This window comes from Cryptomeria japonica, chromosome 6, assembly GCF_030272615.1.
Source record: "Cryptomeria japonica chromosome 6, Sugi_1.0, whole genome shotgun sequence".
Lineage (NCBI taxonomy): Eukaryota > Viridiplantae > Streptophyta > Pinopsida > Cupressales > Cupressaceae > Cryptomeria > Cryptomeria japonica.
This window is the reverse complement of record NC_081410.1, coordinates 371,273,088-371,561,445: the sequence shown is the minus strand read 5'-3', so window position 1 is coordinate 371,561,445 and position 288,358 is coordinate 371,273,088. Positions and strand designations below refer to the sequence as shown.

The 288,358-nt window shown below is 38.4% G+C and overlaps 1 protein-coding gene across 3 annotated transcripts; it reads left to right on the top strand.

Moving 5' to 3' along the window:
- The first annotated feature begins 69,470 nt into the window (after positions 1-69,470).
- On the top strand, positions 69,471-267,168 carry LOC131072196 (uncharacterized). 3 transcript variants are annotated; one of them, XM_059207363.1, is made up of 14 exons: positions 69,474-69,851; positions 69,999-70,206; positions 70,416-70,559; positions 70,699-70,725; positions 108,640-108,727; positions 146,438-146,481; positions 146,620-146,718; positions 242,821-242,878; positions 243,217-243,284; positions 243,463-243,564; positions 265,759-265,824; positions 266,232-266,353; positions 266,482-266,653; positions 266,790-267,168. In XM_059207363.1, exons 2-14 carry the CDS (start codon positions 70,093-70,095, stop codon positions 266,856-266,858), a joined length of 1,173 nt encoding a protein of 390 aa, XP_059063346.1. In that variant the 5' UTR covers positions 69,474-69,851; positions 69,999-70,092; the 3' UTR covers positions 266,859-267,168. The 3 variants fall into 3 exon arrangements, with proteins under 3 accessions (XP_059063348.1, XP_059063346.1, XP_059063347.1); XM_059207364.1 differs by having other exon boundaries at positions 69,475-69,851; positions 243,232-243,284; XM_059207365.1 differs by lacking the exons at positions 70,416-70,559; positions 70,699-70,725 and having other exon boundaries at positions 69,471-69,851.
- Positions 267,169-288,358: the final 21,190 nt, after the last annotated feature.

Sequence of the window (288,358 nt, the reverse complement as noted above, 5' to 3'; positions counted from 1 at the left end):
ATAGAGATCCAAACCCTATTGGACATGTGATGGTATAATTTGTGTGATTTCATTTGATTTGCATTGTCTTAGGTAATCTTCATATATTATGATGGATCTTTATTGTTGTTAGGCTAGGGTTTTGTGGTTGAATCTATTCATTCTTTCAATATTGTTGTTTCCATTTTTACCATAAACAAAACCCGTTCCCAAAAATCTAGGAGAGAAGCTAAAGAGGCTCAATGTTGGTATGATGGATATGTTGCATTGGTTTTGTCATTGATGTCAACACTTATCAACACTTATCCTTCTGGAGATCTTTGGTTATGTTCACTGGTATTTGCTTCACCGGCAGGTTATATGACTTGTTATCATCTGGAGATCACTTGGTTATGTCAAAGACATAGTTTGGACACTAGGTTATGGACTCGCATGTGCTGTCTATTCCAGATTAGCATGGCACGTTATGCAGATGGTTTAATCAATTAATATTGTTGTTGAGCCGACATGATGCATCGCACCTTGACTTACTTGTAATAGATTTTATTGTATTATTCTTAGTAAGCCGACCTACACATTTGGTCTTAGGTTTTGGTATATATGTAAGATCTCAATTGTGAGATTCATATGGAGGTGAGATATAATAAGGTATTATAAGGTTGTGATATTCGATATATGTGAATATAAGTAGAGCTACTCACGCAAACATCATTTGAAGATTCAAGGAAGGTTTGAAGGAGACAATCAGAGCTTAATCGGTACTGAATCCATCATTGGAGATGCTACTTTGAGTAGTACATTATCATTGGATTTAATCATCCAATTGTAGTCAGTGTGACTCCTATTTTGTGATTGAGCAGTGAGCTCTAGGTAGTTGGCCTTTTTGCATGTGCAGACCCCATTTGTAAACACATACTATCTGTAGTAGTATCATCTGATTGTGGGTAAGGTTTCCCACTGTGGTTTTTTTCCTTATAGGGTTTCCATGTACAAATCTTTGTGTTATGTGTTGTGGATGTTGTTTCCTTTTCTGTTTCATGCATTAAGTTTCACCGGTATTAATATTAACTGTTAATCTGCTTACCGACATCAAGTTTGGTTTACCGGCATTAAGTATGAAGTTTGGTTAAGTTGTATTTGGGTTGAAATTATTAGACAACTTATTCACCCCCACCCACCCTCTCAGCTGCCTCCGGGTCCTAACAATTGGTATCAGAGCCAAGTCCTCTTTTTGCAAAATTTTAACAACTTGAGGAGATTCTATGGCAACTAACTATTTCAGGAAGGACGGTCTGAAGCTTGATGGAACTAACTATGGTATATGGAAGATCAAAATGGAGACTCATCTGAATTGCATTGGAGGAGACATATGGGATGTTACACAGAATGGTTATGTTGGTCCTACACCGAATCAACCTAATCCACCTACATTGGGTAAGGATCAAGAGAATGATTGCAAAGCAAGAGAAGCACTTTTGAGCGCCTTGTCAGATCAGCAAATACTGGGATTATCAGACAGATATATTGCTAAAGCTATTTGGGACAAATTGGAAACATTGAATGAAGGAGATACCACTGCCAAAATTGCAAAACTGGAATGCTTCCGAGTTAGGTATGAAAATTTGAAAATGGAATAAGAAGACAACTATCAGCACCCCAGACACCTCAGCAAAATGGAGTTGTGGAAAGGAAGAATAAAACTATCCTGGATGTAACTAGAAGCATGATATCATAAGTAAATGTACCTCATGTGTATTGGAGAGAAGTAGTGAATACAATGGTTTACACTTTCAACAGAGTTCACATCAAAGGTGAAACCAGTAAGACACCCTATGAACTATGGTTTGGTAATATTCCTACTCTTAAGTACTTCAGAATATTTGGAAGCAAATGTTACATTAGGAGAGATGAGTATATTGGTAAATTTGATCTTAGAAGTGATGAAGGAATATTTCTTGGGTATTCATCTAAAAGCAAAGCATATAGATGTTTTAATAAGAGATTGGAGAAAATCATTAGAGTGCAGATGTGAAGATTGATGAACACTTTAGAAGAAATTCAAGGTCTATGGATTCTGAACTGGCAATTGAGATAATCACAAATGAACCTATACAAAGAGCACCAGTACATAATGTTGATCCAGTCACACTGGCATCATTAGAGAACTCCACAATGACTGAAGAAACAACAACAAGTGAACACACCCAGGTCTGTAAGATTGAATCACTCTGAAAGTCAGATAATTGGGAATAAGTATCAAGGGGTTATGACAAGAGGAAGACTGGAAAATGAAAGGTATGTTTAATTTCTCAAATTGAACCAGCATCTGTCATTGAGGCATGTAAAGATAAACATTGGATGAAGGCTATGGAAGATGAATTGGAACAAATTGAAAAGAACAATACATGGACATTGGTTCCCTGGCCTAAAAATAAAAATGTAATTGGAACTAAATGGGTATTCAGAAATAAACTTAATGAAGATGGTAAGGTAATCAGAAACAAAGAAAGACTAGTGTGTAAGGGATATTCACAGAAAGAGGGAATTGATTACAATGAAACCTTTGCACCGGTAGCTAGAATTGAGGCAGACAGATTATTTCTTGCATTTGCAGCACACACAAAACTATAAAGTTTATCAAATGGATGTTAAATGTGCATTTCTGAATGGTGATCTTGAAGAGGAAGTTTACATTGAACAGCCTGATGGATTTTCATTAACAAATGATAAATATATGGTTTGCAGGTTAAGGAAAGCTTTATATGGATTGAAGCAAGCTCCTAGAGCTTGGTATGCTAGATTGGACAAATATCTTATGAAACTTGGTTACACTAAAGGTAATGCTGACAACAACTTATATTTTAAAGTGACTAATGAAGACATTTTGGTTATTGAAGTTTTTGTTGATGACATCATGTTTGGAGGAGAAGATGGATTGTGTAAAGACTTCTGTAACAAGATGCGGGAAGAATTTGAAATGTCTATGATTGGGGAGATAAAATTCTTTTTAGGATTGCAGATTTCATAGACTAACAAAGTTATATTTTTATGTCAATCAAAGTATTTGAAGGAATTACTGAAGAAATTTGGTATGGAAAACTCTAAACTTGTAAGTACTCCTATGAATACAACTGATAAACAATCATTGAAGGATGATTCAGCTCCCGTTAATCCGACAAGATACAAATCTATGATTGGAGGTTTACTGTATTTGACACAAACAAGACCTGATATAATGAATGCAGTGTGTATTGTTTCAAGATTTCAGAGTAATCCTAGAGAAAATCATGAATCAACAGTAAAAAGGATTTTCTGGTATTTACAAGGCACAACAAATCTTGGTTTATGGTATCCTAAAGATGAAAATTTTGATTTATGTGCATACACCGATGCTAATTCGGCAGGAGATGTAGATGATAGAAAGAGCACCACCGGCGGGGCATTCTTTCTTGGTAGCAGATTGATTTATGGTTGAGCAAGAAATAGAGTTGTACATCATTATCAACAGCAGAATCAGAATATGTTGCAGCAGCAACCAATTGTACTCAGGTATTATGGATTAAACAAATGTTGAAGGACATAAAGGTAAAATGCAAAGAACCTATAATCATCTATTGTGACAATTCAGCAGCAATTGATATATCTAAGAATCCTGTATTTCACTCTAAAACTAAACATGTTTCTATCAAATACAATTTTTTGAAAGAGAATGTTGAAGCAAAAGAAGTGAGATTGGTTTATGTGAATACTAAAGAGTAGATTGCAGACATCTTTACTAAGCCTTTGCCTAAGGAAACTTTTGAATATCTCAGAGAGAAGCTTGGGGTCATACCCTCATCGGTAGAGACTAAGATAGTTGATGCTTGTCATCAAACCGACAGAATTTACAGAGAAACCTTTTTCCGGCTTTGATGGAGGAGAGCTACTTCTCAGGGGGACTAGTTGGATAAGTTGGTATTTTGGTTCTATGAATTGGTTTTATCTAGTATTTGTATTGCTTTGGCATTTGATGTCAAAGGGGGGGAGATATCTATGGAAAAACACATTATCCTTTGGGGAGATATTATTCATTGGGGGAGAGATTTTTACTCTCTGCATTTGTATTTTGATTTATGGTATTGATCTATTCTGGAGATTGTTGGTTTTTGGTTTTTGGCATTTTTGCTTTGGCACTTAGATGGTTTTTCCATCTTGTGTTGCCATCAATGCCAAAGGGGGAGATTGTTGGTATTATGGATATTTTGCATTGGTTTTGTCATTGATGTCAATACTTATCAACACTTATCCTTCTGGAGATCTTTGGTTATGTTCACCGGCAAGTTCAGTGACTTATGCACAGTCACCAGTATTTGGTTCACCAATAGGTTATATTGTTCACCAACACTGAGAATGACTTGTTATAATCTGGAGATCACTTGGTTATGTCGAAGACATGGTTTGGACACTTGGTTTTGATGATTTGTTTATTTGTCTAATCGGGTTGACATATTTGTTGTTACCAGCGAATTGGTCTAGGTTATGGATCGGTATGCGTTATCTATTCTAGATCACCACGACACGTTATGGAGATGGTTTAATCAATTAATATTGTTGTTGAGCCAACATTATGCATCACATCTTGACTTACTTATAATAGATTTTATTGTATTATTCTTAGTAAGTCGGCCTACACATTTGGTCTTAGGTTTTGGTATATATGTAAAATCTCAATTGTGAGATTCATATGGAGGTGAGATGTAATAAGGTATTATAAGGTTGTGATATTTGGTATATGCAAATATAAGCAGAGCTACTCATGCAGACATCATTTGAATATTCAAGGAAGGTTTGAAGGAGACAATTAGAGCTTAACCGGTACCGAATCCAGCATTGGAAATGCTACTTTGAGTAGTACATTATCATTGGATTTAATCATCCAATTGTAGTCAGTGTGACTCCTATTTTGTGATTGAGCAGTGAGCTCTAGGCAGCTGGCCTTTCTGCATGTACAGACCCCATTTGTAAACACATACTATCTGCAGTAGTATCATTTGATTGTGGGTAAGGTTTCCCACCGTGGTTTTTTTCCTTACATGGTTTCCACATTCAAATCGTTGTGTTATGTGTTATGGATGTTGTTTCCTTTTATGTTTCATGCATTAAGTTTCACCAGTATTAATATTAACTGTTAATCTGCTTACCATCATCAAGTTTGGTTTACCGGTATTAAGTATCAAGTTTGGTTAAGTTGTATTTGGGTTGAAATTATTAGACAACTAATTCACCCCCCCCTCTCAGTTGCCTCCGATTCCTAACACTCAAGAGTCTGAAAACATGAGTGGCTATGAGTATGACAATGATATATTTTTCAATTCTGATCATACCACATTACCTGACATGGACATATATAGAAACATTCAGAATGTTGAGAACATGGATAATACAAACAACAATGATACACACAATGACAATGTGGACAACATTTCAGTACATTCAGTAGAAGTGGAAGAGTCTATTATGGATCCCCATTTTAATAGATTGATTGAGGAAATCATGAGAAGAGATAGACAATATTTCTTACAAGTGATGGCACAAAGTGGAGCTAAGATACCTCATGATTTTGACATGTCCCAAATAGTGGAAAATCAACCTATGCAAGAAACTTAACTCAGCATGGATCAAAGGAGACCTAATAGTGGAGGTACTAGAGGACCATGTTTTGTGCCCAAGTCACCATCATCCTTGTTTCAAAAACCTAAGGTCCCAAATACACATGTTCAAGCTTATGATACTCATGAAAGAGCATCTCATGAACAACTCTGTCTACGTGGACCATTACGAAAATCTTATGCAAATAAATACACTCAATTGCATACCAATGCTAAGGACCAACCTCCAAAATAATTGGATATCCAGAGGCATGCTCAAAATTTGGACATAAGAAAACCTCGTGTCAAATTTGGGGGCACTACACAAGAACAAACTCATGACATGCCTGTAAAATATGATATGCATGGACAAAGCAGATATTCCATTCCTCATTATGACCCTATATCAAGTGGTTCCTACACACAGTATCATTATAGACCTCCTCCATATGAACATGTTTACAATCAATACCATCCATATATGCAATATCCTCCTCCTCCACCCGGTGGCTTAAGCATGGGATATGGTCCAAGAAGTTGGTCTCCACCCAAAAACAATTTGGAACAGCCAATAAAGGACTTACAAAAGAAGATGGAGGACGTAAATAAACCAAAGCCAGCTTACACAATGAGAGATATATGTCCCTATCCATTTGATAAAATCATTCCAATGCCTCCTTTCCCTACACATTTTGTAACACCAAAGTTTGATAAGTACAGAGGAAAAGAAGACCCTAAGGAACATATAAGACAATTTTTCACAGCTTGCATTGAGGTAGCAGCAGAAGAAACATACTTGATGAGATTGTTCCCACAAAGGTTAGGTGATCAAGCTATGGAATGGTTCTCCCAACTTCCACCTGGAATTAAGTCATGGGGTGATCTAGCAGAAGCTTTCATACAACATTTCTCATATAACATAGAGACAGATATATCAGTTACCACTTTATGCAACACCAAATAGAAAGATGGGGAGTCATTTTCATCATTCTTACAAAGATGGAAGAATTTAGCCAGTAGATGCTCTTGCGAAATACCACAAAAATAAATGGTAGAGATGTTTACACAGAATGTCAACAGAGAAATTGGTTATGACTTGAGGAAAGCTTGTTTGTCCACCTTTAAGGATGTCATTGAGAAAGGCTTAGCAACAGAGAAGGTCTTAATTGAGTGAGGAGTCATCAAGGCATTCAAAGAAAAGAAAGAATATTTTAAAGGAAAAGACAAGCCACAATTTTGGAACAAGAACAAGAACACAATAAATGATGGCGTTGTTGATTCTAACATAGTGAGACCAAAAATCATTCTTTCAAGATCAAGTTCTTCTACAAACAACCAAGTAAATACTCAACCAACTTCAAAACCATGAAGCAAATACACCCCATTGGGAGAACCACTTGAGTCAGCTTTTAGGAAGCTAGTGGCAAACAAGATAATAACAATTCTAGACAATCCTCCATATGAGCCGAAATTCAAACCAAATTGGTGGAATGACGATGAGTATTGTGAATATCATAAGAGCAAGGGACATATAACAGGAAGTTGTCATCTCTTGAAGAACATTATAAAGGATCTTATTGATAGAGGCGACATTGAGATTGAAGGACATACATCTAATCAAGAACATGAGATGTTTAAGGAACCATTCCCTAAACATGACAAGGGAAAAGCCAAAGCCACAAATGAGCAAGCCAACTATACCAAAGTGTCCTATAACGATGATTCAACCGTTAATCACATTTTGATGGACAACTATGTTTCTACTATTATCATAAAGGACAAAATGCCTGAAATTTCTACCCAAAGAGCCAAAGTTATCCTAAAAGGCATTGGACCCTCTTCTAAATCTACCTCCGAATGTAATATCACAACTCGTCGAGGTAAGGTCACCCTGCAAGGTGCTCTAGCTAAAACCATTGCTTCCTCAGTAGCCAAAACTGAGTACAACCTAGTACAACAGTTAGGGAAGATGCCCGCACTTATCTCCATCCTTGAGCTTTTACACATATCCCCCGCACATAATGCCATCCTTGATAAAACTTTGAGAGAAACCTCTGTCCCCACTAATCTGAACGTGGACTAGTTTCAAGCCATGGTGGGATACCTTTCCATTCCACATTCCCTTACATTCACCAAAGATAGTGATGCATTCGTAAGACAAACACATAATGCACCTTTACACATTGAAGCCTTCCTACACAAACATTGAATAAAACGAGTTCTGATAGATGGAGGAGCTGGTCTCAATATATGTACATTGAATACTCTTAAGCAATTGGGATATTCTGAAAAAAGTTTTGAATGCTATAAACAAAATTACCATCAAGGCATATGATGACAAAGAATGCTCATCCAAGGGCACAATCACTTTACCTCTCAAAGTTGGGCCAGTCACAAAGGATGTGGTTTATCAAGTCCTTGATGTAGATCTCACATACAACATATTGCTAGGATGCCCATGGATTCATGAAATGAAAGTTGTTCCCTCAACATATCATCGATGTATCAAGTTCCCACACAATGGAGTTGAAGTGACTGTCAAAGGCGATCCAAATCTATTCATATATTGCAACAACCTACGGTCAAGATCAGAAATAACAATTCCAATCAATCGAAAAGCTATTTCTTCATCGGCATATGTGGATCCAAAATCCTTGAAAACTTCTACATCAGAGCAAGCAGAGCTCAAAGAAAAATTCAAGATTAAAGACATGGGATGTGGTGCGTATATCTTTCATGTTGATCAAGTCCCACAATCTCCTAAGACATTTAGTTGATAGGAAAATTCTATAAAAAATTTGTAAGGAAATAGTTGTGAACCACCTAGTGTTATGGCTACTAAGTCTGAATGTAAATCTCCTCTAGTCGTGCAAGCAACTCTTGATATCAATAGTCCTAAGAGTGGCTCCAATGAAGAATTTATTGAATGTACCCCCAACCCTCTTGAGACCTCACATAGCTTTACCATTTCATCTAGTCATTCCACTTCCACTTCACTCCTAGACTTGGATCAACAAGAATTACAAAATTCCTTACTCATTGGGGATAAAAATTAAGCTTTGAGAAGAAAAATCTAAAATTAAAAACTTAAGAAAAGGCATTTAGTCCAAATCAAAATCAAAAGCTATTGGACTCTACAAAAGTCAATGTCAAGGATAAAAATCCTATGAAAGAAAAAGAACAAGAATTGATCTCCCCTAATATCAAAATAACTAGGGACAAAAGTTCTACAATTTCAAGTAAAAAAGCATACTTGTTGATCCTAAGTCTCTATCATGCTATCCTACTTTCACTTATTTTTGCAATCATAAGCCTTCATAACTCATCCACTTGTTCTACATATCCTTCCCCTTCTGGTGATACATCAAGGACCTTTAATGGAGCTTCCTTGAAGGACTCTGTTGTCAAGGATGCCCAAACTTCTTTAGGTGACACACATATGTGCCTATGTAGTTCACACACTAGTAATTCTATCTCAGTTCCTTTATCAAGGAAGACAATCACTTGAGCTACATATCATTCAATCCAAGAATGACGCAGCTACAATCATAAGATAAAGCCTCACACATTAGAGGTGGGTGACTTAGTTCTCAGAGAAAATCCTAAAAATCAGCAAGACAGAGAGAAGAAAGGCAAGTTCGACCCAAATTGGCTTGGTCCCTATGTCATCACAGTGGTCTATGGATTAGGTGCATATCATCTTTTGACACCAGAGGGAGAACCTTTGGAAGATTTGATAAAAAACATGCACCTTCACAGGTTTACACATAGCTCTTCAAAATATCCTAATTCAAAAATACAAAAAAACAAATTCAAAAAATACAAAAAAATCATAAAAAAAAAATCGTTACTTGGTAAAAACCTGGCAAACAGGCGCCTTGTGACACAAAAAAAAATTAAAAAATTGAAAAATGTAAAGAGAAATAAATTCGTCCAACGGTGAAAAACACTTTGGTGGCGCCCTGGGCAAGTACCATGGTGAAAATCGGGTTACCAACACCATGTGTAGAGACATTGCTCCTCCCTCCTTTAGGATTCAATCTCATCCTTTCACTTTGCACACACTCACAGCCTATCCATTCATAATAAACTTACCCATTTCCCCTCATGGCTTGTTATTTATCTACCCAAGATTGGTTAGCCATTCATAATAAACCTCCATTTTCACCCCTTTCCATCCATAATAAATCAGCTCTTATATGTGGCTAAGGCAAATCCTAAGTCTAGTGATGGGTATGGAACTACGAGCATCACACGTTTCGAGGAGTACAGTTTCTTCCAATTTTCTTCAGTCTATCTATGCATAATCCACAATAAAGCAACACTTGCATCGCTGATGCGCAATAAAGTTTTATCTTCTCCGCAATAAAGTATCAGTTTCATGGATTCAGTCAGTTTTAGATGATACACAAGCAACAACGGGCTTCAAACAAATCAATATTCCAATAGACTCAGACAATATTATGGTTCAGTGCTATCTATACTTTTGTGAATGAAAACATTGTGACCACAATCAAATAGAGTTATCCAAGTGATAAGAGACACTAAATTTGAGGACTACAGTGGATGTTTGTGTCGATTCTTGGTTTTCTTTTTATTTTATCTTTTAGTGACATGTCTTTTAGCTTTTTTGGGATGTCTCTGACTAGATATTTTATCTCCAGGATGTCTTTGACTAGAAAGGCAAGGATGGGGTATCATCACCTATTTTTCTTTATTGTTTGTGGATTGTCTCTTAGTAATGCTATGACTTGTCCAAGGATATGAGGACATTGTGATTCTAGTATGAACTAGGGCATTCCTTGTTTGCAACTATCTGATCTCCATGCAAATAGGTACAATGAATTTCTGGGTCAAACATATACCTCGATTGTCATAGCCCATTTGTCATAATAAATCTCAATGATGATAAAGCACAAGCAGCTCTTTCACTTCCATATCTTCTATATTTCATCCCCCTTTCTTGATTGACCTTCATCGTCTTTCTTGAGTCTGTGTAGCCCACTATCACATGACTGAGTATAGTGACACGCCAAAAATATTTGAATTTCATGTAGTTTGCACCTGCATTACCACATATTAGCATTTCATACATACATATAGATATCACAATTGCATCACATTCTGCACACAACACATGTTAGCACATCATGCAAATCATCATGTACATTATCATATTCATCTGCATTTCATCCATTCACATTTGCATTTGCATAACATATAAAACATAAAAGAACAAAATTATATTGCATTTCATCATGTACATATTTGCATCCATATCATAAGCATCATAGAACAAACATCACATAGGTACACATGAATATAGTTATCGCAAGGATGAATCATCTCATATGTATATATCTCAAAATCATAAGTGTCATGATACAATAATGTTAAAATACATATGGCTACAAAATCACCCAAAGGTGTCTACATCGTCATACAAAAATGGTACAAAACTGATACATAAGGAGCCCTCTAAGGCTATGATGATCTCTCTCCCTCAGAGCCAGCTGGCCTCGATGGAGTCTAAGCCCTAGAAGTCCCTGCCCCAGGATCATCTCTCCTGCCCCTCTATCTGGTGGTGGTGGAGGACCCATAACCCCACCACTAGACGCCTCTCTCTTGTCTCTCCCTTGAGTGGTCGTCGTAGTCTGTGATGGTCTCCGAAAGCTCCTAGACCGTTGATCTGGTGGCACAACTCCATAGTACAAGTCTCTCTAGTAGGCTATCTCCTCCCCTACCCGCAAAACATAGGCATATCTGGCTCAGGTGTCCTCTATTGCCTTCCTGCCTATCCTAAGTGTTGTCTCAGCCTCCATATAGTGCTGAATAGCCTGATCTCACTCCCGCTTAGTGTCCCTTAGTTGTCTTCTGAGCCTGGCCCCATCCCTCTCTAGATACTAGATCTCATCTATCTATCCCTGATAGATCTCTCTCAAGGATAGTAGCTCATCCTTCTCCTCTCCTCCCTCCTCCCCCTGTCCCTGTGGTTGTCCCTGTCCCTGTCCTTGTACCTATCTGGGAACTTGTGTTGCTAGCACCTATAAAGGCAATCCACCTCTGCCCCTAACTATGTGAGCTTGTCTCTCCTCTCCTCCCTCTCTCCTATGAGCTACCCTCCTCTCTGTCACTACACCTCTCTTCTGTCATTGGCATCTGCCTCCACCATCCCCACTATAATCACCGCCATCTCCACCATCACCCTCTATCGGCTCCCTTGGATCCATCATCCATGGAAATGGATGCTCTGCCCAATATGCACTGTACTTTGCATCCATCCATGCATCTTCCACATCTTCCCAAATATCCCAAGGCATGGGAACCATCTCTAGTATTTGTGTCAATGCCTGATCATAAGACAGTAATGGACCTAAATGAGCCTGATCTCTCACTGTCTATGCATACATCCCTGAACCCCATGGCATCCACTGTATCTTGCCAAACTGCCTGCATACTCTATCAATCAACTGTCGCTCAATCACATATGGTGTCCTCCCAATCAGATACCTACTCCTGAACACATATGGCAGATCCACTGCATCATCCTCGCAATCTAGATAAGGCCTTCATACCACACTGTCTACCTCATCTATCACTTGGTGCCAATACTCTAGCCTCCCAATCTGTGGCTAAGAAGTAATCATATCATACATATGCACATAAATGTGCCCATGTCCCCTGCCTCTAAAGTGTATCGATCGTGTCACTGGAAGATGCTCATATGCCCATGCCTGTAGTAATGTCACTTCGCACCCCAATCTTGTTGATCCATGATATACAAATTGATGCAGCTCATAATACAAGTGTGTCAGCAAACACGGCCCCATGCAAACCTGGTGTGCTCTGTCACCGATGTCTCCAATAGCCTCCCCCATCCCATAGCCAACCCGCGTGTCACCCTATCCGGACATAGGAACCCATTGATCACTCCTGCCAGCACCGCTAGTAGTGCTAATCTTGTCACTGTCATGGTGTCCCAAGCCACGTGTCCTGCCCTCATCTCTAGTCTTGGATCCTGGAACACTCGTCTCACTGCATCTCAATCTCCCTCTCGATCGTAAGGAACCAACTCCCCATTGATCGGTATCCGCAATATCCTATACACATCCTCTAAGGTGACTATCATCTCACCCATCAATAAATGAAAAGTGCATATCTCTGAGTGCCATCTCTCGGCTAATGTAGTCAGCAATCCCATGTTTGCCCAAAAATCAGGCATATACATAATGTATCGCAAGCCCATAGCCTCAATTGTGACTCTATCCTCAAATGTCAGCTCTACTCATAGCCCCTGAGTTGAAGGAAATCTCTCTCATGACTCCAGCATCGGTAGGTCCTCTTGTAGTCAACCAAATCAATTGTGTCAATCCTAGTAGTACTCCCTGTTCATCACAAAGTGTTGCTCTTTTATCCTAGTGCTTATATCTATCATATGGCACTCTATCCTAGTAGCATTCCTTTTTCATCACAAAGTGTTGTTTTGATCCTATCTTTTAGGGAACCTACTTGAGTAGCTTATCCAATTGGCAACGTATGTTCTATCATAGAATTGTCAATTTCAGCATAATCCAATTGACAACGTATGTTCTATCATAAAATTATCAATGTCTATGGTACTCCCTGTCCATCACAAAGTGCCTTGCTCTATCCTATCCTAGGCCCTCTTCTTGAGTAGTTTCCTAATTGGCAACGTATGTTCTACCACAGAATTGTCAATCCTAGCCCTATATGCTATCCTAGTCTTCCCTAGAGGACCCGCTTGAGTGTATCCTCTCAGCAGCTTATCCAATCGACAACGTATGTCTATCACAGAACTATCGATTCGACCTTGAAGATATAAACGTGCATTCATGACACAAACGCGCTTACATACTTCATAGACGTTTATGCATTTTATAGATGCACCTGAAACACACAGATGTGCCTCTGTTCTGCACAGATGCACCTGTCCTGCATAGACGTGTCTACACTTTGCAAACACGCTTGCATTGGACATAGATGCTTTTTCAAACATAGACGCAACTACACTTGACATAGACGCGCCTGGCACCAATGCAAACGTGCCTTCCCATATTTTGACCCACTTGACATTTTTTAGACCTACCTAATGCGCATTTATTACCCTACCTAACATGCATTTATGACAATAATTAATGCAAAAAGGTACAAGGAGGTTTTATGGTAGTCACTGGCTCTCCTGCATCTGCTGGCCTTTGATATCGGTGAACGTGATCGAATCTATGCACCAATGCCATTGTTGTTGACAACTGATTGCTCTCTGCTCTCTCTGCACTCTGATCTCTTAGGTGTGTGGATGGCAATGAGGATGTTTTCCCTCATAGTATATCTTATAGACTACCCTAGCCCTAGTCTCCCATGTCAGTCTTCTTTATCCTGTGACTGTCACTCTATCCTATCTTGTCAGTTCTTTCTAGACTTTATTTCTTATCGAGAGATTGTTTGTGATCTTTTCAACCAAATTCATCCAATCTCTTGAGGGGGCATATCATTCCCGTCATGGGGCAACTTTGTATTAGTTTATCTTATCTTCTTTGAAACAATGTGACAAGCTGCATTGTCTCAAAGAGGGGCAAAATGTAGACACCTAAAATTGTCTTGTTTAATTAAATAAATATTTTTATCTATTTAATTATTTAAGCCTAATTCTTCTATTAATTAAATAAATATTTAATTAATTCATTCATTCATTCATCCTCTTCTAAGCGTTTTCTCATTTAAATAAATACATTTATTTATTTAAATTGTCCTTTATCTAAATTAAATAAATACTTTTATTAATTTAATTGATCCCACTTCCTCTATTAATTAATTAAATCTTTATTTATTTAATTAATTCATTAGCCTTTTCTACCTATGACACATGTCATTCATCTCTTAATTCCTACACTACCTACCCTCTTATTATTTTCTTATTTCCTCTACCTACCCTCTAATCCTAGCCGACTATCTATCTTTTACACCTCTTAATCTTATCCCTCCATTTCTTACATTGTCTTCTATATAAGAGGATGCTTCTCTCATTATCAACCCTAATCATTCTATTCAGCCCCCAAGCATTCTAGCATTCAAACTTTCATATACAATCTAGCTATCAACCACATTTCTTTCTTTGTTGAGCTCTTGTGCACAAAAAAAATCTGAGAGCAAATATATCAAGCAAGATCAATGGAGATTCAAACCCTAGTGGATATGTGATGGTATAATATTTGTGATTTTGTTGATTTGCATTGTCTTAGGTAATCTTCATATATTATGGTGGATCTTTGTTGTTGTTAGGATAGGGTTTTGTGGTTGAATTCATTTAGTCTTTCAATATTGTTGTTTCCATTTTTACCATAAACAAGTGGTTTTATTATCTTAATTAATAAAACCCTAATTTTTCCTTACCAACACACTACCAAACTAGTTTACATATACATCATTCCTAGAACAGCCACCCTATCATACATCATGTCCTATGGATATTTCTTTCCTAGAATGGAAATCCTATCATGTCCTACAGATACATTTTTACTACAAAAGACATCTTATGAAACATCATTTTAATTAAAACACACAACTTGGAGAGAAGATCTAAATGATTGATGACTTTCTTGGTCCAGTGAGTCTTATCTTTTATTTTGATTTATCTTGAATCATGTTTCTATGGTACTCAAGGATATCCACAAGTGATTAGAGTTGTCAGGATGGATCATGTTTTTTCATTTTATTGTTGTTTGTGGTTTTCCTTGTCACTCCTTAAAAATTGTATGTGATTTATCTAGGTTCTATCACATCTAGATGCTTGCATCCACTTTCCATAATAAGCTCAATGTTGATATAACAAAAGAGTTCATCACTCTTAATCATCTCTCATCTTTCATATCCACTCTCATGATCCATAACCACTTCTATGGTCATTGATTTCACATTGATTTACCATATGCCCTTCATCACCTCTTTCATTTTCTTCTAGCCTTATCCCCATCTTTCATTTTGAGAGAACACATGTGTTTACCTTGGCCACATGTCCTCTCAAGATGACATCATCCTACTAACTATTCATCCTTGCTTGTCCATCCGATGACTAAGGCATCATGCTTCTATTCCTTTTCCCTTTCCTACCCACTATGTTTTAATCTTGTTTGAAACAATGTGATCAACTGCATTTCTTGAAAGAGGGGCAAAATGTAGAGACCTAAAATTATCCTTGCCTAATTAAATACATATTTTTATTTATTTAAATTACCTTTTTACCAAATTAAATAAATATTTTATTTATTTAATTTATGTGGCACCCCTCTATTAATTAAATAAGTTCTTAAATTTATTTAGCTTTCCCCCCTCATTTATCTTATCCACTCCTTTTATTTTATCATTTCCTCTACCTACCCTTCTATCTCAGCTGGCCATATTTTATCCCACCCCTAATTGTATCCCTTGATTTTTAGGTTTCTCTCTATAAAACAAGTTTCCTCCTCTCATTTTCCATATAGTAACCTTGGAGCATATATACATTCTATTGATTTGTCTTTAGCCTACATCACCACAACCACATCCATTCATAAATTGAGCTCTTGTGCAAGCATACAAATTTGAGAGCAAAATATCAAAAGCAAGATTAATGGAGATAACAGAACAATGAAGATCAAACACATATGAATGTGTGAATGGTATCATTTGATTTATTTCATGATTTTTCATATTTTATGGTTCTTCATTGTGTTGTGTTGGATTTCATTGTAGATTTAGGATTTTTGTGGTTGAATCTTGCTAGGATTTACAATAATTGAGAAATTTAAATTCGATATAAACACTATGTTATTTTGTTCAATTTTTCAATCACTTTAGCACTAAAGAGTTTTTGTGCTACTAATAGATCGATGTACTAATTGGGCAATCGAGGATTGAAGACACATTTTAAAAAGTACTAACAAATTTTTTGCATGAATCCTTGTGTGTCTATAATTTTTTGGGCTAGAAAACATTTCAATTTTTAAGGGAATTGATGATTGTCTTTTATATCTGGTGCGCTTGCACTTTTTTTGGGTGCACTTGAATAGTTATACACATATTCTTTCCCCTTGTTTTCATAGATCTTAAGTGTAAGAGAAACATAAAATGACTCCCATTTTATTTTTGGTAGGAGGCCTACCTATGGATTTCATCACCTCAAGCAAGCAATCTCCAATAGGCTATATAAAGGGACAAGAGAAAAAGTTATAATCCAAACTAGGCATATGCCTGGCGACTAATTCTATATGTTCCCTGGTGATGCAAGACACATTGGGTGAGGACTTAGGTTTCATTGTGAAAGCATCAAGCACATACTAGGTCTCCACGTTCTATTTGTTTAGGCATCGGTGTTCTTGGAGACCTTACTATGAGTCATTATTTATTCTAGAAGTCAGCCTCTAGAATTGGTTGTTGGTGCAAAGGATGTGAATCATACCCAAGTTACTCCACATGCACTCCTCTAAGTGATATAGGAATCTTGGGGCTTTGGCGTACCTCTCGTGTACTTATGCCTCCATAAGAGAGAGAGGGAGAGAATGTAAATCTTTTATACGTTTGGATCTCTATCTATTCACTTCTTGTCTATGTTGAGTTGGGGCCTAATCAAGCAGTATCTTACTCTTGAAAACTAGGTTGTAGTTTCTTTTTATTATCTTCTTATCAATGTGTTAGTCTAGTGAAAAAAAAAAATGGGCTAATCTAGGCTCGCAGATGAAACTCTAAGTATTAGAGTTAGTATTAGTGTCAATAACCAATATGTCTACTATGTTTTCTGATTGTTTGAAAAATCACAACTGGTTAAAATTTAATCAAAAGACCTAAAAACAAAACATACAAACTAAAATGCATATGATAAAATTGCAACACAATTGTTGATTAACCCATTGTATCTAGCTTGTTGGCACCGCAATTAATATTTCATTTTATATTAAGAGGTTTGATAGTTTAGTCTAACCTTTCTAGTTTCTAAAACTAAACATATTGTCTAAGGTTTTCAAATCCCTTAGGGGAATTAACCTTAAGAAACTACAACACATTTGACTAAAAAACTTAGTGATTCCAAAATCATAGCAAGTTCTTCAGTTTGGATCCAGATCAGACTTTTGAGATACTTGTGACTATTAAGACCTTTGAGACTTTCCTTTGCATTTTATTTAGAGGTCATATTCTTTATAGTTATGTATTTTAGGATTGATTTAGTCAGCCTTTATTCCTCAAATTACATTTAGCTCAATTTGCATTCTCAATTCACAATATAGGTTGTCATTCATCATTTAACTTGCATAATTTAAACCAATCATAAGCTTCTTAGTCCTAAGATTGGATTCAAACAATTTTGGAGACTTAAGAAACAAATCTTGGATTAATAGCAAAGTCCTTGTTAGAAAACTTTGGACCTTATCAATCCTCTTATATCTTTTTCACCGATAGTCAAATCCATAGCTCATCAGTCTAGTAAAAGGCAAGACTTTATTAATTTTGCCATCATCATCAGTTTGATATTTGAGGCCTATATTTTCCTAGTAGACTTAGGTGTGCATCCATAGTTTTTTTTTAAATTTTTTTCAAAATCTAAAATAAAATCCAAAAAAATAGGGCTGCATTTTCATTGCTTAAGTTGTATTTTCATTCTTAAAATTCAAAAACCTCAAAAACATAGTGTAGCTTGCTTGAATTACCATAAGGTCATAGCATCTCAGTTTTAGTGTCATATTTAGAATTCACTAAATCAACATTAGGCAAGTCTTGAAGTCTCATATGGTTGACATGCAATCCTATTCCAAAAGGATACAACTCCTTGAATCTTACACAATCATCACACGAGCACAAGCCAAAAATAAACAAATGGACCCTAAAATTGACCTTATGATCAATCGAACTAGTACAATACACTTCGGGTCATCCTTGGAGTCACATAATACACCCCAAATTAAAGCTACCTTGAAACCATTAAACAACAAATTTTTCTTAACAAACATCAACAACAACACATGAAGATGGAGATACATTTTTGTCATTGTTGGCATTAGGTTGTCATTGATGTCAACTGGTTTGGCATGGTCACCAGTGAGTAAGTAGTGGTGATCGGTATGGGTGAATTAAGACATGATGATGTTAATCCATATGTGTGTAAACAGATATAAAGGTATGTTACCGGTACAAATGAAATGCATCATTGACTGGTAAAGAAGGACCACTGGCAAGGCAAAGCAAGCAAGCAAAGAAGAACTGATTGATGTGAACCAGTATACACAGAGAAGTGTAATGCTACTAGTAAATGGACTTAGTAGATGGACCATCATGTTGGATGGAAGACCAAGTTGATCCACCGACAGAGAAGAGGTCAGCAAGTATGAAGGTCCACCAGTGAAGCTAGGTTATACCGGTAAGGTGAGTTGAACCGGTAGTTAGTCTTGGTCGGTGAAGTATATATAACTGACATAGAAAACTGAGCATAGGTGGATGTTGACAAGGATGAAAGGTGGAAACAAGGTGGAGAGCACGCAGAGGTTGGTGAAGTATTCATCAATGTAGTAATTTACAAGCAGGACGACTTTAATGAAGAACCCACAAATCATGGGAGGATGGCAGAAAGTTGCGGCTCGAGGAAGACAAGGTGGCAAGATGATTGAACTAACCTTGCAAGAAAATCTAATCTTTGTACCTGCTTGATGAAGGAAACAACTGAGCCATTAATGGCGATTGACAAAGACACGCATAAAAGAATGTCATAGACATCCTAAAATAGAAAACGCACATCGCAAAGCAAGGAGATGGCAGTGTTGTTTAGTGTGATATAGATCACCATTCTAGAAAATCAAATCAGATCAAATCTAATACAGATCGAGTTGGTGAAAGAAAAACCTAACATGACACTATTTAAATGTTGCTCTTGGCAGGAGCCCTCACAGATAAATACGTGAACTCGAGACTGAAATGGATTGATGCTAGATGAGAGGTGTGAGAGAGAAGAGAGCCTGAGCAAGAAGAAAGACTATCTGTCTTAGAGTTGTTTCTCAGAGGGTTACAATGTGTGTTAGCAGGCTGAACCGGTGAGAGGGTCTAACCAGTAGAGACCGAATAATCGGTAAACTGTTAAAGTCTTAATAGTCAAGCATACCGGTAAGGAGTGATTGGTTAGGAAGGCATCCAAGAGTGACATTGTGAAGTGTGAGGCTTAGAGAGAGAGAAGAAAGGGTGGGAGTAACCGGTGAGTGATCAAAGAGAGTAATCTAATAACCGACAGTGTGAGAACCACTGAATAAGAGGGGGTTGTTAACTGGTGGAAATCCATTGATCAGGTGTTATGAAACTCATTTGCAACTAGGTTCTATCACTGTATCAAACTTATATTTCATTATATTACACTGATTTGGTTCTTGGTGTAGGGGTTGGTGCTCCTTGGGTTGGTTCCCTAAATCAGTAGGGGTTGGTGCTCCTTGGGTTGGTGCCCTAAACTATTGTAATCTGATTATTTCATTGTGAGGCTGGATTGGAGCAGTAGACTCCAGTTGCATTTCTCACCGAGGTTTTTCCCATATTGGATTTTCCTCATACATTTGGTGTTGTAGGATATGCATTAGTGTGTTTGCCTCTTTTGATATCCATTCGTATCTTATCGGTTTAATTGTTTAGTGTTTAGGTTGATAACCGGTATTTCAAGCTTAGTTTAAAAAGAAAAGTTTTCAAGAACCACTGATTCACCCCCCTCTCAGTGGTACATTGTGTTCAACAATTGGTATCAGAGCCTAGGTTCTTGATTGATTAAATATTTCTCTAGCTTGGGTAGATTCTGGTCAAAGAACACAATGGCAAGAAATGAGTTTGCCTCCTCAAAAGGCCCCATGTTTCATGGATCTAACTATGCCTTTTGGAGAAGAAGAATGGAGACATAGGTTTCCTCTCTTGGTTTTGATGGGTGGATGTTTGCCAAGAATGGGTCTACTGTCCCTAGTGTTCATCCCACTGATCCAGATGCTAAGAAGGAGTATGAGAATAATGCAAAGGCTAAACATGCTATCTTAAGCGGGTTGTTTGATAATGAGTTTGTCAAGGTCATGCACTATGTATCCGCCAAGAAGAGTTGGGATAAATTGCATAGATTATTTGAAGGAGATGCCAAAGTCAAAGAGGGAAAGCTATAATCACTAAGAGGTCAATTGGAAGGCATCAAGATGAAAGATGAAGAAAAGATTGCAGACTACCTTCACATAGTAGATGAAACTATGAACACTATCAAAGGACTTGGAGAAGAAATTGTTCATGAAATCATTGTAAAAAGGTACTTAGATCTCTCACATCTAAGTATGATACTAAGGTTTCTGCCATAGAGGAAGCCAAGGATCTGAAGACCTTCATAATGGATGAGCTATTTGGCTCTCTAACAACTTGTGAAATGAGGAAAACTGGTGAAGCATCAAGGAAAGAGGCAACATTCAACTCCACCAAAAAGGACAAGGAAGAGGTTGCTCATAAAGGATCCAGTGAAGACTCGGATGCAGAGGTAGCAAATTTTTTTAGAAAGCTCTAGAGAGGATCCGCCAAGTATAAAGGAAAGTTACCACTCAAATGCTTCAACTGTGGTAAAGTTGGACACTTTGCTGTAAAATGTCCTTATAATGAAACCAAACACAAAGAAAGGAATATCTATCGGCAAGGAAGAAGAGGCTACCAGAAGCAGAACAACATATATACTATTGAGGATGATGCCACTGATAAAGAAAGTGCATCAAAATATGACTACCATGAGAATGAAATAAAAGGTAATCTCTTTATGGCACTAGATGAACCCGTTGATGAAGATGAGAAAGAAGAAGATATTGAAGCCGAAGTGGATCTAGAAGGTAAGCTCATAAGTGATATTAAGGAGCTAATTAAAACAAGAAGAGAACTCAAGAAGGTCAAGCTTGTTGCAGTAGAAGAACAAGATCACTTGAAGCAATCTCTGGATCAGTCCAATCAAGTTATCTCTGACTTGAAACTCCAGTTGGAAGAAGCCAAGAGGATATGTAAAGTTACATCCTCTGATCTATTAAAGAAGGAAAAGGAGTATCAATTTCTCGAAGCAGAAATAGTGAAGCTCAAAAAAGAGCTTGAAAAGAGTAAGGATGAACTGAAAGTCAAAAGCAAATATAAGGGTAGCACAAAAGCCTTGGACAAGATGTTGACCAAATAGAAGCAATCTAAAGATATCGGTGGCTTGGGTTTTGAAGAAGGACAAAGTTCAAACAACAAAGATACATCTGGTAAGGAGATACAGTTTACCTCTTCAATTGAAGGTGAAGAGAAGAAAACATTCACAGTAAGCAAGGATACCGGTAAGAAGACTTATTGAGAAGCTGTTAGAAACTGCCACACAAATTGGTATACACAATCAATGAAGCAGAGGCCACATTCAATGTACCAAAATGCAGATCTGAGAAGAAATGCAAGGTTTGATCATGAAGGATTCATGAGAGGTAGCAGAATGAAAGGAAGACCCCTGGTGAGATAGACGTTTGCAAGACCAAGGCAACCTAGCCGGTATGTTCCAAACTTTCATCATTATTGTTACCGATGTAACAAATTTGGACATAGGTTAGCTAATTGTAGATTAACAAATAAGCCCACTATGAGTTATGAAAGTAGAAATTCATTTAATGCACTTTGGCATATGAATGTTGTTTGTTATCAGTGCAATGGATTTGGTCATAGGAGTTTTGAATGTAGGAAGAGTAAACTGGTGTCCTACAATAGTTTCAAAGATTCATCTTTCAATGTAAATGTGAAATGCTATAACTGTGAAGAGTTTTGACATATAGAAAAGCTTTGTAAGAATAGGAAAATCAAGTAGAAGAGGATAGATCCTGATTAGGAACCAACAGTCAAACCAGAGCAAAAAATTGCAGCTAATAAGAAGAAGGAAACTCAACCGGTTTGGGTTGAGAAAGAAAAGGACAAAGCATAATCAAGTCTGATAGTGCAGACTGCCCTACATGTTGAAAGAAGAAATCTATGGGTTGTAGATAGTGGTTGTTCCAACCATATGACCGGTGATAAAAAGAAATTTATCAAACTTGAAGACTAGAATGGTGGCTCGGTAAGGTTTGGAGACAACTCATCTATCAAGATAAAGGGAAAAGGTACTCTAAATATTGATGGCAAAATAAAAACACATGATGTGTATTATGTGGAAAGCCTGAAGCACAATTTACTGAGTGTGAGTCAGATGTGTGACAAAGGTTACAAATTCACCCTTGATTCTACAGGTTGCCAGATAAAGAAGGAGAGTATCAGTCAGGTTGTAGCTGAAGGTAAGAGGAGAGATGGTAATGTATACAATCTGAAAGAATGTTTTGAATCCCAATGCATGTTGGAACAAGTGGATGAAAGTTGGTTGTGGCACAATAGATTAGGCCACATAAATTTTGATAGCCTAGTGCCATTAAGCAAAAAGGGCTGTGTAAGAAATATACCACCCATCATCAAATCGGTAAGCACCTTTTGTGATGAATGTGTGAAAGGAAAGCAGACTAAGGTGAGTTTCAAGACAAAATAACACAACACTTCAAGACCACTTGAACTAGTGCATACATATCTATTTGGTCTGACTAGGACAAGAGCTCTTGTTGGTGAAAGATAATTTATGCTCTTGATTGATGACTATTCAAGAATGACATGGGTCACTTTCCTACAAGATAAATCACAAGCATTTGATAGATTCAAGATCTTTCAGAAGATGGTAGAGAAGGACAGTGGGTGCAAACTGAAATGCCTAAGATCAGACTAGGGTGGAGAGTTTACATCAAATGAGTTTCAAGATTACTGTGAAAGACATGGAATCAAAAGGCAATACTCAGCCCCTAGGACACCACAACAAAATGGTGTGGTAGAAAGAAAGAACAAGACAGTCAAGGAGATGGCCAGAACCATGTTAAATGAGGCAAGTTCATCGAATATGTATTGGAAGGAAGCGGTTCATACTACTACATATAACTTGAACCGGGTTCAACTAAGAACAAACAATAGAATGCTACCTTGTGAGTTGTGGTATGACTGGAAACCATCAGTCAAGTACTTCAAGGTATTCTGAAGCAAGTGTTTTATCAAGAGAGATATGGATGGTTTAGGTAGTTTTGATTCCAGGAGTGATCAAGGGATCTTCCTTGGTTACTCAACTAATAGTAAGGCCTATAAATGCTACAATAAAAGATGAAGAAGAGTCATTGAGAGAGTGTGTGTAAGAGTTGATGAGGATATGCACCAAGGAAGACAAACACAAGTGAATCAGTATGATGATTTCGGTGATGAAGGTGAAGAAGATCAGTCAGACAATGAACCGGAAGAAGCATCCAAAAGGGTCCCTAATCGGTATGTGTAGATAAACCATCCAGAAGAGAAGAATTTAGGTAATAAGAGTGATGGTGTGCAGACTAGGAGAAGACTTGCCCGGAATGATGAACAAGTCAATTTCTACCTCATGATTGAAGTAGAACCTAAAACATTCAATGAGGCCAACAAAATTCAGAAATGGATGGATGCCATGAAAGAAGAGCTGCAGCAGATTGAGAAGAACAAGACTTGGGAATTAGTCCCTAGACCGGAAGACAAGAACATCATTGGCACCAAATGGGTCTACCGAAATAAGATGAATGAAGAAGGTAAAATTGTTAGGCATAAAGCTAGACTTGTGTGCAAAGGTTACTCTCAAGTAGAGGGAATTGATTTTGAAGAAACATTTGCACTGGTAGCTAGATTAGAAGCAATTAGAATGTTTCTAGGTTTTTCAGTCTACAAGGGTTATAAGGTATATCAAATGGATGTAAAATCTGCCTCCTTAATAGAAATTTGGAAAAGGAAGTGTACATGGAGCAACCGGAAGGGTTTTTGTTACATGATGATGAAACCTTTGTGTGTCGGTTGAAGAAAGACCTTTATGGTTTAAAGTAGGCTCATAGAGCATGGTATTCAAGGCTAGATTAGTATCTAAAGGAGAAAGGATTCAAAAAGGGGAGTGCTGACAACAATCTATACATCAAGGTAGATGGAAATCACATGATCATTATGGTTGTGTATTTAGATGACATCATTTTTGGAGCCAACAAGGACACTCTTTGTAAAGATTTTATTGATCACATGCAGTCAAAATTTGAGATGTCAATGCTTGGAGAATTGACATACTTCCTTAGTTTGCAGATATCACAGCTAGATAAGGGAATTTTTATCTTAAAAATAAAGTATGCAAAGGATATGTTCAAGAAGTTTCAAATGGAGGACTGCAAACTGGTGAGTACCCCCATGGTGACTGGAAGAAAATTAAGCAAGAATGATGAATCATCGGTGGTGGATCAGACATTGTATAGATCCATGATAGGTAGCTTATTGTATCTTACTGCTTCTAGACTGGATATAGTGCAGACATTGTGTATGGTGGCTTGATTTCAAGCAGCACCTAAGCAGTCACATATGAACGATGTAAGCAGATTTTTTAGGTACATGTAAGGGACAATCAATTATACATTATGGTACCCTAAGCAAGGTGAATTGATCTTGGAAGCATATACTGATGTTGATTGGGCAGGTTGCATTGATGAGCGGAAGAGCAAAAGTGGTGATGCATTCTTCCTAGGTGACCGGTTGGTCTCATGGTATAGCAAGAAGTAGGATTTAGTCTCCCTATCAACTGTTGAAGCAGAATACATTGTTGTTTCTACATGCTACTCTCATGTGCTTTGGATGAAGAAAACCCTCAAAGACATACAGGTGGACATCTCTGATCCTATTCCCATCTGGTGTGACAATTCAAGTGCCATAAACATATCAAAGAACTTGATGATGCATTCAAGGACACAGCATATAGCCATCAAGTGTCATTTTCTCAAAGAGAAGGTTGAAAGACAGGAAGTAAATATGGAATACATCCCTACTAGAGAACAAGTGGCTGACATATTCACCAAACCATTACCGGTAAGCACTTTTGAGTACTTAAGACTCAAGTGGGGAGTTGTATCACCTGCCTCATACACTTAAGTTTGTAAGGAGATATATGGTTCAAGGGGAGTTCATAGCGGCATCTATATCTCTTGAACCACATGTTGATCATAGGGAAAGTTTAGGGTTGTATGTCTCAGTACCGACTATAATCACTAAGAGAAGATTTGACTAAGGGGGAGATAAGTATGAATCAAAGGGGGAGAATGAAGTACCCTGACCATTTGTCATTGTGTCAAAGGGGGATAAATCTACCAGTTTGAATTATTGCAGTGAGTTGACATCAATGCCAAAGGGGGAGATTGTTGGCATTGTTGGCATTAGGTTATCATTGATGTCAACTAGTTTGGCATGGTCACTGGTGAGTAAGTAGTAGTGACTGGTATGGGTGAAGTAAGACATGATGATGCCAATCCATATGTGTGTAAGCAGACATAAAGCTATGTTACCTGTACATATGAAATGCATCATTGACAGGTAAAGCAGGACCACCGACAAGGCAAAACAAGTAAGCAAAGAAGAACTGAAGGATGTGAATCGGTATACACAAAGAAGTGTAATGCTACCAGTAAATGGACTTAGTAGATGAACCAGGATATTTGATGGAAGGCCAAGTTGATCCACCAATAGAGAAGAGGTTAGCAGGTATGAAGGTCCATCGGTGAAGCTAGGTTATATCGGTAAGCTGAGTTGAGTTGATAGCTATTCTTGGTCGATGAAGGATGTCTAACAGACATAGCAAACTGAGCATAGGTGGATGTTGACAAGGATGATAGGTGGAAACTAGGTGGCGAGCACGTAGAGGTCGGTGAAGTATTCATCGACGTAGTAGTTTACAAGTCAGATGAATTTAATGAAGAAACCACAAATCATGGGAGGATAGAAGAATGTTACGGCTCGAGGAAGATAAGGTGGCAAGATGATTGAACTGACCTTGCAAGAAGATCTGATCTTTGTATCCGCTTGTCGAAGGAAACAACCAAGCCATTAATGGCGATTGACAGAGAAATGTATAAAAGCATGTCATAGACATCCTAAAATAGAAAACGCACATCAAAAAGCGAGGAGATGGTGGTGTTGTTTGGTGTGATGCAGATCACCATTCTAGAAAAGAAAGTCAGATCAAATCTAATACGGATCGAGTTGGTAAAAGAAAAACCTAACACGATACCATTTGAATGCTTATCTTGGAGGGAACCCTCACAGATAAATAGGTGAACTCGAGACTGAAATGGATTTATGCTAGATGTGAGGTATGAGAGAGAAGAGAGTCTGAACAAGAAGAAAGACTATCAACCTTAGAGTTATTTCTTAGAGAGTTACAGTGTGTGTTAGCAGGCTGAACCGGTGAGAGGGTCTAACCGGTAGAAACAGAGTAACCGGTAAACTGTTACAGTCTTAATAGTCAAGCATACCGATAAGGAGTGATTGGTTAGGAAGGCATCCAAGAGTGACACTGTGAAGTGTGAGGTTTAGAGAGAGAGAGAAGAAAGGGTGGAAGTAACCGGTGAGTGATCATAGAGAGTAATTTGATAACCGGCAGTGTGAGAACCAATGAATAAGAGGGGGTTATTAACCAATAGAAATCCATTGATCAGGTGTTGCATACCTCATTTGCAATTAGGTGTTATCACTATATCAAAATTGTATTTCATTATATTACACGGAGTTGGTGCTTGGTGTAGGGGTTGGTGTTCCTTGGGTTGGTGCCCTAAATCAGTAAGGGTTGGTGCTCCTTGGGTTGGTGCCCTAAATTATTGTAATCTGATTGTTTTATTGTGAGGTTGGATTGAAGCAGTAGACTCCAGCTGCATTTCTCTCTGAGGTTTTTCCCATGTTGGGTTTTCCTCGTACATCTGGTGTTGTGGGTTATGCATTAGTGTGTTTGCCTCTTTTGATATCCACTCTTATCTTATCGGTTTGATTGTTTAGTGTTTAGGTTGATAATCGGTATTCCAAGCTTGGTTTAAAAAGAAACATTTTCAAGAATCATTGATTCACCCCCCTCTTAGTGGTACATTATGTTCAACATACATGCACTTAGGGGAACCCAATGAATCAACTTTGAAGAAGCTAATCTAGTCCAATGCTATTACTCTCCCAAAAATAAAACACTATGAACCATGACACCTTCAAACCATCATGGTGGAAGGACCTTGGCTTTTGTGAATACCATAGGACCAAAGGACATAAACTCCAAATTGCATAATATTCAAGAACATCATTCAACACCTTAGCGGTTAAGGTGGCATTACTATTGAAGGTCATCCCAATAATTCACCTAATGAGGAATTAGACATATTATAGGATACTTTTTTGAAGCATGAATAAAATCATCCACCTATGTCTAGCAATAGCTCACTCCAAATAATTTCTTGGATGTTTGGGTGAATGCCTTAATGATATATGTAAGATGTATTGGAGAGATATGTTGTCATTGCTTTCAACATATTTTCTCCATTTGGTGTTGTGTTGCAGCAAAGTTCAATTAGTTGGTTTATGTTGTATATTGATGTTCAGTGCTTGCAGATTAAAGGGTTTGTAGAGTAATATCTCTAGTTGATTCAGCATGAGTGTCAGGGGTCCACATGAAGATTTGAGTGAGTTATGAGTATATATGTTGTGGCCATTTTTTGTTGTTGTTTAGTGATGCCAGTGTTCGGTATTTTGATCTTTATTGCTCCACATTATAATATCTTGATCTACGGATTTGGGATTATGTTTGGAATGTTGATTTGTGTTCTCAATTTAGGTGGTTCAAGGTTAGGAGCTTGGCAAGTGATTTTTCCAAGTTGACAGTCAATTCAGTTGATGTTCTTGAAGTTTGGTATGGTGATAACGATGATTCTAGTAATTTAAGTGGGTGTGAATTTTGCTGCGGTAATTCATGATGCTTGTGGATGTTTCTAGATCATGTTTTATTTTTGTTGGTGGTCTGCATTAATCAATGAGCGTTTTATTGATGATTTTCCTTGATCTAGTGGTATTCTTCATGTTCTTGGTTGATATGGTGATTGTAGCATGTTGCGAATGTTTGATGCATAGTTCTTGGAGGTGTTTCATATTCAAGGTGGTGATTTAGGTCCATGCTATGTCTTAGCCAACATTGTTTTGGTCTGCATGTGATATTTGTAGCGTGTATGATTATATTTTTATAATTAGGAGATACATATTGAGCCAATCTTGATTATACTGGTTCAAGGTTGATGACATGTATAAATAAATGTAAAATCTTTTTAATTGGCTATGTTGTGGATATGTGTGGAATGTGTGAATAATGTATTAATCATTCGAAAGTAGAGAATAAGTATGGAGAAGTAAGTGAGAGATATTTTGTGCTTAACCAAAACTATAACCAAGCATAAAGGATGTTATTCCTTAGTTCATGATTTTCTAAAAGTGATCTGAATCTATTTGTAAGGCAGTGAACCTTCCTAGGGTTGTTTCCCTTTGTTATTTTTTAGCAATGAGCTCTAGGCAGTGTGCCTGAATGCATATGCATACTCCATCATAATATTCCATATACTTCTAACGGGGTATCATCATATTGTGGGTAGGTTCCCACTGCGGTTTTTTCCTTGAACGGGTTTTCCACGTCAATTTTTTGTGTGTTATGTGTGTTCATGTTGTGTTGATTGATTTATGCTTTCACTGTTAATTATCAGATCTTAAATTAAGTAAGTTGCTATAAAATTTGGTGACAACTGATTCACACCCCCCCCTCTCAATTGTCTTCCCTATTTTCATCAAAATTAACACCAATGACACATCTACCTCAGGTGATTTCAATATAGGCTATCTAGAAGAAATTGGCCCATAAGTAGCCTCCATATCTCCCACCATTCCTCCATCCCCTAAAGATTCATAAAAATGATCCAAGCCATCTACATTGAATAATACATCTAATGATGATGCCTTTTGATTTTTCCCCAAAGGACTATCTACAATAGAAATTCATGGTAATCCATTTATTTATACAACTCCCTTATACAATTCAAAAATTCTAGATCCAATGCCACCATATGCTCCATTCTCAATCAAGCCCACTTCAAAGAGTCTCATTCAAAATTTATTCTTATCATGCCAATGTTAGATCCTTCATAGAATCCCCCATACATATCTAAACTCATATCTCATCATTAGAAATATCCATGTGAATAGGATAACCCAAAGTATGAAGAAACTATTTCTAAAGTAAATCAAGATCAAGATACCAAAAATTTCCATTCCCATCCAATTTTTTACCAAGATCCCATCTCTCAAGAGTCTTATGATGGTCCCCTCATCCCATTTTATTCCATATAATATGATCCTTTCCCATCTTATGAGAAAAGTATATTTCCAAGTCTCATTCATAATCCACTTCCTGAGCAAGATCATGATGTCCCTTCTATCCTTTCTAACAATCCCAGTAAAAATAAAGAGCAAAGCACAAATTCTAATGACCCTCTTCCAATTCAAGGTAAAAGTGTAGCTTCATCTCCATGTCATGATCATAATCCTCCTTAAGTTCCCATCACCCCTATCCAAGCTATTCATGAACCCTTTACATATAAAATTGGTTCCTCCACTTTCATCCAATCCAATTTACTCCATGATATTATCGTTCCTTCCATACCACAACCACATCAAAATGGACTCTTATCTTGGTTCAAAATAAATCATTGTCCCATTAATAATTTTTTTTTTCAAAACAAGCATTATTAAGGAAAAGGATTAGGAATCCATGAACAAAGTATATTAGAACCCCTTCATGTCAAATAAAATCCCAATTATAATAGTCTTGGCTACACAACTCACTCTCAAAATGTTGGTATCCCTACTAAATCCCACATCCCTCCATCTACATCCAAACATGCATATTCCCCTTCATCATTTCCATCCATCTTAGGTCCTGATACCCAAAAACCAAACCTTTCATCCCTTCCATCTAGCTTAGGTCCTTATATCCTTCCACTCACTATCCATGTCTCTCCTAGCTCATAATATAGTAGCCTAGTCATAGATCAAGATCAACAAAGGCACACATCCTTGAGAACCTTCAAACCATCCATATACATGAACTCATCCAAAAGACCTCCATATCATTCCTATCCACCTATGAATCCTATTACTCTTGAAAACGAAAAATTCACATACATCAAAAGATCAACATGCCCCATCTAAAAGACATGTAAAAGAAAATTAAAATATGATCTAAAATAAGAAGGACGCCAAATCCCATCAAGCAAAAAGAAACATCAGAAACTATGTGGATTCATAAGTACCTCATAAAAGAAATGTATTCCAAAGAACCACAAAGAAAAATATATCAAACCATGTGGATTCCTAAGTTTCTCAGAGACATACTGCATCCTAAAGAAAAATCAAAATTGGCATCCAAACTTGTTATTCCAAAAACTTCCTCCATTCCTCCATCTAAACATCACCCACCTTACAAATATATTTTGGGTCCCTATTTCCCAAAATCCACTACCATAAATCCTCCATCAATTCCTTCATCCTTTTTGAGTCCTTACATCCTAGAATCCCCAACAAATTCTCCATCATAATATCAAAATCCAAAATATTCTTGTCCTTTATCACTTCACCACCCCTCAAGGTGTGTGTCAACACTGATTTTGACAACATCTCCATCCACTCATACAAAAATCTTCCAACTTCCCAATCATTATCTAGCATATATTTTCTATCCTCCCTCCCATCCAATACTTTGCATAAATCCTTACGCCATTCCATCTTATCACCCATCTCATCTTCCTTTACCATCACCCTACCAATATCTTTGAACATAACTTCAATACCCATGGTCCATTGTCACATATATTTCACGGGTACCATCCAAAGAATGAGACACTTCAATCCCTGGACCATTTTCTTCGAAAGAAACAAGAAAAAAAAGAAGTAAAGAGAAATAATTCATCCAATGGTGAAAACCACTTCTTGTGGCATTTTGTACAAGTAACATAATGAAAACCTAGAAAATAGGTGTCAATATAATCCATCATCCTCTTGCACTCTACACTTGGGGAATAGTTTCATCCACACTATCCTACCTACCACGTCCTCCACTATCCATCACCTTATCTGCATCCATCTTTCCTTTCCACATTTGATCTTGACAAGGCTAAGGATCCCCAAGAATCATGCATCCTATCTACTTCACCTTATCCACACCCTTAATTCCATATCCCTTATCTTATACATTTCTTGCTCCCATTATCCATTATAACCTTTGATGTTGTTTATTCTATCTATTTATTGTTTCCATCCTGTCCAAATTCGTCCCTTGATCTTGATCAAAACTAAGGATATAAAATAAAAACATGTTTTCATAAACCTCTTGACATGTACGTTCTCATGGACCACATATCTTTCAATGCACAATGCCATCACCTTGCATTTCCATGTCTAGTCCCTCATCTTGGATAAACTTGTTATCCCATTGTGAGATGTTCTTTGAAACCAAATCAGCTCTGATTCCATAATAGGTCACCTCCATCTTTCATCTATCCATTTCCATCCCATTAGTTCATTCATCGACTTATAATGTTCTATGCCTTGCTAGACATTGGTGAAAAATACATACATCTTTCTTGAGAAAAAATCCTAACATATTTCTTTCACCTCAACTTGTCAAACAAACATCTTTCAAAAAACCAAAACCAAAATAAAAAAATCTAAAAACTCCAAAAAAATGAAAAAATATCTAATCCAAAAAATTCCAAAAAAGAAGCTCATTAATTAAAACTAGTGTTATTATTAAAAATCTAGAAAATATCAAAAATCCAAAAACATCAAAAAGTTCTAAAAAAGAAAAAAAAACATTGAAAATTGTCTTGAAATAATTATATAACCCTAAAAGGGCTAAAAACATCCAATAACCTTGTAAAAACCCTAAAAATTAGAAAAATAATAAAAAACACAAAAACAATCCATCATTCAATTTAAAAAATCATGCAATCATCAAACAAACTATCAAGCTAGCCAAAAACCTAATTGATCAACTACTTATCAATTTAAACATCCTTATCAAACATTGTTCCTTTACAAATACATCGTTCCTAATACAAGCACTCTATCAAATATCTTGCCCTAATGGATACATCTTTCCTACGATAGGCATCCTATCAAACAATCTTCCTATCAAGAAACATATATCTTTGGGGAGAAGATCTAAATGGTCTTTGACTCGTTTGGTCTAGTGAGTCTTATATTTTGATGTGATTTATCTTTACATCATATTTCTTTGCTACTCGAGGATATCCACAAGTGATTAGAGGAGTGAGGATGAACCGTGATTTTTATCTTTGATATTTGTTTGAAGTTTGTTTGGAATATATTGTTGGGTCAACGACATTCCTTGTGTGTGATTAGGATTCTATTGAGCATAATAAAATATCTTATGCAAGTTAAAGATCATCTAATGCTTTCTTACATTAGGATTAACATTCTTTGTGGTTATTTCCTCACATACTCCAATAGGGATCTATTGTCACTAGTATTAGTGAAGACATTCCTTGTTTGTAATGTGTCTATATACTCAAAGATATTCTCATCACCTTGGTCTTTCCATACCTTGGTGCAAATATATCCATTTGTCATATAATAAGGCCCAATGGTGATATTGTTGTATGCTAGTGAAGGCACAATACAAGCTCAAGACTAGTCTATCAATCAATCTCATGCTATCTATTTTATTGGATTAATCAAACTTTTCATATGATATTGGTCAACCTTTTTCTACCATCAACTAACATTCTACACTTCTCACTACCCACTCTTATGTTTCATCATCTTCATCTTTCATTTAACATTCCTCTTCTTCTTTGAGAGATCATTTATGTATTTAATGCACAAACAATTTCTTAAGGGGCATCCAACCTCTATCTATCGACATGTTGGGGCATTATCATCACTTTTTTCTTGAAACAATGTTACTTGGAACATTGTCTCAAAGAGGGGAAAAATGTAGACACCTAAAATTGCTCTAATACCTACAAACATCAATTTTACTAATGTTCCTCTTAATTATTTAATTAATCTAACTTTACTTTCCTATTCTAAGTTCAAAAATCAAAATTTCCCTCTCTTTTCATAGTTAAATACTTTTTAATTATTTAACTATCTTATTTTCCTCTAATATTAATTAAATAATTTTATTATTTAATTAATCCCTTCTTATCTCCTTTAATTAAATAAAATTTCTTATTCAATTAAATATTTTTTCCTATCAATTTCTCACAATTAAATAATTATTCCAAATTATTTAATTTACTAATTATGTCCTCAAAATTAAATAAATTATGGGGTTTAAACCCACAAAGCAATTGTTGTTGCAAAGTGTAGTGTTAATACTGTGTCCTCAGTTTGCTTCTCACTCAAGCTAGTGTTTGTTGGAGTTAGAGAATGATAGTTGGCAATTGATAGAAGAATGCAGGTTAGCGGATGGATGATGACAAAAGGAGGATGGAGACTACTCGACTGTGACAAAAAAGGGTGTGAGGATTGCCCACAACACAAGGAACCAGAGGATGAAGATCAGAAGATGGAACTATGGGTGGAGAGGGGATACCACATTAGAAATACGGAAAAAAGAGATTAGAGAGAGGTGGTAAGGCCTCACATTTCAAGGAGGACATGGCTAGTGAAGGAATGATAGGTAGAGGAGATAATAAGGACAATAAGACAGATAGGAAGGAAGGTTGTAGAAAGAGGAGAATGAGGAGAGGAGGCCAAAAAAGAAGAGAACAAAGAGAGGAGGATGGAGAAGAAGGTTCAGAGGGAGGAAAAAGAGGAAGAGGAGAATGGAGAAGGAATATGCTGAGAGGGAGGAAGGGAGAAGGTGGACAAAGAGGGAGTAAAGAAGAAAAACCTGATCTTAGAGATGAGGTTTCGTGTTGTGGCCCCACTGGTTTATAGCTCTAGTCAAAAGCATTCACCAATCAAAATAAAATAATTTTTTAATTTATTTAATTGTTCACCTTTCTCAAAAATCAATTTTCTCTAAAAATAAATAAAAAAATATTTTATTTATTTCTCCTAATGCACACGTTTAAATGTTTTTTATCATTTAAATGGCTAATTAAGTATTTGGTTGCATATCTCTAACTTTCACTTACTTCCACTTAAACTCTAAATCGATTTTCCTAACAAATTAAGCAAATAAGTCATCATCAACTAATTATGTCTATCTCCATCATGCATCCAGTCCTACATTGTAATTATCTTAACCAAATTGTTTCAACAATCCTCAATTGTTGATCATTTTGTTCATCTTTAGATTTTAATTGTCAAGCGATATCATGGAATATATAAAAGAAAACCTTTCTCATTCATCAACAACCACAATCTTTGATCTTTTGTACCATTATTATTTTGACCAAGTGCTACAATTATGAGAGCCAAGGTTCATACAACACAAAAGGGAGAAGCATAATGGAAAAATCTTGCAAGGATTCAACATGGGTTTGCATTTTTTTTTGGTAAGTGCTATCAAGATGCGGATAGCACCCTATATTGAAACTGAAAAAGTTCATTACATAGAAGATAATGCCAGTCGTACAAAACATAGGACCAATCGGCATAATTGACATTTACATATAGATCACATCTACCTAATAATTTATGTTAATGGCATGTAATACAATGGCAACATGTTCACCAATGTTGGTGACATTAGTAGTAGAATAATCTGAAAGCCACCACTCCGAAGCGTTGGTAAGTCTGCGAAATGGGGACAAGTCACTATTATGAACAACACACCTGAACACTTCCCACGCATTCTCTCTGAATATCAACTTTCTTTCCCACTCAACCGTTTGTTCTTGCAGCCTCTAAAAGTAGCAATCCGCAGCCTCATTCTGGGATTCCTCACCAGAACTCACCTGTGAGTCTTCCTCCAAGGGATCCGATGGAAGATGATCTTCCACGTTGAAGTATGTTCTTAGGATGCTCACCCGCACATCCACCAGGAGACTTAGAATGCCATCCACAATGGAATCTCCCACAATGAGCTTGATGAGGCCATCTACAAGCTCAACCAGCACCTCTCAGGATTCTATAATGTCAACTAAAGGGAGGAGCACAGCTTCATACACCCTACTGTCACACCAGTGCCTGTCGTTGGTAAGGGTGACCTCGATCAAACCTCGAATAGCCTCATATATGTGTTCCTCTCTGTTGAAAAGGCTACAGATTTTCACCTCTAGGCATTCCTCACAGTTAACACACGAGATGTGTCCAAAATACACCATACTCAGACAAAATTCCTTCAAAAAGAGCTCTGAGTTTGGTTGCCCATCATTCATCCAGGGATCCCCTTAAATAGAAATAGCCAATCTCTATATTGTATCTACATCCTGAGCGAGTTTTTATTGAAATTTGTATGGGAGATGCGTTTAAATCTGCATCACCAAATTGAGAATGCAGTCCCAACACTGTCATCGAGCCATCACAATCCATTCTAGAAGAGGACATTGGGAGGCTACTGATAGGCAAGGAGTGGTTTGTGTTATCACTTCATATCTTGCCACTGATCCTCACTAAGGACACATTTCTCCTCTTTTCGGTCAAGAGCTCTGCCCTCGATCTGAATCGATCAGATCTCTGACCAATTTGGTGTTGGCAATATTGCATTATAACAGACAATGAAAGATTGTTGGCATTTCATAAGGATATTGAGAAGGTTGTTGATGATTATGGATATAACTGATTAAGGATGTTTACTGTCTTGATATTATTATTTTGTCATTGATGTCAAGAAATTGATTTTTTAATTCAGGATGATGTTGCCATATCTTGAGAAGTATGATTTGAAGAATATAACGATGTCGGTAAAAGACATAGGAAAGAATATGATGAATAACAGGATGAATAAGGTATTCAATGGGCAACTATTACCGAGTCAGACAATGATGAGACCATGATGTTTAGATTGTTTTAACATCATACATATGTTGTAAAATGTAAAGGTTAATACTATACTATGTTATCAAGCAAAGAACCTAGTCGGTAAACCCTAAGGAACCTAGTCAGTAAACCTTAAGGTTATCGCTATCGGTTAATGAAGGTAGAATGTCTACCAAGTGAAGTTTAGTATTTACCGAGTTGTTACCGAGTTGTAACCGAGCTATAACAGAATGCATTAAATGGTTGCATGTGTTATTTAATGAAGGAAGCTGATGAGTTGCAACTGATTGAATGATTGGTATGTTGTTAATATAGTTTGTTAATGAATCTAAGGCAATAGAAAGTCAGCATGAAGATCTACAACACATATTGAACTGCAATACCTTGGCACAAGTTCCAAGAAATATATGCAAGTTCCTAGGCGGGGGTAAAACATTTTCAGATCGAAAGATGCATCGAACCTGGACAAGATCGAAGATCTGATGGCTATGATTGATCATGGGAAATGTGATCAAGGAGATTAAGCGGTTACCTAATTGTTTATAAATAGGTAATTGTTGATAAACAATGCATGCGGGCAAGTGTATGCACAGGGATGCTACATAGTGATTACCGAGCATAGAAGCTTGAAGACATGTTTGAATAACAGAGTATAGAAGTCCAGCAGATAGACAAGATTAGTTCTATGTCTAGATTGTATTGAACAAATAAGAATCTGCTTTAGCATTTTAGATGTGAAGTTGGAGATAGATTTTATTACTATTGTTTTGTGAAAGTGACAGAAAATCTCTTAACCGAGTGGGCTTAACAGTCTTATTTGTAAAACCCTCTAGCAAGGTGACATTCTGATTGAGTGTTTGAAATCCTTTAACAAGGTCACTTCTAACAAGGTGAAGATCCTAACAGATCTAAGGGAAATCCCTTAACCGGGTCACATCTAGCAATGTGTTTGTAATCTTTAACAGGATTTTCTTTTAACCAAGCATACTCTAGAAGAGTATATTTCTTAGTGGGTCCGAAATCCCACAGTGGTTTTTCCCTATTTGGGTTTCCACGTTAAATCTGGTGTTATGAGGTTTATGATGTTTATATGCTTTTTGAGTTTGCATGTTTAACAGTTTTGGTTATATTACTGAAATATATGTTACCAAGGTTGAATCTGATGTTTTTATGGAAGATTAAGTTTGTATGATTCACCCCCCCCTCATCTTGTTGGCTATTGGATCTATACTTACATTTAGTATTAGAACTATCATTTGGGGGTCGTCGAACTATCAAAATCTTTTGATTGCACTTGTTCATCAATACCACGATTAGCAAGCGCATCAGCTATCCTATTCCCTTCTATGAAAACGTGCTTAATTTCATATGTCCCGATCGAGCTCAGAAGCATGTTTATGCACGGGATCCATTGGCATAGGCTTTTGTTTTCAAATTTTGACTTCATGATCTCATTAATCATAATCAGTGAATCACCTTCAATAGTTATATTTGATAGGTTGTTGGCAATGCATAGGTTTAGTCCTGCTATAAGAGCAAGAATTTCTGCCATATTGTTGGTTGCCAGCCCGATTGATCCATAAGTACTAACAATCAGTTCCCCCTTGGCATTTTGTACCACCACACCATATCCTGAGATACCTGGGTTGCCTCTTCATGCTCCATCAAAATTTAATTTGAGCCACCCATGGGTTGGGGCTTTCCATCTAACATGTTTTCTGTCGGTCCTTTTCTTCAGGGGTATAGATCCATTTTTGTGTTCCTTCAGTATCCTGTACTTTTCAATAGTTTTATCCCATAAGTTATAATATCTGCACTGAGTTTTGTGTTTGTCGTTGATCACCTCTTCAATTGCCATCTTAATATTTTCGATGAGCTTTTCTATTGGAAGTTGAGAGTCTTTAAAAATTCTCCTATTCCTCTCTTTCCAGATATGCCACGCTATCAGAGAGGGACCAACAAGCCATATATCACTCTATTTTGATTTCTGGTATGTCGGTCATGATATTAGGAAATCTAGTAGTGATTCATTTCTTACTATGGTGAAGTTGATTTTATCAAAGAACCATCTCTAGCATGCATCTGCGATCAGGCACGTATACATCAAGTGATTGGTAGTTTCCTCCGTATTTTTCCACATGATGCACCAGTCGGGTCCTAAAATCCCAATATGTTTTAGTCTCTCCCCAGTTAGGATTCAGTTATGGAGAGATATCCAAAGAAAAGCACAAGCTTTCAGAAGGAGTTTCTTGTCCCAGCAAAGCATATGAGGCCATGTCAATGTGGTGCCACTCTCTCTCTGGGCAAGGTATCCCAAATTAACCTTGTATTCTCTAGATTTAGATCCACACCAGAATATACTGTCATCCACATTGGATATAGGGATATGTCTAGACCTTAGAATGCTTTGCAGGAGATCGCAAAGAAATGGATTCCCTATGTTTACTTGCTTCCATCTTCTGATAGAACCATTTTGAGGATCCACCTCGAAATAATCGCATACATACTCCCCATATTGGGACTCGACCATTTGAATCCATGTCGGGTCCTTAATAATATCACAGATTGCCACCTCGCCATTCCAAGAATCATACCAGAATTTTACAGTGCGCCCATCCCCAATCTGCCATGAGATGTGTTCTATGATTATGTGCCTAGATTTCCATAAAAATTTCCAGGTGGCAGATCCCTTGGTCATGTTTATTACAATTAAAATTTTGTTAGGCTCATCAGAATCCAAGTACTTCTTTCTGAAAATTGTGCACCAAAGCTTTTAGGGTTCACAATACATTTTCCACACAAGTTTGGCACCTAGCGCCAAGTTCTGCAATTCCATCTTGCGGAGTCTAGCTCCACCTGACTTCTTCAAAAGGCACATTATTTCCCAGTTGATAAGCGGGATTCTTTTGGCATCCTTAGCCCCATCCCATATGAATTTCCTCAATAGATTGTCCAACTTTCTTGCAGAATTCTAAGGCATCTTGAAACATGACATGTTGTATATGGGGATGGTGGATAAAACTGCTCGAACCATGGTCAAACGCCCTGCCTATGACAGCCACCGGTTCTTCCATGACTATGCTTTGGCTTCGCATGATTGATGGACGTCCTCCCAAATCTAGGTTTGTCAACATCCTTTGTCGATTCTAATGCCAAGGTATTTTAGTGGAAATTCTGCAATCTTAATTCCCATGAGCCCTGATATTCATGATTGGGTCTGTCGATTGGTGTTATAGAAGAAGAGCTAGGATTTGTCTTTATTCATGATCTACCTTGAGCATTCTGAATATTGTTCAATTGTTTCCAATATAGCCTTTTCTTCGGACAAGGTGGCTTCTCCAAAAATCATAGTGTCATTGTTGAATTGTGTATGAGTGATATTGTCCAGCTGATCATGGATCCGAATACCCCTCCATACACCACTCGCATGCCTTTTCTGAATCAGATTCCCTAATACCTCTACCATTAGTACAAACAGGGCATGAGACAAGGGATCGCCCTGCCTTAAGCCATTCGATGCTGGAAAGAAACCACATACATTGCCATTCACCAAGATTGAGAACTTTACCATGGAGATACATTGTTTGATACATTCGATCCATGTAGAAGGAAATCCAAATCATTCTAGAATGCAAATAAGAAAATTCCATAGGACTCGATCATAGGCCTTTTCTACATCCAATTTTATAGCCATCCCATTCAATTTCTCTTTGTGCATTGAGTGAATTACCTTGGATACCGAGATGATGTTGTCTGAGATTTCTCTACCTGGAGTGAAACCATTTTGGTTTTTTGATATAAGCTTTGATAGTAGTTTCTTTAGTCTCTCTGCCATATCCTTCGCAATAATTTTATAAATTGTGTTGCACAAGGATATTGGTTTTTAATCCTTCATTGATGTGCAATTTGATTTCTTCGAAATGAGTGCAATCAAAGTGTGGTTGATTTCATTGATAAATTTCTTCTTTTTGTGGAATTCATCCACAATCGTCCAAATGTCATATCCCAGGAAATCCCAACATTTCTGTATAAACTCAGCATTGATCCCATCGGGTCCAGGAGCCTTATGCAGGTGTAGGGTGAAGGCAACCAACTTAACTTCTTCCAATGAATAGGGAGCAACAAGAATTTGTCGGTCCACATCTGGAATAAAAGTATTTATAACCTCATTGACTAGTGGGAAATCAGATCCTTGGGGTCCTTGTGGATCACCCAAAATTTTCCTAAAGTGTTCTTCTGCAACCTATTCAATCTCCTTGTCCATGCACACCCGATTTCCATTGCTATCCAGTACGGAACATATCCTGTTGGCATTTCTTCTAGTTTTGACTGATGCGTGGAAGAAAGATGTGTTTAGATCTCCCTTGGCAATCCAATTTTCACGTGATTTCTCCTTCCAGTAAATCTCCTCACAAGTTAGAATCTCTGCATACTATTTTTTAGTAGTTTTTCATGTTCAAACTTCGTGTTGGTCATACCATTGGCTATAACCTGATTATTTAATTCTTCCATTGCAGCCTCAATTCTAAGCTTCTCAGAAAAAAAAAATTTGAAGGTGTATTTGTTCCATTCTTTTAGTTTCCCTTTCACAAATTGCATACGTTTGGTGAACCTATAACTAGGTGAGCCAATAAAAATGTTACTTTCAGTCCACCAGTCTCTGAGATGGTCCAGTAGAGAAGAATCCTGCCACCACATATTGAGGAATTTTAAATAACTTTTCCTATCAGCTTGTTCATGGGAGATTGAGGGTGTGATGGGGAAGTGGTCCGAGCCGCTTTCTAGTTCAATTATGGTTTCCATGGCATGACTGCTCATCATCCACCATTCCCCCACAAAAAACCTGTCTAGACGTTCTGATATATTTGAGAAGTTAAGCCTCTGGTTGTTCTAAGTGAACTTTTCGTTCTTTGGAATGATGTCGATGAGTCTACAATTGTCCACGAATAGCCTAAAATCCTCAATGACTTTGGTAGGCTTTCTTATCCCACCAGCCTTATCATTTAGATCCAATATGGCGTTGAAGTCTCCAGCCATAATGACCTTCCCTAAATCATTTATCTTAGCCTGTATGGTGATTTCATTCCATATCCTTAGCTTATCCTCAGTCCTGATAGGACCATAAATGTTGAAGAGAGGAAAGAATAGGTTTGACTTCTTACATTTGATGGATCAAGCCATCCAGAAATCGTTGGATGCAATTAACCCAACCTCCATGTTGTTCGAATTCCACAGGATCCCAAGACCCCCCACAAAACCATTTGCATCTTGGAATAGGCCATCCCATTTGCAGCAGAACTTTTTGAACTCATCCACCTTTTCACCTTGTATTTTTGTCTCTTGAAGTAGGATTACATCAGGGTTCATCTTAGTTAAAGCTCTTTTGACCAAGCGTCTTTTGTCAGGGGTGGAAAGTCCCCTGACATTCCATGAGGAGATCTTCATTGTTCTCCAAGGGAGGCCTTTCCTCCCTTGGATACTTTCAAGTAGTTCAAGACACTAACCAAACCTTTCTCCCCAGCTCTCTTCTCTCTAATAGTTTTATGGCTCTTTCGTCCCTTAATACCTTTACATATGTCCAATAGTATGTTCGCTGATTGACTGATACATCTTGGGTCAAGGTTCCCCAAGTCATCTAAATTTTTGTTGCAGTTGGATGGGAGTGAGGATTCGGATCTTGCCACAGAGATACCATCTTCCGAATTGGCCACCTCATGTGTTTGAGGTTGTGTCATATTGTGTTCTGAATTTGGTTCATTATTAGGTGCCACCTTTTCACAGGGATTAGGCAACACAATCGTATTTTCCACCTGTTGTGTTAGGCAATATTTTATCGAATTAGGGTATTCCAATTGGAGCGTCTCTTCAGCCTTGTTTCTGTCTTTTTCTTTCTAGACTCGTTTCAGATTTCTGTTATTTTTGTTATGCGCTTTCCTTACATAAAATCCGCATCTCTCAATGGTATGGAAATGACAACCACATCTCTTGCATGTGGAAATCTCATTTTCAACTTTGATCTCTCTCGCCAAATTCCTTCCATGGTAATTATATTTATATTTGCGGGAATCTGTTTAACGGCTACAAGATTTAGTCTTGCATGTGTATATAGGTCAGCGCCAATATACCTTTGTCGATTTCCAAGAGGGTACCCATTGTTCGGCCAATATCTTCCAGGCTACTATCACTCCAATACTCTGTGGGAAGGTTGTAAAGCCGGATCCACACTGGCTTCTCATAAATCGCAAGTGGGGTGGGGCCGAAGTTTGGTGCCCATGACTGAATGTATAATGGATGTTTGTTCATAAACCAATTTTGCGATTGAAGGATGTGAGCCCTTTCTTCCACTTCTGCAAATACCGCGACAAAAAAACCTTTCGAAAGGAATTTGATTACCACATGGTTTCCCCAATTGTTGTCGACCCAGATCCTGACGTCCTTTCTTGGCAGTTTAGGTCCAACAAATCTGGCGATGATGGTATGTTTTTTAAATATGAGTCTGTATTCTTCAATTATTTTCGAGAGATCAATACCATCAACATGATCAAATTGTTTTGAATGCTCGGGTTTTCCTGCTTCACAATCCCTTGGGTAGTGGTTCTGAGATGTATCCGCGAGATTCTCCCTTTTTCCAGCTTCATTGATGTAATCCCAGTCAACTTCGAGGACCTTACACTTCACCACTCCAGGTTGCACCACTGATCTGGTTTCAGGGACGTCCTTGCTCACACCATCCCACCTTCATGAGGACTCGCCAACCACCTTCAGGCCTTCACACTTTTGCTGCAAAAATTCACGCTCCATCTACTCATGGGGTTTGCATTTTATTTATGAAATTAATAACTTGTTGAATTTTTTTGCATTCTTCTAAATCCATTGTGATCTGAGAATTTAGTAGTAGATTTGAGTTTGTGGTCACTTGTGTGATCTATTACATGTTTCCCAAATTTTTAGTTATACAAAAACAACTCCATATGCAAAGAGAACAACTCAAAGGCTAGATCAAAGAGCTCTAATAGATTGTACATAAAAACTTGCTCCATTTGCAAGGGTTACCAACCACAATAAAAGCACTAAAAAAAATTCAGACCCCCACCACACTATTAAATGTAGACGCAACCATGATTTGGATTGAGGGTCAAGTTGCATTGAGGCAATATGCCAGGAGTAGCTAGGAGAAGAGCTAGAAATAACTAAAGACAAGTTACTCTAGATTCCGACCCAAATTTTTTTTATTTTGAGGAGAAGACATCATTTTAAAAGGGGGAATGATGTTGGTAGGAAAAGGACTAGGAGTAGAGTTGACTTAGGCTACCACATATGGTTTGCATAGAAATAAGCCCTATAGCTTACTTTAGGATTAATATCCCATCTTGGGAATTGTATATAATAGCATTGTAAATGATATTAGGAACATAGATAAAAAGAGGTAGATGATAGATGTGTAGGAGATATAGAGATTAAGATTCAAAACTATAATACATTTTGGAGATTGATGATATAATTTAATGATGGTTTTGTTGGCCTAGTTCAATGTGTGATGAATATGCTTTATAGTTTATTAAGGCATGAATGAATTATTGTTTTGATTTCTTCTACATTTGCCAATTTCCTTTGTTGTGCCCTCTAGGGTATAAAGACTAGACAATAAGATATATTTTGGGTACATATCTCTAGACTGTAGTTTCCAAATAACTCTTGCTAACACCCTTGAACTAGAAACAAAAAATATTTCTCAAATCCTCTTTTTGATTGTGAGTTATATTTTGTAGAGGTTAGTGATCTTGTAGCTCTTCCCAAATTGAAAAAATATTAGGATTTGGTTAGCTCTATTGGGTCTTCTACCTTGAAAAAAAGTCCAACAATTGGCATTGGATTCTATAAAGGATAGAGCTAAAAGAATAAAAAATTGTAATGCCCCCAAAGACCTCCCAACTACTGCTAGAGGATCCTCCCAAGGAAATTACCACTGTTTTAGAATCTAGTAAGATTATGTTGGATAGGTTTAACACATTAATCTTTAGGTCTACCCTTGAACTGGCCAAGATTGAAATTTTGCGAGACTAAGTAGTACAAATTCGCCCTGGTCCTTTGAATTTTCCTCCATCGAAAGCTAAACATGTTTGTTAGTGTTGACTTTGTTGAAATTTCCAAGTACAACTCTTGTGCCCATCCCTAATCATAGATAGAAAGGAAATAGGGTTGTGGATAGGTTTTGGCTCAAGTCAAACCCTGGTTTTGAAATTAACCTGGAATGAAATAAAACAAATACTGAAATAAATGCTAAGAAGATATAACTCAGATCTGCAATTGTTGATGATGATGCAATGCTCTTTGAATGTAATCATAAATGTTGAATGTAATGGCATGACAAACACATGATCATGAAAAACCCTAATCACACACACATGCTTGCATGAAGATTGATGTAACTTTTCTCCACAATGTGTGAAGGATTAAATGTAGCCTTGAATCTCTAAAAATTCTTGATGATGAATGCTTCATGGATGCATTCATTATGGATAGATAACAGATAGTCTTGTTAAATTTGTGTGATGTTTTCATTGATGTCAAACCCTATGATCCGGCTAGGACCAGATGTAGCATGTTGAGTGGCAGTGGAAGTCAAGTATGTATGTAATGTTGAGTAGCAGTGGAAGATAGGTATGTATTTGATATTGAGAATTGGGGGATGTACGATTTATAGGAGTAGTTTCCAGAAGATCATTTGTTTCAAAATCTAGTGTTTTGCTAATCATGTTTGATATTTTCCCTTTGTATCAAGTGTTGGTATTAGTTGTGATAGTTGAATTGCTACTTAGATGTTAGTATTGCAGGATGATCTATGAATCATATGCTTTGGAATACGACATTCGTATCTTGAAGATGGAAGTTGTTTTGCTTGGAATTTTTGTTTATGGGTCCAACAAACCTCTATTTTTGGCTTAGTAATTGAAGTGCGTGTTCTAGTAATTAAGAAAGAAGCGTATAGAAGACCAGTGAAGGCTGACTTGGTTATCGTGTTTTGGTCAAGACATATTTGAGTAGCATGTTGATATTATCTTGGTGTATGTGCTTACCAATGTGTGTGTGTGTGTGTGTACATATGTACATATATGTACATATGTGTGTGTGTGTGTGTGTGTGTGTGTGTGTGTGTGTGTGTGTGTGTGTGTGTGTGTGTGTGTGTGTGTGTGTGTGTGTGTGTGTGTGTGTGTGTGTGTATGCATGAAGTGTGTAAGTGACAGAGTAGTGGCATGCAAGGTGAGAGAGATAGAGAAACAAAATGTATGCGAGAAATATGTAGTGTGAATAGTAGAAGTGTGATGTGTGTAAGAGCCAAGATGTGTGTAGGCATAGAAAGTGTGAAAGTAGAGTTGCAGTAATTCCTTACCGGATCTATTGTAGGTATTTATGAGCAGTGTTGCAATAATCCCTTAACAGATTAGTTGCAAGCAGTTGGATTAACAGATTGAAGACTATGTTGTAATAATCCCTTACCAAATTTGTTGCAAGTAGTTGTGTTAGCAGGTTGAAGACAGTGTTGCAGAGATCCCTCACTGGATCTATTGTAAGTTGTTCTAATATCTGAGCTTATCTTGGAATTGACCTCGTGCATTTAGAGATGCAATTTTTTTCAGTTCACTTTTTTCTATTGTAGTGAGCATTTCAGTAGTAAGCCATATTGTAATCAAGCAATGAGTTGTATTGTAATTAGGCAATGAGCCATCCAACAATGAGACACCCCTTTTGTAAACTCCATATAACTAGTTATATTATCTTGAGAGCTAACCCTCTTTGTGGTTTTTCCCATTTGGGTTTTCCACGTATAAAATTTTTGGTGTCTATCTTGTGATTATTTTTTTAGCATTTGTTGTTCCATGTTGATGAGATCAATTGCTAAGGTTAAAATCAGTGAAATTTTTTATTATTGTGGGAATACTAATTCACCCCCCCTCTTAGTATTCTAGTCCATTCAACCATTCAAAAAGTCTTAGATATAAAATGAATTGCTAGGATGTCTTTATATATGGTTCCCTAGGTATGTTATCGATTAGGCCAACCTCCAATAGTCAAGCATAGCCATGGGGAGTGGAATCCATCGAGGAGATAGAGAGCCTACCCCTTTTTTAATTGGGGCTTGTTTAAGGGGGACTAGGGAATTTTGGGGTGCCCTGGTTTAGAACAAGGTGCTTAATGCCCTAGTCCTCCAGTAAAGAGGACTTGCTAATTAGTAAATAGAGAAGGGACCTCCAAGATGGGTACCACTCAATGTTGTTCATGACATCAGGGGTTAGAAAAGGAGCCAAAATAGACCTAGAGTGGGGATGGAGATGGGAGACACTAAATTAGGAGTACAAACATGAGGTGTAGATTAGAAAGATGAGAGAGGATCAATTAGGGGCGAGATCACAAGGAGATAAGACATAATTTATTTCAAGGAACCAAGCCCCAATATTAGGATCTTAACTCACACAATCATATGCAAGGACACACAAAACAAGACAAAGACAAGAAATCCAAATAAAGACAAAAGAAAAACAACTCAAGGGTTTATTACTAAAAACCAAAAAGGCTCCAAGTCAACTAGTTGAAGAGACCTCAATAATCAAACGTCTCAGCCACTAATATCCTTCTTGAAATGCTATCACAAGAACATAAGTGATCACATAAAAAGAGCAAGAGCATGCATCAAATGATGAAGCATGATCCAAAAATATCAAATCTATGAGCTCATGGGGAGGAGAAAGGGGAGACATGGATGCCACGGGATAGCAAGCCACATTATGTTAGGTGATCCATGAGAAGAAGAGAGAGGTTGTGGAATCGACATACTAGCAAGCTGTGTTATGCTAGGTGACCCACACGAACATGAATATTTATGAGACAACAAGTTGTATTATGTTGTGTGATTCATGTAAAATGGAGAGTTAGAATAGTATAGAAAGTTGTGTTATGCTAGTTCCACTCTTTGGAAAAGGAACAACTAAATGGTCTAGCAAGATATGTTATGCCAGTCAACTCACCAAACTGCATATGTTGTTGTCTGAATTATGAGTTAAGCATCTTGTATAAGACTTGCTAGTCTAGTTTTGAGCATGAAACAACATGTATAAGACATGAAGTAAAAAAAAAATTGTTTGGTTTCAAGCATGAAGCATCTCGTATAAGACTTGTTGATCTAGTTTTGAGAATGAACACCTCATATAAGACATATAAAAGGTTGTGTTTGGTTTCGAGCATGAAGCATCTCGTATAAGACTTGTTGGTTTGGTTTTGAAAATGAACACCCCATACAAGACATGCAAAATAAAAAATAATATAATAAAAAATATAGTACGAAGAGGGTGATATCCAATGCCCCCCCTTAAGATGTCAACATAGTCCTATGTTGATGTCTTAAGGAATCTATAAATAAGTATACACACCTTCAACACCAAGGAGATATCCTTTTAGGCAACAATGTTCATAAATCCAAGCTAAAGAGGCATTACTCTTATAAGAAAGGACAAGATAGTTGAAAAATAGATATCTTGCAACAAGTGCAAAGGAAATCCTTCTGAGGAGAAGAGATCTTTGCTCAAAGATATCTACCTCCAAAGGGATATTTTTGAACAAAAATAACATCATCGACCAAAATAAAGGAAGGAGAACAAGAATTCATACCTTCTCCCTATTACTAGAAAAAAGGGATTCTTGATGAAGGATGGCACACTTTTGGCTCAAAGTGAGGGGTTTGTTTATAACAGATATAGATTGCCAAGTGAAAAAGAGGTTGCACAAAAGGATACACACCTCTTGCATAAGAGAGAATCCTTGAGAAAACAAGCCACTTCACACAAGGAATAACATCATATCATAAGTAAACACCATGCCACAAAGGAAAAGTAGATCCTTAGAAAGGATAGGAAAGATCAATGCCCCCAAACATAGGGACAAAGAGAAGGACTACACAACCTCCAAAGAGAGATGATACATTAGAAGATGTAGCACTTCAAGAAAAGAAAGGTCCTAAGAAAGGAACACACATCTACTCATATGAAGGACTATTCAATGCGAGAAAATACATAAAATTATGCAAGATACAAGTCAAAAGAAGAGGTAGTCTTCAAAAAGGGAGAGATAATTGAATATATCATCCTTTTTTTCCAAGAGAGGAGACAATGAAGGAATATGTTGCTGCCCCAAGTATGATTGGTATTGAAAAAGCACCACTACTCATGAAAAAGAGCCCCCAATAAATTTAACTACTAGTGTCATAGGGTGATGAGCAACATGATAGGGTGAATGGAGTGCTAAGGCACTATCTCTTCACCAAGAAAAAATGCAAAATCAGTTGTAACAACTATACGATCTTTGATCATATTGGTCTTGAACAAATTCTTTAAAAGCTTTACAGTTTCCAAGAGTGTGAAAAAGACAATGTTTATCATGTTCTTTATTCTTGTTGTTATATTTGATGACAGGAAAAACAACATTCTTATCGTACTTCAATCTCCGAAATATTCTTGTAGCTAACTTCTCTTGATTATCAATAAGGGTAGGTCTTGTCTCTTGATATGTAGGACATGGTGTGATAGAAGGAGAAGGTTTATCTTATATGATTTTGATAGTTCAATTATCAATGAGGTATTTTATTCCCTTTTAAAAATCAAGACAATCATTGGCATGATGATCATTAGTTTGATGATATGAGCAAAAAGGATTGTTCGAGGAAGGAGCACCTTTATATGGATGATAGGGTAAAAGCACAAAGTTGTGTCACACTTTTATAAAGGAAATGGCCAATTAAATTGAATCAATAGAAAGTGAAATATATGTTTTGAATTTTGAAATGATGTAAACTAATAAAATGTATATTTTTATGTATTTTATATTTGTAATTTAAAAAAAAAAATTAAAAAAATATTTCAATATACTTTCTTATAAAGTAAACACTATAATTTAGTTGTTGATAAAATACTGAAATTGAAGTTACACAAGGCATCACACTTTATATAGTAAATTTTACCTTTTTTCCTTCAATTGTTTTGTGTATATTGATAACTTGAAACTTTTGTGCATGGATATATTTTTTACTATTTTTTATGTATATATATTTTTCAATAAATTAAAAAATTTGCATGTACTGAAATATAAGTCTTTCCATTTGGGGTCACCTTTTTTATTAATTATGTATCCAAATTAGAAAAGAATTATATCATCCTAATATAGGCTCTTTTCTCTAGTGCGTCATTTTTTTTCAAAAAATTTAAATAAATTTTAGTATTTTTCCTTTAAAAGATAATCAACCTTATATTTTAGTGTTAATGACCTACTTTAAATGAAAATAAAATATAAAATATAAAAATTAATTAAACTATTAAAAGATATATATTTTTGGAAAATTCACTTATAGATCTATAAAAGTGTATTTTTACATTTAAAAAAAAAAATGTTATTTATAAGAGTAGGAGTTGTTGAAACATTGAGATTTAAAAAAAATATATAGTTTTGGTAATTAGACCCAAAGTGGTTTAAAATATACATTAGTAGACAATTTCAATTGGAAAAGTTGTGGACCATATATAAGATAGCTATAATGAATCTCAATAGACCATATGTTTGACTAAAAATTAATTTTTAGTTAGAATTACTTAAATTCACTTGCACTAATAAGTTGACCTAAAACGTAACACAATTTTGTGCTTTTACCCAATAATTTCTATTTCTTGCAAGATACTACTTAAAGACTTGAATTTTAAGGAGATCATCCATAGGTGAATGATGAGGATGTCCTAGTCCTTCTATGCTAGCTTGTGAATGAGGGTTTATAGGGACCTTAATTCCTTGTTCATATTTTCCAGGTCCTTGCTCACTATACTCCTATAAGATTGTTTCAATTGTGAAGAAGAAGGGCCATTATCATGAATTCCTTTAAAAATTGTAGCGTAAGGGAACATGGAGGGATCAAAGGGAGAATTAGATGAAAAATGAATATCCTTTTTTAGGGAGATTCTCCTTTTAATCACCATTATTCATGTCCTCTTTGATAGGTTGGGAAGGAGGGTCCCTATCATCTAGGGCTTCATATTTTGTTAATGTTATGTGAGGAGATAGATCGTGATTAAAATGCATAACATCATCTTCTCTGCAAATATGTTGGTGATTAGGATAAGCTCTATTAGAATAAGGAGGATCTAAAGAGATTGATAAACCAACGTTTTGATATTTCCCCCCTTGCACTAGAGTATGCATATGAGAAGAGGATGGTGTCATGTTGTCCTTAAATGCTTGCTCTCCATTAGAGAGATCATCTATAGGAGTATTCACTCTTTCCTTATTTACATTAGATACCCTAAGAGAGGTACAAGTGTTAGCTTGTTAAATATCATCTCTAGGATTATCATTGTTTATGAAAGATTTTGTGTGATCTACACATGTAATGCATGTTCTTAAAAATGTCATCATGAAACTACATATAACATTAATAAAAGCTTTGAGAGATGATTTGCAAGTAGTAAATATCTTTGAAACCCTAAAAATGCAATATGCAAAATTACTATGAATGAAAATAAGTAATGTAAAATGAAAGAAGCCATTATCCAACACATGATTGTGATAAATATAACTGAAAAACAATGTAATCATATGTGAAATAGCAAAAAAATCAGATTTGGTAAATTCTATTATAAAACAAATCAAATTTGAAAATACAAGTGAAAAATTATGCAACCCATAAGTCAATTCTATAAGAATAAATTAGGGTTTTTATGAAATTAACCATTAAATTTATGTAATTCAATATGATCTATGAGTGCAAAATTTATTGTTTAAATTCCTACATATCATATTTGAGGCCATAAATTTGAAATAAGCATGCAAGGAGTCAGGCTCACCAAAATGTAATGGTTGTAAATTTGGAATTATGGTTTCAACAAATAAAAACACTAACTAGCCAAATTAACGATACTTTGAAAGAAGGGGGTAAATCTAATAGATTTAGCCACAATTTGATTAGAAAAGGGGTTGAGTATACTAATCAGAATTACCAATTTCATGGGGGTGTGGGTCTCCTTATTTCTTAGTTGAAAATTGAATGATAATTGTGAAATTAGGGCAAAAGTATGAATAATTGAAGTCAAATTTCAAAAATAGACTACTCCAGATATCCCACAGAGCTACAAAATGAGATCCAGGAAAAATAAGATATTTAGAACCTATTCCTAGAAGTTTGGCCTAATTTTTTGGGACCTTGTAGTATAGATTCGCCCTGGTCCTACGAATTTTCCTTTGTCCAAAGTTAAACTTGTTTGTCATTGTCGACAGTGCCAGAATTCCCTAGTACAACTCTTGAGTCTATTCCTACATGCAAAAAGAAAGGAAATAGGGTTGTGGATAAGGGTTTTCCTTAGGTCAAATCTTAGCTTTGGAATTAACCTTGAATAAAATAATGCAAATATTGAAATAAATGCTAAGGAGATCCACCTTAGATTTGCAATTGTTGATGATGATGCAATGCTCTTTGAATTTAATTATGAATGTTGAATGTAATAGCATGACAAACAGATGAACATGAAAAACCTTAATCACACACACATACTTGCATGAAGGTTGATGCAACTTTCCTCCACAATGCTTGAAGGATGAAATGCAGTCTTGAATATTTGAAAAAGATTGATGAGGAATGCTTCATGGATGCATGAATATTATGGGTAGATAATTGATGGAGTCTTAGATCTACAAGGAATTGATAGGATGTCATTATAAAGGGTTCCCTAGGTAAGTTATCGATTAAGTCGACCTCTAATTATCAAATATAGCCACGAGACTAGAATCCATCAAGAAAATAGAGAACTTGCCCCATTTGAAATTGGTGCCTATTTAAGAGAGACTAGGGCGTTTTGGGGCGCCTTGTTCCAAACCTAGGCAATCCACCCCCTAGTCCTCCAGCAAACAGGACTTGTTGATCAACAAATAGAGAAGGGACCTCCAAGATGGGGCCCACTCAATGGTGTTCATGACATTAGGGGTTGGAAAAGGAGCTAAGACACACCTAGAGAGGGGATGGAGATAGGACATGCTAAACTAGGATCACAAACATGAGGTGTAAATTGGACCGGTTATAATTTACAACACTACCAGAAGAAATAATCCCCAAATATTTTGATAGGTTGTATAAAAACTAGAAACCCTTCCCTTCCTCTTGAGTTATGGTTTTGAACATTGCCAGCTAGAATGTTAACGGTCTCGAATCTCCTAATAGAAAATATCTTGTTAAGGTTTTTTGTAGAGATAGACCCAAATTGAATTTTCTTTTCCTTCAAGAAATTAAAGTGATTGGGTTTTAGAAGGAACATGTTTTCAATTTTTTTTGGAACAAGTCAAAAAAACTTCTCTAGCCAACATAAGAAAGGTAAAGGTGGGGTTACTATTTTGGTCAATCCTAAATGTTGTGATGTTATTGTCAAATGGGGTATATCCCCATGCAATAGACTTGTGTGGATTACTCTTGAGGAAAATTTTGTATATCCTCTCTCTATGCTTTAAATGCCTACAAAGAAAGATGTGGATTATGACTTTAAATATCTTATAATCTCCCCAGGATCGCTTGGTTGATTATTGGAGTCTTTAACATGGTTGAATACAAGGAGGAAAAGAGTGGAAATAAAGAATTGAAATAAAAAGGTAATGAGTTATTATATTGGTTCATAATTAAGAGGTACTTATTCCTTATTGACCGCATAAAAAATATTAAAGCATACGCTAAGGGAATCTAGTTCAACTATTGTAATAACTAGACATAGGGTAAACTAATTTACCTCAAACTTTCTCTTTTGGCAAAGGTGATAAGGATATAATGGTTTTAGTAACACATATAGCCATGCCAAATCACTCTCCTATTGAAGTTAGTTTCAACATTGATATTTGGGTCAAACAATTAGTTTTAGGCCTCATTCATAGTTCAAGTTGAATAACTCACTTTTTAAATGACATAACTTGTCTAGATGGTATTAAAATTGTTACCAAAATTTCAAAATTGATAAATTTTAATCTCCGAGCTGTCCAGAGGTGGGGAAATCTTGTTTCCATGTGGAATAAATTATTTAATTTGGTTTTGAAGAAGAAATCCCTAGATAGGAAAAGGTTAGAACTCTTTTGCAAAATAAACTACTTGATTGTGAGAGTCATATTCAATTGAACCCAGGAAAAATGCCTTTTGAAACTAAGATAATTAGAACCAAAATTATTTTCAGGAAGATTTAGAATTAAAAATACTAAGGGGATAAAATTAGGCCAAAATGAATTGGCTAATGGAGGGGTATAAAGGCTCTAAATACCTTGTTAACCTTGTCAAGTAGAAATAGAATACAAAGAGAATTGGGCTAGTGAAACACAAGGGTACCTCCTCTAACAATCCTCAGTTCATGAAGGGGACCTTCTTCTCCTTTTACCAAACCTTGTTCTTGTTTGAAGATTCCTCTAAGGCTAGCGAAGCTAGAGCTTTTTGTCAGAAAATTGTTCCTAAGAAAATTTCTCAAACTAATACCACCCTTTTATAAAAGGATATTACTCTTGATGAAATTAAAGATATCATTTTCTCCATTTATATTGGTAAGTCCCCTAGATGTGATGGATTACCTATTAAATCCTACAAATACAACATTGATTAGATTGCAGTTTAACTGCTGGAACTATATTCAAAGGCCTTTTAGTGTGGTTCCCTGGGGGGTAGTATAAATAAAGGTCTTATATAATGTCGTTTGAATTGAGGGAGGTTTTTTATTGGCTTGAAAATTATTAGAATGTTGATTGGCCTCTATCAAAATGGTCCAAAAGTTTTCAACTTGTTTGGACTAGGTCTATTGAATCAAAGAAAGCCCGTTTTAGATGGTTGTTTAGTCTAAAATAAACTTGCTTTTAATTTTGATTTGCAATCCTTGGGAATTTCTACTAATTATTTTTGTCTTTGTGACTAAGTTGTGATATTTCAACATTGATTTTTTGAATGTAAATTTGGTTTTTATTTCTTGGAAATTTCTTAGATTGGGATAAGAAAGATGGACTTTCTTAGTTTGAAAATTTAGCTAGCTATGTTAATGGATTTAAGGCCGATCTTGTATATTTTGGATTGTTTTTACCAATTAAGTTATATGATTCGTTTGGAAAAAGAGAAAAGAAGAGATTATTCAATGCAAAGGAAGGAGCCTTAGTGAGTTTCATTGACCTATCTTTATGGTGCTTTTTAGGTCTCAACTTTCATGGATATCCCTAGAGACCACTTTATGATATTGCTTGAAGCTTGGGTTTGATGATCATCTATAAAAATGAGATAAAAATGCATATTTCTTTCCTTAGGGAAGGAACAATATCAACAGGCTAAAGATTCTTAACTAGTACATGCACAATTATAACACCCCAATGCCAATGTAGAACAAAGGGATATAAGTAGGTACTATAAGAATCAAGTATGAACCATAGTCAAAGTTGTTGATTCAGGAGATGACATAGTTCCTCCCATAGGAACTTATGTTAATGACTATTGTGAGATGGACAACAATTCTAAATGTTGCTAGGAGTAGATGGCTTTGGATATGTTCTAAACTTATGACTGTGAATATTGAGACATGATCAACAATGTTAAAGGGTGTTGGGAGTAGTGGGCTTTGGATATGTGTTGTAAACAACAATATATATTAAAATCTAATATATAGCTAAACACGGTTCTCTGATATTTATTTGATACTCTTTGAGCTCTAGTTGCTTATATTATAAATCCTTTTTGCAGATGATAGCTAAGATAAAAAAAAATATGGGAGAAGGGAAGAGATCTTCATTGGCGCAAAAGGTTTTTGAAAGCATATTAAATGATGTTGCAAGTTTTTCAATGGTAGTTGAATGTCCCAATGTTTTCCTATAATACATAAAAGCATACAACTTGAAAACAAGATAAATCAAGACTACAAATGATAAATTAGTGGTAAAACTTGATGTCATTTCTCTTAGAATCATTTTCAGGTTGCCTATTAGAGACTAATTTATAGAAATAAATAAAGAAAATTTGAACAATGTTTACCAAAAGTATAAATCAATGCCTCAATCCTATAGCAAGGAATTGGCTAATAACACCCAAAGGAGGTAAATATCAACTACCAAGGGTGTTTCATAGTTCTCTTTTGTTTAATATGTTTCCAACATGGTTCTCCTCCTTAAGAAGTTGATGGGAAGAAAAAATTAAGACAATTTTGAAAATTGGATGTATTTATTTATCACCATAATATATGCAGGAAACAAATTCATTGATTGGGGAGGCATTGTTAGTGATAACTTGCATAATCAACTAACCCAATTTGAGTCAAACTAGTATTTTTACATGTCTTCCTATCTTTTTTATGCGATTGAAAGAATAAAAATTTGGTTGAGTCTCAATACGAGTGGAATGTATAACAACATGACTGAAATCTATAATTTTTTATTTGTAATTTCAACTAAAATTATAAAAATATTCTAAGGGTGAATGATTATTTTACCATGTTAATAGTGAGAGAGTTTCAAAGAAATACTATACGTAGTATCTCCAAAGGCAACAAATCTTATCAAGCTTTATAGAAGTTATTTTATCTAATTTTGGAGGTTCACCTATATATGAGTCAAAGGCTTTGATGGGTATCCATATATGTCGTTGATATGTAGATGAAAATCTTGTTATAATTGAACTCTGTAAGTAGATTAGCAAGGTTACCAAGAGATGTAGAGAAAATAGGAAAAACGATATTTGTTTTCCTATCATCCTCGATCACTATAACTAAAAATCTTCTTTTGATGCTCAATATATTGAGTAGTTAGTAGTAAAATTGAGTTTATATTGCTACACTATGGGGTTTCACTTTGATGAAAAAGTGTATGCTAGAGACAATCTAAATCTCGATGTATGTTATTGTCATTTCCCAAAGATTGAAGATTTATGGGAAGATTATGAGGCTGAATTTGAAGGAGGGATTTTGTGAGGCCCACTATTGAATAGATCACGAATCTAGTCTAGGTTAGGATATTATTGGGATTGAAGATGACAAGTTAGACTTGATTGATTGGTGAATACTAAGAGGGGTGGGGGGGTGAATTAGTATGCCAAAAATCAATGTACTTAAACACTTTGCTAGACTAACAGTAAACCGGTAAAACAATTTAGCAGACAAACCGGTTAGCACACATGCAAACCAAATAGAAAATAATGCATTCACCCACAGAAGCAAAAACACCATAACACACGAGATTTTGATGTGGAAACCCAAATGGGAAAAACCACAGTGAGATGGAACTCACAAGTAACTATCTGCAGAATAGGAACCAGACCGGTTAAGGTTAGACCAGTTAAGGTCATACAATGTTCTTTATCATAACAAATCCTGTTAGGAATCTCAATCTCTGTTAGGAGATAAGTCTGATTAAAGACTACCTTGCTAGAGGATTTTAGATCCATAGATGTGAACCACCTTGTTAGAGGATTTACAACAGGCTTTTGGGCCTACCCGGTTAAGGGCTTCAGACTTGTCGAAGATGTGAGTAATCAACAAGTGAGTGATCTAGCTAATAGCACAGATTGCTTGGTTAGATCCTTGATAGCTCATTCCTAATGCATTCCAGCATTACTTCAGTCTTCTACACATTCATACTCTCTCTAACTCATCAACCACCTTAAACCCTAGCAACAACCTAAAACCCTAGACATGATGTCCTTTTAAAGGAATCTGATTTCATGTCGGTCCAATAGGATTACAATACAATTTCCTAGGTTCAATGCATCTAGACATATTCTGTAACATGACACAAAAAGCACCATTGAAGTGTCGGCGCCGTCAAACAATCGGTGGATGGTAACTCATCACAAAATGTCGGTTGGTAACTCATCACAGAGTATTATCGGTTCATACAAAATACCAGTTTAAGCAAAATACCGGTTGCCGGTTTGACAAAATGAAGATTGGGAAATATGTGTTCTACCGCTTTGATCCTTCGTACCGCTTGAGATCCTTGAACCACTTGGGGTCTACATACTGCTTCAGATTGATAATCACTTTCTGCAAAACACCAATAGTCTAAGGACTATAATGCATCATACCGGTTGGAACAAGTACTGGTTGAGCTTTAAATAATACATACAAAAGTGATCTCAATGCAAGTGTGTGTCCATCAATGACAATCACAACATAATCATCAAAGATGCCAACAATCTCCCCCTTTGGCATTGATGGCAACACTTAGGAAATTTTGACATCTAAGTGTTTTACAACAAAAATATGCCATAATCAAAATTACTCCCCCTAAGCATATACACTATCCCTTTTGCAGAAAATACAATGTATACTACTTCTGAACATAAATAACATGAAAGTATACATCAAAACATTCAAAATTTATACTTCTTCCCCTTTGCCAACAATGACAGCAAAATATTACAGACCAACCCCTGTTTCATTACTATTAAAAGAATAAGAGTTTATGACAATAAAGAATAAAACTTGTCAAAGACTGATTTGAAGTCCTGCAAAAATTGTTTCATAGATAAGGACTCAAGTAGGGAGGTAGCCACTTCTTTCTCTGTCTGCATCTGGGAGACTTTCTCTTCCATGGCGTCAATTGTGCTCATCTCTTGAGTCACCGTTAAGGCATCCAGATTGAGACAACAATTCTGAAGTATCTGCAAGCGTGGGAGTAGAACCAATTGGAGAACTACAAATCTCGAGTCCGGTTGCTAATTTCCAACTCTATTTTGGCAGACTAGATATGAAACCGGTGAACGGTTTGCCCATAAGCTGTAAAAGAGTCATACGACAGCTTGAAGGTGCTCACATATAGCTGCAAGTCAGTTTGTAGCTTTTGCTTCTGTACAAGTACATCATCACAGAAGAGATGGGGTTGGCAAATCTTACTCAGTAGTAGATTCCCCTCATCCAGAGCATTCCTTATGTCTTTTTGTGCTTTTTGCAGATCAGGTCGGAGCTCATTTAGCTTCTTCACCAGGGCAATGTTGAGAGCTTTTTGATGCTCTTTCTTGGCATTTGCCTCTGCTACCTCTTCTAGGCTTTGCACCTGATCATCTACTATGGTGCATAGGAGCTTCAATTTTGCCAAAGATGAATCAGTATTGGGGAGGTTTGTGCTGGGTAATAGACTGGTAAGAGTGTCCACCACAACTTGGATCACATCTTGCTCCTTCTTCCTCCTTAACACTTCAAGGCATTCTTGAGCAACCTTAATGCTCTGTAGCAGCTCCATTTTGTTGGTAGACTGGAGGTCAATAGGACTGGTGAGGTTAGCTGGTTTGGCTTGATTGTCGGTTGCCTTTGGAGTCTCCAACTGAGTGCTTTTTATCGCTTCTTCTTTCTCTGTAGCTCTTAATTTTTCTTCTTTTGTCTTTTTCTTTTCCTCTTCTTTCCTCTGCTTCTCTTCTTCTTCATCCTTTTTCTTCTGCTCCTCTTCCTGATGTTTCTTCTCCTCTTCCTTCTTCCTCTTCTGCTCTTCATCCTTCTTCTTTACCTCTTCTTTCTTTCTCTTCTCTTCTTCTCCTCTATCTTTTTCCTCTTCTCCTCTTCATCCTTCTTCTTCTTCTCCTCTTCCTTTTTGTTCTTCTCCTCTTCATCCTTCTTCTTCTTCTCCTCTTCCTTTTTCTTCTTCTCCTCTTCATCCTTCTTTTTCTCCTTCTTCACTTCCTTTCTCTTCTCCTCTTCTTTATCCTCCTCTGCTTTCTTCTTTTCCGCTTGCTTCTTTGCTTCCTCATTTTTGTCCTCTGCTTCCTTTTGCTTATCTACCTGTTCTGCCTGCTTCTCCTATTCTGTTGCTTCTAATGGTGTACCCTAAGCAACATCCTCTACATCCAGAGCATCGACATCCGGGTTTCCTTCATTATCAAACACTTCATCCAGTTTTGTTATTATCGGTTCTTGCTCAGCCTTCTTGTTGGATTCAGCCACTTGATGCATCTTAAGAGCTTCTAGAGCAAGAGTATGCGTATTCTTGAGCACTTCTTGACCCTTTCCTTCCAGTAACAGGAGTCTTCTTCTTCTCATGAAGAAGAGGCCTTTGTATTTATTCATAACTTCAAACAGTTCTGAATTTGATACATCAGGAAAATGTTGAGCAAAATTTTTCTCTCATTTCTCGTTCCTTTTCTATGGATTTGTGCCATTTATTGTCGAAGGAATTATACAAAGAATCTGGTGTCTCAGATCTAATTTCTGAAGGCGATTGGTCATTAACACATAAATACTTAATGATTTCTTGTTCAACTGCTTCTTTTTCATCATCATTGAAATCATCAAAACAATCAATCAAATCATTCAACACTTTTCTCCTAATATTTTTGATAGTTCTTTGACAATGTGTCAAAGGTTTGTAGGAAGAAATGTCAATATTTACCAGTGCCGATGATGCCGATTGATTCTTTGTCCTTTTCTTTGCTTGTCTAGTCTTCTTGGGTTTTTCCTCAGACACAGTTTCTTCTGAGTCCGGTGAGTTATTCCTTATCTTCCTCTTTCTCTCGAAGACTTTGGCAGGTGCCACTTTCAGTTTCTTCTTTGCAGGTGATCGCTTGGTCACTTTGGGACTGGTTGCAGTAACCGGTCCTGATGTTGAAGGCACTTCCTTTCTTTTCTTTTCAGGAGGTTCTACAACCGGTGCAACCCTTTCCAGATAGGTGCCGGTTCTCTTTGCCTTGGGATCTAGGGGTGAGGCAATTAGGGTAGAAGCATACCCGTCCAACATATCATACATCACCTCATAGCCCATAGGCTCTACTTCTTCCTGTCTGGGCTCAACGGCCTCCATTATGCATTCATCCACATTGATGATAAAGCAAATGTCCTCTTCATATTTCTTGACAATGTCACCAAATATCCTTATCCTTTGGCTCATGTTGCGCTTGAACTCATCAAAGTACTTGTTAAGAACTTCAGGGTAACCGGTTCCAACTGCTTGCAGGCTCTCTTTGATCTGCTTGGTAACTGGTTTGTCGACAGACTACTGAATATCTCCAACTCCTAGGAAATAACCTTGAAAGTAGAAGAATAACCCTACTAGTAGTTGTCCAAACTTGAATCTTAGTTCATTATCCTGTTTGATTGACTTAAGATTCAACATAAGTTGTCTTTGTATACAGGTGCATAGGTCAAATGATGCATCTTCTTTAATCATTCGGTAAGCTGCATTTACCACTGCAGCAGATACAAAGTTAATTCTGTTGGCAGAGAATGTCCGGTAGCCTATCACCATGCAGGCATACTTGACCAGATCATCCTTGATTGAGTTGATGGTCATGCCACGTGAGTCGCTCACTGAACCGGTGAGCTTGGACATTTCAGTCTTGCTAACCTTCCTTAGGGCTAGCACTTCCCCTGTATTGCAGAAATTGGTGACGACATGAATAGCTTGCGGTGTGATATCATGTGTCCGCTCTAGGTACACCTTGTCACCATGAACTCTTCTTAGAATGATTCTAATGTGGTCATCTGTGAAATCCTCTAGGAAGTAAACCGCATTGTGAAGCTTTTTCTTCTCCAAGATGCTATACTCTGATTTGATCTTTTTATCCTTCCCACATAATAGACCTAACTGAGAATGGATCACAAGAGACCCTAGGTCTTCGATCTTGTAGTCTATGTAATCTGAAATCCCTTCTTCTACTATAACCCCAGCCAGTACTTGAGACAAGGCATTATATTTCGATTTTCTTTGAATGAAATCCATAGAATCGACAGTTGCACTAGAACTATCATGAGATGCGGAAGCCATGACAAAATAGAAAACTCGAGAAGTACCTTTCAAAAATTAGGAATTTAGGGCTTGCAAATTCCACTTCGCCTTCCACTTCGTCGGTTGTTGAATCACCGCTTTGAGTTCTTCTTTTGACCGTTTGAAATTTGCTTCTGAATCTTCTTCAAGGTTTCGAGATTTCTTTGAATCGCAACACAAATCACTTTTTCTTCACTCTGCACTTGAAAAACTTCTTCGCTCGAAAAATGATAGTGAGAAATGATTTGAAATTTCCTTTTAAACATATTCCTCACCTACCGTAATAAATGCTCCACCATTAGGGTGTAAATCCTAATTTGCCTGTTACCGTTTCCGGTCTTCTACCAAATGACAGGTATCACATATCGGTTAAGGTCTTTTACCAGTGTAAACCGGGGGTTCGTAGTGTTTCACCGTTTGCTCCCCCTAAGCTTTTCTGATGCTTAGTTTGCCAGTTCCGATATTTCCACACTAGGTGCAGAAACCGATTCTTCTTGCAACACTGTTGGTTTCTTCTTCCAGGTTTTGTTCATATCCACTTGAACAGTGTCAATATCAATCTTTCCTTTTGGAGTGACCGATATGTCATCTGATATGTTCTTTCTTGATCTGCAGAATCTGGCAATGTGACCCGGTTTGTTGCAATGATATCAAACCATTCCAGGTGCTCTCCAAGGTCCATTATTCATGTTGTCATTCTTCCTCCTGCATGTTGCAGTAGTGTGACCATGATCATGACAGATCAAACAGTTTTCTCTCCATCCGGTTGCTGCTTGATAGCCATCGCTTCTTGACTGATGATTGAAGGCATTAAATTGGTTGTGATTCTGGTTCACAAAAGGTTCCGGACCAACTCCTTGAGTCCTCTAAGGATATATTCCAGTGTTGTTCATAACAGACCTGCATTCAGATGCTCTATGCCCAAACTTGTTGCATGCATAACAGTTACCATTGAATCTATAGGATCTAGGCTTATCATTTAGAAAATAAGGAAAATTATTGTAAGCCTTACTCCTACACACATTGGCAATATGTCCTTCTTTAAGACAGTTAAAGCAAATAGGTTTAAACTTTTGCTTACCTTTATCCTTTGATGCCGGTTGTTTCTTTGATGCTCCAACATTTGTACCAGAGGTCTCACCTTCCTCATGACCGGAATAACCAAGTCCATCAGTATTCTTGACAGGTTTGACAGATTCAAGCTTTTGCTCTAGCTTAACAGTACTCTTGTTGAACTTAGCAAGTATTTTCTTTGACTCAGAGAGTTCTTTGGAAATAGCAGCATTTGTTTCCATCAGGTTTTCATTCTCAGAGATGGCAATGTTCAGTTCTCCTTGCACGTCTTCCTTTTCCACTTTGCTCGCATGGAGTTGAGCAGTTAGGGCACTGATCTCTTGCTTCAGCTTGGAGTTTTCATGATCTTTGTCTTTGACCAGATCTTCAGCTTTCCTCCGGTTCTCAAGCTCTCGACACATTCGAATAGTCAGTCCTTCCAATTCTTTTCTCAGGTTGGAATTGGATTCATTCAACTTTTCTACTTCTTTAATCAAGGCTTCCATGTCTGCTTCATCAGAAGAACTATTTTGAGATAGCTCCATCAGCTTTTTAGCATGTTCTCTCCTCTTTGATTGAGATGCCTTATATTTGACCATAAGATCATCATAGGCTTGCTCAGACTGAGTGAGCCGATGAGTAAGTTCCCTCAATGTGTATTCCCCCATATCTCTTTCCAAGTGGTTAAACTTATAGAAAGGTAGGCTCTGATACCAATTGATGAATACTAAGGAGGGGGGGGTGAATTAGTATACCAAAAATCAATGTACTTAAACACTTTGCTAGACTAACAGTAAACTGGTAAAACAGTTTAGCAGACAAACCGGTTAGCACACATGCAAACCAAATAGCAAATAATGCATTCACCCACAGAAGCATAAACACCATAACACAAGAGATTTTGACGTGGAAACCCAAATGGGAAAAACCATAGTGAGATGGAACTCACAAGTAACTATCTGCAGAATAGGAACCAGACCGGTTAAGGTCATACAATGTTCTTTACTAGAACATATCCTGTTAGGAATCTCAATCTCTGTTAGGAGATAAGTCCGATTAAAGACTACCTTGCTAGAGGATTTTAGATCCATAGATGTGAACCACCTTGTTAGAGGATTTACAACAGGCTTTTGGGCCTACCTGGTTAAGGGCTTCAGACTTGTCGAAGATGTGAGTAATCAACAAGTGAGTGATCTAGCTAATAGCACAGATTGCTTGGTTAGATCCTTGATATCTCCTTCCTAATGCATTCCAGCATTACTTCAGTCTTCTACACATTCATACTCTCTCTAACTCATCAACCACCTTAAACCCTAGCAACAACCTAAAACCCTAGACATGATGTCCTTTTAAAGGAATCTGATTTCATGTCGGTCCAATAGGATTACCATACAATTTCCTAGGTTCAATGCATCTAGACATATTCTATAACATGACACAAAAAGCACCGTTGAAGTGTCGGCACCGTCAAACAATCGGTGGATGGTAACTCATCACAGAGTATTACCGGTTCATACAAAATACCGATTTAAGCAAAATACCGGTTGTCGGTTTGACAAAATGAAGACTGGGAAATATGTGTTCTGCCGCTTTGATCCTTCGTACCGCTTGAGATCCTTGAACCGCTTGGGGTCTACATACCGCTTCAGATCGGTAATCACTTTCTGCAAAACACCAATAGTCTAAGGACTATAATGCATCATACTGGTTGGAACAAGTACCGGTTGAGCTTTAACTAATACATACAAAAGTGATTTCAATGCAAGTGTGTGTCCATCAATGACAATCACAACATAATCATAAAAAATGCCAACAATCCTTAGGGGATGAATGATCTAGGTGAGAGAACAAACCACATTATCAAGAGGTGAGAAGAATGGATAAGGAATATCATTGAAGTTACAACCACCAAATCTATGAAAAAAAATAATTCTTCAAAGAAGATGGGTGACATTCAAAAAGGTTCTTCTTACACCATTTCTCAAGCTTGTGTTTTAGTTTCCAATCCTTAGAAAAATGTTCAGGGAGGTGGTGATGATAAATACTCGAACAAGAGAAACAACTTTGTAGGCACATATGAAATTGACTAAAAAATAAGAAAGATAAGATCAAAACTAAAGGAGAAGTCATTAAATGAAATTCAAGAAGGAGTTGAAGAAAAAGAGTACATAAATCTTTATAATTTTCCCAATGATGAAGAGCTAATTCCCTCTATTTCATCTTCTATTCTTATTTTATTGTCTTCTCGTGATAAGCCTCATTCTTCTCTTAAAATACAACCTCCATCTTTACCAATTGGTGATGCACTTCCCAATGCGGCTCATTTCCCATTTGTTCCTAATCCTTCTATAATACTTGAGCCATCATCTCTAAATATCCTAAGTTTTTTACAAGTTATTGGTTCTTCTTGGCTACAACATAGCTTTTTTAATAAAATAAGACTTATCTAGCTAGTTGCTCCTCAATTTGAAATAGTTGCTAATTTGATCCAATTTTTTTTGAAGCCTAAGAAAATCAAGGTTACTATAAGGTTGATAGTTAATACTTCATCTAGGAATATGTGTGTTGAATTATCTTAGCCCATATTAGAGAAAAATGTGGACAAAGTTAATGAAACTGATTTTGATGTCACTGATGTGAATCTTGGGCCTCCAACACATGAAGGTAATTTTCAAAACTTTCAGGTGTCTACAACTAAGTTGATATAGATAATAGAGAAAGAGAAGCATACAAAGGATCAATTCAAGAAAAAAATATAGGTCTTGAAATCTTATCTTAGGTCTATTATGGACACATCCACTTTACCTTTAGATACAACCCCTACCTCTATTGTTTCTATTTTTGAGGGAATCATTGAGAAGGAAGTTATAGTGAGTGTTCGTAAATATCAATCATATGGAAAATTAACTCAAAAATGGGTGGATAAAATGAAAACATATGCTTTAGATTTCATTGGAAAAGCTAAAGAAGTTTATGAAAATGCAAATGTTAAGAAAGAGGAAATTGTGAAGGAGTTAAGGAATATAAAGGAAGAAGAGTCAGTTTGGCATGAAATTTTGAAAGACCTCCAAGAGATGCCCAAGATGGATATTAATATCTTAGTTGTTGAGAATATTTTCTCGAGTATAGAAGAAAACCAATTTGATATGTGGTTTTAAAGTGTAGAATGGAAGTTGGCAACTATTAATCAAATTTTGATAAAACAAGAGAAACTTTTGGCAACTTGTTAACAGATAAAAATGAAGGTTCAAGATGATCTCTTTTCAATCAACATAGATAGATTAGTAAAAGATGAAATTCAAAACATGGATGTCCAAACTATTAAGAGGAGCTTGTAAAACACGATCAATGCAAAATTGTTTAATAAATAGGTTTTCAATGCAGAGGTGATGAAGAGGTTGAGTGGCATCTCTGTCACTCTTAATATGTGTAGTGGTCATCTATCCATCTATTGTTAGAATTTAGAAGATATTCACAAAAGTCACGGTACCAGGAAGCTAAGGATCATTAATGTAATTATCCCTAGAAATAAGCTCTTGGTGCAAGTCATTAAATTATTTAAGACAGAGAAAAATATTCTTTTCATCAGAGGCAAGGTGTAGCACAAAGGACTTCTCTAGAGAGAATCATTGAAGATGGTACAAATAAAAGAAAATGAGCTTCTCAATGAATTTAATTGTATAATTTTCTTCTTGTATTTCAAATTCACAAGTCACGACTTTTGTTAGTCCAAGTTATAGGCAGGGACTAATGTTTTTAGTTTGCTAAATGCATATTAGTTGCTTCTCGAAAACCACATTAATAGGGAAATAAACTATTTTTCCCCGGTTTGGAGCATTTGGATTTTCTACATTCAATTTTATGCAATTTTTCCTTTAATCTGTTTCATCTATAGTATTTTTCCTAGTGGTCTTTTCAATTTTCTAATTAAAAATTGGAGGAAATAATTTCCTGGCAAATGGGCAATGAGCAAGGAATAATTTATTGCATTTCTTAATGCTTGGTTTATAGGTTTTTTTTGGTGGATAGCTAGCGTCTACGTTACCATAAATGAGTTTCCTTGTGAACAATCGTTTCTAAGTCATCTTGGCCCGTTTCAATCTGCTATACAAAGTCTGATAAAAAAGCTAAAAGACATAAAGATTATTAATGAATAGCGTTATATACATGGGAATAAATTGTAGTGGAGTGAAATAAAATACTAATTGCATGCATGAATTTGGTTTATACTTTGCTAGAGAAATACTAAAAATTATTTAGTAGTTTTATAAAATAAAAAATATAATATATTATTAAAATATAATATATTGTTAAAATAATTTATAATATAAATTTAAATAAGATAAGATCAACATGATTTACTATAAATTATTTATAAATAAGATAATTAAATTAAAATATTTTTTTATATCAATGACTTTTTTAGAATGTTTTAATTGCATTTTTTGTTTCTTATTTCTCGTAACATAGGCTAGCATTCTCTAAAGCACTTGAATATTAGCACTTATTCTGTTCCTTTTCCTTTTGTTATGGTTGCAGATAATACTATCTAAGATTCTAACTTAATAGGAGCATGCTTAACATGGACAAAGGTTGTTGCTTAGTTATTTGATTCAATCATGCTATTTGTGGATTCTTGTTCTTTTGTTTAGTTTTGTTCATTTAAGTATAATTGAATATTATGAATCTTGCCAAAACGTTTTTGAACAATCCAACCACTAGATATTCATGTAACTGTTTAATTTACTCTTGGTTTGCTATTACCATGTGATAATTGTGCTCTTATTTTTCTGATGCCATATAATATAGATAGATGTTTCATTCATCAATATTGCACCATTTTTTATGACTCTAGTGCTACTTTTCTACCTCGTGGAGCATGCTATCACTATTTGATCATTCAATCTTTAGCTTTACAATCCTTGCAACAAGTAGGGACTCCAACTGCATTACAACTCTTATTTTTTATGTTATCTTTTGTAAAAAGTGACTTTTATCTCATAGGTTAAAAAATAAGCTTTGTTTGTGTAAAAGTTGAGAGATTTATAACTTCAGTGAAACTTATTTTATTTTTTGGAAAATGTAAAGGTGGTACTTGGGTCGTTACAAATTATTTATGAAGTAGTTATCGAGAGAAAGCTTATATATATGATCCTTTAATCATTGTAAAGGGTTTTTATTTTTTTTCACAAATTTTGCATAAGGGATTTAAGAATTGTGTATTTCACCAAAGTAGTGGAAAATAGTTTTTGAGGTGTTTTCTGTATGTTACTATTGACTTTTTGTGTGTTATGTGTTAATGACGACCTCCATTATTTCAAATCTTGTTTGTGAAATTGCATAGTTAGTCTTCAATAAGTTTTATTTTGAAAACATATTCACTTCTTTGTAGCTTTATTTAAATGTGTTAATGTTCAAAATTTGCATTCATCATAGAGCTGTTATGCATAGTCTTCAATCTTTATGTTGTATTTGGTCCAATTTTCAATAAGTTTGGCAAACCCATAATAACATTTGTACATTTGTTGTTGGGGGCACTTTACCATTTTAGTTACTATTTTTTTTAAAGAATTTCTCTAGGTATATTTTGGTTAAAAGTATACCTAGAAACCCCAAATAATATCATATGAGGAAGTCGCTCCTCACAAACACAAAGGAAGATGACAATTTCATAAGTAATCTCTCCAATTGTTGTAGCGTTTTGCAACTCTCTGTTGGGTGAGTCATATTAAATTTTAAAGTGACAAATCTATTTACCAATAGGTTCTAAACTAATAGTTATTTATAAACTCTTGCAAAACAATATGTAATGAATGCATCATATACTATTCTAAAAAAGTTAACTTGGAATAAACTACAAAAGGATGATGCAAAGACCTAGTGTGAAGCAAGGGTTTCAAAACTTGTTGACAAAGATACAATGCAATCTAAATATTATGATGTCATAGAGGGACAAGAGTGATTTTGAAAGAAGTGATTATATTGGAACGATATCTCTATGTGTACGGTAAGATGATGCATAGATATCATGCATGATCATAATAACTTGAAGGTGATGTCCTTTTACACCTTACATATAATATGATTTTTTTTGTCCAAAAATCAACATATAACAACTAATAAAAAGAGAGCTAGCTTTCAAGAATAAATATTATCATAAAATTGACTAAAAAATAAAAGCTAATAATAGAAAATTTATAAATATAAGAAGATGAGTGTAATTCTATTTCACAAGTCAAATATCAAATGAAGTAAATAAAAATACCTATTAATCAAAATATTTGTTAAAGTCAATGAGCCCTTGGTTTGTTGGTGAAGTGGTTCTTAATGAGCCCACGTATGATCTAGTCTTGTTGAGTGCAAGACTCCAACATTATAAGGGATCATGCCTCTATAAATTTGGCATAACATATATCCTGAATGAATGAACGCTTTTAATAACATCTACGAGGCCAAATAGCCTATGAGACCCACGGGTAGCTTAACTCTTAGATATAGAGATTTCAACTTAAAGACTCATGCTTCTTATGAATGAATGAAAGATTTTAGTGACGTCCACAAGACTAAACAGTCTATGGGACCAAGATGAACACTCCTAAATTATCTTCAGATTCCTTTCAATATCTGATCTCCTACTACTGATTTTGACAAGAAGGCTCACTATCTGGTTAATCTTGTCTTCCTAAAATAATTGGTGTATGGTGTCAACTTTTAAACTATGCTTGTACTAGGTATGAATATCTTCATAGGCAGAGCATTCCATTATGTAGTGCCATTCCGTTTCCACTAGCCCCTTGTTGCAAAACGTGCAAACTCTTTCTTCCCAAGTTTCCTAGGGTATTTTCCACCTACCAGTCTCACATCTAAGATGATGTAACCCCGTCCTTAGTTGTGCAACCAACAACCTCGCTTTTCCTTTGATAGCTGCCCCTAATTTTTCACCATGGTCCTTTGCTGGGTTAAATTCTTTGATGTAATATGCTTTTTTTCGCCCAATCTGATTTGTCCATATGACAGTCCGAAATTTTTCGATCACTTAAAATTTTACTAAAAACGAAGAACTTCAAAACAGATATTTATTAAAGACGAAGCACTTAAAAAGAAGCCCCATAGATTAACATAAAATAAATAATGGCAAGTGCTTTATCTCCAATGCAATGTAAACGTGGAGAGAGGTGTTTAATGAGTCCTCAAAAATTGGGTGTGGGAAATGCAGGCTGCTTCGGTGTTGTGATGGCGTGCAATGAATATGAAAAGCTTTAGCCAACTGTCCCCTCTCTCTTGCATCAGCTTTGTAACACAAGAAGTTAACTAAGATTCTTTGCTTTTGAATACTGGCCGTCGGATGCATCTGAATGTGTTCACTAGTTGTTCCCATAGGACGGGAGAAACTATGCAGTCTGGGAATTTAATCTATGTTTTCACAAATTAGACCGCCGCTCAGCACGTTCCAAATCTGTCTTTTTATTGAACGTAAAACACAGCTGGAACGTAGATGTGTTTCATGAATCCAAGTTGAATTTTGTGGTGCGTCTGTGGAGTTCATTTGGGATTGCAATATTTCTCTTCTTTTACTTATGTGGAATTTTTAATTCAATTTTCCTAATATGTGATCTCATTTGGGACTCAAGGTTTACCATACATGCTAATTCTGTTTTTTTTCTTTCTTTTTAGTGAATAATTCACACTGCTCTGAGATCTATTACTGGGAAAGCATTTCTATGTACATGAGTTAGATTTTAGGTAGAATTGGTTACCAACGTCAAGAATGGCTTTGATATCTCAGTCTGCCTTTCGAGCGAACTTGTGTCAATGTGGACAGAAAGAGATTCGTATAGGGTCGAAGCAGAGTTCTTGGGCACACACACTTGCATTTAATAACGTAAGTGTGTACAACAGTTATTCAATTTTTTAAATAGATTTGTTCATTGTAGCTCTCCTTATACTTTTTTATCCCTTTGGGCTATCCTCTCTGTGGAATTATGTTGTGGTTTGTGAATGGGCAATAATTAGATTGTTTAAGCAAAATTATATTTGTTAACGAAATACCATGTTCTCTGTCTCACAATGCTTTTTTATTCTGTACTCTAGCCTTCAAGTTTAACATGTTCTCGTCTTAAACCCAAACACATCCAACCTTATAAGATTAAGAAGATTCGTTCACCAATACGTATGACGTTGGTTGATGACAAACCTCGATTGAGCCAGAAAACATCTCCTCCTGCAGGAGTCTTGGTACGTTACTCTGTACCATAACAAACATTAGTTGCTTAGGTATGAGGCGTATTCTTTGTTTCTGGCAATTTTAGATTGTAGAATGGCTTCAGATAATTTCAAACCTTCCCTAATAGCCATTTTATGTGTTCCCTTGCAGGCTTATGATCTTGTACAAGGAGCACTGGTAAACCAATATATTTACATTCATTTCATTTTATTGTTTTTTTAACTTTTTCATGTCTATGACTAGGTTTACTTGCTTTTCCATTTTGTCTTGTGGATTTGTAGCAGCAAGAAAATATTTTTTTCATTCCTATTTGAAGGCAAATTACAATTGTATTAATAGTTGCGTCAATAATAATTCAGCGCCTTGGGATTGTACTCTGTTCACTTCTTTTGCTGGAATTTGTTGATAATTTTGAGGAAAGTCATCTAGCACTGTATAGAAAGTTTATATATATGTATCAAGGAGACATATCCTCCAGGGGTGGGGGATATGGTCCAATCCTTTTCTAAGGTGATGGGAATTCGGAGATGGCTGGGAACTGTAGTTGATCGAATCATTTTTGCAGCAGATGCTATGTGATATCAGGATATTTTGTAGCCATTTGTCCTCAACTTTTGTTGGTTTACATAGAGTTTAGGTGGCAGCTGCTCCTCCGTAGAATATGATTTGGAAAGGGAACTTTTTGCTTTTTATTGTTAAGCATGCTTATACCAAGAAATTATCTAATGCATATCTGTAAGGAAACTAAAACCCATGAGCAAACTGAAAACCCACAAGTTTGAATAAACAGTTAACAACAAATTTTAAGATAGGGCAACATAATGGTCTATGGATCTAGGCAATGTCTCACATACTTGCAATGACCACGTATGGAGGTGCAAGAGAGCTTAGGAAGTGGTCTCATGTAGGGGTTTACAGTTTCTATTTTCAAGGAGCGGGCTGCCCTATGAAAAACCTAACAAAAACAAGACATTTTGGAATCTTTACCTAAAAATTCACAGTGGCAAATTTTTTCAAAGAAATTTTTGAGGGGGTGTAAAAAATGAGGGCGTAAATTTTTTTCACTGCCACTCTTATTTTTTAGGAGACATTATTGTCAATTGCTAAGAGTTAATTGATCGATTTTGTTAAGAACTTCTAATTTAATCCAAAAGCAATAATTTTAGATAATATCACCAGAAAAATTGCAGCAAGGCCTAAAATATTATCTGCCATGGGACTACTGTGACTACTAGTCACTCCTGAAATTACCTTGCAACACCTGCTAAGGATTTGAGGAAACCCCCTCCCATAGGAACATTGCTTTAGGCAATCTTTCCATCAAGAGGGGCACCTGAAATTTGTCGTCAGCCACTGCTGAGTAAAACATGGAGCTATTTGCAGTAAAATGCTCACATTAGCACCCCACTCTTGAACAGATGCTGGAAGTTTTCTTCTAAAAAAGTGGTTGCTTTGCATTCTAAGGAAGAGATTTTGTCTAATCCTGTATGACTTATTGATGTTTCCTATGTGGCAACATGCAAGAGTCCACCTGTAGAGGATAAATAGGAGCTGTAGCCTCCACATAGAATCACATGGTGTTCAATAATGAATCTCAAATGTGCTTGGAAGTAGTAAGATGGTGGCCATTGTATTTAAAAAACTTGGACTCAGCTAAAATCCAGTAGCCCAAAATTTTCGACATTCATATTCAGCAGGAAACTCAACAAATCAATTTAATTATACAAATACACAAAATAAACTTAAATAATGTATGAGAATCATGAGAGACTCTGGTCATGATCGACACACAATCAATGGTTTGTGGACTTTAACAAGTTTGCTAGTACGGTTCAATCAGTGATCCTTGAAAGCTTGATCAAGGATTTCAGACAACAACATTGAGTTTATCTTGCTATGAGGTGTTGTCTTGCTTGTTTGCTTCATTGCATATAGATGCTCTGCACTTAGGACCTTGGGCACGCTACTGCAATATGTGAACCTTTGCTCAAACAAATGCACAAGATTGGTAGGGTCTACTAATGTATTTCTTGAACTCGCTTGGGCCTGACATTTGGCAAGACATTGCATCACTTCTACTTGACACATATCAAGATCTTGCTTCTACATGTTACTAGAAACCTTGTCAAGATCTAACATAGGTTTGGAGGATCAAAGAAAATCCTAAGTCAAAATGCAGTAAATAGCACATCTACCCTGCAATCTTGAGGTTTAAAACTTGGTAAGCAACTGTCAAACTGAATATCTGGAAAGGAAAGGCCTATGGATTATTCTTCTAATAACCTCCAATATTCCAATAATTCTAAGGACTTAGGTTAAAACCCTTCAATTGGGTGATTAAGCTTAGATGTGATACCAATTACTCTAGTTGTGCAATAGTTTGATGGCCAGTTAATTGGTCAAAACACTTGATTGTGTGATTGGACTTACAATAGGTTACTGACTAAGCCATTCCATGAACACGTGATGAAGTGTTCAACTTGCTTCAACTACCCTATGTTAGATTTAGGTTCATAAGTAATGGATCCAGTAGTGGAAAGCTTTGATAGCTGATTACATGGTCGAACATTTTGATTGTATGTAATATCGCCATTTTTAGCAAAAGCGATTTGTGCACAATTAGCCTTGTTTCCAAGCTCTTTAGGAGGCTAATTGGTGTGCTTTGGGGAACTCCAAAGTTCTTGGAGTGTACAGGTTAGCATTGCAGGGTTTTTGTTTCTAGCAATGAGCTCAGTTGACAGTATAGAGCGTTATGATACTCTCAGAAGTGTTTTTTTGACGTTTGGGGTGTTCTCCAAACTTCTTGGAGAGAACGTCTATTTTTAGCGGATAGGCTTTTATTGTGGACTTGCCAGTCCACAAAATGCCAGCAAACTTGTCTCACTGTGAAACAGCTTAATTGTCGATGTAAATTATTTTCATATGCTGCTAAACCATTTTTCAATCATTTTTTTTTTGGTCACCCATTTTTTTGCATTTTCAGGAGTAATGAAAATGGTTGTTGCCAAAACACACTCCGTTTTTAATTAGTCACTAGTTTTTCACATTTTAGTTATTCTTGTACAACTTTCATTATACCCATAACGTTTAATAGTCTTGTTAGTCTACTTTATAATATTATTTGTGCATTAATTTTATTATTTTCACTAGGTGTGAGAACGGTGGAGACATGCAATAAAATAAAATTGGGGCTATGTAGGGTGCGGACTTAATTCTGCCTATTCATTTTTATTTAAAGTCCATATTCTTCTCGGACTCCCAGCTTGGATATACTTTTAGAAAACAAAAATTATGGATTCATTTATATTTATGCTTTCATGAGATATCCCTTGCTAAATCTGATTGAGTTTTTTTTAATTATATGCTCAAGGAATATTGTCAAACACTTGTCATGAAACCTCTAATTTGCTGTCATTTGTTTCAGACTGATTTTGCTTGCTTGAAATGGTTTCAAATGATGTTCAAATGCTTGTAAATTATCGCTACAATGTCTAAGCAAAGAACTAGATGCAAATGCAACTTCTTTTTGTCTTTTCAAATGCATATATAAGGAATTCTTCATGTAAATGTGTACCTACAGTCAACTGTCATTTTCACAAACACTTGGCATGCAAACTACTATCACCTTGAATATGGATATATTATCAAATAACTGGCCTGCAACTAATTCCTCCTTTATCATATGCAATCGCCAAATACAATAGAACATGTAGTTGCCAAGTCTATAGGTTTACATCCATGAATCAATTACAATGTTAGGTCTGATATTAAAAAGACATCTACAGCAGCAATTCCCTAATGAAGACATATGATCAATGCATTAAGGAATATGCATTAAAACCTGGTATGAAGTGCATATATGAATTGCAGATTAATGGCAGACCTGATCAGCACTGTCCAACAATTTTGAGATCCACTCAATGAAGAATCACACCTCCCATTGCAAATTCGCACCAGCCCTAAGTAGTACGGCTGGGCAAAGAAGATTGTACAGCAAAAATGCAGCTGCCAATGTCCACAATCTCGGGCGTCTTTATGCTATTATCTATTAAGAACCTTCCCCTCTTCTAATCCACTGAAAACTGATGAATTACTAGCATATTTGAAGCACAATTAGAGCTCCTATGTGAAGCCCTCCTGTAGACCAAATTCAGAAGATATTTCACTCCCTCAAATGGTCGCACACTGAAGATTATCCGTTCTCCAATGGCTGCTTGCACGCTGAAAACCCTGGCTTTCGCTTGCAGAGAGAAATTCATGAAGACAAAATACAATAATAATGCCTTACTTCAATTTCCTAAGCAATTTATATATTATCCATGAAGGGGGTCGAATTTCTCCTAAAAAGCACAATTTTAACTCATTAAACATCTTTAATGTTGGCTAAAACTTAATTTCACCCCCTTGGCGTAGGCATCTCACTTAAATAATAAATTGGCCCCTTTTTAATGATGCATTGACCCCTTCTTTATGAAATATTAATAACTTTATAATATAACATTAAATGCCTTATTATAATTAATTATTAATAAAATGTTCACTTTATTAATAATTAAATAATCATAACTCCCCAAATAATCATTATTTCTCAATTTTGTCTGCACCTGGGAGTTAACCATTTTATCCTTTGTACGTGCAACTGCCTTACTAAAAATAGAAAGGGTCCCCCTCTATGTAACTTTGACGTACTATATATAGTAAGTAATGCATACGTAGTCCTGGAGACCTCAAATGAAAGCCAAAACTGCTAATCACTGAACACTAGAGATGATACGAGCCTTAGAAGACCCTCTAACCATCCTCATTAGCCTACGAGGGTCAGAATAATAGGCAAATCATCTAAAATCCATGTCTGCTAAAATGGGGACATTATAGTTCACCCCTCTTGAAATTACTTGTCCCCAAGCAATCTCGTCTGCAAATAAACTCCTCCACTTGAAGTGAAGACCTGTGCAATGTCCTTGCTGTCACCAAACATCTCCCGTAACACTGGCACATCAAGCTGATCTTGCTGAATCAACTCATCCTCACCATCAGGTGTCACTGGAGTAAGAGTCTCGAGTGGAAGCAACTCATAATACTAATCTTGGTTGCTGCCAAACTTGGCACAAGATATGCCGTCATTCAAACTGCTCATCACACGTGTCACTAAACCACGCATCTGAAATAAATCATGTACATGAGGATCAAATGTGAAGCTGTATGCACTCCTCACCATGTACACTGTTGAAAACTCCTTTGCGAGTCCTGTCTGAAATCCCAATGCACTGCGAGGATCCCAAACGCTACAATCATTGCTCATCTCAGGACTAGGATTGTGAGAGTGATCAACATCTATCTCGAAGAGTGGATTATCACATGACCAAGTAGCGTCTATGTCAAACAAGGGATTGTTCACAAATTGAACAACACCTCCATGTTGATCCAAATCATACCATTCTGAATCCCTAGAGTCATGAGCAAACGAGAACCCCTCCTGAATGATCTCATGCTTTGTCTTCTTGCTCTCCTCTCTACAAAGAGAGATAGAATGCAAGCTCCCATCTGCAATTCCCCTCAACACATAAGTCCTGTTATTCATTTCAAATTTCATTTCCAATTTAGGTACGTTGAGGGTAAATATTCCAATGCCTTGGAACCATTTCATGCCCAAGACTACATCCACTGCATCCATATTGACCACATAAAAATCAGCTTGTAGCTCATAATCATTCAGCTGTAAGGTGAGATTACCTATCCGTTTGGTGCACATGAGGGTATATCCATCTGCAACTCTAACTCAAAATCCATTGAAATCCTCTCTCTACAATCTGCATCTGGCCACAAAACTATGTGTTGCTCTAGTGTTAAGCAAAGCAATGCAATGCTGCCCACTAACTGATCCTTTGAATCGGAAAGTAACCTCATCCTACTCGTATGCGAATAATGCCATAGGAGATAAATTCCCATCAGGGTCTAACTCCGTCGAAGCTTTTCCACCCCGATCATCCCCTGAATCAGCTTGCTGATCTGAGATTTCAGCATTTGATTCCTCATAATAAACCCACATTACGCGATTTGCCTTGCCCTTAGGCCTCAAAGGGCAGTCAAGCTCTCTGCTGTAAGGTTCCTTGCACCAAAAGCATAGTTTCTTCTTTCTTAACTCCTCTCGTGTCTCCTCATCCACCATGGTCGCTGATTTCTTTTTCTTATCGGCAAATTGTTGAGGATTCTCATTGTTGGTGGAAGGAACATCTTTATGTAAGCTCTTGCTTTTTGGGGTTGCAAGTTCCATGCTCCTAGCTTTCCTCATGGCCTCCTGCAGTGATGGTGGGTCAAAAGCTTCAACCCAACCTCTCAAAGGTTCTAGAAGACCCTTAGTGAACAACACGATCAATCTCTGCTCAGAGATATTAGTGACCATGACAAATAATCCCTGAAAATATCCAATGTAGCTCTCTAAGCTCCCAACTTGCTTAAGCTGAGCAAGCTCTCTGAAATGTGATTCTGGATCCTTTTTATCAAAACGTTCAACCAACCGGTCAACAAACTCCTGATATGAAGTGATGAGGTTATGCTGCAAGGTGATCATTCCATTATGCCACCTGTTGTTCTCAAATTTTGATTTCCCTTCTATCCTTCTGGTAAAAATCAAGTAACTCTATTTGCATATGAAGAGATCAGAGAAATAGAACTCAAAAATAACATATAACAAGGTTTTGGAACCTTCTACACTTTGAACTTATCCAAAGTTCAGGTGGGTACACCTTCTTTGAATATTTTCACACTTTAAAATTGAGATCCATAGTAAACCAGTGTCAAAAAACCCATGGATTTCATCACCTCAATGAAACTGAAACATTAAAAGAAAACTTGTGTCCATTTTCAGTATTGATCTTCAAGAAAGGTAAAAAGAATCCCACAACTGAATACTAGTGCCTTATTTCGAGCTACAGAGTCACCCAAATCAAGTTAGAATTCCAAAACTGAATAATCCCATACATTTCACCACCTCGGCCTTAGCTAACCCCACACATGCCTGACATATATATGAGTTTTATCCTCTAAAAACTAAAACCGTTCATCAAATTCAAAGTAAGCAAACGATTGATTTACTGATAGAGATATTTCAAGCATATTTAATTCCTCTCCCTTGAAAAGAAAAGCTAGAAACATATCCATATGACCGCCTTACAATCCATGCACAATCAAATAACCCTAGATTATTCAAATGAAACTAGTAAATTAACGAGTGCACACCAGAAGACAATACAGATTTAAGCCTGAAAAGTGTTGATCTGCATCTTTATATTCATTTTGAAAATTTAATCTTACATGATTTAGAGTATTCTCTGATAACTAGAAAAACCCCGATATATTTCTGCAGAGTTTCTTTACAAAATTTCTTGTGTTCTCCTTTTCATTAGTCCTGGTATCCATTTATAACATTATGGATGCATACAAGCTTCGGACATTTCTAAGAAAAATTTGTTACAAACTGCAATTTCCTCCAAGAAATAGTTACAAGTCCTTTTCAATATCAACGACCTCTTCAACTTGCTGTCCCGCTGCAACATCTTCTAACTGTTCTGGAAGTTCTTTTTGTCCGGCATATTTGTCCTTCCATTCCTGGAACACGTCATCATTCGGCCAAGAAAAGCTAACAATCTTCTTCTTCATCCCTTCTAGCCTTTTCCAAGTGACCCTTAACTGCCCAATCTCTATTTCTATGAAACCATAATGTGACTTTACCTTTTCAATCTCCTCAATTGTCTTGACAAATAAGGACGTGTCATCAGTGTTGATGATTTCATTGACTCTTTGGGACAAGTTGTGGTCCAACTCTTCCAGCCATGTCTTCTCCTCTTTTAACTGATTCAGACCAACAAAACCCCCGGGAAACAACTCATACTTGTGATTAGAATATTCTTTCCTGTATAATTGGGCTTTTCTCTTCACACCTGCCCTTTCTTCTGAGAGTATATTCATTTCTTTTATGAATTCACAAGTGGATCTGAGACTGTCATTTGCCTCTGCATCTGCATGAGATGAACACATAAGCTCTAACTCCTTTCCCCTAGGCATCCACTTATTCAGAATCGGTTCCAAAATGGTCTCATCTTCTCTTAATTCAGTCAAAATATTCAGAATCCTCTTCATAGAAATATGTACGACAGAGGCCCTAACTGAATCAACAAATTTCAAAATTGTAGCCTTTTACCTTTTCCTCATATTTACTTGCAAACAGGGCTTGAGCCTGTTTCAACTTTTCCAACTCATGTTGAATAGTTTCAGCTGGTTGGAAACCAGAAGGTCTAGGAGAAGGGGGATATTCTATGATAGGACTTGTAGGTGGAGGTCTTGCTGGAGAAGAAGCTATCATTAGAGTAGAGGACTCACCTTGATGGTGCTATCCTGCCATCTGACTCTGAAGTCTAGCAATGATGCTATCTCGATTAGCTATTCCTTCTTTGGCCTCATTATAAGCCTTTAAGATTGTTTCCAATTTCAGTTGGAGATCAGCTTTTTCCTTTGCCTCCTTTTTTGCCACTGCTACACTGAATTTTGCAATTTCTAAAACTATGCTAGCAGCTTCTACCACCCCTGTATCTTGGACTCTTTTCACAATCATACCTCCTAGGAAACTAGAATTTGAGGCATCTTTCCTTCTTCTATTTTCATCCTTTTTCAATGACCACATGACTAAAGTAGCATTACCTTTGCTAAATGTCACTCCTTCCATAGGCTTGGTTTCTTTCCTAACCGCTTCAAGTACCAAAGCATCAGCTATATCCCACTCAGGGAGGATTAAAACACCAGCCTTTGATACCATCTCTCTTCCCTTTTCAGGAGTAATGGCCTTGAATTCTTCAATCATTTCTTGTTTTACCTCTTCCTCCACCAGAGTTACATCTTTGTGAGGCTGCTCATTCTTTCTTTTTTCACATCTTGCTTTAAACTGTTCAATGTTTTGTTTCCATACAAATTGCATGAAGGCCCCTGTTGTAACAAAGTTACTATCAGCCAAGAACTCCTCACTGGCTTGCTTGACAGTTGGGTCTAGCCCTTTACCTTTGAACTCACCTTCAGTCAAGTTCATCTCAGCGCTAGGTGGCTCTTCTAGCATCCCCTCTTGTGTTTCCTCATATGTGTAGGCAATCTCCCCGAGACTCCCTAACTGTAACAACTGTTCGGCCACCGCCTGCTCATCTCCTATGTGGATAGGGGATTGAGATGGACTATACAGAGGCTCATTGGTTTGCACTTCCTTCCCCATTCTTTGCCTTTTAGGGGAGTCTTGGATGTCAATGACATCTTCAATTGCTCTTTTCCCCTTTGAAGTAGAAGGCTCACCAGTCATTGGTATCTTCACACTGTATTTTGATTTCTTGTGCATTACATAATCACCCGGTGGGATGGCCTTAGCAAAGGCAGGCTTAGCCAGAACCAGTCTAACCCTGTCAGGATCATCTCCCATTATAACTTGTCTCTTTTCCTTCAAAGTTTGCATGAGGTCTTCAAAATAAAGAATTAAAAATTTGATTTTTTCTTCAAAGGGATTAAAACTAGAAAGAGGGTCATAACTACTATCAAATTGATGAATGAAATCAAGAGCCCTTTTGTATGCCACCCACTTCTCTTTCCTCAATTTTTGTTCATCCAAATTGAATTCATTCCTAATCAGATCTTTAGGGAAATGAAATTGGTGCGGCCTACCTTTACATACTGCTCTCTTTTTAAACATGCCATTGAAAAAATCTTCAGGGTCTGCAAATCTTGAAACTGTAGTAGACAACCTATATGGTTTAAAAAATTCTTCAAAACACTTCCAGCCACCTTTGGTGATCACAAAATGATGAGCCATGGTAACAGTTGGGAAAATAGTCCCATTACCCCTATTTGTCAGCTCTGCCTCTTGCACACTTCCAATTTGCCTTAAGACTTCTGCAATCCCTATCTTCAATGGGACTTGATAAGGCAAAAAATATGGAGTACCTCTGAAACCATAAACTCTGAAAACTATAGAAACAGGGTACAAATACATATCACCCCAATTATGAACAATTTTAATACCTTCAGCAAACTCTTTAGGCTTGAGGAACTCCAAAAGAGCCTTTGGGATCCTAGGGTTTTCTGCGCACAAGAGAAACCTGATTTTAGATGCAAAGCATCTATCAAACTTTAGGTAACTGGCGTCTTCTCTATCCCAGGACAAAATGGTGCTCCATAATTGCACTGGCATCTCTTCACCATCTTTTTTCTTTATCAGTTCCATTTCACTAGCAAAATAATTAGCACCTTTAAATAAAAACATATGCATGAGAAGGGAGTACCATCCAAAAGGCTTATCCACCTTACCATTTTTTATGCCTACTAGCCCTTCATGAATTGCATCAGTGAGGTAAGGCGCATAGTCAAATGTTACTACCAGAGAGGGGTTCAAAATCTGTGCTATCATCAGCATATAATGAGTTGGCATGTTTTTCTAAGCATTTTCTCCAAAAATCTGACAAAGTGACCAATACATGCCCTTAGCCCTTAGAGTAAACAAATTCAGGGAGAAAGGTTCCATGGTACTGGGGCCTACAATAGTTAACCCTCCTATCTTGACAAAAAACTCTTTCAGTGGGCCACTCCTAAGGTGATCCCTTTGCATATTGTAGACTTGTGCAAGTGTCTCAAAGTTGATAGGCTCTAGATAATTAGACACTTCACTGAGCTTGAAAACCTTGCTGAACTCATCATCATTGATCTCAATTAAGGCTGCTCCTTTTATATTTCTGATACATTTGGCTATAGGGTCATAATTTTGTGCAATCAGGGTCAACAAATCTACATCCATGAAGACGCCGGGGACTACGAGCTTTCCCACATCCAATTCCCATATACTATTTAATGGGGCAAGGGAATGTCTCTGACCAAAACCTACCTTGAAAAGTCCTAGACCTGACATCCTTATCTGTGGATCCCTTAACCAATTGCCTTTATCATATAGACCGTCTCCAATTCTTAAACGAGGGTTTTTTGGTACCAATTCTTTAGCTTTGGCCGCGACATTGATAGACATAGTTAGTTGTTCCAGGAAGTCATCACATATGTTCCTATCTTGGTAATTTACCTTCCTTGTGAAATCCCTTCTTGGCGCCATCTCGTTAATACAATTATACCAATTGAGAGTTAAACAAAACTCTAACGAAGCAATTCACACAGTAACACCGATTTTCAGACTGCAATTAGCAAGAAAAAACACAAAAACCTGTTACTCGCCTGAAGAAAATCGCTCTGCATCAGCTCCTCTAAAAATTTTGTTCATCAAAACTGATTAACCCAAGTACACCTGCAATTGATCTATGAAGTAGCCAATTCAATCTATGAAGAACCTCAGGGCTTGGACAACATGACAAGGATATGAATCCTTCTACTCTTCAGGCTCTGCAAAACCTAGGCGGGTATACCTTTGATGCTTAAAATTAAACCTATTACACACCTATGACAGCATCAACAAAGCAGATAGATCTCACAAGGCTTAACAACTAGGAGGTTACTGTAGATGGGCTAGATCCACATTGACATCTCAACTAAGTTGAAGCATGAGATGGATGAAACATTCCCACAGAACATAAAATAAAGGTAGATATTCTGATTTTCGATTTTAAATCTCCGAAGAAACCCCAAAATCTGCAAGATCAGTGCCTTATCCAAAAGGGCAATAGAGTCATACATCAAACTGAAAATGAAAACCTTTATTGCAAATCCAATTTATTAAGAAAGATATCCCTGTATTAATGCCTGACATTAATACATTCTAAACTCAGACAGAGGATTATACATATCCAGACATTATCCTGAATCCAAAATGATTGCTCATAGAATTTAAACTCTTCCTTGAAGAGTACCTGAAAACAACCCTTACACTCCCACTTTGAGAGGACAAACCCAAACTCCCTTGAAGACTGGATTTATTGAAAACAGAGAATGCTTAGAGACAATCCAATAAACTGTATATATGCCTTACATATACATGACCTGCAACAAAAACATTTACAGCAAGAAGATACTTTATTACTAAAAGAAAAGCACTGCCCTGTACAATCTTAAAGAGAACTCAGAATTGGAAGCCATGAAATCTGGAGCACTTCCTCCAAAATTCTGGAATCCTTACAATTGAGAAGAAATGAGAATAAGGAGAGGGAAAAAGATCAGATTTGCATAACACACTGCCAAGTGTCCCTTTTTCATAACTGCAAGAATATCTCCTCTTCTTCCCATGGAAACTACTCTCGAAATATCCCATATTTGTTAAAACAAACTTCGTAATTGCATTCCTCATCTCGAGAGCTTTCCGACGACATATAATACTTGATATTTCAGGCAACAACGAGCCTCTGGGCAAATTAATTCTCAATATGTGCACATCATTTAAATTTTTGAATTTTTTAATATAGTTTGCACTATATCATTTAATTTTGATTTTTCTCTCATTTTTGGCCTGATGCCCTGCCACGTGGCAGCCTCCGATTGGCTGATGGGGTCCACTGGGCGCCACCTCGGATGACACCTCATCAATCCGCCACGTGTCCGCCTCGTCATTGCCATTGGGCTACTTGCTTGTTGCCACCTCATCACCTCCTGTTTGCCACATCACCGGGACCCGCGAGCTGGACCTCCACCTGGACCTGCCACCTGTGCGCCATGTCATCTTTCGCTGTTTCGTAGGGTTTAATCGGCGTGCATCTTCGGGCTCTGAAATCACGCGTGCCGTCGGATCATCTTGAATCTGCAGGGTCTTTAACACTGTTTTTTTTGCCTGAGCGCGAAGGGTATTCTTCAAGCATCTTCCCTTCGCGAATCAACGCGCACCGTAGATCTCTGGCAACTTGCTCAATCTTTAACTCGCCTCTTCTCTGCAAAACTCGCCTGCCTCGGGATCCGTGCCTGCGTGGGGTCCACTTGGTCGCCACTTGTCAGCCTCCTTAGTCGCCTCAGGAAGCGCGCCCGCGCGCATGGTTTCCACTTGGGCGCTCAACCAGCACCATTCGTCAAAAGCCTTTGAGGCTTTCACACTATACTTTAGTGTAGCTTTACTTTTAAATGTCAAATATTCCCATTCCCCAGTGAATGTGGGATAATGTCATTTTGCCTGGCAATGTATTTTCTTAAGGTTTTGAGACCTGCTTGTAAGTTTCAATGGCGCCTTTGCTACATTTTCATTTGATTGAAAGTTATTTTAATGCCCTTGTCCATTCCATCCACGCAGGGAGGATCTGGGCTCTAATCCACTTGGAGTTTTAATGGCCACACCATTCTACAGGGAGGACATTGGTAGATGGCATGGAGTTTGGCACACACCTGCCAAATTTATTTGTATTAGAAAATTTCTTTGCTCTTCTCAATCACCTCCAGCATGCCATACAAGGGGATTGCTGCTAGTTGCAATTTGTTTGAATTTTAACACCTTGCTTCATGCCCTCCTCACTCTCCACGCAGGGGCTGCCAAATAGCTACACCTGCAACTTGCATTTGCATAAGAGTTTCTGAATGGCCCTTCAACTCAATTCCATGTTCTACGTAGGGAGGAGGATGCTGGAGATCATGGAATTTGGTTACACACCTGCCAAAGAGTTTGCTTGAAGTTTCTGCTGCTGCTGTAAAACCACGCACACAACAATATTTGGCATTATGGCTGCCAATTACATTTGCAGAAAGTTTAAATGGTGGCCCATGCCATACATGGGAGGAGGTTTGCTGATAGAAACACAATGGGGAGGAGGAAATGCATATGCCAATATGTATTTGCTTGAAACAGTTTCTAAATGTCTGCTTAAATACCACGTCTGCAGCCACACCACACTCAACAACATCCACAGCAGAAAGAGGGGGAAAATTTTAAGACATGCTAATGGCATTTGCTTAAAAGATTTAAAGGGCTGCAATTGCTAAAAATTTCAAATAAAAACTTCAACGCCTCTTTTCAACCTCCAATCTGGCGTTTCACCAGCCAATTGAATTTGTTGTTTAAAAAATTAAAATGCATTTTCATTGTTGACTCCCACAACAGAGGGGACATTGGCAAAGTTACATGGACTTGGGTCTGCACATACCAATCTGCAATTCATTGAAGTTCTAATGCCTTTTCTAAAACCATTTCACTCCACGCAGGGAGGATTCAACATGCACCAATTGCATATGCTTGAAATTTTAATGGCCTCCTCTGTCTGCAGCCACATCTTCCTGCCAATTGAGTTACCTGAAGGATTCTTTTTATTTGAAACCTCAATATTAGGACACTGGACCTCAATGTCAAAGCTTATTTCCCTCTTGGTTTTGGAAGATGCATGCTTTTCTTTTTTACCATTTCGCCATTAAAATTAATGCACGGGCATGAGCCAGGTCGGGCCCCAAAGTGGGTCCGACTAAATTTTTTTTCGTTTTCATGCAACTGACCTCTAAAATACCTCACGAACCTTAAACATACCTCTGGAAACGATTGGCACCATTTTCGGATCATCATACTGAGTTTTGCAACTTTCAGGCGCTTACGCCACATTTTCGCATTTAATCGCGAAGACCTAATTTTCAAACAAGTCAAAACACCTTTTGGGACTTTGCCATCTGATAGGTGTGTACTCTGATATACAAGCATGAACTCTACCAAGCGGTTTTTCAAAACGAATCCCGAGCGAAGAGATATTAATGGTAAAAAATGACCAATTGGCTTTGTCGGCATTGCGGACCTGATGAAGTCAATGCACAGGCAACTCATGAGGCCTTTCTTAAAAATATCAAACGATCTCCGCAGACCCTCAAATTTGAGGCATAGGTACCTTGAAGTACATATCAAATCTTTGAATAATCATTTCGACCAAAAGTCTGACTAAGTGCAAATGGTGCGCTCATGAAAATGGCTACTTTAACTGATACGGCAATGAAAGTACGAAACACTGAAACAGATGGCTTAAGAAACCCTTTTGAAAACTGATCAAACGGATTGGCAGGAGCTTGAAATTTGAAACATAGCTTGCCATTTATACCAACAATAGCCCGAAACAAACATTCTGACATAACACCCACCGAGGCAACTTTTACACTTATGCAAAAACAGGGCTCCGACTAGCTGTTGAAACAGGAACTTGTCAAACAACACAAACTGCAAACGGATTGAACTTGTAAACTGAGCAAATGGATTCACAAAGACTTGAAATTTTGCACGGAGGCTCACATTTATGCATAGAATTCAATCCATTTTGAATTTCAATATGACGATCAACAGGGCAAAATATATAAGCACTCAAAGTAGGCTACTCAATAAAATCTGCATTTGCACCTAAAATGCACTTTCAGCTCACCCCTTGAAATGGGTACCTGACAAACCGATCCAAATTGAAATCTGAAAGATGCAACACACTGCATAGGCCAAATGAAAGGCGTAGGACACATTTCCAAAGCCTTACCCCTTGATGATTAACTGGCTTCATTTTACCCTCTCTCTAACTAGGCCATTCAAACTGACTCCTTTTATGATTATTTGGAAATGCAAAGCAAAATTTTGAAAAGGGCCTCTCAAATTCACTCAAATTTAATGAGTCCCAACACCATCAATCATTTGCCACTCCATCAAGATGCAATGTAGCAAATTTGATTGCATCTCCCTCTGTCATAGGCTGCAAATGGAAATATGTGTCCAATTTATGTATCCAAGACTGAGCTGTGACCTCTCCACTTCCATCGAACAATGGTAGGGTCAACTTGCTAGTGGCATATTCCAGATCCCTATTATGATTTCACGGCTTCCTGTCTTGCCTAGCTCTAGCATGTTCCCTTTTCTGAGTGAAGAACCTATCAAAGTTCAAATGTTCCCTTACATTAGGAGGTAATAAGCTCCATTCGTCATGCATTGTCATGACGTTGTCCACAAATAAGGCATCATCATCCTCCCCTACACCTCCCTCTTTTGGCTCATCTCTCAAGAAAGTTGGCCTAGTAGGCCACTCAACTGTATGTGTAGGAGTTCTACGAGCCCTGGGAGTACCAACTACACTCCTGTTATCTCCCTGTTCTTGGTTCTGCCTTGTAGGATTAGCCAACTGTTGTATGGCTGCGGTAAGCTACTGCAATGTATCTGCTATACACTGTTGCCCATCTTGTAATCCTCTCATGGTTGCCCTCACTTCTGCAACCTCATCACGTGGTGGACTATTGTCTCTTCTGTCACCCATTCCGCCAACCTGTTCTGGAGGTCTTGAGGATGACCCCTGATGAACACCAATCAAACCAAAAGTTGTTTCCCCTTCAGGTATCTGTGGTGGATGCCAATTTTTCCTGTATTCCCTTTGATAGTACCTTCTTTCTCTGTCACTCGGTTGCATTAACAATTTGATTCAGCCCCACAGGATGGCAGGAAACCACACTGATACCTTTGAGATATCCCTTGCTAAACCTGATTGAAATTTTCTGAATTATATGCTCAAGGAATATCGTCAAACACTTGTCATGAAACTAATTACTAGCTTTGGAGGAATGGTGGAGCAACAAGGGGAGCAGCGAGCGGGAAATTCAAAATTCAAACTTGGGAATGGCGGATTTCCTGGGGATGGCAGTCTCTCTGCGGTTGGAGCTAGCAATCAGACTGGGTTCCAGGCATCACAGGGCACTGAAGGGGACAAGGAGACAGACAAATCGGTGCAAGAAAAAGATTCCAAAAACGGGGGACCCACATAATAGAGGTAAGGAAAAAAAATGGTCATCGCTTTTTGGAGTTAGGCCGCTGGTGAAATTTGGGCTCCCAGAAGTTAAAAATATTTCTGATCCCGTGACTGGGGTTGTTGCTATCTCTGTTCCGGATAAGCTGGTGATATCATTGTGGCTTGATTAACTATGACCTTAGTTGGAAGGTTTGCTGGTTTAAGGCCTAACATAGATGTTGTTAGGAGTTTTATAAGGAGGAAATTGGTTCTTAAAGGGCAAGTGGAAGTGGCGGCTTTGCCTAGGGGTTTCTTTTCCTTTGCCTTTAATTCCGAAGAAGACATGAATAAAGCTCTATGTGAAGGGCCATGGATGTTCGACAAGTCATCCTTGGCTTTACAGAAATGGGCGCCAAACCTTTCTCTTGACGAGTCTTTTTTTGTGTCGGCGCCTGTGTGGACGCGTCTCCCTGGCCTCCCGTTGGAGTTCTGGAATGAGGAAGTCTTTAAAGGGATAGCGAGTTCATTTGGAGAACTCCTCTCAATTGACCCGACGACTGCTGCAAAATCAAGGTTGGTTTTTGCCCGTTTCTATGTCAATGTTAATCAAATGATGGATATGCCTCAATCTATTGAGATTATATCTAAATTGGGGAAATGGACCCAAGTGATTGAATATGAATCTCTTCCGTTTGCTTGCTTTCATTGTAAAAAGTCGGGTCATTGGGCGAAATCTTGCCCGCTTAAGAAGAGTAAGAGTGGTAAGAGTGATAGCAGTTCGAAGCAGAAATGGCAAACGAAGGGGAAGATAGAAGATCCTAATGCAGAGTGTGTTCCTGAAAAGGAAGTGATTGAGTTGGAAAATGAGGAAAATAAGGATAAGAATAGTAATAATGAACAATCTGTTTGTGTCTGTTCTAACAATCAAACATAAAGCATCAAAGAGGTAGAGCAAAGGATAGATGTAAGTGCTCAAAAATCTGAATCAGAGAACCAGTAGGAAGGGTCCAATCTTCAGGAAAGAGTTGATAAGAATTCCAATGATGATGCTTCTGCCTCATCCAATACTAAAGAAAATGGGGGAGACTTCAATGAAGCTCAGGACTATAACATTTCGGACTTTGAGCCTTTTTTGCTGTTGACCAATGGAAGCTCTCAGCCGATCCAATGCAATTCTCCACCTAATAGTTTGGAGACGGTGGTTTTGGAGGGAAATCTTAGGATTCTCAATTTTAAAGAACGTAAACCGAATATTGGTGGACCCAATGGAGGTATTTCAACTAGAAGCAAGAATAAGAAAGTGGCAGATGTTGGAAGTCACAGCAAAAAGCAGGGGAGACCCTCTCTTAAAAATCAAAGGGAACAGGAAAGTTGGAAGAATCGTGCTGATGGAACACAGAGCTCCATTGAGTCAGCCCTATCCCCGGTTAAAGTATGAAGATAATTTCATGGAATATAAGAGGGCTGAATGCCCCACATAAGCAGGATGTGTTACGAAACATGATAAGAGATCATAAACCGGATGTTGTCCTTGTTCAGGAAACTAAGATGAGTAAGGATAAGGTGGAAAGGATTAGAATATTAAAAAATAATGGAGTTATTGGAACAAGTTCGGAGGGTGCTTCTGGAGGAACAACGATTTTTTGGAACCAAAATACTATTATAGGGAAGGAAGTCATTGGAAATGTTAATAGGACCTCAGTTCTACTTGAGCTAATTAAGGATAACTTTGCCTGGGTTATCACTAATGTCTACGCGCCTAATTCTAAAGCTGGAAGATCTAAATATTGGAGGAGCCTTGCTGAAGAAAGACTAAATTTTGCTGATAAAAGTTGGATAATAATGGGTGACTTCAATACACCTCTTAAAGAGGATGAAAAGATGGGAGGCCTTCCTTTGCAGCTAGAGGGAAGACAAGATCTTATGGATTTTATTAATGATCAAGTGCTTATGGATGTGGATCTCCAAGGGATTAATTATACTTGGACCAATCGCAGAACTGGGTCAGATCTTATTCAAGTAAGGTTGGATAGAGCCATTATTTCTCCTGATTGGATTTCTAAGTATAGTTGCTCTTTAGCGTCAATTATTAAGATTGGTTCTGATCATTACCCTATTTCTTTTACTGCTAATTCTTTGTTTGCTAAGAGAAACTTCCCTTTTAGATTTGAGAAAGCATGGTTATCCTTCCCGTCTTTGGAAATTTGTGTGGCTGAGTGGTGGAATTCTGTGGTGGAGGGAACGACTTTATTCAGAGTAGCTAAAAAACTTAATTAAGGCCAAAATCAAAATCTGGAACAAAGAGATATTTGGTGACATCTTCAAGAGCAAAGCTCAAATTAAGACTGAAATTAAGGAAGTTCAAGATAAAATTCAAGAGGAAGGGCTTTCAGAGGACTTGAGATATGTTGAAAATGGGTTGTTGTCTAAATATCACACAATTATCTCTAATGAAGAGACTTTTTGGAGACAAAGATCAAGAGCCTTGTATTTGAAGGAAGGTGATTAAAACACCCGGTTCTTTCACTTGACAACTCTAAAGCATAGGGCGGTTAACAGGATTTCCAGGTTATCTAGTATTAGGGGGATTTTGTCGGATGAAAATGATATAAGAGAGGAAGCTCTGGATTTTTTCAGCAATCTTTTGGGAGGGGTGGATGATGTGGATTACACAAATCAAGACCTTCTTGTGCAGGCTATCCCTCCCATTTTAAATGAGGAAGACAACAAAAATCTCTCTAGGATTCCTTCTAATCAGGAAATAAAAAATGCGGTGTTTTCTTTTCAAGGAGATAAATCTCCTAGGCCGGATGGTTTTCCAATGTTCTTTTTCCAAATCTTCTGGCATATAGTGGAAAATGATATTTGTAATGGAGTTAAAGAGTTCTTTGGTTCCAGGAGGCTGTTAAAAGAATTGAATGCGACCTTTATTGTTCTTATTCTGAAGGTTTTTGGAGCTGATTCTCTTAATATTTTTAGACCTATTAGTCTTTGTAATTCTGTTTACAAAATTATGTCTAAGGTTCTTACTTCTAGAATGTTGAAGATTCTTCCCAGGATTATTTCACCTCAACAAAATGGTTTTGTCCCAGGTAGACAGATTTTGGATTCTATTATTTCTGTTCATGAAAATATTCACTCTTTGATGGCTGCTAAAAAACAGGGTTTTTTTCTTAAACTGGATATGTCTAAGGCCTATGATAGAGTGAATTGGCAATTCCTTTTCAAAATTATGAAAGCTTTTGGGTTTGGGGAAAAAGTGATTCAGCTATGTTCTCAATTGACGGAAACTTCATTCTCTGCTGTTATTGTTAATGGATCCCCTTCCAGTTTCTTCAAAAGCTCTAGAGGTCTAAGACAGGGGATCCCATCTCCCCTATCTTGTTTACTATTTTAGCTGAAAGTTTGGGTAGATATATTATCAAAAATGTGGAAGATGGAAAACTCAAAGGTCTGAAACCTTCATCTTTCAACTTAACCTGTTCTCATGAACAGTTTGTTGATGATTCAATTACAATGGGGGAAGCTACTATTAGGGAAGCAAGAAATATGAAGAATGTTATGGATACATATGAATCTGCTTCCGGTCAAAAAATTAATTGGGATAAGAGCTCTTTGTTCTTCATTAATACTCCTGTTGAAAGACAAATAAGGATTGAGAGAATCCTTGGATGTAAAATTGCTAAGTTTCCTTCAACCTACTTGGGGCTCCCTCTCTGTATTAAGCCTTCAGAGAATTTCTGGATGAAGCTGGTTGACAGATTCAACTCTAAATTGGCTGGCTGGAAAGGAGCTATCCTTAGTCAAGCGGGCAAGGTAATGCTGCTTAAAGCTACTCTTCAAAATTTGCCTATTTATGCCCTTAGTCTGTTTAAAATCCCTAGAAAGTTTGCGGAGGCAATTGAGAGATTTCAAATTTTTTTTCTTTGGTCGGGAGTGGAAGATAAAAATAGAATTCCCCTTATTGCTTGGAACAAAATTTGTACTCCTAAGGCTTCTGGGGGTTTGGGTTTAAGGAATATTATGTCCATGAATAATGCCTTGTTAGCTAAACAAATCTGGAGAATGAAAGGGGAGGAAAGAGAATGGAATTTAATTTGGAAAAAGAAATATCTTTATATGCAACCTTTAGAGGAAGAATTTATGGATAATTCTTTTTTGGTTGAAGGCTCTGCAATCTGGAATGCAGTTCAAACGGCTAAAAGTTGGGCTACTGTTGGAAGAAGGTGGAAGTTGGGGAATGGAGGAATTATCAGATTCTGGGAAGATAGTTGGCTCTTGGACAAACTTCTGGAGGATATTCCTATCCTTAAGGAATGGAAAGAGTGGTTCAAAAACAGGTATGGTGGTTCTGTTAAAGATTATTGGAGAAATGGAAAGTGGATTGAGTTCAGCCAGCAATGTCCAAGATTAAAGTTTCTTGAGATTCTGCTAAGATTAAAGTTTCTTGAGATTCTGCTATCTTCTAAAATTTTTAGGGACAATGTGGAGGATAGTTTGATTTGGAGGGAGACTTCGGATGGAAATTACTCTGTGTCTTCGGCGGTGGCTATCCACAACAAAGTGTTGGAAGAAACTCCTATGTGGGCTAAAGTGTGGATAAAAAAATTAATGCCTAAAGTTAATATCTTCTTTTGGATTTTTATCCAAAACAAGGTGTTGACTCTTGATAACCTCCAAAAGCGTGGATTTGTTTTTCCTAATAGGTGTTCTCTTTGTTGCAGGGAAGAGGAGTCTGCTTGTCACATCCTCTACTAGTGCACTTTCAGCTAGGAAATTTGGAAAATTATTTTTTGTAGGTGGAAGCTGAGTTGGGTTTTCCCAAACTCTCTGGGGGAGCTATGGCAACAATGGTACTATCCTAATTCCAATTCTAAGAATGTTGAGCTATGGAAACTAACTCTCCCAAATGTCATATGGAATATCTGGAAGGAGCGCAATAATAGGATTTTTAGGGATAAAAATGCTATCCCTGAGGTTGTGGTGGATAAAATCTATAGAGGAATATTTGAATGTTTAAATGGAACTGATCATGGATTAGCTACTAAAGAGGATTTTAATGAAAGGTGGAACCTCTCTAATATCAAATCTTGCAAGGATAAGGGAAGGGAAGGTCTTGTATGGTGCTTTCCGTCTCAGGGATGGATTAAGGCAAACTTTGATGGGGCGTCTAAGGGGAATCCGGGTAAAGCTGGTTATGGGGGCATTGTCAGGAATTTTGCTGGTAGTTGCCTGGTGGCAGTTGCTGGGCCTCTGGGTAATCAAACAAGTCATTATGTTGAAGCTTCTGCAGCTTTAAATACTTTGATTATTGCTAAAAATCTGAATCATGATAACTTATGGCTGGAGGGAGACTCTCTAAATATTATCAAGTGCTTGAAGGGAGAAATTGAGCCATCTTGGTCTATTGAAAATATAATTTTTAAAGCTAAAGAAATTATAGCTAGTTTTAAAAGTATTATAATTACACATGCCTTTAGAGAAAAAAATTTGGTTGCGGATGGTTTGGCAAACCTAGGTGTTATTTCCAAGAATCAAAGTATTTGGCACGGGGAAGATAATATTAATTTTGATATTAAAAATCTTCTAAGAAAGGACAGATTCATGGGAAAAGATGAATCAGACAATCAATCATGCTAGTTGCAATGAGTAATCTTTACATTTATGGAAAGGTAATGATGACCTGGCGGAATGGCAGAATCTTAATCAAAGATATTAATTTTCCGCACACTTTGCGGGTTAACATTTTCAAAATTTCGAGAGGCGAGTGGAAGGAAGCTCCGAATTTGCAAAAGAACAGAGTTGATATTGCGAATTTGAAAATGGGAGGGGATCTAAGGAGAGAAGAACCAGATAACATATCCAGATGGAAGGAAATGCCAAAGGTTTGGACTAAGCTGGAAAAAGGGTTTATGACGAATTTTATGGAGAAGCTGGTTGATTATAACAAAGGCAAGGTTAATCTTGCAGTCACCAAAATCACTGAAAACTGGAGCAATGGTTCTTTCAAAATTCATGGGGTGAGGTTCAAGTTGGATGCGGACCTCATAGTGACAGTAACTGGTATGCCCCACTCAGGTCTTAATTTTTTTAGAGATTTGAAAGTTTCTAATAACGCGGTAAATATTTTTCTGTGTAAGGAAAAGGAAAGGGCAAAAATTGGTAAAGCTACGGGAGGGTATTATGATGCGTCCAACATAAAGAAAATTTGGGGCTGTGTGTTGAATGCTATCATGGAATACATTACTGTGGAGGGCCGGTTTACCAGGGTCCACACATACCATTTTGTGTTGTTAAATCATTTCAGGCACGAGAAAAGGATTTCCTTGCCCTACTACCTCTTCAGGTCGCTGTCGAGATCTCTTAATAAGCACAGTAAGAACCCTTCGACTCCGGTGCTTCATTGTGGCCTCATTTTGCTCATTTATGAGCATTGCAAAATTCTTGCTATCCAGGAAAATAAAAGGTTGTCCGCGTCTCCGGGAAAGGGTAAGAGAAAGATGGAGGAAGGCGGGCCAAGCAAGGAAGAGTCGATTCAGAACAAAAAGAGCAAAAGTGCTACTGGGTTGAAAATTCAAGAGGACAAGGATACTCAAATGGAGATGGAGAATGTTTCAGAGGATATTGGAAAAGACGACAGTGAGATGGAAACAAAGGAGTCCAGAGGGGGAGGAAAGTTGGAAAGAAGAGGATGTGGGGGAAGAGGAAGGAGAAGCTGAGGATGCTTCCAACCAAGATAGTCCTCCCCGCAATATTAGTTTAGTCAATGTCGATAGCCAGCCAAGGGAGAAGGAGGATGATAAAATTAATGAGGAAAAAGATATGGATTTTGAGCAGGAGAAGGACATGGAGAACCCGAGCAAGGATAAGGAGTTTGCTGGAGAAGGGTTAATTCTGGATAATCTCAAAAATCTCTTTGATGCTAGAATGGGCTTTGACAGGTGGACTTATGAAGGTATCAAGAACCTTGAAAAAAGTGGGAAGCACTGGGAAGAGGAGAGGAAGACAGATGAAAGGGATCGGAAGTAGAGGATGAAGGATTTGGAGGAAAAAGCTAAGAAAATGGAAGCTCAGATTGAGAAGCTGGAGGAAGGAAATTTTTTTAAAAATGCAATGAAAAACCTGTTGGTTATGATCTCGGAGATCTTGACTGTTGTTACAAAGAACTTAGAGGAAATCTCTAAGGTCCTTGAGGGATCTAGTACTCCTAAGCTAGTTGTGGACCTTGATATAGATGAAGATGCCATTGAGATTGGGACTACGGAAAGTGCTCCTGGTGGAGCTGCAAAGAGAACGAGGGCGAGCATGAAGAAAGCTATTGTGGCTTCTCCAAAGGAAATCCCTAAACTTAGGGATAATATTAAAGAATTGTATGGGATTAGCGGAAACTTGGCTAATGCCCTAAAAAACATCTAGTTGTTCCTCTTTTGGATTTTGTCTGTTTTTGCTAGTTGTTGCTGGTTTTGTGGGTTTTTTGCTGGATTTTGATCATTTCTCTGTTGGCTTTTTAGCTGTTTGTTCCTTCTTGTTGCTTAATGCTTTTATATCTTAAGGATCTTTTGTAAAGGGTTTCGGGGCCCCTTCAAAACCTGCTTTTACCTTAATCAAAAACACTTGTCATGAAACCTCTAATTCGCTGCCATTTGTTTCAGACTAATTTTGCTTGCTTGAAATGGTTTCAAATGATGTTCAAATGCTTGTAAATTATCGCTACAATGTCTAAGCAAAGAACTAGATGCAGATGCAACTTCTTTTGGTCTTTTCAAATGCATATTAAGGAATTCTACATATAAATGTGCACCTATAGCCAACTGTCATTTTCACAAACACTTGGCATGCAAACTACTATCACCTTGAATATGGACATATTATCAAATAATTGGCCTGCAACTAATTCCTCCTTTATCATATGCAATCGTCAAATACAATAGAACATGTAGTTGCCAAGTCTATAGGTTTACGTCCATGAATCAATTACAATGTTAGGTCTGATATTAAAAAGATATCTACAACAGCAATTCCCTAATGAAGACATATGATCAATGCATTAAGGAATATGCATTAAAACCTAGTATGAAGTGCATTTATGAATTGCAGATTAATGGCAGACCTGATCAGCACTGTACAACAATTTTGAGATCCACTCAATGAAGAATCACACCTCCCATTGCAAATTCACACCAGCCCTAAGTAGTACAATTGTGTGGGTTGTACGGCTGGGCAAAGAAGATTGTACAGCAAAAATGCAGCTGCCAATGTCCACAATCTCGGGCGTCTTTATGCTGTTATCTATTAAGAACCTTCCTCTCTTCTAATCCACTGAAAACTGATGAATTACTAGCATATTTGAAGAACAATTAGAGCTCTTGTGTGAAGCTCTCTTGTAGACCAAATTCAGAAGATATTTCACTCCCTCAAATGGTTGCACACTGAAGATTATCCGTTCTCCAATGGCTGCTTGCACACTGAAAACCTTGGCTTTCGCTTGCAGAGAGAAATTCATGAAGACAAAATTTAATAATAATGCCTTAGTTCGATTTCTTAAGCAATTTTTATATTCTCCATGAAAGGGGTCGAATTTCTCCTAAAAAGCACAATTTTAACTCATTAAACATCTTTAATGTTGGCATAATAACTTAATTTCACCCTCTTGGCCTAGGCACCTCACTTAAATAATCAATTGGCCCCTTTTTAATGATGCATTGACCCCTTCTTTATGAAATATTAATAACTTTATAATATAACATTAAATGCCTTATTATAATTAATTATTAATAAAGTGTTCACTTTATTAATAATTAAATAATCATAACTCCCCAAATAATCATTATTTCCCAATTTTGTCTACACCCGAGAGTTAACCATTTTATCCTATGTACGTGCAACTGCCTTACTAAAAATAGAAAGGGTCCCCCTCTATGTAACTCTGACGTACTATAAATAGTAATGCATACGGAGTCTTGGAGACCTCAAATGAAAGCCAAAACTGCTAATCACTGAACACTGGAGATGATACAAGCCTCAAAAGGCCCTCTAACCATCCTCATTAGCCTACGAGGGTCAAAATAATAGGCTAATCATCTAAAATCCATTTCTGCTAAAATGGGGACATTACATTTCGATATATATATATATAGATTAAAATTATACATGATTAATTAATAATTATTATATATTTATATATTATATAATATATTTATTATTAATAATTATAATATATACAAATTAATATTAAAATATAGTATAATTTTTTAATAAATATATTACATTTATTAGTTGAACTACTAGCCAAGCCCAAGTGTCATAATATTCATCAACCACCTCCATCTACAAGCTAAAAGCTGCTGGTTGTCCTAGTGCAATCATAATATTGATGACTAGATAGGGCATCATTAATAGATACATTTGACAACTCTTTCTGGCATATCAATAACAGTAGTGCCATCATTTAATGAGAATCCTAGGACAATGCTCCAAACCAAGAAGGCTATACAACTTCCCCAAATCATAAATATGATTACTTTCAAAAGAAGAATAGAGCTTGGAAGGACCCCATACTATAGAGCTTGGCTGCAAAAATTACTCTCAACTATACATATTGAATGTTCAAGATATCAATTGTAAATGGCAAATGCTGATTTCATTATGCCAATAAGTGATTATTTTTGTCACATTAATAGGTAGATGCCAAGTAGTACATACAAACGTCACAGCTATGGTGCATATGGTGAAATGCCTCATGTTTTCTAATAGACAATTGATTTCAGGAAATATATGATAAAGGATCTCAAAATTATTTTTGCACATTCACTTTGTGATGAGCACATGATTATATTGAGAGTTGGGAGGGGGGGAGGGGGCATTAATTAATATAATACTAGAATTCACCTTATAAATCTGCCTTACATCTACTATGAATCACATCAATTTCTTCTTCCCAATTCTGCTCTGTCTTTACAAATTGGCTCTAACCTTCTTTAAAACAAGTCTCCAATACTCCATATTTCTTGCTCTAGATCTGCTCTTCTTCAAACAATATTTGTTGTATTGCTTGCTGCATTTGTAGACGGCAGTTTTGTTGTCATAAATAAATAATGTCTTGTTTATGTTTTGTTAGTATACTTGGCAGTATAATTAGTTGTCCCCGAGAGGTTGTGTTAGTTGCCGACGGTTGACAATCTTAACCAACTGCCAAGCACTATATATGTTTGGAGTATTGTATCAGGAAAAATTCTATGGATGATTGTACACACATTACACTTGCTAATAAAGAATATATTTCTGCCATATGTCGTGTTGAATACTGTCAATTGGTATTATTCTGGTATGTTACTGTTTCTATTGTATTTTGTTTACTCTACATAAGTTAGAGGACAATCCCTTTGGGAGTAAACATTTTGGCGTCGTTGCCGGTTCGAATTTGGAGATCTGAGAATGCCTGAGAGCGGCAACAGACAACATGGTGGAGTGATGGGCCGATCGTTTGAACTTTGAACAATAAGTACTAGTAGCAGAAAGTGACATCGAGGAAGAAACATTGGAAGATTGGTTGACACAAGACTTGGTCGACTTGTGGGAAGTTTCGGTTGATCACTTGGTGTAGAGGGAAGCTCGGGAGAGAGTGGTCCTTGAAAGCACAGTTTGCGATGAATTTGTGGTGAACCACACGGTCTTCAATCTTCTTGGGAGAATTCCAAGACTATTGGCATGAAATTTGATTGAATTACAAGATTAGTGAGAGGAGAGGAATCAAGAGCAGTGTCAGCAACAGATACTACAATGATACGAAGATAGGATTCGTAGGGAGGAAGATGAGCGGGATACTAGCAGACGTTGTACTCCCGACAATTAATGCCCCTACAACCAAGTAAGGATCGATGTGCCAGAAACACTTGAGAGAAGGGGGAGGGATTAGTAAGATATCTTCACCTAAGAGAGAAAAGTGAGAGGAGACAACAATTAGTTCAAGGTTCAGAGAGTCTAGCAAGAAGTAGGAGTCGGGGTGTTAGCCGAAGCCGTTGTTGGGAGAGAGAAAGATCGTGTATGTGGAGTGAGTTGGAAGAGGTTGCCAGAAACTTGCCACTCCTGAACGATGAAGTAAGCAAAGATCTTGTTGACCAATCAAGTAACAAAACCATACACTTTGCTTCAAGCGAAGATTTCGAGTCTATTGACAGTATTAGTAGCCCGTCTGTATAGTTGGTACATGATGAAGAGGAAGAAAGGAGCCTTCAGACAAAAGTTGCTTAAATTTTTGAAATCAATTTGCACCGTATTGGGAACTTGTCCCTCACGGAGGAACCAAGAATAGGGAGGCGTGAGCCGAAGACTCTGGGGAGAGAGTACAGAAATGAAGAAGGTGACCAAGGTGTAGAAGACGCAGAAGGTGGACGTGTAGAGAGCTCATGTGTGGTCGAGGGTGCAAGAGAGGCACAAGAACATGACAGAGAGCGAGACAGTCCAATTTGGTCGGATACACATGGTGCCTACTGAGTGAAAACAATGGTGAACACCCCAGAGAAGCAGAAACTCCCTAAATTCACAGTGGACGGATCAGAGGATCTTGTGCACCATTGCGAAACTTGCATAACGATATGGGAGGCAAATGGTCAAGATGATAATGATTGCTGGTTGAAAGCATTTCCTGCCATGCTACAGGGAATTGCCATCGACTAGTATACAGACTTGGAAAATCAATACAAGGTGTCATGGAACAAATTGATGAAGTCATTTCAGGAAAAAATTAAATTGCTGAGGGACGACAATGAAAAATTGTTACAAACATTTACAACACTAGGCAAGGGAAGATCGAGAATGTACGAGCATACAATCTTAGGCTCAAAGAACAAGATGGAGAACGAACTAGCCGATGGACTGAAGAAGCGGTGGTTCGTCAAGGGACTGATTCCCTCCTTGAGGAGAAAAATGAAAGTAGCACCCCTGTCTTCATACATAGATGTGTACAATCGAGCGATGGACATAGAAAGTAAGAATAAGACATCGTGGGGAAAGAAGGTTAGTGATGATGATAGTATGGGAGAGAGCAGTGATGGAGGATCCAAAACTGTATAGGCCCTATAGAGGGATATGTTGCAAATGATGGACTTAAAGGCATAAAAGGATGGTAAGGATAGTAAAGAATTGATGTGAATTGACTGCAAAATAGGTCACACAAAAGCTACTTGCCTGAAGAAGTCATTCCGCAACACCTGTCAGGTATTGAGGCATTCCATCAAGGAATGCTTGTACAACCTGAAGACAATAAACACACAAGTGCTCTTTGCCCAAGGGGAACAAGCAACCCCTCCAGGCACACCTCCAAAACCACCTGCCAACCCTAATGCATCCCCTGGCAGGTATCATAACAATAGGCGAGGGAATAATAACGATGGCACCCCACGAAGGAGAATACGGTACGATGCGAAGGGTAGACTCATGATCTAGTATCGGAATTGTAATGAATGGGGTCACTTTGTGTGGGACTATTAGAGTGGTCAAAATAACAACGTAGGTTACTATGCAAGTGGTGTGGACCCGAAAACCATGAAGACATCGATTGCCTGAAACAAAAAGGGGTAAACATCCTAGCCTTGGAAGAGCCGGATGAGGGAGTACTGGCGATTACCAAACTTCAAACCAAGAAGGCAGTATATCCTGACCCCCATACGAAAAAAGAGAAACTTCGCAAAGTGAAGGTTGATGTAGAACAGGTAATGGTGGAGGAGAGATAAGCCTCAAATGAAGTCACCAGCACTCCACTTTGGTTGGAGTTAGAAAAGAACATCATAAGACGGGTGTTGCAAACCACGGTACCCGTATGAGTATCAAACCTTCTACAAACCACGCCACAGTTGAAAGTGGCCATCACCAATACAGTTGGTGATGACATAGGCGGCCAAATACAGTGCAAGCCACCAAAGGAATTGATGGTGAAGTCACCCAGTGACTTGACCACTGACCCCATGTTGCTAACAGTAGGTATCGGGAGGAAGCCGGCCATCGTTGAGATGGGAATAATGGGAATGGATCTCACAAACACCATCGTCGACGGAGGCTCAGGCGTCCACGTGCTACCAGAGGAGACATGGAAGGGACTAGGAAAGCCAACACTTTGTCCATCGACCTTCCATCTGGTAGGGGTCAACTAACATGGCATTAGACCACTTGGGACACTAATGGCACAAAAGGTGACAATCGGAACACAACATTTCTTCTTAGACTTCATTGTCATTGTGCTAGAAAATAAGGCATACCACAATTGGAAGAAAAATATGCTCTCCATCGAGAGTGATGGGAGGAAATATGTCATTGACCTCAGAGTTAGACGATAAGCTTGGAATTGGCATTAGACTTAGAGTCTAAAGGCGGAGATTTTGGGATGGAGGAAGGGAGTGTAATGGAGCCCAACGACAAAGGGGTGCTAGAACTTAGAAGTTGCTCGGAGGATGAGACAAGCTCTCACAATGGGTTGTTTCATTGGTAGATGGAGGACTACAAAGTTTTCCACCCCAAGGGCAACATGTTGCAAGTTGTGGGGAATGAAAAAGTTGGTACGGAGAATGCCACCTTCCCCCCAGAATATGGGTAATAGAAGGAGGGAATGGCGAGAGTAGACAATACACCTGCCCATTGGTTCGAGAGTGATAAAATGATAAAGTACGAGGAACCAAACATAAGGAAGGTCAACTTGGGGGAAAAAGACTTAGAGGAAGAAATTGATTTGAAGTACGACACCGCCCTTGGACCATGCCTGAAGATGGTAGTGAAGGCAGATGATTTGTTTGTCATGGAGAGGGATGGGTACAATGAACATATTTTTAGACGATTATGGAAGAAGGAAAGAAGTCGCCGACCCTCTCGACTTCAAACTCATTGTGAAGTCATTCCAAACCTAGTAGGACTACCAATGATCGACGAGGAAGAAGCAACGTGGAACCAACAGTATGGTGGCAGGTACGTAGATGGCAGTCACAAAGGGGTGGGGCCAACACCCCTACTCGACAAGATATTTGATCTTGAATATATTATAATGTGCTGTGAGAACAAGTGTTACAAGACATCCCTAGGAACTTGTTGGTGGCGATGCGCATTAGAGGTAAAGGTTTGGCACAACGAAGGTGGAGTATCAGTGAAAAAAGCAAAGAGGGTGTGACTAAAGCAAGCTGATAGAAGCGTAAGGGCATTAGAATTAAAAAATTTAAAAGGAAAAGGACGAAGAAAATAGAAAGTGAAAAGGTGGAGGTGAGTAACAATTGTTTCCACTTCAAATTGAAAGGTAAGGATTTTTACAAAGTATTGAAGGTTGTTAAAAGACAAAAAATGAAAAGGGGGAAAATATTTTTTATGAGAAAAATAGAAAATGTGGAAGTGCTAAGGGAATTAAAAAAGAAAATTAAAATTGGAGTTGAGGAAAAAAATTAAACAAAAGGAAAAAATAAAAGAAACAAGGAATAACGAAAAAAGGAGACTATTTTTTATAAATTTGATAAAGCGCTCAATTAAAACCCTAACCTTGAATGATGGAGGCTATAATAAGCCAGTTCGCTATAGCCACTTGGCCATTCCAATGAGGCAAAGAACAAAGCTTTCTAGGAAAACTAGGCAGCACGAAACACTTAGGAGAGCACCGTATGAAGGGAAGGGGCCATAAGTGTCAAGACCGTATGCTCAAAAATCATTCGTCATACCATACGAATAGCAGAGAAGACTGTATAGAGTTGGAGGCAAGAATCTGTACGAGGCTAGAAGACTGTATGAAGTTGGGGGCAAGAATCCATATAAGTTTGGAGGATTGAATCTGTATGAACCACACATAAAGTAGAAATCCATACTGTATGAACCATACACAAAGCAACATTTTGTACGCTTGGAAGAGGATGCAATACCATATAGATTACAATCCGTACGCTCAAGGAAGGAGGTAAAATTGGCATCATATGGATTGAACTGTACGCCGTATGGAAAGTTGTCGTGCGCTGGATAGGACACGAATGAAGATATTACGAAAGGCAAGGTTAAGACGTGCAGTGAACCATACAGAAGAGAGTTGTACCAACTCGTACTGAAGGACTACATCACAAATAATTGTACATTGAAATCCGTACGGAAGAATAGAGGGACAGTAGGTGGGACCGTATGACATGCTAGACAATGCTAGGAAACCGAAATTACACATGACATTTCCTAATAGGCTGCAAAAGGGATTAAGGAAATTGTACGGAAGTGCAAACAAACAAAAGCACAAGTCGCCACATATAAAGTTTAATTGCAAGATGGTAAAGATTAGTTTTGGAAACCCTTGGGAAAAGAACCATCAACCAACTGGAAGCAAGGGACAACCTTTGTATTCACTAGCCATGGTGACTGGAAGCAGCAGCAAAGGAAATAAGACTTGGCCCTCTGTGCAGAAGGATGAAAGAGTTACCATAGAGATCATCACTTGGGAAGGATTGAGCGGTAGTGATTGTTGCACATGGTGGCAAGAAATAGATGATAGCCACTTGGTGAAGATGGTTCTTAGACGTCCAAAAGTGGACAAAATCATTCAAATGTCGGTGAGGATTCGAGCCGATACTGAGAGCCATGGTGGTTGGCTACGACCACCATTTGCACACCATAGTAAAATTCTAGGGTTGCCTTATTACCATATCTTTTGCATTGTTGGAGTTCGCTAAGGTTTTTAGAATACCATTGAAGGGTGGGAGCATGGTCAAACACAAAATAAACATGGAGTACAAGAAGAACCTTCTCAAATTGATATGCCAAAGTGATTTAGCAGTATGGATGTTGTACTTGATAAACGACACTGTGTATAATTGGGCATCGGTGCTCTCTGAGAGGATTTGAGGATTCTTGAACGTCGATCATAAGGCTTTCTACATGTCCCATCACGCAATTGGTCTCTTTTTGGAGGTAGCGTGCACACAGGTTCCAACAGATAAACAAGGTCATCTCCAACCCCTCTCTCGAGTAGAACCCTCCAAACTGACGATATTCTATTGGATGCATTTAAATACATTGATTGTTCGCAGTGCCCAATCTGCCAGGAATAGGAGATGTTAGGACATGCAACAATTCAAAAATGTTGAGACTGACAATAGTGAGGACAGCTTAGAGGCATCATCCCCTGAAGGTGAAATCATAGTGGATAGATTTAGGGTGGCGTGTAATGTCCCCATTTTCGTGAGCATCAGAGTTGGAAGGATTAGCCTATCATTTGATGGTGGATTAGAGGGTCTAGTTTGGGCGTTACGGAGCTCTTCAGGTGGCAGATGGCAATGTTTACCTCTCTAGATTGTTGGTATATTATGAGGCTAGGCTATTCAGAGGGTTTCTGGTTCCATTTTGAGGGACTTACTATTTATAATAAGTCAGTGGCTGTTGGAGAGGGATCCTTACTATTTTTAGTAAGACAGTTGGATGCACAGTGGATACAATGGTTAACTCCCAAGTTCAGTCGGAATTGAGAAATAATGATTAATGATGGAGTTATGATGTTATAATTATTATTGAAGTTATACTTAAATAATAATTAATTATTAAGTGCACATCATTGATAAATTAAGTGGACTTTATTTAAAAAGGAGATTTAAATGTTTTAAAAGTAAACTTTATAATAAGTGATAAAATGGTATTTAAAGGGGAGATATAAGTGTTTAATGAAGTATACTTTATATTTTAATGTTGTGCACCAAAAGGAGGGAAAAAAGAAATGAAATTAAAGTAAATTAAAGGAGATGAAGACATATGCAAATTAAACATTATAAAAGGGGATTTGGATTTCATTTCATTCAATTCTTGAATCATTTCAACATTTGTCTATTCTGAAGAAGCTTTGGCTTTGAAGAAGAAACCTAGGGTTTCGCTGTAATTTCAATCTTGGAGAATGTAGCCTCTCTTCGATTGTGCTGGTGGCTTCATACGGAGGTCACATCTGAGCATCAATGGAGTTTATTCAAATCTAAGTTGATTATCTCAAAGTATTTCAAGGGTATTCAGAGCAAATCAGAAGTTTAATCTTGCTGCTACATTGGCGCTACAGTACCCACGCTATAGTAAATCGCTATAGTCTTGGTGCAGATTTTTAGTGAATATTTCTAGAATTTAGTAATGGTTTCAAGCGGATTGAAGGAGATTTGATGATCAGATTGGTGAATCAGATTAGAACTGTGAATTTGCCAATATTTTCCCAGCCTTGCAGCTGCTGTCACACAGGTCACACAGACTGTATTTCTCTCGTGCTGTGCAGACTAGGGTTAGTTCGATTTTGGGGAAGGAGGCAATCAAAAAATCTGAAAATTAATATATAGGCCCGTGGAGCATCAAGGAAAATTGCACTGCAATTTTGGAGGCCTAAGGAAGCCATTCTAGGAGAATCAAACAAATCTTTGCTTGCTGCTATCAATTCCCAAGTTCATTATATTGCTTATGTTCTGCACTAGTGGTGATAATAACTACATACTATTGTTATCAGGATTATGTATGCATGTATGTCGAAGTGTTTGTGTTAATAACAATCTGCTGTAAGTGCATTTTGGTTAACTAGGATGCATGGAAAGTGTTTGCCAAAATGCTCCATAGCTGGAAGTGATTATTTACATTCTAAAGTTTGCATGGCAAGTGTTTGGGAAAACGTCCAAGGCTGTAGGTGACTGTTTCAGATCTTAGGATGTATGGTAAATGTTTGACAAAATGCCATGTTGAGTATTAGGCAAATTTGAATGATATTGAATAGTTGTTTGCAAGTCTTTTGATTGGAAAATCAGATTATTGGTGAAACCGACTTAATTAGTTTGCATACAAGTGTTTGACAATATTCCTTGGAGTTCAAATAAGCAAAATAGGGTTAGATTAGACAAGGGATATTACATGGCGGCTATTATTGCAGACAAGGATGATGCGGAGGACGTCATTGCTTATATGGGAGTTTAGTTGGAAAGCACATAACCACAAGCGGTAGTTTTGACACCATTGACAGAATTGGCAATTTCGACTCCATTGATAGAATTGGCAGTTTTGACACCATTGATGGAAACGATAGTTTTGGCCCCACTGACAAAATTGGTAGTTTTGGCCCCAATGAGAGAACTAGTAGTTTCAACACCATTGGTGGAGAGTGCAACATTGGAGGTACCAGCAACCGTGATAACTACTCCCTGCTCAATCTCGCCAGTTATGGCTATTTCAGCAATTTTTGGGACCTTGGCAAGTTTGCCGGCAATAGAAGTGACACCAGTAATATTGGATGTAGAAACTTGGCCCTCACTAGGCGGGGTAGGAACAACGACCCTCAAATCGACACTGCTAGGGGGCCCATTCATGAGCCCCACACCTGCCACATAATCACCTCCAGTGGAGGGCACATAGAAACTCAAAGAAGCCATTGGTTCATGGTTGGGGACATTGGGAATTGCTCCAAAGGATTCACTTGAGTCACCACGAGTGACACCTAGAGAGACGAGGGCTCCAAAGGGGAACAGTGGAGAAGACCATGGGATGGAACGATAATAGATGGAATCGCAGAGGGTGATAGTAGTAGAACCCACTCCGATTTTACCTGGATTGTCATCTGGTGAAGATGAGGAGATTGTACTGTGGCTAAACAAGCCAAATCCTCAAGATCCCATTGGCATTGTGCAACAGTGCGTTAGATTGTTGGAGGGGTTAGCAATTTTTTTGAGTAGAGTAGGAAACATTGCTAGAAATGTTGACATTGGCCACAACCCTTTGGTGGCTCAGGCGGTAGAACATCTGTTAGCATTCCTGCAGGGTGAGTGCAATGCAAAATTCTTCAGGTACTTCACTGCCAAGGGGTGGCCGAAGGTGGAGACGTAGGAGATGGTCGATGCTTGGATCCTGATGCAGCTAATAGTAGACGACCAACCTCGTCTCTTGAAATCACTCTCGGACATGGAGGTTGCCTTTAGGGATTTGTTCTTGAAGCACCAGAAGCTGGGGGTGGTGCGAATTGAGATGGTGGTTTCTCAATGGGAATAGGCCCTCCGAGAAGTAGAGACAGCTAGGTAGGCTCTGGTCAACCACTCACAGAAGGCTCGAGAGCAGTTAGTCTAGGAGCATTCACGGGTCACTGCCCTAGAGAAAACTATGGCCGAACATGTCCAACAGTTGAATGAGAAAGAGCAGATGAGGATAGCTTTGGCGGATAAGGTTACTCAATTGGAGGTAGAATTGGCTAGCAGGGATGAGTAGCTAAAGGAGAAAGCCAAGGAGTTGGAGAAGAAGGATGCAGAGTTAGAGAAGATGTGGAAACAACTCATGGAGGCTGCATATATGGTCAAAGCCGCTTGTGAGCGATAATTGGTGGCAAATAATCGCCTACAACAACACTCACAGCCAGGTGCCCCTTTGTCTTCTCTAATGCTAGGGAAGCCCTCTCATCCCTCTTAGTAGCTTACATATGTTAGAGTCAGCTCCCATTTTTGTTTTCGTCATCTAGAAGACCACTTCTTTATTGGGGGAGCTGATGTAGGTGGTATTTTTGCCATCTTAAATAAATAATGTCTTGTTTATGTTTTAGAAGTATAATTAGTTTTTCCTGAGAGGTTGCGTCAATTGCCGAAGGTTGGCAGTCTTAACCAACCGCGAGGCACTGTATATGTCTGGAGTATTGTATGGGGAAACATTCTATGGATGATTGTACACACATTACGCTTGCTAATAAAGAATATCTTTTTGCTATATGTCGTGTTGAATATTGTCAATTGGTATTATTCTGGTATGTTACCGTTTCTACTGTATTCTGTTTTCTTTGTGTAAGTTAGAGGACAATCCCTTCAGGATTAAATAGCATTCTCACATATATTCTATTCTTTTAAATTTGCATATTCTTCCTTTCAAATCTGCTCATAGCATTTCTTAGCAAATGTAGTCTTCCCTCACAAAATCTGTCTTTGAAAGATCTTTCAATTATGTTCTCTTCAAATAAATTTTCTGGTGTATATACGATGTATCTATTTTTCTTTATTCACACCTTGCACATCAAAAATCTGCTTGTATGATATTACATTTATTCCACACTTCTCATTGAATGATCTCAATATAGTTCTGCTCTTTAAATCTACTGGTGCTTGTATGATATGCATATAATTTTCACACACTTCTCCACAATTCTTTTTTCTTTTATATATCCTTATGCCTACTTGAAGAGAGGCATCTCTTTGAATAGAGACAACCTTTAAAAAGACATCACCTTTCATTCCTTAATCTTAATTGCTGCTGCTTCTTAAAACATAGTCTCTACGTTTTAAAAGCATAAGCATAACATAATGGTTTTAATTCATAACACAATAATTGCTGCCTATAGTGAATCGCTGCCCATAATACGAATCACTGCATTTCTTTTGATTGCTGCTTTGATCATATGCTGCCTTGTATTTTGACTTAGTTTATTATTAATAAACACAAGTATAAGTGCTGCTTTTACTTATATTAATCATTGCTTTTCATAAACTTTGATCACTCCTTTACTAATAACCATTGCCACCATTTTATGTATTAATCGATGTCTTAAGACTTGATTCCCAATTGCCTTTTATTTTGTCTTATATGCTTGCAGCCTTTCTAAAATAATCTTATTCCCATTTTGTCTTCATTAAAGGTAATTACTCCTTCATTCATTGCTTCCAGAAAATGAATATAAGTTAGATCGCTGTTCATTATTGACATTCAATAACTACTCATTATCATTCGCTGTTGTTTTCAATAATCATCTGCTGCATGATATATACTAATGTCTTACCTTTCTTTTAAGTCTTGAACCTTTTAACCTTGGCAAAGACGGTCGGCCAGAAATGGCATAAACATTAGCATTAATAAGGAAGTTGACCATCATTTGTACTTGATTTTCTTTCCTCAAGGGAGGTTACAATATATGATGGGGTCGGCCTCATTCTTGAAGATATATGATTTAATTTGACCAAGTCAATTTCCATTTATCAAGGCAAACAGAAGCAAACTGATTTTTCCTTGTTCAAATGATCTTCATAGACTCCAAACAGCTCATCAATGATTTCATCCATGTGACTTAATGTAAATCTTCCATCTGTGACTTGGGAGTAACCTACTGTTTCACTCTTTTGACATCAATGACGATCTTGTTTATAACATTGTTTTCTTACCTTTGACATCAATGACAATATTTCCAACACTTTGGTATAGAGAAGGATTATTAAATAGTTATAAATGTGATCAAACTAAGAGTTTGATTCATTTGATATTCATTGGCATGAAATCATACACATTTGGATAAACGATAAAGATTTAAATAAAGGTGGTGGATGCCATTTATTTATATGCATATAATAAGTGTCAAATATTTTACATTCTTTGCTTAAGAATGCTTGCATATTTGATGCATTTGTTCAGAAGTTGTATTTTGAGATATTTGAGGTAATCTTATCTATCTGTTCAGGTTAGGTGGAGTATGGTTGATAGATCAGTGCCTGAACCGCCAACAGCAGTTCTTCTTCATGGAATTCTTGGTGGAAGGAAGAATTGGGGTATGTAATTGGATTTTTTGTTCCACGAATCACACATTATACTTCTAGATCATAGTAGTACTACTTGGAAAAAGACCAAGTAATTATGGACTGGCAATTTACCTGTTTTATTTTAATATTTTGCATGGCACAGCAGTCAAACCTTGGAATTATGTGGTTAAACCTAGGAATTACTCAATCAAGCCTTTAAAAAAAAGTGTTATGTAATTCAAAAAGAGTTTTTAAAGTGTATGCAAACACAAAATAGTGATATATGTAAAAAATTGCAGTGGTTTTTGAGTTTCACAAGGCTGCCAAAAGTTGTTTGGGTTGGCTTTAGAAACTTTATTAGAATAGAAAATTGAATACCTTTGACTTTTGATTGGTTTACTGACATTTTCATCATGGGTGTAATAATTATATTTAATATTGACGTATTGAAATGTAAGTATTTGTTTTCTCTGGGACTTCCCCTGTGCTGATTCTTTTTTCATGGAATGGGGGTTAAGGTGTATATTTAAACTATTTCAATATATTAATATAAATTTTCAAATAATTGAAAAACTACTTATTCATAAATTCATTTTTCTACAATACATTGATTAAAATTCACATTTATAGATAAATTTCATTGTCATGAAAAATATATTATTGCTAGAATAAATAAAATGAATGATATGGACTGTTTTATCTGCTTGCAAGAGAGGCCACCTTTAGCTTATTAGAAAAATTGACCAGATAAAGATTACCAAGATATTCATTAATAAAATAATAAGCAAGAGCTTTCTTGTATAGGTTTATAGTGAAGGTCAACAAGCCACTATATGAACCTGGGATTAAAAGAATAAACCAATAAAGAATAAAGAATATCCTAAAGTCTATCTTATAGCTGGAATGACTCTATTAAAGCCTATAACTAAAAGCTAATTGACCAGTATTAAATAATAATTACTTTAACACCCTCCCTTAATGGTCAATCTACAAACTACACTAGGCTTATCCTAAAATTTAACAAATTTGTCAGGACCTAGAGACTTAGTAAGAATGTTTGCAATTTGGTCCTCAGTTGGACAATGTTGCAACATAACATCCATCTTCTATAAGTTGTTTGATGAAGTGACAATGTAGCTCCATATGTTTGGTATCTTCATGGAGGATTGGATTCTCGGCAAGTTTGAGCACCCCTTGATTGTTAGAGAAGAGGGTGAAGGCTCAATTTGAGGCATCTTCATGTCTTAAAGTGTCAATCTGAGCCAAACTATCACATATGCTACTTTTATTACTCCTCAATATTTTGATTTATCGATGAAAGAGCTATTGCATGTTGCTTCTTGCTGCTCCATGTGATTGCACCTATGCCAAGACTAATAATATATCCAAAAGCAAATTTTGGTCATTCTTAAAACTTGCCCAATTTGAATATGTGAATCCATACAATTTAGAGCTTTTGCTTTTGCTATATAGAATGTCAAATTCAAGTGCCCCTTTCACATATCTTAACACCCTCTTTGTTGTAGTCCAATGTTTAATGCATAGTTAAACTACTCGCCAAGGGCTGAAAAAAAACTCGGCAACTTAAAAATCTGCTTAAATTTAATTAGAAATGCATTTATTTTGCAAAATTGAATGAGGAGATGCATCTAATGAGTCAACAAATGAGTACGCAAAAGAAACAAGCTGAGTATAGATATATTTGATTGATATAAATGAAAATTTGGTACAAAATGGCATCCTCATATGGAATGTTGATGGCTGATAGACTAAAACAAAATGAAATAACAAATTGTTTTTGTAAAACTAAAAGTAAATACTACATCAAAACATTTTACATCTTCCTCTTCCCAGCTCCAGTGAAAACTAAGGGAGAGATAGAACTAGAGGGTCTAGTCCTAGGAGTCTGATGTGGCTCTTCCACCTCGCCAAAATGAGGTTGAGGGTAGCACCCCTTGTGGGAGTCTGAGGGTAAGAGAGAGAGAGGTAGAGAGATAGGTCTAGATCTTGGGGGAGAGAGGAGAGAGTAAGATAGAGAGTGGTAGAGAGAGGGGATAGAGGAAGAGTGATAGGGAGATAGATAGGTCTAGAATTCGGGGTAGATAAAGTGAGTGAGATAGAGAGCGAGAGAATGCTGATAGGAGCCTATTGATTATTGAAATTTGATTGTCTAAATTTTAAAAGATCTTCTAAAACTTAGAATTTGCATTATATCTCCTAGAGATCTTAAACCACTCTCAAACATCCTACCAATATTTAATGAAATATAACTTAATGTATTCTTATACTTAAATGTTGTATTTCATGTATATATTCCGATGAAGAGTGAGATTGACTTGAAAAAAAAAATTTAGATAATTTTTTGACATGTTTGGGCCTCTTTTTTATGCGGCCAAGTTTTTGTAGGAGACTCGCTGAGTTTTTGTGAAAAAATTGCCAAAAATTCAACGAGTTTTTATTAGAATATTGTAATGTTTCTTTAATGGTCATCTTAGTTATCTCAGTCATCTTTAGTTAGTTTCTATTTTCAGTTTTAGTTTAGAATTGTTTCTTTTAGAAACATCGTCTCTTGTAAAATCTTTATATAGATCTCTAGCTCTATGTTTAATATCATCAAACATCGAATATTTTAACATGGTATAAGAGCGGTTTTGGGTCTAACTCCCTCGCGGGAGGCCCAGGGTTTTGAAAGTTCTTTTAAATCAATTGTTTGAAAAAAAAAATTGAGGTTTTGTTTTGATCGTGGGCTAGATTTTTCTTTTTTTCTGCGGGAGTTGGTGATTTCTATATGTAGATCGCATTATTTAGAAAACTTCTTTAGAAATCACGGGCTTCTACAATCATTTTTCATAATCGTGCGACTGGTTTGATTTTTCAGCATGGGTTTGCTTGGTCGCGTGATCTTTGTTCCTATTCTTACCCGCGACATCTTCTGTGAAGTTGCAAAGGCCTGCTAAATAGGGTTTCTTCTTTGTGCGAAGCCTCTGGGCCTTTTTATTGGATCATCTGCACTTTGCACGATGGGAGTTCTTGTTTTTTTTGCGATGGCGACTAGACCCACAAAGTTTTTGTAGACACAAAAGTTGATCTCCCGCACGATTTTATTTTTTTTGGTTCTCTTTGCGCGCGATTTGGATTTGTTCTTGCAACTTGCATTTTCGAGGGTTTTTCCGTGACGGACCCGTGTAATCGTGAGCCTGTTTCCCCATGCAATGACATATTTTTTCTACTGCAATGGGACGACAAAGTTGCAAGTTCTTCTCCTCGGGTTTTCTACCTACGACTGTGTTCTCTCTGTGTTTTCTGCAAAGGCTCTTTGAGTTTTTTGTGAGTGATCATTCTTTGTGATCTGTGTTTCTGCCGTGTTTGTTGTTTTGTGTATGGTTTATTCTGTTCGGCAGCTAGGGTTTGTGGATGTTTTTTAATTTTGGGAGGGTTTTATAATTTTTGAACATAAAAAAATTGTGGGTTTCGTGCGATTTTTTGCCTCAAAATCGTTTTGTAAAAGGGTTTTACCGTTTTTCCTCAAAATTGAAGTTTTGCATTTTGATCCGTGTCTCGGATTATGTGTCTTGGGTTTTGATCGATTTTTCTCCTCAAAAATCGTGTCTGGTCATTTGTAATTCGCGATGTTCGTGTGGGATTCTGGGTTTTGCTTGATTTTATCCTCAAAAATCATGGGCATAGGTGTTCCTGTCTTAGGGTTTTTATCGTTTTTTCAGAAAAACAATATTTTGTAAACTTCAATTTCAAGGTTTGACGGTTTTTCCTCAAAAATCGTGGCTTCTTGCAGTCTATTTTGGGGCATCATGCTCATTTGCAAAAGTTTGTTGAGGGTTTGCCGATTTTTCCTCAAAATTGTGGTTTCCGTTTCATCGTCATCTTGGTGTCTTTGGCTATAGGGAGTGACACCTTTGTTACCCAACATCAAGTTGGACGATTTGTGATGATTAGTGGTGATATCCAGAAGTTTTGCATATTTTGGGTCAATGGCAGGCTCATGTCGCAGAACGTTCTGAGAAGAAGGGGGCAGCCTTCTTTGTTTTTCTCTGGGTAGTTAGAATGATGACCATTAAGGGAGGGTATTAGAATAGTGTAATGTTTCTTTAATAGTCATCTTAGTTATCTTAGTCGTCTTTAGTTAGTTTCTATTTTTCAGTTTTAGTTTACAATTGTTTCTTTTCGAAACATCGTCTCTTGTAAAATCATTAAATAGAGCTCTAGCTCTATTGTTTAATATCATCAAACATCGAATATTTTAACAGTTTTTCCCAAAAACTTTGAGAGTTTTTGTGTGAGTTAATGGCGTAAATACTCGCCGAGCAAAAAAACTTGCAAGTTTTCCAAAACTCGGCTATTAGTTTGCGATTATTCCTTCTATGGTGCTGTCATGAATTTTGAAATGAAACTCACAACTCAAATCAGCTTTAGTGGGTGTCTTAGATTAGATTTGGCTGGAAGATTTAGCCCTTTCCCCATAGGTGTGGATGAGATTTTATAATGAATCATTTTGAATGTGTCGAGCATACTCTTGGCATATATGGATTGTGAAACAAAAATGATGCTACTTGTTTGCCAACCTTCTACGACTAGGAAATAATGTTAGAGGCCTAGATCCTCCTTGTTAAAATATTTAATCATATTAGATTTGATCTCTTCAAATGCATGTATCTCATTACTTGTAATAATGATATCATCTACATATATGACCAATATTATGAGATTTTGCAACCATCATTGAAGCCCTCAAAGTCCTTTGTTTGTAGACCCCTCTTGGCCACCAAGGCCTCATCTATGAAGTTGTGGGTTGCCCCACTGTCAATCAGAACTTTAACTCGCTGCCCTTGTAAGATCTTGCTCACTGTAAGTGAATTATACCTAGGATTACTAGAAAGGGTAGTGATGGTTCCTCCTTTCTCTTCTTTTGATGGATGTTAGATCCCCAATTGAATTATCCTGCTCACTACTAGTAACTCCTATCTTCTCCTCCTCACCATTTGAAAACATATCTATCTATTTGACCTTCCCTTTGCCCAAACACCTATGATTACGCTCCCAAGGTTCTTTGCAAGAAAAGAAAAGCATTTTTCGTGTTTAGTTCATTTTTAACCTCATCATCTAGGCTGTTCCTTTTTGGCCACTCTTTTTGGAAAGGTTTCTTGTCTTTCTTTGTTGGAAATGCTTTGGGCTAGAATTTGCTTTTCGGTACTGAACTGTCCATGTTATGAGCTCTCTTGATGGCATCCTGCAAAGTGTTTGGATCAAATTCTATGACCCAACCATGAAGAGGTTCTGTCAATCCCTCCATAAACAAAACAAGCAACCTATGTTTTGGAACATCTGTGACCATCACTGAGAGTTTTTGGAACTTTGAGATGTAAGAGTCAACAAATCCCACCTATCTCAATTGTGCTAGCTCTCTAAAATATAGCTTAGGATCCTTATCAAACCTGTTCATCAACCTCTATGTAAAATCAACATATGGGGTGATACTATCATGACCCAAGGTTACTTACTCATGGTACAACCACTCATGAGCTTCTCCATTCAGATAAGTGTGGTGTACTTAATGGCCTCTGTCTCTATCATGGGATTAAGCTGGAAGTATATATCTGATTCTTGTACCCATGAATGGGTGGTGCACCTGCTAGAACCATTAAAGTTGGGAATGGTCAATTTACCCACTCTTCGTTGCAACTCCTTGTTGGGCCCTTGTCCTCTATCTCCGTTGGGTCTATTTCTGTACTTCACTTGACAAAAATTTTCTAAGGACAGCCAAATTCGTCACCCAGGGATTAGTACTCTCTCAAACAATCTGCCCGAGTTTCACCACCTTCTTGCTATCTTGCTTGTTCTTCTGGCGATGCTTCTAAGAATTCTGGAATTAAAGGTCTAGGAGTTGTTCTACTGGCTGTCCAGGAGTTGTTGACCAGAATATTAGTGTTACTTCCCAATCCATGGTTGCCATTATTTCCATATTTACCATTATTGCCATTGTTCCCTTGATCACCCTGTTTTTTGTTATACATGGTTTGCATCATTTGAGTCATTAACTGAACCAACTACTACTGTTCTCTAGCCAAATCATTTAAATCTCCATAGTATTAGGGTTTTGTTGTTCATTTTTATCATCCATACCTTCTTCAGAATCTGAACTAAGATGTTGTCTTCTCCTATAAGTGATTAAATCTCTATCTTCCAGATTCATAAAGTATTTTCAGTCATTAAAATTTTCAGATAACCCTCCATACTGGCAAGATCACACTTTGATACCATTGTAAATACCTGAGCCAATATGTATACCAAATTTTTCCACTTTTTTCAAGTTTAAGGGTCAACATTTCATTAAACAGTTTATATTCTGCTGGTTTAGCTTGATATTTTTGCACTGTGTTTGATAGACTGACATATGCTCATTATACAATACTTTGAACAAAACTTGATCACATATCCAACATTAATATATAACAAGACATTTTGCTAAATAATTGTCCTCATTTATTTGGTTGATTGTGCAAATAAAAGCAAATACAACAAGCTGTTTATAACCAGCAAGTACAAGGATGTTCTGAAATAAGTTTTCTGATCTCTAGATGGGGCGATAGGGAGCTCTCCAATGTGCACTCTTCCTTTCAAACACACCCTCCAATTCTCCTCATTGACCTGTAACTATAAACCAAGTTCGCACCAGCGATAAGGAACCTCCAAACTGCACTATTGCCTGATAAAATGCTCATGCCTCCATGCTAAGTTGCATTGACCTGCAATAAGGGCCCCAAAGGCCTCAAATCTGAACCAGTACTAGGTGTTGGAATGCCTAATAGAACCCAACCGACAGGAAATAGGTAAACGCCACATTATGATTGAAATTTGAATGCATCCAAACCCTTGAACAACCTCCTTTTTTTCACGCCAGCCTAGTTTAGTGTTGGTAGCCAGACCAAACACCATATTCACCAAAAATCAATCAATATCAGCATCACACAGCTATTAAATGATTGGTGGCTAGAAAAAGAAGCCATTCTTGCTCCTCAGCTGATATCTAACGCCCAAACTAGTTGTCTCTGCCTTTCCTGTAAATGCTTGCAAATATTAATAATTTGTCTTGCAAGACTCCATAAATTATTTAATCTACTTCTGATTATGCTCTTGCATGAAACTTGTGTGATTCCACCTGCAGATTGGCGAGGGTAGATTTCTCACCACCAAAACCAATTTCCCTAGGGTTTTCCTTCTAAGGTTTGCTCCAACAAGTAACCCAAAATTCCACAATAGAGAAAATAAGCAAGCATGATCAAATGAGCTCTCAAATCCTTTTTTGATATTTTCCCATGAAACTTTTTTAAAGGGACCTTTTAATTTCCTGCTTAAAATATTTCATTAAAGCACTTCTATTTAGTGACTTTTAAAATTTTCCTTGTAATTCACTTGAGTGATTTTACAAAATTAATTACAGTAAAGTCATCCGTAAAATTTTCTTTATTGGACAACTTTATTTAATTAATTAATTTATTCCCTAATATAGCTGGAAATTAGCCTACGAGAATAAAATAAGCTAAATGGGTCATATTCTAGCTACTCCACAAAAGGAAACATTACAGGGCAATTAAATGATTGAACAAATGAGTACATGAGAAAATCATAGGGAACATGACACTGTATTAATTACTGAAGTATGATAACTCACGTGGATGGCATGAGGTGGGCTTTTGTGTATGGTCTTACTTTATAAATTGATAATTTTTTAATTAGCTGATAGGCTATATATTGTGGGCACTGCCCACCGGATTTCAATTCCTCTCGCTGTGAAATTATAGGAAAATTTCTCGAACGGTTGAAATAGTCCGGCACAGTACTCTGCAATAAGCTCACACACTGGCTCAACCATTGTGCACCATGTTTACTGAAAACCGCATAGTAGTCGATGCTTCCATTCCTGGGCCAAGCAATGGGTGAGGTGCCTCGCTTTTGAGTTCATGTCTCTAGCCTCGATTAGGAACAAATGATGGAGAGACACCATGGTTGTAGCCACACATAGACTCCATATTCGTTCCTTCATCATGGAGAGATAACGTGATTTGTTCTCGCGACCTCATGACTGATTTTTGAAGAGGTAGAGCATGATATTATGACGCTACTTATCATAAACTAAAAGGATTTTGTCAGATGTCATATTTGCAAGAACCATGGTAGACATGTGTGCAAAATGTGGAAGCATAGGCAAGGCGTATGACTTGTTTGACAGAATGCCTCAAAGAAATGTGTACTCATGGACTGCAATGATCGAAACTTATGCACAAAATGGATTTGTTGGAAAGGCCTTATAGATTTTCAAGGAAATGCAATTGGTAGGGTAAAGCCTGTTGACGATAAGGTAGCTTCAGTCATAATTCTTGAGGACTGACTGAGACAGCATAATTGTCTAATTGGCCTTTTGGCCTTTAGACAATTCTGAGTAATAGTTATCGATATCATTAAACCCCATAAGCAGTGATTTCGAATTAATGCCAATCGATGACAATCGACTTGACTCCATTATCAAGTTAGATTTACATAATCTGTTGTTCGATCATCACATTGGTTAAATCACTTAAAGCACATCAGTTATAATAAACCGATCTATTAATCTATAATTGTTAGTGTTTTCTTAATCAACTGATCATAATGGAATTGATTAATGAAAACCCTTGAGTATCATATATCAAAGTTGATATGATCATTGTAGATGGATATATATAAAGTTTATACAATTGCAGATCATCGAAGTACAGCCAGGATACAATATAACAGTTTGTGACCAATATATATATAAATCATCTTCGACGATATGTATATCTGCAGATGGTGAATGATATTAGTCACAACTCTAATTAACCCGATCAATGGTCAAACCGAATCATCATCATTAACCTGCTTCTATTATCGCATTATTCTACAATTGATTAGTTATCGATTCATTTGTTAATCATTGGTTAAAGCATAACCTATTATAATTGAATCGATTAAATTATGAATCGGTTTGGCCTCAAGATTCTTCACGTAGAGTCGCATCTCCTTTATTGTCTTCGGGCATCATATATATATATTTGATACAATTCGGTTGGAGGTGACACAGCGAAGATTACAAGAGTAGGTTGTGAGAATCAGTATGTGGATATTAATATTGCAATCAAGATCATTAATATACTCAGCAGTACGTGAACATTGGTATCGAAACATAGATCATTTGAGATTGTGATTATATCTATATAAACGTTGAACATCAAATATAATATTCAGACTCAATTCCTACCTTGTATAAGTCGAATTGAATTCATTCTAAGTTAAAGTGTAATGTCCCCATTTTTCTAAGCCTCTTATGAAGTTTTAGCCTTTTGGCTAAGTGGAGAAATAAGGAGAAATTAATTAAATTAATTTCTTATAAAGTCATTAAATAAATTAAAAAATTAAAAAGTGACTTTATATTTAATTAATTTAATTAAATAGTGACTAAAATAAAATATTAAGTCACTAAAATAAAAAAATATTATTTTATTGCAAATGGAATCTTCTAGAAGCTTCTGGATGTGGAGATGAAAAAAGTATAAAGGGAGATCAGATTGAAGCTTCAAGGCAGATTGGAGACTGATTTGGATATGATGAAATGACTGATGCGTTGCATTAGTTAGTTGAATCTCTAAGGACGCAAACCTTCAGTAGATTGATAGAAGGGCTGGACGAAACCCTAGTTCTTCATTTTGGGAGTAGGATCGCAACGGAATCTACATCAATGCCTACATTGTGAAAGTCTTCTTTCGAAGGCAAATTTGCAATTGAGAGGAAGATATTTTCAGTCTTCCTATTTGAGCTAATTGGAGATTTTAACTTCAGTCCATGGTGGATGATTTTGATTAAGTCTTCAGATTTTGGGTTTGGTGGTTTCAACTCCTCATTTGGCATATATGTGTTTTGATTGTTATTGGAAACTAGGCGATTCCAATGGGATTATTTGCAGGGGAAATCGGGGAGCAAATTTTATGTTTTCAGGTCTGAGATAAAGTCCCCCCAGCACCCTATTTTATTCATATCTCATTGTGGAAGTATATTCTCAAAGGTTGGTTGACAACGATTTCATCTAGGAGGGAAGGCGATCGTCCTTGATGCATTTTGAAGGAGATTGAAGGGAGTTTTTGGAGAGATCTGTCCAAGTTACAGGTTTGCATTCAAGGTCTTATCAGATCACCTGAGAACCACGTTTTTGCTCACAGCTACTGTTGGAAGGTGGATACATTTGTGGGTGTGAGCTCAATCCAATCACCTAACCTAGGCGATTATTTTAAGCCTTCATTTGGAGCCTTGGACACTGGTATTATTTAATTATCTAACCTGCAACTTCAGGGATTAAGCTGCATACTTGAGGAGGGGCGTTTTCTTGTATAGAGGCTGTCAAAAATCAACAAAATAATCAGGCACTATCACCCAATATTCTCCTGCAGATCGGCATCTTCAGGACAGGTTTTTGACATGTTTTGTCTTGTCAATTGGTTATATTTCTGAGTATAATGTCTTCAGATTTAAGAACAGCCATGAAGTGATTATTTGGTTATTAATAATAAGGTTTCCTATGTCATGTAATTACTGATATATAATCAGAAAGCGATAACAACAGTCTTGATTCTTAATGCAAGTCTGAAGCATGTATGTGAGTCATTTGACAAAATGCCATTGTCCTCAGAAGCCTGAAAATTAGAAATTGTATCAGTTCAGATGTTTGAGTTTTGTAATGCCAAATTGTGCTATCATATGAATTGAGGATTACGGAGTCTGAGGCTGCACATTATATGAATGAATTCTGAGAATGTACGACAATTATTTGACAAAATGACAGCTAGTAGATGTCCATGTTTGAGAGCTTCATTTATCTTCCAATACATCTAGGTTGTTGTCAAGCTTTCAATATTATCATGCTTTCATTTTAAGTCATTTGTGAATGATCTTTCATGTGGAATTAATGTTTGATTTCCCTTATACCAAACTGAAAACTAAGAGAAGCAGACTAAGACCCTATTAGCCAAGTGTTTGACGAAAGGTCTAAGCCAAGAAAATCAGAAATTTATATCAGAATTGACAAGGGACACTACAGTGGTATTAGAGCGGTTTCCTGCCATCCTGTTGGGGAAGTACAAAGGGAAAGATGGATTTTGACAAATCCACTATTGATTTGATAAGGAACTTGCAAGCTTTGTTGAATGATCCGGAAACGAAACAGGGATTTCTAGGAATGTTTGGGAAATCAAAGAAAAAGGAAATTTCTTAGCCTACAAGTGATCATGGGAAAACATTCAAACAGGAGCATAGTATGAGCAAGAATGAAATGAGAAGACAAGGTCTATGCTTCACTTGTAAAGGTCTGTGGGAGCTGAATCACAAATGTATGGATGAAAGGATGGTTAAAGAAAATGGAACAAGCAAGAAAGAGAATGAAGTTCATGTGTCTTCAATTGATGGGGAAATTTCTGAAAATAGCAATGTAATAGCAGCCACTTCTATGACGCCAATTAATGATGATTCTTCCAAAGGAAGCAAAGAGGAGAAGGGTACAATTCTGATTTTGGACAGCAGTTGTTTACCTCATTCTTATGAGACTGCTGCTCATATACATGGGGGAACTTGTGAAGACGAGACACCAAGTGCTGGATCACCAAGTGCTAGTGTTGAGGATGGAAATTCCAATAGAGATGCACTTGTGAAGCTTGAAGAATATGACAGGTATATTGATGACAGCAGACACATTTCTTCACTTCATCATGAAAATGATGATACCTTGGAATCATTTCTAGATGGCACTCAAGAATTGGGTGTTAAAGATGAGCTGGGAGGGATGAATTTAAATTATGAGCATTCTGATTTTTTTATGTCAGACTTGGGTGGATGTGGAAATTGACCCTCTTCTTAGTGGAGCAGCCCTTAGTGTTTTGACGACACATGACAATGGAGACACTTTGCAATGGTATGACATCATCACCGATTGGTTTGAGGACAGCAGCATCATGTTCCATGATATTCATGAGATTACAGCCCTTACACATGCAAGAGTTTGTGAAGATGAGTCTACAAGTGTTGAGCATGAAGAAGTGCTTGTAAAAGTTGAAGGCATGACACCAATGCATGACAACAGTGCTGATTGCTATAACAGCATTGTTATAACTCTACATTCTTAGGCTAATGCAGCTCATAATCATGGAAAAGACAATATCATGGAGTTCCCTAATGTTGGCATTCAAGTTTGGGAAGGTAGTCCTGAGACATGGGTTGCTAATGTAAATAGTAAGAGGTATGATTTTGTGCATCATAGCTTAGAAGATGTAACAAGGACTCAAAGCTTGTGTGAAGTATGGTTACGGAAAGTTAGGCAAGCTAAGTTGCTAGCTGCCCAAACAAGACAACACTTACAAAAGGTCCAGGAATGCGGCAACCATATAGAACATGAGCGTAGTGACCTTATCAGATCAGCCACACATGAAATACTTTGGGGTGTTAAGGAAGACACCTACATTACAAATTTGAAATGTGCATCTATTTCTTATGATATGTCAGTTATCTATTTACTGATTGGTGATTTAATTTTCTTTGATTCTGCATGGGTTAGTGGCTGTCCTGTTTGGTTTTCCAAAGCACTTTCAGATTTGGCATGGTCTACACCAGCTATCCAGTGGCACGAAGGTGTGTGGGGACATACCTATTCGATGTGGAATGATTGTGAGATGGATTCCTTTGATTTACAATGGTATGTTGACATCTATGACATCATTCATGTTGCTGATCGGAGTTATCTAAGCAATGTTGGGTGGCTGTTTATGTTGTTTCATTGGCATGAGGGAGTTCATTTCCACATCTCCTTGTTGGTCAGCCTTCCAAGATGGGAGATTCATGGTGATTGGAGGAATCATTTCATCTTCATCACATGTGGTAGGATTGATGGATTGGTTTGGGATCCGGGTATTGTCAGGGTTGAGGCTTGCAATCTTGTGGCACGTGATGAGGTGGTCGAGCTGATTCAGCAGATACAATTGGTGTTACAGGAGCTTTTGCATGTTGATAGGAACATTGCACATTTTTTCATTTGGGATCCAGGTGGCATGATTCTTTAGGATGTTTTGTTGAGCAGTAGACATTGCTTGGGGTCAAGCAATTTCAGGAGGGGCAGATTGTAATGTGCCCATTTTTCTAAGCCTCTTATGAAGTTTTAGCCTTTTGGCTAAGTGGAGAAATAAAGAGAAATTAATTAAATTAATTTCTTATAAAGTCATTAAATAAATTAAAAATTAAAATGTGACATATTTAATTAATTTAATTAAATAGTGACTATAATAAAATATTAAGTCATAAAGTCACTAAAATAAAATAATATTATTTTATTGCAAATGGAATCTTCTAGAAGCTTCTGGATGTGGAGATGAAAAAAGTATAAAGGGAGATCAGATTGAAGCTTCAAGGCAGATTGGAGACTGATTTGGATATGATGAAATGACTGATGCGTTGCATTAGTTAGTTGAATCTCTGAGGACGCAAACCTTCAGTAGATTGATAGAAGGGCTGGACGAAACCCTAGTTCTTCATTTTGGGAGTAGGTTCGCGACGAAATCTACATTAGTGCCTACATTGTGAAAGTCTTCTTTCGAAGGCAAATTTGCAATTGAGAGGAAGATATTTTCAGTCTTCCAATTTGAGCTAATTGGAGAGTTTAACTTTAGTCCATGGTGGACGATTTTGATTAAGTCTTCAGATTTTGGGTTTGGTGGTTTCAACTGCTCATTTGGCATATATCTGTTTTGATTGTTATTGGAAACAATGGGATTATTTGCAGGGGAAATTGCAGGGGAAATCGGGGAGCAAATTTTACGTTTTCAGGTCTGAGATAAAGTCCCCCCAGCACCCTATTTTATTCATATCTCATTGTGGAAGTATCTTCTCAAAGGTTGGTTGACAGCGATTTCATTGAGGAGGGAAGGCGATCTTCCTTGATGCATTTTGAAGGAGATTGAAGGGCGTTTTTGGAGAGATTTGTCCAAGTTACAGGTTTGCATTCAAGGTCTGATCAGATCACCTGCGAACCACATTTTTGCTCATAGCTACTGTTTGAAGGTGGATACATTTGTGGGTGTGAGCTCAATCCAATCGCCTAACCTAGGCGATCATTTTAAGCCTTCATTTGGAGCCTTGGACACTGGTATTATTTAATTATCTAACCTGCAACTTCAGGGGTTAGGCGGCATACTTGAGGAGGGGTGTTTTCTTGTGTAGAGGCTGTCAAAAATCAACAAAATAATCAGGCACTATCACCCAATATTCTCCTGCAGATCGACATCTTCAGAACAGGTTTTTGACATGTTTTGTCTTGTCAATTGGTTATATTTCTGAGTATAATGTCTTCAGATTTAAGAGCAGACATGAAGTGATTATTTGGTTATTAATAATAAGGTTTCCTATGTCATGTAATGACTGATAATAATCAGAAAGCAATAACAACAGTCTTGATGCTTAATGTAAGTCTGAAGCATGTATGTGAGTTGTTTGACAAAATGCCATTGTCCTCAGAAGCCTGAAAATTAGAAATTGTATTAGTTCATATGTTTGAGTTTTTTAATGCCAAATTGTGCTATCATATGAATAGAGGATTACGGAGTCTGAGGCTGCACCTTATATGATTGAATTCTGAGAATGTATGACAATTATTTGACAAAATGACAGCTAGTAGATGTCCATGTTTGAGAGCTTCGTTTATCTTCCAATACATCTAGGTTGTTGTCAAGCTTTCAATATTATCATGCTTTCATTTCAAGTCATTTGTGAATGATCTTTCATGTGGAATTAGCGTTTGATGTCCCTTATACCAAACTGAAAACTAAGGGAAGCAGACTAAGACCCTATTAGCCAAGTGTTTGACGAAAGGTCTAAGCCAATAAAATCAGAAATTTATATCAGAATTGACAAGGGACACTACATAAAGTAACAATAAGTTTGAAAAATACCAAATTTATAAATCTGATCCAAACTTAACATGGTATCGGAGCTAGCATAAGGAAAAGATCAGATCAGATTTATAAAGACAAGTCTACCCTGTGTTGTGCGTTGCACACACTCCCTGTCGCCGACAGGGTCCCCCTCATTTTGGTTTTTAGCCTTTGCCCTGTTGAGTTCTGCGCAGGGTGTCTAGCGTCTTTTTTTTTGAGTGCCCAAAATCAGTCCAAAGGACGATGTTTTTATAAGCGTAAGCCTAGGAATCTGCAAGGTGAGTTTAACGCTTAAGTTGAAAACTTTTCAAATATCGCTTTTTGGCCGATTTTCGCCAAATTTGAGGGCAAAGTTAAAACTTTGAAAAGCTCGCAAAAGGCCTGGTGGCCCAAAAACACAAGTTTAAAAAGAGCTGGAAAAATCCCTCAGGAGGTCGATTTTCGCTTTGAGGTAAGACGTTCAAGTTAAAACCTTTGCAAAATGTCCTTTTTTTCCCGAATTTCGCCAAAAGGGGTAAAAATGCAGAAAAAGAAAAAACTTTGCAAAAGTCGTTAAAACGCCGAACTTTGGCATTACTAAGTAAAATGTCAAAGTTTAAAAGACTTGCAAAATCTCCTTAAGGCCCGATTTTTGGCGAATAGGAGTTAAATCGTTAAAAAATTAAAGTTTGCGAAAGAGTCAAAAAGCTCGAACTTTGGTGATAAAGGGGAAAACTTTAGAATGTTAAAACTTTGCAAACGAGCGAAAAACCCCCTGAAGTTCGGCAATAGAAGGCGAAGTGTAAAGAGTATCGAAAAGTTTGCAAACAAGGCCAAAGCCCCAAATTTCGGCAATAAGTGAAAATTAAAGTTCGCAAAAGGAGCAATATCGCCGAAATTGATACCAAATGTAAACAAGCGTTAAACTTCGCGAAATCTTGTAAAGTGCCGAACTTCGACGTTTAGGAGTAAAATGTTAGAAAGTTAAAGCCTTGGCAAATAAAGGAAAAATCCCGATCTTCGGCAATAGAGCGAAAATCTGAAAAGGTTAAAACTTGCGAAAAGGAGGAGTGTCGAACTTCGGCGTTTAGTGAGCAGAGTGTTTTAAAATATGCAAAAAGTTAAAACTTTAAAAATCATGAAACTTCCAATTTCAGCGATGAAGGAGTGAAGTGTCAATGGGTTAAAAGCTTGTAAAGAAGCCAGAAGCCCGAACTTCGGTGACAAAGGGAAGAACGTTAAAATCGCGAAAGCCCAAACCCTCAAAATTCGGCGGATAGGAAGAGTGTTAAGCGTTTAAACTTTGCAAAAGAAGGCGAAATACCGAGCTTTGGCATTAGGAGTAAAAGTGTCCAAGCGTTAAAAGGTTCGCAGTATCGCAAAAACCCTCCCCTTCCACGTGAAAATCGGGAGGCATATTGGGGAAAACGTCATTCTTTTTTTTTATGAATCGCGAGCTGTGCATTTCATCTCTTTCCCAAAAAACGCAAGGCATAAGATAGGGTGTTCGCATTTTACGCCCTCTATCCCGAAAATCGGCAAGCGCATGAAAGTCGCAAGTTGAGAAAGGGCATTTTCAAATTTAAAAAAAAAAAAGAAACAACCCTGTAGGCCGGGTTTGTGCGGATTGGCATCTTGTTTGTCGGGTAAGCTCGCTTTGTCTCCGTTGAAATCATTTGAAATATATGCAAGATTGGTTAGATGTGTTTATGCAAAATTGATTAAATGATTAAAACCCGTAGACCACATCTTTCCCTTTCGAAAGGCATCAAGCAAAGCAGCAAAATCAGAGTCTATCCAAAAAGTTAACAAGGAATGCAAATTTCAGACTGGGGGAATTTTGAACCTCATTCATTTTTGAAAAACTGATCTTGAATTCATTCTAAGTTAAAGTGTAATGTCCCCATTTTTCTAAGCCTCTTATGAAGTCTTAGCCTTTTGGCTAAGTGGAGAAATAAAGAGAAATTAATTAAATTAATTTCTTATAAAGTCATTAAATAAATTAAAAAACAATTATAGATTAATAGATCGGTTTATTATAACTGATGTGCTTTAAGCGATTTAACCAATGTGATGATCGAACAACAGATTATGTAAATCTAACTTGATAATGGAGTCAAGTCGATTGTCATCGATTGGCATTAATTTGAAATCATTGCTTATGGGGTTTAACGATATTGTTGTCTCAGTCAGTCCTCAAGAATTATGACTAAAGCTACCTTATCGTTAACACTCCCTCTTAGCTAGGGAGGAATTCTTCTTATCCTTTATAAGTTATATCATCTTCATTGTGATGATTTTCCACAATAGCCACATCTATATGTGGAAGAGAAAGATATCACCTCACTGTGATATCAAGTGTTATGGCATGTCCACGGATATCATGTCACATGATATCCACCATAAATCTCTTAATGTAATACCCACCATTATGGCTTGTCCACGGATATCACATCTCATGATATCCACCATTATGGCATATTCAAGGATATTACTTCATGGCATGTCCACGGATATTACGTCACATAATATCCACCATGAATATCTCTTTATGTAACACCCACCATCATGGCTTATCCACGGATATCACGTCTCATGATATCCACCATTATGGTATATCCATAGATATTACTTCTAGAGATATCAACCATCATGACATATCCATAGATATCATGTCTCATGATATCCATCATAATGGTGTGATCAATCAATATTGTAAGATCGTCACCTTACAATAATGATCAGATATACAAGAGTTTATCATTGAGAGATCGTCACCTCACAATGATATCCACCATGGCTCATCCAATGGGTGAACACAAGTACAAGAAGGTCATCATAGATTCTCTCACGAGATGTTGTCATGGAGTCACACACATGACATTAATCATGAACCATATCAGATTAATAAGTTGCAATAATAAGAGTTTACACTCTAAACATCTTATAATAAGAAAGAATACATTAGTATAATAAACAATACAACCAAATCAATGATGTTGAGACTTAATCTCAGCTAGGGCTACATTTTCCACCATACCAAGCTTATCTCGAAAGTGCACAAACTTTATTCTGGAGAGAGGCTTGGTGAGAATAATTGTTGTCAATTCATAAGTACTAATGTTTCTTAACTGAATAACATACCTTTCCACTTGACCTCCACATGCTTTGACCTTTCGTGAAATACAAGGTTGGAGTTTGCATCACTCTTGGTGTATTCCAAGCTCATCAAGTATTCATCTATCTAGAAATATCATGACTTAGGAGTTAGCATAAAGGGCCTTTCAGTCTACATGGGACTCCATCCCATGAATCATAATATTTTGACTGATCACTAGAGAAATCATCTCGACATAGTCCACTCCCTCTGAATCAATATGACCAAGATTATCGGATATCAATCGAAGCATATCTTCTTAGTTTCTCCCTCTGTCACAGAAGCATCCCTTGCTCACATGGACCCAATAATAGAAGATATCTTGCTTCAAGAGACTCTCATTTTCTAGTATGATCCTCATATGCCTGAAAGTGCAAGATCCAAAATCACAATGGAACTATTGTCATAAGATCGAGCCCTAGACAAGAATATGACCGTCCTGAGATTTAGAACAAAATCCCCTAGTGTTGACGTGTATTTTGTACACAATCATACACAGAATAAAATACCTAAAGGCATCTTATCCTCTCTTGAGAAAATAGTCTCTAACTGCTGAAGATTCGCGTAAAGGATCAGTTAGGTAGACTCCAAGGTTCTTTTAGTGGGGTCTCCACGTGTGGACAAGCTCCAGTGGTATGATGTGATTTGCTGGAATCACAAGGGGACTTACATTGAACTTCCGATCTGCTTTGCTGGACACAGGCTCTTACTAACTTAGATTAAAAAAAATGGAAAAAGGATAAGGGCGAAGAGAGGATCTAATCCTAATACTAAGAATGTAGGAGCAATCATTTGATTTTTTTTGATGAAACTCTAACTAGGTCTTGTTTTGACATCAATGGAACATCTACACAAGGCTAGTGCGATCTTCTAAGGAAGCTTTATGATGTTCAAATCATCACCGCAGGCATAGATACCATCCAAGTTGATGCATATCAATGAAGAGGCAACAATTTGAAATTGAGCTTAGGCTGAATGATCCAGTTGACTACGCAAGGCAAGTCTGCAATCAACAAACTGCTAGTAGTATGGATATACGAATTCCATCATCAATTAATCACATTTCCTCCATTCATCTAATCATCTACCATCTAAGATTGAAGACTTCAACAAGAAACCATGCAAATTGCAAGAAAACGACATATTTCACCATTACTTCAATGAAAATGGAGTTTGTTTACAATCAATGGCAACAATTTCTTGCCTTGTCCTCCTATTCTACTCTCTATCTACTAACTACTTTCAACTATTTCTATACTATCTCTCTCTAATTCTACATTATTCTTTACAAATAAAATGTTTGGGCTTATATAGTGCCCACAATACAATTTGATGGCTTAGATCAATTCAAGATCGATGGCCAAGATTTTACAATGAAAACCCTAATTAGGGTTTGTTACAACCATTACATAACATTTAATGCTTGACCAATGAAATAATTGTATTGCTTGGACACATGTCCCTTCTAGAAAAATCGACCAATGGATAGCCGGGGTAGGTACATTGGAGTTTGTGTCACCTTCCATGAGTTAAGTACATTGAATCTGGACATGCTGAGATGGACCTCACTGATTGGAGAAATGATGACTAGGACGCCACCTCATTTGACACTTGTAACTTGGTAGATATTCAACTTGATGTTGTTGAGAAGCTTGCTTTAATTAATTCATCTGGAACTATTTTGCTTCTTCAACGAGCCCTTGTTCTAACTCCTTGCGTCCTTGATGTGCAGGAAGATGATGTACCTCGCCTTGGAACGCTGGATTGAAAGAGGTCGCCCCTGTCCTAGTTTGATCGTCCTGGCGAAGACCGTCCTGATGAAGACCGTCCTGGCGAAGACCGTCCTGGATCCGGCTTGATTTTCCTTGAAGAGATCTCCATTTGATGCCTACACAACATTTCAAAATTAGTAACATGATTTTGCAATACATAACATAAATTAGAGAGCAAATTTTTAGGAAACTTAATGATAAGTCCTTTATTAATCATTTCCTAAAAAAGACTGAGCTAAGGCAAAACAAAATTTCAAAATCCAAAATTAAGGAAATGACAATCAACGTTCGAAATTAAAACAATAAATCCATATCGTCATACCTCTTTGAGAGCTTAACTCTAGAATGCAAAATAAAGGAATTCGCCTAGGCAAAATTTGAAATTCGATAGTCTTGATGTGATCTTCAAAAGAACGTTCCTCTTATCAACTTCGCCACCCTTCAAGTCTTGGACGTGATTTCCTCTTCAAGTTAGCAATTTCGCCATCTTTGATATGTCTTTGACGTCCTAGGCAACTTCGCTCAAATGGAAACTTCAAGTTCGCCTCTCCTTTGGATAGTAGTTTCGCACCACCTTTGATTGAATTCGCTCCTCTTTTGCCTTCTCCAAGTTGCATATGAGAGATGATAAATGATGATGTGAAAATGAAATAAACACCTTCCTTTATAGGCGCTCACCTTCATATTGACCTTAGGCCGACTTTTTGCAAAATATAGCAATTAAAACGATTTTTAAATAAATAATAAAGGCCGACCTTGACAAAATAAACCCAAGCGCTCCCTTTTGATTTTTATTAAATTAATAATTAATTATTAAATGCCTTTATTTTTAATTAATAAATTTCGATTTTTTACAAAGGCAAAAAATAATTAATAAATACATACCATGCGCTATTTAAATGCTTTTAATTAAATATCGATTTTTTTCTAGCATTTAAATAAATTTAAAAAATGTTTGTTTAGCGCCCAAAAATGAAAAAGTGGGAAGATACGTACCTCATCGCCCTGGTCCTTGACTGAGGGACAGGAGCGATTTTGCTCTTGTGGGCCTCATTTCACTTCATCACCTTCGAAAATTATATTCAACGGATTCGCAATGCCTCCTTTCATTCATTCATGCCTTGAGATCGGTTGAAATTTGGCGAGAAAATCATCTACAACAAAAATCGCTCTGGTCCCTTCCTGAGGGACAGGAGCGAACTTAAGCATTTTGGTCCTTTGTTGACGTTTGATAATCTTCAATTTGTCTTCAACGGGTTCGATTGACCTCCTTTCTTGCCTTCGAACATAAAATTTGCTTGATCTTTGCCCAGATCGTACCTTATGAAGAACTTCGCTCTGGTCCTTCAGTGAGGGACAGGAGCGAATTTGACCCTCTAGGCAAAACTTCATCATTTCATTGTTTTTTGATCAAGTCTGGATGTTCTATCATGCTCATTTCGTCCTTCACCATGCCTTTGATGTCTCGATTCGTCCAAACAAGGTCAGGAATGGCTCAACTAATCATTTTCGCTCTGGACCCTTGGTGAGGGACACGAGCGATTCGCCTTGGTCCCTTGGAGAGGGACAGGAGCGCTTTTCGCTCTGGACCCTTGGAGAAGGACACGAGCGAAATTTGACTTTTCGCACTCTCGATCAGGACAATTTTAATGGAATATAAGTATAAGTGACATTTCCTTCTATGTTTCTTCTTTCTTATACTTTAAGTTATATTCCATATATACTTTCAGGATGTTTGAGAGTGGTTTCAGACCTCCAGGAGTTATATTGCAAAATCTAGTTTTTGGAGGTTTTTCAGTTTCCAGACTTAGTCAAATTTCAGGGTCAGGACATTCCAGACTTAGCCAAATTTCAGGATCAGGACCTCACTCAAGCCGGACTTGCTACCCTGTTAATCTCCCCGACAGCACTTCAAGTTATATTCATTTGATAAAATGTACCTCTTTGGACCTTCTCACATCGTCAAGACGTTAAAATCTTGCAAGGACAAAGCAAAATTGGATTTGTAGCTCCGGTCCTTCATTGAGGGACAGGAGCGATTTAGGCAATTAGCACTGTTATGGACGTCCCAAAAATCTTCAATTTATATTCAACGCATTTATCTCATGTTTTTCCTTGTTTTTGAACGTAAACTTGCCTTGACCTTTGTCTGGATTTTGCATAATGAAGGAAATCGCTCTGGTCCCTGGGAGAGGGACGAGAGCTACAAGGTACCTCGCCCTGGTCCCTTGGAGAGGGACAGGAGCAATTTGGTCAATATAGGTCATTCTCCTTCGTTTTTGCATCTCAAATTATATTCATTTGGCAAAGCATCTTCCTTTGGACGTCCTCAAATCATTAAGTCATCAAAATCTTGCAAGGACAAGGCGAAATTGAATTTGTAGCTCCGGTCCTTCACTGAGGGACAGGAGCGATCTTTCCCCTGGAGGCATTTCTGTGCTCATGAAAATCTTCAATTTATATTCAATGGAAAGATCTCGCCTTTCTCCATCACTTCCAATTCGTAATTCATCTTGACCCTGCAAGAACAGTAAGATATTTGAAAACGAGCTCCCGTCCTTCACTGAGGGACAGGAGCGATTTTGCTCCTACAGGCCAAAATATCATGATTTTACACATTTTATCACTTCACAAGGCGAAAACAAATCATTTGAAATGCCTAGGATCAAAATTCAAAAAAAGTCAAAATTTGGTCAAAAATATTCAATTGGACAAAAAAATTCACATTTCATCTTCAACACTTAGACAAGTTTAAGCTCTGCATCAACATTCCAATTGAAAATAGACCATTCTGGCGAATTCATTGCATTCAAAATTTGCATCCTAGAAAAGGAAATTCAAAAAGCTCTCAAAACCGACTGGATTTTGGTCTGAAAAGACAAAAAATAAAAACCCTAGGGCTTGACCCTAAATCCAGACAACTAACAAACTAACAAAACCCTAGAAAAAGCAAAGCGAAAACGAACAAAACGAGCAAAAAAAAAAAAACAAAAAAAAAACATGGGTCCCCATTTGCAATGGGGCGATGTGTGAAAACGTCACAACACCTAGCAGTATGCTCCCTCTCACTTGGAGAGCCCTCTTGTCTCAACTTTGCTTTGTAACCCTAGATGTCATCATCCCTTGTACGAATGTCTCAATAATTACCTCCAATGGACTATTGCACTTTAGCAGGTAAATATATAAAAAATGGAAATGTAAAATCTTAGAATCTCCACTGAAGTCCCACACATGTTCCTCCTAAATTTCAATCTCTACATCACAAATAGAACTTCAAAAAAACACTATAGCCTGAAAACCAACTGCCTGTGGTTCTAAAGATGTCCTGTATGTAAGGGACAAGTTTCTCATAGTAAATTGAAGAAATTTAAACATAAGATATCTAGTTTCTCATAGTAAATTGAAGAAATTTAAACATAAGATATCTAGTTGTAGCTTGTTGTAAACAGACATTTGTTGACAATGTTGATTCACAAAAGAAACGCATCATGTAATTGCATGAATTAATAACTAGCTATGGAATTCATGTACATTATTCAACCATTAAAAAACTTATCTCCTTCAAGTCAGAATATGAATCTATCTGAATCCTATTGTGGAAGAGTTTCACCAACATCTGCAATGGAAGCTTGAGGCATAGTCCTGGTTGGTGATTGCATCGCATAGTGACCATATTTGTCACATCTAAAGCATTGGATTTCTGAAATATCCTTCCTTCTTTTGAATGTAGGAGTACCATTGGATTCCTTATCTTTCTTCCTTTTGAAATATCCTTTCTTACCTTTCATCTTTGAGGAGAGCGAGGCAAGAACATGAATATCTTCATTTATGGAGCTTTGGCCAATGCCTCTTATAGCCAATCTTGACTCTTCTTGAATGCAGTCTGTCTTCAATCGGTCAAATTTAGGGAGTTTTGGTCTTGTGCTTAACCCATGAATAAATGACTCCCATGAAGAAGGGAGACCATTGAGTGCCGACATGGATAACTCTTTGCTCTCTATGGTGTGACCAATGGTAGAGAGTTGATCTCTCAATTCTGTAATCCTCATGAAGTATGATGTGATGGTTTCGCCTTTAGTCATTTTGACATGGTGAATTTGTTGCTTTAGTGCAAGAGCTCGGCTTGTGTTGTTTATCTCATACATGTTCTCTAATGATTTGAACATATCATATGTTGTCTCCAACTTTGAGATAATTGGCACAATATGGTCTTTAACTGAGTCAACCAACATCTTCATGGCTTTATTATTCTTTCTCTTCCATTGAAGCTTCTCATCTTCCTCGTTTGGTTCCGGTATGACTTTCTTCACAAATTCATCTAATTCGTTTTCACCCAAGGCAAGCATGATTCTAAACTTCCAAGATACGAAGTTTAATGCTCCTTCAAGTCTGTCTTCAACTATAATCCCATTCACCATCCTGACATTGATAGGAGCAGTTGAATTTGAAGACGATAGTATTTACAGGATGTTGACGTGTCTGAAATCGCATTACTATGGTTCCATTTGGCCAATGCAGAATAGAATACTAAGAATCCTATCCTCTCTTGAAATAAGGAAATCCCTAGTGCTGTTTTTAATTGATCAATGGGGATTACCTCAATGTTTCGGTTGTCAGGTCTTGACTGCAGGATAGCTTAGTGGTTTGATGTGTTTTGCTGGAAACACAAAGGGGACTTAAGGTTAGACGGATGACTTCGAGTGAGTTCCCTAAAGTTTAACAGTCCTATATCATTTGATTTCACTTGGATTGATATTATCTCAACTTGACTGTATGGCTTCTTCTTGGTAAAAAAAAAAGAGAAAAAGGAGAGGAGAAAAGAGATAGAGAAAATCTGCTTAATTTATCTAAGATAACATGTTCAGGAAAACAGACAAAAACCTCCAAAAAACCAAATTTAACATTATCAGCTAATAAAGCACAATGCTGTAAAATCTAGTGCAATCTTCAAAGGGAACTAAATTTTCATGCTACAAAACAAAAATGCAGAATTTGACATTCATTCACTTGATGTTTAACAACCGAACTGAGCACACTAATGGGTTCAGACTAACCATGCAGGGGGAGTGACAATTAGCCAATCCTTAATGGTATGAACACCAAGGCTTCTATCAAATATTATCCTAAAAATACTATCTGAAAACAAAAGACATAACAAAAATATTAAATGGTGAAGGAGACCATGCACTCGCAAAGAAATGAAACAACTTTAATTTCCATTAATTCTGCATAAATTTCGCCAGAGCTTTAGCAACAATCTTAGACTTCTTACAAAATAAGGGAAAACCAACCCCTTTAAATAGAGTTTCAAAACTCAGATGAATGGCCAAGATTAAAACAAAACAAGTGGCCCAGATTCATCAATACAACATAGTACCCATGCCAATAAATAGGAGGCAAAATATCAACAACCACCCAAGGAGGAATAATAACTACCTAAAAAGGCAATTAATAACTACCTAAAAGCAGCTCAAAAAGTGCACATGCACGAAGCTCAAAATTTATAGCTGACTTGGTAGTTAGACATGAACTTTATGGCCAAAAGTGTCTTTTTAGATTTTAGAAGAATTCTACACTTTATGAAAGCACTTTTTCCTTTCCTGCAGTAGACTCCTTTGTGATAAATTCGACCTCGTCGCGCAGGTACTCTCCCCAGATATCCCGATCGGCTGCACGCTCTACTCGAACGTAGTCTTGAAATCTTAGACATAACTTGAATAGTTTGGTTGTCGACAGCATAGGAGGATTAAACATTTTGTAATGAATACCCTGTAGGAGGCTATCTAAATTTTCCAACTCTTCCCTCCAGTATGACTTGTGATTTTCAAAGCATGATATGTCTGCTTGCAAGCCACCAACAAAATCTAGATCCTCCATGGAGTAAGTGACCCTGGGTTTAAGCTTGTCCTCCCACTGTGGTTGCACCTCATTATCTTCCATACTATATTTCCAACCGGGAACCATTGATTTGAGGATCCTTTCACCAAGATCCTTCACATTTGATAAAGCGTCCTCACACTTATCTTGCATTTTATTGATATTATCCTTCATGTCGTTCTTCATGCTGAGAGTCCAATACCATTCCTTGAAGGTATTGACATTATAAGGATTTAGGATAATATCAATAGTGGGGATTTGAGAGCAGGTCCAAAATAGAGCCCTAATGAGGGGCAATGCCTTGACAATCGCCTCATGAGTATTATAGCATTCCTTCCTTAGCTTACACATTTTGATAATAGTGGATTCCCTATGGAGGGCCATTTCGCGCAGATCCTTGAAGATTTGCTCTCCTCTTCCCTTAATGCTTTGAATCCATTCTGTGACAGCCTTGGCGGTATCCCATACTCCTTCGAACTTTGTTGTATTCCTTTGCGCCAATGCTGATGGGGGAACATGGGATTCAAGGGCATGATGCAACGGTCTCGGCAAGTGATCAATGTACCCCTCGGCCTACTCAGCATGAACTCGGTACATGTTTCTCTCAGCAGTTATCTCGTCGAGTTGCCAGAGCATATTTTGCACAAAGTCCTTGAACTCCTCCCTTTTTTGTTCTTTGGTGGCTTGCCCTATTGAGACAGTTGTAATGCTATAATCGGCCAACGCAATTTGATCTGCTGGCTTATTGACAGGCGGGGTAGCAATATGGATGGTGCGGTTCCTCTGTTCATCCTTGGTGATTCTGGAGTAGGTCTTAGGCTTTTTCTTCCCTTTGGACTTTGTTTCCCCTATGCGAGAGAAAATGTCCTCCAAGTCGATAGGTGGCTTGGTGGCTGCCTTCCGCTGTGCACGAGCAACTAACCAGTCTTGAGGTATGGTCTGCCTGGATGCTATGGTCAAATTCCCACTCTGCTCTTTAAAGGTTTCAGCTGGTTCATTGCATATCTGTAACTGATTCGTTATAGGAGGAGCAGAGGAAGTGTCCAGTCCTTTGCTTATAGCTGAGTTCTCCCCTACCTCACTGAACAACTGTCGGGTATCCCCATGTGGTGGTTGCTCCTCAATTCTGTCAGGCTCATGGGTCTCATCCGCCCTCGTTCTCCTTCAACGGTGGTGTCCTCTTTGTCTGTACTATGTAGTTGCAACTCGTGCCGACTCCCCTGGGTGAGTTCATGTACGTCAACCTCTTGATTGGACGAAATTTCTCCTTCCTCAACTTGATTTTCAGGTTCACCAGAATCAATGATCTTCACCTCTGTATTTAGCTCGTTTTGTGCCGGAGGATTATCAGCCTCGAATGCATCAAAATCGCTCTGAGAGGGCGGGGCAGGTATATAATCAAGTTCAACTACATCATCATCGGAACTGGGGTCCTTGGATGATGAAGTGACCTCTGGCCTTCTAATAGGGATCTTCTCCCTTCTATTCCTTTTTGATGCCCGAGTCCCTCTATTAGCTCTGGCTTTCTTCCTCTTTTTGGGTTTCTCGACCTCCTCTTTTGGTGCACTTGAGGTTCCCTCATCTTCCGAGGACTGAGAATCAAGGCTACCCATCATATGGTATGTGAATTGAACTCCCTCATCGGTTAGTCTCTCAATCTGTTGGTGTAACCATTGATCGGTGTACCTTCCCGGGGCTGCCATAACTGCCTCAAAATCAGTAATTGGGTCCTGAGACCAATCAATGCCTGGCAAGAGGTGCCTTACTGCTTCAAACTCCCAAACCTGTAAGCAATTTCCAGAATCTGTTACCTGATCCGGGACCCAACAGTATTCATAAAGTCGCATTTGCTGCACACTTAACCTTGAATATTCATGCCGTCAGACCTCATAGTCATCAGAACAATTCTTCCAATAGTCTTCAATAGATTCCTTTGCTTTGTAGCACCTGTCGTAGGCTCTCTTTGCCAAATTGTCATGATCAAAACATTTCCTTGGGAAATGTTCTTGTAGGCCATAAGAGGCTAACTCAGCAAGTGACTCATCAGCATGAGTTGCATTCTTTAAATGTACATCGAGGTTACTCAAAATCATAGGGAAGGTGAACCCGGACTGCTTCTTGTCTCTGAGTAAACTGTTCGCCGGACGTGCTTGCCTTGCAACTTCCAGAAGAATTATTTTGTCGGTTGGATAGCATGGAAGTCGGAATGGAGCTCCTTCAAAGCCGGCTATCCGGATATAGGAGAACCTAGGGAACTGAATAAACTAGGTGCCGTACCTTTGTACCAAAATGGTAGCCTATTCTAAGAGTCTTATGTATAATCCCCCCTGCATCAACCTGACTAGGAGCATTGTGAAGGCATCATTGACACGCTCATACTGACCAATAGTATAGGTAGGGTTGTTCTTTTCCCTCTGAGCTATGTCATGATAATGTAGTTGAGGATAGCAATCGTACACCTTTACTTGATTGGGCCCGTTCCCGATTTCACCCTTCTTGATCAACCCTGGCAGTGGTTGGTGTCGGGCGAACATATAAACTAAGTAAGAGGTCATGGTGAAGTGCTTTTTCTCTTCAAGTTCGACCAACTGGGTATGGATATTATCACTTGTCGAACTTGGATTTCTCGGCAAAGACCTGCTCCGTAAAATAGAACATCCACTCTTCAAAAAGGTTAGACTGAGGGAGTCCCATAACCCGGCTGAGCAAGGTGACCATATCTCCATGCTCATTGTGAAAGTCACTTCTGGGGGTCTTTTTCCCAATTCTAATACTCGAAGGCCTTCTCTCCTTATACCATTCCTCGTTTATCAATGTCCTGCATTTAGTAGGGTTCATGTCATATGCAACTTGTGCTTCATCTATGGTTGTCACAATGGGGCTATCCGGGAAGGGGATGTCGAATGCGTCGCCAATGGCCTCAGGTGTGGAGTCAGCTAGGACCATATTCTCAAGAACCACTAATCTGGTATTTGGCTGATAATGTCGAGCAGCCTCAACTACTAGCTCATAATTTTGCACTGATGGAGGAAATCCTGCTGCCTGGGCAATACCACTTTCCATCATCCGCCTAGGCCTGCCATAGGCGTTAGGGGAAAATACCCAGTCTCTGAAGTCCCGAATGTCAATGTGGCCCAAGTCAGTATCGCCTACGTTTTCCCATATGCTTTGGACCTTTGACTCCCTTGGTCCTCCTCTTTGGTATTGGTATTTCATCTTCTTGTCTTTGCGAGGGGTTCAAAATTCCCCAAGTCTGAAATTTGCATTCCTGGTTAACTTTTTGGATAGACTCTGATTTTGCTGCTTTGTTTGATGCCTTTCGAAAGGGAAAGATGTGGTCTACGGGTTTTAATCATTTAATCAATTTTGCATAAACACATCTAACCAATCTTGCATATATTTCAAATGATTTCAACGGAGACAAAGCGAGCTTACCTGACAAGCAAGATGCCAATCCGCACAAACCCGGTCTGCAGGGTTGTTTCTTTTTTTTTTTTAAATTTGAAAATGCCCTTTCTCAACTTGCGACTTTCACGCGCCTGCCAATTTTCGGGATAGAGGGCGTAAAATGCGAACACCCTATCTTATGCCTTGCGTTTTTTGGGAAAGAGATGAAATGCACAGCTCGCGATTCATAAAAAAAAAGAATGACGTTTTCCCCAATATGCCTCCCGATTTTCACGTGGAAGGGGAGGGTTTTTGCGATACTGCGAACCTTTTAACGCTTGGACACTTTTACTCCTAATGCCAAAGCTCGACATTTCGCCTTCTTTAGCAAAGTTTAAATGCTTAACACTCTTCCTATCCGCCGAATTTCGAGGGTTTGGGCTTTCGCAATTTTAACGTTCTTCCCTTTGTCGCCGAAGTTCGGGCTTCTGGCTTCTTTACAAGCTTTTAACCCTTTGACACTTCACTCCTTCATCGCCGAAGTTAGGGGTTCTACCTCATATCGCCGAAATTGGAAGTTTCATGATTTTTGAAAGTTTTAACTTTTTGCATATTTTAAAACACTTTGCTCACTAAACGCCGAAGTTCGACACTCCTCCTCTTCGCAAGTTTTAACCTTTTCAGATTTTCGCTCTATTGCCGAAGATGGTGGGTATTACATTAAGAGATTTATGGTGGATATCATGTGACATGATATCCGTGGACATGCCATAACACTTGATATCACAGTGAGGTGATATCTTTCTCTTCCACATATAGATGTGGCTATTGTGGAAAATCATCACAATGAAGATGATATAACTTATAAAGGATAAGAAGAATTCCTCCCTAGCTAAGAGGGAGTGTTAACAATAAGGTAGCTTCAGTCATAATTCTTGAGGACTGACTGAGACAGCAATATCGTTAAACCTCATAAGCAGTGATTTCGAAATAATGCCAATCGATGACAATTGACTTGACTCCATTATCAAGTTAGATTTACATAATCTGTTGTTCGATCATCACATTGGTTAAATCGCTTAAAGCACATCAGTTATAATAAACCGATCTATTAATCTATAATTGTTATTGTTAAGTTAATCAACCGATCATAATGGAATTGATTAATGAAAACCCTTGAGTATCATATATCAAAGATGATACGATCATTGTAGATGGATATATATAAAGTTTATACAATTGCAGATCATCGAAGTACAGTCGGGATACAATATAACAGTTTGTGACCAATATATATATATAAATCATCTTCGGTGATAAGTATATCTGCAGATGGTTAATGATATTAGTCATAACTTTAGTTAACCCGATCAATGGTCAAACCGAATCATCATCATTAACCTGCTTCTATTATCACATTATTCTACAATCGATTAGTTATCGATTCATTTGTTAATCATTGGTTAAAGCATAACCGATTATAATTGAATCAATTAAATTATGAATCGGTTTGGCCTCAAGACTCTTCACGTAGAGTCGCATCTCCTCTATTGTCTTCAGGCATCATATATATATATTTGATACAATTCGGTTGGAGGTGACATAGAGAAGATTACAAGAGCAGGTCGTGAGAATCAGTACGTGGATATTAATATCTAAATCAAGATCATTAATTTACTCAGCAATACGTAAACATTGGTATTGAAACTTTGATCATTTGAGATCGTGATTATATCTATATAAACATTGAACATCAAATATAATATTCAGACTCAATTCCTACCTTGTATAAGTCGAATTGAATTCATTCTAAGTTAAGTAACAATAAGTTTGAAAAATACCAAATTTATAAATCTGATCCAAACTTAACAAAGCCAAATTGCACAACTTCCGCCAACATACGCATTGCCTATACCAAATGGGAGCTTTGTAATAGGCTATGGACATTCATCTAAGCAAAATGGATGGAGGGCTTTTGTCAGATATTATAGTTGGAAATGCTTTGGTAGAAATGTATGCAAAATGTGGAAGCATTGACAAGGCACATGACTTGTTTGACAAAATGCCTGAAAGAAATGTGCTCTACATGATATGCACATAATGGATTCGTTGAAAAGGCTATGGAAACTTTCAAGAAAATTCAATTGGCATTTGTAAAGTCAAATTCCACAACGTTTGCCAGCATCCTCCTGCCTCTGCCAAAATTGGAGCTATAGGATAGGGTATGGACATCCATCAAACCATAATTGGAGGGGGTTGTTTTCGATAGATCTGCAACTCACAAAGAATATTCTTTGCTTCACGATTAAATTAGAAATCGTCTATTGAAATCTCTACAGACATTCAAGATAAGAATGAGTTTGCTAAAATTTTACCATAAAAACTTTCACTTCTTCTAAAGATATGTGAGTAAATGAATAGTGTCTCTAAAATTGATCCTCTTAAATAATTAAATCACTTCAATTAAACGTTCAGATAAGGTTTGGGTGAAGCGCCCACACTGCAAACTAGGAAGAAGGGATAGCCCTATGGGGATAGATTGTTTCAAATAATAATAGTAGGTTGAGCGAGCTAAGCTTGAAGTGAAGATGCAGGGGCATAGTCCAAAAACGAAGGGGTGGGGAGGAATTCTACTCTCACTATCGAGCCGAGGGAATTCAAATCACAAACATAATTCACTTATGACCAGGTTAAATGATGGGGGATGAGATGCAAAAGAAGAAAATTGTAGAAAGGTAGTTGTCCCTCCTGCTGAGCAGTTGAGTTTTGATAGCTAAAAATGTTGTAAGCATATTTTGAGTTTTGATAGCTAAAAATGTTCTGCGCACATGGAGGAAGGACTGGGAGTACAATCTCAACGAGAGATAGTACAAGTGAGTAGTAAGAATATTTTGTTGAAAATGTCTATCAAAATTTTTTCTTCATGTTTTATTTCCATTTACTAAGTATAATGTTGAAAATTGTATTGTGAGAGATTTTCTCATTTGTTTTGTATCATTTTGATTCGGTTGTTTTATTTTCATATACTTTTAGAAAATAGTATTTATTTTTAATTCTATTTATTCATATATTTGGACATCAAAGTAAACATAGTTCTCTTTTTTAATTTGTAAAATGATCTTGAAACTTTCTAAATATTCAAATTTAAAATATGGGCTCTTATCGACTCCCTTCAACTAATTGATATGAGTCAATTTGAACATTAAATTTATTAACTTGTGCTCTAGGTGTTATATATAAGAAGAAACCCTAATTTCCTTTTACATAAAAATAAATTATCTGAAAAATGTCTAAGAGTGTCATAACATTATCATTTGAGCATATCATTATTGCATTGTCTCCTTACATGATATCTAGATATATTGCATGATTGTCTTTTATCTTTATTTTATAAAGTTGAATTGGTAACAAGTGTTTGACCAAGGAATAACACCTTACCTAGATTGCTCTCCAACATTGTCTATAGACACCATATCTGTTTACCAGGGCATGGACTTTAAGACAAACCTATTTTAGATGACAAAATTGGTGAAGTTTAGATTCACAAACCAAGTTCAAATTCACACATACATAGATTTTAGCTCTAGACTTTTGTACGTAAATGTTATAATTTCAATCATAACCTAAAAAATACAAGCAATAATTTTAAAACACAAAAGTTTTATGCAACAATAAAGCAATACAAACACGTTTTTTCATCACATGTGAAGCCACGTGATACTGAAGACATGTGGAATAAACATGTTGGAAATGCACCAAGGAAAGGAATTTATAAAAATAAAAAAATGGAAGGATGAGTGACACACATTCCCATGTAACACACCATAGGTAAGCTCACATCAAGAGTCCAAATAAAATATTTACACTACTTTAGGCTTCCTCTCTCAATCTACAACATATAGATTCATAATAGGATCCCAAACTCCAAGGTGGTTGAAATTTAATCTTCTCATGTGTCAAGTCCTCTTTTAATCCCACATTGATTTATTTTTTCCCATTTATCTTTCCCTACAGTGAATTTTTGCTCTAATCCAAGCATTCTTGAGCATTACATTAGCATTTGGTTTCCCTATGCTTGTTCAAGATTTAGATTCAAGTAGTGTATTTATGGTTTATTGGATCTTTCTCTTTTCCAAGTATTTTCCATGCCTTTCTTTATGTTTGTATTTTAATATCCAAGGTTTTGGAATGAATGGATTCATCTACCTTTGCATGTTTCATCCTTTTTGTTTTGCTGAAACTATCTTAACTATGTTGAAAGCTCTCTTTTTGTTGATGAAAACCATAAACATAGTGTCATTTAGTTGAATGTTTCAAACTTTTTCTAAATAAGCCCTATCTAGAGTATCTATATTTCAATGTTTGTAGGATTAATATTTCAAACCAAAAAATGTATATACAATCACAACAAAAAAATTCAAACAATTAAAAAATTCATTTGGTCAAATAGTTAAAACAATTTTATAGTTTGTAGGATGCTAAGTGAGTTCCAAACCTTGAGTTTGTAATATTTTGTATTCTTTAAGATTAAATCTGCATGCTTACAAATTGCTAATTAATGTTGGAATTTTGAAGTTCCCTATTATCAAACCTTGATACCAAAGTTGCATCATCCTAGAATTATTTTTGGAGTCCAAACCTCAAGAATTGTGAGTTCAAATTTTCAAACTTAAAATACACACAAAATGTTGACTGTACAAGTTTGTAGCCATGTTTTGTAGCCACATGATCTTAAGGCTATACCCCTTTGGATATTCAAAGTGAATTTGCTATTATTAGTTGTTTCCTTGTATGACGACCCTTTTGATATATTTCATCATGACTAAGTTTGTTGCCAAAGAAAATAGGAAAAAATAGTTTGAACCAAAAATTATCTAAAAGGTCTTGTCAAGATGTTTTGATATTTATTCATAATTAGATGTAAAAGGTTTAAATACAAGAGAATAATTTTATTGCACTCTTTTATACATGAATGATGGCTTGTGATGATGACATGTGTAAGCATGCAACCAAAAACTTGAACTTGTGAACGTTATAGATGATATTAAAAGAGGAACTATTTGCCCAAATTATCCTCAATGGAAGGTTCGCCTTGTTATACTATATTCTAAAGTAGACTTGTATAAGAAGCTTACACATTTTTCCTAGTTACTAGATACCCCACACGTTCTTCAAAATTTAAATTATAGTGTGAGAACTCTTATTGAGAAATGTCTGGACAAGTATGATATGTTATTGATGGTACACCAACAACTATTTGATAAATAAGAGATTGTTGTGCATATGGATGGGTGAAACTTGATTCTCACATATTCAAATTTCAAGAATGAAGCATCTTTTGGAAAATTGTCAGTTGGGTCTACTACACTAGACTCTCAAATGCTTTCTTCAAATATGTTAATATATATATTCAAGTTCTCAACCGTGAAAGCTATTTCAAACATGTAGATCTAATTTGTATTTAAAAAAGATATGAATTTAGGGTCTAAATCTCACCAAATCAAATTTTAGCTTTTTTTTTTTGCACGTTTCAAAATCAACACAATTGTATTCTAAATAATATGAATTGTCCTTTTACTATGATGTAATATCCCCACAATTTTTTTCAATTTATTTTCAGTTGCAATCACAACAAGAACCTGTTAAGGTTAGGAAATCAAGATACATTAATGCTAAAATTGTAACCCTTCCACTTTCTGATCACCAAGTGCCCAATATGGGAAGGTGAGAGCATACGGTGTTGAGGCGGGAAGCCAGACCCTTCCACTTTTTTAGTGGGATATGGAGAATATTAAAAATCACTTGGCGGTAAACCAGCCAAGGATGATGCAAGAAACTGAAGAACAATCACTCTACCGCTTATGCAGCGGGAGGACTAGAAATGAAATAGCAATCAACTCCACCGCTTATTCAGCGGGAGGACTGAAATGAGATTACAATCAACTCAACCGCTTATTCAGCGGGAGGACTGAAATGAGATTACAATCAACTCAACCGCTTATTCAGCGGGAGGACTGAAATGAGATTACAATCAACTCAACCGCTTATTCAGCGGGAGGACAGAGTTACAATAGATTAGAAGGCGGCAAGCCAATCTCTTCGACTTATGCAGTGGACCAAAGAACAACAATCCAAGTATATAGCTGTTAGTACTACTAATCAGCTTTACAATGCAAACATGGATTACAAAATTACTAGAATCACTGTCCAAACTAGGCGGCAAGGCCAGCCTCTTCCACTTATGCAGTGGGACTAGGAGAGATCAAAGAAATTGCTGTTAGTACTACTACCAGCATTACAATATGAATCATAGAAGATAAGAATGAAGAACCAACAGCTGCAAACAATTACCAAGATCACTCTCTCTCCACACAAAAGAACCCACACACCCAATAACCGACTCCACACAAGAAGACACTCCAAAATGGAAAATATCTAAATCTAATATACTCCCAACACGCTGAAAACACACAGACCAGCAAGCTAAGAACTCACTAATTTACTCATAACTATTTCCACACTCGTCAGAATCACCTCCAGACAGATGCAAATGAGAGATACAATGATGGCGATAAGGATGGAAATGAAAGACATCAACTAACAATGCCCAAACCCATGGCACGCAACCCAAAGCACTCCCAGCATAAAGCGTTTACAGCAAAAAACTTCAACTTGCATAATAAAATTCAATACTCCAAGAAAACCAATGAAAACTTACAAGATGAATCGCTCATGACATAGGAAATGAATGAGAAAATACCCAAAACAAACAAACACTCGAGCAGGAAGATATGACTGAAAATCACCTACAGCCACTCCAAAAACCAGCAAACTGGAAACACACCCAACACACCAAAAACTGAAAATCTCCCAATCACTTCGATCAGCCCAATCTATCTCTCTGGATGAAAGATAGTCACAAATAATCAGCTAGACACTGTCTTTCAAGTACGAAACTGATGGTTGCTAGGAAGCTCTCAACTTCGAAGCTCAACTCTGGCACCAATTCGGCAACACTTCATTACAAATATTCATGGATACCAAAAACAGAGCCCAACACTCTTATTTATAGATTTTGTGTCTCCAAATTCAAATTCACATTCCCTCCAAATGAATGCCAAACCCAAATGTACATTCACTTCACATTATTTTGAAATTACATTTCATTTCTCCTTTCTCCAAGTCAACCTTCTCATAGAAGCAAATATACTTTATAAAAATGACAATAAAATCATAATGTGGCATCCAAGGTAGATAAGTGAAATATATTATAAAATTAACTTATTTCTCCATAAGGCGTCTATCTTGCCTTATTAATATTTCACTTTATAAAGTATTTTTCTTCAACAATAAATCACCCAAGGAATAGTAATATTTTATTTGGCAACAAATACATTATTCCCTCAAGTGGACGCCAACTTTAGCCAATGCTAAAATAACACTAAGTATAAACCCTTTTTTAATGAGAATTTCCTCCAAAGGCATCCAACCATAACTTATAAAATTAAACTGCATTTTGGCACCCTATTATGAAGGTAAAATATTTCGCCAAATAGACTTAGGATAAAAACATTATTTTCTCCTTTTACCTAAGTCGTCCAGCCATAAAATAATCAAATATTAAAACCTTATGCCTAAGGTATTAGTATATTAAAAATACCTTCTCAAATGCTAATTATTGCCAAATTGAGCCGGGGACTGAAATGCTGGAAATCACCAAAACTGAACTGAATCGGAGCTTTGAACTGAACTGCTAAAAATAGTCATCTGAGTGAACACAAGATCCTGCCAAAATAATACTGCCAGAAATAGCCACTGAGCTGAGCTGCAAAACCCCTGCCAAAAATAGTACTTACTATAAATGCACACTGCTAAAAATAGTAAGTGTTTCCAAAGTGATTTTTACCACATTCTGAGTAGCTGCCAAAATTACCAAAAATAGTAAGTCCCGAAAAGGTTCTCAGATTGGTTTGCATGTTATACCATCGCAGAGCTCACAAAAAACCCAGAAAAACCCAGAGAACTCAATTGCTTTTGCCTCCACTTACTAAAAATAGTAAGTCAAACAAACTCCATAGCTTGCTATGCATGTACCCTCACTGCGAAGCTTTCTGAAAACCCAGAAGGAATCCAGAACCCAAACTGACAAATTCCAACAAGCAAGCCTTCGAAAATGCAGAAACATCCTCCGAGAGGTAGGAAACCCTAATTTCTGCTTCTGACTAGCTTACGAGTCTCTGGAATAGGCTAACGGTCCCCAAAACAAACTAGAGCGGAAAAGGGGACATTATATATGACCTAATATATATTTCCATTTTGTTGTAGCCTACGTATGTATCTCAATGGCTCGCATAAAAAGTATTGAAACATTGGTGTTTTGTTCACGTTCTCTTTTGTATTCTCTTAGGAATCATGTTAGAAGTTATCACTCTGAGCATTGGTTCTGCTTATTTACCCATATATTAGAATTGAAGGGAATAAGTTTGCTAACTTGTCCATCTAAAATAACTCAAGGTTCTAGATTATTAGAGTCTACTTTTATCCACTTGTAACTATTCTTGCTGATTTGTGCCAGGATCCTTTGCTAGGAGACTTGCTAGGGAATTTCCGACATGGCAGGTAATTATAGTAGTTTGGCTTATATGCGTCTTTGTTATTGTGCATTACCATCATTAATAATAAGCACTTTTCATGGACTCATGTATCTCAATTTTTTCCTCTAGTTTCTAATAACGGTGACAAAAATGTCCATCACAGTTTCTTCTTGTAGATTTACGATGCCATGGTGACTCAGCATCCATTCCAAAGCCTGCCCCTCACACTGTTGCATCCGCTGCACAAGATGTTTTGCAGCTGGTAAGATTTCTATTCAGTAGACACTGTATAATGTTTTCTAATCTGATTATGTACGACAATTCCATACCAACACTTATAGGGGAAAGAGTTAATTAAAGTCTCGATACTGAAATTGAAATTTCTCTAGGTTTGTTGATTGCTCTCTTATTTTTTAATCCTCAATAGTGAGTCAACTGTTAAGTAGTGTCCATGGAGGTGTATCTCTAGTGGCTGGGTGATGTCCTAGGTACTTGGGGACTTGGAAAGGAAGTTAACAAAAATTAACAAAACTCCTAAATGGGAGATTGCATCTCCATTGAAAATAAAGGATGGAAATTCAAAATATATAATTAATTTGAAAAATTAGTCAGTGTGTGAGGAAGTAGCTTCCTTGGGTTCATTAGATTCGGACTTTGGAATAGAGTAGGTGGAACACTGAAGGAATCTTGGAATTATTGTTCTGTTTGGAAGATGAAACAAATTTCTTTAATGGCCCGTTCCATTGATAAATGGTGGACCATGAAATAGTTCTGCCTAACTCCAATTTTATTGAAGCTATGGAGATTAATGAAGATGATCATGAATTACAAGATGACAAGAAGCAAATGGAAGAACCATTTAGCGTTGAGGGAATTAGGGAGAACAATTAGGAAAATTTAAATGGTACAATTGTGAAAGTCAATGTACATGTTTGGCAGTTAACAATTTTTTCTCAAAGTATGGAAGCTACAAATTATGCAGGACCGACATAATTGTTTGAAATAAATTTGATGGGTGACAATACGTGCAAATTAATTTTTTTGTGATTTCAAGCTAGTTAATACATGTTGTGCTAACTAATGTTATAAGGGATGCTACCCATGTTGTGCAAATCAACGAATACAACAACTTAATGAATTGATAAAAAGAAATATAAAGAAAATTAATTAAGTTGGAAAGGGAAACAAAATATGGTTCCCACATGAAAAAAATAACAATAAAGGTGTTACCGTCCTACCACATGAAAAAATAAGATATTATCATGTAGTGGGTAGAAAAGGGGAAAATTAGAAAGAATAATTATAAAGTTGATCATTCCTCAAATGAATGGCTGTTTATTAAAGTTATTTCCTCTCTACAGGGTTTTTGGCATTCAAAGTTTGTTGTATGGTATGTATTCCTTGCTGCTTCTGCTTCATCTTTCGTACAACCCTTCTCTTGTAGTTCTGAAGCTTCTCCTACTGTATGACATTCTTATGAAACTGTCTTCTATATAGTCTGCGCAAGCAGGTGGAAGTTCGACCAGCACTGTTCCATACTTTGTTGTTCCATTTTTTTAAACCATATGGTTTTATACTGGTTTTCCCTCCATCATATGGTTCTCCATAGTTTCCCTTAATATATCACACAAACAATATGGTCGTCTTATGGTTAAAAAGGCCTTCAATCACACAAACAAACCACCCAGCTGAGAAATAACAATATGACACCTTAATATATGATGAATATCCACTGGTGCAGTTCTGAAAGAGGTCTGAAACCTTGCTGTTACATTCTAGACAACAAAACAATGACTCAAATTTCATGAACAATGTATACCTAGATCATCAATAATAAATATTGACTGCACTAAACAATTCCAAATACCATGCCCTTCACCAAACTACTACATGAAACCAAGAAGTGAACATTTGCAGGTCTGGTATGAGAACAACAATGCTATTACACTACACCTGGCTTCAAATATCACTCCAAATCATGAACAGCAATGCTATTACACTACACCCGGCTTCAAATATCACTCCAAATCATACTTGGAAACAACAAAGTACATCTCCTAATGGTCTGCAATGGTCAAAACATTTCTAGATGCCAACTCCAAAGCTGAAAGGACAAGAAAAGAGGCTGATTCGCCTTTCTAGCCCTCATGCCACCACCATGAAGTGTTACAGCCTTTACTAGGCTGTACAATCCCAACAACAATCCCCTTTAAACCCTTTGAAGATTGAACCTGTAGGAAATCACTGTTACAAGGGGCGGCTAGGTGTGAAATCCAGCATTCAATGATATCTCTGAGTCATCATAAACCCTTCCAATATGTATGGCATGAAATGATTGGTTTGGTATGACCAGGCAAGGATTAAAGTTGTACAACCAGCAATAAAATAATCATTCAAACTCCACTCAACAAACACCTGCAAACTAAAAGAAAATCTCACCAATTTCTGCAAATTTAAAACACATCCAATACCTTCATACTGAAACCCAAATCTGAAACTTCGTTTTTTATGTTGGTGATTCTTGAATATAACTCTTCCAACTAGCTAGGGATCATCTCTCAAATCCAAAACTAGGAATCAAGTGAGAATTTTCATTCTCAAACAATTTTAGGAAGATCACGCAGGTTTATATTAGCCACTCCGTAAAAGACAGATTTGCATACATCAAAACAAGGCATCACCCAACAATGAAGGAGGATCTCAAGAATTGTATTGACCCTATCCCATAATCGCATGCCCAGCAGTGAATGAAATATATTTGTAGGTTAGAAAACACTCAGAAAATCACTGTAACAGGTCTTTAATATTGCTGGGAGTTCTCAGTATTCGTTGTAATGGTATATACCTGTTGTGACCTAATCACACATCACTCCATTCCAAATGGGGACCCCCTACATTTTTGTCCACTTGGTCTTTTGGTGGTTGTCTTTTGGGTAGTCTGGCAATAGTTTCTTCGATCTCCTTGAGTCTGCAAGTGTTTTGGTGAATTTTGGCCAAGTCTGCAAGTGTTTTGGGAAAATTTCTATTTTAGGGTTTTTATCCTTCAAACTTAGAAATGAGGTCAGTAGCCTAGGGCATTGTGAAATCTAAGTGAAGCATTGAAATGAGAATCTTTCAAGGAAGCTACCAATGAAATTTGAGCGAATTTTGAGGACTTACTATCTTTAGTAAGTCTATTTTTAGTAAGTTTCGTTGTGGCACAGATTGGCCTAATTTTGCGTTTAAACAAAGCCAATCTTTTGCGTTTAAACAAACTTACTGTTTTTAGCAGTGTCTATTTTTAGTAAGTGTCACTGTGTCCCGGTTTGCCCTTATTTGGTGTTTGGAAGAACTTACTATATTTAGTAAGTCTGTTTTTGGTAGGTCTATCTCTGGCAGCTGGCAAGGCATTGACAACAGAATATTCTTGAATATATAGTTCCAAATCTAGAAAAGTTGAAGAGCAGGTAGGAGATCAAAATTTTGTCTATGTTTGGAAATCCTTCCTGAAATGAACGAAGCTTGAAAAATCCATTTTGGGCGCATTTCACAAGGACAAAAGGATTGTTCCAAAAATTAAAAAATGTTCCTCCTGCCTCCAGAAGCGCTTGACTCATGCCTTGGGTGCATTTCCCAAGGACTAGAGGGTTTTTCCTTTTTTTGGAAAATCCTCCACTAGGCCCCATTTTGCAGGAGGAAATTCCTCCTTGACCCCCCCAGAATGTGCCCAGGTAGGCTGGTGCAAAATCCAAGAGGAGAATGATTTTTCCTCATGATCAGAATTCCTCCTCCAGGGTCTAAATAAGCTCATGTATTGTTGAGGCCTTGAAAACAGTGAAAAGAAAAATTGGCTAAGTGTTGGAGATTCTTCTCCTCCGGACTCCAAGTAGGACAAAATTCTTGGAAAATGAAAAAATGGTTGTGTCAGAAAATTCCTCCTTCAGGATAGAACACACCCAAGCATTCATAGGACATGAAATGGCAGAACTTCACAAGGAAAGGAATTTTCCTTCTCTAGGTTTGATATGCGCTTAAGAATTCCTCAGAAATGGAAAAGATCATGAAATTTCTTCCAAGGCAAAGAAATCCTCCAAGATATCCCATATGCGCCCAGGATAGAAAGAATCTTGTGAAAGACAAGTTGGTAACATGCAAAATGGAATATTCCGCATTAATGAAGCATAACTAAAGAGATTATGGAAGTTCCTATTTTTGAAGTCAAGATTGATAGGTGGGGTCCACCAGAATGACAAGTTGTCTCCCTCTCGTTAAGGAAACATGAAGTGTGATTGGAATCAATTAATACAACAGCTAAAATTACAGTGTTCCACGGAAACGTGTTTCCCCCTCCCAGGCCTAAGTCCCCCCGTCCCCAAAACTTTTTCCCTTTGTCCCCTCGTCCTCGAAGCCCGTCCCCGCGTTCCCCTATCTCCCCATCCCCAATGACTGTGGAACATTGTAAAATTACCCTGATGCCAACTTAGCAAATTGATGGACAAATTCCTATTTAAACATGGCTTGGGATTTCATTCTTCGCATTGCATTTTGGAGAAATTGAAGCGAGAGCAAAAGTGAAGAACAACTAGGGTGTGATTTTTATCCATAATTTCTTAATTCTTGGAGGCTTTTATTTATTCCAAAGTCTGGAAGTGGCAACGTGGAATTCTTCCCTTGGCAAATTTCTAAAATTCCCTTATCTTGAATTTAATGTTAATTATTCCGTTTTGTAGGAATGGTAGAATCCAACAAGATGGCGAACACTTCCAGGCAGGCACAGATCAAGAACGAACAAAGAGGATTCCTCCCCAAGACAAAGATTATTTCAAAATGGAGAGAAGTCAGTGATACCAACTTGGGAACTTTCAAGTTGGGAGAATTTAGAAAGATAATATTTGGTCAGGACAAACATCCTCCATCAGCTACCACCAAGAAGATAGTGAGAAGCGGCATTGTGGCAGCTATCGGCTTCCCTCTTGCCATTCAATGCCCGAAGCTGATCATGGAATGTGCAAAACATTATGACATTGAAAGAAGAGCGATCCTGGCACTTGATGGTAGACTCTTGGCAAATCTTACTGCTGAAGCAATCGATGAAGCTTTTGGAATCCTCGCATTCCAATCCATGATGTACAAGACCAAGGAAAGAGTGACTTTGATTTATGATTCCAGCATTGAGAGATTTGCTAGAATTGTCAATAGAAAATGGATGTAGAAGTCAAAGCCTCACATTTCAAAGATGCCCAAACAGCTCACTAGCATGGACTTCAAAAAAGAATATGGCGATCTTGTGCTAATGATGAGCCGGGTTATGGGATGTGCACATGCTTACATCTTCGAGTCTTGGATGTTTTACTTCATTGAGGAAGTAATGGATGCCATAAAGATGGTAGATTGGGCGAGTAATTAGCAACAACCTAGACGAGTAGTTGAAGAATTTGAAGCAGTCCCAGTCCTTCTACATGAGTTCGTATATTGTCTACATGTTGGCCAAAATGGGCAAGTTTAGTGGATTATAAGGCAAAGGACCTATGGGATGCGGTCTAGGACAGTTGAAGGTCTACAAGTGTTATCCACAATTGCACTTGTATGACACTACTTTCAAGAAAGCGACATCTTCACCATGTACATTGCCAAATCTTTACAAGGTGTTCACACAAGGTTGTCACAAGAAGTGAGGAAGTTGGTAAAGAAGTATGGGGCTTGGTACATTCAGTTTCCAAATTTATCTACATCTAGGTCCAAGGTTTCTTTGCCCAACCCTATAGGCTCCCAAGGTATTCAATAGATAAAATGGTGTTGTTGGAGATAACTAGACAACTCACTGCCTATGACAAGATTTAGAAGAAGAAGAAGAAGATTGGGCTCGAATTTCCAATTGTCATAGGATTATGATGAAATGTGCCCATCATTGGTAGCAATAAAGAAGTCAATGGATGAATTGTTATTCTACCACCTCGCACATCACACCGCAAGGATGGATTTCAATCTGTATGATAAGATAAGGATGGTAGTTGGCGTAAAGCACAGGCATAGGATGCAACTAGAAGATTATTGGGCTAATGCCAAGGATGACTATGAAATCAGAAGAAGAATGTTCTCCAGGTTGCCTCTTAGGTTGATAAGAATATGTGAAATCGTCCAAGTGCTGGACCAGATAGAAGAAGTGAATACCGTTCACCCAAATTATGGAAAGGAAAGAGATAAGCCAATTCTGGCACCTAACTGGTCAGATCCAGAAATTGATGATTTGGATATCTTAAGTAGGCCAATTATGAAGTTCACAAGGCATTGAGTTGAACGTCATATCAATAAGTTGAAGGCAAAGAACGCCCACTTGACTTACAATTTGATGGGAGATTTAGAATCCCATGATGAGGCCACTGAAGGGTCATCAGGAGCCCAGGCCAGAGAAGAAGCAATTCCCTAGGAGAGGACAAAACGTAGAAAGGAGAAAAGTGTCCCTAGGAATTCATAGGCAAGGTAAAGGAAAGAGGTTCCAAGGGAGGAACTGCAACAGAAGAGGCAAAGGTTGGAAGAAATGCAGTCACCCGACAGCTCCTCAAGTGTACATGAAGTTGATGTTTTCATAGGAGAGGTAGCAAGAAATCAGCCACGGGAAGAGGACCATGACATTTCATAGGCGCGGAATATTCTTAGTGTCAGTGCCTCCTAAAAGCCTATCCAACAGAGGAATGAAGGACAAAAACTTCCTCTAGATATAGAACAACAGGTTTAGGATTGTTTCAGGGAAACAACAATGGGAGACTTAGGACCTTTTGAGGAAGTTACACAGGAATAGGATCAACTTGAGATACAGGATTACCAGATAGCCACTCCAGATTAGCTGAAAGAGAGAATGAGGAAAGAGCCAGAAGAAGAGATGGATCGTGCATTTGAGATTGAAGAATGAATAGGATAAACAAGCCAACAAAGAAGGTTGGGAAGAAATTCTCTAAGGTTACAAGAGATGAATCAGGATCCAAGATTTTGCATGTGGTTGTGCCTAGGGTTGACAAGGATAGAAATGAGATTACTTCGTAGGAATATGATGTGACAACAATTGACCTAGGGTGTGCTACTAAAGCACAAGTGATAGAAGAATTTGATGAATCTTCCTTAGCACTGAAGGAGTGGATGAAGAAAGTGGAAGAGGAAAATAGGAACTTGAAGAGTGAAAACAAAGCCTTATGTGAATATGTACAACGCTTGATGCGTCCATTTAGAGAGGAAGATCAGAATTTTGTTCCTCACTCGTCTCTTCCAAAGGAATCAATGGATGGAATTGAGGAAATAAGGAAAATGCCTCATTGTTCTAAGCAGTGGGTAGAACTTGTCTTCACTACAACTTGCAAATTCATTGAGGATTTGGCTCATTTCTACTGGAGGATCCTAGCTATCCTTGGCAGATTGGAAAGCGTGGACAATTCATGGGAGGATGTGCACATTTATCAAGACTTGACTATTCCACGTCTTGAGGCACTAATGGAGACTCCCAGGCAAGTGTTGATAGATGGAAAGGTCATCAGGGAAAATGAGTCATATGACTTCCCTCAGTGGTTCTATGCAGTAAGTACTAGGAAATAATTCTTTGAAAGATCCAATATGGAGTCAGCACTATTGAGGACAGTGGTCAAGAAGGTTCAAGAGGAAATCTTCAATGCTATCAAGGCATTGTTTGAAAAAAGATTAACTGACAAGGAGTTGATAGTGGACAACTTGAAGGATAGGTTGCATGAATTCTTCTTTGTGGAATCCTTCTCAAAGGAACATTTGGAGAATGTTTCCTTCTTCTCAAGCATAATGTGCAAGACCTAGGAGACTATGTCTAGATGGGAGAAGCTTTTCTCCAAGTGTGAAAAGGATACTGCCATGTTGGAATACAAGTTGGAAATCGTGCCAAGTGTCTTCATATGAGAGCTCAAGGCCATTGTGACTAGATTCATTGCATTTGCCATCAGGGAAAGAGATAATGGCCATCCTATTTTGGATGAGAATCTATAAAATGCATGATGGAGTAATGGGTCATTTATTGCATAGTGGGCACTTTGATGGATTAGCGGGTCATTTAATGCAAGGTGGATGCCTTATTTAGGAGTTATGGGCTATTAAATGCAAATAGACATGATTCGTTATTTATGACCATGCCCACTACTTGGCGCCACATATGGTCACTCTTGGTCAAACCCTAATCAGGGTTTTGCGTGGGCAAATCTTAGCCATTGATCTTATTGTAATCTGGGCCGTCCATTTTCATTTTGGGGCCTATAAAAGGGGTTCACCCCTTCATTTGTAAGGAGAGAATTTGTAAGAAATTGTTGCTTTAAGTTGTCAAGATAATAAGAGTGATTCATTGATTTTGGTGATTACTTGAGTTATTTTGAAGTTGCATGGTTTTTCTTCCTCAGATTAGATTTTTTTTCAAGCAAGTAGATGAATGAGATAGATAGCATTGTTTCATGGTGAAATCATTCGCTCATACCTTTTGTAGGTAGATGATTTCTATTTGTAGTGTAAGGTTGGACTGAGCCTCTTGAATGTGTATTTTTAACTTATATTATCAAGTGAACATTGTAATTTGATGGTGTTCATTGGTAATATGAAAAATCTTTTACACAACCTTTGAAGATTGCACCTCCCTTTGCATAGTTCTCTGATGTTGGCGAAACAAAGGGTGGTCGATTTCACCTCAGCCCTTTGTTGTCTTTTGAGTTCCTTAGATTAGATTAGAATCTCTCTAAACCCTTTCCTATTTACTTTCTGCATTTTATTGAGAAAAGTTCCAAAAAAACACTTACCATTGCCAAGCCATTTGCAGAACTTCCTTGAAATACAAATTTGTTCAAGTCCTTTTCACTACACGTAAGTCCCCCTTGGATTACCAACAAACATCAAGCCAAACAAGCTCATACCCAACATAAGGTTGGAAGTTCGCAATAGGAACCTGTTGTGCCTTGCAAACACTCCCCGTCGCCGACAGGGCCCCCCCTTTTTTCGTCTTTTGGTCACGTCCTCGCTGAGGTCCCCTGTAGGGAAATTTTGGTCGATTCACAGGGAGAAGATGCAACATTGAGGAAGTTGAAGCATTAAGGAGGTGATCCTACCTAAGATTGAGCCAAGTCTGAGTCCTAACTCCTAGAGAATTTGCACCTTAAAGGATGACCGTGATTCTGTTCGCAAAGGGAAGATGAATAAAGTGCCTTAAAGTAAAAATCGCAAATTTTGGCAAGGCAACATGACTTGTGAGCAAGTTGTTTAGAACCAATTTCTCAAAATTTGGCCTCTAATAAATTCGACCTAAAAGGCCAAAGTGAGAGTCAAAAAAGACAAATCGGCCTAAAAGGCTAAATTGCGAGTTGTAAAAATGTTTCCTAGGCCGAAATCCAAGTCAAAATGCCATTTAAAGGCCTAAATCGGCCTAAAAGGCCAAAATGTGACCTCAAATTGGCAAAATCAGCCCCTAAGGCCGAAATTCAAGTTTGAAGGCTAAAACTGGCCTTTAAGCCCGAAATTCAAAATCGTTGAAAGCTAAAATCGGCCCAACACGCCAAAATGAGAAACAAAAAAGACATATCGGCCTAAAAGGCCAAATTGTGAGGTAAAAATGTTTTAAGAGGCCGAAATTCAAAAATCGGCCTCCAAGGAAGAAATAATAATAAAAAAAGAAGCCGCCCACAAAGCTCCGTCAAGCTGAAAAAGTAACAACTCAAAAAGTTCGCAAATCGCCTTTATAAGCCAAAATGTCAAATAAGGTGAACTTGAAGAGGCCCCCTAGGCCAAAAAGTCCAAAGTCGTGCAAAAAAATTCTTGACAGGCCGAAAACACCAAAACTTTTAAAATCGGGACAAATGCCAAAAAGGCTAAAGGGGTGTTAAGCTCGCGTTTTAGTCATCGAAGCCGAAAATAAGTAGAGGAGAGTCGTGTAAAGCCGAAAGAAGCATTTCGAAATCAAATTGCACTAGAGGGAGTTCAAAATCGTGAAAACTTACGAAACGGCTTAGGATTTTTCATAAAATTGTCTTAAAGGCCGAAGTTTCCAAACAACATAAAGCTCGCAAGAGTGCCTCGTAGGCCGAAATTGAGAAGAAGCCCAAATCGCGCAATACGAAACCAAAAATGAGCAAAGAGATCGCACTGTGAAGAAGGGAGGAGTTCAAGTCGCGCAGTAGGGGTTTTCTCTTTAAGCTGAAAGGCATTTCAATCTTCAGGTCGCGCCAGTCTCTGCATTCACCAGAAATTAAAGCAAGTAAAATCTCCAAGTTTGTCATATATCGTCAAACTCACTATGGGGTTTTCTCATGGAGCCGAAAGACATTTCAATCTTCAAATCGTGTCAGGAAAGGACCAAATCTCGCAAAATAGTTCGAGAAGTAGAGGAGAATCACGAATTTTGCCTATTTTTGCCGAAATTGGTGAAGGCAAACACAGGTCACACGAAACCTTATAAAGCCGAAGAACGGAGGAGTCACGAATCGCGCAAAGTCTTCCTTCAAAGCCGAAACTGAGTAGAGATTTCAAAGTCGAAAAGAACAAAGGAAGCTTCAAAGTCGTGCAGGAGGAATCACTTTAGGCAAACTCATTTGAAACCGCTGCCAAGTAAGTTGTAAATTCCACCCTTCAAATGATTTAAATTGTGCAAAATTATCGTGTTACTTGACCTAGGGTTTAATTTGCAGTGTAAATTCAATCTAATTTTGAAAACTTAGCACCCAAGCGGAAGCTTTTAACCAAAATCGGCCTTCCACCAAAAAATTCAGACTTAGGCATATTTAGGAATTCATGTACAAAAACTACAAACATAGAGTCGTCTTTTCGAAACGTGCATTCAAAGCAATCAGCACACGATCATTGAAAACTTAAACACTGAGTCACACAAACCGTAACATTTGCAACTTTCAATCGTCAGCAACATAGGAAGCCGTATTTTGAAATATGTTCAAACCGACTAATCTTCGGTATCCAAATTACATTTAATCCCCAGCACGGAATAAAATTTGTTTAAGTGGCCTGTTCAAAACACTTTCAAATCTCAAAATTGTTTGGTTGTTTAACAATTTTGATACTAACGATGTTCTTCTGGCACTGCTAACCCATTTTTTCGCATTAAGGCCTATCTCGTAATATGTGTCTAGATGTGCAGGATAAATGCCTAAATCGGCGATAGAGTCTCAAAAGGCATCTGACGCACCTTGAACATCGCGGACCTCCAGAGTTGACATCCCTCGCAAGCTCGAGAAAATGAAATATCAGTACCAGGGAGGAGTAATCAAAGAGTCAAAAGTCCAAAGTGTGTGGGATAATATAGGGGATACAGACCTTGGACACATAGACATTCAGGACTTCAGAAATAGGGTGTACTCTCCCAATGCATATGGAAAACCCAGATGGATGCTGGAGAGTGGTATTGCTCAAGCTGCTGGTTTCCCACTTGCCGTGCAAAATTATGAGCTTGTGGTTGAAGCCGATAGGCATTACCAATCGGAAACTAGATTAGTGGTGGTAAGAGGGGCGGTGATGGTTGACTTCACACTTGAGGTTATTGGAGAAACATTTGATATCCCGCTTCGTGAGCGCGCCAATGCAGTAACCATTGATGAAGCCCAAATTGCTTATGACATGAATCCTAGTTAGTGCAAAACATTGATAAATGAAGAGTGGTTTAAAGAAAGAAAAGCCCCAAGCACTAGGATTGGCAAAAAGACCCGCAGAAGCGAGTTTAACAACGAATATGGGGACATGGTTACCTTGCTTAGCCGGATCATGGGACTTCCCTTCTCCAACCTATTTGAGGAGTGGATGTTCTACTTTACCGAGCAAGTCTTCGGTGGGAAGGTTAAGTTTTACTGGGCTCAAATCGTCAACGACAATGTTCATACACAACTGGTTGAGCTCGAGGAGAAAAAGTACTTTACGATGACCTCCTACTTAGTCTATATGTTTGCTCGGCACCAGCTGCTACCAGGATTGATCAAAATTGGTGAGATTGGGAATGGGCCAAATCAAGTGAAAGTATATGACTGCTACCCCCAGCTGCATTACTATGACATAACTCAGAGAGAGAGGAACAACATTGCATATGCGATTGGTCAGTATGAGCGTGTAAATGACGCTTTTACAATGCGCATGGTCAAATTAATGCAAGGGGGGTTGCACATAAGACTATCAAAGCAGGCTACCACACTGATTCGGAAGTACGGTGCATGGTTCATTCAGTTCCCTAGATTCTCCTATATTAGAATATCAGGCTTTGAGGGAACACCGTATCGACTTCCCCTTACCTATCAGACAAATTGGTCCTCATGGAGGTTGCAAGACAAGCACACCCAGCAGGTAGCATACTCAGGGACAAAAAGCAGTCGAGATTCACATTCCCTATGATCATAGGCAACCTTGATGTGCACTTCAAAAATTTTGTGCAAGCCGACGAATCATTCGACGAGTTGGCATCATATTGCTTACAGGAGCACTTCCCTAGGAAGTACTTCAATCTTGCTGGATTGGGAAAGGTCTATGGCAAGCATTATAGGGCTAAGGCGTCCATAGAGGACTACTGGAGAAATCGTTTAGATGATTTTGAGGTCCGCCGACGGGAATACTCAAGGCTGAGTGTTCAACAAATGGGACCTTATGAGTACCGCCAGATCCCAGATAAGGTCACGGACTATGGGAATTGCTCGCAAGTTCAAAAGTTCGAGGTAGTCAAAGACCTCCCGCTAGCCATCGATTGGGCTTAGGACCCAATCATGGACTTTGAAGCCGTCATGGAGGGTCCAAGAAGATATACAGACAACTGGCTAGCCCAACAAATAGAGAGGCTAACCCATGAGGGAACCCAATTTGACATTTAATATGATGGGTAGTCTAGATTCCCAGTCTTCAGAAGACGAGGGATCATCAAGCGCACCAAGAGAGGAGGTTGAAAAACCTGAAAAAGAAAAGAAGGCAAGGGCCAATAGGGGAACCCGGACGTCAAAAAGGACAAGAAGGGAAAAGATATCAATCAGGAGGCCACAGATTACTACCTCATTTAACGACCCCAGTTCGGAGGATGATGTGGTCGAGCTTGATCACCTACCAACTCCACCTTCACAAAATGATCCAATTACATCAAAAGCAAATGATCCGCAAACACAAAGTGAGCAAGAAATAGAGGCAAGGATCATTGATTTGGATGAACTTGAAAATTAGGTTGAGGATGGAGAGATTACACCAGATCAAGGAGTTGACAAACAATAGTCCACGCAAGGGAGCAGACACGAGTTGTGGCAAGAGGAAGGTGGCAACAAGGATGATACAACAGTTGAGGGAGAAAAGGAAGAAGATAGAACCCAAGAACCCAATAGAACTGAGGAGCAGCCACTACTAGAAGCTACCCAACAGTTGCTCAGTGAGGTTGGAGAAAACTCAACCATGAGTAAAGGATTGGATACTGCACCCATTCCTCCTTCTATGTTCGATTAGTTGCAGATAGGCAGTGAATCGGCTGGGGCATCCAAAGAACAGAGTGGGGATTTGGTAGTCATGTCTGGACAGAGCATCCCTCATGACTGGTTGATGGTTCGGGCACAACGGATTGCGACTGTCAAGCCACCGATTAACCTGGAGGATATCTTCTCTCGGATAGGAGAAATAAAAGCTAAAGGAAAGAAAAAAAAACTTACTACAGGATTACCAAGGATGAGCAAAGGAATCGTACGATTCATATCGCTGCCCCAACTGCAGACAAACGGGTAGATCAAGTTGCATTGGCTGACTATAGCGTCACATCCATCCCAATAGGCAAAGCAACCAAAGAACAAGAGAGAGAAGAATTCAAAGATTATGTGCAAAATATGCTCAGACAACTATATGAAATAACTACTGAAAGGGATATGTACCAAGCTCATGCTGAGAAAACCGAGGGATACATAGATCACCTGTTAAGACCACCGCAACATATTGCTGAGTCTCACATTCCTCCATTGGTGTTGGCACAAAAGACTACAGCTGAATTCGAAGGAGTGCGTCACACCGCCAAGGCCGTCAGAAAGTGGATCCAAGACATTAAAAGAAAAGAAGAGAAAATCATTATGGAAGTGTGAGAAATGGCCGGCAACTGAGAGTCCATTCGTGTCAAAGTGTTGGAGGTAAACAAAGAATGTTTCAATGTCCAGGAGATGGTTGGCATGGTTTTGCCCATCATGAGGGCCCTATTTTGGACCCACACTGCATACTATCCTAGATCCCCATGACATCAACACTTTTAAGGAGTGGTTCTAGATTGACACCATAAACAAAGTGCAGGAGGAGTGCAAGGATGCTTTGGTTGGCATTAAGAGGATTGGTGAAAAGATCCTCAGCGCATTGGTTCCTCATTGGAATAGTGGCATGAAAGATAACGATGTAAGATCATGCTGGGAGGATAAACTGAGAATTGATAAAACCACGTACTCCATAGACGACTTGGAATTTGCGGGTGAGTTGTATGCAAACATACTAGATTTTGAGGCTCGTCGATCAGTCTGGAGCGAAGAGCTGAAGAATGTGGATCGCCACCGAGAGGGTATGCAGTACAAAATACATAATCCTCCTATGCCTCCCAGCAAGGAATTATGTTCGGGTAGAACGTGCAGCAGGTCGAGACATCTGGAAGGACTACTTGCAGGGGGAAGTTGAATTTTTGGAGAAAGGGTCAGCCTCGGGGAAAGAAAAAGTGGCTGCTTAAAAAGTATTTGTTTCTTTTAAATTCTAAATGCACTTTTCCAAGATAAAGTTTATTTTCAACTACACAGAGTCATTGCAGATTTCAAGGTTTGTGCAAGTGCACTTTTTGGGGAGCAACTTTATGTTGGGTAGTTGGTAGTTATTAGTTAGTTAATAGTTGGTGGGGGATATTTTGTTCCTCATTAATAGGTATGGGCAGCCATATTTTGTAGGATGAATCTGGGCAACTTGTAAGAATAGATCTTGGCCATTCATCCATTTTCTGAAAATCTATATAAGGGATGGTTTCTCCCTCATTTTGTAAGAAGTTTAAGATTGTTGTTGAAACTGTAGCAAAGTTTATGTAGAATTAATGGTTATTAAAGCTGTCTTGTTTCCTTGTGAGTGCATGGTCTCCTTCTTCACCTTTCAATTTTCCTGTTATGTATTTTGATTTCAAATAGTATTTTTTTTAAAGTTCATATTTGATAGAAATCTTAGTGTTCATACCATTAAATTGGCTGATTGCCATTTCCTCTTGCATGGTTAGTCTGAACCAATTTATATGCTTTTTTTCGGTTGTTAAACATCAAATAAATGGATGTTTGATTCTGTATTTATGTTTAATAACATGAAAATCCAACTCCCTTCGATGATTGCAGTAGATTTTACAGAATTGTGCTTTATTAGCTGATAATGTTAAATCTGGTTTTTTCAAGGTTTCTGTCTATTTTTCTAAATATACTATCTTAGGTATATTAATTAGATATTTTCCCTCTCTTTCCGTTTCCCTTTTTCCTTTTTTTTTATCACAATTGAAGTCTAAACAACATCATGTTAAATTAAAAACTGATGGAATCAAAACCGTAGAGTGTTAGGGAACCCGTATGAACAAAACCGATTCTGCCTAGTGTTAGTCCCCTTCGTGTATCCAGCAAAGCACATACCATTGAGTTATCCTGCAGTCATGATCTGACAGTCGAAACATTGAGGTTACGCCCAAATGATCAATCCAAACAACATTAGGGATTTCCTGATTTCAAGAGAGAATACGATACTCAGCTAGTAAATTCTATTATGTGTTGGCCGGATAGAGTTGTAGCGATACGAGTTTAGCCACGTCAACAAAATTGGCACTAGGAGGGCCAAGCTGGATAGAATCGGATCCTTCTCTCCAGAAAGGTTCGAAAGGGTTCTAAGATCCACTCCTGAACAAGAAAGGTTTGCTAGATTTCAGTTCTACAAGTGTAAAAATTACCGCAGGGTTGCAGAGCCAAACAAACCTGGTTTGTCAAACCAGCAATTTGCTGTCCCAGTGAACATTGTTCACACAGTCCCAGTTGTTACCACTCAGACAACACCTCTAATTCCACCGATTCAGGCACAAATGGCCCAAAATCAACCTGCTCCAAATGGCGGGACTTGGTTGGTTGACAACCCGTCCCCATTGGTCTGCACAGATTACCATGATATACCTAAGAGCCCGGAAAAGTTTTGTTCTGTATTTCATCCAAATGACTTAAACAGAACTGTGGAGGAACATATAAAGATATTTGAGGATGCTCTTCGCAACAGGTGGATTGAATATGTAGATGTTGCGTGTAGGCTTTTCCCTTACTCCTTAGGAGAAGACGCTTTCTATTGGTTCATTCATCTACCTGTATCTTCTATTGACTCCTAGGTAGGGTTGAAAACAACCTTCATCGGCAAATATGGGATCCCCATCAGGCATATGGAACTGTATAGATAGTTCGTAGAATTAAAAAGGCAGGAACATGAACCGATCAGCGCCTTTAACAACAGGTTCCACAAGGCCTTTACTCGGTTGCAAGATCCTTATGTGGTGAGTGACACTTTAGCAAGGGAATTTTATTATTCTGCCCTGGATTACTTAACCGCAATGTTTGTTCGACAATTGCAGCCTACCCCAACTACATTGACAAAATCTTATGCCAAGGCCATGGAGATCAGTAAGAACTTGGGTCAGAGTGTTGCGGAACCCTTACTTCAATTAGGACCTCCTGCTATGCCCAACCAGATTCAGGGAATCAGTCAAGCTTTAGCTCGCCAAGTACCCATCATGTATCAAATCCCGCAACCGACATATCTGCCCCCGCAGCCTGCAAACCAATTGGTACTCCACCCTGGACCACCCATATCTCAAATACCTCCTAGCTAGCTTGTTTATCTACAAAATACAGCAATGTCTACCAGAACACAGGAAGAGAAGGATGAAATGCGTGAGTTAACTGACCAGATGAGGAAGCTCTCTTCTGAGGTCACTTAGTTGCGCAACGAGAATAATCAGTTGCAGAATAACCAAAGAAACCAGCATCAAGGCCAACACCAAAATCAGAATTATCAGAGGCCAAATAGGACGTGGAATACCCGTCCTAACAATGGTGGAGTTCCTACGCCATTAGACAACCCGTCTGCATCTGAAAACAGGCCAATAGACAAGATATTTCTAGCAGAGGTTGCTCTATCCAACTGGTGTAGGCTGCATAATACCAACCAACACTCGGAATTACAGTGCGTTGAATTCCAAGTGGCAGCCAACATATTTCAGCGGGAAGTTGAAAATACAGTGTCTCAATCTACACCTCCCCCTACGAGCTATGAGATAGTTTCGTCACCTACGTATGATACAGCCTTGGTCTGGAAACCTACATTCCTCCCTTTTTCTTCCCCAATCAGGATGAAAATGAAGTGGTAGACCCAAGTCAGCTCATAGAGGTTAATACCTTCCAACAATACCAACGAGGTAACCGCGGGTATTACAACAACAACAATCAGAACAACAACAGTGGCCCGTATACCACATCCACACCTCCAAAAGACATCCAAGTCCCTCCGGACCAGAATGCAAGTAATAACCCAAGCTACCCACGGGTGCCACAGCAATATGTGAACCAAGTCCCACCTCAGAAAGCACAGGCTCCCCTTGAAGCATAGGCCTTCCCAAACTTGCAAGTCGTTGTCTCGAACCAGAATACAAGGCCTCAACCATCTCAAGTGGATCAGCTCTCCGATAAGTCAGAAATCAATAGGCTGGGCCAATTGGTCGCAGAAGAGTTCAAGAAGGTTAAAATTAGTCTATCGCTTGCGGAACTAATGAAGGTTGCTGAGGTAAGAGACGCAGTAGTGGGCAGCCTTAGGGAAGGTTCGCCAGTTCATATAAAAAAGGGTGATGAGAACTTAGGACAAAAAGCTCCACTAGAGCAACCTGTGAAAATCAACAATGAAACAAGAGAAAGAGGACCAATGAATGCTAGAGGTGTGACATCAAATTATGTGGCACAAGTAGAATCTCCAGTTGATCAGTCCATGGGGACTAGTTTTGAGGTCAGAGCTCGAGGAAAGGCTCAAGATAATCCAATGACTGAAAATGATAAAACCCTGATAGAGCCTACCATTAATGTGTTTACAGAAAAGCTGGAACCCCCACCTTTCTTGTTGACGCTTCGGATTTTTGGTAAAAACCTGCATAACTGCCTTATAGATTCAGGAGCTTCAGCTAATGTTATGCCTCTATCTATATGCAATGCTTTAGGCCTAACCCCCACTAAGACCAACAGGAAAGTAACACAGTTAGACAAATCTGAAGTAAATGTGGTGGCTGAATTAAACAATATCCATATGCAGTTGGCAGCAGATCCGCGCATTCAAATGTACATTGACATCCAAGTGGTGGACATTCCTGGGGCATATGGTATGCTACTAAGCAGAGATTGGACCCGCATCCTCAATGGATGATTGCACTCAAGCTTTACCTACATGTGGATGCCATGGAGGGGAGTGGCAAACCAAATCCGAATTGAGTCTGAACCTGGGCTTAAGCTGATGATTACGGAATATAATCAGACTAATGAGACTCTCTTTTTGGAAACAGATATGGGAACCTACAGACCTGATATGAACCCAACCAATGAAGTTTTATTGGTTCAATGTTCAAGACAAGTCCCAAGTTTAGAAAAAATCACGGAGGAAGTTGAAACGCAAAATGAACCTGATGATGTTCTATCATCAATAAGAGAAAATGAGTTGTTCGGCAACTTCAGGGACTTTTTCTACAAGTGTGCAGAACAAGCGCAACACTTGAATCGCGGAATTTCTGTTGAAGACCTGCTTCTACCTAATTGGTGCAGAGTTCATAATGTTGCCCATTCTGAAATTACATGCTCGTTGTGCAGAACAACATTGAATCAAGTGTGCCAAAGACACCCGGATGTACTGAGAACTCATGTGCCAAGACAAGTATGCGCTGCTCCACCTACAGGCCCTGAAAAAGAGATCCCCAGACATAAAAGGGATGAAGCGCAAAATTGGAAACTCAAACCTGCAATATGGGGGATCCAAATCAGGCTTGGACGTTAAGGTTTGATGGTTCAAAATCCAAGCGAGGAGCCGGGGCAAGAATAGAATTGATCAGCCCCAATGGCGAAACTTATTTGGTCACCTACAGATTACAATTCCATTGCACCAACAATGTAGCAAAGTATGAATCTTTGGTTCATGGACTGTTGTTGGCCATTAAAAAGGGAGCACAAATAATGCACTGCTTTGAAGATTCAGAAGTAGTGGTCAGACAAGTTAGGAGACAGTACACATGTCATGACAAAAGGTTAAATTGTTATCGCAATCGTGTCTGGGACATAATAGAAAGTTTTGATGCCTTCAACATCAAGACCATTTTCCGATCACAAAACCAGGTTGCCGATTCATTTGCACAAGCTGCAAGCTCCTTAGAACCACTGTCAATGCATAGTTTAAAGAAGTTCACGGTTGAGTTAACATCAGTCCCTTCTGTTCCGGATAATGTCACCAATTTTCAAGTGTTCGATGATGATAGGCACATTATCGACTTCATCAGAAGTTCAAATGTGTTCACAACACAAATTATTGATGAAGAAGAACCTCAAGAGGCTGAAATCGACATTGAAGGTGTCCTAAAATCTCAAAACGAACACTATTCCTATAGGGATGGTACAACTTGAAAGGATCTTTGACTGAGATCAACTCAAGTCTTGCAAGGAAGGTGATTCTGAAGGAGGCATATGTGACAAGATCAACATTGGCACGATAGATAATCAGAAGAATGTGCTGATTGGAAAAGTATGCACAGCCCAAGAAAGGGACAAAATTCTCAAAAATATGAGAGAATTTTCAGATATCATTGCTTGGGGGTATGAGGAACTCAAAACTTATGATACCTCAATCATAACGCACACTATACGACTCAAGCCGGATTCAAAACCATTTAGGTAGAGGCAGCGACCAGTAAATGCTCTCTTGGAGCCTCTGATTTATCAGGAAGTGAAGAAGCTACTGGCTGCTCGTATTATCTTTCCAGTAAGACATTCTACCTGGGTAGCCAACCTTGTCCTTGTAAGGAAAAAGAACGGTGAAATCCGATTGTGCGTAGACTTCCGCAATTTGAATAGGGCATCGGAAAAAGATAACTACCCACTACCCTCGTTGGATGGTCAATGGATCCCAAATGATGTCATTTCTGGATGGGTATTCCGGATACAACCAGGTAATGGTTGAGTACGGAGACCGACTGAAGACTGCATTCACCACCAAGTGGGGAGTGTTTGCTTACAGACGGATGCCTTTCAGTCTGATTAACACAGGGGAAACATTTCAATGCGCCATGGACATTGCTTTCAAGGACCTAGTTGGCAAGTGCATAATCATCTACATGGATGATTTAACAATGTTTTCTAAACAGAGAGAAGATCATGTGAATGATCTGATGAAAGTTTTTCAGCGATGCCGACAATTTGGGGTCTCTTTAAACCCCAAAAAATGCATGTTTAGAGTGACTGAAGGAAAGTTACTTGGACATGTAAACTCACATAAAGGGGATCTCAATTGACCCTGATAGAATCAAAGCCATATTGCAGATCAACCTTCCCGCGAGCAAGAAAGAGTTGAAATCATATTTCGGGAAGATAAATTTTGTTAGAAAATTTATAACTGGATTTGCTGAGATAGCCTGCCCCCTCAATGACATGCTCAAGAAGGATGCCAAGATAGAATGGACCTCGGTGACCAAAAGAGCTTTTGAAGAGATCAAACAAGCTATCATCCAGGCATCATTTTGGGTAAGCCCGGACTATCTACGGCCATTCTACATCTATTCTTTTGCTTCTGAGCATACTTGCACAACAATTCTAACTCAGCGGAAGGAAGAAGGAGGAGAACACCCAATACCATTCATGAGTATCCCATTGAAGGATGCAGAGCTGAGGTACCCCAATGTAGAGAAACAGGCCTATGTGCTGGTTAAAGCCATCAAGAAATTCTGGCACTACATATTGAGTAAGATACATGCCATAGTGCCAGATGTTGTTGTGAAAACACTGCTGATGCAGAATGAGCTAGGAGAAAGGAGAGGTAAATGGGTGACCATCATCCAAGAATACGATATTGAGATCCAGCCCATGAAGTTAGATAGAGGTCAAGCTTTAACACAGACCCTTGCATCAGAATGCTCGGGAATTGTTCATCGACAATACCTACTTTAACAGGTCTCGCCCGATGAATGGTATGATGACATCACTTTCTATTTGCTCAATCAGAGATGTCCATCACACCTCAATCCAGTGCAGAAAAGAGCTCTAAGGATGAAAACCAGTCGCCTTATGTTGCAAGGAGTTGTCTTGTACGGGAAGAATGATGAGGGGATTTACCTAAGGTGCGTAAATCGAGAGGAAGCAAAGCATATCATGGAGCAGTTCCACACTAAATACGGAACCGGACATGGCTCTGGCTTGGCAACAACCCACCAGATATTGAGGGCAGGCTATTATTGGCCTACCCTATTCAAAGACACCCATGAACACGTGAAGAACTGTCACGTTTGCCAAGTAGCTGCAACCAAGGAGCGAACCCTAGCAATGCCGTTGCAACCAGTCGTGGAGGTGAAACCGTTCGCTCAATGGGCGCTCGACTTTATTGGTATGATCAATCCACCTTCCTCCGCGCAGCACAGGTACATTCTAACCACTTCCGATTACTGTACGAGGTGGTCTGAGGCTCAATCTTTAAAACAATGCAATGTCGGTGCTGTTATAAAATTTTTAGAAAATATTATTACACGCTTTGGTTGTTCGCATGCTTTAGTCTGTGATAATGGGCCTGCTTTTGCATCATTAAAATTTTCTAACTGGGCTTTTGATTACGGGGTAACGTTAAAATTTTCATCTAACTACTATCCCCAAGGAAACGGTCTAGCTGAGTCCTATTGATGTATTTTTAGGACAGCGTCTAACACAGAATAAAGTCACCAACGGTCACCTTATCCTCTCTTGATCAAGATCAGTCCGTATGCTAGGATTGCTTAAAGTTCAAACGGCTGATCCCAAGGTTCCTTCAATGCGTGGACATGACTCAGATGTTTGATGGGTTTGCTGATAACCCAAGGGGCCTTACGTGTATTCAATTGAAGAAAACTCATGCAAGCTCAAAGATTTCTACACAGATGATTTGCAATGAAAGCTCTAGCTTTAGATCTTTTGGATTTTTCAAATTATGCAGAAAGTAAATGAGAATGGGGGTAGAGAGAACTATGCTAAAGCTAATCTAATCCTAGGAACAAGAGATGGGATAACTCATGCAAGAATCAAACCACGCTTCGTTTTGCCAGCAGAGCACAACTACACGAAGGCGGTGCAATCTTCAAAGGGTGCATGGAGGTTTTTCAGATCATCAATATAGACCATCGGATCGAACAATCTTTACTAATAATCGAAGTTAAGCGTATACACATCAAAAAGCTCAGGCTAACTTTGCACGGTATACAACAATTAGTTGCACACCAAAAGTATGAGCTCGGATTCTGCAACAAGTGATCCTATCAAATCTAGTTCTCCTAACAACATATAAGCAAATCTAATCTAATTGAAGAGAGAAAGACCATGCAGATTGCCAAAATTGAACAAGAATACACCATCAAAATCGAACAATGTATTAAGTTGGCTACTTCACAATCCTGATGCAACAATCTCAGATAATAATCTCTCCTCCTTTACAAATGAGGGGGGTCACCCCCTTATATAGGCCTCAAGCCATGCAAACCCTAATTAGGGTATCACCCCAGAAGATTCCCCACTCAAGATGCAACAAGGTGGGAATCGGTAATTAATAACCCATCACGCCCATATACAATTAATTCAAAAGCCTAAAATAGCGCCCACTAGTGCATTAAATGTGCCCCATGATGCTGATTATGCCCAAAATATAATAAATACCTCCATGCAAGGAATAAATGTCCGTCATTCTTCATATGATGGCGACATGCACGGAGAATTTGTCATAAAACCATAAAATCAGGAGGTTGCATGCAAGAAGATTCCTCATCTGAAGGCGACATGCATTGACTGGACCCACACTTAGTCAAAATACCCCCAACAGTAAATACGCCACCACTATTCAACTAAAAGATTCTCGTCCAAGAATGGACGACCATTATCTCGCTCATTTATGGCATATGCAATGAATTTGTTGACGACGACTTCCAGCTCTCCGATGGAGACACTTGGCACATTTTCAATGTCGAATTCCATCAAGGCAATTTCCTCCTCGCTTCTGGAAAAGATGTTTTCCCACTCCTCCATGATTTCCTGCGTCTTCTTCATTATACCGGAGAATGAAGAAACATTTGCAAAATGTTCCTTAGGGAATGAACCTACGAAGAAGAAATCGTGCAACTGAGATTTCAGGGAGTTCATGGTTATTCCATCGTCATTGAGTTTCCTTATGAACAATGTCTCAATTGCACTGATGATTTCCTCCTGCACCCCTCTGATGGAATCTTTCAAAGTAAAGGAGTCTACGCTAAATTTATCGAAGGTGTTCTTTCCTGAACAAATGGCGTAGAACCATCAGCGAAAGTCATAAGCTTCATTCTCGTGAATTACTTTCTCATCAACCAGAATTTGCTTTGGAATCTTTGTTAGAGACCTGAGCCGCAGAATGGTTAAGTCCTGGTATATGTGCACATCCTCCCATAATCCTTCTGTTGTCTCTAATCTGCTCAGGAGGGCCACAAACTTTGAATGAAGCTGAGCCAGGTCCTTAATGAATTTTCCCGCTTTAGTGTAAACATCTTCTATCCATTCCCTTGAATTTTGTGTCATTTCTCTGATAACTTCCACATCATCAACAACTTCCTTAGGAAGGGAGGAAGGAGGAGTGAATGAAGGACCTGCCTCCCTGAGGGGCCTTTTGAAACTCCTGATGTATTCGCATAGGGCTCTGTTTTCTTCCCTTAGCCGCTTACATTTCGCCTTTGATTTCAGTATCTTTTCCCTCATGGCTAAGGAAGATTCTTCAAAGTCTCCCATTACTTGACCTCTGGAAGCATGGCCAAGATCAATCTGTCTGATAACATAATCCTCCTGCCTAGTTTCGTTTTTGTCTTTATCTACTACAGGGTCCGGGATCCAGATTCTTCCTTGACAACCTTGGAGAATTTCCGAGGAGCCTTCCTTTCTGCTGGCTGATCCATCCTTTTCAACAATTCTTCCAACTCTCGAGTTGGATCAGTTTCCCTTTCTAATTCCTTTCTCAGCCTTCCCACCAACCAATCTAGAGCGGGGATGGAGTGACTATGATCCTCTACGTGATCCTGTCCCTGTGACTCTTCCTCCATTTCACCAAGGATAGCTTCCACGAAGCTATCCTGGTGAGCCTCTTCCTGATGTGGGGGACTTTCTTGTCTTTGACCTCTTGGCTGATGGTGTCCCTGTGAAGCGTTAATGCTGAGTATATCTAGTGCGGGAATGCTCTCTGGAAGTGGACCTGCTGGATGTGGAAACATGTCTACCTCCTACACACTCGAGGAACTTGCTGGTGAATGCTCTCTTTCTGTCCTTGCTTTCTTTTGTGGAGGTTCTTCCTGCTAGACTTCCTGTTGAACCTCCTGTGGGATTTCCTACTGGATATCCTTCTTCTTTGCTGTCCTTGGTCTCTTTGGGGCATTTTTTCCTTTATCCATCCGAACTTCCCTTCCTGCCTAAACCTGTGAAGAGCCCTCGGTTGTCTCACTGTGGGAATCTAGACTTCCCATTAGCTGATATGTTAGATGCACATTCCCTTCCGCCAACTTCCTTATCTGCCTGTCAATGTAGTGCTTAGTGAATTTCAGCACTGGTCTAGCTAAGACACTCAAATCATCCCTCTCGAGCTCTGACCAATATGGCAACTGAATAGGTTGATCTTTCACTCTCTCAAATTTAGGTTCTATCAAATCTGAATCCTCCTTTACGTGATCTGGAACTTGATAAATTTCACTTAACCTGATGGTGTCAAGGGGAAATCTGGAATGCATTCTCTTCCGAACCTCAAGGTTGTCCTCGACACCTGCCCAATAATCTTCTAAGTGAAATTTGTGTATGAATTTGACGCCAACAACCTTTCTGATTTGGCGGTAAGGATCATACTAAGCCCTGGATGTATAAAACCACAGGCGATAGAATGCCAATTCCCTTGCTGCACTTTCAGCAGCTCCCAAACCTAGGCATATTTCCATGAAGTCACCCAAGACAACTGGGAAATCAATTGATTGCTTTTTCTTCTTCTTCTGCAATTGATCATAGGCAGTTAACTGTCTCATGAGCTCTAGCAATACGAGCTTGTCTGATGGATACCTTGGCAATTTGTATGACTGGAATGAGAATCCTTGCATCCTGATGTAGGTGAATTTAGGAAATTGCAAGAATGCAACTCCATACCTCTGGACCAAGGCACTTGCTTGTGGCGACACCCTCACGTGCAACTTCTTCTGCATAAGCCGTGTCAAGTACATAGTGAAGGTGTCATTTGCCAACCTGTAAGAATTAACATTGTGAAGATGCAACTGGGGATAACACTCATGTACTTTCAGCTGAGCTGGTTCACAACCCATAATTCCTCTTGTTGGCAGACCATCAAATCCTCCCCTTCACGCAAGCATATAGAACAAGTAGGAGCTCATGAAAAAGGATTGGGACCTTTTTTCTTTTAAGTTTTTTAATTGCTCATGCAAGTAGTGATTGATCAATCTGGCCCAGTCAATTAGCCCATTTGAATTCATGATCTCGCCTATGTAGAAGAACATCTAGGCCTCAAAGTTCACAGATTGTGCAGAATGTGAACACCCCATTACTCTACTCAACATCTTTATCAGATCCACATACTCTTGCTTGAACTCGAACATAGTGAGAGTCTTTGGCATCTTGGAGGCATGCACCCTAGGCTTCAGCAACCACTGCTTATTAATCAAATCAACACACCTGGCGGGACCTACTTCATATACTGCCTGGGCTCCGCTGCCGGTCCTGTATGTCATGGAATAGTGCGAAGGAATTCCGAAAGCCTCGCCAATTGACTCTGGAGTCAATGTTGCCAGCAGCTTGCCATTTGGCGTTGAGATTGTCTTTCGCTCCAAATTATAATGTGCTGCACATTCTTGGACCAAGTCTGGGCACTGAATAGCAGGGAAAACCAGTTGCCGCAACATTCCGCTTTTGACAATTTTGACAGCTGTTGGTGATGGACTATGCCCTGCTGTCCCAAACATTTTGATCTTGAATGCAGCCAAATTGAATGTGCCTAAATTAGTATCACTGATTTCTTCCCACCTTGAATTCAGCCGGGAATGGGGAAGGAAACCTTTCATTTCTGCCTTGATCAATGCCTGCCTAGAGAGGGTAGTTGCCTTGCTTGATTCCATTCTAACTTGTTGTCTTCTGCCTTTGAAGGAATTTTCACGCCCTTTTCAACATCCCCTATTTTTTAGGGATTCCCCTAAAATTTAGGAACCAAGTTCATTGGGTAGGGAAATTCACCACGATTCGGGATCTATAAAATTTTCCATATTGTGATAAGATTCGGTGTCTAAAAATAGCAAATTCAAAAATTTGCCCAAGGGGATTTTTACTTTTGATTCCTCCTTGACCCTTTGGCTTTCATGCCTTAGACGAATTTTTAATTTTCAAGCTTGAGCGTGGATTTTCACTAGAGGGGGAATTCCACCAATTTCATGAATCTTCCATGGATGCTTGATATTGGCGCCCAGTTGGAGAGAAGGGCGGAGTTTGACCTTGTGGATGATATTCATTCATTTCATATTCTCCATGCACATCCTTGTTTGGTGCCCTCACCTAGCACTTAGGCGCTATTCCTTCCTGAAGGAGGAATTCATCATTTTGTCCGTTATCCATGACTCCTCTGCTTTGGCGCCCTTCCATGTCTCTGGGCGGAATTTTCACCCGAGGAAGGAATTCATCATCTAGTGCACTGTCCATGAGAAGACCATTTTAGCGCCCTCCTGAGGAGTAGGGCGGAATTTTGACCAAGTGATGGAATTCACAATTTTTTATCCGTCCATGCATATTGCATTTTGGCGCTTCTCATCACCTTTGGGCGTTATTTCTCCATGAGGGAGGAATTCCACTTTTCCTGTCTTTCCACGACCACTCCATTATGGTGCCCATCCTTGGTCTAGGGCGCAAATTTGCCTGAGGGAAAGAATTCTTGCCTTTTCCATCTTTCCATGCATGCCTTCTTTTGGCGCCCTTCATAGGGCTGGGGCGGAAATTTGCATAGGTGAAGGATTTTATCATTATTCATTGCTCTCCATGGAATGCTTAGTTTAGCGCCCTCCATCTTCCTAGGGCGGGGTTTTGACTTGAGGAAGGAATTCCCTTACTTCCATGGATTCCTTGCATCCTTCATTTTGGTGCTCTTTACCTGGCTTGGGCGCTAAAATGCCATGGAGAGGGATTTCATGCTTTTTCACCTCCTTCCATGCCTTAGTGGATTTGGCGCTTTCCTTCTTGTTTGGGCGCCAGTTTGCCTTGGCTAAGGATTCATAGACTGTGGAGTGAATTCCATGATGCATCATCTTTGGCACCTATCCCTGGCTTGGGGCGAGATGATTTTTCTAGACTTGTATTTTACCGAGATTTCCATTTCAGGAGTGGGCTTCCAGCATTCAACCATCTTTTGGCTTTCTATGTCTGCTTTCTGACTTTCTGGAAATAGTTGAAAATGTCTGATCTTTCTCACCTCGCCCGAATGGTCCTATTAGAACTGACTTTCCAAAAATAGAAACCTTCAAAGTGTCAGCGTTAGGCCCCTAGACAGGATACAAGAATGACTTACTATAAATAGAAACTTACTAAAAATAGTAAGTTTTTTTTTTTTGGCAAAATGACGACATTCCGGGACTCAGTAAAATCCCTAAAAAATAGGAACTTTCTAAAAATAAAAAGTTGCTCCGTTTCGGCTAAATTTTACTGGGAGGTTTCTTGACGGGTCCTGATTCCAATCGTATGTTCAGTTTTCCAAAACCCTAACAGAAACACCTAAAATCTAGGACAAAAGGCAGAAACCCTAAAAAGGGTCAAAACAAGCCCTAGACTTCATAAAACTCGCTCAAACGAAAAGCAAATTAACTCCAAATGACCCTCGAACATCTGCAAAGCGGAGAGATTGACGAGACTGCCATCAAAACCCACAAAAAACCAAGACCAAACGACCAAAAGGGCCTCAAAGCTAGGGGGTCCCTATCTGGGATGGGATGATGTGTGATTAGGTCACAACAAGTCCACCAATAAGAACCTGCTACAAATGATCAAAAAAATGCTTGATAAAAATCCAAAAGATTGGCACACTCAAATCAGGTTCGCCCTTTGGGCAAACCGCACGAGATTGAAGTCAGCCATTGGAACATCACCATATCACTTGGTATACGGACTTGACCCCATTTTTCCCGTACAACTGAGAATTCAAACCTTGCAGTTCATGCAAGACTATCTAGAGATTGATAACAATGTCGAAGCCAGGTTGTCTCAACTGTTACATTTAGAAGAGAAAAGAGACAACGCCATTGACAACTTTGCCAAGCATCAGGAGCTGGTCAAACGATAGTTTGACAAGAGAGCAAAGGTGAAAGCCTTTCATATTTCGGACCTCGTCCTTTGCTGGGATAAGGCACATGAGCAGAAAGGAGAGCACGAGAAATTCAATAATCTGTGGCTCGGTCCTTTCTAGATTTCTGAAATCCTGGGAGAAAATGCATTCCGATTGAAGACACTAAAAGGTGAGGATGTTCCCTTGCCTGTAAACGATCAATTCCTTAAGCATTACTTCCAACATTAGGTTTCTTTTGAAGCCTTTCCTGTGAATAGTAGAGTAATCTTTCAGTTTTCCTGCTTTAGTTTAGTTTGCTTTCTGTTTTAGTTTAGGTTTGTTTTTGAAGGTTGGTCTTCAGTCATTTTGAAAGGAGAGTTTGCATTCATTGTACAACATTGGTATACAAAGTCAGAGTTTCGTGACCTACCACTTCTTTGATCCTAGCTTTGCTAAGACGCTTGATCACCGGAGTGCCCCATAGAGAAGTCAGATCGATCTAGATGACCTTTCACTTCAAAATCTTGTTTTTCGTCAAAATTCATCCTCAACATCGTGATTACTACACAATACACTTAATGATTGCATGGAATTATTTGCTCGTCAAAAGGACACTGTGTCAATGTCAAAATCTGCAGCTCTACTTCAGCGACCATTGTTTTGCTCAATCCCACGTAGGCTTCGTTGCCCGCAATGCCAAAGATAAAAGTGAAAAGAGAGAAAATAAAAAATAAATAAATTTGAAAGAAAAAATGAAATATCAAAAGAAATTTGGCAAAGGGAATGCAGACACCTCTGTCGGTATCGAAAAGAAATCTACCGGAAACAGAGCAATCTCTGTGTGCTTACAAGCGATAACTCTGACGGGGCTATGAACGTTTGCTGGCAGCGGGGCTCTATCCAGGTTGCTTTTGGAGTATGGGTCCGCAAGGTAACTTGATATAGTGAAACATTGATGCTTCAATTCTTTCTAAGCTGGAATGAACCTCATTGCACACACTGGCTAATCCAATAGCGTATGATTTAATGTGACTTGTAACATTATTTAGTCTTGAAAGACTTTTCTCTATCCTTTCATCCAACCTGTCGTGGCTAACCGGAGATTTTGGGTTCAATCCAGACTAACGTCCCTGAAATGATTGGAAGCATTTCTCCAACAAAGTCATCATTTGTTGTGCCTTGCACAAACTCCCCGTCGCCGACAACGGCCCCCCTTTTTCGTTTTTTTGGTTGCGTCCTCACTGAGGTCCCTGTTGGTGTCTGTTTTATCATCTACCAAAGATTAGAATAGGATAGCCGAAGGTATTCTATCCTCTCCTGAAAAATCACTACTGATTCCAAGGTCTATATGTGCGAACAAACGACTTTAGTGGAATAGCTTCTTGGGTAGTGTATGCTGAAAATCTCAAGGGGGACTTACGTTTAACAACTGTCTTGAACTGCTGGACTTAGATGGATTTAGCAATGTTAGGCTCTTCTTTTTTTTGGATTTTCTGGGAATTTAGACTTTCAAAAGAAAAAGAAAAAGAGATAAGGTTCAGGAAAGCTAATCTAATCCTACGAACTCCGGAGACGGTATCAATTGGGTGCTCTCGAGAAACCAAACCTTGCTTCGCCACACTAGGGACAACTACACAAAGTCGGTGCAATCTTCAATGGATTGTGCTTATGATTAAGATGTTGGGATGCACAGAGGATGAGCTCAGACTAACTTTGCACGGTAAAATGGAAATCATCCATTTACCAAAAGTATGAGCGGAAACATACCATCAATTGACACTTATCAAATCCTTCATTCAAATTAACAACAATGAAAGCAAATCTAGATTAATTTTAACTAGATGTTGAGGTAATTGAAACCATGCAAATCATTCAAACAATAGAGATTACAAAGCAAGCGCACATGCAATATATTATTTGGAAATGACCTTCCGCAACAATACATAAAAAACCTCACACATTCCAAATGAGAGGAGGTAGCCTTATATAGTTTTTCAAAATAAACAAACGGCCGAGATCGAACAGTGATCAAGGGCCAAGATTGAAAGCAATAAACCCTAATTAGGGTTTCCCAAAACACCATCAGTTCGAGTGAATAAGGAAGTGACACGTGGCACAACTACTAATCTCACTGCGGTGAGCGCCTACTTTCCTCCTTTGTAGATTCGATGTACCTGGACACAATAAGCTTGACCTCCATGGTGACACTTGGCAAACTGCTAATCTGGAAGTCGATGATGTTGACATCATCGGTACATGTGGCGAGGATGCCTTCCCACTCAACTGCCTGGGCAAGAAAGTTTTCATCGATGAAGAGAAAGTTTGCAATCTTTGAAAGATTGCCCTTGTCAATCATCCCTGAATCCTTGAAGAAACTTGACTGAATCCTGGCTCTCAGGTTCTCTGCCTGCAAGTGCTTCTCCCTTATACCCTCTTTCTTCCAAATCTCGGATGCTACACGAAATACTTTGCTCAAAATCTCCCTGACACTCTCTTCTGTCTCAAAGCACTTGGTCTCGGATTTTTTCAAAACTTCAATCCGGGTAACCAAGGTGTAATACCATGTGCTGAAGTCGTACCTATCTCCGGCCTGTATGATACCTGCATCCACTAGGCTTCTTCTCGACAAGCCTTGGATAACCTTCAGATGAGGAAGTATTTCATCTTGAGTTTCCTCCACGTCCTCCCAATTGGTGGCTAGATCCTGGATACGGCTAACAAGTGAAGAGGCCGACTCATGTGCTGACACTAAATTCTCTACTAGCATATCTGCACGTGCTGAGGCATCTGAAATCCACTCCTTGGCCTGTGTGAAAGTACCCTTCATATCCTCATAATCCTTCATCGATTCCTGCTGAAGAGGCTGTGGAGGGGTAACCAGGATCTCATTGTTAAGTGGCCTAGTGAGATGGAGAACATACTTTCTCCATTGCTGGTTTTCTTCTTCAACCTTCTTTCTTTTCTCTTTCTCCTGAGCTAAACTTGCCTTCAGAGCGTTACAAGAGTCGTCGAAATACTGGACCTCTTGGTCTTGGGTTGGCTTACCCAGCTCTATGGTGGTGATCTTGTAATCATCTGCAGCGACGTTGTCCCTAGTTTTTCCTTCCTTAGGCACTGCTATCTGGACTGTCCTGTATCCTGCACTGTCTCTCTGGATTAACAAAAAAATTCTGGCGGGCTTAGGCGGTTTAGCTACAGCTGGCTCATTTACCTTCTCCAGGAATGCTGTTGTAATTCCTTCAGAACAGGCCTCCTTGGGAACCTTGGCCTTTATTCTTTCCCTTAGCCAATCCGGGATAGTTGACTGCTCCATGGTGTTCTGGTCAAATCCATCATTTGTCCCTCACGGGTTTGCAGGTATGCCATCCAAGAAGACTGTAGGCGCTTCCGTTTGCTCTCTGTTCGGACTTTGGACAACTTCCTTCATTACTTCCTCAACCGAAGGAGAAGGCACTCTCGCTTCATCATTAACCATGCACATATTCATCTCTTCATGCCTAACTGCATTCTGATCGGGCACAATAGAAGCAGCACTTAAGATGGACTGGCCTTCGCTGGACTCCCTTCTTTCACCTCCAATCCTTTTCCCTGTGACCTTTACGGAGCTTCCAGCCAACTCCTTCCTCTTCCGAGACCCAACACTTTCTGGATTTCGGGCATTACCTGCAAAGATACAAGGATTGGCAGACGAAGAATCATCTACTCCCATCAATTCGTAGGTCAAGGTCACACCTTTGGCTTTTAATTGCCTTGTCCTTTCAGATGTCCACCACCTCGAATACTCAACCACCGTCCTCATGAGATCTGCTAAATCTGATTTCTCTCCCTCTGTCCAATCTATTAAAACTAGTGGTTCATTTTTCTTCTTTTCAAAACCTGGCTGCTGAAGCTCTGGGCTATCCTCTACTTGATCGGCAACTCTGAATACCTCTGTTGCCCTCACCATGTTCAAAGGAATTCTCGACTAGAATCTCTTCCTGATCTCGAAGCTATCGACTACGTTAGCCCAATAATCTTCTAGATCGGCCCTGTGTTCATACGTTGTCCCTTCGACCTTCTTTATCCTGTGGAACGGATCAAAATTCCTTCTCGCCTTGTACTGATAAAAGGGATACCAGGCTAGCTCCTTCTCAGCTGTCGCAGCAGCTTGTGCCGATGGACATATTTCCAGCCCATTACCAATTGTAAGAGATGAAGTCCCTGCCTTCTTCTGTTTTTCCCTCTGAATTACCATATACTCTTCCAATTGCCTTACAACTTCGAGCAACACAACTCGGTTGGTAGGGTAAGTTGGAAGCTTGTAGGGAGGCCCTGAGAATCCTTGAATTCTAAGGTAAGTGAACTTTGGATATTGGATAGACCAATACCCGAATCGACTGATGAAGTCCATAGACTCCTGAGAGAGCCTCTGGTGCAGTCCACCTTGCAATGTCCGAGTGATGTGCATGAGGAAGGTATCAGTCACTCTTTTGAAATGGAATTTCTCTTCCATGTGGAGCTGGGGATAGCAATCATACACTGGAAACTGGTTCTCCTTGTTCCCTATTTCTCCTCTGTAAGTGAGACCTCTGTATCTGTAGGTCCTGGCCAAGGAATAAAATAGGTAAGAACTCATGAAGAAAGTCCTATTCGCCTCTAGGTTCCTCAGCTGGCTGTCTAGGTTGTCGCTAATCATCCTGGCCCAGTCTATCATTTTTACTCCATTCATTATTTCATTAATGAAATAATACATCCAGGGTTCAAATGGGGCACCCTGAGGATTTCCCATTATTCTGTTGAGTAGAACGATCATGTCCCCAATGTCCTCCTTGAAGTACGCCCTCACCAGGCTCTTCCTTTGATGTTTGGAGGCGCCCTTCCTTGGCTTGTGCAGCCAGGAATGGTTGACTATGGCATCATATTCCTCCAAGTGGTCCTGATACATGCTGTCAGCTTCGTCTTTCGTCATATACACCATGTTGTGATACTCTGGGATCCTGAAGGCCTCTCTGATGGCCTCATCACTGATGTTCGCCAGCACTCTTCCATCAGGTGCCACAATGTCCTTATTGGTGGGGTTGTAATGTTTAGCACATTCAACCACTAACTCAGTGCATTGCATGGTGGGAAGAAAACCAGCAGCGTGTACTATGCCACTCTTCATCATCTTTCGCGCAATGGTGGTAGGCACAAGGTTGTCCAGACCAAACATTCGCTTCTTAAATTCCCTCAGATTGATGTGTCCGAGGTTGGTGTCGCTAACATTTTTCCATTTTGAAGTCATCCTTGACTCCGGAGAAGCATCTTTATCCACTTGAAATTTCATCCTGCCTAGGATCTGCAAGCAAACAATGAAACTTTAAGTTAGATATTAATTCGCAACTTGAAGAAAATAACGGGGCTGCGAAATGGCCAAGTGTCGGAAAATTTCACTTTATTCTCATACTTAGCCATAAAAACTGAAATTTCATCTTAAAACCCTTCAATCTTCAAAGATGGTTGTGATCTTAAATCAACACCAAGTGTTATAACTCTGAAAATTTCTTATACTTAGCCAAAAAAAAATGATTTCCCTTCCTTAGAAGTTCGAACAAATTCACTAAAAATCATTTTTCAAACTCTGAAAAAAAAACTCAGAAAATACATAAATCTGCATCATGAATTTAATTTCACCTTCGAATAAACGGAAGTAAGGCTGGCAATTTGTCAAAAATACTCAAAAATTCAAGAGAGATTCGATAACTCTCCCTTATACTTGCTGGCTTCACTCACAAATCTGCGAAACTTTTGTCAAAAAGTTTATCCAACTTCCAGCAATTTCCAAAACTTTCTCCAGATGAACTCCAAACTGAAAGTATTTTACTATGCTCTCCTTAATATTTTCGAACTTCTTGGTGTAGAAATGAAGTTTACAACGAAATATTTGTAAATAAAGTTAAATCCTCAATTAGAAACCCTTAAAATCTTCCAACTCATGTTTCCAATTTTAACTTCATTCTTTAGGAAAGTGTTGTCATGTTTCCAAATTCAAAGAAAATATCTTCCAAGAGTTTCCAATTTGGTTATATGTTCAAAATATTTATTAATCTTCCAATATTCTCCTTTTGAAAACTTTCCATTTTGGTTTCTAGTTCGAAATCCTTATCAATCTTCCAATATTCTCCTTTTGAAAACTTTCCATTTTGGTTTTTAGTTCGAAATCTTGGAGGATTTTCATGACATCACTTGCATTCTTATTGATTCTGTTTGACTTTCATGTGTAGGCGGACTTTTGGATTTTTATTACCTCTTCAAGGCATGGTAGACTTTTGGTGGCCCTCCCATATGGCATGGCGGAGTTTTAAGGTTACCTTACTACCTTCAAAGCGGACTTTTGGAAGCTCTTCAACCAGCATGGCGGACTTTTAGAAGCTTTCCATCATCCTTTTGGATAGGGCGGACTTTGGTGTTACCTCCACCAAAGCGGACCTTAGTGTCTCCTCATGGGCTCCCCAACTTAACCTCTACATGGCGGAGTTTTGCATGCATTTCTTCATGGCGGACTTTGGAGGACATGGCTAGGGCGGAGTTTAGACAAGGCTCCCACATCTTCTTTCCCCACTCCACAAGTCATAGGGTGGAGTTTAGAGGAGGTGGCACCAAGGAGGGCGGAGTTTTGAGCTCCCTCTTCTTAGTCTTCTTAACCTATGGCAGACTTTTGGTCAACCTCTACATGGCGCACTTTAGGCTCTACTTCTTCATGGTGGACTTTCTAGAAGACTCTCCTTTGGGCGGGACTTTGGTGATGACTCAACCAAGGCGAAGTTTCAACTAGGGCATATGGCGGACTTTTTGACACCTCTTCAACATTTGAAGGCCTTGGGTGGAGTTTATTGATATGACCCCAAGTCATAGGGCAGAGTTTTGAAGCACTCCCACATGGCAGACTTTTGAGTCTCCAACTGCATGGGCGGACTTCCTGGAGGTCACCATCACCTTGCTAGGATAGGGAGGACTTTCGAGTGTTGGCCATCAACATGGGGCGGAGTTTTAAGACCACTCCCAAGGCTTCTCCAAGGTATGGCGGAGTTTGAAAACCCCTCTTCATGGCTTCTCCAAGACATGGCGGACTTTTGATGCTCCTTCTTCATGGCATCTCCAAGACATGGCGAACTTTCAGGTATAGCTTCATGGCGGTCCTTGATCTTCTTCCCCAACATGGCGGACTTTGACGAACACCTGCCATAACACTCAACACCTTCCATTAGCCAGACTTAGAGAAAATTTAGAAAATTTCAAAATTTCATAATTTAACCAAATTTAACCAGATTGACTTGAAATTTGAAATCCATACTCAGGCAACCCATTGAAGTGATACAACCCCTAAAATGTAGGGAACTGGCTTTTTAGGTCAAAACTTGCAAATTTTGGGTCCCGGTCGAAGCTGGTCAGTGGTGCTAGTGCAAACCCTAGATTCCCATCCCGAAAAAGCAAAAAGCAGGCATCCCTAAAAAATAGGGAAAACTTTCTAAAAATAGCCATACCGGGGACCGGGCTAAAAATGCCAAAAACGAAACTTTCTAAAAAATAGGAAAAAGCAAAAAAGCAAACTTTCTAAAAATAGAAAGTTGTCCAAATTCATCCAAATCAATTGTGATCTTCGTCCTCCGGCCTTTCTAAGCACCCTGGTGGCGTTTGTACTCTGGAATCACATGATTTGCAAAAACTAACTTTCAATCGTCAGGACCTGAACTACTCAAAACTAGGCAAGGCTTGGTAAAACTGATACGGAAGGCCATAAGACACTAACAAAACCCTAGAAAGCAAGAAAAGAGAGGGTCCCCATTTGCAATGGGGCGATGTGTGAAAAAGGTCACAACAGTACCCTGTAGGGAAATTTTGGTCGATTCACAGGGAGAAGATGCAACATTGAGGAAGTTGAAGCATTAAGGAGGTGATCCTACCTAAGATTGAGCCAGGTCTGAGTCCTAAGTCCTAGAGAATTTGCACCTTAAAGGATGACTGTGATTCTTTTCGCAAAGGGAAGATGAATAAAGAGCCTTAAAGTAAAAATCGCAAATTTTGGCAAGGCAACATGACTTGTGAGCAAGTTATTTAAAACCAATTTCTCAAAATTTGGCCTCTAAACCTAAATTCGGCCTAAACGGCCAAAAGTAGAGACAAAAAAGACAAATCAGCCTAAAAGGCCAAATTGCGAGTTGTAAAAATGTTTACTAGGCCGAAATCCAAGTCAAAATGCCATTTAAAGGCCAAAATGTGAGCTCAAATTGGCAAAATCAGCCCCTAAGGCCAAAATTCAAGTTTAAAGGCTAAAACCGGCCTTTGAGCCCAAAATTCAAAATCGTTGAAACCTAAAATCGGCCCAACACGCCAAAATGAGAAACAAAAAGACATATCGGCCTAAAAGGCCAAATTGTGAGGTGTAAAAATGTTTTAAGAGGCCGAAATTCAAAAATCGGCCTCCAGGGAAGAAATAATAATAATAAAAAAAAACTCACAAAGCCCCATCAAGCTGAAAAAGTAACAATTCAGAAAGTTCTGCAATCGCCTTTATAAGCCAAGAATGTCAAATAAGGCAAACTCGCAAAAGGCCTCCTAGGCCGAAAAGTCCAAAGTCGTGCAAAAAAATTCCTGATAGGCCGAAATTGCCAAAATTTTTAAAATCGGGACAAATGTCGAAAAGGCTAAAGGGTTGTTAAGCTCGCGTTTTAGTCATCCAAGCTGAAAATAAGTAGAGGAGAGTCGCGTAAAGCCAAAAGAAGCATTTCAAAACCAAATCGCACTAGAGGGAGTTCAAAATCGTGAAAATTTCCGAAACGGCTTGGATTTTTCATAAAATCGTCTTAAAGGCCGAAGTTTCCAAACAACAGAAAGCTCGCAAGAGGGCCTCATAGGCCGAAATTGAGAAGCCCGAATCATGCAATACGAAGCTGAAAATGAGCAAAGAGATTGCATTGTGAAGAAGGGAGGAGTTCAAGTCGCACAGTAGGTGTTTTCAGTTTGAGCTAAAAAGCATTTCAATCTTCAGATCGCACCAGTCATTGCATTCACCAGAAATTAAAGCAAGGAAAATCTCCAAGTTCGTCATATATCGTCAAACTTGCTAAGGGGTTTTCTCTTTGAGCCAAAAGACATTTCAATCTTCAAATCGTGTCAGGAAAGGACCAAATCTCGCAAAATAGTTCAAGAACAAGAGGAGAATCACGAATTTTGCCTATTTTGGCCGAAATTGGTGAAGGCAAACATAGGTCACGCAAAACCTTATAAAGCCGAAGAAGGGAGGAGTCAAGAATCGCGCAAAGTCTTCCTTCAAAGATGAAACTGAGTAGAGATTTTAAATTCAAAAAGAACAAAGGAAGCTTCAAAGTCGTGGAGGAGGAATCTTTTTAGGCAAACTCATTTGAAACCGCTGCCAGGTAAGTTGTAAATTCCACCCTCCAAATGATTTAAATTGTGCAAAATTATCGTGTTACTTGACCTAGGGTTTAATCTGCAGAGTAAATTCAATTTAATTTTGAAAACTTAGCGCCCACGCGGCAGCATTCCAACCAAAATCGTCCTTTCACCCAAAAATTCAGACAGGCAAATTTAGGAATTCTGGTCCAAAAACTGCAAACATAGATTCGTCTTTTCAAAACGCACATTCAAAACAGTCAACACACGATCATTGAAAACTTAAACACTGAGTCACACAAACCGTAACATTTGCAACTTTCAATCGTCAACAACATAGGAAGCGGCATTTTGAAATTTGCTCAAACCAACTAATCTTCAGTATCTAAATTATATTTAATCCCCAGCACGAAATAAAATATGTTTAAGTGGCCTATTCAAAATGCTTTCAAATTTCAAAATTGTCTGGCTATTTAACAATCTTTATACTAATGTCGTCTTCTGACACTGCTAAGCCATATTTTCGCATTGAGGCTTGTTTCGTAATTCATGTCCGGATGTGCAGGATAAATGCCTAAATCGGCGACAGAGTCTTCAAAGGCATCTGATGCACCTGGAACATCGCGGACCTCTAAAGTTGACATACCTCGCAAGCTCGAGAAAATGAAATATCAATACCAGGGAGGAGTAATCAAAGAGTCAAAAGTCCAAAGTGTGGGATAATATAGGGGATACAGACCTTGGACACATAGACATTCAGGACTTCAGAAACAGGGTGTACTCTCCTAATGCATATGGCAAACCTAGACGGATGCTGGAGAGTGGTATTGCTCAAGTTGCTGGTTTCCCACCGACCGTGCAAAATTATGAGCTTGTGGTTGATGCCACTAGGCATTACCAGCCGGAAACCAAATTAGTGGTGGCAAGAGGGGCGGTGATGGCTGACTTCACACCTGAGGCTATTGGAGAAACATTTGATATCCCGCTTCCTAAGCGTGCCGTTGCAATAACCATTGATGAAGCCCAAATTGCTTATGACATGAATCCTAGTGAGTGCAAAACACTGATAAATGAAGAGTGGTTTAAAGAAAGAAAAGCCCCGAGCACTAGGATTGGCAAAAAGACCCTTAGAAGCGAGTTTAACAACGATTATGGGGACATGGTTACTGTTATCACAAAAGCTTGCACCCTTGCTAAGCTATCAACTCAGCAACCTTGTGAAACATGGAAACAACCCCGAAGTGTGGGACCTTGCGCAAAGGGGTTGAATCTCCGGAGAAGGCCGACTTCGTTCTCACTCCAGGTGCAGGTGTTGAACCAACTCAACACTTTAAAACTAATTCCTAAGCCTACCTAACAATTTGCAAAGGTAAAGGGAAGAGAGGACTGCTTGAAATAAAAGGAGGTGATGCACCAAGAAGAGATTGCTTCACTCCCTACCGAAATGGCACAAGGAACCAACTAAAAACCCAAGAGATGCACAACTTCAATTGTATAAGTGACCCAAACGCATATATGGAGGTTAGAATTTGCAAAGTGCCAAGAGGGGAGAAGGATTCCCACAAGTCACACTCAGAAAACAAGTTAACACAGCATAGATGGAGAGAAAAGCCACAAGACATACTCCTATAATGAAGGTAAGAAAGCATACACAACATACATAGGTTAGAAGGACGCAAGAATGGTGATTTTCAATTAATTATAAGGCCAAAAGCCAATCTTACAGTTGCAGAAATGCAAAAATAATTACAAGTCTTTAAGAGAAGAGAAGAGCATAAGAAAACTCAAGCCAGCTGGGAGAGAACCCTTTACAATGAGGTTTAACAACCTTATATAGAGAAATGGGTTACAATGGTGATCATGACCCCTACATGTTAGTCTGGGAGTGCAGGGAAGTGCATGCACTTGACTTGTACATGGAAGCAACCTAGCCATACCACCAAAGGCAATCCTGAGAAGGTGGATTGACTAACCTTCCAAAGTCAGTCATGACATAAGTCACCAAGCATGGCCCTATACCTTCCTTGATGGAAATCCTACCAAAATCACTTTATGCACCCTTGTGGCTCCACAAAAGAAAGTGCACAAGTCACCAAGTTGTCGGAGCATTAAAAGCCTTGAGTGTCGATCACGCCATCTGGAAGTGTCGCTAGTCGGAAGGAAGCCCGGAGACTTCGGAAGCTCGAACTCCCGAAGTGAGGAAGACAAGGGAAGAACTTCGGAACCTCAAGGTTCCAAAGTTCCGGGATAGCGAGAAGAAGAGAAGGAAAAGGCCTTCGGAACCTCAGGGTTCCAGAGGAACTAGAGAGGGAAGGCAAAAGGGGAAGGAACCTCGGGGTTCCGGAGTTCCGAGGAGAAGAAGGAAGAAGGGGGAGGAGGGAACCTCGGAACCACGGGGTTCCAGGCAAGGCAAGGGAAGGGAACTTCAGAACCTCGAGGTTCCGGAGTTCCGAAGAAGAAATGGAAAGGCTAAAGAGGAGGGGAACTTCGGAACCTCGAGGTTCCGGAGAAAGGAGAAAAGGGACAAGGAACTTTGGTACCTCGGAGTTCCGGAGTTCTGGGCAAAAGGAGAGAAAGGCTAGGGAGAGGAGGGGCTAAGTTAGGGAAGGAACTTTAGACCCTCGGGGTTCCGGAGAAACTGGAGAAAAGATGAGGGAAGGAAGGGAACTTCGGAACCTCGGGGTTCCAGAGTTCCAGCGAAGGAAAGAAAGCGGCTAAGGCAAAGAACTTCGGAACCTCAAGGTTCCGGAGTTTCGGGGAAAAAAAGAAAACGCCAAGGGAGGAACTTCCTTCGGACAAGGCAACACTTCACACTTCATGAATCTTCTCTCCTTGATCAATTGGGGCAGCGCTGGTTCATGGAACATATCTTTGATCGGTTCTCACTGATGGACCAAGGGTGTCATAAAAATGACAACAGTTACCTTTCTTAGCCAGGTCATGGGACTTCCCTACTCCAACCTATTTGAGGAGTGGATGTTCTACTTTACCGAGCAAGTCTTCGGTGGGAAGGCTAAGTTTGACTGGGCTCAAATCACCAGCGACAACATTCATACACAAGTGGTTGAGCTCGAGGAGAAAAAGTACTTCACCATGACCTCCTACTTAGTCTATTTGTTTGCTCGACACCAGTTGCTACCAGGATTGATCAAAAGGGGTGAGATTGGGAATAGGCCAAATCAGGTGAAAGTATATGACTGCTACCCCCAGCTGCATTACTATGACATAACTCAGAGAAAGAGGAACAACATTGCATATGTGATTGGTCAGTATGAGCGTGTAAATGACATTTTTACAATGGGCATGGCCAGGTTAATGCAAGGGGGGTTGCACATAAGACTATCAAAGTAGGCTACCACACTGATTCAGAAGTATTGTGCATGGTTCATTCAGTTCCCTAGATTCTCCTATATCAAAATATCAGGCTTTGAGGGAACACCGTATCGGCTTCCCCGTTACCCATCAGACAGAATGGTCCTAATGGAGGTTGCAAGACAGGCACACCCAGCAGGTAGCATACTCAGGGACAAAAAGCAGTCGGGATTCACATTCCCTATGATCATAGGCAACCTTGATGTGCACTTCAAGAATTCTGTGCAAGCTGAGGAATCATTCGTCAAGCTAGCATCATATTGCTTACAAAAGCACTTCCCCAGGAAGTACTTGGAAGTACTTTGATCCTGCTAGATTGGGAAAGAAGGCCTATGGCAGGCTTTACAGGGCTAAGGCGTCCATAGAGGACTACTGGAGAAATCGTTCAGATGATTTTTAGGTCCGCCTGCGGGAATACTCAAGGTTGAGTGTTCAGCAAATGCGACTTTATGAGTACCGCCAGGTCCCAGATCAGGTCACGGACTATGGGAATTGCTTGCAAGTTCAAAAGTTCGAGGTAGTCAAAGAACTCCCCCCAGCCATCGATTGAGCTCAGGACCCAATCACAGACTTTGAAGCCGTCATGGAGGGTCCAAGAAGATATACAGACAACTGGCTAGCCCAGCAAATAGAGAGGCTAACCCATGAGGGAACCCAATTTACATATAATATGATGGGTAGTCTAGATCCCCAGTCTTCAGAAGACGGGGGAACATCAATTGCACCAAGAGAGGAGGTTGAAAAACCCGAAAAGAAAAGAAAGAAGGCAAGGGCCAGTAGGGGAACTAGGACGTCAAAGAGAACAAGAAGGGAAAAGATACCAATCAGGAGGCCAGAGGTTACTACCTCATCCAAGGACCCCAGTTCGGAGGATGATGTGGTCGAGCTTGATCACCTACCAACTCAACCTTCACAAAATGATCCGATTGCATCAGAAGCAAATGATCCGCAAACACAAAGTGAGCAAGAAATAGAGGCAAGGATCATTGGTTTGGATGGACCTGAAAATCAGGTCGAGGACGAAGAGATTAAACCAAATCAAGGAGCTGACAAACAAGAGTACACGCAAGGGAGCAGACATGAGTTGCCGCAAGAGGAAAGTGGCAACAAGGATGATACCACAGTTGAGGGAGAAAAGGAAGAAGATAGAACCCAAGAACCCAGTAGAACTGAGGAGCAGCCACTACTAGAAGCTACCTAACAGTTGCTCAGTGAGGTGGGAGAAAACTCAACCATGAGTAAAGGATTGGATACTACACCCATTCCTCCTTCTATGTCCGATCAGTTGCAGATAGGCAGCGAATCGGCTGGGGCATCCAAAGAACAGAGTGGGGATATGGTAGTCACGTCTGGACAGACCATCCCTCATGACTGGTTGATAGCTCGGGCACAGCGGAAAGCGACTGTCGAGTCACCGATTAACTTGGAAGATATCTTCTCTCGAATAGGAGAAATAAAAGCTAAAGGAAAGAAAAAGCTAAAAACTTACTCCAGGATTACCAAGGATGAGCAAAGGAATCGTACAATTCATATCGCTGCCCCACCTGCAAACAAATCGGCAGATCAGGTTGCATTGGCTGACTATAGCATCACATCCATCCCGATAGGGAGAGCAACCAAAGAACAAGAGAGAGAAGAATTCAAAGATTCTGTGCAGAATATGCTCAGACAGCTGGATGAAATAACTGTTGAAAGGGATATGTATCGAGCTCGTGCTGAGCAAGCTGAGGGATACATAGATCACCTGTTAAGACCGCTGCAACATACTGCTGAGTCCCACATTCCTCCATTGGCGTTAGCACAAAAGACTACAGCTGAATTCGAAGGAGTGTGTGACACCGCCAAGGCCGTCAGAAAGTGGATCCAGGACATTAAAAGAAAAGGAGAGAAAATCATTATGGATGTGCGAGAAATGGGCGGCAACCGAGAGTCCATTCGCGTCAAAGTGTTGGAGGTAAAGAAAGAATGTTTCAATGTCCAGGAGATTAGCATGGTTTTGCCCATCATGAGGGCCCTATTTTGGACCCACACTCAAATTCCCACACTACATACTATCCTAGATCCCCACAACATCAACACTTTCAAGGAGTGGTTCTGGATTGTCAGCATGAAAAATGATACGAGGGACACCATAAACAAAGTGCAAGAGGAGTGCGAGGATGCTTTGGTTGGCATTAAGAGTATTGGTGAAAAGATCCTCAGCACGTTGGTTCCTAGTTGGAATAGTGGCATGAAAGATAATGATATAAGATCACGGTGGGAGGATAAACTGAGAATTGATAAAACCACGTACTCCATAGAGGACTTGGAATTTGCCAATGAGCTGCATGCAGACATACTGGGTTTTGAGGCTCGTCGGTCAGTCTGGAGCGAAGAGCTGAAGAATGTGGATCGCCACCGAGAGGGTATGCAGTACAAAATACGTAATCCTCCTATGCCTCCCAGCAAGGAATTGTTCCAATTGTGCATAAGATTCCAGGTTTATGTTCGGGTAGAACGTGCAGCAAATCGAGACATCTAGAAGGACTACTTGCAGGGGGAAGTTGAATTTTTGGAGAAAGGGTCAGCCTCGGGGAAAGAAAAAGTGCTTGCTTAAAAAGTATTTGTTTCTGTTAAATTCTAAATGCACTTTTCCAAGATAAAGTTTCTTTTCAACTACACAGAGTCATTGCAGATTTCGAGGTTTGTGCAGGTGCACTTTTTGGGGAGCAACTTTATGTTGGGTAGTTGGTAGTTATTAGTTAGTTGATAGTTGGTGGGGGATATTTTGTTCTTCATTAATAGGTATGGGCAGCCATATTTTGTAGGATGAATCTGGGCAACTTGTAAGAATAGATCTTGGCCATTCATCCATTTTCTGAAAATCTATATAAGGGATGGTTTCTCCCTCATTTTGTAAGAAGTTTAAGATTGTTGTTGAAACTCTAGCGAAATTTATGCAGAATTAATGGTTATTAAAGTTGTCTTGTTTCCTTGTGAGTGCATGGTCTCCTTCTTCACCTTTCAATTTTCCTGTTATGTATTTTAATTTCAGATAGTATTTTTTTTTAAGTTCATATTTGATAGAAACCTTAGTGTTCATACCATTAAGGATTGGCTGATTGCCATTTCCTCTTGCATGGTTAGTCTGAACCAATTTATATGCTTTTGTTTGGTTGTTAAACATCAAATGAATGGATGTTTGATTCTGTATTTATGTTTAATAACATGAAAATCCAACTCCCTTCGAAGATTGCACTAGATTTTACAGAATTGTGCTTTATTAGCTGATAATGTTAAATCTGGTTTTTTTTAATTTTCTGTTTATTTTTCTAAATATTCTATCCTAGGTAGATTAATTAGATATTTTCCCTCTCCTTCCCTTTCCTTTTTTCGTTTTTTTATCACAATTGAAGTCTAAACAACTTCATGTTAAAGTAAAATCTGATGGAATTAAAACCATAGAGTCTTAGGGAACTTGTACGAACAAAACCAATTATGCCTAACTGTAAGTCCCGTTTGTGTATCCAATAAAGCACATCATACCGTTGAGCTATCCTGCACTCATGATCTGACAGTCAAAACATTGAGGGTACGCCCAAATGATCAATCCAAACAACATTAGGGATTTCCTTATTTCAAGAGAGAATAGGATACTCAGCTAGTAAATTCTATTCTGTGTTGGCCGGATAGAGTTGTAGCGATATGACTTTAGCCACGTCAACGGAACCTTGGAGTCACCTCTATGATCTTCGCAATCTTAGCATAAAAGAGGTCATTGCTCAAGAGAGGATAGAGTGACCATTGGAAACTTTATTCTTTGTTGGTCTGGTCATAAAACACCCGTCAACAGTTCTCTCATACTCTCTCAGCATTCACTTAAAACATCACAAAACACCTTAACATTGCCTCAAAACCACTGTTAATGACAATATTTAAATCTGATATGGAGAAATCAGATATACCAGGCCTGAGACAACTCCTTGCTTTAGCAGCATGTACCGACACAGTAAAAAATCGCCAAAAATCAAGAAGTCCACCTGTATCAAGCCTGAAAGGATATTGCAGACCCTGGGCACTACCATACAGTATGATAAGTTTGTTGTTATTGCTATATGGTTTGATCAATTAGCTATGTTGTATGACTAGTTTCTAGAATTTGTGAAAATTCTTTCGGTGGAGTTGTAGTCACATCCAAGGAGGATTCAAAGATGTATGTATCATTTAAAGCTTGGTATCTATCTTGTTATTCTTTGCATACGACATCTATTATCACCAAAAGAGATGATGAAAGTTAATCGGTGTAAATTGCAAGGTTGCAGCCTCAAAGAGATTAAATATGTTGATCGAACCCCATTATCCGCTTCTTCCACAATACAATATTTAGTCATATGCTTTGTATCCACTATACACCTTGATTGCCAATCTATTGTACATTCTTCATGTGGGATGTTTGCTGTACGAGTTTCTATTGGAAGTTCTCTAGTACATCCTCAACGCTCATCTATCTCCATATTGTATGAAAATCCTCAACGCTTCCAACATTCCTCTACCTTTAACACCATCTTTTACCTTTGTACACCATCATCCAATAAAGAATGATCAACTTGTAGAAGCATTGTTGGAATTGAGTATGCATTGATATTTGACTTGTTTGTAGGGTTTGACACAATTCATTAAGCTGGATGACCATTGGCATATACATTCTTGGTACCATCCATGACATTCTTGATGTGATGATGATTAGGGTGTACTTACAAAGTTCTTTCTACTTTTAGTTGAGGAGCCCATTGTTGATATCAAGTTGGTTGGATCACCAGCTCCGCATTCCATTGATCTTTGTCTATACTTTGTTTTGTAACATTCAGGTTATGATTCTTTTTTCTTGGCTAAACGAGCAAAACAAAAAAACACACAAACCCACACATACACACATATCCACACACGCACACAGACACACACAAATTGGAACATTTAGGTTATGCTTCTTCTGTCTTGGCTAAGTGAGCAAAACACAAACACACACACATCCACACACTCGCACACACATGCACATGCACATGCACACGCACACACACCCACACCCGCACCTACCCACACACACTTTGGAACATTTAGGTTATGATTCTTTTGTCATGGCTAAATGAGAAAATCACAAACACACATAGACCCACACGTGCACGGAGCTGCTGATCCAGCCAACTTGAAATCAACAACGGGCTTCTCAACTAAAAGTAGAAAGGAGAACTTTGTAAGTACATTGTGTGTGCGTGTGTGTGTGCATGCCCCTATTGGGATATGTAATATACACCCTATTTTTTTGTTTGTCTGTTTGTTTTGTGTTGAGTTGTTTAAAGAAATAGATGGAGATGCATAATAGTTTATTTTTTACAATAGTCTTACTCGCAGCAATATAGTGAATGAAATAACTTTGCAAATCACAATATTCAAAAAACTCCACAACCAGTAATATTTCAGATTTATTCCCAGAACTGAAATAACAATAAATCTTCAAGTATTTAAATACAAAGATGATAGAGACATACTACAATGAGATATAAGACATACCCAGATAATCTGAGATAAACAATACTAATTTTGTACCAAAGCCCATGTAATGTCTTCATTTTCAGGTGAAAACAATTAATCAATTAAATAATTAATTTCAAGTTGTCGGACAAAAGCATTTTTAAAGACAATTATTTTTTAAGTGACTAAGGATTTGATATGTAATAAATTAAGTTAAAGTCACTTTTGGGAGACAGGGTTAAATTTAATTATAAAAGGTTTTTAATTCTTCCCTTTTGGAGGTTTCATGGGAAGGTTATAAAAGGGAGATAGGGTCTTGTTGTGACCTTTTCACACATCGCCCCATTGCAAATGGGGACCCCCTCTTTCCTGATTTTTGCGCCGTGTTAGTTTAGGGTTTTCGCAGTCAAGCTTTTCAATGCTTGAGTCTCAATTTTGATATGATCATGCCTAAGGTGTTATTAGGGTTTTTTAGTTTTGAGTAGGATCAAGTGTGTAAAGTGTTAGGTTATTAGTGTGATCCTAATTTTGTTTAAGTTCGGATTTTGAGCGTGATTGAGTTTAAGTCGGTGATATTTGGTGCCTAAGCGTCAAGAGGTTCTTTAGGGGTTATTTTCTTGCTCCTAGGAGGTGATTCAAGTCAAATTGCACTTTATCCCGATGAAATCCCTATTTTCTCATTCAAATTTAGATGAATTTGACTAAGTCCCGATGCATAATGATGAAATTTGGCATGTCTAGATGTTTTTTAGTGTGGAAATCATCAAATTCCCAATGGAGAACCATTCAATTGGGGTCTTGAGGTCAATTATCCTAATGGAGGGCGTTTTTCTCCAAGTTTTTGAGCAAATTTCTGATGACCCGTGATTTTCCCCATTCAAATTCTTGATGAGGGGCATTTTTGCCCAACTGTCCAAACATTTATCTTGATGAACCATGTTTTTCCACCAGGGGGCCCAAATTTTGTCCAAGTGTTGGAAACTATCTTGATGACCCACATTTTCCCCAAGAATGGAGTGTGAAGTTTTATGCGGATGAAATTGACTATCTTGATGGAGGTCGATTTTTTCCAAGTCAGTTCATGAGCAATTTGATGGAATTAAGTGCGGATAACTATCCTGATGAGTGACAAATTTCCCCAAAGTGTGCTTTTTGATTAAAATTGATGTGGATAATTATCCAGATTGGGGTTGATTTTCCCCAAAAGGTGGGTTTTGACTTAATAAGCAAAATGAAGAGGATTTTATCTATACAAATGGGGGTCGATTTTCCCCAAAGGCCAATTGTGATGACTTATGATGATTTTTAATGTGGATTTTTATCCAGACATGGAGCGTTTTTCCCATTTGGCCCAAATTTGATTAAAATGAACGATTTTAAATGCAAATGTGGTTGGAATTCAATTGTTTTTGCCTTAGTAATGATTATTTAATGATCAAAACAATTATTTAATGCCGGGAAGCAATCATTTAATGATTAAAAAAAATTTCCTAAGGCAAATCGATTTTCCCATGTTGTTATAAAAGGCAAGTTTTATCCCACATTGCTTGTGTGGTGAAGTGTTGAGGCAAAAACAAGTTTAAAAGGGGCCTGCCAGCATTATAATAATATTATATTTTCTGATGTGACTGATTGAAGACATTTTTTGGAGGCTGATTGGTGTTCCCAGTTGGGCATTTTTGCCCAAGTGTCCATTTTGAGAGCTAAGTTGCAGATTTGAAGCATTTGTTTGCCCAATCAGACCTGGGCGCTGCCATTAGAGAGGATCTTCAGCATGTTTGGTAGCTGATCAAGCCACATTAGGCGATTTTGGGAGGTGGCACCATCCTTGGAGACCACGATTTTGTTGTGAGGCTGTTTGCTTCACGTTTTTGGCAATTTTAGAGGACATTATTGAGTGCCATTGTTGCTGGGAGGCTGCCATCACACTCAGATCTGAGATTTTCATCATTGCTGGATGTTGTGTTGGCACCATTGTTGGCCGGAGTATGCATTTTCAGACTCGTTTTTTCATTTCCAGCTACCTTCACACTTAGGCAATTTTATTGGGAGGCCATTTTGGAGTGGTTTGGAGACATCTTTCTGAGTACACCATTGCTGGTGCAGGTCTGAAGCTCCATTTGCAGGTTGTCTTCAAATTTTTTCATTTCCAACCCTCTACTTGTGCTCAACTTTGACCATTTTAACCTTGGGGATGTAAAATTCATCAAATGTGAACATTTAACATGGCTGGAACCTCTTCAAATGACTGATTTGTGCTAGTTGCAGGTTGTCTTCAAACTTTGGGCAGCCATTGTTGACCTTGGAATGGTGTCTTAAGACATTTAAAATTGAAAATCAGACCTTTTGCTCACCTTTTTTTAAGTGAAATCAGACTTTTGGTATACTATTTTGACCTCATTTTGACAATTTTCTGAGTATACTGAGTTGTCTTCAGACTAATTTTTTATAATCAGCCCTTGCACAAGTCTGAAAACAAAGGTTTTATGAGGGTTTTGTACCCCATTTTCAACAAATTCTCGTTCTATTTTCAGAATTCATGATGAACAGTGTTTGAATTTCTGATTTTTGATCGTAAATTTGACTAAATCATAAGAAATCAGAACCTATACAATTCAGAAAATAGGTTATTTGGATGTTTTTCCATGATATTGACTTCAAGTTTCCTACAGGTGCCATGTCTAAATCGGGAATCGGTGTGAGGATTGATCAATTGAAGATAGTGCAAGAGGAATTCTATTTGGATTTGCAGTTGACGTTCCAATGGAAGAAAATCACGGATACAAATATGGAATTCCTAGACATGGAGCGGATGTGATAGAGAATGTTTGGAATGAAGAATCAACTTCCTTCTCCCCTTTCCACCAATATCATGAAGAGTGGCAATATACTAGGCCGCCGGTTTTCCTCAATCCATATAGTGCAGTGAGCTTATTCTAGAGTGTGTAAGGCATTATGATCCAATTTCAAGGATGATCCGATCACCCAAAGGGGCTACTCTTGCCTACCTCGCCAAGGATGCAATTGCAGAAGTATTTGGAATTCCCAGGAGTACGGATATGAAATAAAGAACCAAGGATGAGTATGAGGCCAAATATAAGAGGAAAGTGGATGCGTGTATGACAATTGTAAATAAGGAATGGATGATTGAGGCAAGGTCTCGCAATTCTAAGGTGCCTAATTGACTTATGTGTACAGATTTTAAAGATGAATACAGTGACCTGATATTATTGCTCAATCCAGTGATGGGGATGCCTCAGGGTGCCTTGTTCGAAGGCTGGATGTTTTATTTTATCCAAGATTGTATAAGAGGAACAGTGATCAATTGGGCCAAGATTATAAGTGACAATTTGGATTTTTAGTTGAGGAATGTGAAAAAGACTAGGTCATTTGGCATGACTTCCTACCTTGTCTACATACTTGCAAGATTTGTTACATACAAGGGATTGATATGCAAAGGCGAAGTCGGGAATGGACCAAGACAATACAAAAGTTATGAATGTTTTCCACAACTTCATATGCATAAACTTGAAGACTACAGAAGGGTGAATGATGCTTTCACTATGTACATTACAAGAATGTTATAGGACGAGATCCATAGGAGTTTGTCCAAGGAGGCAACCTAGCTAACAAAGAAATATGGATTGTGGTACATATAGTTTCCCACTTTCACATACCTACAGATTAAGGGATTTAGATCCGCACCTTACAAACTTCCTAGGTATCCAACTGATAAGATGATCCTACTTGAGGTGGTGAGACAACTTATGGAATTTTATTTCATCCAAAAGGAGAAGCACAGAACAGGGATAACTTTCCCTATTGCAATAGGAAAGACTTTGGAGGTGTGCCACATTGTCATTGCAGCTAGCTCGATGATTGATGAGCATGCATTTTATCGCCTTGGAACTTGCAAGAGTAGAGATAGATTTGATCCGCATAAGAATGTTGTAAATATCAAGGGAGATAGATTCACACATAAGATTGACATTGAGGATTGCTAGGCTAATCTTATGGATGAACAAGCAGTAAGGAAGAGAATGTGGTCCAAAATGTTAGTTGATTTAATGAGGAAATTTGAACTTTTCTCCATTCCATACTAGATAGTTGATGATAGTGATCATACTCATCCATAGTATGAAAATGAAGTGAATAGGCCTATCCTATTGCCTAGTTGGTCACAACTGGAGGTGGTGGATTTGAATGTGCTTATGAGAGAAGTTATTGATTTCTCCAGGGAATGGGTAGACAAGTATATGAACCAATTGAGAGAGATGGGCGTCGCCTTCACCTACGAGAAAATGAGACTAGAGGAGTCTTCTCTTGAAGACGATCAAAGAACAATCAACGATGCAAAGATATATGATGACGAGGAGAGTCATGCTCCTAAATGAAGGAAGGGTATGCCTGGAGAATCTAAAGTGAAGGGGATGGAGACAGTTAGTCAGCAATCAAAGAAAAAGAAACATAAGCCTAGCACTCCTTTATCCACCCCTAGTTCCTCATCAGTGAAGGAGATAGATGTGCCAGAAAGAAGCAAAGAATTCGAACAATACTCCAATACAATGATTTTGCTAGAAAATATTCAAGAGTTATATGCTATAGTGATATCGGCACCACCGCATGAAGATGAAGAGCAGCTAGGATCTCCCATTGTCTAGTTGGAGGTTAGTTTGGGCAACAATGTTTATGATTTGACTAAAGACGAGGAAGATGATGATGTTATCTTAGCATTGAGGGGACTTGATCGAGAGATGTGTCTTGATAATGGGATGGAGATTTTCACCATTCCCGATTGGTTGCTGCAGAGCATGGAGAAAAGGAAGAAGATGATAGAGACAGCTTATTGAGAATACTAATGATGTCTTAACAAAGACAAACAAAGAGAAAGAATTAAAGAAGGCTAAGATATTTTCCAAGATTGCTAGGGATGAAACAGGTATGTAGGTTGCACAAGTGGCTATCTCGATGGGTGATGTGACCAAGGATGTGGCCACTCCCCTGGATTATCAGATTACTTCAATTGCCCTTGGACGAACAACAAAGACACAGGAGTTCCAGGAACTCGAAGACAATCCGGGCAATCAATGCAAGATTGGATAGGGAGATTGAGAAGAACAACATGTATAAAGAAGAGAATATGAGACTCAAGGAGTACATTGCAGGAATGAGGCGTGAAGATCCCACTTTTGTCTTGCCTATTGCGGTCGATCGTGGATTTCACTTTGATCATGAGGCAACGAGGAATACACATGCAAAATTTGGAAAATGAATTGAAGATGTGACAAAGCAAGCAGATTATTTCCTAACTCAGTTTGTCCAAGCATTTGACAGATCATCAATGCTCGCATTCAGGATACAATATTTGGAAGGAGTTTGGGATGATTTCTAGCCAATACAGGAAAAGACCATTCCCCGCCCCAGGGTGTTGAAGAGAATTCCGATGCTCACGTTGATTCATGAGGGAGTTTTGCATGAGGGAGATATTTATGACTTTCAGGGATGGTATTGTTCATTGGCCATGCAGAGATCTACCTATGAGCATGCGAGGAAAGATTGTGTAGAGATCGAAGGATCAATCCAGGAGATTCAATCCAAAATCCTTACATCCATTGAAGAAATGTTAGGCGTAGATGTCAGTGATTTCAGCAGTCTACACTTAGAAGAATTGAGAGAAAAGATGAAGTTCATGTACTTCAGCCAGTTGGATTCTTTGAAGAAGAATCAATTCCCTATTGATCCACATTCATAGTTCGCAGAAGATTATGCCAGATTGGGAGTGTTTTGGATGGTTGTTCTGATGCGTTGGATGTGATTGATGCTCACCAGGAGTCTTTGCCCAGCGTTACCATGGAGGAGCTAGATTCAGTTTTGGCCAGATTCATGGAATATGCTGCTAGAGAGAGGAATGCAAGGCGAAATCTTCTAGAAGATTCCCTATTTGATGACTAGGCGTCATTCCATTGGATCACATGTTGGTGATTCCCTTTTTGATGTAAACCCTAATTTAGGCAAATTTAGGGTTGTGTTGGCATGATCTTGGCTCATGATTCTAAATGAATCTTGGCCATTCATATCTTTTGAGACTATATAAACCCCATTGCCTCTTATTTGTAAGGGAGAGATTTTTTGAGAATTGTTGCCTATATGTTGTAGATTTGAATACAATCATTGAAGTTTGGTGATTTTGTTTTGTTTAAGTGTTGTATTCATTTATGGTTCTCATTACCTCCAAGTTAGATTAGAATTCGTTTTCAAGCATTTAGGTTGAATGAAAGAGTTGGTGAATGCATTTAATCCATACCACCAGCTTCTTGTTGATTGTAAGTTAGCCTTGCGTGGTCAACTGGAATTTAAAGTTGAACTTAACTTCAATTGTTGTACGCCCATTGGTATGCATTGCCTAGATGGTATCGATGTTTAATGGCGATAATTTGAACATCTATGAAATTTACCTTAGATGATTGCACTAAGCTTGTGTCAAATTGTTCATTAATGGTGAGACCACGTCTAGTAGGATTTCATTGAATCGTTCATTGCCTCTTGCATTCTAGGTCTTAGAATAGGACTCCTAAACCCTATTCCTTTTGTCCTTTTTTCTAAAATCCTTGTTAGATTAGATTAAGAGCTTAATTGCAAAATCCCAAGTCATCGGCATAACCTATTCCAATTCCATATCCATGAAAAGATTGATCAATCCGAACAATTGTGTAAGTCCCCAAGTGAAAACAGCATATCACATCAAGCCATTAAGTTACCCACATGTCAAGAACTAACCGTAGAAACCTTGGAATCGTCTTAGTTGATTAGACATTTAACATCTGAGGTGATTTTGTTCAAGAGAGGGTAAAATACTTTGGTATTTTATTTTGTGTTCGTATGTGCATAAAACATGTATCAATGGGTCTCTTTTGGGGGATACAAAAGATTGAGAATCTGTTTTATTTGTGGAAATTTAGTAGCTTGTGTCTAAAAGCCAAACTTTAGCTGGTAGGACAAAAATCTCGAAAGATTTTGGAGCTGAGGATGGAAACCGTTGTGCTTCTTTAGAGTGATTCCACATAGGGATTGACAGAGCATTAAATGGACTAAGCTGGGACGAAAAACCCTCGTTCTTGGTGAAGATATAGAAGTAAACTCATCCAAGGTTTGCATATGTGCTTTCAAGAAGTTTGTTGGGTTTAGCTAATTAGGTTTGCATACTAGATATTTGGAAGTTTTAAGGTAAGTGCTTGTGTACTTTTCAAGGAGTAGTAATATATTAATATTCTTTGTGCTGGGTGATTTTCGATGTTGAACGCAAAGCAATCTAGGTTTTAGGGATTGAAAGTTTAAGCAATGTTGTATTTGCTATATTAAATATTTCATTGGTAGCATGGAAATTGGTTGAGGGAATCGATTTGGAGTTTTGTGTGGTTAAAACTCTCTAATAAGACAAAATTCACAGAATAAGACATAGGTCATTTTTCTTTATTTTCTTTCTCTAGGAATTTAAAGAAGATTGGGTTTTGTAATTTTTTAAGTTGGGCAAATAATATTTAATTCACAAGTCGACAAGGAAGAAATTTGTGGCGTGAGGTTGAGGAAAAACAAATTTGTGGATTGTGGAGAGGGGTTGATTTTTCTATAATAATGTTGGGATGCCAAAGTTTATGGAATTGTGGAAATTCATATGGATTGTTCATGTTCTAGGAAGATAAAGGATTGAAGTCCAAAACTTGGGTCGATGTGGGAAAAATAGCAGGACATGGCAATAGCAATCAAACAAATTTAGGAGATAAATTCATAAAAGAGAGTCGTGGAGCTTGGAGACATTGCGGACCCTTTCAATTGAGACATGAGTTCCATTTTCTTATCGTTGGGCATGATTATTAATATTTCTGCATTTTTTTGGGTTGTGGTCACCTCCTATTTCCTTTAATGTGGGATTGATATAGTTGCTGGGTGTATAGCTTGGGGTTGACTATTGTAATTGCTGCAAATTGTGGGCTTCATTGTGAGTGAGCTTGTGTTGAATTGACTCCAAACAAGGCGGATGCATGGATAATTGCTGGTCTCTATACAAGTTTTCTTGAAGGTTGGAAGCACTACATATTTAGCCAAATAGCTACCACATCCCTGCACCTGGGAAATTGTATGAAGACAAAGGTGGGATAAATGTGGATAAATACCATATCTGAAATTGTGGCTATTGTGGTATAGTCATGACCTAAAAAGACAAATCAGAATAAATAAGAGAAGTCGTCTTGATTTTTTGGAAATGGTTGTGCATGTTAATCGAGCTTATCCAACAAATTTGTGAGAGCTAGGCGCAAGGATTGCCTTTGTTTGGCATATGGGTTTTGAGTGAAAATCATCCTCTGACAAGAATATTGCTTAGAAATTGGTGTGGTATATTACAACATAGTCCTCCCCTTTGTGAGTAGTGAAATAAGCATTAGTGCTAGCCATGAGAAAGGAAACAAATATTGCATGGAGTTTCGGGATGCCAAATCATGGGTTGGATGGTGCTAAGTATTGTGACTGGCATATTGGTGCTGCTCAATGTAATATCCCTTGTCAAGTCTGATCACAATTTTCTGTTATGAAGCTTAAGGAATATTATCAAACACTTGGCATACGATGTCTGAACCGCTGTTATGAATTTTCTGATTGTTTTCCTTGAGTTCATAGGCTGCAAATGAGGTTATTGAATGCTTCTAACATTGCAAGGTTGTTATAGAAATGATATACTGGCTGTTTCAGACCTTTGACATACATGAAAATGACTGAAATTAACTAGTACAGCTAGTTGGCATTATGTCAAAACACTTTCCAAGCATCCCAATGTACATCTACAGCCACTAGGCATTTAAGCAAACAGTTGACATACAAGCTATATGCTGATAACGAAAGGACATTACAATGATCATCTACAGCAGCAACTTAATGCAATCCTATGCAACTAACGATGACTGAAATTACAATGCTGAATATGTTGATTAAATACCAATTAAATGAGATGCAATGTCTGATGTAAAACCTGGAAATGATGGCTGCCTGGACAAAGTGATTCAATTCACCTTGTGCTCATGAATTTGCCTCCAACACCCAGTGCCTAGACTTCTTATCAAGCACCATGGTCCCACTGAAATAATTTCAGAATTTCAATAGCTTCTGCACTCAAAATGGCCCAGTCCCTAATGTGTACGGCTGAAGGGATGGTACGGTTGGTTGGCAGCAGCCATACGGCTGGATAAGGTTGCCAATGGTGTGCAAAGATTATGCCCTTATTCTGCTCTCCAATCTGCTCATTAATTTGCTTCAATCTTCTTGAAACTTAGAAAAATTGTTGCAAATTTAGCTCAAATAGAACCCCTATGTGAAGTTCTCTTGAATGTCAAATTCAATGAATATTTCACCACCTCAAATGGCTGCAACACTGAAGATTTTACTGTTCTCCAATGGCTGGCTGAAGATAGAAACCCTTGGCTCCTTCTTGCAAAGAGAAATCTCATGAAATCAAATGCTCAAAGAATGAATAGCTCAATCCCAAGGCCACGTATAAATAACTCCAAAGAGGAGGTTGATTTCCTCAAAAAGCACATTAATAACAATTAAATGTTATAACATTTGCATCTTTTAATAATTCACCTTTTAAACACCTTGGAAAAGACACCCAATATTGAATATTCATTTGGCCCCCTTTTAATGATGAACATGACCCTTTCTTTATGAAATAATAATAACTTATAATATAACATTAAATGGCCTCACAATAAAATTTATTATCACTTTATTAATAATCAAATAAGTATAACTCCATGATTAATCAATATCTCTACATTCTGTTTGCACCGGGGAATTGACCATTTTATCCTTTGTCCAACCCACCGACTTACTAAAAATAGAAAGGGTCCCTCTCAATCATCCTTTGACTTACTATAAATAGTAAGTGTGGCAAACAGAGCCTTGGAAGCACCAAACGAAAGTCAAAATGGGAAACCACTGAACTCTGGAGACTAAACAAGCCTCAGGAGACCCTCTATCCATAGTCATTAGCCTACGAGGATTAGAATAATAGGCTAATCATCCAAAATCCATATCTGCTAAAATTGGGACATTACACTCAAGCCTCCTTGAGAGGTTGATTTGTATCTGCATCAGTGGCGTAGGAAACAGGAGGGGTGATTTGTGCTAGCTGCCACTTACATCACCTAGGCATGGATTTATTAAACACATTTTGCTGCTGCTGTAGCTGACAGTGTTAGATGACCTTTGTACACTTGAGATTTGTACTGTTGTGCAAAGTCAAATGAAATACCAGGTTGAGCTTGTATTGAGGTTAGAAGAAATTAATATAATTTCTATATTTTCTTGAATGATTAAATGTTATGTAGACATGGTCATGCTCTGCATGCAATCTTAGAAAATTGTATTATTTGTAGTCTTGTTCCTTGCTCTTGTAAAGAAGTAATTGAATGCCTTGTTATAATTCTTTAAGCAATTCATTACCATTCCTATTCAAACTTATACTGTGCCAATCTGCTAGTAAATTGTTTGTCTGAATTACTCAGTTTGGGAAAGTGAAAAATTGGGTGTTCTTATAGTCCAGCAAACTGGAAAATCTAAACTTGGATGCCACACTTTGGAAAGGCCTCCAATGCCCACATTTGGACTATATTTTGAGAATACCTCCAAACAGTAATAAAATCACCTTCAAACCCTAGCTGCCTCTCTCACAAACTCCCATGCCCCCACATCAAATTTTATGGTCAGCAAAGTAAAGGATAAATCTGCTCAAAAGTTTGCAAATAAATTCTTCAATCTTCTCCCTTGATACCTCTCAGATTTACCTTGAAAATCTCTGCTCAAAATTGAAAATTTCAATCAACTGTGAAGCCCAAATGTGATTCCTGAATGAAATCAAACAATGAATCCTCTAGATTAGATATTTCACTAAAGTAGAGGATGTTCCTTGCAAGGGTTTTCATCCTCACAAAGCCATAGGATGAACCATTCAACCAATCGAATCTGTTTTCAAAATATCAATCCAAGCATATTGAAAAATGAGCTCAAGGTCAAATAAATAGCCTCCTAGAAACCCCAAACTCCCTTTTGAGTTTCACTTTTAATTTAATTTTAAACACCTTATGTCTCCCCAATGTTGGTGCCCAAACCCATCAAGTCACTTTATTAAATAAATTGCACAAAGTACTTTTAATTATAAATTGGGTGCTTATATAGACAAATATTAATAAATTAAATAACGTTGAATGGTTGAAGTTAAATATTTAATTCTAACTTTATAACTTAATTTAAATTAAATACTCTAGACCATATTAAATACTAGAATGTCATCATCACTTGCTCTAACCGACATCCCAAAGTAGAAATAATGCCAATTGGCAATGTTGGTGTCCAACTTAACACTTACTAAAAAAAGTATGGACAAAATGTCGAAATCCACTCTAGAAAAGGGTGTAACGCGAATCTCAATTGACTGAGCTCGACACAGCACCTGTCAAAGCCAAATAGATTAGATCAAATTGCCACCATGAGTCTCCTAACTCTAACTCATTAGTCTATGAGAACCCACTGAATAGGCTAACGATCACCATGATGAAGTGCTTGGGAAGGCGACATTATAGTCTACCCTCCTTAAAATTACTTGTTCCCAAGGAATTCCAACTCTGGATGTTGTAAGATCTACTCATTTCCCATTTTGCATCCCCTATTGACAAACTCTTCCACTTGACTATGTACTCTTTGATGATACTATTCCATAGAGTACGCTCATTGTCGTCAATATTGGACTCCATAATTAAGATTAACTTCCCCCCTCATCTAATGGTGGCCACTCTAATGAAATAATAACATTATGCCTGAGTGCATTGTGCCTAGACACATGAAACATATTCTATACTTTGTTGCTCGTCAATAACTCTAGCTTGTAAGCTACCTCTCCAATCCTTTTGGAGACTCTAAAAGGACCATAGAATCAGGGTTTGAGCTTCTCAAACCCACTCTTTTTTGGGAGTGGATTGCCTATATGTCTAGAGCCTCAAGTAAACCATGTCACCTACCTCAAAACTGTGCTCTCTATGATGTTGATCAACATACAACTTCTGTCGATTCTATGCCTATTGCACGTTTTCCTTCAATGATTTCTTAATAACCCTGACTCTCTTGTAGAAAATCACTTGCCTTAGGCATTCTACTATCCCTAAAGAGAAAATCAACAAAGTTAGGTGCTTCATACCCATATAATGCCATGAATGGTGGCATCCTGATTGAAATATGATAGGTATAATTATAACAATAGTCTTTGAGATGTGGTGATTTCACTCATGTTCTTTTCTGTTTTGAAAATAGTTTCCGAGATACCCTTCTACCCATTTGTTTACTACCTCCATTTACCCATCAGTTTGTGGGTGGTAAGTAGTGCTCGGAGTGAGCTCAGTTCCACTCAATCTAAAAAGTTCTTGCCCTAAGAGGCTCAGGAACTTGTTGTTCCTATCACTAACTATGCTCCTGGGCATCCTATGAAGTCTGAAAATATCCCAAAAGAACAAATCAGCTACCTATGTTGTAGTGTATGTTGCAAAAACAACAAAGAAATGTGCAAACTTGGTCAACCTATCCACTACAACACTACAAGATATATGCAATCCTTACCTTGTACCTTAGGTAGATTAGTGATGAAATCCATGGATATGCATTCCCATTTTTGCTTGGGATTGGTAGGGGTTGATGAAACCTAGCTGGATAAGTATGCTCATTTTTGTTCTCCTGGCAAGTTGGGCACTCCTTAACATACTAGAGGACTTCATTTAAAGTACTTTCCGTGTGAATCTGTCTTGGATTTGTCTGTAAGTCTTAAAGAACCCCGACTGACCAGCCATAGGTGTATCATGGAAAGTCTTCAATATCTTCAACTTAAGTTGTGAATTAGGAACCAAATAAATCCTCTCATAAATTAAAATAATCAGCTCATTAATCACCATGTACCTATCATCCTCTAACCATATGCCATTGTGCCAAATCTCCATTGGAAGACATTTTTATGCTTCTAGGAGCATTTTCAGCTTGCTAGCATCTACAAATCATTCAAACTGTCACTGAAAGTAGTTGTTTAGGCATTTTTACTATTGCTGGGTCGTTTTTGGGTTGTACGGGAACTTAAAAATGTGTCAAACAACCTTCAAACCTTTTTCTGCGCATGAGCAAAGATCAAGGTAAGTTTCTAGGAAAATATATACTCATACTCAACTTACAAACACTCTAGAAACATGTGTCAAACCCCAAAAACGTGACACACTTCATTGTCAGCATCACCAATTTGTTCCAAGGTTTCATCTAGAAGGAACAACAAAGTCATAGATATAAGATCATTAAAAATCCTCCAATAACCTCTCCACTATATTGTGTGTTGCTTGCAGCAATAATAAGAGGCTTCGCAAATGCTTTAAAAAGTGAAAGCAACAAAATAGCAATGGAAATTCATACTTGGATCATTTTTCCCATTGAAGAGCCATTTTTCCCATTTTTGAAACTTGAAAATCACTCAGAATAGCATGCAAACCATTCTCCAAGCATGAGAAAGAGTCTAGGCACCTTTTGGATGACAAAAACAACCATTTGCAGTAGAAATAGGCTCCAAAATTTAGCTACAGTCTCTTGCACGTGAGTAACCTCATTCGCAAGTCTGGTCGAGGTTGCGGGCTAGTACTTTTAATGATATAAAATGTTAATACGTGCCTTTGAATATTAAAATGTTGCCCCTCTTTGATTATTAAAATGACCCCCACCATACTTTTCTAGAAAGTTTTAATTTATCTGCCTAACTCTTCATAGCTCGTGAGTCTGCAACTTCCTATTTGCATACCCAACTAGCACTTGTGGAATTCCTTATCTCCCAGCCAAACACAAAAATGAATGCTAATACTTAAATGGGAACTTTACAATTAAACTAAATAAAGTTTTAATTGAAATAAATGCCTACACTATGTTGTAATGCAAGTAATCTCCATCAAAAGTTTACATTATGAAGGTCACAAGATAAAACAATGGGGATAGAAAAATGAGGTTAAACAAAATTAAATTTGCCCCTTCATTAAAATTTTGTAGGAGGCCATAATCAATTGCTTAGACCCTTGCTCCATGATTTAATCTCGCTAAACAAATCAATTTTCGACACTTTGTTAATGCGGACCCAACTAATTTTATTTTTTTTGTTTTCATGCAAGAACTCCTCAAATCACTATGAAAATGGAATTGAGGACGTTTGGAGGACAATTGACAACTAGACTAGAATCATGAGCTTTGAAAAAAAAATTAGGACCTTCCCGGACTCCCTTGTAGTCAGCCACATTAAAACTTGCCTCAAAAGTACTCCAAATTGCATGAAACTGAACAAACACGTTCCTAGTGACATATGGAAACTTTCTACCAAAGGGATTCTTATGACATCACTAGGTTAGGAGATTTTAATGCCAAAAGTTGGTGGGTCTGTATGTCACAATAGGGGTCAAGACCTATCTTTTGCCATTAGTCTAAGGGTGAATTCGCATTGCCAAACTATGAAATTTACACATGCCAACACTGGGCATGTAGATATCACCTGCTTGAAGTGATCAAAAACACATGTGCCAACACTGGACTTGTTTGAAGTGATCAAAAACATTTTTGTGTTGCATTTGACCACTTGAAAGCTTCCTTCTTTTTCAAATTTGTAAGTGGGGATGCAGTTTGTGAGAATCCCTTAATGAACTTGTTGTAGAACCCACATAAACCAAACAATCCCTTAAGCTATGAGAGATTCGTGTGTGTAGGCAACTCAACAAGAGCCTTTGTCATTTCAAGATCAACTCTCACTCCCTTTGAATTGATAATGTGATGAAGGTATAGAAGTTTTGTTATGCCAAAGTGACCCTTAACTCCTTGGCGTACAAGGACTCACTCTCCAAAATGCTCAATACCTCAAGATGCCTCATGTGTTCCTCCCAAGTTTTACTAAAAATCGGGATATCATCAAAAAATATTAACACAAACTTCCTTAACTGCTTTTTGAATACCTAATTCATACAAGACTGAAAGGTGGCTGGTGCATTAGTCAAACCAAAAGACATCAATAGAAACTCAAAGTGACCGAAATGGCATTGGAAAGTTGTCTTCTCTATATTTTCCTTACTCATTTTAATCCGATGGTAACTTGACCTCAAATCAATATTTGAAAAGTAACAAGCACCATGCAGCTCATCAACCAACTCATCAATTCTAGGAATAGGATACCTATTGTTTATTGTCTTTTTTGTTGAGAGCCCGATGGCCCGTTAATCAATGCACATCCGCATTGTACCGTCCTTCACCAAAACTGATTGCTGAAACAAAAGGGTTCTTGTTGGGTCTAATTTGACCCATCTCTGGTAATTCCTTAATGGCCTTTTCAATCTCAACCTTATGCCTCTTTGGTTGCGTGTATGGTGTAGTGATTACTAGTTTTTGGCACCCTCTTTTAGCTCTATTACATGTTCAATTCGCATCTTAGGTGGCACTCCATGTGGTATACCCCGAACACTTTGCTATGCTTTGGTAACAATTTTTGAACGTCTGGATGATTAGTGTTCTTTTGTTGTTCTGCAACTGTGGATATTACGAGACACTTGTTGCCCACTCCACTTGATCATGTCTATTTTAGCCATACCATCCTTTTGAATGATACAACTTTGGGAGGTCCATCGGATAATCCTTTGAGCACTATCTTCCTCACATTTGATTCATACTTCATCTCGATCTTTTGTAGATTGAAAGTGAACTCCACAAGTGATTGCATCAAATGCATCCCTAAAACCACATCAATATCCTTTATGTTCACCACATGAAATTCAATTTTCAACTCATAATCCCCTAGCTGTATGCTCAAATTGGAAATTTTGCGAGTGCAAGTGAGCTTGTACCCATTTGCTACCATTACCCTGAAGCTCTCATGTTCTTTAGTTTGAAGTCCTCTCCTAGTCACAAAGAACTCATCAAGTATGTTCCACGGCGTTTCGGGGTCGGGGATGGGGGGATGGCAAGGGACGCGTTTCTGGGACGCCCCCTCGAAGTCCAAAATTTAGGGGACGACAATATATATATTTCAAAATATATTATAGAGAGGGAGAGAGATGTCAATAACTGATAACAAAAATATCATTATGTAAATAAATCATGAGAGCAATAATATAACAACATAATAAATTTCAATAAAGCATTATAACAGCAGTCTCAAACATCAAAAAACCAAGGTTTATCAATATCCAAAGACTCAAAACCATTTGAGTCACTATCACCCTCTGGCAGAAGTGGATCATCCAATGGTACCCTGACCAATCCTGGTTGTCTCTTTTGTTTTGGTTTTAACTCTTTATTGTCATTTTAGGGTTCCTTTGTGGTTTAGATAACTTTAGAAGTCCTTGTGCACCCCCAAGGACCAATAGAAGCAAAGAAAATAAAAAACTTTTTTCTTTTCTTGTAAGCCTGGAATCATTCCTAGTAACAGGAGACGACTAACTATTTGGGTTTAGGAAGATGCCAAAGGGACATCCCCTTGCCATCCCCAAATGATAGGGGACATTTCTAGATGTTTCTTGGGATTTTTGGTGTAGCAGGGACAGCTAGGGGGTAGGGACGCTGGGTTTTGGGGCAGGAAGCTAGCTCATCAATAAAATTATTGGTAGCGCTTATATCAATGAGAGTTATTATTTGCTGCCCTTATAGAATACCTCTATCCTTAAATGTTATTGCTTTTTGGAAGCTGGAGAGTTGGGCAATGATACGACTGCTTCCTTCCTACTTTTTTGATGAACTTTCCTCTTCACTACTCATTGAATCAGATTATTGATCTGATTTTTTTGATGATGATGCTTCCACTGAAACGTACTCTTTGCTTTAACACTACATTTGTGAGATGGATCCCATGGCTCCCTACAATGAAAGCATAATTTCTTCTTTCTAAGCTCCTTCAATTGCTCATTGGCCAACCTATTTGATTCATTCCTTGACTGATTTGATTCCCTATGAATTTTGTCTTTATCCGTTTCGTGTGGGAATCCTTTAGACTGAAATTTTCTCCTATAACTAGAGGCCTCCATGTCTCTAGCCTTCTTAATGGCTTCTTGCAATGTAGGTGGATGGAGTGTCTTACTCCAACCTCTTAAAGGATCTGACAAACCATTCATAAACAAAACAACGAGTCTCCTCTCTGAAATATCTGTAACCAGCATTGATAACCTCTGAAATCAGCAACATAAGCATATACTGAATTCCACTTCTTCAACTGAGCCAACTCCTTGAAAATGCAACTTTGGATCCTTCTTATTAAATCTTTTATAAGCCTCTTTGTGAACTCAACATAAGGAGTGATCCGATCATGCCCCATAGTAATCATCCCATAATGCCATCACTCATGAGAAACACCATCCTGGTGGATAGCGACATATTTGATAGCTTCATCTTAGGCATGGGATTAAGCTGAAAATAACTATCCACCTTTACACCAAGCTCCAGCTGAAGTCTTCCTTGATCCATCATAGTAAGGAAGGGTTAGTTTCCCAACCTTATTCTGTAAATCATAATTATTTGTTCTTCCAGCAGCATGAGATCTATGCTTCATTTTGAGGTCAATGCGATCTCTAAGAGCTATAGCAGCCTGAAAATATGGGCTTCGATCCGTCCAATCCTGCATAAACTAATGTTGCAAATCAGTAACTTGGGGTTCATTTTCAACTTGTGGTTGGACCCTAGGTGGGAAAACTTGCATAAAGGGTGTGGAATTAACTGTTCTTGCTCACTGATTTGCATTTTGGTTGTTAATTGAGTTATCCCCCTAGCCATTGTTACCATTATTAGCACATTGCTCTCCATTGTTATCTCCATTGTTTGCACAGTTATTATTGATATTGTTGTATCAATCCCCTTTTGACGAACCACCAACTCTATCAAGTTCCCAAGATGCTGATATGTTTTTGTGCACGTTGATCTATAGCCTGCTATCCTCAAATAACAGTGTCCAACATATTCATTGCACGTTCTCCTTCTCCATCTCTATCACCCATATTTTCTGCTATATGTTCTTCTATTGGCAAGGTAGGATTAGACCTATTTCCGCGAGTATTGTAATGGTGTCTGAAAGGTTGATGTTCAAACCCTGACATTCACTGCTGTATCATTCTGAATACTTCAGGATGGTAGGATAAACTGCCCTAATACCACTACAATATACACCCTTTTGTTTGTTTGGTTTGTGTTGAGTTGTTTAGAGAAATAGACGAAGACGCGGAATAGTTTATTAATGCAATAATCTTGTAGCAATATAGTGAATGAAATGACTTTGTAAATCACAATATTGAAATTACTATAAATTTCAAATCTTTAAATACTTAGATGATGGAAACAAACTACAACTAGATATTGAACATGCCCAGATAATCTGAGATACATAATGCTGATTTTGCATCAAATTCCAGCAAATTGGTAGCTCTAAACTTGGATGCCACACTCTCGAAAGGTCTCCATTGTCCATGTTTGGACTTCTGAGAATGCAGTTCTAGGCACATCCAAACAACAATAAAATCACCTCCAAACCTTAGCTGCCTCCTGTTGTGATGTTTTCACACATCGCCCCATTGCAAATGGGGACCCCCTACTTTTTAGGCCCTCTCGGTCTTTTGGCTTTCGTTTTTGGGGTCTTTTCGTGGCAGTCTCACCAGTCTCTCTAAGTTTGTAAGTGAGTAGGGTACAATTTGATCAAGTCTGCTTTTCGTTTGAGCTAATTTGGCCAAGTCTAGGGCTCATTTTGTCAATTTTAGGGTTTTTGTGTTCAGTCCTAGATTTTAGGGGTTTCCTTTTAGGGTTTTGGAAAACTGAATGGAGTCAAGACCCTCTAAGGATCTGGCACGTGAAATTTGAGCGAATTCTGAGCAACTTTCTATTTTTAGAAAGTTCCTATTTTTTAGGGATTTTACTGAGTCCTGAAATGTTTTCATTTTGCCAAAACTAAAACTTCCTATTTTTAGTAATTTCTATTTTTAGTAAGTTATTATTTATAGTAAGTCATCTGACGTCCTATTTTGGGGTCTAACAATGACATTTTGAAAAGTTTCTATTTTTGGAAAGATTGTTTTTGACAGGACCATTCAAGCAGGCAATGAAGATTGAACATTCACGACTATTTCTAAATCCGCAAAAGCCAAAAGCAAACATACTAGATCAAATATTGCTAAGTATAGGCATCTATTCTTGAAGTGGAAAGCATCGTGAAAATCTTCTGAGTCTGGCACACGGAAATCACCTTAATTCAAAATACGGCATCTTGATCCTGAAATGTTCAAAATTGACCTAAGTCCGGAGAGAAGTAAAATTCCTTGACTGAGTCAAAGTGGCACTCCAGTTAGGAATCAGGGGCCAAAAGCAGTGTCATGGAAAATGGGCAACATTGAAAATTCCATTACCATAGTGAATTAGCGCCCAAGTGAACATTGGGGCGCTAAATGGGGGTGATGGAGGAATTTCTTTATCCGCCAAAATTCCTCATTGATGTGTTTTTGGCACCCAAGAGGAGTGTAGAGCACCCAAGATGGGGGAGTCAAGGAAAAATGCCAAAATTCAAAATTCCTTCATTGTGAGCAATTAGCACCCAGGGTTAAGCAAGGCGCCAACTTGGGGATGCCAAGGAAAGCTGGCAAAAATGAAAATTCCTCCACTATAGGCATTTGGCGCCCAAGTCAAGGAAGGAGCGCCAAACAGGAGGGAGCATGGAAATTGCTAACCAAGACAAATTCTTCCATAATGTGGATTCAATGCCCAAGACATGAGATTGGTAAGGAAAGTTGGTAAAAGAAGAAATTCCTCCAGGTATGGACGTTGAATTGAGATGATCAAAGAAAACCTCAAAGTTGCAAAATTCTTTCACAGAGGCAAAATGGCGCCCTAGTCTAGGAAGGGGCACCAAAATTAGATGATCATGGAAAATGTCAAATGCATCAAATTCCAAGCCAAAGTGGCCCTAGAGACAAGGTAGGGCGCAGAAGTTGAGTGGTCATGGAAAATTTCATAACTCCAAATTCTGTGACCAATGGAGAATAGCACCTAAGAGAGTAGGAAGGCGCCAAATAGGGGTACTCGAGGAAATCTTCAAAAACTTTAAATTCCTTCTCCAATGCAAAATTCCACCCCAGTCTTGAATAGGGTGCCAAATTGGATGGTGCATGGAGAAAGTTCAAAATTCATTCTTCCTAGACATGATGAAAATAGCGCCCAAGTGTTGAGGGCGGGCTCTGAAATGGTTAAGGCATGGAAATAATGAAGTTCCATCATCCAGTGAAATCCATGCTCAAGTCGGGAATGGAATGGAAAGCAAAGAAATCTTCTCGGGAAATTTTTAGAAAAATTCATTTTTAGGCACCAAATCTCGTCCAAATTTCAAAATTTTTGCACAGTTGGATTCATAGGAGAATTTTCTCTCTCCTCGACCAAAACCCTAATATTATGGAAAATCCCTAAAAAATAGGAGATGGTGGAAAATTGTTGAAAATCTCCTCCAAAGCAAGGAAAGTTGAAAAAACTTAAAAGAAAATGCTTCTAGAGTCAGAGATTATCCCTCCTAATGTTTTCTCTCTCCAAGGGTTTCTTGCCAAGTGGCAGCCAGGTCAGCGCATATTGAATTAATTGCAGATTCCTTTTGCATGCGGCCGTCACGTCCAAGAGTTTAATGGCACATTTATGGCTTCGTGGTGGTGCACTTATTACTGGAATATTTGACCAAATGGCGACCCGGTCAATGCATGTTGAATTTATGCATGCAGTCGTCATATTCAAAGCATTATGACAGATTCCTGTCGCATGGAGAATGATGAGCATTTATGTCTACATGAAGAATATTCATGGAATTTTGGGCAAGTTTGATGTAATGGAGTGCATTTAATGCACGAATGGATGCCATTTTGGGATTGTTTGAATTAATTGTATAAGGGCATGATGGGTTATTAATTGCTGATTCCCACCTTGTTGCATAATGTGTGGGGAATCTTTTAGGGAAAACCCTAATTACGGTTTTGCATGTAATCATGGCCTGAGGCCTATATAAAGGGGTGACCCCCTCATTTGTAAAGCAGAGGGAGACTTGTATGAAATTGTTGCGATAAGTTTTGAGATAATAACAATGAAACATTGTTCTTTGATGGTGTCCACTTAAGTTATTTTTTCAAAGCTTGCATGGTTTCACCTTCCTCACTTAGAGCAGAAGTAGTATAGTGTTTTGATTTCAATGGAGAATGTAATCGTGTTCGATGAATTTCCATGGTTCATACTTTTTGCATGTTGCTGATTGTAAGTTGCAGTGTAAAGTTAGCCTGAACCCCAAATTTGTGCTAATTTCGATTGTGATAGTCGCTTGGATTGCACCGTGTTGGGTATTCAAGTGCACTTTCTCGATGTGAAAATCCTTAAACATCCTCAGAAGATTGCACCGTTCTTGTAGAGTTGTAGTTAAACTTGGCGAAGCAAAGCTTGGTTTATTTGGAATTTGTCCACCAGAGCACTATTCATTGATATCATTGCCCTTAGGAGTAGACTTAGATCCTTCTAAACCCTTTCCCTTTTATTTTCAGTTCATTTTAGTTCATTCAAAGCAGAAGCATCGCAGAATTGCCATATGTGATGATGGAGTTCCAGCCACAACAAAGAAGTGAAAGAACGATGCAAACGTAAGGCCCCTTGGATTACCAGCAATCAGATCAGCCAACTAAGTCACGTTCGTAGCATAAAGGAACCTTGGAGTTGATTGTTTGAACTTCATGCAATCTTAGCATGCAATCACACTTTGATCAAGAGAGAGTGAAGTGACCGTTAGGCAACTTTATTCTATGTTCGACACTGTCATAAAAAACACATCAACAGAATTGGTGCTAGAAGGAGGGCGAACATCAAATCGTTCATTTTCACAAGCAAAAAATCCATGTTGGCTGGAACCAATATGAGCTTTTAAGTGTCAAATCAGAGATATATTAGATCTCTTATATGTCAGAAATCCAAAAAAAAAGTGAAAAATTCAAAAATTCCAAAAAAAATCAGAAAAGAGAAAATTAAAAAAAAGATTTCTCAATGGATGGGCGACCGTTTCATATTTCTTGTTGCCAAGACAGTCTCCTTGTGGACATCACTCAGATTCAAGAAGATTTGAATGCTCAACTGCACCCCAAGAATTTGTCAAATTTTGCCTTACCAAGGAGGTGTCGGATTCATGAAACCACCAAGCATGATGAGATGAATTGCTTGACATTCTTGTCAAGGATAGAATTGGTTCTACAAGGGAGGATTTTCTTTTGGGATGTGCCAAAGTCGAAATTGTGCATAAGGCCCGATGATGATTGCGATGGAAATGATCCTTTCTCGAGATTCAAGTTGAGAATTCAAAATCAAATAGAACTGGGTAATGAACGACTTGAAGGTGTATTGCTTCCCTATCGGTGTCGGATTCACCATGCACCCCACTCAGAATTCACTTGTCCAATGTGTGGAGAAGCTATCAACCAGGTCAGATATCAGTCTAGATTATTAGTGCCTACAAAGGAATGCATTACAAATAAAATCTGGAGTGTCCATCTCGAACAAAGGAAGTCAAAAGAACAAAGCATTGCAACACCATTTGGTGGTAATGGACATGAATTACAAGTGGATAGTGTAAGTGAACTTAATGATCCAAGCTTTCAAGTGGGGGACAATGTTTCTTGCATCACACCAGAGGAAGAAGCCATTGGAGTGAAGATTAAGGAAGCAATGGAATACATAGCAAGGAGAACCACCCAAGGTGACTATCAGCATGTGGAAGCGGATGAATATATAGAATTGCAAGTTATTGAAGATCATCAAGAACCAGAAATGGAGGACTTAGCTCAAAGTAGAGATGATGTGAGAGATTTCTAGAGTTCATTCATCCAAGGAGGAAAACATGAAGGGAGAAGTGTTTCCAGTACACTTCAAGAAGGAATAGTCCTTGATGAAGAAGTTCATTCTTGCATGCTCAAGATGGAAGAAATGATAAGCAACTTAAGGCAAGAAGGAATATTTGATGATCAACGGGTCGCCAAGGTGGAAGTAGAGTACAAAGAGCAATTCGGGTCGGGGCTAGACCCGTTACTAAAGATTCAAAAGGAGCTAGTGGTTGAAATACTCCATATTTCCAAGTTTTCATTTGAGTCCAGATTTCGCCACCGTGTGCCTACTAAGGATTGGAATTTTGAGTTGCATGTTGCAAATGCGAGTGGGATGATACATCACCAACTTCGACCTCCTAATAAAGCAGAGGATGATGTGCAAGAATTCCTGCCCGAAGACGAAAACCACCAGGTTGTCTCTTTCCTTGCTCCTGAGTTTGAAAGTTATGAATTTGAACATAAATTTAGGAAGAACAACTTGTTTATGGATTAATCATGGTCCCGATGAGTTGCCACGGTTGCTAATCTTTCATGAAGTTTTGCTTGAGTTTGATATTTGCATTACGAAAGATTACTTTTCTGAGTTTAAAGATAAATTTGCAAGGCTTCGAACCATGACTAATGCCCTGTTGCTCATGCACATCCTAAGAAATCAAGTTAGGAGTTGTATATATTTAGGTCTTGTGAATAATGTTCGTTCATAATTTTTGTTCTTGTTAGACTAGGTTTCCCTTTTGTGGTTTTGGTTTGTCTTGTTGTGGGTTTTCCCTTTCCTTTTTGGTTTCGGTTTGCCTTGTTTTGTTTTTCTTTGGGTTTTGGTTTTTGGTTTTCAGCCTTTGGTGTTGGTTTCCCTTGAGCTTGTCTGCTCAAGTGGTTTTTTGCTTAGGTTTAGGGTTTTGAGTGGCCTAAGTTGTTTGGAGTTCTTGTTTGTAAGTGGGGTGGTGATGTTCTCCTCTGCACAGGTCTAGTTGTATTCCACTTATGTTGTATCACGACACCTGAATCTTGAGAATGTCATGCTTTTTGTTTGCCCTCTCGGGTGAATACTTAAAGCATGAAGTACGTAATGCAGAACAATGCCATGGATATCAGACAAGTATCAGATATGTTATTCCATTCCTAATTCGTGTGTCCTTTACAAGTTACAATGAGGAGTATATAAAGATACCGAGGGGGTGCGAGCGCCAACCGCCGCATCGCAACTGCCACCCCTCGGATGCCAACTAACAACAAACTCAATTACGACTTAATTAACTATTCATATTCCCGTATACAATAATGCAGCTAACATCATCCCCCCCAAAAAGAAAAGTCGTCTCCAGGCGACTTACAACAAAATGGAGAATACATGGAGCTCACAAAATCCAGAAGAAGAAAAAACTAAGGAAGTGCAGAAGGCGTCCCTGATGAAGAAGGCGCCGGTGGTGGTGTAGCAGTGGACGCCAAGCGCCCATGGAGCTCATACACCTGCTCCGTCCTCCTCTTGAGATCCCGTTCCGCGACCATCTGCCGCTCCATAGCAGTCTTTACCATGTAGGCTGCCTCGAGCACCTCCTTATCCTTCTTGTCCACATTTTCCAGGGCACTAACCAACCGAGTCTCCAACAGCTCCCTCGAGGCCCTCTCCTCCTCCAACTGTATCAGCAAGGCAGACTTCTCGGCTACTAAATTGTCCACCGCTGCCTAGTTCTGTGCCATGGTAACCTCTAGCTCGTGAAACCTGGTAGCCAGCTCCTCCCGAGCTGTGACTGCTGCCACCCTCAAAGCCTCAACTATAGTTGCCATCTGTTGTGACCTCCGAAGCTCCAGATAACCTTCCCGGAAAGCCTGCTCTACCTCTCTCACCAACGACTGCATCTGGGTCTCGCCAACCCCCTCAGTGAGGCGCCAAGCCTCCAGCATCGCTAGGCTCTCCATGTCCGGCCACCCGGCACGCTCAAAACACCTCTCAAACTCAGCTTGGCATCCCGTGTGGGCAAAGGTCAACAACCCTTCCATCCGCTCAACCATGGTCGCATCGGCCTGGAGCGTGGCAGATGGCACAAGCCGTTGTGCTCCCAAAGTCATCTCAATAATAAACTGCTCCAACTCTGTACCCTACTGACTTCCCACTGGCACTTCCTCTGCTCTGTACGGACTGGTTACTACCACCGCCGGGGGTGAAGCAACCCTCTGAACTGCCCTGCTACTCGGGGAACTCCCTTCCTCGAGATCAATGACATCCAAGGAATACGCGGTCCGCCCTGGGGATAGAGTGGCCTCTCCCGGTGTCATGGGTGCCATCTGGTAACGGCTCAACCAGCTAGTGAGGTCATCATGAAGAGTGCCTGTTGTTGTCATTGCCTCCTACATATATCCGGGTAACCCTGGCACATTCTGTCCCACCACATCCGGTACCTCGTGCACCATGGAAGCCTCTGCACTCGCCAAGGTCTTCACCCGGGGTGGTGTCATGGCTATCGTCGCCCGAGGCTACTCGAAACTAGGAACTAGTACCGTGGTAACTACACTCACTGTCCCGAAGGACCGCGGCACCGCCAACTGACAAGTTTCTGGTAAGCGGGCTGGTGTAAAGTGGACCTGCACCTCCGATGCTACAGTAGACCCTACTGTACCTGTAGACTCCACTACCCCTTCTTCAGGCAACTGGTCGCCCCTTCTCCCTATCAGTCGGAAACTCCCTCCGCTTACCTAGGAGGTGTCTGCGGATTCCTCCCTGCCACTGTCTGCATCCTCAGCCTCAGACTCTTCTGTGTCGGACTCCGTATCGGACATGGCGGCCTTCTTCCGTTTTGTGCCCAAACGTGCCTCCGTGCCATGTGCCAAGACGTCTAAGTGTGACCAGTAGAATATGGGCGGCTGGTCTGGTGCAACATGGCCCTATGGCTCCAATGGCTGTGACCCCGGGGTGATCTGTGTGCGGACTGCATCCAGGAATAATCCAATGGCGTGATGCGGCATGTAGAACTTCTTGTATTGCAGCGTCATGAACTCGTCCATCCTATCCGCCAATAGTGATGCCCAGTCATATACCACTCCATTGTGCAGCCCGTTCATCAGCACTATCTGTGCAATGGCTATGTCCGACGCACGGGTGGCACCTGTGAGGCGACTCTTCACCACGGACAACAAGCATCGCCATACTCCCTTGGCGAAAAATTGTTTCTTCACTCCCCGACTCTTGCCTGCCCTTTTGAGGCTATCTTTTTCGGCCTGGGTAAGGTTATCGCGCAACATCAGCTGGAGCAGTGTAGCACGATTCTCGGGGGATATTTTCTGGGAGGTGTCTATCTTCTTTCCTTTTATCCTTGGTATGCCAAATACCCTAGTGAACTCGCCTGCCGTGAATGATACTGTTATCCGCTGATGTTGGTAATCAAATACCGACTAGTGGCGATATCTGTCATAGCTGCCAATCATGGCACGCAAAACCACCTCAAAGTCTTTTATCGAAAAAACTGGCATCTGGACCGCCCAATGTACTTGTGCCTGGCGAAGGCTCTTCTTTATTAAATCATCCGAAGGTGTCTTTGACCACTAGTTCCGATAGTCGATTCCATTCAAACCCTCAAACATAATATTATCTGTCGTTATTTCATCTCTGTCCTTTGTCGCCAAGGGTTTGGGACGATGCCTCTTGTTTTTTTGACTGGTGCTCATATCAAGACTACCTGCAATGCGCACCCCAGATGGTAGAATCCGTTTGCCTGTGTCATTGGTTCCTTTTTGCCCTCCCTGCAACTTGTCTTCTAACAGCTGCAATCGCTTTCACCAATCTGCCTTGTTCCTGTTTGTGTCCATTAGTACAGAGTACTTCTTCAATTCTGCTTTTATAACCCCCTTTGCTTTGTTTTCTCTTTTCTCCAAAAAATAAAAATAAAAAACCGTTCCCGTAATCGGCACAGACTCATGCGGGTTGGTGCCGGCTGCAGTTGTGCGTCTCTGTGCAGCTTGGCGGCTGGCGCTGTGCGGCTGCCGGTTGCGCGCTGTGCGGCTTGGCAGCTGGCGCTGTGCAACTTCCGGTTGTGCGCTGTGCGGCTGGCGCTGTGCAACTTCCGGTTGTGCGTTGTGCGGCTTGGCGGCTGGCGATGTGCGGCTGCGCATGGAGGCTGCGGGAGTGTGCGGCTTCAACGTTGTGCGGGCTGCGCGTGGAAGTGTTCGGTGCGGGCGGGGTTTTATTGGCGGTGGGCGGTGCGTAGTTGGCGGTTGGCATGTGCGGTTGGTGGCGTGTGCAGACGGTGGGGTGTGGGCGCTTGGCGTGTGGCGTGTGGTTGGCATGTGCGGTGACCACCGCACGGTGGCATCCACCGCCGGTGGCCCCACCGCACGGTGTTGTCACCGTCGGTGGTTCCACCGTACGGTGGGCCCACTTTTTCTTTTTTTTTTTATGTAATTTATTTTCCCCTTTTTTTCCAAACATTCGTCATGGTCCGAGCTCTCTCCGTTCGTGGTAGATTTTTAATTTCGACCCATTGACGGCATCTGGTATCTCTTCCCCGTCCAGCGTCCACAACTTAATTGCCCCGTTGGTGTTGACCTCACGTACCTTGAATGGTCCTAGCCAACGCACTTTGAATTTCCCAGGTTTAATTTCGTTCCTTCCGTTGAATTTCAATACCAACTGCCCAGGAGTAAACTTCATTCGCCGGAGATGCTTGTCGTGCCAAACCTTCCGTCTTTGCTGGGCCGTCTCCGTCGCCCATTGAGCCATCATCCTTCATTCGTCCAATTTGTTCAAAGCGTACAGTCTCTCCCTCAGGCTTTCCATGTCACCAAGTCGATTATCGATGGCGATCCGGAGACTCGGCACCATGAATTCAACTGGCACCACAACTTCTTGTCCATACATTAGCTGGAAGGGAGTCTGTCCCGTAGTTACCTTGTAAGTTGTTCGATATGCCCAAAGTACTGACGGTAGGCACTCCTCCCAGTCATCCTTCTCCACTCCACAAGACTTATATATCACCGACATTATTATTTTATTGGTCGCCTCGGCTTGCCCGTTCGCCCGTGGATAGTAGGGGCTTGATAAGGAGTGGAAGATTTTAAACTCCGTTGTTAACAGTCGAATGATGTGATTTACAAAATGGCCTCCTCTGTCACTCGTCAGTTGGATTGGAATCCCATACCGCGTAATGATGTGTTCATAGATGAATTTTGCTGTGTTGACCGCCGAATTGTTGGGTAAGGCCCGTGCCTCCACCCACTTGGTCAAGTATTCTGTTGCCACTACAATGTATCTGCATCGTCGAGCTCTACTTGGTTTTAATGGTCCGACGAAATCCAATCCCCATCTCTCAAATAGTTCTTGGGCATTCGATGGGTTGAGGGGCATAAAATCTCTTTTTAATGGTCGTCTGGCCCGTTGGCATGTATCACAGCTTGTTACCCACTCCCTGGCATCATTATGTAGTGTCGGCCACCACAGTCCTACCAACAGAACTTTCCTCGCCGTGGTGTCGGGCCCCATGTGTCCACCTGCGGGCCCTTCATGTGCTTCTTTCAAGACGCCCGGAATTTCCTCTTCTAGGACGCATCGCCGTAAGATTTGATCGGGCCCCATTTTATACAATAGGCCATTAATGAGTTGGAATGTCCTGCTCCTCAATACCAGTTTCCTTCTTTCTCCTGGTGGCATCTCCCTCGGAAACTATGATGTCGACAAATATTCCCCCACACTTGCGTACCAGGCGGGGAGAACCGCAATGCGAAATAAGTGACCGTCTGGAAAATCTTCGTTTACTCCTTCGGCTGGTTCTCCTGATTGAATTCTTGACAGCTGGTCGGCTATCATGTGGCTCTTCCCAAGTCTTACTATAATGTTGAATGTAAATTCCTGCAGCAGTAGCAGCCATCGGCTGATTCGTCCTTGGATAATTGGCTTGTTCACCAGATACATTAAAGCCTGGTGGTCCACATAAAATGTGAACGGGGTGGCGAGCAAGTAATGTCGAAATTTCTGGACGGAGTACACCATCCCGAGGGCTTCCCTTTCTGTGGTGCTATAATTTTTCTCTGCCTTCGACAAGAGTCTGCTTGCAAAGTAGACCGGGTGATCTAGCCCGTGGTCGCCAACTTGCGCTAGTGTGGCCCTTATGGCAAAGTTGGATGCGTCAACGTGTACGTGAAACTCTTTGTCCCAGTCAGGATAGGCTAGGATTGGCGCACCCACCAACCGTGACTTCAGTTCTTGGAAGGCCTCCTCCTGAGCCGTTCCCCATATATATGATTCACCTTTTCTTGTTAGCTTGTCCAAAGGGCAGGATACTCAAGCAAAATTTTTGATAAATCGCCTGTAATACCCTATGTGTCCTAGGAAGGATTTGATTCCCGTGACATCTGTGGGTGCCTCCATTTCCACTATCACCCGAATCTTGTCTGGGTCAGTCTTGAGTCCAGCCTTACACACTATGTGTCCTAACAGCTTCCCTTGAGGCACCATGAATCTGCATTTTTGGGGATTGAGTGCTAGGCGAGCTCGCCTGCATCTCTCCATGCATTCGCCCAGTGCGGCCAAATGTGTATCTTGGTTGCTGTAGATGGACCAGTCGTCCAGGAACGCCCTGAAGTTCCCTACTGACATCTTTTCAAATATGTGAAGGATTATTCGTTGGAAGGTTGCTGGTGCGTTGCATAATCCGAACGGCATTCGATTATACGCATACACGCCATCCTCCACTATGAAGGTAGTTTTTAATTTGTCTTCGTCGGCGATGGATATCTGGTTATACCCAGAAAATCCATCCATGAATGAATAAATTTCATGACTGGCCACTTCTTCCAAGATGCTATCCATGAACGGTATTGGAAACGGGTCTTTTATGGTGACCGCGTTAAGGCATCTGAAATCCACGCAGATTCGTATTTGGTTTGCCTCTTTTTTAAGGGATATCACTATGGGCGATACTCATTCGCTGGTCTGCACTTTAAAAATAATCCCGGCTTCGAGCATACGTTCAATTTCATCATTTACTCTTGCCGCATAGTTTTTATTCATTCTGTATGGCCTCTTCCGTACAGGTACGGCCCCAGGTACGAGTGTAATTTTGTGTACGCACAGTTTTGGTGGTACCCCTTTGAGGTCCTTATACGTCCAAGCAAATACATCCTTGTATTCCATGAATATTTTGAACGCCGCGGCCTTCAAGACTAGGTTCCAATCGTCGCCAACCAGGATGTTTCTTGGCTCTGCTTCCGTGTCGAGGTTTGTAGGTTTTATCAATTCTTCGTACCGGATTGGTTTTGTCATGTCGAAACTGTGTGCTGGTACTTCGTTGACTGGGGCATCCCCTTCGGTGTATTCCCCGTACGCCGGCGGAAATTGGTTCACGTCCAAATTCTCGTCTACCTGCAACATGTTACACCCATACAGCAACTCGTAGTCCTCCATTTGCCAGTGAAAAAGCCCATTAAGGGAATCGGTCTCGTCCTCGGAACATCCTTGGATTCCGAGGATGCCTTCCTCATTCGGTTCCCTTCCGTACTTTCCTCCGTCAACTCCGCCTTCTCCGTCTGATTCCGACTCTGACGCGAGTTCTTCACTCACAAGTTGTGTCTTCAGGTCGATAATAAATTTCCTCCCGGCTTTTTCCATTAACGACGTGTTACGCTTCCAGTTGTGATTCGCTCTGGCTGCCACCAACCACCCTCTGCCCAGAATGGCGTCGTATCCTTTCTTGGCTAGCGGAATCACCACGAAGTTGAGGACAAATGGTTGTGTCCCGATGGTCACTTGTTGCGCCATGAGCGTTCCAAGGGGTTTGATACCATGTTGATCCGCTCCCAATAAGTTAAAGGTTGACGGCCATAGTGTTGGTTTGCCAAGCTGCTTCCAGGTTTCTTCCGGAAGCACATTCACTCCGGACCCGCCATCGACGATAGTGTCAGTCGGAATGGTTCCTAGTATTCCCATTTCTACCACCGCTGGGTGTCGGCCACTGTATAATGTCAGGACCAATGGGTCTGTAGGTGTTCTGACGGTACCATCCGTATTCCGGGTTGCCTGACTGTGCGGGGTTACTTGGACCGTACGTAGGAGTGTCGTACGTAATTGCGGCATCGTTTCTAGGAGGTCCTTTATTTTTACCGGCACTTCAATCTGCAGCATTTGCTTCAGGATATTCTCCTCCGCCTCAGATCGGGAGGTACTTACCGCTTCCTGAGTGCTCCTTTGTGCCAACATTTCCTTTGCCACTTCCGCCTTGGCCTCTTGCACCCGCTGCTTCTCCGTGCGAGGGTCCGGGTATGTGGCCTTCTTTGCCTACGACCGTGTGATTGCCAATACCCGTTCCTCCGTCCTGTCGATGTTGAGCAGGTTTACTCCAGACTTTGGGCATGTTCCATCATCGTGGTCTCCAAGCCCACACCATTTGCATAATTTTTGTGGAGTTTCTTCTGAGGTGCATTCCCTAGCAAAGTGGCCCCATTGATTGCAGGCTCGGCACTGGATCATTGGCCGTCCCTTTGCATCATATTGGATTCGGCTCCTATTATTATTATTGGTCCTCCCCCCTCGCCGGTTGTTCCGGTATCCGCCAGATGATGCATTATTATTGGCGGTTTGCGAAGTTCAAGCGGCCGGCTGCTCTTGCGTGAAGATAACTTGTTGGTTCCTGGTTTTCATATTGTAGGGACATTCCTTTGTCAAATGTCCCGCAATCTGGCAAATGTCGCAAAAAGCCTTCTTGGGACAGGACCCCTTGGTGTGTCCGTCACTCCTACAGTCGGTACACCACACTTCATTTTCTTCCGTCTTACTTGTACTCCCTTTCATGGCTTTGAATTCTTTCAGCATTCGTTCCATGTCCTTTTGGAGCGCGTGTACCTTTTTACTCGATTCGCCACCGCTACTGCTCTCCCCATCAGAATCTTCATCATCATCAGATGAATATTTATTACTTTTCTTCTTCCTTGATGTTTTGTATTCGCTTTCTAGATCCATCGCCCTATTATAGGCGTCGTCATATGATGTAGGGGGTACAATTTTCATTTTTTTCCGTAGGGAGGATTTCAATCCCTCCACAAACCATCGTTTTTTCAAGCCCTCAGCCGGTTGGCTTTCCATTTTACCCAACAATTCCTTCAATCTCCTACTGTAAGCCCGTACTGTCTCCTTGGTACCTTGTTTGGTACTGTATATCTTTGTTACAATTTCGTTGTCATCACGGAGCAACCGAAACTCCTCCGTGAATTCCTTCTGTAGGTTGGCCCACGTGGCCACTTTTTGCTTATCTACATCGGAGTACCAATCGATGGCAACTCCACATAATGTGGTTGGGAACTGCTGTACCCAGTCATTCTGGTTTGTCACTCCATTGGCAGACCAAATGGTTTCACATGTACGGCAGTGCCGTAAGGGGTCTTCCTTGCCGTCCCCTGTGAACTTTGGCAATTTTTGTTTACTCGCCATCCCTAGTCGTCTTCCTGGGGGCGGTTGTGTCTGTGTTTGTGGCCCTGCGCTACTTCCTCCAATGGTGTTGGTGGTGTGTCCTGGAGGTACGGTGTTTTGCCTGTCGTGTGTGGCACCTACACCCATACTGTTGCCCTCCCCTTCGGTTTGACACGCGCCTACTCCTGCTTCCCGTTGGTGATCTTCACTCCGTGGCGTAAGGGATAAGTTCCTAAACTGATCTCGAGTCTCCTCGATTAGATTTCGCCGTAACCTTGTTTCTTCTAGAAATTCTTCGTGGCTCCGCGTCCTACGATGATCTGGCGACGCGTAGAAATTTCCGTTGGCCTCTGCACCTTCCGTGACACCTCCTTGGTTCCCCTCGGGCCCCCCTTCGGCAGGTCGTCCTTCGGCAAGTTGCCTCAGCCTCCATCTACGTTCTACTTGCTGCTCCAAAATCAAGGCCCTCTGCGCGGCCTCCCACTCGTTCGTTTCTGGTTTTTTATTTCTATCTTTATTCAGTAGGTTTGGCATTAATTGTCGCACCTTTCCATAACTCTCAATTCGTAAATCAAAACATGTCTTTATTAATTCATCTGCTCAAGTACAACTCGTGCCAATGACACTTTTATTTGAAAATAAAAAGTTCAATGTTCAATTCCCTCCTGGCCTGGCGCCATCTGGTCCGTTTCCCGTCGGCTGTTTTCTTCGTAGTTGCGAAGGATCTGTTGGCGTCGCTCTTCCTGGGCAATCTCCTCCAAGTGCGCCTGTTGTGCTAGCGATGCTTGTGCAAGCAATCGAGGGAGGTGGTTCATCAACCGGTTCACTGCTGGGCTAACCTCCAGAGCTGTCCACACGGCACTTGGTGGGATTTCCGCCTCCGCCGCCTCTCGTCGGACGTAGGTCTGGATGGCTACCTAGAGTAGAATTGAAAATTCTCTCGTTGCCGTGTCTTCGCCTGTATAAAGTTCCGTTTGCGCGTCGTCCGCCTCTGGGTTTATTTCACCAACTGGTAGGCCCATTGTGTCTGTGCGCCATCCGTGTCTTCCGTTCCCGAGTACATCTAGGCAGCGGCACCAAATGTTTGCCCTCTTGAGTGAATACTTAAAGCATGAAGTACGTAATGCAGAACAATGCCATGGATATCAGACAAGTATCAGATATGTTATTCCATTCCTAATTCGTGTGTCCTTTACAAGTTACAATGAGGAGTATATAAAGATACCGAGGGGGTGCGAGCGCCAACCGCCGCATCGCAACTGCCACCCCTCGGGTGCCAACTAACAACAAACTCAATTACGACTTAATTAACTATTCGTATTCCCGTATACAATAATGCGGCTAACACTTTTCATGTCTAAACAATTTCTCTAAGTCATTTTGAGTTCTTAGGAAACGTTATGGCTAGTGAAAACCTTACATCTTGCTTCAGCGCCACTGAAATTTCCAAACCCATAGTAGGCTTTGCTGCTTACAAGCCAAAGGAATTGATGCAAATAAAATGCAATATCAGAAGAAAGAAAAGAAAAAAATGAAAAGAAGTATTAAATTATTGGCTTTGGGAACATGCGGATAACTCCACCAGGGCTATGGACGCTCGGCTAGCAATGGAGCAATATTCGTAGAAATTCAGAGACAACCTCGTCGGAGCTATGGACACTTGACTGGTAGCGAGGCAATGTCCTAGATGCGTTTGAAGTATAGATACCTTTAGCTCGCCATAACTGATCTTAGGAGTTTTGGGTGGTCTTCAGAGATGGAATTAATGCATATGCACACACTTAAGCAATCTCAGATGAATGTGCTTTAATCTGGGTTCTAGCCCTAAGTGTTTTTCAACACTTCCCCAGTGGATTGGATTTTTATCTTTGAAATGTTCGGGAACATTTATTCGGGTGGGGGCTAGATGTTGTCACGTTTTCACACATCGCCCCATTGCAAATGGGGACCCCCTACTTTTTAGGCCCTCTCGGTCTTTTGGATTTCATTTTTTGGGTCTTTTCGCGGCAGTCTCACCAATCTCTCTAAGCTTGTAAGTGAGTGGGGTACAATTTGATCAAGTTTGTTTTTCGTTTGAGCTAATTTGGCTGAGTCTAGGGCTTGTTTTGTCAATTTTAGGGTTTTTGCCTTCAATCCTAGACTTTAGGGGTTTTACTTTAGGGTTTTTGAAAACTGAATGTTGCATTGGAGTTAGGACCCTCTAAGGATCCGGCACGTGAAATTTGAGTGAATTCTAAGTTTTTAGAAAGTTCCTATTTTTTAGGGATTTTACTGAGTCCCAGAATGTCTTCATTTTGCCAAAAATCAAACTTCCTATTTTTAGTAATTTCTATTTTTAGTAAGTTTTTATTTATAGTAAGTCATATGACGTCCTATTTTGGGATCTAACAATGACATTTTGAAAAGTTTCTATTTTTGGAAAGATTGTTTTTGACAGGACCATTCAAGCAAGCAATGAAGATTGAACATTCACGACTATTTCTAAATCCAGAAAAGCCAGAAGCAGACATACTGGATCAAAAATGGCTAAGTATAGGCATCTATTCCAGAAGTGGAAAGCATCATGAAAATCTTCTAAGTCTGGCACATGGAAATCACCTTAATTCCAAATACGGCATCTTGATCCTGAAATGTTCAAAATTGACTAAGTCTGGAGAGAAGTAAAGTTTCTTGACTGAGTCAAAGTGGCGCCCTAGTTAGGAATCAAGCGCCAAAAGCAGTGTCATGGAAAATGGGCAACACTGAGAATTCCATCATAATAGTGAATTAGTGCCCAAGTGAACACTAGGGCGCTAAATGGGGGTGATGGAGGAATTTCCTCCATCCACCAAAATTCCTCCTTGATGTGTTTTTGGCGCCCAAGAGTAGTGTAGAGCGTCCAAGAGGGGGGAGTCAAGGAAAAATGCCAAAATTCAAAATTCCTTCATTGTGAGCAATTAGCACCCAGGGTCTAAGCAAGGCACCAACTTGGGGATGCCAAGGAAAGTTGGCAAAAATGAAAATTCCTCCACTATAGGCATTTGGCGCCCAAGTCAAGGAAGGAGTGCCAAACAGGAGGGAGCATGGAAATCGCTAACCAAGACAAATTCCTCCATGATGTGGATTCAATGCCCAAGACATGAGATTGGCAGGGAAAGTTGGTAAAAGAAGAAATTCCTCTAGGTATGGGCGTTGAATCGAGATGATCAGAGAAAACCTCAAAGTTGCAAAATTCTTTCACAGAGGCAAAATGGCGCCCTAGTCTAGGAAGGGGAGCCAAAATTAGATGATCATGGAAAACGCCAAATGCATCAAATTCCAAGCCAAAGTCAAAGTGGTGCCTAGAGATTAGGTAGGGCACAGAAGTTGAGTGGTCATGGAAAATTTCATAACTCCAAATTCCATGACCAATGGAGAATAGCACCTAATGGAGTAGGAAGGCACCAAATAGGGGTACTCAAGGAAATCTTCAAAAACTTTAAATTCCTTCTCTAATGCAAAATTCCACCCCAGTCTTGAATAGGGTGCCAAATTGGATGGTGCATGGAGAAAGTTCAAAATTCATTCTTCCTAGACATGATGAAAATAGCGCCCAAATGCTGAGGGGGGGGGCTCTAAAATGGTTAAGGCATGGAAATAATGAAGTTCCATCATCCAGTGAAATCCATGCCCAAGTCAGGAATGGAATGAAAAGCAAAGAAATTTCCTCGAGAAATTTTTAGAAAAATTCATTTTTTAGGCACCAAATCTCGTCCAAATTTCAAATTTTTTGCAGATTTGGATTCGTAGGAGAATTTTCTCTCCTTGACCAAAACCCTAATTTTTTGGAAAATCCCTGAAAATAGGAGATGGTGGAAAATTGTTGAAAATCTCCTCCAAAGCAAGGAAAGTTGAAAAAACTTCAAGAAATTGCTTCCAAAGTCAGAGATTCTCCCTCCTAATGTTTTCTCTCTCTAGGGGTTTCTTGCCAAGTGGTAGCCAAGTCAGGGCATATTAAATTAATGGCAGATTCATTTTGTATGCGGTCGTCACGTCCAAGAGATGTTGGTACATTTATGGCTTCGTGGTGGTGCACTTATTACTGGAATATTTGACCAAATGGCGACCCGGTCAATGCATGTTGAATTTATGGAATGTCCTTTTGCATGCAGTCGTCACATTTAAAGCATTATGACAGATTCCTGTCCCATGTAGTCGTCCCATGGAGAATGATGCGCATTTATGTTTGCATGAAGAATATTCATGGAATTTTGGGCAAGTTTGATGTAATGGAGTGCATTTAATGCACAAATGGATGCCATTTTGGGATTGTTTGAATTAATTGTATAAGGGCATGATGGGTTATTAATTGTTGATTCCCATCTTGTTGCATCATGTGTGGGGAATCTTTTAAAGAAAACCCTAATTAGGGTTTTGCATGTAATCATAGCCTGAGGCCTGTGTAAAGGGGTGACCCCCTCATTTGTAAAGTAGAGGGAGACTTGTATGAAATTGTTGCGATAAGCTTTGAGATGATAACAGTGAAACATTGTTCTTTGATGGTGTCCACTTAAGTTATTTTTTCAAAGCTTGCATGGTTTCACCTTCCTCACTTAGAGCAGAAGTAGTATAGTGTTTTGATTTCAATGGAGAATGTAATGGTGTTAGATGAATTTCTATGGTTCATACTTTTTGCATCTTGTTGATTGTAAGTTGCAGTGTAAAGTTAGCCTGAACCCCAAATTTGTGCCAAGTTCAATTATGATAGTCGCTTGGATTGTGTCGTGTTGGGTATTCAAGTGCACTTTCTTAATGTGAAAATACTTAAACATCCTCAAAAGATTGCACTAGTTCTTGTAGAGTTCTAGTTAAACTTGGCGAAGCAAAGCTTGGTTTATTTGGAATTTGTCCACCAGAGCACTATTCATTGATATCATTGCCCTTAGGAGTAGATTTAGATCCTTCTAAACTCTTTGCCTTTTATTTTCAGTTCATTTTAGTTTGTTCGAAGCAGAAGCATCGCAAAATTGCCATATCCGATGATGGAGTTCTAGCCACAGCAAAGAAGTGAAAGAACGATGCAAATGTAAGGCCCTTTGGATTACCATCAATCACTTCAGCCAACTGAGTCACATCCATAGCATAAAGGAACCTTGGAGTCGATTGTTTGAACTTCCTACAATCTTAGCATGCAATCGCACTTTGATCAAGAGAGAGTGAAGTGACCGTTAGGCAACTTTATTCTGTGTTTGACACTGTCATAAAAAACTCGTCAACACCTCCCTCACAAATTCCCACACCCTCACACCAAACTGTATGACCAGAAAATGGAAGGATAAATCTGCTCCAAAGTTTGCAAATAACTTCTTCAATCTTCTTCTTTGATACATCTTAGATCTGCCTTGGAAATTTGTGCTCAAAATTGAAGATTTCAATCAACTGTGAAATCGAAATGTGATTCCTGAATGAAATCACTAATGAATCCTCCAGATTAGATCTTTCACTAATGTAGAGGACATTCCATGCAAGGGTTTTCGTCCTCACAAAGCCATAGGATGAACAAGTTAAACCAACCAAATCTGTTTTTAAAATATCAATCCAAGCATGTGGAAAAATGAGCTCAAAGCCAAATAAATTGCCTTCTAGAAACCCCACATCCCTGTTTGCATTTCACTTTTAATTTAATTTTAAACACCTCATGTCTCCCCAATGTTGGTGCCCAAGCCCATAAAGTCACTTTATTTAATATTTGCCAAAAGCACTTTTAATTTTATCTTGGGCACCCATATAGTCAAATATTAATAAATTAAATAATATTAAAGTTAAAGATTTAATTTAAATTTATAACTTAATGTTATTTAAATTAAATACTTTGGACCATATTACAAACCAGAATATCATCATCACCTCTTTTAACCGACATCCCAAAATAGAAATACTGCCAATTGGCCATGTCAGTGTCTAACTTGACACTTGCTCAAAATAGTCTAGAAAAAATGTCCAAATTCACTCCTAAAAAGGGTTTAACGGGAATCTCAATTGACTGAGCTTAATACAACTCCTGTTAATGCTAAATAAACTGGATCAAACTATCACCATGAGTTCCCTAATCCTAAACTCATTGTTCTATGGGAATTTGTTGAATAGGCTAATGGTCACCATGTTGAAGTGGTTAGGAAGGGAACATTACAGGATAAAGAAGGTGGTGCATCTTTCCTGAGTTAGGGCCTCAATGCACAATCATCTTGTAGCTCCATCCCAACAGTAAAGAGGAACAACTCATGGACATCATCCTTCTATGAGATGTATAATTTATGTCTTTACAAAAGGTACCCAAACACGTTCTCTCTTCATTTAAAGAATATATATCTTGTGTTTCTATGTTGTTTATGATAGACCCCAAGGCAGCATAACTGTATATGCTCCCTTATCTCCCAATACACAAGCACTCAAATGGCAAAACCAATTCCATTTGCAGATTTGGAATTATTGCATTCCAAATGTTCACAAGGTTTGCAACACCACTCCTACAATGTCTTGCAATTCCACTGTATCATATTGATTCACAAAGTATGTGCTCGTAGTTCATAGTTCATCTAGTCTAAACTTGGACCCTTGTGATTGAGCCCTAGTATGCAGCATGTGTCCTCTAGAGTTATGTGTATTGATATTCAAGAGTATTGAAAAGCATTGGAATTTGCATTTTAGTTGGTCATTGTGTCATGAATTGTCTTGTAGTTTGTCTAGATGAGTTCCTTGCAATTCCAATGCTTTGCAGTCTGACCTAAGCATCTAGATGAGTTCTGGGCTTTCGTTCAAACTGCAATATCAGCTCTGCCAAACTTCCTATTGTCTTGTAGTTTGTCTATGATGGTGGTGTTCATTTGTAATCACACAAACAAAAATTTTATGCCAAAATTTTGCACTTTTCCTAATGCTTAATGGACAGGCATTTTGTCAAACAGTTTGAATTCAATCTCTGGTGAGGAGTTTTCTGACTGTAATGATATCTGGTTTAAATGGTTTGGAAAGTATTTGCAATGTTTAATCATTTCTACCATTCATAAAGTTTGATACCTTACATCAAGTAATGGGTGTTCAATGCATATAAATGTCTGACTATTGTAACAATGAAAACTTACAGTTGACTGTTTACAGTGAGTGAGATAAAGAAATAATAGCTTTCTGACCTTAACAGCAAATATAAAAATTTATCAATTGTCCACATGCCTGTCTCATGAGGGTGAAAGGCGATCAATATGAAACCCAGCAATACTCACGTCCCTTCAAAATTTCCAATAATTGTTGTTATGATGGATGGAGACCAGCAGATAAACCTCACATGCCAACAATATCCAAAATCCCCATCTACAAGTGGTTTAAAATGCTTATCAATAGAGGTCACTTTCTTTAATAGCTGCGCTTAATGTATGGAGAGTGAAGTGGCCAGAAATAGATGTTATTAATCGCCCAAATCTTCAGCCCCTCAATTGCATAGCATTTGACTGGAACAATGTTGGAAAGGGAGTCAACCAGCAAGGTAGTATTCCAACGCCTCAAATCTGCTTCTAACTTTCACGCCTGGTAGAATATATTCAATGCCCAACAATATCTATTATTTGCATCAACCAATGGCTCACATCTAACTGAAGTTTACATGTCATGGCATATCAAATCTATCTCTTGTCATGCACTTGAAATATGCCTTGAAACACCATAAATGATAACTCTTAACTGAAATCGGACAAAACAATAATTTTCTGCTTGCCTGCAAACCTATAGAAAATTATACAATCTTCAATCTATATAATTTTTAGCACTTGTGTGAAAACCATATGATTCCACCTGCAATTTAGCTAGGGTAGATTTCTCACCACTGAAACCAATTGAATCCAATAGATGTACCTGTGAATCCTGTGTAAATCCAGCAAGGTTTGCTGAAATGGGTTTTCATCCAATCAAGCAAGAAGCCCAAGGGTTTTCATCCTAGGAATTGTTGAACTGAAAGCAGAAGCTCTCAAAGCTCTCCAAGAAAACAACAAGCCAAGAATAAATTGCTTTTGGCTCTCAACCCCTTTTATATCCATCTTTGAGAGAATTAAATAATTTTTTTTCTTTTATTTCATTTTTCCGTTCATAAATTGACCCACTTTATAATTTTCCATTGACATAAAATAAAGTCACTTTATTAAAATAACCTAGGTTCAACTTTAAATAATGTGAGAAGCTTAGGACTATTTAAAATCTAATTAGTTAGTTATTCCCTTGAAATAACCAACTTAGCTTATAGGAATAAAATAGGCTAATGGGGACATTACATCATTCACAATCATTTGGTGGTTTGACCAGCTTTTCCACTTCAAAGGCTGGTTTATGTACTGTTCTCTAGCTTGGTTATACTTGATTTGTAACCACTTACAATTTGGGGACAATTGTTTTTGTGGTTATTTATATTCCCTACCTGTTCATCATTCTTCCTCTTTGGTCATTGCACTTCTCTTATGTGTTGCTTCAACATCATTTTACTTTTTCTTTTGCCTCAAAGCATGTTCTTCATGCATGGCATTCTTTATTGGATTGATTACTTTTTCATCTTTGTTACATTGTCTTTCTCTCCTTCTCTTCATATTTTCACCTTCTCTTCTCTTTTTTTGTTTTTTCACTTTACTGGTTTGGTTTGGAATTATAGAGCACACTTAGAAGTCCAATAAATCAAGTAAAATCCTCAGTAGGAACACACAAGTATCATTTAGTCGGAATCTTAGCTCTTCTTTATTACTGTTTCTAACTTTTATATCATCACAACTTGATTGGATTAGTAATGAATTTTATTTTGTTTGTTAATATCTCTTTTCAGTATTTCTAGCATTATTTTGGAATATGATTGATATACCTTCACCCTCTTTTAGCAAACTTCCATCCCTACCACCTCTCAATGCAACAGTATACATATTTAACTTTACTGATCTTATTTGAAATATTCTTGTTCACTAGATTTGTGTCTTTTGTATTCATTCATGGTTAGTGTGCACTTTTTGCAATATGAAGATTCAGCTGCCCATTTGCTGACTCATCCCCTCATAGAGACAACCAAGCGTTGCCTGACTTGGTTTCATATTGGAGGCTATGGTGGGATAATTTGAAAAACTTAGTAAATGCTAATCAAGAAGCCTACCCTGTGACACAACAACCTCTTGGAGTGCAAAGGGTTGCCTTTTTTCTTCACATAGCCTCGGTATTGTGTGTATGTGAGGTTAGAGCCTTGGCATTATTGTTCAAGTTACACTAGAGCAGTTCTGATTCCTACATTAGTTTGCAACACATTTACTTTATCACATCAAATTGTGTCTCCTTTTTAGTTTTAATTGTCTAGTTCAGTCCATGTGTCCAGTGCACACCTATACATTGAGAACTACCCTCACTCTCTCTAGCAACTGCACGTATCATGCACTTTCCTATCCATCTCTAGGTGTTTGCTTTTGACTTCTTGGATTTTGAGTGAGCTGTTCCTCAGCTCTAGGTCACTCAAGGTGCACAAAGGGAATTATTCCATCTCTAGTCAACTATATATACAAAAATATAATATGAGAATAATTCAGTCACGTGTGATGGGTTTGGCTTAACATGAATGTGCATGAAAGATTCACTTGTAGAATAATGATAGATTGACAAGTTATTCTGCAGTTGACCTCATGAAATATCCCCTTGAGATATTTGCTTCAAATTTTCGAAATGTTCAAAGGAATTTGAGCAAACAATCTATATGCAAACTGATTTCTTTAATCCAACAGGTTATACTGTAAATCATGTAACATCCAACTGAAATCTGAATTAACAATGAACATAAATCATTGCAATCCTTAATTTCTAGACAGATATGAAATACCTCTGTTTCTTCAGATTTATGACATCACAAATATGCCCAGCTGTGAACTTGAAAGATCCTTGATGGATCCCCTTGCTGATCTGCTGTAGTTTTTAAATTAATAAACTATATTTTCCTGTGATTCCTTTGATGGTTTTAGAGAATAGACAGAAGTTGCAAAGGTTTGTTTCTTTTTGTGTTTTTTGATAGTTTTCAAACAAGTAATGAATAATGAACAGTAAACATGAAGGAGACTGAAAATAAATAAGAACATACAGCCAAATTCAGAATTGCTACAAGCTGTACCAGACAGATTTCTGATTTGTAAAACCAAATAATAATTCCAATGCAGATCCAAGGAACTTACATCCAACAATGATGCCAAACTGAAAGGTGAATAGTGATCATGAATCAAGAATACCTCTAAGGCCGAATACATGCATTCCTTACATTCCACGTGGGATGTACCTACTGCAAATGGCAGCCCTAAGGCTGCAAGGATCACGCCCAAGCTGAAGAATCAATCTGCCATGCTGAAACCCTTACTCTGTAACCTGAATCCACAATGAAGAATGGCGTACTCAATCTCTGTCAACAATGCACTCTGCCTGAAGAATCCAATGCCAATAACTGCTGAGGGCTACGTCCTAACCAGTCCAGATCTTGGGGTTTGTGTCCCAAATGAAGAATCGCCCACTCAGAGCTAATTCGCAAAAATAAGTTTGATTGTGTAAAAAGATAATAATCAATTTGGTCTTCATCTCCTTATATCTCCTTTGCTTTCCAAGCCAAACCCTAAAAGGGTGTAAAGTTGGCGCATTATGAAAAGAGTGTTATTTTCTAATTATGGCGTCAACTATAGGAAAATAACACTAAATTGCAAATAAATAGCTTCAGGCATCCAAAAAGACTCCGAAAGGTGAGAATCATGTAGCAAAGTTGAAGACCTTTCCAACGAGCTATAACACATAGGCATATCAACCCAAATGAAGCCAGAAACCCCTTATTACTCCGAAATGACTAAATACATAGCCTTGTTTTAATTTATTTAATCGCTAACTTAGGAAATATTTAAATATATTAAAATATCTCCAGATATCCAATAATAGCCCAAAATGACCAAACAATCATGAATATAACTTTGTCACCTATCTGTGACCGATGTCGGAAAAGCTGAGCTAACTGGCAGTCCCATCCCTAAAATCTAGGGATGCTCCTAGAAACTAGGAAACACACCCAAACTCCCTGAAACTGAAACCATGACATGGTCCCGTGGAACCTGCAATATGGGAACTGCCACAACCTCCTAAAAAATAGGGAATCTCCCTAAAATCAAGGAACTGCTCCCAATGGCCCTCAAAATGTCTGAAATGCCAACTCCGGATACTAAATTCGCTGCATGAGTCTCTATCCACCACTGCCAGCCTACGAGATCCAAATAATAGACCATCCCACTACTCTTCTCCTGTCACCTAGAATGGGGACATTATAGTCCTCCCTTCCCGGAGATTGCTTGTCCACAAGCAATGCCTCCATGTACCACCACCATCCCATACAAGCCATACATAAAATACTGAATGCTCCTGTTCTAGTCTAAATGAATGTTACACAATAACATGTGGTGATCCATGAGGAACAAAGTACCCAGCAAGCCAACATCCGAACCCCATACCAATCTGATAAATGTTGCTTCACCCAACCGATGTGCTACTCTGATAAAAATGCCCGAATACCACAAACCATGAAGTAACGTATGGGAATCCATGTAAAATAATGTACCAAGCAAATCAATATCCGGATCCCAAATCAAAATATAGAATTTGCTGTAGGAGATGAAGTAGGAGAATGTCAAATGTTCACCCTGAAGTAACCATACAAACATGTAGAATATCAAAACAATGTGAAAATGAACCCCCATATGCCATATAACCAAAACAAGTGGCCGCCAACCCTCGCTGTCATAACTCTGATCAGCAACATAGATGGTATCAAATTTGTCATCAAACCAATGACAATCAACGAAAATCACCCCACTCCATCTCTATCCCAAAGGTATACCTCCGAACACTCCTAGACTGCTGGTAAACTATTGTAGACAATGAAATGTCAGGATATGCCACATGATTCCACCTAGGACAGTCACTAGTCCTCAAGGAATCGAAGAAAATGAAGTCACCAACCAACAAAGATATCGCTGCCATATCAAGTGAAATGGGTGACAAACTCATAAATGAAGTATGCATGCCAACACTACTCCACACAAAGAACTCTCGAGTGGCTGGCCCACTAAAAGAGTCATCAATCAAACCACTATCATCTCTTGGAGAATGATCAAATACCTCAACTGGAAATTCTGAATTAGGCAACTCATGTCTCTCATCATTAGATGAATGGTGAACAACACGAACACGTTGAAGATTGATCTTGGCTTGTTGAGCCAATAGCTTGTTTTGCCTTGCCCTTTCTAGCCAAGCATCATTCATCACTTGGGACTGAGTTATATCAGCTGCTCCAAAGTGTCTAAACCCAGTCCTAGCATGAGATATACCATGTGACTTATCATGATCAAAGCATGCTTCATGTGTACCCACCATAATAGAATTTGCATGACTCATTTCCCAATAATTAGAAGCACCAACAACATGAAAAGGAGAGAATGACTCGCTATTGTTATAAAAGTCAGGGCCGCTATGGCTTGTTATCCCCTTGCATCCTTCTTGTTTAACACTCATATATTGCGTGCCAACTGTAGGAATCCCTCCTACAACTTCCTCCTCATGTGCCATGATCTGTGAATCATCATTGTGTTCATATGAAGGACTGCTGTTATAAAAATCAGAATGGTTGCCATACCTTTGTGACATGTTTTCAACATTCATAGGTACCACTTCATCCATTGTAGCATGTTCATCAAATTCCTCATAGAGATTTTTACAAACCTCATTTATGGATGAGTCAATCGGTTCTTCTCTTTTTATTTGCAACTGATATGAATTCATAGCATCTTCAGCTTCATCTGGAATACCCATAAATTGGGTGAAGGTAAGCATATCATGTAGCTTTTTTGGAAGGGAGCAATACCCATGATAGTTGCTTATGACTGTATCATTGAATGTTTTAACAGGGGGCCTCCTCCTTGTACTTTTAGATGTAGTCGTACCTCTAGAGTGTCTTGAACTCTTTGAAGGTGTTTGATCAAATTCCCTCCCTGCTTGTTTATTTTTACATAACCCTTTCATGATGATTCTTTTTACTGTCCAACTGAAAACCAAATTCAATCACACCAAGTGAAAGCAATTCTAACCCACAGGCTGGCAAGATTAGGCTCTGATACCACTGAAAGATCCCTGATGGATCCCCTTGCTGATCTGCTGTAGTTTTTAAATAAATAAACTATATTTTCCTATGATTCCTTTGATGGTTTTAGAGAATAGACAGAAGTTGCAAAAGGTTTTTTTTTGTGTGTGTTTTTTGATAGTTTTCAAACAAATAATGAATAATGAACAATAAACATGAAGGAGACTGAAAATAAATAAGAACATACAGCCAAATTCAGAATTGCTACAAGCTGTACCAAACAGATTTCTGATTTGTAAAACCAAATAATAATTCCAATGCAGATCCAAGGAACTTACATCCAACAATGATGCCAAACTAAAAGGTGAATAGTGATCATGAATCAAGAATACCTCTAAGGTTGAATACATGCATTCCTTACATTCCACGTGGGATGTACCTGCTGCAAATGGCGGCCCTAAGGCTGCAAGGATCACGCCCAAGCTGAAGAAACAATCTGTCATGCTGAAACCCTTACTCTGTAACCTAAATCCACAATGAAGAATGGCGTACTCAATCTCTGTCAACAATGCACTCTGCCTGAAGAATCCAATGCCAATAACTGCTGAGGGCTACGTCCTAGCCAATCCAGATCTTGGGGTTTGCGTCCCAGATGAAGAATCGCCCACTCAGAGCTAATTCGCAAAAATAAGTTTGATTGTGTAAAAAGATAATAATCAATTTGGTCTTCATCTCCTTATATCTCCTTTCCTTTCCAAGCCAAACCCTAAAAGGGAGTAAAGTTGGCACATTATGAAAAGAGTGTTATTTTCTAATTATGGCGTCAACTATAGGAAAATAACACTAAATTGCAAATAAATAGCTTCAGGCATCCAAAAAGACTCAAGAAGGTGAGAATCATGTAGCAAAGTTCAAGACCTTTCCAACGAGCTATAACACATAGGCATATCAACCCAAATGAAGCCAGAAACCCCTTATTACTCCAAAATGACTAAATACATAGCCTTATTTTAATTTATTTAATCGCTAACCTAGGAAATATTTAAATATATTAAAATATCTCCAGATATCCAATAATAGCCCAAAACGACCAAACAATCATGAATATAACTTTGTCACCTATCTATGACCGATGCCAGAAAAGCTGAGCTAACTGGCAGTCCCATCCCTAAAATCTAGGGATGCTCCTAGAAACTAGGAAACACACCCAAACTCCCTGAAACTGAAACCATGACATGGTCCCGTGGAACCTGCAATATGGGAATTGCCACAACCTCCTAAAAAATAGGGAATCTCCCTAAAATCAAGGAACTGCTCCCAATGGCCCTCAAAATGTTTGAAATGCCAACTCCGGATACTGAATACCCTGCATGAGTCTCTATCCACCACTGCCAGCCTACGAGATCCAAATAATAGACCATCCCACTACTCTTCTCCTGTCACCTTTCTAGGTGACATTACAAAACTTCGTCGCGAATCCACCTCCAAAGATGAATTGGGTTTCCGTCCAATCCACCGAGAAATCCTGAAGGTTTCCATCCTCGGGTTTTCAAATCTGAAAGCCAAAGCTTCCCAGAATTCTCCAAGAGAAACAATAACCAAATATAAACCAAGCATCATCAGAATGAGCCTCAATGTTCTTTTATAGCACATCCCTGTGACCCTTCGTTTTCCTTCTGCATGTCTCTTTGTTTCCCCTTTATTTAAATAATTAAATTAATATGACTTTATTAATTATTCCCTGAGCTCCAGTAAGTCATTTTAATACTTTATTAAATAATTAAATTAAGCTGTCATTAAATTTGATAAAATTTGACAACTTAAAATTTATTATTTAATTGACTTCTAATGTCCCAAAAAGGGGACATTACACCCCACTCCATAAAAAGACATAGTAGAACGTTCAACAGAGCGAGCATCTGAAGACAAGTTGAATCAGTTCTTTCATCTTTTCTTGAGGAAGGAATTCATAATTCTTTGAATGACTCATTTTGTTATCCTTAGTATAAATATAATCCTTGAACTTCATGAAAAGGCATCTAAGAAGAAGTTTGGTAGAGCATTGTAAAAGTGTAAAAAGAAAGGCCATAATGTCCTATGAGCATTGTCAAAGTGCCAGAGAAGATCCATAGTGCATTTGAATTTTACTATATTCCATGGAGATGTGTCCCTGGCCCTCAAGTCCCTGTCTGTGTCCCCATTGGTGTTTCCAGTATGTAGGATGGTGCGGGCCGTCCCCAAAAACTTCAAATCTTCAAAACTTTTCTGAAATGTGTTGCAGAAATAATACAATGCAGGGGTATTTGGCTGTCCTTGAGTCAGCTGGAGATGTTGGAGATGTCCCTTGACCATCTTGGGGATGACCAAATGTCCCTCAACTCTCTTGGGGATGGTCAGATGTCCCTGATGGCAAGGCAATGTTATAATGTTCGAAAACAATAATTGTTTATAACATTAAAAATGTACGGTTAAATATATCATGACAATGTTATAGCAGCAGTATAACATGGCAGTATAACATGGCAGCATTATAGAAGAAGCAATTAATATACTATGACAGCACTATAACAGCAATAAGAATATCATGATTCAGATTCATAATTAATGATATAAGTTATGTAACAGTTAACACTAACAACAATAATTTGGAATCTTGGATATCTGATTTCATTGTTTGAAAAAGTCTCAAACTTTAAATTTTTTTGATACGGTATTAGAGTCAATTGCAAAAGAGATTAAAGGTGCATCAGCTATGGTCTGAAACAGTGTGGTATTTGTGTAAAAAGTGCAGGCAAAGAATTTTGTCTTGGAATGTGGTTTGCATGCAGCCTTTGCATATATCATCCTGCATCATTTTAACAGTGTCATGTTATATCGCTGCTGTTATACTGCTGTCCATTAGCTTGTCAGACCTTCAGACTGCCATCCCCATCCCATAAATGCCATGGGACATAGGAATTTTCAGATTGAGCATTGGGCTTGTAAAATCTCGCAAGACACAACTTCACTTGTGCTGGGGATTTTCTATATTGGATTTCTCTAAGGTCAATTGTGGTGGTGATACCTCTATTCATGAGCAATTCATTTAATTTCTTACTGTAATTCTATTCAACTGCACTAATTCAAGTACTTAAAAGAGCATAATAATGACATGTTGATTTGATTATCAGAACACTTATTGTATTCAACAGAAAGTACTAGTAGATTTTACTCATAGAATCTAATAAATAGGCATATTTCTTTACTATACCATTATCTTGAGGATTATAAGGGTCCCATGTTTGCTGTAGGATCAAATGGCCATGAAATCTATTTTGTAAGTATTGTAGGTATGTATGTTACACAATTGAATCAATTTAAGATGTAGATGGAATTCATAGCTATAAAAAATATCAATAATCAGCTATATTTATGTTGAATTTGGTAGCTTTAAACATTATTTAGCACATAAGTAGAAGTAATTCCATGTTGGTGAATTGTTAATTTGAAAAAACTAGGTCGATTGTGGATCAATTTGCTTTAGAAACATGGCATAAAACTAAAATCACAAAACAGTTACAGAGTTTCAAAAAATAAATCTTAAGATAGTCTGGGAAAAATTCAAAATTTTACATATTTAATCAGTTCAGGAAATACCTTTCAAAAGGACTCTGAGTCTGAAAAGTGCAATGGCAATACTGAAAAACTAAAAATCCATTTGGAACTTAAAATCTAAATGTTCTACCTATCTATTTAATCATTTGTATTCCTTTTATTTTTCCAAGTATTACTGATTGATCAGGGAGAAGAACTAGAATTTAAAGGCCTACAAAGATATAGAGGTAACACAGCAGCAATAAGAATCTACTAGATACTAATTAGTACCTTTTACTTAAAAAATATAGTCTTTGACTACCTACTGAATTGTAACTAACGTCTGAACCTGTCTCTCAATGCAGTATCCTGAAAAATATATGTTATATGTATTTTTTCAAAGATGGCCATATCTCCTCGTTTATTTCTAAAACATATAATAATTTTATAAGTTCACTATTGCAGAATTCAAATTGAAAAATGTGTTAATTTTTAAAAAATTGAATGACACAGGTTGGACAACTTAGACTTACTCCCCGTGTGCTGGTCGGTCACAGCTTTGGAGGAAAAGGTCAGTCATCAACCATCATTTTGAATATTCTTCCAGGTTGTAGACAAGTTTGTTTTAGTAAGTACACCCCAAAGATTAATATTTTTCCCAACGTATTGCCTGAAATAAGGTTTTGGATTTAAAAAAAACAATATTGAATGGAGTTATAATTAGTTAGATGCAGAATTAAAAGAGTTATATTACTCAGGAAGATATGATAGAAGGATGGATGTTTCACTTTCAATTACACTAGCTTCTAGAGAAGCTATAATTTGGAATGTGTGTCATGTTTTTAATTTTTTATTTTTTTTGTATTGGAAAGCATTCTCATCATGAAATTGAAATATAAGCTATTAAAGGATGGAATTGTGCAGTTGCCTTGAGCATGGCAGACCAGGCTGCAAAGCCTCTTGCCCGACCGGTTAGGGTAAGAATCTCTGCAGTCACTTGAAAATGAAAATTCAAAAGACTGTTATGCTCTTGAACTTAGCATACATAAGACATTATTTCATTTAATAGGCAAGAGCTTGATAATTACTAATTGAGGTTACACAGGCTTTTGTCCCATTCTAACAATTGGTACCTTTTATTTCTTCCATTTGAAGGTATGGGTTTTGGATGCAACTCCTGGAAAAGTTCATGCTGGTGGAGATGGTGAGGACCATCCAGCCGAGTTAATTTCTTTACTATGTCAAATGCCTAAGCAGGTATTATTAATATTTTTGTAAGCAATGATTTCAGGGACATTTCTTAATGTGAGCTGATAAATTCAACTTGTGCAGTTCCCTCGTAAACATCTCATCAACACTAAAATTTTTGAAAACCATAGGATTTCTAGCTTTAAATAGCAAAAGGTTCATTTGAAAATAGAATGTCATCAACACTAAAATTTTTGAAAACCATAGGATTTCTAGCTTTAAATATCAAAAGGTTCATTTGAAAATAGAATGTCACAAATTTACAGAATTATACTTATGTCTACAGATTACCAAAGTAGCTCAATTGGACTCCAAAAATTTGAAATAGCTAATCAGGAGTTCAAAAGGTACCCCAACAACTCAGAACAAATTTTGTGCAACTAGGAGGCAATAAGTGTAAAATAAGAAGGGCTGGGAAAACTCAAAAGGTTAAACCCTAGACAAAGAATGTACAAAATCCACAGAGCGAGATATAATCTTTTGTAAGGAAGGCATCTTTTAAAATGGGTCAACAACAATGCCAAATAAGGAAAGATGTTGTAGAGCAAAATTGTAGCTGGCACTGATTCAATGTTTGAATCAGAAGCAAAACAAGAGTTTACATCCTTTTCTACCGCCACAAAAGAACGAATGTTGAGAATGTTGAGAGTATTGATGTCTTCAAGAGATGGCTTGGGTTAAGAGGCCAAATCAATGATTGTGGGTATAGGCAAGAAGTGCCTTTCAATATCTCTTATAATTCCAAGGCTGATGGTCCTCTTGAAACAATGAGAAAATTGGTAATGCACATCTAGGCTTGTGATTTGATTTGTAATAAGGAAATGATAACCCTATGTACAAATGGAAGCCTGAGGTGCTTAAGTGGTCACTCACAAAGGGGGATATGATCTCATGGATCTATCGTTGTCTGGGCTAGTGATTGTTGTAACCTATGTTACTAGTTATATCCTAAAAGCCCCAATATGTACCAAGTGATCTAAAAAAGACTAATGTGAATTAATGAACAAGAAAATGTATTTTTATTTCAAAATATGAAAACATGTAAGTACTTTCTATTTTACGAAAGATGAATTCACCACTTGGCAAAAGCATTTGGTGAATGTGTAATCATCTCGGCAATTTGTGAATACATAATGATGTTTGCTTATCTACTGTGATGATTGTCTATCTACCAAGATAGTTGTCTACACATTGCAGTGAACATTTAAAACTCTATGAATGGTAAAATACCTTAACAAATGCAAAAATACCATGGCAATTTCTTATTGTTGCAAGTATTGAATTTGCAATGGTGTAGACAATAGTGTAATGTCCCCTTTCTAGCCAGTTAGCTCATGATTTGTCGTTAGTCTATTTTCTCATGGTCCCGTAGGCTAACCAAGACACAAAAGGGATCTTGGAGGAATTTCGCCTAGGCATTTTCAGTTGCAGACCATTCTGAGGTGATTTGATGCAGTTTTGGCTTACTTACTATTTATAGTAAGTCACTTTAGAGTGATCCAGATCTTCAATGGGTGCCAGAGATTTCATGGTTAATATTTGGAGGTTGGCAGACATATATAGTCATTTAATATTTATTATTTAAAGCAAGTTATAAAGTTAAATTTAAATATTTAACTTTATTTAATAAATGACTATAGTGGGATAATAAAGTATTAAGTCGTAAATATTAAATGTCCCCTTTCATTTTTAAAGGTACATTGCACACATAAAGAGGGATAAAATATAATAAAGTGTTTTATTATCCCACATTGACAAGACAAGTGAGTGGGCTCTTATGAAAAAATTATAAATTGGATTGAAGAGCTCACTTTCAGGGTGCTTTAGATGAGATTAATGTTATGCTGTTGGATTTCTTGGAAATCTGATTATTGGGCCTAGAGGACGAAATCTCTCTATGTCAGCATTCTCTTTGCTGTTGAAAGACAGTCAGGAGGATTTTGGTTTGAGCTTCAAGATAAATCAGAAGTTGTGATAGTCGCGATCGCTAATATCCAGTTGCCAGGAGGGTTTGATTTGGAGATATTCTGCAGCTTCCAGGTGAATGAGTTTTAGTCTGCCTGGGGATTCGATTTAGAGAGTTTGGAGGTAATAATACAAGTGAAATCTTTGAATTATCTCCTACACTGCTGGCCGCACTATTTGAGGATTGCATAGAGCCATTTATTGGGTCGTACATGACAGCAAGTGAGCTGTACAAGCTGAAAGGGGGTGCCGTACCAATCTGAGACACATTAGAGGATGCCGTACTTGCTGGAGAATGCCTGGGAGAGGCCATACGAGTCTGAAACCCTTAGCAGCGATTAGTGCAGGTCTGGAAATAGTTTGGAACCAGGACGTACAGGTCTGGTATACCATTTGGGAAGGTGCTGTATAGTCAGAACTCCCTAGTGTGAGCCATACTTGCTTGGGTGTGTGCCGTACAGGGCTGTGAAGTGGAGACAAGGGCTTGTGAATGCTGGTAATGTGCCCAGAAAACAATATCAAACCTGGAGCAGTGAATGGGTATGCAATGACATTGTAATGTTTACATTAAAGAAGAAGAAACTCAAGTAATATTTACTGTTAATGATTTCCCAGCATTGTGTTGTTTAAATTTTACTTGTAACTGGTTCATTGGTGGCTGTGAATGAATAGCAAGTTAAAGAATAATATTCCGTGTTATATTTGTGGTTTCTGTTCCTATCCTAAACCTATTCAAACACAAAAAATAAACCGAGTAACAAACTGAATCAGAAGTTTCAAAAAAATCAATTTGACAATTAGGCCAGAGGACTGCCTACTACAAATAGTTAGGGAATTTGAAAGGACATGAACTTAGACTCTTCATTTCCAGTCTTGGAGGCTTCCCATTCGTAGGACTATGCCACATCTAGGAGGTTAGCAGTACAAGCAGGCTTCTTGGGATTATTAAAGTGTAGGACACCATTGTTGAGCACCTAAAGCATAAATCCAGTTTGTTGCAAGGTGTGCGCCCTTAGTCTCCTTGTGTTGTGCAACGCAGCGCTCGGATTTGTGACATGTCTTAACTGCCTCTTGTGGATTCCATAAGTCTAGTGGTTGTATCGGACATTAACTGGTCAATCTTTTGGTGCAACGGCAACCGCACTTGTAGCAAGTGGTATCAAAGCTTGGTCACGGGTTCAAACCCCTCGCTTGCGCTGGGGGGGATTGTTGCAAGGTGTGCGCCCTTGGTCTCCTTGTGTTGTGCAGCGCAACGCTCAGGTTTGTGACATGGCTTAACCGCCTCCTGTGGATTCTATAAGTCTAGTGGTTGTATCAGGCATTAACAGGTCGATCTTTTGGTGCAACAACAACCGCACTTGTAACACAGTTCACATAGAGGCAGATATGGTTGAAGCATTCATTAGAGTTATAATTCCTCCAATTTGTACTAATCACAAGTAATACAATAGGTAGAGATTAGAACTACTAATCTACCAAGTTGGTTTATCCTCCATATTTTGGTTTCCTAGGTGAAAATTGAAGTGTCAAGTTTGAATGCTTGTGTTCTGTATTAATTTCCAGGTTATTTGAAGGTGTGTGTACATCTACAATCACCCTTGGGTGCTCAGCTTGATGAGAGATGACACCAAGGAGAAGGAGCTTGTGTGACCAAATGCTACACGTTTTGCAACTACCTTCATCACCTTCCAGGGCATTTATGATTTGCTAACACATTTGAAGCAGATTTTTGTGAGCCAACAATTGGTGGATTCTTATTTGAAGAATATAAATAGCGAGAGTTATGGAGACCATTTTTTATCACATCTTTATGAAGACCATTGTTGTGATCATCAAGACAACTTCAAATTTCTATTTTAAATTGTATCCTTTAAACTCTCTTTTTCTAAATTTTGATAACTAGATATTGTTCAATTTTTTAAGATTTATTTTTAATTGCAATGTTAAATTTTTGTAGGTGTCAAAACTTTTAGTCAAAATTTTGTGCTTAGTGGATGGGGAGCAAAACCCAATGGGGTACTTGTATGAGGCCATGGACAAGGCCAAGGAGGTCATCTAGAACTGTTACATGGGAGATATGAAAAAATTTCAACCTGTTTGGGACATTATTGAGCATAAGTAGAACAATCACCTCTAACACATTCAAGCAACAATGTACTTAACCCAAAAAATTCTTTACAAATGACTTCAAGAATGTTGATGGGGAGGTTATATAGGCCCCTTAACATGCATTAATAGGATGTCATCTAAGGTTGTAATGTCCCCCATTGCCTAGCGCACAATTTAATATTAACTTGCTAGCCTTATTTTATTCCCGAAGGCTAGAGCAAATTTTATTAATAAGGGAATAAAATTATTTAATTAAATAAGAAGGGGAGCTTTAAATTATAAACTTACCCATAATTCATATTTGATTAATTGTGTGGGGGCCACTTTATTGAAGGGAGTAGAATTTTTGAAGGAGACTTATTATTGTCCAAATATAATACTTTAACTTGAGTGCTTAATTATAAAGTTGAATTGCAATAGTTGGCGGCATTTATATAAGGGCAATATTAATATCCCTTGGTGGAGCTCGAGAAAGAAATATATTATATTTATTAAAAATACCGATACATATCTGTAAAGTGGAAAATTGGATCCTAGTGATTCCCCACCTAGGAGAGAGAAAGGAAGCCACTATGATGATTTTCACTTGGGAGGAACTTTACATTCAAAAGAGGGACTTGAATCCGCTAGATCCAAATCCGAGGTAAACAAGGATGTGAATTCTGAGTGGATTGCAAGCGATTGAAGTGTGATTTACCCTCTTTTGTAAATTAGAAAGTTGACTTGTTGACTATGGAAAAGAGAGAGGAAATGAGTGAAATGAGGAGCTACCAGTTCGGGATCGTGTTGTAACTTCAGATCTGAGCTAATTAGACTGATGCGGATCTGCCCTGCAAATTTGGAGAAAAGTCGTCGAGACCGTGGCGAGAATGTACATGGTCCACCACAAAATCCGCGAAACGAAAAGGGTTCTTTCGTCTCTACAAATGAAGCCCAAACCTACAATTACAGTTGCGCACCTGCAACCTACACACAAAAAAGAGAGGGAGAATGGTTGTGGATAGGGGTTTGCCTCAGTCAAACCCCGGTTGACGAATCAACCTTGAAAGAAAGTAATTGCAAATGCTTGAATGTAAACAATGGAGATGTTTACCTTGTAGATCTACAACTTGTTGATGATGATTGCTTTGTTTCTTGAATGTAACCACAAATATTGTATGAAATGGCATGTAACATGACAAAACCCTAACACGCACATGCTTGCAAATGAATGTTGTAATGTTGCTCCAATGGATGAATGAACAAGACTTGAATGCTTGATGATGACCTTGAAATCTTGTATCTTCTCCTTACGCTCCTTATCCCTTATCATCTATTTCACCCGTCCCCTTGAATGAGGGTATTGAATTCATTTTTATACATGCCTCAAGGATTAATTTTCAACCACCAAAGGCCGACAAAGAGGAATTGCAAACCCCGAAGACAAATTGTGCATAGGAGATCGGGCAAACCTGACATAGGGCCATCCTAAGGGGTGGGGACAAGGGCGCCACGCCCCTGTCCTGCCCTATTTTGGGGCCTGGACAGGGTCTAGAGCAGACACGGGACATGAAGGAGGAAGGGTGAAGGGGTGAGAATACAAAAAATAGGTCTCGGTTGGGGAAGAAGATGTCGTCGCCGAGGTGAGGACCCAGAATGTGGTTAAAATTGCAGGGGTCGCAATTTTATGACACTACAATATCATATCAAAGCTATATGGGAAAGTGTCGAGGAGTTGAGGGCATCATTATTCACAACATTTTTTATTAGACTATTGCTTGCTCCGCAGATTGTAGCGCTCTGGGACGAAAACCCTAGATGTGAAAGGTTTGGGCGAAATCGCTAGACATCCAGGTGGTTTCCCAACTCGACTTCATACAGAGATCGCTCCATTATGCATTTTGTGAAGGCTTCCAGCTAGGGATTCGAAAGTATTTTGATGAGAGCCTTAACACCTTTTGATCATGAAGATCCTTATGCATGCAAGGTGAGAGTATATGTGAAAAGATTAGAATAATATTATATTAATAGATTTGTTGGTGGCAAGACACACAACTCAATATAGCAAACTATTACAAAATTTGGAAGTAAAGATATGCTTATTCTTGTGGTGAGCCTTCCAGATTAAATATAATGCTATAATTGAAAATGATTGATGGTAGTTCTAGCAGTAGGCCTTCTAAAACAATTATAAACAATGTTAAATTTGACAGTGAACTACACAGATTAGCACAATAGAATTTGAAGATGTTACTGTTATCACAAAAGCTCGCACCCATGTTGAGCTATCAACTCAGCAACCTTGTGAAACATGGAGACAACCCCGAAGTGTGGGACCTTGCGCAAGGGGGTTGGATCTCTGAAGAATGTCGGCTTCCTTCTCAATCCAGGTGCAGGTGTTGAACCAACTCAACACTTCAAAACTAACTCCTAAGCCTATCCTAACAAATTGCAGAGGTAAAGGGAAGAGAGAAATGCTTGAAATAAAAGGAGGTGATGCACCAAGAAGAGATTGTCCCTCTCCCTACCAAAATGACACAAAGAATTAACTGAAACACCCAAGAGATGCACAAACTTTAGTTGTATGAGTGATCCCAATGCATGTATGAAGGTTAGAATCCACTGAATGCCAAGAGGGGAGAAGGTTTCCCACAAGTCACACTCATAAAAACAAGTTAACGCAGCATATATGGAGAGAAGAGCCACAAAACATACACTTATGATGAAGGTAAGGAAACATACACAGCATGCATAAGTTGAAGGAAGGCAAGAATGTAATTTCAATTCATTCAAAGGCCAAAGGCCAAACTTACAGTTGCAGAAATGCAAAAAATAATTACAAGTCTTCAAGAGAAGAGAAAGAGCATAGGAAAGCTCAAGGCAGCAGGGAAAGAACCCTTTACAATGAGGCTTAATAGCCTTATATAGAAAATGGTTACAAGAGTGATCATGACCCCTGCATGTCAGTTTCGGAGTGCAGGGAAGTGCATGCACTTGACTTTTGTACATGCAAGGAACCTAGCCATACCCACAAAAGGCAACCCTTCAGAGTATGTAGACATGACATAAGTCACCACAACAAGCATGGCCTTGTACCTCCCTTGATGGAAATCCTACCAAAAACATTAAATGCACCCCTGTGGCTCCACAAAAGAAGGTGCACAAGTCACAAAGTTGTCGGAACATTGAAAGCTTTGAGTGTTGATCACGCCATCCGGAAGTGTCGCCAGTCGGAAAGAAGTCCGGGGACTTCGGAAACTCGGGTTCCCAAAGTGGGGAAGACAAGGAAGAAACTTTGAAACCTCGGGGTTTTGGGGAAGAGGAAAGAGACGCAGCAAGGAACTTCGGAACCTCAGTGTTCCGGAGTTCCGGGGAACTGAAAAAAGGGCTAAGGAAGGAACTTTGGAACCTCGAGGTTCCGAGGAAACTAGAGAGAAAAGGCAAAGAGGGAAGGAACTTCGGAACCTCGGGGTTTCGGAGTTCCGGAGAGAAGAAAGGGAAGGCTAAGGAAGGAGTTTCGAAACCTCGGGGTTCCGGAGTTCCGGAGAAAGGAAGGAAGAAAACCTAGGAGGGAACTCCAGAGAAGGCAAGGGAAAGGAACTTCGGAACCTCGGGGTTTCGGAGTTCCGGGGAACTGAAAAGGAGGCAAGGAAAAGGCAGAACTGAGCAAAGGAACCTCAGGGTTCCAGAGTTCCAGGGAAGAAAACGAAGGGGGAACTTCGGAACCTCGGGGTTCCAGAAAAGGAAAAGCGAGAGAAGGCAAAGAGAAGGAACTTCGGATCCTCAGGGTTTCGGAGTTCCGGGGAAGGAGAACAGGAGAAGGCAAAGGGAAAGAACCTTGGAACCTCGGGGTTCCAGGAAGGAAGAAAAGGCCAAGGGAGGAACTTCCTCCGGACAAGGCAACACTTCACACTTCATGATTCTTCTGCTTTCTCCTTGATCAAATAGGGCAGCGCTGGTCCATGGATCATATCTCTAATCGGTTCTTATTGAAATATGCAAGAATTAATTGAAACACTCAAAATAATATTTAAGATATATGTTTTTCTGTTTACAGAGAGAAAAGATGAATAATATAGCATACGTTGTTAACTTGTAGCCAATACTCAATTGTATTATACCCAAAAAGATTGGTAAGGCTACAATATACAAGGGTCGTCAGAACTAGCAATTTCCAAACTTTTTTCATTGCAACAGAAGTATAAATAGTACAACTCCTATAGAAGTGTATGCTCAACTGAGAATTCAATTTGTATGGCCCAAAGATGGTATTAGCAGCTACTCTTGACAATATGTGATAAGAAATAAGGTATGACAATACCTTAAATGGTACAACTGTTGGAAATGTTGTCATTGATGTCAAAGTGTGTTTTGTTCAAGAAGGGAGATTGTTGGAAATATGGTCATTGATGTCAAAGTGAGAATGTTGGATATATTGTCATTGATGACAAAGGTTGTTGATGTCAAAGCTTGGGAGATTGTTGTTAGATTGGCTTTAATCAGGCCAACTCATGGAATTTTATTATTTTGAAAGGTGTAATTGGAGGCTAACTCATGCAATTTTATTATTTTGAAAGAGGTGTAGTTGGTGGCCGATCCATGGAATTTATAATTATGATTTAATTTTATAGGCCTACCTATGTGTTTTATGTAATTAATTTTGGCACCCTAAGGGTTATACAAAGGTGAAGCATGTTTCAAAATAGTGTGTGAGAGAAAATGTTTTATTATTCAAATATAGAGAAGAGAAGATTTAATGTAGAGTAGATTTTGTATGAAGTGCAGAAAAATATATTCATCATCCATTGAAGAGGCAACATCTAGAAGGTAAAATTTTGTAGAAGAGGTTGGTGCCTCCTAAAAGAAGATATTGGTGTCTCTTGCTGAGTTGGTGCTTAGTTGTGGGGATTGGTGTCTCCAATAGGTTGGCACTTACAAATTTTGTAAGTGGGGATTGATGTTTCCAACGAGTTGGTGCCTACAAATATTGTAAGATCATTTTATTTTTATTGTGGCTAGATTTGAATAGTAGATCCAAGCAGTCTTTCTTTGTGGTTTTCTCCTGAAAGGGTTTAATCGTGTGTCTCCTAATTGTTGGATATAATGTGATTATTTTATTGTGGTTAAATTTTAGTAAGTAGAAGATTGTCCTATACCGATTCACCCCCCACTCTTAGTATAAGTGTGTTCTCATCAGTTGGTATCATAGCAGGTTCGTTTAGAAATAGTCTAATCGCTAGAAGGTAGATCTATGGAGCACAAATGGCTAGTCAAGAAGGTTTCTCCTCAAACAAAGCTTCATTTTTTGACGAAACAAACTATGCATTTTGGAACGTAAGGATGCGAACTTATCTAATGGCTCTTGGCTTTGATATTTGGCAATTAGTAGTGAATGGATATACAATTCCATCTTCACCAACAAATTAGGTTAGAAAGAAGGCTAGTGAAACGATGCAAAATCTATGAATGCTATTTTGTGTGGTGTGTCTGAATTAGAGTTTGTCAAGGTAATGCACAATGACATAGCAAAAGAAATTTAGGACAAACTTAAAAACATCTACGAAGATGATGATAAAGTTAAGAAGACTAAGTTCCCAACCCATAGAAGACAATTCGAGAGCTTGAAAATGAAAGATGAACAAAATATTGTAGCATATCTCCTTTGTGCAGATGAAATTGTCAACACCATTAGAGGACTTGGTGAAAAGGTTGAAGATTCAATGATTGTGCAAAAAGTGTTAAGGTTTCTCTCTTTAAAATTTGTTGTCAAAGTTTGTGCCATTGAAGAAATGAAGGATTTGAATATATTAGCAATGGATGAATTGCATGGGATCCTCACTGCGTATGAAATGAGGACTGAAAATAAGAAGCCATCAAAAAGAGAAGCAACCTTGAAAGCTTCAAAGAAGGTGAAGAATAAAGAACCTAAATTAAGCAATCAGTCAGATGTAGAGTCCAAGCTCATTTTGTGAGAAAGCTGGAAAAAGGATTTGGCAAATACAAAGGTAAGCTACCATTTAAATGTTTCAATAGTGGTAAAATAGGACATTTTGTTGCTAAGTGTCCATATGTAGAAAATGATGGTAATAATGATGAAGGAGATCATAACAAGAAGAAAGGGAGCAAACATCATCAATACAAAAAGAACTTCCAAACACAAGAAAGGCCTTTACTCCAAAAGGGACAACAACTGAATTGAAGAGAGTGATGAAAGTGTCTTAAATAGTGATTGAGAAAAAAAAATTGTTCATGACAATGGAAACAAGGTTGGTGTCATGAAGGGTGAAGATAGTTGTGTGAAAGAAAAGATGGATTTAGAAGAGGATGAAGATGTTGAAATTGAGGAAGTGAATCTTGTAGAACTCATTTGTGCCCTAAGTGAGGTCAAGAAGCTTATGAAAAAGAATTTGAAACAAAAATTGCAGCTGCAGAAAAATGAAGAGGATTGTGATTTAAAAGCAAAAATGTCACAAAGCTTTGAGGAATTAGAAAAGATCATCATCAACCTGAAGATTCAACTAGAAGAGGCATTGAGGATTGAAGAGGTGGTGAGAACTCCTCTGAAGACAAAGGAAGAAGACTATGAGAAGCTTGAGTTTGAAATTGTTACCTTGAGGAAGGAACTGGAGAAAACAGCTAATTTGCTGAAGAAAAGCTTGAAGTCTGAGAAGAGTACTCAAATTATAGATGACATTATCAATTGGCAAAAGGTCACCGTTCATTAAGATTGGTCTTGGCTATGAAGAAAATCAGAGGACTTAAGAAGATTAGAATCCAAAGGTGATAGAACCACCAAAGAGGACAAATGCAAAAAAAACTAAAAGCTATACAGATACACTCAAGAGGATTGTCGAGAATGAAAGCAATAGGAAGAATGAAGATGGCGTTCCTCAAAAAGACAAGGGTTTTAGAAGAACATTTCCTCCAATACAACCTCATATGACCAGGCTCCAAAATTCTTTCTTCGGTTATTGTTTTTCTTGTAATCATTTTGGTCATAAGGCAATAGAGTATAGGACAAATGCAAGAAATAATTGTGTGGAACAAAAACAAGAGTTCTTCTACGTTCTTAGATAAAAACCACAATTCATTTGTTCTTTATTGGATTAAAATGTCATATGTTATAAGTGCAACAAATTTGGTCATATAGTATGTTTTTGTAGAAGTGGTTTTGTGGAACTTCCTAGATAGAACAAGAAAGTGGATACGCTTGCTAAACAAAAGGAAGAAGCTGCAAAAGTTTGGAAAATGAAGTAGGAGCAAGAAAAACGGGAGAAAGAGAAGTATATGCTAGTGCAAACTTTTTTTCATGCCTAAGTTGAAGGAAACCTGATGCAGCCATAACCAGTGAAACCCTCAAAAGAGAGCTGATCTGCTTATGCAGCAAGAGTAACACAATTAAAGCAACCAGAAAACATAGAAAGATTACATAAACAGATCATATTATTACTTTAGAACTTCTGGCAACCATCTGGTTATCATCATATAATCATCAGAGAACATTCGATAGTTAACCGGTTACATGTAGGCTTCAAGCCAGATACAATCCAACCGGGATTCTAATAATCAACCGGATCACTAAATGCGAATCTCGATCCTTATTCTCAGTTCTACTTCCTCTGCCCCTACAAGTGATTACATAATAACATATTTATACCCACCGGAACATATCCGAGTCGGCCTCATAAGATTACATTTACCAATGCAGGAAAATGAAACATGTAACTAGGTCGGCCCTAAGAAATTAAGAAATCCTTCCAGAAAATAACAATCAAGAAGTGTGGTTCAGCAGGAAGGTCGGCCACACGCCAAATAACATCGAACAAGACCCAAAATAGATCCACACGCCAAGAATCACTCTGGTAATGAAGGAAAACCAACCGGTTAACATTAGAACTGTCCCGGAACCCAGAAACAATCAACTGGAAGCGATAACTAACCGGAAAAGAATTAAAATGAACTGAAAATTTGGAATTAAGCACATGAACCAGCCTGGCAACCGAAAACAAGATCTGCCACGAAAAGCAAGCAACTACTGGTACCAACCGGTAAGAACACAGAAAATTGCACATTGAACTAAACAAGAACTAAATTGAAAGGAAATATTTTTGGTTGATGCAAGATTGCTCAGAGACCAGGGATGCTCCTGCATAAGACACCCCAGGTAGGAAAAAGATGTTTCATGAGAGGCAACTCATGAACATCTAAAAGGATTCGGAATAAAGACCCCATGCTCATTTCTGATCCAAACATCTTCTTTATCTGCCAACCTCTACTTTAGCTCCTCCAGTGCCTCAACCGACTTCTCTAACCCCTGACTCTCTTTGTTTCTCTTCCTTTGCTTCAAATCTGTACATTGGCTCTGTTTACTGCCTTCTTTCTTCTGCAACTCTTATTTGTTTCTGCCACAAGACTTCATTTGGTTTGTCTCCATAAGCTTTTTGTCATCCAGTTTCGTCTGTCCATCAGGTTTATCTGTCAGGTCCTTCTGCAAACTCATGTCACCCTCCGGTATAACCTCTGCAACCGGCTTTATCAGATCTTTCTGCAAACCTTCCAGTATAACCTCTACCACCGGTTTCTCAGTACTGCAACTTTTCCCAAGGTTCAGATTCTTCACCTCCTTCTCTTTCTCCTTCAAAGAGGTCAAAGTGAACTTCTACCCATCTTTCTCAATAGTGATTAGGTTTCTTCTACAGTCATAAATAGCTCCTCTATCAAACTACCAAGGTCTTCCCAACAAGACATGACAAGCACTCATACATACAACATCACACAAAACTTCATCCCTAAAAGGCCCAATATTGAAATTCACCAAACACTATTCCTTTACTTCTATCTTTTGATCATCTTGTAACCAACTTACCTCATAAGGACAAGGATGCTCAAGCCTTTTCAATCCAAGCTTCACAACCATCTCCTCAGATACTAAATTATCAGTAATCCCGGTATTCACAATAACCTTGCAACACTTGCCACCTGAATTACACACAGTCCGGAAAAGACTCTTCCTCTTAGTAGATCCGGTATCCTTTCTTCTGAACATAAGGGATTCTCCTTGCTCCAGTGCACAGTCAAATCCGGTACCCTCACCTTCCGATTCCTCATTTGCCACACAACTTCTTGCCATTCCCTACTTACATTCATAGAATCTGTCCGGTTTCTCCACACTTGAAATATTTGCCAGGGAATTCTCTACCGGTACTGCTACTGCCTTTCCTCTGTGTTTTTTGTTCCGGTTCTTTACTCCACTTAGGTTTTGTTTCTTCCTCAACACTCTGCCTTTCTATACTCATATGCCCCTTGAATTTCTACTTCCCTCTGTTTGGTTGTCTTCTTCTCATTTTCTCCTCAGCCTTCAAAGCATACTGGTAAGCTTCCTCAATTGTGGAAACCCTCAACATGCTCATCTCATCCTGAATGTTAAATGCAAGTCCATTTATGTACCTCGCCACCTTTTCTCTATCCATCTCTCTATGTCCAAATCTAATCATCACCTTGTAGAATTCCTCAGTGTACTCTTTCACAGTCATGTTTCTCTGTTTCAGGTTCTGCAACTTCTTGAACAATTCCAACTCATAGTCTCCCGGTATGAACTTGGCCTTCAATCTTGCAACCATCTGTCTCCACCCGGTGATCTTCTTTTCCGCATTCTCCACTCTGTCTTTCTGCAATTCTTTCCACCATAAGGCAGCATGCCCTTTCAACTTAGTCTATGCCAACCGCACTCTCTGTGGGTCCTTGATATCCTCAAACTCAAAGTAATCTCCAACTCTCCGATCCAATCGATCAGATCCTCCGGGTTCAGTGTTCCGGAAAAGTTGGAAACTTCAACTTTATGAACTTTACTCACTTGCACCACTGCTCTCAGGAATCTTTCCTCTCTTTCATCTTCTGGTCCTTCAGCCTCTTCTTCAAGCTCTTCACCGACTTCTTCATATTCATCCTCAGATTCAGGGTTTCTCCGCAAACCAACCAAAGCGTTTCGAATTTCGTTCCTCACTTCATTCTTGAAGTCTTCCATCATCTGCTCTACCCTTCGGGGGTTTGTCCTTCTAGGCGGCATCTCCTCTTCCACTCCGGTGAACTACCTCAACTCGACGATCTGACTACCGGTTTCAATTGCCTCCCCTTGGTGATCTATTGAACACACGCGCAACCTGTCTCCAATCGGCGATCTGTCCACCCAAAGGAATGCCTCAATGTTCGCAAACAACTCTTCCACCAGCCAGTTCTTAACTAGCTCTGATACCACTTGATACAGCCATAACCGGTGAAACCCTCAAAAGAGAGTTGATCGGCTTATGCAGCAAGAGTAACACAACGAAAGCAACCAGAAAACATAGCAAGATTACATAAACAGATCATATTATTGCTTTAGAACTTTCGGCAACCATTCGGTTGTCATCATATAATCATCAAAGAACATCCTGTAGTTAACCGGTTACATGCAGGCTTCAAGCCAGATACAATCCAACCGGGATTCTAAGAATCAACCGAATCACTAAATGCGAATCTCGATCCTTATTCTCAATTCTACTTCCTTTGCCCCTACAAGTGATTACATAATAATATATTTATACCCACCGGAACATATCTGGGTCGGCCTCATAAGATTACATTTATCAATGCAGGAATATGAAACGTGTAACTAGGTCGGCCCTAAGAAATTAAGAAATCCTTCCGAAAAATAACAACCAAGAAGTGCGGTTCAGCAGGAAGGTCAGCCACATGCCAAAAACATCAAACAAGACCCAAAATAGATCCACAAGCCAAGAATCGCTCCGATAATGAAGGAAAACCAACCAGTAAGCAGAAGAAATGTCCCGGAATCCAGAAACAGTCAACCGGAAGCAATAACTGACCGGAAAAGAACCCAAATGAACTGAAAATCTGGACTTAAGCACATGAACCAGCCTGGCAACCGAAAATAAGATCTGCCACGAAAAGCAAGCAACTACCGGTACCAATCGGTAAGAACACATAAAACTGCACATTGAACTAAACAAGAACTAAACTAGAAGGAAATATTTTTGGTTGATGCAAGATTGCTCAAAGACCGGGGATGCTCCTGCATCAAAACCAATGGTACATTGACAATGGATGCTCAAGCCACATGACTTGAAAGAAGTGTAATTGGAGGCCAACTCATGGAATTTTATTGTTTTGCAAGAGGTGTAATTAGAAGTCAACTCATAGAATTTTACATTAAATCATAATTTTACAGGGCCGATCAATGTGTTTTATGTAATTGATTTTGGCGCCCAAAGGGGTATAAAAGATAAATCATGTTTGTAAGTAGTGTGTGAGAAAATGATTTATCATTCAAATACAAAGCAGAGCAGATTTTGTGAAGTGTGAAAGTGTAGAAAAATATTTTCATCATCCATTGAAGAAGTAACATCCGAATGGTGAAAATTTCTAGAAGAGGTTGGTGTCTCCTAAAAGAAGAGATTGGTGTCTCTTGCTGAGTTGATGCTCAATTGTGGGGATTGGTGGGTCCAGTAGCTTGGTGCCTACAAACTTTGTAAGTCAGAATCGGTCTCTCTAGTCGATTAATGCTTGCATATATTGTAAGATCATTTTATTTTTGTTGTGGTTAGATTTGGATAGTAGATCCAAGCAGTCTTTCTTTGTGGTTTTCTCTTGTAAGGGTTTCCACATATATCTTATCTCCTAATTGTTAAATCTTATGTGATTTCTTTATTGTGGTTGTTAAATTTTAATAAGTAGAAGATTGTCTTATATTGATTCACCCCCGCTTCCTGCTTCCCCTGTTGATGCAAAGAAAGACAATAATCAAATCCAATCACAATGGATCCACACATTCAAGCCTAGTTCATCATTCTACGCACATTACTCTTTAAGCCTAATAGATGCATATTCATTTATCTTGATCAATCTTAAGCCAATGATGGCTTGCCAAGACCTTCCAAGTCATTTGAAGGTCCACAAACCATTACTCCTATTGGAAAATTCTTAACAATGCATTATTTCATCAAACCCTCAATCACCTAGGTTCTTTCACAGTCTTCCCACAACATGAAACAAAAAATCTTGCATAACTCACACATATGATCAAATTTTTCAATTTGCTTTGGTGGAAACTTGGGCAACAATGCAAAGAATGTTTTCACCAAGTTATATCAATTTTTAAGGGTTCAATCAAAAGATATGAATTTTTCTTTCTTGCTGGAAACCCTAGGCGGGGTTTGGGACTGTTTTCACCAAAAATGCTTTAGGTTTTGAAAAACGCAATAAAATGACTCCAGATGAAAACCAAAAATTATGTATTTCATAGATACATCATCCCCATGCCTGCCTTTGACCATATCAGGTCATACAAAACCATACCAAACAACTTTTTTTGTTGTAAAACAGTAAAAATCTAGAAATTCCAATCAATAATTTGATCATAACTTTCACAAATCATAATGAAAATCAATCAAACAAAAATAATTTGAAAGATAACAACATTTTCCAACTTTTCCAATTGGTTTCAGGCCAATATCAATCTGTGTCAGTTCGTACAATGCAAATTACAGTCAAATTTCACAGAAATTACAAGGAAAAAGTAGTGAAAAATGATGTATCTCTCTCATTCAAACTTCTCCAACCCCCAAATTCGAGTTGGAATGGTACATATATACATTTACCATCAATTCCAACTGTTCACAACCACCTTTTGATTAGTTTTTTACCAAAACACTATTTTGACACTTTTGGACACTTTTTGAGCAACATTGACAATTTTTGCATTTTTGACATCTAATCACCCAAATCTTTTGATAATGGTCCTAAGTGATCCACAATGGTCTTATATGACCCTATTGACTCAATCAAACCAAAAGAAACCAACATTTGACAAATGACAATAATTTAACTCAAAGGGTGCATTCAGGATGCCCCTACGTCATACTCCCCACGAAAAAGAAATTTGAGTTCCACCTCAAATAGGAATCTTCTTTCTTGTCTTTCAAGTCCTTTGCAGGCTTGCATTGTCTTCTTTTTGCTGGATCTCAACTACATTCATTACAACTGGTTCACTTGTACTTTTTGGTGCAACAAAATGCTTCTTGAGCCAAGGCCAATTTGGCACTATATACCCATGGTTAGTAGCTTGTCGCCTCATTCTACTTTAGCTTCGACTGCCATTGAAGTTTTATGTTCTCTTTCATCTACTTTGTCTTCGTTACCTGCACAAGAAACAAACATATTAAAGAAATCATATTCTTCTTCTTCATACTTCACTTCATCATCCACCTCATATTGTTTGCCATGCATTATTTTCTCTTCATTATTCCCCAAAATCTTTGGCATCACCTCAACCTTACTCAGCCATTCATTTTCATTTTTGAAGTGCTCATCCATTCTTTTGTTCTTCTTGACATCAACATTTTCAACTCTCAGTTTTTCTCTTGAGAACCATGTTATCTCCTTACCCTCCATAACTATCTCCTCTCCTTGGACTATCCTTGAGTCCTCTACAACTTCTTGTGTTGTCACTTCCTCTTCTTGAACATCACCCTTATTGCTTTCATTAGTTTGAGCAAATTCAAAAGAAATTTCTTCCACTGCTTTTTCAACTAGTTTTTCCAACATGGTATTTTCAAAATTTGTTACCTCAATCATTACCTCATTTGTCTTTGCTTCGTACTATTGTATATCTATCTTCTTAACAACAAGCTTTCAAGTCCTATGCACTCACCCTTCAAGGTTGTTAATGCATATTTCTTCCCATCTTTTTCCAACTCATGTGTTATTTTTGCTGTTATGCTTCGTTGACCTGCTACAATACTACATCCTTCCAAACACGAGGTGACATACATCCAAATGCATAATATCACAAACTATTTCATCCTTATAATTACCTATGTGAAACTCAACTTTACATTGTTCACTTACAATTACTTGGATACGTGTTTGAAGCCAAGTCACTGAATAGGGCGCGGGGTGTTGTATTCTTTCCAAACCCAATTTATCTACCATATTTTCAAAAACTATATTATCCATGCAGATATCTGAAACCACAACTTGACAACATTTACCTTTGGACTTGCAAGTAGTTCAGAATAATCTTTCTTTTGCTAACTTGCTTTCTTTCTCGGCTGCCATTTCTTCCTCCTGTAGCCTCTTTGTCATTTCTTCCTCTTGTAGTTTCTTTGCCACTTTGAACAATGTATCTAACAATGTTGATGCCTTTTACCCATCTTTCTTCTTAGTAAGAGCCATCCTTCCAAAACACAAACTTCCAAAACTTCCCTTGCCCAAATCTTTGGGCTCTAAAGCTTACTTTCCCAAACCTTTGAGGCTCTGATACCAAAAATGTGGAGGAAGACAATAATCAAGTCTTATCACAATGGATCCACACATTCAAGCCTAGTTCATCATTATAGGGGCATTACTCCTTAAGCCTAATAGATGCATATTCATTTATCTTGATCAATCGTATGCCAATGATGGCTTGTCAAGCCCTTTACCAAGTCATTTGAAGGTCCACAAACCATTACTCCTATTGGACAATTAAAAACAATGCATTATTTCATCAAACCCTCAATCACCTAGGTTCTTTCATAGTCTTCCCACAACAATCTTGCATAACTCACACACATATGATCAATTTTTTCAATTTCCTTTGGTGGAAACCTGGGCAGAAATTCAAAGAAGGTTTTCACCAAGTTATATCAATTTTTAAGGATTCAATCAAAAGATATGAATTTTTCTTTCTTGTTGGAAACCCTAGGTAGGATTTGGGACTATTTTCACCAAATATGCTCTAATTTTTGCAAAACTCAATGAAACGACTCCAAACGAAAACCAAAAATTACGTATTTTATAGATACATCATCCCCATGCCTGCCCTTGACCATAACAAAACCGTACCAAGCAAGTTTCTTGCTGTAAAATAGTAAAAATTTGGAACTGGCAACCACTAATTTGATCATAACTTTCACAAAACATAATGAAAATCAATCAAACAAAAATAATTTGAAATATGACAACACTTTCCAACTTTTCCAATTGGTTTCAGGCCAATATCAATCTATGTCAATCCGTGCAATGCAAATTACAGTCAGATTTCACAGAAATTACAAGAAAAAAGTAGTGAAAAATGATGTATCTCTTTCATTCAAACTTCTCCAAACATAAAATTCCAATTGAAAGGGTACATTTATACATTTACCATCAATTCCAAATGTTCTCAACCACCTTTTGATTAGTTTTTTAACAAAACACTATTTTGACACTTTTGGACAAAATTGCTTGACAACTTTTTGAGCAACATTGACAATTTTTGCATTTTTGACATCTAATCACCCAAATCTTTTGATAATGGTCTTAAATGTCCCACAATGGTCTTATATGACCTTATTGACTCAATCAAACCAAAAGAAACCAAAATTTGACAAATGACAATAATTTGACTCAAAGGGCGCATTCAAGATACCCTGCGTCACCCGACTCCCTCCCCACCTCCCTTAGTATAAGTGCATGCTCATTAATGGCAGTTTCAACAAGATTTAAACTAGATAAATATAATGCAGTGATTCCTCTGCGACTTGAAGTGGTAGCTTACACGAATACTCAGTCGATAAAAAATGTACAACAGACCTTCCTAAAGGCTGCAATTATAGCATCAGACGGTACAACAAGTACGAAATGGTACAACCAAAAAAGTTATGGAAAAAGATAATATAATTATATCAAGAAGTACAACTAATATAAAAATTCACAGATAACCACAACCAAATTGGGAACTTTCTATCAATGTTCAACACATTAGCAATTTTTGGATGGAATTACTCATATGAATAGAAGAGATTTGTCCTCAAATCTATTTTACCAAAAGGGTTTTCATCATAGGGAATAAAAATCAATATACATTTTTTATCTCAAAAATTTGGAGTTTTGATTTTAGAAATTTGTAACCTACTCCAATGCTCATCTTCTCCTAATATAGGCACTTGAGAAAATTATAATTAAATATTATATTTTTCTTTTCCTTTTCTTTCCAAAAAATAATTTAATAAGTTTATAGAAACTTGTCCTTCTAATCAACATTATTATTGGACCCTAGTCCTAGCGACACTTTAATAACCCTCTTTTAAAAAAACAACTTTTAATAATAAAACATAAGTTGTCTTTTTACGAATTTAACATAAAGTTATTTGGACAACTTAAGTGAAATTATTAATCATTTCTTTAGCTCAAAAAGGGTCAAGAATCTCCAAAGTCGAATCTGCTTTACAAACCCTTGAAATTTCCCCAAATATAACCTACAGCACAAAGCTGCCAACAAGCCTCCGAATATGAAAGAAGGATGAATGGTCTTCAAAAGGAATTTTGCTTTGCCTTCTTTAATAATGAGTATTTTTTCCTTTTCATTTTCTTCTTTATCTTTTTGTTTCTGTTTTCTAGATCTTCTGGGGATAGAGCTACAATTTCTCACCATTCAATAAGACTACTGACCTTACCTGCATCTTAAGTAGATGCAATTATGGCCAAATGGCATAATTGGAAGGCATCCAGGCATATTAATTCAAAATGCATCTGTTACAGGGAAACCTGCATTTGAGAGAGTGAGGGAAAGTATCTTGGCAAGTTTCCAGCATAGGCTAACCCATGATACTAGTCCTTTACTTTTGTCTGAACATTGATAAAGGAGTCTGCAACTAATGACAAATGGTCCTGTTATGCTTGTTCTAAGTGAACACGTGTAATTATTTTGATCTTGTCAGATGCTTTTCTTGGGTTAAATATTTCTTTTAGCTTGTGTCATGAATCATTTGGTTAAATTTTCTGTTTGTTCTGAACTTTCATAACTGTTACTTGTTTGTATTTACCATAAAGAAAATTCGACTGTAAATATGGGATGCTGAGCAAAGGTGAATCGGCCGTCCTGCATTGTGTTTCTATTGTATCTGTGTCGCATACTCAAGGTCAGTGACATTGTCTATCTGACAATTTACTAACTAATCTCAGTTTTGCCTATCGACATGAATCCTGAACATGTTTCTCCTTCAAGAAATTGAATGAGCTAAGATCATGTTATCTTGGATCCTTTCTCAAGTTTTCTTACTTTATCCTATTGGATTATTAAGCTAGACAGAATTGACATCTGAGTCTCTGACACATTATGCAGGAATGCCTTGAATTGCGGGCAGCAATGTTAGATTAGTCAGCTTCAATATTCTATCTCTTGTATGATAACTTTTGATTCCGTGAAATTGGACAGGTAGTAGATTTTGTAGGTGTGCACCTATTTTAGGTGTAGAGACTTCTTATCTCGAGTCTAAGGCAGGGGTCTCATGGAGGGGCTTTTAAGGAAGAGGAGGTCCTGGGCATGAAGATTTTTTATTTTGCTACGGGATTATTTGGAATCTTTTCCTAAATAATAGAAGCTCCTACTTTTTAGTTTTTCATATTTGAGCAGGTAAAAATGGGGTGGGGCTATAATTGTCCCACCAGCTTAGGCATGTTATCTATCATTTGTCAAATATCTAAGTCTAGATTTCTATTAAAAAATAGTTTTGGAGGGAAAATGAATTTATTTTACTTGTTTTTATCACTGCACATATTCATGAGACCACCAGCTTCCTTAAATTTGGGAGCTTAAACTTTTAACCTGCACTACACTACAAAATTCATGGGACCAGCAGCTTTAAAATTTTCCTAAAGGAAGCCCCCCTCCATGGGACCCCAGCCTAATCAGACAACCTTTTTTCAGCTTTCTAGTAGAGAAAATGTGACAATTGAGAATTAAGTAAAAGATGAGATAGTAAATAATGGGGAATTTAATAATTTATTTGATGTGTCATGCTAGTAATGAATTGACAACTTGATTCTAGTCTTTGTGTGAAAACATTTTAGTCTATGGAATAATTTTGCTCAAGTGATTCATTGGCTAAGCATTTTATTTGCTCTGCTAATATTCTTATAATATATAAAATATGAAATGTAACTGGTTAATCTTTCATGTCGATGTTGGCATGATCTAGGTGAAAGGTTATGATGTGATTTCTAAGTTTGAGATAAAACACAGTCTAAAAGATTCTAGATTTTATTATTTTCTGTACAGTATGATTGGTGCTAGAATATCACCCAACTTTCCTATCATTAAACGGTATTGAATATTTTGTTATATGACAGGTTGCATCGAAGCATTATGTTATCGACACCCTTGTTCAGAATGGCTTTTCTAGGGAGATTGCTCAGGTATCCGTGACTGAGCGTTTCCATTGAAAATTTTAACTCCGTTGTGTATTTAATTTTAAATCAGTTTAAGTTTGTTAGACCTCCTTAGAAGAGTGTTTTGAAGCATGTAATAACAGAACTCTGACATTTCTTTGCAAACAGAGAGATTAATTACTCAAATGACAAATTTTAATCCTAAACTTTGACTCGGATAAAATATATTTTTATATTTTTTATTGGATGTTTTTGGCCTTGAAATATGTGTCTTGATGTGTGAGTGAATCAGCCTGTCTATGAATGCCCTTTCGGGGTTCTAGACCATATTTTGTCTTTTGTGATGTCAGTGTATAATAACTCTTTCTTATTGGAAAATTGATGACTCATATCTGATCAAACAAACACAAATCAATGTGTGCAATTTGTCACAGTGGATCACCACAAGCCTCCGACCAGTGAACTCTTTTGGCACAGCAATAACAGGATTTCAATGGGTTTTTGAATTGCAAGGGATTGCGGAAATGTATAGATCTTATGAAAACACAAAATTGTGGTACCGACTAACCTAGTTTTTCAATCATTTTTATTGGACATGCATTTTGATCCTCACCCAGTTTGAACTTCTTAACCTCTGCCTCGGCATGGGAATAAGTCCTAAGTTTACTTCTCTGTGAATCCCAGGCAAGTAGTGGAGAATGTTCCAGAGGGTGTACATGTAGATTTCTTAAGAGCAGAGAGAAGTCTCCACAGATGGGCCCACGAAGACATTCAGAGAATACATGCAGCAGAAGAATTGGCTGCAAGTGAAGGGGCTGGGGTTCAAATGCACGTGCTTGAGGATTCAGGCCATTGGGTGATAATTCAAATTGCATGGAATTTCATTAGATTTAATGCCCCACCTATATTTTAAGCAGGAGTCTTTTTTTTTCACATATATATATGAATTAGTATTTTCCCTTTTCTGAAATATATTGCCTTTGTATATGCAGGTTCATGCTGACAATCCTGATGGGCTTTTCAGAGTTTTGGCTTCGTCATTTGGGTATTTTAATCAGTAGTTTCATTTGCAGTCACTTTCAACTAGATTATATCTCAGTGGGGAAACAAAATATATTTTCCTCAATTGGTTATAAGCTGACAGAGTCATAACACTCCTTTTGATATTCATCATGTTGATGAGTATTAATTATGTCCAACTCGATGCTGTAGCACTAGAAGGGGTTTCCTTAGAAGCTGGCCTCAGATTGGCTGGCGATTATTCAAAAACAACTTAATTCGATCGACAACCTTTTATTGGCTCATTCTTTTCAGATTCTTTCTGATTCATTTTCAATAAAAATGCAGGCAGTATGTATTTTTTTCCTACTACACTATTCTACGTGGGGATTATTTATCATTTTTCATGTCTCAGTACATTTTTAATTGCAGGCATAAAAACGTTTCCTTTTTATAGTAGCATTTATGATAATTGTCGGACCTAGAGGTGAATGAGAGATTCCCTACTGATGTGATTCAGCAAGATGTCATTTTCTGTGTGTAGTGGACCAATATCTGAGTGGTTTAATGAAAACTTTAATGGAATAGATATGATTTATGTTTAGTTTCGATTATTAACCCACTAAATTTTATTGCACTCCTGAAGCTGAAAACTTAACTCCAACCAAAGTAGCAATCTAAAATGTACTACAGTATTAGGTATCCATGGATTTTTAATGGAATAATTAACACTATATGTTTGATATTGACCAATACTCACATGGATGTATAAAACAAAGAGTATTTCAAGGTTTGAAATCATTTCAAGCAGATGGAAGGATTTAATAAATAAGAGTCATTCTCACTACTAGTAATATTAAAATAAAGGTTAGTTCATGAATAGGTTACTTTGCATGGGCTTCAATAGGTGAAGGCTACATGAAAAAAGTCAAACTAAAAATGATAATCAAGCAAACTAAAAATGCCTATTAGACTCCTTATTGTTATATATTGGTCGATTTAATTTAAGCAATTCAATGGCAGTTGTATGATTCTCTATATTTTATTGAGATATCTAAGCAAGGATGGAATGGTCGTGTGAATTAATTCTAGCCAAAGCAATATCCTTCATTACCTATTGCAATTGATTTGCCTCAACTCCGATATTCTTCTTGTAAAGGAAGATTATAAGATTATTTCTGCATATATCTGCAATTTTTTTAGTTGTTCTTTGTTATTGGTATTTGCGCATTTTTTGGACTCATTCTCTTCTTTCTAGATATTATGGCATATCAATCGACACTACTTGTAAGACTCATATGAGTAAATTTATATTTGAAAGGTTACAATGAAATTGTGGAAATTGTTTCTTGGGCATTCTTGCTTAAGACCTCTTCTTGGTTGTTGGTTTTGAAGCTATAAGATACTATTACATGGGGATGTGTCCCTACCCTTTGGATCCCCATCTTTGCCCCTTAGCATGTTTTTGAAATGGGGGGATGTTAGGGGATGTCCCCTTGCCATCCTCATTGATTTGCAAATCATGGGACATGTCCTTAGAATTGACAGCAAGGAATGTGAGGGGAATCCAGGTCGTCCCCATGACAAACAAGGATGACTCAAACATCTCCTAACCGTCTTGGAAACAATCATACGTCCCCTTACCAAACACACTTCTATCTCGATGTTAATAAAGAAAATTAATCACTTTTTAGGGGGGTTTAAAAGGGGGTGGGGGTCCCGCAAATCCTCTCACAACCCCTATACACCCAAAAACATATTTTCATTACAAAACAAAAAATTCAAAAAGTTGTAGTGCTGCCTCCATTGTTCTAATTTTACAAACTTTAACTTGTAAACTTTTACTAGTAGGAAGGGGATTTGAGGAGTGAGGATGCCTCAGAAAATAAGAGGTGGACAACAATATAAGAAGCTTCAAATCTACCATAAATCAAATTTAATAGTGTGCACCAAATGTAAATAAAATCTACTACAACAAAAAGAGAACATCGTAGAAAACCAAACACATTACACTCTAATTGTGTGGAGAAATCCTTTCGAAAAAAAAATCACTAAAAGGGCAAATCTTTATTATTCTTCAAAGAGATTACAATACATAGAGACTTCCTAAATCTTACATTGAATCTAGCAACATCTATGTACTTGCAAAACAACTCATATTGTCTCCAATTCAACCCTTCAATATCTACTCATGGGGGCTTAAAATACAACCATAAAACATTACCATAGGTCAAAAAATGGTTCCAAAATACCATAGTAAAAATCCATATGAGCCCTACATGCCAAACATAATCTCTTACATGACATTATACCTTCTTACAGGTTGTCATAAGAATCCCCAAAAATAGGAGACACTCTTACACGCATCATCGACTATCAATAACTTATGTAAGAATTCTGTTACACACGTCATAATAATTGATTCTCATGTCCAAAATCATCCACTCTATTTTTAGCCCTTACAGTTGTGATAGAATCTATCATAACATCCTTTAAAAAGGTTTTCCATGTTATACCACTTGATGGACATCTTTTGCCAACTAATATCTTATTTTTTAAAGGCATTAACAAGTACCAAAAGTGTCAATTAATAAGACTCGCGCCCCTTATGATAAAGCACAATTATTTAATAGCATAAATGTCAAATAAACATGGAAAAATGTAAATTAAAAATTAAAAAATACTTTGGAATTGTTAAGGCTGAGACACCTTAATTCGCAACATTCTCCCACTTGTTGAATATCTTGCAAGAGCTAGAGGAACAAGGCCAGTGGCCATTCTGCACCAAGTAAAAAAAAAATGCTCTCAGTTTTGCTAAGATAATCAACAGCGATCACTTGAATGTCAATTTTCTTGAACTCAATCTATTCATTTGCAATCAACTCACAAACAAAATGGTATTGTATAGCTACATGCTTATCCTGTGCATGATACATAGGATTCTTGGCTAAATGAATTGTACTCTATTACAATTAACTTGAACTGTCTTGCAATCAAAACCAAAATCTACGCACAATTTATGTAACCATGCTACCTCAAAAATATGGGTAGCAACTGTGTACTCTGCTTCAATAGTGGATAAAATAGTTGTGGTTTGTCTCTTACTCATCCATATTATAGCTCATCCAAACAAAGTAAACACATACCTACTTGTGGACCTTCGATTATCCAATTCACTTGTGCAATCTACATCAACAAATCTCTATATGCCCAAAGTCTTATCCATAGCTATAATAGGTGAAAAATTAGGGTTTCACCCATTAATGAAGTAAAACCAGTAATTTTTGCTTAGAAACCATTACATTAGGGAAAGATGAAATTTCATAGATCTAGCCTTGATAGATCTAGATTCTCATCAGATTCCAAGGGCTTTAGATGTGTCTCTTCTTTTCCTTTAAATTGAATTTATTTATAATGTTGAAATTAGGGTAAATGTGTGTAAATTGAAGTAATTATGCTTTAACAATGAGCTACAGTCTTCGAATGGAGCCACAAACTTGGATTTGAGCAATATGTGAATGTTCGGATCTATTCTTAGAAAGTCAACCTGAATTGTCAGGACCAGAATGTCGGTCGCTCTGGTCCTCCAAACTTTTTACCATCCAAAAGGGAACCTGTTCGTCTCTGCGAATAATATTGATCCTAAAAATTCCAGCTCTATACCTATTCCTGCACAGTAGAGAAGGGAAAATGGTTGGGAATAGGGGTTTGCCTTAGGTCAAACCTCGGTTTTGGAATTAACTATGAAATAGAATTGAAATGTAGATGAAGTACTATAATGAAAAATGATTTCCTTTTGAGGGGAATGTTGAAAATGTCTGAAACACTAATGATATACCTTTTAATAAAGTTTTGTTTGACTTCACAAGGAATTAGGGTTTCATGTAGATAGTATTCATAAAACATAGAACATGAATGTCATCTCCAATGCTTGAATCTTGACTTTACTACTTCTCCAACGCTTGAAAGAAGATTGATTGGTTGCTCACTTGAATTTGTTGGATCTCAAGAGTGGATTATGAATTCAAATTGATAATGCTCGATGTCAAAATGAGAGTGGTAGACCTCCTTTTATACATGCTAGTCGAAAAACAAATTAATTTTTCGACATGAGCCGACATGAGATCTAGGTCCTTGCTCAAATCATGTTACCATTATGAGGCCCCAAAATGGGCCCTTTTGGAGAGGACCAAAGCATTGGGCACCGTGGTCCTTGAGGACCAGAGTGCCTAGTGCCTTGGTCCTGAACATCAGGGTGCCAAGATCTTGGGGAAGGAAATACATGTTATGAAAATTTAAGTGAAATACATAGTATGAGCAAAATTAGGGCTTCAATCAAGCCTTAGGGGATGCATGTCAAGGTGAGAGCCCAAGTGAGGAAAAAATTGTAAGGGAGTACAATTTAGGGCACTACATTTAAACCCCACTTTAGTGGGAGTATGAGACTAAGCATACTCTCAGTAAAGTACAAAGGTTTGCATTGAAAACTTTCATGAAGACATCAAAGAGACAAGACATACTAAGCCCCCAAGGGACTTTAGGATCTCACTACTTCAACATCAAGATAAAAGGGGCATTATAAAAGAAAGGAAAGAGAGATATAACTATGACTGCTAGCCTAGTAAGGTTCGCTTACTATGAGTCATGAAAAATAAAAATACCAAATTAGAAAGCAAAAGGGTCAGTTTTTAAAGTAACTTGAGTATCGAGACATGTGATAGTGTGTGCATAAAGTGAAACATTGAGTGGAGTGTATGTCCCCACATTAAAGCGATTACATACACCTATCAGGAGCAATTGCTTTAAGGTAGCATACATTCAAAGACAAGCACGTTACCACAATGATATGCACCCAAGAAAGGACAAATCAAAGGATAAAGGTCACAAAACATAAAACACATAAGGGATCCACTAACTCTGGGGTCAGTACAAATAATGTATATCATGGAATGTTTGCATTGAATTAACCTCATCCCCTAAAGGTAGTGGAACCACAAGCACAATGGAAGAAGGGAACATGTGTCTTTTGAATCAACATGGAAGAGACCAAAAAGAGATCTCAATGCTTTGCATTGTCCCCAAGTAGACAACACAAGGGACAACAAATAGAAGAATTGAGATACAAATAGAAGAATGTCACAATGGATTCGAGCTCTTTATTACCTTACACCAACAGAGTGACAAGGTTCATCTAAAGAGAACCTAACATAACAGAAAAACACATCATGGTGGAAACACATTACGAACAAGTAAGAGAGGAGAGAATCTACGACATGAATGAAGCTAATCAACCAAATCATCCACCTTCCAATCGTGTCGAACATTCTTTTGGGAAGGTGGACAAGATGCAAGAGGAGCAACTTCGAGTATAGTAGATGGAACTACTGCAAGTTCCAAACAAGGACCATGCTCTAATGATGGTTCACTTTTCTATCACAAGGAGCTAGGATTAATACTTTTGAAAATCATTTAGATAAATCATTGTCAACATCAACAAGCTCGTATTCATCGTTAGAATCAACATCATTATTATAAACAACATTATCGTCTATTTCTTTTTAAAGATTAATAAAAATAGGATCTCTAATACAAATACAACATGAACCATCTTTCTTAAGCATTTTTAATCTTGTTGATTTAGGTTGAGCTTCCTCCCTAAGGTTTGACAAAGGCTAGACAAATGGGACTAAGTCAACATTTAGTGTCTTCGAGGAGGAAATAGGTTGAGAAGCAAGTTCATGAGCCTTAGCACAACGCCTTCATTGTCATTCTCTCGCACAACGGTTTCGTTTAATTTTAGCTGAGGGTTGTAAAGGTTTAGGATTAGTGGACATAGGCTTATTTTCTTCCTTTAAAGGAGGAATGGGAGAAGGTCTACTAGGTTGAAAAATAGGAGATGTCAGGTTCTTCCCTTTGTAAGATGTAGAAGGAAGAACTATGACATATATAGGAGGAATAGAAGGTGTAGAAAGGATACTAGGTCCATCATGAGGAGGAGGAATATGTCTCAGATATCTAGGTTTACTCAAAGATAAGATCATCTCATTCTTCCACTTTTGATAAGATAGAAAAAGAGCATCGCTTTGAGGCTTAAGAGGTTTAAATTGTTTAGGCCAAAAGTAATCAAGGTTGACATCTCCATGCTTCACTGTGGGTTGATACATGCTATGATTATTTGTTATGATTTTGTCATTATGAGGGAATTTAAGACATTTATGAATAGTAGAAGCAATTTCTTTCATGGAAGAGAGCCAAGGATGTCCCAACTTCACACGAAATTGTTCAAATGTAGGAATGATAGAAAATTTGACATCTAATCTCTTAGTACCAGCGTCAATGGGAAGAGTAATAGAACCAATAGTAGGGCAAGACAATCCATCATACACCTTAACCACTATATCAGATTTATCATATGTTACTTGATGCAATTGTAAAGTATAGAGATATTCTTCAGTTATCACATTTACCATACACGTTGGATCAATGAGCACCCCTCGTGAGAGTTTGTCTTTGATCTTCGCAGTGATATATAGTGGGCCATCAGGTGCAACAATGGTTTCACTGGGATCAAAGGTAATGCATAGGTCCTTAGGAGGTGTAGGTTTATCAACAAGATTCACCACATTATTAGACTCAATACCAAGTTCATTGAGAGGTTATGAAAAAGGCTTATATTCAACCACATTAGTAGAATGGGAGGGCAAAGAATTATTAAAGATTTGGAGGAGCTACAGCTTTGTCATTCACACCAGCTACATATATCGTATTGTTATCAATCAAGTTTTGAATTCTACTCCTTAAGTTATAACACTTTTTAGTATCATGACCGAATTGACAATGAAATTGGCAAAAGGCTTTGGAATCATGATAAGGTGGCAAAGGTTTGGAGGTATCAATTGGTTTGATGGGAGGAATTTTAAACACATTTTTATTTATCAATTGTGTCATTATGCTATGCAAAGACTCAAAAAAGAGGAGTAAATTATTTTCTAAAGTATTTGGATAAAGGGGCCACACCTGATGTCATAGCTACCACTTGATTATTGATGTTGTCATTAATCTTGATGTATCCCTTGTTCGATTTAAACTTTGCAAAAGATTGTTGAGCACTCTCATTCTTATCAACCGGAGCCATTGAAGGAGATAATTCAAATTGACTCACTTGAAGTTGATAATTATGAAGCACTACGCACAATTGTGTAAAGGAAGTAAACTCATAAAAGAGAAGCTTATCCCTAATGTATTTTTGTAAATTAGAAATAAAAATTCTTTGAACATCATGATCAAGCATAGGGTAAGAAATTTGAGAATACAAATGTTTATATCTACTAATAAAATCAAACATTTTTTCTTTAACACCTTGCTTACAATGAATCAAATTAGTCAAAGTAATCTTAAAACCAATATTATCGTGAAATTATTGAATGAAAGCATTAGCTAATTGTTGAAATGGTGTAATAAAATAAGGACGCAAAGAAAAATTTCATTGCAACGCCTTATCCCTAAAGGTTCGAGTAAACAATTTAGTCATAAGTCTTTGATCATGAGAAAAGTCACTACACAAAGTTTGGAATGTTTTCACATGAGTCAAGGGATCACTTTTTCCATTGTAAAGCTCCAATTGAGGGACTTCCATATGTTTAAGAGGGTCAACACGAACAATGTCATTGGATAATGGGCTCGCTACATCAAATGTGGGCACATTAAACTTGGATCGGGTAATGGAAGCCAACAGTTGTTGTAAGGATGAGGTAGTTTGGGCTAGGTTATTGATGGTTGCTTCAGTGGATGTATTGAAATTGGACATATTGGATTGTGATGGAGGAGTAGAATTGTTGTATGTAGGTGGAGGTTGAGAGTAAGGAGGTGGAACACTATGATATGTATGTATGGGAGATGATTGGGTCACAAATGGAAGACTCATAAAAAGAGGTATAAAAGAAATTTGATTAACAAGATTGCCCCCTTGAATAGCATGTGTAGGGCTAACATTTTTTGTGGAATTAGTCATGATAAAAATTGTAAATGTAGGCACACTAGGAAAGGATGTAGGCATAGGAATGGAATGATTAACTTGACTAGTAGCTTGAGTGTAACCAAAGACTTCAGTACAACCTTTGAGAGGCATGATATTAGTGTCAACAATATGAGCAAGGCCACGCAACAAATCAACACCAATTTTATCACGTTCAACCATTCTTTTTAATTCTTCAATCAATGGGATTGCCTCACTTTTTGGGTATTGTTGACTCATCCATTTGTTGAAGATTTTCAAATTAATTGTCAATCTTCTCCAATTGGTCAATGGAAACCCTAGTTAGTGATTCATCCACATCATGAGAATTATGAAAAGAATGAGGATAAACGGCATCATTTGTTGGATTAGAGGAACCACCAACATTCTCATGAAATAATTTATTCAAATTAGGTTCCATATCCTTGTCACAACCCTCCTTTACCACCTTTGGATTAAAATACAAACTCTATTATATTTCTTTTGGATAAACTATTGAATGAATATTATAAAGGAATAAAAATAATAAATCACACACACACATGGAAAATATACTTTTTTAAAAAAATGTTTATTTAAACTTCCTCACCCAAATTATGGCACATGTTGTAGGAGGAATAAGAAGCTTCTAGAGGCTTCTCCACCACCTTGCATGTAACTCCTCCCACTAAGTCTAATCAATTTGCATGAAGGCCAAATTTGGAGAGAATCTCTATTTTTTTTAATTAAAAATTAGGTAGTGGAATTTGGAATTTTTTTCTTATAAAAGATGTACAAGTTTTCAAAAAGAGGTGTTGGCTATTCCATAAGAAATTCTTCAAGTAAAATTTTCCTTTTGTAGTCAATTTTCATTTTTCAGCTAAGATTTTTGTTTGGGAGGACTTCTCTTCAAGTTTGGAGGATCAAGGAAGATTCATAGAGGATTCCACACCATTCTCAAGCACCCAGGTTCTTTTCAATTTAGTTTTTCATACATCTTATTCTTGCTGTAAATTAGATTAGATTAAATTTGTTTAAGAAATTAGATCCATTAGTTTCAAACTTTGATTGAATTGTTTAAGAAATTAGAATCATTTGTTTCAAAATTTGATGAGAATTAGATTCATTTGTTTTCAAATTCTTGATAAGAATTAGATCCATTAGTTTCAAATTTTGATAAGAATTAGATTCATTGTTTAAGAAGTTAGATCCAGATTAAATTGTTTTTTTTTTCTTATTAAGTTTTAGATTGATTCTTGCTGAAGTAGAACCATCTTTATTTTCTCTAGAATCATCTCTCTGGTTATTGTTATCTGAATCTCATCCTCTAAAGAGATTTCGTTGTGATTATTTCCTCTGTATCTAGTTATATAAATTCTCTGTAAAAAAAAAAGAAATTATTTGAAAGTAAGGATAGATTTCACTGCGATTATTCTAAATTTCTCTCTGTAATTATTTAATGATTATTCTTTTTATGTCTGTGAATATTTTCTCTATGACCATTCTAAACTCCCTCCTTGTGATTATTTTTTTGAATCTCTCTATGAATTGAACAAAGAGCTCACTGTAAATATCAGTTGAACAAATCCTCCTGAACTCTGGGAATGAATCCTGGAAATAAACAATTTTCCTGAGAAGTCTGGGAAATAACCCCCTCCCTGTGATGGCTGGATAAATCTCTCTCCCTCTCTCTCTGTAAATGATAAACTCCTGTTTTCTGTAAAGAAAAAAAAAAATCAATAAAAAAAAAAAGAAGAAAACACAATTATTTGCTCATCTATTTTGTTCTTACCTTCTTAAAAAAAATCTCTTTTGTAAGGAAATATGAAACCATATATATATATATATATATATATATATATATATATATATATATATATATATATATATATATATATATATATATATATATATATATATATATATATATATATATATATATATATATATATAATTCCAATGTTAATATACTAATATACTGCCACATTATCATTATAATATACTGCATTTATTTCCGCATTCGGCACAGTCCCTGAAAATACCAGAAAGTACGCAGGGCAGCGGTATCGAAACTGTCGGGGTTAGTGGTACCCCCCACTACCCTGCGATCACTGTAAGTGGCCGCAGGGGAGTGGAGGGGACCACGTGGCCCCCTCAACCCCTACGGGCCTGCACATGCAGGACCGCAGGGAGTGATGGGACCCGTGGTCCCCACCCCCTAATTTCTATAAATAAAACAAAGTTCGCTTATAAGAATTTCGATGGAAATTTTAATCGTTTAAGTTATTTTTTTTTTGTGTATCGTTTAAATTAAATTTAAGTTAATTTTTTTATATATATTTTTAGTTAAATTTATTTTCCTTAAAATTAGCAAGAGTTTGAATTCAATGTATTGTTTCAATTCCTTAGAGAATTATTGGATTATTTGATCCATGATTTTGGAAATAAGTAAGTCTCATTATTATTTCAATTTGACCCAAAAAAAAAATATATATAAATTTTTAAGCTAATCACTTATGAGAAATTTGTAACCTTATAATTAATTAGTCTCGCGATGAGAGAAAACATTTCTGCATTTTGAATGTAAATGACGTTACTTTTGCATTGCATTATTATTATTTCGTATTCCTTATTTTCATGCAATTACTCATAAGTTCACAATTATCATTACCACGCCAATACATGTATTAATTCATTTAATTGTAGAATAATGATATTTCTCTTTTTCAAATAGTATTAAAAGTTTAAATTATGTACATCCATTTCATAATTATATTTTCAAGCATGATGTTAGTTTAGAAAACTAAACAAAGGAAGTTGGAAAACCAAAACTAGCAGCGTTCGGTATATACGGTGCCTCTGGGTCACGCTTACGGGTAATGTCGTCGTGTTGAACTACTGCACTTAACGCCTAATAAAGCTGCATTAACGACGTATGTGGCATCGTCCCTATAAATCGTCGGGGAGTAATAAGGGACATTTGGAAGTTAAAATCCAAGGGGCGGGTAATCCCCCTTGGATCGATAATTTAATAAGATAACTTTTAAATGATTTTCACATCCGTTGAGATACACCATAGTAAACCCCTTTTTAAGGATGGTCAAGTTAAATGCTCTCATGAAATTTATTTTCTTTATTTATTTTTTTTCATCTTGAAGGGATATTGGTGATTTGCAATTGGGTGACGCTCATGATAAGTATTAGGGTCTAGTTATTTTTTTTTTAGGCCACAAGCAATAGGCCATCTTGAGCCTTCGCTTAAGCGCTCCCATCGTGGGTAGCAACTGCAGAGAAACTGTCTGGGACACTGACCCTAGAAAGGGTTGCGTACCCACAAATCAGTTTACATCAAACCATAGATTAGAAAATAGAACTACATATTTTACGCCTTGATCCCGTGCCGAAGCGGGTATGTAGGCAGTCTTGGGACGGAGTTGTCCCTCGTACTCAGGCGTTCGTGGGTGGGGTCTAGGCTTGGTTGAGTAAGAATCCTAATTGAAAGATAAGATAATCAAATTTAATTCAATGCATACTCGGAAGGAATCCCGTATGGATTCGCTTGACTTCCCGAGGCTTTAAGCCAATTTCCGAGGCGGAATTCAAGCTTGTATTATTTTTAATTACTCCTAAGGACGGCGAGCTCGGTGCATTCTTGTTAGAAGAGTGTAGTACTTAGTGAGTGGCTCAGGATCCGAATGGTCCCGATGAGTCTAAGTCTCTGGCCAGAGCATCTCCTATCCCGTTTGGATGGATGCCTACCCCGTATGGGTAGATGCCTATCCCGTATTGGATAGATGGAATTTTATGTCCCGTATGGACAATTGCCTAACCCGTATGGTTAGAAGCTCATCCTGGATGGATGAATGCCTAATTCTAATTGGATGGATGCCCAGAGTATGCAATTGAATAAAACATAATGAAGGAAAAAAATAATAATAATAATATTCAATTTTGTTGAATCAATTTTGGTGGGTTATTACAATCCTTAGAAATTAAACCTTGAGAAGCCTTAATTATACTTCTTCTTACAGGGATATTGTAGGTAGGGCTAATGGTAACAAAACGCATGCACAAAGGAGGGAAATTTGGATTTGAATTTGAAAATTATGATTAAACAAGGCAAAATTTTGTAAAAGTGATTGATTAACCAATTAATTTAGCAATGTGATTTGTGATTTTGAAAGATAAATGCCTCTAAATCATAGCATATCATATCATAAAGATCAAATCTGAAAATAAATTTGAAAAATTATGCAACCCACAAATAAATTTTAGAATTATAAATTAGGGTTTTTTGTGAATTCAACCACAAAATTTATGTAATTCAATTAAAAATGAGATCTACGAGTGCAAATTTCAATTTTGAATTGCATGAATAGTCAGACCTGAAATAACAAATCCAAATTAAGCAACCCTCAAGTTTAATTTTAGAATTAAAAATTAGGGCTTTTTTTGTAAATTTAACCTCTAAATTTTTGTAATTCAATTGAAAATCAAACTTGTAAATTTAAATTTGAATTTTTAAATGCATAAACAATCAGATCTGAGAACATAAATCAGAATTTAAGGTGTAAGATATGTCAAGTTCACAAAAATGTAATAGGTGAAAAAATAGGGTTTCACCCATTAATGAAGTAAAACCACTAATTTTTGCTTAGAAACCATTAAATTAGGGAAAGATGGAATTTGATAGATCTAGATTTTGATCAGATTCCAGGGTTTTAGATGTGCCTCTTCTTTCCCTTTAAATTAAATTGATTTAATTAATAATGTTGAATTTAGGTTAAATTTGTGTAAATTGAAGCAATTATGCATAAATAGTGAGTGAGCTACAGTTGTCGAATGGAGCCACGAACCTGGATCTGAACAATATGTGAATGTTTGGATTTATTCTTAGAAGGTCTGTCACAACCCTCCTTTATCACTTTTTTTTGATTTAAATACAAAACTTTATTTATACTCTTTGGATGAATTATTGAATGAATATTGTAAGGGAATAAATTAATAAACCACACACACATGGAAAATGCTTATATATTTTAAATTGTTATTTAATTTCCCTCACCCAAATTAAGGCACATGTTGTAGGAGGAATAAGAAGTTTCTAGAGGCTTCTCCACCTCCTTGCATGTAACTCCTCCCACTAAGCCTAATTAATTTGCATGGAGGCCAAATTGGGAGAAGAATCTCTTTTTTAAATTAAAAAAAATAGGTAGTGGGAAATTGTGATTTCTTTTATAAAATGGGAACAAGTTTCAAAGGAAAAGCTAGCTAATCTTGATAAGAAATTTCTGCAAGTTGAATTCTCTTTGGTAGTCCACTTCATTGGCAGCTAGGATTTTGTTGGAGGATTTTTCTTCAAATTGGAGGATCAAGGAAGACTCCACACCATCTTCAAGCATCCAGGTTCCTCCAACTTAGTTCATGCATCTCATTTTTATGGTAGATTAGATTTGATTGGATTAATTATGAGTATGAAATTTTAATTGTATTTTGTTAAAGAATTAGTTTAGATTTTGTAGAAAATGAGAATCCTGGTTTTAATAAGATTCATTGTTAAATTTCTTGATATGGAATTAGTTTTTGGATTTTGTAAAGAATGAGATTCATTGTTTAAATTTTTAATAAGGGATTAGTTTCAGATTTTTAGAGAATAAAATTCATTTTTTTGATAAGAAAATTTGTTTCAGATTTTGTAGAATGAAATTCATTTATTTTGAAAATAGATTCATTGTTTAAATCTTTAGTTTCAAATTTTAGAGAATAAGATTCATTGTTTTTGTCTTAGATTTTGTAGAATGAAATTCATTTCTTTTGAAAATAAGATGCATTAGTTTCAGATTTTAGAATGGAATTCATTGTTTGATAAGAAAAATTGTTTCAGATTTGTAGAATGAAATTCATTTTTTTCTTGAAAATAAGATTCATTGTTTTCTGATAAGAAATTAGTTGCAGAGTAAATAGAAATTAGATTATTATCTTTAGTTTATTTTGAATGAAACTTCCATGTGTGTATAAATAAATCTTCTCTCTCTGTGAATGAAACTTCCCTGTGAAAAGAAATAAATCTTCTCTCTCTGTGAATGAAACTTCCCTGTGAAAAGAAATAAATCTTCTCTCTCTGTGAATGAAATTTCCCTGTGAAAAGAAATGAATCTTCTTCTCTGTGAACGAATCTTCCCTGTGTAAAGAATATCTCTGGCTATTGCTTCAATGTATTTTATCTCTGAATATCAAGCTGCCACATTGTCATTCCCTGTTATCTACCCTGCTCTGGGTGATTCTCAATAAATTAAAATACAATACTCCTGTTAAAACAAAAAAGTAATAACAATAATATTATAAAAACGTATATATATATATATATATATATATATATATATATATATATATATATATATATATATATATATATATATATATATACGAATATATATATAAACAACAAAAAAATGGAGATCGTTCAAACGTAGAAAAAACCTATTAAAACCCCCGTAACGCCCGGCGTTTCGCGCAAGGCAGGCGTCGGCATGCAGGGACAGTACGTCGTAACTGTCGCAGTAGTGCGGAGGGGCCCGCGGGTCCCCTCACCTCTGCGGACCTGCGCATGCAGAGCCGCAGGGGTGATGGGACCCGTGGTCCCCACCCCGCGCCCTCATACTACCCAATTAAACTCATTTAATTAAAGGCCCCTTGCGTTTTGTGTTTTTTTTTTAATTGTAAGTCGAAAATTTTAAATTGGAGATTTTTTTTTTTGTATGTAAATTAATATTTATTCAAAAAAAATTTTGTATTATTTTATTTGATAGAAATGGCATTTAGGAATAACAAATTCTTTTTTTTTATTATTTATTTAATTTAGCTATAAGATATTGTATTACGATTTAGAAAATAAAATAAAATAAAATTGGGCAATATGTAGCAAGCTCACAATTAAATTGCCTTAGTAAGTTTTAAATTTGTGGACTATTTTCCTATAAAATTTAGTTACTCAACCCATTAAGAATCGTTGGGACACTTAATACAAATGCTTAAACTTAATCATTATTTGGGACTCGTTAAACCTTCTTACGTCATGCAAATTCCTCATAGATTAATTGCTCTTATTAATGGATCATAGCATGCGAATTATAGAATAATTATATCTTCATGCAATTACTATTATGCAAGTTTCATTGTTATGCAAATTATACTACAAGTAGTTACTTCAATTATTTACGCTTTCATTTTGTTATTCGTAGTTAGAAAACTAAATAAAGGAAGTTGGAAAACCAAAACTAGCAGCGTTCGGTATATATGGTGCCTCTGGGTCACGCTTACGGGTAATGCCGTCGTGTTGAACTACTGCACTTAACGCCTAATAAAGCTGCATTAACGACATCTGTGGCATCGTCCCTATAAATCGTCGGGGAGTAATAAGGGACATTTGGAAGTTAAAAATCCAAGGGGCGGGTAATCCCTCTTGGATCGATAATTTAATAAGATAACTTTAAATGAATTTCACATCCGTTGAGATAAACCTTAGTAAACCCCTCTTAGGGATGGTCAAGTTAAGAGCTCTCATGAAAATTACTTTATTTATTTAATTATTTATTCACCTCGAAGGGATATTGGTGATTGAAATTGGGTGACGCTCGTGATAAGAATTAGGCTCAAGTTATTTTGTTAGGCCACAAGCAATAGGCCATCTTGAGCCTTCGCTTAAATGCTACCTTCGTGGGTAGCAACCGCAGAGAAACTGTCTGGGACACTGACCCTAGAAAGGGTTGCGTACCCACAAAATCAGTTTACATCAAACCATAGATTAGAAAACAGAACTACATACTTTACGCCTTGATCCCGTGCCGAAGCGGGTATGTAGGCAGTCTTGGGACGGAGTTGTCCCTCGTACTCAGGCGTTCGTGGGTGGGGTCTAGGCTTGGTTGAGTAAGAATCCTAATCGAAAGATAAGATAATCAAACTCAATTCAATGCATACTCGGAAGGAATCCCGTATGGATTCGCTTGACTTCCCGAGGCTTTAAGCCAAATTCCGAGGCGGAATTCAAGCTTGTCTTATTTTCTTATTACTCCTAAGGACGGCGACCTCGGTGCATTCTTGTTAGAAGAATGTAGTACTTAGTGAGTGGCTCAGGACCCGAATGGTCCCGATGAGTCTAAGTCTCTGGCCAGAGCACCTCCTATCCCGTTTGGATGGATGCCTACCCCGTATGGGTAGATGCCTATCCCGTATTGGATAGATGAAATTTACGTCCCGTATGGACAATTGTCAACCCGTATGGTTAGGAGCTCATCCCGAATGGATGAATGCCCAATCCTATTTGGATGGATGCCCAGAGTATGCAATTGAATAAAACATAATAAAGAAAAAAAAAAATATACTCAATTTTGTTGGATGAATTATGGTGGTTGCTACATGTGGTATCAGAGCAAAGGTTCAAATCTAGGCCTTGTGCTCACTTCAATTTATTCAACTAAGGGAATGTTTTACAATAATAGAAATTAAATTTTATTCCACAAAAAGAAAACTAACTACATAATTTAACTTTCAGGTAAAACCTAGAATGGCAAGAGGAAGAGGAAGAGGAAGAGGAAGAGGAAGGGGAAGAGGAAGAGGAAGAGGAATAGGAATGGGTAATGGAAGACGTACTAGGAGTCAAAGGGAGGAAAACCATGAGGAAAACCATGAGGAAAACCATGAGGAAAACCATGAAGGGAACCATGAGGAAGACCATGAAGAGGCTCAACACAACCTAGGAAATAATGGAGATGGGGTCCAAGCTATAATCGACCTTCTAACCGAACAAAGAGATAAAATCAACTTCCTGGAACAATCACTGCAGGACCTCAGGGAAAGGCAAAATGACTATGAGAATAGAAGTGGTACCGAGAATGGAAACCCTGGTAGCAATCAAGGAAATGTGATGGGTAATGGAAAGGAAAATAACATATTAGAACTCTCCAAGGATTTGAAGAAAATCACCCCTCCTAAGTTCGATGGGAGGCAAATTGGTGAAGGGGCTGAGAATTGGCTAAATGAAATGGAAAAATATTTTGAGTTAAGAGATTTTAGCGAAACAACTAAGGCTTTATGGGGCTCCTATCAACTCACAGGGGAGGCGGCTAGTTGGTGGACCAACACCAAGGAACAAAATGGGTATAACAGGGATACAATCACATGGGATCAATTTGTTCACCATTTTCGAGATAGGTGGCTCCCTCAATTATTCTTTGATGAGAAAGTGACAGAATTCCATAACCTACGTCAAGGGTCCCTATCCGTTCAACAATATTGGGATAGATTCGCCAAGTTGCTTAAGTATGTGCCTATGTACCAAAGGGATGAAGAAGGCCAAGCAAGGAAGTTCATTTTGGGGCTGAATACCAACATAGGGGCAGAGGTTGATATGCATGGACCCAGAAATATGAATGAAGTACTTGAAAAGTCCCTAAGGCAAGAGAGGAAGATTCAGACACTAGCAGGACGAAACTATAATGGGAATCACTCATTCAAAAGGAAGCAAGAATTCAATGGAAACACTAATTTCAACAAGGGTCAAAGGAATAACTCTTCCGAAAGGAGACCACCGCCTAATCAATATCAGAGGAATGGGAATGATAATAACAAGGGCAATAATAACAGGGGCAATGATAACAGGGGCAATAATAACAGGGGCAATGATAACAGAGGCAACTATAACAGGAATGACCAGCAGAACAGGATAACTTATCCACCCAGGGGAAATGAAACAAGGAATGATCCCCCTAGAAATCAAGGTAGGAGAGGTCCTCCAGGCGGATGTTTTATGTGCGGGGAAAATCATTTTGCTAGAGACTGCCCCAGGATGCAAGGACAAATTAGAGCCAATCAACCCCAACAAGGGCCCCAACAGAGGATTCATGCAGCAGTTAGGAACCAAAGAAGGAGATACCAGAATGTTCCCGTGGAAACTACAGGTACACTATTTGAACAACCAATATCAATTCTAATTGACACTGGATCATCTGAATGTTTCATCTCACCTGAATTAGTGAACAAATATGCATTAAAAGTTAATCAAATGGAGTCATCATGGACGGTTCAATATGGGGATAAGGCAACTAGAGAAGTAACTAAGTGTTTACCAAGGGCAAAGGTACAATTCCCTGAGTTCGAAACAAGGGTAGATCTCTATGTGGCACCCTTAGGATTATATGATGTAATTATGGGAATGAGTTGGTTAGCAGACCATCAAGCTAATGTAGATTGTTATAGCAAAATTGTTGAATGTTTGGATGATGGGGGGAAAAGGGTCAAAATCCAAGGAAAGTTTAAACCCATTAATATAGAAACTATCTCAGCAATGCAATTAAAGAAGGAAAGGAGAAGAGGAGGACAAATCTTTATGGTCGAAATTGATGAAGGAAAGGAGGAAAATACACCAACATTTGAAAATACCCCTTTCTTAAAGGAGTTTAGGGATGTTTTTCCAGAAGAACTACCCGGTTTACCCCCTAAGAGAAAGTTTGACTTTTCTATCGAAGTACTCCCAGGAGCTGAACCAGTATCAAAGGCACCTTACCGGATGAACACAACCGAATTACAGGAGCTCAAAATGCAATTAGAGGAACTCTTAGCTAAGGGATTAATAAGGCCAAGTGTATCACCATGGGGAGCGCCAGTTTTATTTGTTAAGAAGAAGGATGGAACCTTAAGGCTATGCATCGACTATAGGATGTTGAACAAAGTTACCATAAAGAATAGGTATCCCTTACCTCGCATAGAGGACCTTTTTGACCAAATGAAAGGAGCGGCAGTTTTCTCCAAGATAGACCTTCGGTCAGGGTATCATCAGCTCAGAATTAAGGAAGAAGACATTCCGAAGACAGCTTTCAGGACGAGATATGGACATTATGAATTCACAGTAGTTCCTTTTGGAGTAACTAATGCCCCAGCTGCATTCATGAACCTAATGAATAGTGTATTCCATGACTACTTGGATAAGTTTGTTTTGGTATTTTTGGATGACATATTGATTTACTCTAGAAATGAAGAGGAACATTTAGCGCACCTACAAATTGTTTTGCAAAGATTGAGAGAACATAAGTTATATGGAAAATTGTCCAAATGTGCCTTCTTTGAGGAAAAGATTCACTATCTTGGGCATATAATATCAAAGGATGGAATAGCAGTCGACCCAGATAAAATAAAGGCAATAGTAGAATGGCCAATCCCTAAGAATGTTTCAGAGGTAAGAAGCTTTATGGGGCTAGCAGGCTACTATAGGAGGTTTGTGGAAGGATTCTCTAAGATAGCAAACCCCATCACCTCGTTGCAAAGGAAGGGCAAAAGGTTTGTATGGACCGAGCAAAGTGATAAGGCATTTCAAATCTTGAAGGGAAAACTAACTTCAGCACCCATTCTAAAGGTACCAGACCCAAATGGGCACTTCACAGTTGTAACGGATGCTTCTATTGAAGGGTTAGGAGGAGTACTTGTCCAAGATGAAGGGGTAGTGGCTTATGAATCTAGGAAGCTAAAGACTCATGAAGTCAACTATGCACCCCACGACTTAGAGTTGGCAGCAATTGTGCATGCCCTGCAAAAGTGGAGACACTTCTTACTAGGAAAGCCCTTTGAGCTTAAGTCGGACAACCAAGGACTAAAATACATCTTCACCCAACCTCACTTAAACGCCAGACAAAGAAGGTGGTTAGAGTTTCTAAGTGAATATGACTTTGAGATTGAATATATTAAGGGGAAAGAAAATAGGGTGGCAGATGCCTTAAGTAGGAGAAGACACTTGATGACTATAGCAACCTTCAAAACCTCTTTCAAAAGGCAAGTAATGGATGAACAAGGACATGACCCATGGTATGAGCAAGTCAAATTAACTATAAGACACAACCCGACCGACCCTAAGGTCGAAGGGTATACATTTGATGAAGATGGGCTACTCAGATACAATAACAGAATCTATGTTCCTAATTCAGGGAATTTAAGGGAAGTAGTTTTATCGGAGGCTCACAATGCCCCTTATTCAGGCCACCCAGGAGTTAACAAACTTTATGCAGATCTAAAGAAGTTATACTTTTGGCAAGGGTTGAAGAGCGATATTGTCAAGTATGTAGCTAAATGTTTGGAGTGTCAAAGAGTAAAGGCAGAACATAGGCACCCAGCTGGATTGTTGCAATTGCACGATGTACCCCAACATAAGTGGCAAGTTATTAGCATGGATTTTGTACAAGGGCTACCCATGTCACCTTCTAGGCATGATGCAATAATGGTAGTAATTGACAAACTCACTAAGGTGGCACATTTTATACCAGGAAATCTGACAGATGATGCACCCACCTTGGCTAGACGTTTCATTAAGGAGATAGTTAGGTTGCATGGAGTACCAGAGAAAATCATATCAGACAGAGATGCAAGATTCACCTCCAGGTTTTGGACCACTCTTCAATCAGCTCTAGGGACTCAACTAAATTTTAGCACCGCATACCACCCGGAAACCGACGGTCAGACAGAAAGGACAAATCAGATTATGGAAGACCTGCTTCGTATGTACTGCATGGACCAACAGAGAAAATGGGAAGAGTACCTACCTTTGGTAGAGTTTGCCTACAATAATACATATCAAACATCTTTGGGAATGGCACCTTTTGAAGCTTTGTATGGTAGACCATGTCGAACACCCTTGAGTTGGGATAGTCTTGAGGATAGAGTGATTATTGGGCCAGATATGTTGAAAGAAATGGAAAGGAAAACTAAGGAAATTAGGCAAAGGTTGAAGGAAGCCTCGGATAGGCAGAAAAGTTATGCAGATAAAAACAGAACACCAAGGGAGTTTGAAGTAGGAGAGAAAGTCTTCCTAAGGGTTAGGCCACACAAGAGTTCTATAAGATTTGGGAAAAAGACTAAGCTTGCACCTCGTTATGTCGGACCCTTTGAAATATTGGGAAGAATTAATCCAGTTGCTTATCGGTTGGCCTTACCTCCCCAATTGAGCCGAATCCATGATGTCTTCCATGTATCTCTTCTTAAGAAGTATGTACCTGATGAGAAACACATTTTGAATTGGGATGCCTTGCAGGTCCAAGAAATGGGGGGAATAATGATAGAGCCATTCAGAATCTTGGAGAGGCGCCAGTGCCAGTTGCGCAACAGAGAGGTTGATCAGTGCAAAGTGCAATGGGACCAGTATGATGAGAAGAATGCCACTTGGGAGGATACTAAGGAGATGCAGCAGCTATTTCCCTTTTTGTTTTGAACATGAACTATAAACTCTTTTGAATGCATTTAATAAGTGCATCGGGACGATGCACAGATTAAGGGGGGGAGGATGTCACAACCCTCCTTTATCACTTTTTTTTGATTTAAATACAAAACTTTATTTATACTCTTTGGATGAATTATTGAATGAATATTGTAAGGGAATAAATTAATAAACCACACACACATGGAAAATGCTTATATATTTTAAATTGTTATTTAATTTCCCTCACCCAAATTAAGGCACATGTTGTAGGAGGAATAAGAAGTTTCTAGAGGCTTCTCCACCTCCTTGCATGTAACTCCTCCCACTAAGCC

Excerpts from the sequence above, each read along its gene's own strand:
- LOC131072196 (XM_059207363.1), top strand. The coding sequence starts at position 70,093 with ATGGCTTTGATATCTCAGTCTGCCTTTCGAGCGAACTTGTGTCAATGT. Across the intron at positions 70,726-108,639 it reads ATCTTGTACAAGGAGCACTG|GTTAGGTGGAGTATGGTTGA; the intron begins GTAAACCAATAT and ends CTATCTGTTCAG. Across the intron at positions 243,285-243,462 it reads CTCTTGCCCGACCGGTTAGG|GTATGGGTTTTGGATGCAAC; the intron begins GTAAGAATCTCT and ends TTCCATTTGAAG.